The sequence below is a fragment of the Aphelocoma coerulescens genome, chromosome 18 (genome assembly GCF_041296385.1).
Source record: "Aphelocoma coerulescens isolate FSJ_1873_10779 chromosome 18, UR_Acoe_1.0, whole genome shotgun sequence".
Classification (NCBI taxonomy): domain Eukaryota; kingdom Metazoa; phylum Chordata; class Aves; order Passeriformes; family Corvidae; genus Aphelocoma; species Aphelocoma coerulescens.
The window spans coordinates 627,648-832,165 of NC_091031.1; the positions used below are offsets into that span (position 1 = coordinate 627,648).

The 204,518-nt window shown below is 57.1% G+C and overlaps 11 protein-coding genes across 31 annotated transcripts; 7 read left to right on the plus strand and 4 right to left on the minus strand.

The window, feature by feature from the left end:
- The first annotated feature begins 20,476 nt into the window (after nt 1–20,476).
- ENPP7 (ectonucleotide pyrophosphatase/phosphodiesterase 7) lies at nt 20,477–25,940 on the plus strand. The gene is made up of 5 exons (XM_069032854.1): nt 20,477–20,723; nt 21,985–22,130; nt 22,922–23,542; nt 24,086–24,299; nt 25,852–25,940. Exons 1-5 carry the CDS (start codon nt 20,477–20,479, stop codon nt 25,938–25,940), a joined length of 1,317 nt encoding a protein of 438 aa, XP_068888955.1.
- A 7,082-nt stretch (nt 25,941–33,022) lies between these two features.
- On the plus strand, nt 33,023–37,188 carry CBX2 (chromobox 2). Its single transcript, XM_069032618.1, has 5 exons — nt 33,023–33,102; nt 33,186–33,229; nt 33,762–33,827; nt 35,373–35,442; nt 35,699–37,188. Exons 1-5 carry the CDS (start codon nt 33,031–33,033, stop codon nt 37,043–37,045), a joined length of 1,599 nt encoding a protein of 532 aa, XP_068888719.1. The 5' UTR covers nt 33,023–33,030; the 3' UTR covers nt 37,046–37,188.
- A 6,349-nt stretch (nt 37,189–43,537) lies between these two features.
- On the minus strand, nt 43,538–46,234 carry CBX8 (chromobox 8). Of its 4 annotated transcripts, none has more exons than XM_069032437.1 (5): nt 46,125–46,234; nt 45,720–45,763; nt 45,463–45,528; nt 45,298–45,364; nt 43,538–45,134 (listed from the first exon to the last, which is right to left on the minus strand). In XM_069032437.1, the coding sequence occupies exons 1-5, from the start codon at nt 46,191–46,193 to the stop codon at nt 44,310–44,312; spliced, it is 1,071 nt and encodes a 356-aa protein (XP_068888538.1). In that variant the 5' UTR covers nt 46,194–46,234; the 3' UTR covers nt 43,538–44,309. The 4 variants fall into 4 exon arrangements, with proteins under 4 accessions (XP_068888538.1, XP_068888537.1, XP_068888536.1 ...); XM_069032436.1 differs by having other exon boundaries at nt 45,298–45,388; XM_069032435.1 differs by lacking the exons at nt 45,720–45,763; nt 46,125–46,234 and having other exon boundaries at nt 45,463–45,692.
- Nucleotides 46,235–64,317: 18,083 nt separating this feature from the next.
- CBX4 (chromobox 4) lies at nt 64,318–68,907 on the minus strand. The gene is made up of 5 exons (XM_069032433.1): nt 68,711–68,907; nt 68,572–68,615; nt 67,826–67,891; nt 67,074–67,140; nt 64,318–66,553 (listed from the first exon to the last, which is right to left on the minus strand). Exons 1-5 carry the CDS (start codon nt 68,777–68,779, stop codon nt 65,219–65,221), a joined length of 1,581 nt encoding a protein of 526 aa, XP_068888534.1. The 5' UTR covers nt 68,780–68,907; the 3' UTR covers nt 64,318–65,218.
- Nucleotides 68,908–82,582: 13,675 nt separating this feature from the next.
- TBC1D16 (TBC1 domain family member 16) lies at nt 82,583–114,969 on the minus strand. Of its 9 annotated transcripts, XM_069032504.1 has the most exons (14): nt 114,890–114,969; nt 114,168–114,290; nt 108,227–108,459; nt 106,670–107,057; nt 106,478–106,528; nt 93,136–93,333; nt 90,941–91,088; nt 89,768–89,935; nt 88,759–88,907; nt 87,869–88,003; nt 87,020–87,206; nt 86,444–86,623; nt 85,818–85,964; nt 82,583–85,333 (listed from the first exon to the last, which is right to left on the minus strand). In XM_069032504.1, the coding sequence occupies exons 3-14, from the start codon at nt 108,399–108,401 to the stop codon at nt 85,088–85,090; spliced, it is 2,172 nt and encodes a 723-aa protein (XP_068888605.1). In that variant the 5' UTR covers nt 108,402–108,459; nt 114,168–114,290; nt 114,890–114,969; the 3' UTR covers nt 82,583–85,087. The 9 variants fall into 9 exon arrangements, with proteins under 9 accessions (XP_068888605.1, XP_068888602.1, XP_068888604.1 ...); XM_069032501.1 differs by having other exon boundaries at nt 106,478–107,057; nt 114,168–114,237; XM_069032503.1 differs by having other exon boundaries at nt 89,768–89,932; nt 106,478–107,057.
- Nucleotides 114,970–115,267: 298 nt separating this feature from the next.
- On the plus strand, nt 115,268–126,400 carry CCDC40 (coiled-coil domain 40 molecular ruler complex subunit). Of its 2 annotated transcripts, none has more exons than XM_069032671.1 (19): nt 115,268–115,293; nt 115,647–115,766; nt 116,729–116,846; nt 117,015–117,193; nt 117,593–117,676; nt 117,759–117,978; nt 118,356–118,513; nt 119,386–119,508; nt 119,879–120,000; nt 120,732–120,975; nt 121,072–121,254; nt 122,134–122,379; nt 122,903–123,116; nt 123,613–123,782; nt 123,907–123,998; nt 124,309–124,429; nt 125,078–125,266; nt 125,493–125,651; nt 126,056–126,400. In XM_069032671.1, the coding sequence occupies exons 1-19, from the start codon at nt 115,276–115,278 to the stop codon at nt 126,299–126,301; spliced, it is 3,006 nt and encodes a 1,001-aa protein (XP_068888772.1). In that variant the 5' UTR covers nt 115,268–115,275; the 3' UTR covers nt 126,302–126,400. The 2 variants fall into 2 exon arrangements, with proteins under 2 accessions (XP_068888772.1, XP_068888773.1); XM_069032672.1 differs by having other exon boundaries at nt 116,786–116,846; nt 126,056–126,399.
- A 363-nt stretch (nt 126,401–126,763) lies between these two features.
- On the plus strand, nt 126,764–132,751 carry GAA (alpha glucosidase). Its single transcript, XM_069032239.1, has 19 exons — nt 126,764–127,150; nt 127,218–127,363; nt 127,698–127,863; nt 128,231–128,327; nt 128,410–128,529; nt 128,664–128,782; nt 128,917–129,048; nt 129,149–129,259; nt 129,421–129,534; nt 129,650–129,734; nt 129,824–129,941; nt 130,119–130,252; nt 130,377–130,528; nt 130,732–130,880; nt 130,979–131,120; nt 131,327–131,425; nt 131,601–131,765; nt 131,948–132,100; nt 132,329–132,751. The coding sequence occupies exons 1-19, from the start codon at nt 126,764–126,766 to the stop codon at nt 132,386–132,388; spliced, it is 2,649 nt and encodes an 882-aa protein (XP_068888340.1). The 3' UTR covers nt 132,389–132,751.
- A 273-nt stretch (nt 132,752–133,024) lies between these two features.
- Nucleotides 133,025–136,156, minus strand: SGSH (N-sulfoglucosamine sulfohydrolase). The gene is made up of 8 exons (XM_069032240.1): nt 136,017–136,156; nt 135,616–135,776; nt 135,384–135,489; nt 135,036–135,186; nt 134,625–134,781; nt 134,362–134,443; nt 134,078–134,281; nt 133,025–133,810 (listed from the first exon to the last, which is right to left on the minus strand). Exons 1-8 carry the CDS (start codon nt 136,102–136,104, stop codon nt 133,251–133,253), a joined length of 1,509 nt encoding a protein of 502 aa, XP_068888341.1. The 5' UTR covers nt 136,105–136,156; the 3' UTR covers nt 133,025–133,250.
- Nucleotides 136,157–136,181: 25 nt separating this feature from the next.
- On the plus strand, nt 136,182–143,741 carry SLC26A11 (solute carrier family 26 member 11). Of its 4 annotated transcripts, none has more exons than XM_069032241.1 (16): nt 136,182–136,511; nt 136,812–137,004; nt 137,164–137,249; nt 137,747–137,826; nt 138,019–138,161; nt 138,428–138,603; nt 138,693–138,765; nt 139,104–139,154; nt 139,450–139,510; nt 139,862–139,917; nt 140,046–140,186; nt 140,945–141,072; nt 141,469–141,568; nt 141,786–141,922; nt 142,185–142,257; nt 142,995–143,741. In XM_069032241.1, the coding sequence occupies exons 1-16, from the start codon at nt 136,182–136,184 to the stop codon at nt 143,075–143,077; spliced, it is 1,911 nt and encodes a 636-aa protein (XP_068888342.1). In that variant the 3' UTR covers nt 143,078–143,741. The 4 variants fall into 4 exon arrangements, with proteins under 4 accessions (XP_068888342.1, XP_068888343.1, XP_068888344.1 ...); XM_069032242.1 differs by having other exon boundaries at nt 136,252–136,511; nt 142,058–142,257; XM_069032243.1 differs by having other exon boundaries at nt 136,252–136,511; nt 141,789–141,922; nt 142,058–142,257.
- Nucleotides 143,742–143,919: 178 nt separating this feature from the next.
- RNF213 (ring finger protein 213) lies at nt 143,920–190,557 on the plus strand. 4 transcript variants are annotated; one of them, XM_069032481.1, is made up of 66 exons: nt 143,920–143,986; nt 147,595–147,899; nt 148,355–148,966; nt 149,548–149,729; nt 150,356–150,514; nt 150,751–150,944; nt 151,130–151,422; nt 152,001–152,260; nt 153,246–153,434; nt 153,890–154,088; nt 154,309–154,364; nt 154,608–154,761; nt 155,237–155,389; nt 156,007–156,105; nt 156,817–156,939; nt 157,294–157,474; nt 158,033–158,206; nt 158,470–158,628; nt 158,922–159,532; nt 159,818–159,983; nt 160,558–160,775; nt 161,273–161,413; nt 161,548–161,709; nt 162,148–163,288; nt 163,742–163,935; nt 164,295–164,447; nt 165,110–168,700; nt 168,900–169,036; nt 169,316–169,411; nt 169,847–169,965; nt 170,513–170,635; nt 171,242–171,324; nt 172,075–172,222; nt 172,534–172,669; nt 173,072–173,260; nt 173,701–173,840; nt 174,707–174,861; nt 175,200–175,412; nt 175,796–175,977; nt 176,707–176,827; nt 176,938–177,038; nt 177,300–177,479; nt 177,820–177,983; nt 178,079–178,181; nt 178,843–178,957; nt 179,760–179,967; nt 180,625–180,815; nt 181,119–181,247; nt 181,468–181,578; nt 181,812–182,054; nt 182,691–182,772; nt 183,331–183,365; nt 183,682–183,776; nt 184,105–184,264; nt 184,584–184,764; nt 185,508–185,602; nt 185,885–186,136; nt 186,402–186,534; nt 187,145–187,228; nt 187,529–187,709; nt 187,824–188,025; nt 188,111–188,188; nt 188,479–188,676; nt 188,979–189,068; nt 189,181–189,359; nt 189,928–190,557. In XM_069032481.1, the coding sequence occupies exons 2-66, from the start codon at nt 147,711–147,713 to the stop codon at nt 190,079–190,081; spliced, it is 15,339 nt and encodes a 5,112-aa protein (XP_068888582.1). In that variant the 5' UTR covers nt 143,920–143,986; nt 147,595–147,710; the 3' UTR covers nt 190,082–190,557. The 4 variants fall into 4 exon arrangements, with proteins under 4 accessions (XP_068888582.1, XP_068888580.1, XP_068888584.1 ...); XM_069032479.1 differs by lacking the exon at nt 143,920–143,986 and adding an exon at nt 144,482–144,578; XM_069032482.1 differs by lacking the exons at nt 143,920–143,986; nt 147,595–147,899; nt 148,355–148,966; ... (7 more) ...; nt 154,309–154,364; nt 154,608–154,761 and adding an exon at nt 154,902–154,948.
- Nucleotides 190,558–190,643: 86 nt separating this feature from the next.
- On the plus strand, nt 190,644–199,201 carry ENDOV (endonuclease V). Of its 3 annotated transcripts, none has more exons than XM_069032485.1 (9): nt 190,644–190,726; nt 190,925–191,096; nt 192,021–192,155; nt 192,548–192,587; nt 192,688–192,800; nt 192,907–192,975; nt 193,541–193,669; nt 197,199–197,284; nt 198,272–199,201. In XM_069032485.1, exons 1-9 carry the CDS (start codon nt 190,689–190,691, stop codon nt 198,300–198,302), a joined length of 813 nt encoding a protein of 270 aa, XP_068888586.1. In that variant the 5' UTR covers nt 190,644–190,688; the 3' UTR covers nt 198,303–199,201. The 3 variants fall into 3 exon arrangements, with proteins under 3 accessions (XP_068888586.1, XP_068888588.1, XP_068888585.1); XM_069032487.1 differs by having other exon boundaries at nt 198,275–199,201; XM_069032484.1 differs by lacking the exon at nt 198,272–199,201 and having other exon boundaries at nt 197,199–197,441.
- The last annotated feature ends 5,317 nt before the right edge of the window (nt 199,202–204,518 follow it).

Here is a 204,518-nt window from a genome sequence, read left to right on the forward strand (position 1 = left end):
AACCATCACGGCTATGAGGAGCCACCACGTGAGTGAGGACCAGGAACACACGGACTGCGCCTCACCCACCCCCACATCTATTTTGTATGATCCACGGGTGTATTTTTAGCCCGCAGGGCCGCGGCGGCCCCGCAGCCGAGCGCAGCAGCCCTTGTTCTCCCGACAAAGGCAGCCAGGCCCGCTCTCGGCTCTGCCCCGCTGTGCCGCTTGCTCACGCTTCACTGAGGCTGAAGATGCTTTAGGCAGCAGATTTGGAGAACGAGGAGATGGGAATGCAGGAGAGCTCAGCTCTGCAAAATCTCCCCTGCATCCCAAGCCTCCGAGCTGGGTCCCGGCTGATATCCGTTCCCAGAAACGCAAACCGGCTCCCACTTGGGAGGTGCAGCCTTGCAAGCGGGAGGTGCGCGCGCGGAGCGGCGGCGGAGTGGGATCGGGATGCCGGGATTGCTGGGATCGGGATGCCGGGATTGCTAGGCAACCCGCCGGAGAAGGCCCGAACCCCGGCATCTACGCGGGGACACCCGGGCAGGGAACCACCCAGAGAGGAACCCACCGGGGGAACCTGCCCGGGGATCTCCAGGAGGGCAAGTGTAGGAGTGTCCTGCCCGGCCGTGGGAGAGGAGGAGGAGGAGCAGGCGGGGGATAATGGCTGAGGATGCACGAGAGCGGCAGCGGAGGGAAAAGCAGCCGCTGGAAACAGCACAAGGCATCAAACCCCTGCAAGGCTGTTTGTGAACCGTGGGAACAAGTATTACGCTGGGAAAAATATGTTTTTCCTTTTTTTCTTAGCCGATTTCACAGCCTGTTTGCCATCAGGGCCTTCATTTGGAGGCAGTCAGAGTTGTTTAAATTACTGCTGCTGGGATTTTTTTATCTTTAAGGAAGACGAGGTTTTCCTCGGAACTATGGCTGGAGTACAGAGATGACAAGACCCACTGTGGCTCCATGTGGGTTTTCTCCTGAACACAGCTTCTGGAATGTGGAGCCCCACAGCCCCAGCTCTGGGGATCCCCTCAGTCCCCAGGGCTGAGCATCATGTCCCTGTCAGGGCATCCAGTTCTGGGATCTCCTCCACAAGGCAACAGAGGCCACTCAGTATCAGGGAGAGACACGAGGCAATGAGGCAACAGCCCCCCCCATCCTCCCCCATGGCTCTCAGGGACCCTCAGCTCTGAGGTGCCCAAAGGATGTCCAGCCCCTCCTCGTGACTCTGCCCAAAAAGGGGACATTTGCTGAGCATGTTCAGCTCTGACACAGCCCCAGCAGCTTAAGCTTGGACCTGCCAAGAGCTTCACCTGCCAGTGCCTGTCCCACCGGAGGGCCAGGGGCACAGTGCCAGCTGGAGCTCTCCCCAGAGAACTGCCAAAACACCGGGTACCTGCACCACCCTTGGCTGCAATGGAGAAGGTGGGATGACATGGCAAGACCCAGGGTTGTTTTTCTGGCAAGTGTCAGATGCCCTGACCCAAAAAACCCAAAGCGGAACGTGCAGTCCCAGCGAGGCACTGAACAGACACGCTCAGACTGCAAAGCACCGTGGGTGGAGCTGGGAGAGCCACGCTGATGGGTTCTGCAATAATGCTTTTTTAAATATAATTTCCGATAGATTTCATAGCTAAATTATGTAACATAATGAGCAAATCTACAATGCAATTGTCACTGCACATTAACAGCAAAATCCTGAGCCTCTATTACACTAACAAACTTATTAAATCAGTGAACATTGCGCTGCATCCGTCAATTATTGAAACAATGCCAAGATTGGGAGAACAATCTGATATCCATTACAGGGAGCAGGAGCAGGGATGTGACCGGGGCTGCCCGCAGCGCTGCGTGCTTTAGAGCACTCCATGTGTTTATGGCAGCGATGGACGCTTCACCTGCTGGCATTCCGCAGCTGCTTCCCCTGCTCCAGGGGAGGGAATGAGCCTGAAGCCAGCCCTGTGCTCGGGCCTCTGGTCCCTGCCCAGAGCAAGAGCTGGATGGGGGAAGTGCTGCCAGTCCAACTGCTGGGACTGCCCTGGTGCCAAGCGATGGGAGCTGCAGCATTTGGGGACAGAAATCACCCTGCAAAGAGGCAAAGCCCTTGGAAAAGTGAGGGACACACGGCACTGGGTGCTGCCAGGCGCTCAGCCACTGCTCCCCTCTCCCAGGCACTGCCTCGCGCTCCATTGCTGCACTGATCCCCCGGCCAAAACCTCATCCCTGGCTGCCCACCCTGAGCCCCTTCCCAAAGCATCCCTGGAGCAGCCGAAAGAGCAGCAGGTGGATATGGAATGGCCAGGGTTCAGCCATCACTTCACTGCCCCTCTCCAGGGAGTTGGCACTGGCCGGGGCCGGCAGGTGTGTGCCCACAGCAGAGCTCGGGCTGAGCTCATCCCTGGCTCCAGGACTACGGCCACCCACGGCCACACATATTTCCAGGGCAGGGCAGTGCTCCAGCAACAGGATGGGGCATGAGAAGGCTGGCAGGGGTTTGGCCCTGCAGACCCCCAGCTCTCACATCCACTTTGACCCTGTGAAATCCCATCAACACCAATGTGACAGCCTCAGGAGACTGTTAAATGTGAAATAAGGCGAGCTTGGGGAAACCTGCAAAGATGTCCATGCAAACACCTCAGAAGAGTGTGCCTTGCACCTCGGTGAAGTGATTTGACACAGCACTAATTATGCAAATTAATCATCAGTAAATTAGATCCTTGGTTATTTATTTATTTTGCATTCTGCACCACAGCCCAGCAGGAGCAGCACCCAGAGAGAGGAGCAGCTCCATTCTGGCTGGGAAGGAATATTTGGTAACATGTTGCATGATCTGGCCTCCCCACATTCCTTCTCAGATGAAATTTGGAATTGATTTGCTGGTATCACACCGCTCCCAGTCCTCAATATGTCATGGCAGCTAATGAACCGTGCCAGGGACACATTCATAACCCACTATTAGCTGCTTCCATTGCAAAGAGATTTTTTCTTTCCTCTTTGCTCTGATGTTCTAAAACTTGCAAAAACAAACCAGACATCACACACACAGAAAAAAAAACCAACAATGCCAAAATCACACAGCAATCATGTCTCCTGAAAGTCAACTACTTGTGTGATTCCCATCTTCCCTCTCGGACCCAGCTCTCACACAGCTACAGAAAAGGCCCTGGACAATCACCCAAAACACCACTGATTTTCCCCAGGTTCCTTCCCAGGCCCTGCTCCCTCCAGGCAGAGCAGCTCCAAGCAGACCAGAGAGAAAGAGGCTTCCACACCCAGCTCCCTCCTCCCCACAGAAGCAGCTGGAGCTGGGATCTCGCTCCAAAGGAGCTCTGGCTTGGAGCAGGGAGGTGATGCTGGGGACAGAGCTGGGAAGGCCCAGGAAGGCAGCGGCATTCCCCTTCACTCCCCTGCACATCCACGCATCAGGATGGCAGCGACAACTCTATTGGGGGAACAAGAGCTAATTAAATTTACTGGGATCATTGAAGAGGAAATTATTTAATATTCTGCATGGAATTTAGTATCTGAAAGCATGAATGGCCTTGTTTCATCAGAGATCTGTTCCTTCCAAACATTCAACTTTACTTTTCGGAGGCAGCCGGGCCGCCAAGGGACGGGCAGGGACAGGGTAGGATGCTGCCAGCGGGAGCCGCGCTCCCGGAGCCAGGGAGAAACAAACACTGGGAGAGCGGAGCGACGCCGGAGCCGCGGCCGCATCCTCGGGGGCTCCCGATGGAGCTACAGCTCCGCCATCCACGGAGAGCAGCCTCCCAAGGGGCTCTGCTGCTCCTCTGTGGGAGGATCCTCCTGTTACCATCCACCATCGCTTCCACACAGAGCTGCTGCTCCACATCCTGTGGGGCCCTGGCTTGTGACCTGACACCGTCACCCAGTCCCACGTGAACAGCCAAAACGGTGCCACTTCTGAACCCCCCAGTTTGCTCTTCCATCCAAAGAGGAGCTGGGATCCTCCTGCAATGCAGAAGGTGCTCAGGGCTGACCCGGGTGAGCAGCACCACAGGGATGCACAGCCAAGGTGAATGTTCGCTGTGGTAAAATTCTTCTCTCCCTGATCCTGGTATGCCAGGCTTCTGTTAGGGCAAATCCAGGGATCACTTCCCACCGGCCCCTAAGTGCCCCCCACCTGCCCCTCCAGCCCCACAGCAGCCAACAGGGGCTGGGTGTCTCCAGCCCCCCAAGCCCCCCTTCAGGAGCCCACCTACCCAGTTCCCCCCCCCGCCAAGCCACTGTCCACAATGCCCCTCCCCTTGGGCCAAACCAGCTGCAGGATGTGCCATTCCACACTGCTGGAGCTGCAGGTCCCCTGTGACTGTCCCAGGGATGGGCGCAGACCCTTGGCATAAAACCAGCATTTCTCTGGTGAAGCAAGAGCCTCCAGGGCTGGGCTCCCCCAAGGATGTGCCAGCCTTGTGCTGGAGATGCCCAGCTGCAGCCCCTCTGCTTCACTGTTTCCCTCTCTCTGCCCTGATAACGTCTCTTTCCCCTCACATGCATGGAAGTGATGATAAGTAGCAATAATTTTGCTTCTGTATTTGTGTCACCAAAACTTCCAGCTAATTCCTGTAGCTGCCAGCATGGAGGCACTAATACCTCTGTGAAAGACAAAGTAATTATTTCTAAACATAGCTTGTTCCTTGCATTGTCACTACCGGAACCACCCCACCCCTGGGCCGCTGTCAGCATCCTCCTCTAACTAGCAGGGGGGGAAAAAAAGATGTTTTTTCCCCAAAAAACATATCCCATGCCATCGAGCAAACCAAGGCACACGTGAACCCTCGCATCCCCCAGCCAGCACTCTGGCACAGCCAAGGTGGGGAGTGACACATGTCCAGCCACAGCTGGAGGGAAGTACAGGCATCGCCCAGCCACAGCTGGGGAAGGGATATTGTCCTGACCAGGGCTAAGACTCTCCAATGCCTTGTTCCAGAGCTCTGGGGCTGCTCTGAGCCCCACAGCCAATGCTCTCTGGGTGACAGGGACCTTATCAGGTGCAGTAGGCCCCCAAAGAGATGCCCATTTTCAGGAGCAAGAAGGGATATGCTGAGCACAGATGCCGGGAGCTGTCTCTCCCATGAGCCCTACAGCATCAGCCCCGTTCAGCCACCCAACTTCTCTGCCTCAGCAAGTCCCCCTGCCCCTCCCCAGGTGAGGGACATGCCACTGCCTGACCCAGACAGAGGCACATTCTCTGTGCTCCAGTGTCTCCAGCTGGATGGAGACACCGTGTCTGCCACAGGACCCTCTGCAGCACCAGACCTTGTTATCCTGTGGGTCTGCTCTCAAGACATTAAAATGAGCCATAAAATCACAAGTAAAGTGAAATAAGGGATGTAAGCAGCAGGGAGAATGTAAACGGTGGCACTGGCACAAGCACAGCATCTGTAAAGCGCCTGCCCCACCGGTCAGCACCGCCCCGAGGAAGGGACACAGCTCGTGCATGGGGGTCCTGGGGGTCCCTGCCCCTCCCTCAGGTGCCCACCCTATGGAGCTGTAAGGGGTTCAGAGCCCTTGAACAAAACATGGTACCCCCAGCCCTCCCCCTCCCCAGCTGGCACAAAGCCCCCAGCCCCTTGAGCAGCCCCTGCCCCAGCCAGGCACATCAGCCCTGGCTCAGAAGGCACAGGGAGGGAGAAGAGCTGCAGAGTTAATGAGCAGACGCAGGCTCCCCACCGAGGGCTGAAATGAGCTGGTACCTGGAGGCAGCACACCTGGGTGACCTACATACCACCGCTGATGGAACATTTACCGGCGCTTTCTGATGGCTTGGGCACGGAGAACCTCCTGGCTCTTGCATGTAATGAAGCCTCTGTCTCCATCCCTCCTGGCCTCAGCTCTCAGAGGGCCTTATGGGAGCAGGCGGAGGCTGAGCAGGGAGAACTGGAGTGGGAGCTGCACCCTGCACTGGGATTTTGGCCAGATGCTCACCAGCATCCCAAATGCTCATACAGCTCCCAAAGCGAGGGGCTCACAGCCCTGGGCAGGGCATCGGGATCCTGCTTTGGCTGCTTCCCATTCCATCCCAGGGATGTCCTCCACATCCCACCCTGCCCAGAGCTGCCCAGGCACCTCCATCCCCAGCTGCTACATGGGAAAGTGTCAGGGATGCTCCGGAGCCACCCGTACCACGAGCTGGTCCCAGGTGATGGAATCGGCTCCAGGTGTGTTCCACCTGCAGCTCCCATCCCAATCCCAGAGCAGCGTCCCAGGGGAGGGGATCCTGGGACACCCCCAAGCCGAGGAAGGGGGACCAGTGCCCTGTGAACTGCCCTTAAAAATATTTCCATAACACTTCATAGTCAACCTATGGTACCACCTCCAGTAATTAACAGCTACATTTTAATTAAACATTGATTAGCAACTAATTAGTCTAATGATTAGTCACCTGAAGGAGACAAAGCAAAATACTGGGGCTGCCAAGATAGGAGCCGGAGAAGGCAAATGATGAAAGATGAGAGGCAGATGAAATTCCTCTTCTGCCTCCCTCTGGGCCAAATATTTCCTCACGGTTTGGTCCTTTACAGATGAAGCTTCGAGGTGAATTTTCCTAATTGTGGCGATTCTGTCAGAGTCTCAAGTGAGTGGTGGGGAGGAGACTGAGTTATTTCATCTTTCCCATCAGATCTCAGATTGTTAATGTAGCTAAAGAGCCTCTCCCTGCCCGAGGAGACTCAGTCTGTCACCGTCACAAAGTCAAGGGTGCCTTCAGTCCTGCAGTGTCCCGAGGAGATCCCTGTGGAGCGCAGAAGCAGCGGGGCAGCCTCCCCTGCCTGTGGCCACCGCCCCCCTCGGACCCTGCCACCACCGCTTCTCCCAGCCAGCCCCGGGCTGTTGTTCCCTGCCCGCTGGAGGGGCCTCCCAGCACTCTGCTCCCCCTCCCCACAGACCTGCCACTGCCGCACGATGCTCTGTCAGCGGGGCCGGGCACTCCCCGGGCTCTGGCACACAGGAAGAAAGTGCCGCGGCAGGCGAGGGCACGGCCGGGCCCCTGCCCTCGAGGGATCCGGGCTGGGGACCCGCTGCCTCCGCCCACGCGTGTCACATCCCGTGCGAGCCTGGGACCTGCTGCTTCCCCGTGCCGAGCGCCACGCGTTTGCTAGCCACACTCACCCGCCCCAGCACCCCCAGCACCTCGGCGGTGGCACCTGCAGGTCCCTGCGGGCTGCTGAGCGCCCACCCCACCGAGCCCTCCGCAGGACATCAGCTCATGTCACCCCAAAACACCCCCTCACACCGCTCAGCCCGGCGCGGACGCCGCTTTGCACTTACAGGAGCTGGAGAGCCGGGCCAGGTCCCAAAAAGCAGCGAACCCACGTGCCCAGGGCTCGTGTTCAGCCCCGTCCTCCGGAACGGGCACCGCGGGCGCCGCTCCCGCTCCTCCCGGGCGGCGGGGCTGCTCCCCCGCACCCCCGCTCATTTACCGGGGCGGTGCTGGATGAGGATGTTTATTATTTCACTGATCCCTTTTGTGAGATAATCCTATTTACCTCCATCACTTATGCCTCAGAAAATCACTCTGGCTGAGGGTTATGAAAGCACTTCCAGCCACGCTCCCCCGGCGCTCCGCAGCTCCGTCCTCCCCCCCGGTTCCTCTCCCCAGCATCCCCGGCAGCTCTGCAGCCCCGTCCCTCTCTCCCCCCTCCCCAAGTGTCTGCGCCCTCCTGCGAGTGTGAGCCTCGCCGGGTCTTTCTTCCCGCCCCTGCTCATTTCCAGCTCCTCTCTGGAGTTTTATGGGAAGCAATAGTGCTGAGTGCAGAGAGGTTGAGCCAAGCCTACACCGGACTGGACCCATCTGGGAAGGGCCGGGGAGGCCACGGCACGGAGGTGCTGCCTGAGGAGCCATCAGCATCTCTCCCACTGCTCAGGCACAGGAAAATCCTCCAGGGAGGTCACCCAAAGGCAGAGGCTGGGCAGGATGGGATGGGCCAGGCTCAGCAGGGAATAATGCAATTGAGGAGCCACCCGTCTGCAGCCCAGCCTGGCCAGCAGGACCAGGGCAGGAGCCCCTGAGCCCTGGGGAGTGCAGGGACCCGCGCTGAGGGGTGGGAAGGGTTAAACCAAAGCCTCAGCCCGTGCCTCCACCGGCAGGGCTGAGATACATTGATCACCTCACACATTCCTCACGCTGGGATCGGTAAGATCAATGGGGTCAGGCCAGGGGGAGGCAGATGAGTGGATACTGGTACCTTCCTCCTCCTCGTGCTGGGAATGGCACCCGCTGGGAAGCCCCCAGAGCTCCTACACCGACGTATCTGGAGGTTCCTCGGGTGTGCCTGCAAAGGGGCCTCTCAGTCTCCTGGGAGGTGGAGGCAGAGACCAGCAGCAGTGGGCAGGGGCCTGCTCTGGGCAGAAGGGACAGGGCTGGGCTGTCTGCAGGCACTGCTGCTGCTGGGCACAGCCATGCTGCGAACCAGGACACCTGGCAACAGCTCGGAGATGACCAGCCATGCTGGGAAGAGCCCCTGGTCTCCCTGTCCTGCCCACGCTGACCCACAGGACCCAGATACATCCAGCTCCTACCCTGGAGCCTCATCCAGCTGAAGGCATTGAGCTCTGGCAGCAGGAGAGGCAGCAGCTCTGGCTGCAGTTGTTTCATGCTTCTACAAAGCAATCTGGTCCTTGGGCTCCTCTGTTCCTCCCTCTTATGCAACTGCACAAAATGTAGAGGAAAACAATCCCCTGGATGCTAATTTATCTGAGGAGCTCGAGCAGCTTTGCACAAGGCAGCAGTTTCAGCAGGAAAAAAACAAAGGAAACAGCCATGTCTGAAAGGCTGCTCCTGAATCTGCCCTGCCTTCTGGGATTCTGCCCTGCCCAGCTCCCCACAGGGGTCCCTGCCCACATTCCTGCTTCCTACATCCATCCCCGCATCCCTGCCTGCATCTCTGCCTCCTGCCTGCTTCCTGCATCCATCCCCGACACTTGTCCCCATCCCTGCCTCCACCCCACTCTGCCTGCGGGCAGGGCTCTGGCTCTGCTCACCCACTCAGAGAAGCAAACCAGGGGTGGTGGGATCCAGCATCAAACCATCCACCTGCCCTGGGGCTCCGGGGGCTCTGAGGTGTCAATCCCCAGGGATGCGTGGGGAGATCCCGGCAGTCGGCCCAGCCTCGGCACTGCTGCCAGGCTGGCACCGGGCTGCCCACGCTCACCTGTGAGGTACCTCAGGGTAGCTGCACTGCTGCAGCCATGCTGGTCCGTGCCCCCCATACTGCCCCACACGCAGCCCCTCACCGCCAGACACTCCCGGCATGGGGCCCTCTGACAATTACGGGACTCGTGGTGCAAACCAAGGTTTTTAGAGCAGCTGAGGCAGGGGATTGATTTCTTGCTTTGTTTTAAGTGCAGCTAATGTAATAGGTAATTTATTTAAATTGATAGGACAGAGAGAAACTACGTTTTTCTCTTCTCTGAAAGGATTCCACCGTGTTGGGTGACCCAGGCGAGCTGCAGAGCTGGGCTGAGGCCCCTGATGCCTCCCAATAGCTGCCTTGGTCAGCTTGTCATATTTTACAATTCATTACAGCAATTCATTTCAGCAAACAACCACTATGGATTTTTTGTTACAACAGCTCTTTCTGTGTTAGTTGTGTGTGAGCTGGTACCTGCCTTAAGCACTTACAGCAAAGCTTTCCCCCCAGGAAAGGGTCAGGGATCCCCACAACCCCCCAGCTGACCAGGAAGAGGGGGTGAGGGGTCCCCCAGCACAGGCAGCCCAGCCTAGGGACTCGTCCTGCCACCTGAGCCTGTTCCTGGCTGGGGCCTGCCATCGAAGCCCTTCTGGGATGCTCGGAGCCACTGGCCACGGGCACAGCAGAGCACCGAGGGGAGGGAGCACACCCGGACTGCGAGTGTGACTCTAACACCTCTGGGAATCACCTTTAGTGGTCTCCACAAGCTCCCTGGTTGTGCTGAGCCCCAAGCAGCACATCCCCACAATAATGGCACTAATGAGTAAATTGCTGTAATTCTGTGCCCAGCTCTTCTGATCCATCCAGGTGAGGACCTGCCCCTCGCTGCCTCAAAGTCATGGGGTGGGAGGACACATGCTGCAGGCACAGAGCCCCAGGGAAGTGGACAGGGCTTTGGGAGGGCTGCAGGGGAGTCCTTCCCTCTGGGTCCCCCAGGAAGTCCTGCAAGCTGTGTCTGCGACCCCAGTAAGAGGCAATAAATAGGGAAGGAGCAGGGGGCTGGGGGGTTAAGCCCTGGGTGGAGGCTCCTCAGCACCTCCATCACTGCCCAGGCTCTGCATCTCCAGAGATCCCAGAGCCTCCCCAGCCCCCCCCCAGCTCCTGGTAGGAGCCAGCCCATGGTTCCTGGTGACAGGTTTATAGCTGATGCTGCTCAGCGTCTCCCGGCAGCTGCAGGTGATCCCACTGCTGCCACTGCGGCTGCACCAAGCTCGCTGTAGATCTGATTACGCGATAAGGAGCATCAGAAATGCAACTTGTTGCCTATTTCCCAGAGTAATTAATTTCATCTGTATTGAACAAATGACATAATTTGAGGATTTCTGGGTTATGGATTAAGTAAAGACCAGATGAGAGCATCCTCATTGGCTCAGAGATTAATTAACAGTGTGAAGTGAAGCGAGCTCTCTCCTCTCCCTTGGCTGCTGCAATTTTAATCCACCTGCCCTGCACTGTCCTGCCGTGGGAAGCAGCACTGCCATCGATCGGGGCAGGGCAGCTCCAGCCAGCACTCCTTCCCACCCCAGGACACTGGGGGAATGCCAAGGAATAAAGCCACACTTCGTGCTTCCACAAGGCTTCCCATTCCCCCGCCTGGGTGAGCACTCCGTGATCCATCTCCTCCATGCCCAGATCTATCATCCCTTTCCTGCCCTGCTCCATCTTTTTTTCCTGGGGCACAGTCTCAGGCCAAAGACCTCTCTACACACCTTCAGCTTCACTGAAGATTTTCTGTGTGGGGCTCAGTGCAGCTTTTATTCATGAGCCAGGCGTTTATTCAACGTGCCTTGCGATGCAGGATCTTTGATCCAGAGCAGCACCTAATTAATTATTTTTCCTTTCTTCTGTACCATCCCCTCACCGAGCGCTGAGGCCCCGAATGGAAAAGCTCCCTTCCAATGACTCTGCATAATGAGATGGATTTGGACTCCAGCAAATTTGTTCAGTTTTATGGAGCATTATATGAAAATGCTGTGAAATTAAGTTCTGTCTTTGCTATCACGCCATGGCCATCAGAGCGCTTTTATGTGCGGCGCTGAGACTAAAAGATGGGAAAGGGAGTCCTTGATGGAGTAATGTGGTGACCGGGGAGAGGGAGGAGCCGTGCAATGAGGATGACATGGTGCAGGGCTAGACTGGGAGATAATGAAGCAAACAAGAAAGAGATGCAGATGAAGAGGGCTGCAAGCAAAGGACCTGGAACTGGAGTGGCGGCAGGCGGGAGGCTCCGGCAGTGGGGAGGATGGGGAGGACAGGGAGGGCTTCCTGCTTCCAATTTTCCCTCTGTAAAGTGCTCCAGGAGCCACACTCATGACATGAGAAGGCAAATGTCACCATCCTGGGGGACACAGAAGACTCCAAAGGGGAGCTGACTCTTGCCCAGCACACCTCTGTCTGGCCTTTCTCCTGCCACCCCAGCAGCTCCTTTCCTGAGCCAGCTCCTTCGCTGCCTGCTGATCCCTTCCTGTTCTTTCTCTCTCCTCATCTCTTCCCACTCCCAGCCTTCCGCCCCCTCCTCATCAGCCCTGCTCCCCTGCATCTACCCCAGAGTGAGCTATTTTTTCCCTTGGCAACTTTATAACCCGTCTCCTTGCCTGACAGCAATTAAGTAGATGCTTCACTTCCAATCCCATGGCCCATAAACACTGGGAAAAGAAAATGTTATGAAGAAGCGAACAATCAGATCTGCACACAGATGCACACACACATGTACAGACAGACGGGGACAAACGGGGGACACAGGGGGAAGCTGGGGGGGATGGCTGAGCCCCTTTTTTGTGCAGAGTCTGGAGACCTCACACAGGCTGCAGCCCCCCAAAAAGCACAGCAGAGGGGAGAGGGTTCCATAATGCACGGGAAGGAGAGCGGCATCATCCCTCCCCATGGCTCCCCAGCCCCTGCCCCCATGCCCAGGGCTGGCTTTCACACTGTTCCCCCTCACAGCTCCAGCACTCACAGAGAAATAAAATGGCCAAAAAAAAAAAAAGGCAGCTCACTCCCGCACTGTGATGGATGGGATTTTTTGGTGCCTGACAGGCCCTCAGCCTCTGGGGACCAGCACTGATAAATCACACCTTTCAGTTTGCCGCGAACATCTTCACTTTCCCAGCCTGGCCGGCAGCTGACACGGCAAACCCCGGCCCCGGCACGGCACCGGCACAGCGCTGGCGTGGGGGGACAGGGGTACCCCGGAGCCCCGGCCACCTCCTGAGAGCTGCTCCCAGCCCGACTCTGCTGTTCAGACCACAGGCCTTCCTAATTTCCATGACAACTGCTTTGCTGGTTCGGGAGCGCCGGGCTGCGCCGGCATGTGCTCCTCAGGCACTAAAGCAGCATCAGCCGCTTCACCGGAGCCGCCCCACGCCGCTGGCAGTGCCCATGCCCAGGTCTCTGCTGGCCCCGCGTCCTGCAGCCACTGCCCCACCGCCCCGGGGCTGGGAAATATTGGCACAGAGGCAAACACAGCTTGGCTCAAATGAGCTCCTCCCTCATTTGGAGGAGCTGAAGCACAAACTAAGAAGAAACCAGCGACCAGCTAGCAAGAGAGTACGAAATCCAGGCGATTACTGAAAAGCTCTGGACATGGCTGGGAATCCATCCCCAAGCTATTAGAGAAAAATCAAGATGTGGATAGAATTAGATTGGCCATAGGTGAAAAATGGCTCAATTATTTCTGGTGCCAGAACCACAGAAGGACACTTCCCCCTGTCCCTGATCCACAATCTCCCACTAATTAGCAGAGCTTGCAAAGAGAAAAATGCTCCGGGCTCCAGAAGGAGCCACAGCGAGAGACCCAAGGTGCCACACGCATCTGTGTGAGCTGGGATAGAGCACCAACACCACGCCGGCACAATTCCACGGGGCTGGTCGGGATCGGGCCAGCTGAGGAAGGGGTGAGAGGTGATTTTTGCCCTCTGGCAGAGCAGACTCAGGCTCCATGGTGATGAGGACTGTCCTGGCTCTGGACAGGGATGTCCTGCTCCTGCTGCTGTGCCCGCACCAGCTACTCTCCCGGCTCGGACCACAGCTTGATGTCCTTGCCCATGCAGATGCCATGGCACAGGGTAACAGCCTGCAGGAGCAGAGGACTTGGAGGAAGAAACAGGGATCTATGAGGTTGGAATTAAGAATTCCTGAGCCTGGAGAGGCACTGAGTGGGATGAAAGAGCAGGGCTGACCTGTGAGAGCAGAGCTCTGAGCAGTACCCAGCCCAGCGCAGCTCTCTGTGGGGCTGGGTGGAGGACGGAGACAATCACAGGCATTTGCTCCCCAGCGTCTCCACTCTGCTCTTTGCAGGGATTTTTTAAGACTACCAATGCATAAAACAAAAAAAAAGTTACCAGGAGTCCCTGTCCCCTCCCTGCTGAAGTTCGGAACATGCTGTCATCAAGAAAAATGATGCTGGCAAGAGAGAAACCCGCTGGGGTTGCTGGCAATTTCCCAGGCTCCAGCCCCAATGAGTGTTTATCAATAATTTCAGGATCTGGCTGTCGCAGGCGCTGACGGGAGCGCGGGCAGGCGAGTGTCAGCACAGCCACGGGCGGGAGCGCCGGGAAGGGAAATCAATTAACGGCTCCGCAGGAGCAGGGATTGCCGGCATTACAGGGAAAAGGCTGCTTGCCTGGCTGGAACAGGCAACGCTTAAACGGTGCTCAGTGACACAGAGGCAGGTCCCAAGCCGGGGTGACCTGACTCCAGGGCCAGCCCAGCCCCAGGCAGAGCCAGGGATGCTCACAGCCGGCTCCCGTGGGAGAGGGAATGACGGAGCATCAGCGCTGTGTGTGCTGAGCTGCCCCAGCCTGGCCCTGGCTGCAGGTCAGAGCTCCCGGGCTCCATCCCTGCTTCCCAGCTCCTGCCCTCCAGGAGCTTCACCACCCTCACAGGGAAGTTTTGTCCAACACCTGAGCCAAACCTGCTCTCTTTCAGCTCAAAACCACTCCCCCTCATCAGAAGAAAACAGAAGCAAAAGCCCAAGCGCACCACAAGCCTTTGCCCAGAACAGCAGAGACCCGCTGAGCCTCTGCAGATGGGATGGCTCCAGGGGGCTCCTGAAGTTCCATATCCCGTTCTTTAGGATCTGCCCACCCTGCTGCCCGCAATAGGATGTCTCTCAGGACCCCGTGTCCCAGGCTGGCCTCCCCAGAACCAGCCACTTCCCTGCTAGAGGGAATTTCGTTTCAAGCATTTGTCCCAGCATCCTAGTAGGGATCAGACTGGGAGTGCTCATTCCTGCACTCTGCCAAGCTTCAGCTGTCCCTTCTGAAAGGAACATTTTAAAATTAATATTAATAGTCTGCATCATGTCAGACCTTCCCCTGTATTTCTGCTCTCTCCCGGAGCACCTTCCCTGCCTGTCCCACGCCCAGCAGCGAGGTGATTCCGCAGGCAGGGCCTGCGCTGCTGGGCACTCCTGACCACAGTCCTGGTGTGGCCATAATGGATTGGTGACACTGTTACATTTATGGGTAGTTCAGGAGAAAGAAAAAGGCTACTGGGTGTTCGTATATTCTCGCTGTATTATTTAAGAGAAGCCATTTGAGAGCACAGGAGCAGCAGTGTCTGCTCCCAAAAGGAGGGAAAATAATGGAGGGGAATATTTGCAAAAAGCTCAGTTAAGTAAATATTTTATGCCCAATAATGTTACGGCTTTTGAATGATGCATGCGAGAGAGTTGAAAGGAGGTGAGGCACGGAGCAAGGAGCATGTGGTGAGTGTGGAGGTGTCGGTGAGGGGAGAACACAGTGCCCTGGGCAGTGCCTCTCACCCTGGCAGGGCTGTGCCACTCACAGGAACCGAAGCTGCTTTGCACGGGAGAAAATCAGACCTGCATGGGAGCAGGGACCAGGGAGCAAAGAACGGGAAGAGAGCAGGCAGAGGCACTACCCTGGCCCAAGAGGAAGAGGCAGGCAGGGAGAGCAGCAGAAAGGACAGCCAGGGTGGTGGCTGGTGGGAGGAGAGCAGGGCCAGCATGGAGGAGGGTTTCTCTGGGCAGAGGAATTCTCCTCCTGGCAGGCACAGGGTGAGCACTGGGCACAAGGGAAGCACAGAGAGGAGTAAAATACCATTAAGTGTAATAAGAAATGTACTTAATCAATGAGCTTTGCAGCTGAGGATCAATGGAAGGCAGACACAGCCATTAGCTAAGAAAGCTGAGGAAGAGCTGCGGGCCCAGACGGAGCGGTCGATGCCGGGATTAACCAAGCTGCAGAGGAAAGGTCCCAGGTGGAGCGCAGAGCCAGGCTGCAGCCACAAGGCTGACCCTGCTCTGCTCCACAGGCCTCAGACCCCACCAAGGAGCAAAAAGAGGAGCCCAGGCCATGGGCTGCTGAGGAGGCTCAGGCTGAGCCCTGGGAATCACCGTGAGTATTCAGTAGCAGTGACCAGGGAATGGGACCACTGCTGGCAGTGAAGGAAAGGGACCAGACCCCCCTCATCATCATCCAGGGACATTGCTTGGCTGCAGAGAGCAACAGACAGAGTTTTCCTCCCTGCTCACATCCTTTTGTCCCTCTCCTCACCCTGAATGCTGGCCAGATCACTCCCCAAGGACCCCCGCATGGGAGGAGGTCACTCTGAGTGGCGAAGAGGTCACCCTCCCGAGAAGGGGCTGCACCAGCCCAGGTAAGCAGAGCTGCTGCTGAGTCAGGGCTTGCCCAGGCCCCAGCCTTGAGCGATGCCCCAGTGTCCCCCCAGCCCAGCACGCCTGGAGCCACCCGGGTGGTGCCAGGGCACGGCTGAGTCCCCGCACGCGGCTTCCTCAAGAGAGAGTCTTGATTTTCAACCCCCGAGCAAACTGAGCGCTGGGGAAGGCAGACAGCAAGTGGGCAGAACCTTTGGGCTTCTGACAACGCTGCTGTGACTCAGCCTCGGAGATGAGACCCTCCCCGGGCTCCATCAGACCCCCCCGCTCCTCCAGCCAGCCCGACCCCAGTGCTGAACACCAGCTCTGCGCTCCAAGGTGTGGCACTCAATCCTGACCCCTGCTACTCCCCTCCCACACTCGCCCAAACTTGATGGCCAGAGCCCGATCACCCCGAGCCAGCAGGGAGGAGCAGCCTGAGGAGAGTCCTCGGGGACGCAGAGCAGGCACGGAGGCAGAGCTGACTCAAAGCGTTCCAGCCCGGGGCAGTGCTCGAGGCAGAGCTTTAGTGCACGCCTGGGAGGGGAAGGAAAGCAGCTGTCCCGCGAGATCGCTCCCGGGGTGGGCTCCCTTCTCCCAGCGGGGTGAAATCCCACCCCTGATCCCGGGAAGTGCTCTCGGCCCTCCTGTTGCCCTGGACACGGGCTCCATCCGCTGTCCATCCCCTGTCCATCCCCGGTCCATCCCCTGTCCGTCCCCTGTCCGTCCCCTGTCCATCCCCGGTTCATCCCCGGTCCATCCCCTGTCCGTCCCCTGTCCATCCCCGGTCCATCCCCGGTCCATCCGCTGTCCATCCCTGTCCATCCCCGGTCCATCCCCGGTCCATCCCAGGTCCATCCCCGGTCCATCCCCGGTCCATCCCCTGTCCATCCCAGGTCCATCCCCTGTCCATCCCCGGTCCATCCCCGGTCCATCCCCGGTCCATCCCCTGTCCATCCCGGGTCCATCCGCTGTCCATCCCTGGTCCATCCCCTGTCCATCCCTGGTCCGTCCCCTGTCCATCCCCGGTCCATCCCCTGTCCATTCCCTGTCCATCCCCGGTCCATCCCCGGTCCATCCCCTGTCCATCCGCTGTCCATCCCCGGTCCATCCCCGGTCCATCCGCTGTCCATCCCTGTCCATCCCCTGTCCATCCCCGGTCCATCCCCGGTCCATCCCCTGTCCATCCGCTGTCCATCCGCTGTCCATCCCCTGTCCATCCGCTGTCCATCCGCTGTCCATCCCCTGTCCATCCGCTGTCCATCCCCGGTCCATCCCCGGTCCATCCCCTGTCCATCCCCGGTCCATCCCCTGTCCATCCCCTGTCCATCCCCGGTCCATCCGCTGTCCATCCCCTGTCCATCCCCGGTCCATCCCCGGTCCATCCGCTGTCCATCCCCGGTCCATCCCCGGTCCATCCCCTGTCCATCCCCTGTCCATCCCCGGTCCATCCCCTGTCCATCCCCTGTCCATCCCCTGTCCATCCCCGGTCCATCCCCTGTCCATCCCCGGTCCATCCCCGGTCCATCCCCTGTCCATCCCCGGTCCATCCCCGGTCCATCCCCGCCCCGCCGCTCCCGGGACCCCCCAGCCCCGCCCGCCCCCGCCGCGGCCGCGGAGCGCCCCCTGCCGGCCCGGCCTGGCCGCGCTTGGGGGGTCGGGGGTCCCTCTTGGGGTCCCTCTTGGGGTCCCTCCCGAGGTCCTTCCGAGCCCCCCGCGCCCGGCGGCCCCGCGGCTCCGGCCCGTAGCAGGTTCCGCGCCGGTGCCACGGCCCCGCGAGTGCTGCCCGACCCTTCACTGCAGGGGCTGAGGGAAAGGGGCCGTTTCGGGGGTCTCTGCAGTCACCCCCACACTGGAGACTGAGTCCAGCTCCGCGGCCAGACCCGCCGGGACACCCCACAGCTCCCACATCGGCTCCCGCAGGCACCAAGGCAGCAGCTTCTCAGGGGTAAGACTCAAACTCCTGCCTGCTGGTACCGGCATCCAGGTCCTGCCCGAAGAGCCCCCCACAGCACTCAAAGCTTCTTTTCCCACCTCCTTCCTCTTTTCCAGCCTTTCCAAGCTGCTTGGCTGGAGCACCTTCCTCCCTCCATCTGCTTCAGGGCTCGGGCCAAGCCCAGGGCTGCTCCCGGTTCCACCCAACACCCTGCCAGTGCTGCCCTGCTCCTTGGTGCATGTCCATCACGCCACTCACCTGCCCAGGTGCATCCCATCCCGCACAGCTCCACACACCGACCCCCACAGTCACCCCCGACCCCCACAGCTACAGCATTCCTGGTTCTGCTCACGGGGCAGCATTAGGCTTTAACCACACGGTGCTGGCAGTGTGGTTTTAGTAACAATGATGAGCTTATGCAGTCCTTGGTGCTCAGTGGCCACTTGCCCCGGCACTGCCCGTGCCATCCGCACGCCATAGGGAGCTGCAGGTTTGCCCATGGGGTGCTCAGCATGTCAGTTTTTCCAAAGGCAGGAAACAGGCTGGGCCACCAAGCAGGACAGTTCCACTGGCAGCAGATTTCCCTGGGCTCGTGTTCTCTATTTTCAGCCCCTTCATCAGTCTTCACAGAGCTAATTGGTGGACAAGTGCAGGATGGACAGTGTCAGCCCCAGCACGCCTTTGCAGGGACAGGGCTGACAGCTCGTGGTGCCCTCGCAGCTCACTGCCTGTTCTCAGGAGTGTTTCCAAGGATGCAGGATTGGTGCTGCCAGCACGGAGCCGGTGCTCCAGAGGATGCTGAGCAGAGACATGGTGGGCCCAGAGCAGCCACAGCCCCTTGGGCACATCCGTGCACAGAACCAGCGCCTGGGGTGTTGTTAGTGCAAAATCAGCCCTTTTAGCTGGAGCTCGCAGCGTCCCCAGGCAGTCTGGCCAAAGGTGATGTTCTTTATCTGTGCCTAGTGCTCCTCAGATACCGATATCAAAATGTGCCTTGAAACACTCCTGACATCAAATATTCCTCAGAGATTAGCGTGGTGCTTCCTTCTTGCTCGTCTCTTCCCTCCCAGTGGAGCAGATGAACATGATATGCTATCAGGACCTTCCCCGCACTGTTAGCAGCAGCACAGGGACTTGGTGACCCACCCCAGCACAACACACTGAATATTCAGGACTTTTCCTGAGCTTGGCAAGTGATAACATCTTTATCATGAGCCCTTTAAACCCTCGGTGTTGCCAGGAGCCTCTATCCTCGCTGAAGGACAGTGTCAGACCCAGGGCAGCAAATGCTGATAAAAAATAGTTCCTTGAGTAAACATCAGCATCAGGCTGGGAGAGGAGGGTACTGGGCTGGCAGAGAGGCCCACTGAGCTGAGGGACTGGAGTGCTGGGGTGCCGTTAGTCCAGCACCCACCCCACGCCCTCTGTTAGCAGGAGGGTTGGCTCAGGGCTTGGATCTCAGGGCTGGGGGCTCAGGGCAGGATCCATCCCGGCATTTCCACTATCTGCAAACACCTAAGGCTGTGCTCCCAGCTGGTGTCAGCCGTGAGGCCCCTGTTGGGATCACCTGGACCTCTCGCAGTGCCCTTGCAAGATTATCCCGTGTCACACTGGGGAAACACCCACACTGGAAGAGACACCAATGCACCCTGACGAATCAGTCCAGATGGGAATACTCGAGATGCTCAGGACTACAGAGAGGCCGTCATTCCATCCAGGAAGAATAAACCCATGTGCCTGAGACTCGTCTACCCAGCTCAGCCTTGGGGAGAAACACCAAGGAATGACCCCAGACAGGGCTGGGAAATCCAGGTGGAAATGGCTCTGCTTGGTGAGGAGAGGGTGGCAGGCAATTAGGAAGCAAAGCACCAAGGAATAAATCTGCAACCTGAGCAGAGGCGGATTAGCAAAAACATAAAGGTTGTAAGTTCAGAGCCCAGGGAACTAAGGCAGCCTCTGTTACATAGCTCTACAAAAGCCTTAAACTCAGTTTTGCTGAGAAATGAGTCGTCAGCAATGACTAAACCCCAGACAAACCATAAACCAGCAGATACTGATACAATGGGATGCTGATACAGCAAAGCTCAGCAGTGCACGAGCAGATGAGAGTCACCTGTGGTGAGCAGCAGAGCCCAGGCAGTGAGAGCTGAGCTGATGGGACACAGCGGGTTCAGAGCTGGACTCACCCTCAGGAACAGCTCTGGGGGTTGGTGCATGGTCAGGATCCAAGGAGGAGCCTCCTTCTCCAGTGAGCAGCTCAACAAAGACACACTGGAAAACCTTGGGTAAATCCAAGCTCATCCCTGAGCCTCTGAGCCCCCATCACAAGGCGGACAAGCAGTCCTGGGGTGTGAGTTGCCTTCTGAGGCTGAACTGTTGACCACAGAGCAGGGCACTGAGAGCCAGGAGTGGGGAAAGGACACCACAAGAGGGATGGGGGGCTGTGGAGGCAGTTCCCAGCCTCCCGCCACAGCAGCAATCCTCCCTGTTCACACACACCAAAACACCACCACCACCGCTGAGGGAAGAGGCAGATTTGGCGTTTGACCCAGAATTTAAGAGAATCTACTGCAGAGAAACAAACAAGAGACACTTTTTCTGATACCAAACGCTGGCTGAAGACACACACCTGATCAGCAACTGCAAGATTAGATAAGGACCGAACTTAGTCCCATCCTGCGTGTATTTATGTGAGCTCTCCAGACACCTGGGCTATTCCAGTTCAAGGGCATGAAGATGCTCCTGTCACTGGGGCTCCTCTTTGCTGCCCTCTCCTTAGGAAGATGCATCCCCCTGCAGCAGGCGCCCAACCGCAGCAAACTCCTCCTGGTGTCCTTTGACGGCTTTCGGTGGAACTACGACCAGGACGTGGACACCCCCAACCTCGACACGATGGCTGCCGACGGGGTGAAGGCCAAGTACATGACTCCTGCCTTCATCACCCTCACCAGCCCGTGCCACTTCACGCTGCTGACCGGTGAGTGCCCTGGCCACGGGCCGCTGGAGCTGCACGGGGGCTGGGGAAGGGCAAAGTCAAGGCTTATGAGTCCGTGAAAGACACAAGGTCAGGAGACATCCAGACCCAGCAGCACATGGAGCTTTAGAGCAGAGACAAGGCAAGAGCTGCAGAAATGGTAGATTTAAACTAGACACAAGGAAATTCTTCCCTGTAGGGTGGTGAGGCACAGATTTCCTAGAGAAGCTGTGGCTGCCCCACCCCTGGAAATGTCCAAGGCCAGGCTGGACGGGGCTTGGAGTCAGCCTGGTATGGTGGAAGGTGTCCCTACCCATGGTAGAGAGGTGGAATGGGACGGTTTTTAAGGTCCCTCCCAGCTCAAACCATTCTGGGATTCCATGAACTGAACCTGTATTTATCAAAGGTAAATAGCAACCTGATAGCCTCCTTTGATAAGATATATTATTTTTTAAACAAGGGAGATGTTCTAAATTTAATCCTTCTGGACTTCAGTAGTGCATTTGATACAGTGCTACATGGGAAATCATTAGTTAAGATGGAGAAGATAAAGATTAGAACAAAATCTGTAATGTGGGGAAGAGAGAGGCTACGGGAAGAAGACAGAGTGGATGCTGAGAGAAGACTGTCAAGCTGGAGGAAGGGCACCAGGGGAATTCCTGAAGAATCGATTTTGGAGCTAATCTTATTTAAGATTTTAATTAATAACCTTGGCATAAAAGAGTGGAGCATGCTAATGAAATCTGCTGATGGGCAAAAGCAGGGAGGCAGCGTCAATACGAGGGAGGATGGGGATATCACACAGAAGGGACTGCTCACTCTTAGGGACCAGAATAACAAAAATAGCACAAAATGTAAGAGTCAAAATGCATCTCTCCCTTCTAATGGAAGCTTCTGCTCACTGACCTCGCAGATTGCGAGCGACAGCGAAAGCTGAACACCTCGTGCTGAGATAAACACGAGATAACGGGAACCTGCCCGGGTTTATGGGCCCTGCAGGGACCGGCCTGCAACTGCCGGTGGCACCAGTGCCCGGCTGGGTCCAGGTGAGACCCAGCAGACACCAACTAACCCACAGCAGCGTTCCCCCAGCATCTCCCTCCCCGCCCCGGGACCCCACCTGGTGGAGGGCATGGGCAGGAAGGGGCAAAGAGGAAAGGGAGGCCAAAGGTCCCCTCTGCCCAAAGGCAGCCCATCACCCAGTGTGGGAGCGAGACCCTCCCAGCACAGCCTGGCTCACCCCCTCCTCTCACCTCTCCCACAGGACGATACCTGGAGAACCACGGGGTGATCCATAACATGTGGTTCGACACCAAAACAGGTTTGAGACTGCCCTACTACACCACACAAGGCATAAGCAGCTGGTGGGACAACGGCAGCCTCCCCATCTGGATCACTGCCCAGAGACAGGCAAGTGCAGCACCTCCTCGCACGCACAGACCCTGCAAAGATCCATCCAAGCTGCCATCCTCCAGGAAAAGCTACAGGCAAGCCACGATCCCTAGTGGCCATGAGTTCCCAGCCTCCCTATGAACGTCAGGCTAATTAGACCAGCAAAAAACTGAAATCCCCAGACACTGGCAGGAATAATTATGATCGTTCTACTAAAAATAGCAAAAAATAATAGATGCATTTCAGCTTTATTAAGACATTAATAAAGCAGGTTATCCTGTTCCTGTTTAAAGAAGGCTCAGCCAGTTCCTCAGGGAACATCCTGAGCCTGGGAGTTCCATACACCCCGAGGCACATCCAGGGCAGTTGGGTGGCAGCGTTAGGGGCCAGCTCCCTCTTCCCCGGGAACTGCACCAAGTCCAGCAGGCTCTGAATCTGGCTTTGAAGCAGGACATGAAACCCAGCCCAAGACCTTTGCCCACATTTACCCACCAAATTGGCTCCTCTGACTTCAATAAAACACACCTTAATGTCTCGATGGTCAAAAGCCAGAGGGTCCATGCAAGGTGCAAATGAGGCACTGGTTCCAAAGTTTCAACTGGTGTTAAAACACAGTGAAGAACCAGGTGCAAGGGTAGTGCTTTCAATTAATCACTTTTAATTGGCAATGAGCAAGAAAACCTCATTAGAGGCAGAGGTAGACATTTGGGACTGAATGAACTAATAGTGTTAGGAGGTGGCTGCACTGACAGATGGAAGGACGCTGCCGAGAGAGTTCGGGTGAGTTTATGGAATGCCTCCACTCACAGGGTTTGAAGACAGGCTCTATCCACTTCCCTGGAACAAAAGCAAAGTACCAAGGGGAAGAAGTGAACATGAAGTTGGTGGAACCTGCATTATTCAACTACAGCAACGAAACGAACTGGAGGCAGAGCATCGACACTGTCATGGAATGGTTCACAGTGGAGAACCTCGACTTCATCACGCTCTACTTCGGGGAGCCAGACTCCTCAGGACACAAGTTTGGCCCTGAATCCACACAGAGGAAGGACATGATCAAGCAGGTGGACAGAACCGTCGGCTACTTGAGGCAGCGCATCCAGGAAAGCGGCCTGGAATCAAACCTCAACCTCATCATCACATCTGACCACGGCATGGAGACCGTCATAAAAACCGACGAGATTCACATCCAGACCGTGAACAACTTCACATTCAAAGACCTCGACTTCGAACTCTTAGATTATGGACCAAATGGACTCCTGGTGCCCAAAGAAGGGAAATTAGAGCACGTGTACTCAGTCCTGAAAAATGCCCATCCAAAACTGCACGTTTACAAGAAAGAAGAGTTTCCAAAGAGATTTCACTATGCCAACCATTCCCGGATCACCCCACTTCTGCTGTACAGCGATCCAGGCTACGTGATCCACGGGGTAAGATGTATGCACAGGCATATCCTACTGTCCTTTGGGATGTGCCTCTCACTCCTCTCCCTCTCACAGCACCCACCCAGCTTTAGGCCTTTGTGCCAACTGGTCTCCCTAGACACAGACAGAAATTCCAGCTCTTTGTGTAAAGACCTCCTCTGCTGTTGAGAAGTATCCAGAAGCCCTGGAGTAGGATTTGCATGAATACAGAATATCCACTGCAGGACCCTCTCCTAGCCTGACTTAAGGGAAGGCCCAGCATCAAGGCCAGCACGCAGCTTCCCATTGGAAGCGCCTCAGGACAAAAAAATGTGGATGCGCCCGACTTTAGGGAGGGAACTTGCAGGATGCAGTTTCTTGAGAGCTGTGCCTGGGGGCACCTCCAGCTTCTGTAGAGTTTAACACTAACAGATCAGCTTCCAAAACTGAAAGGAAGCAACCAGACCATCAAACCTTGCAGCTGCAGAACATGGTGCACGAGGCGGGAGAGGTGGGGGCATGTGGGGGGTGGAGGGGTTGGGATGCTCACATCCTCACTCTCCCCCACAGAGGTACAAGGTCCAGTTCAATAAAGGGGAACACGGTTTCGACAATGAGGCCATGAACATGAAAACCATCTTCCGTGCCGTGGGACCAGCCTTCAAGAAGGAGCTGGTGGTGGAACCCTTTGAAAGTGTCAATGTCTACGCCCTCCTCTGCGAGCTGCTGGGCATCACCCCCGAACCCCACGACGGCTCTCTGGAAGTTACCAAGCCCATGCTGCGTGAATCGGACGACACTGGGAACAATGGTGAGCAGTGGGAGAGATGGTGGGCAGCGGGAGTGGTGGTGGGCACCGGCAGTGACAGCGGGCGCTAGGAACAGCAACAGACACCAGAAGTGGCAATGGGCACCGGGAGCACACCGGGAGTGCACCGGGAGCGGCACCAGGAGCGCACCGGGAGCGGCACCGGGAGCGCACCGGGAGCGCACCGGGAGCGGCACCGGGAGCAGCACCGGGAGCGGCACCGGGAGCGCACCGGGAGCGCACCGGGAGCGGCACCGGGAGCAGCACCGGGAGCGGCACCGGGAGCGCACCGGGAGCGCACCGGGAGCGCACCGGGAGCGGCACCGGGAGGGGCACTGGGAGCGGCACCGGGAGCGCACCGGGAGCGCACCGGGAGCGCACCGGGAGCGGCACCGGGAGGGGCACTGGGAGCGGCACCGGGAGCGCACCGGGAGCGGCACCGGGAGCGGCACCGGGAGCGCACCGGGAGCGCACCGGGAGCGGCACCGGGAGCGGCACCGGGAGCACACCGGGAGCGGCACCGGGAGCGCACCGGGAGCGGCACCGGGAGCGGCACCGGGAGCGCACCGGGAGCGCACCGGGAGCGGCACCGGGAGCGCACCGGGAGCGCACCGGGAGCGCACCGGGAGCGGCACCGGGAGCGGCACCGGGAGCACACCGGGAGCGGCACCGGGAGCGCACCGGGAGCGGCACCGGGAGCGGCACCGGGAGCGCACCGGGAGCGCACCGGGAGCGGCACCGGGAGCGGCACCGGGAGCGCACCGGGAGCGGCACCGGGAGCGGCACCGGGAGCGGCACCGGGAGCGCACCGGGAGCGGCACCGGGAGCGCACCGGGAGCACACCGGGAGCGGCACCGGGAGCGCACCGGGAGCGCACCGGGAGCACACCGGGAGCGCACCGGGAGCGGCACCGGGAGCGGCACCGGGAACGCACCGGGAGCGGCACCGGGAGCACACCGGGAGCGCACCGGGAGCGGCACCGGGAGCGGCACCGGGAGGGGCACCGGGAGGGGCACCGGGAGGGGCACCGGGAGCGCACCGGGAGCGGCACCGGGAGGGGCACCGGGAGCGGCACCGGGAGCGCACCGGGAGCGGCACCGGGAGCGGCACCGGGAGCACACCGGGAGGGGCACTGGGAGCGCACCGGGAGCGCACCGGGAGGGGCACCGGGAGCGGCACCGGGAGCGCACCGGGAGCGGCACCGGGAGCGGCACCGGGAGCGCACCGGGAGGGGCACTGGGAGCGCACCGGGAGCGCTCCGCTCCGCTCCGCCGGGATTCCCGCGGGAACAGCGACACCTGGCGGCGGCTCCGGGGCACCGGCCCGTGCCCCCGCACCCCCTCCGCCGCTCGGGCCCCGCGCTCGGTGACCGGGCAGAGGTCACCGTGTCCCCGGGGGCGGAGCTGCTCCCCGGCCGGGTGGGGGGAGCAGAACGGGTGGCAGGAGGTGACAGTCACCCGTCCCACGGCCCAGCGGTGGGAGCTGCCCCGGGGCAGGGCTGGCACTCACCCTCCTCTCGGCACGGCAGGCTCGGATTCTCCTCTCCATCCCGCCATGAAGCTGCCGCTGATGCTGGGACTCGCTCTCGTTCTGGGATGCTGGGGAGGAGTTTTCTAACCCCCACCAGGTAACTGACCCCAAGGACCCCCGGAAGGACTCTTACCCAGGCAAACACGTGCCCCGTTTGGGAGTGGTCTCCCCGGGTTTCGTCTGTCTGTGGAGCCCCCTGAGGCCAGTCCCTGCGGGGCACAGCAGGGGCTTCACACCTCAGGCAGGGCTCTGTGTTCTTCCTGCCCCGGGTCAGCATTGACACCACCCAGGGCATGCCCTGCCACTGCCCCCGTCCTGTCCCCTCTGTCCTCTGTGTGCAGCCAGGTCTGGACCGTGGCATGAACAACCACGAAGGGTGAATCCTTCACTGTTCGTGGCTCTGCACGTGCCTGTGTGTGGCTGCACGACCAGAGTTTGTCACTTGGCTTTCACAGTGCAAATTTGTCCAGAGAACCACCAGAACAAGTAACTCCCAATCTGATTCTCTGGCACTTCAGCACGGCGCGCCTCCAGCCGATACCTACAGGCTGCAGAGACCTGAAACGAGCACCAGCAGCGCTGTGCTCTCCTGTCCTGGCAGCCCCCAAGCTCCAGGCAACTCTACCAGAACACGTGGCAAGATGGGGAAGGACATGGCTCACACAGACAACCAGTCCTAGGCTCAGGGAATTGGACAGAATTCCCAAAACCTCTCTAAATTACTGACCCGCGCTCCTCTGGCATGACTGAGTCCCAGGGGGAGACGCCTCTCCCAGGCTTTGGGGTGACGCCAGGATGCAGTGCTGTGGAGGGCGGCACTGAGGCACAGCCTGACCCTGACACGGTCACCCCACGTTTGCATCACCGCGGCTGCGGGAGGCAGAACAGCTCCAAGGTGGCTTTGGAGCAGAGGCAGCTGATACATGTTGAGTATCTAAACTAATTAAAACGGTGTTCAGAGTGTGCTGGGAGCCTCCCCCGAAAGCCCCACTCACGGTCAGCCTGGACCTGCCGAGGAGACAGGGAGGCCCCATTCGTCTCTGCTGGCCACAGAGCAGGGCTGGCCATGGCACCCCCAGCCCGGAAGCCTCGGCAGCATCCCAAAGTCAATCAGCACTTCCAGCTCCTGCCCCAAGAGCCCCAGGTGCCCTCAGCACCAGCCTGTGCTTTTGGCTGTGGACAGAACTGGGAAATGCCACCTATGCACCCCTGAGCAGCAAATCTGCAGCCAGGATGGGCCTGGCTGCGCTGCTCCATGGCAGAACTGCTGAGACCCGCCCCAACTGCAGCCGAGTCAGCTCCTGGGAGCTCTGGGAGGGGAGTTGGTATATTTTGGAGAGACAGGGAATGTGGCAGTGCCAGGGCCAGGACCCCCCAGCTCACAGCGAACTCCCAGCCCTGTGATTCCTGAGCCGGGGCTGGCAGAGCCTGGGCGGTTGTGCCAGGCTCCCACGACCTCTCCACAGCAGGGCTGAGGCAAAAGCCCCTGTACAAATCCAAACCTCCCTCTGCAGGAAGCAGTGCAGGGTCCCTCAGCCAGACTGGGGCTTAGGGGACAGGGAGCAAGACACCCTCCGTCCAGCAGCCCCCATTCTGGCCCCTCCGGGGGGCATTCCAGCACCCCCAGACCCCTCCCAGATGCTGTGGTGCCTTTCCCCAACCCTGTGCCTCATCTCAGGGGCTCGATAAACATCTGTTGCCATAGAGACTCGCTCACTGCATCGGCTTCACCCAAGGAGATGAAACAAGAGCCGCACCCTCAGAAAAACAGGAAGAAAATGTTTGGCTTGAAACTGTGCTGGGGTGGGGGTCAGGGCGGCAGCAGGAGCAGGGAGGCTCTGAAAGGGGAGCATGGCCAGCGCTGTGCACGCCATTGAAATTGGTATTAATGGTAGGAGTGCACAGAAACCTTCCCAGTTATCCTGCTGCTGACCTTGGGACTTCCCATGCAGGTCAGCACAGCCATGCACATTCTATGGGCAGAGGCAGCCAGCTCTGTTGGGAAGTTGCTATCCTGGAGATCCTGGCAGAGCCTGCAGAGCTCAGAACCCACTGGAACCAGGCTCTGAGTGTCCTCATGCCCAGGGTGCCCAGCAGGTACAGAGCAGGATCACAAACCCATGGAATGGTTTAGGTTGGAAGGGACCTTAAAGCCCATTCTCATTCCACCCCCTGCCATGGGCAGGGACACCTTCCACTATCCCAGGTTGCTCCAAACCCTGTCCAGCCTGGCCTTGGACACTTCAGGAATGGGACAACCACAGCTTCCCTGGGCACCTGGGCCAGGGCCTCCCCACCCTCACAGATGAGAATTTCCTCCTAACATTTAACCTGAATCTCTCCTCTCTGAAGTTTAAAACCACTCCCCTGTCCTATCACTCTCTGCCCATTTCAAATGCCACTCTCCTCTTTTTATAAGCCTCTAAGTGCTGAGAAGCTGCGGTGCTCATAGGGCTGGTCCCAGTCTGGTTCCCAGACTCACACAGGGAACATGGAGTTTGTAGTGACCAACCTCCTGACACAAATCCTCATCTGAGAGCTGATTTTTCCTCAACTGGGAACAGGAATTGAGTTCCTGACTCAACCAGCAGCATTTGGGTGAGACAGAGCTCTGCCAGAAAAATCCATGGTGAGGAAGGGACCATCCTGGAGAAAGGTTGAACCCTGACATATCCTGCAGGAAGGTTTCCATTGCCCTTCAGTCACAGGGTTTGCCATGAGACACACCGAGGTGTGGCTGTTTTCACTCGGGGCAGCCGAATGCAACGCGCTGGACACGGTGTTGATCCAGCTGCACTTCCAGCACGGACCATCCTCCGAGCCCGGTGCTTCTGGGCACGGGGGAGCTGGGGGATCCCCCTCCCTGGCCCGAGCCCCGCTCCTGTTGCTCCGTGCCGCTGCCTCCCGCCCCGGCGGAGCCCCGCGCGGCGCTGTGCCGGTGCAGTACCGGCAGCCGGCGGCCGAGGGCTCCCGAGCAGCGCTCAGCACCCCGAGCTCCCGGCACGGGCGGGGGAAGCGGCTCACGGTAAAACCCCGGCCCGGAGCATCTCCCCAAACCCGCGGCGCCCGCCGCCACCAGCCCCTCGCCCAGCGCCGGCCGCTGCCCCGGGGCCATCAGTGCCCCGGCGGCTCCCGCGGGGAGGGATCTGCTCCTCGGTCCTGAGGGAACCACCCCCGGCTGCCGCCGGGCCCGGGGCACTCCCCAGCACCCACTGCGGCTCTGGCTGCACCACAGCGCGCAGGGATGCTCCAAGGGATGCTCCAAGGGATGCTCCAAGGGATGCTCCAAGGGATGCCCGGAGATGCACGTCACGCACCGAAATCTCACGATCCCCTCCTGCCCCTGACAACGTGCCCCGGGCTGATGGATGCTTCGATGTCCCAGGCCAGACAGATGAGACGGATCCTTCCCCTGTGGGTGCGAGTTTTAACCCCACAGACACACAGAACCTAAAGCGGCTCCTGCTCCCTGCTCCCCAGCCCAGGAGCCATCTCTAGCCTGGCCTCTTCCAAGGAAAACCCAAAACTGTCAAATTTTGCAAGTCCTTTGAGCCTTTCCCAGCCCTTCCCGTTGCTCCTCACACCTTGTGCATTGGCAATATGGGACATTTTCAGCAAACATTTCCCGATGACAAAGGCCAAAGCCCAGCCCGGCCTTGCCCGGACACAGTCGATGCCTGATCCCCGCGTCTCCTCCCACCCTCCCATCCCCACGTAATTCATTCCCCACCGCCCCCCTCCCCGGGCTGGGGGTCACGCAGCAGGGAGAGCCCCGCTGTGTATTGCATCCCAATTTGCCATGCATTTCCACACCATTTGCTTCCTTTTCTTTTTCCTGCACTGGGAAGCTGCTCGCTGCCCAGGGGTCCCAACCACTCCGGGATGGGAACATAACAACAAACATACAAGGACACGTATTTATTTATGGCACATGGTGTGTGGGGACACTGCTGCCTCACAAAATGCCTGGTCTGGGGATGGCACGTGCCCCTATGACTCCTGCACACGGCCACGGGACCCAGACTCGATGTGGTCCCCGGCCACCCCATCCTGGAAGCTGCACAGCTCCATACCCGGCTGCAGTACCCAAATGATATGCAGATCTCTGTGCTGCTGAGCACAGATTGGCTCTGATTGGCTGATGCCTTGGGAAAAACAGCCACCATTTGCCCACAACAAACATGGCCACCATGGCCCAGCTGTTCCCCGGGCTGGCCCCAGCCTCACCCTCTGAAGTCAGGGACATCTCACCCCTCCTCAGGCACCCCCGTCACCTCTGGCATGGGGGTCCCACGGAGTTGGAGGGAATGCACCTGCTCTGGGGGGGTTCAGCACCAAAACAGAGGCCAGGGGCCCTGTGGGAACACCCATGGCCTTGATCCAAACCCTGGACCTTGATCCCCACCCTGGACCTTGACCCCCACCCTGGACCTACCAGGCCAGGGCTCCGCAAGCCCCCAGAAAGCGGTCACATCCCTCACTCGGCCTGACAGGATGGGCAGAAAGCACAGAGCCCACAGCAGCCCAGGGGTGCCTAGAACTAGTTCCCAGTAAACCCCTGGGTATAGAACACAGATTTCCAGTCCAGGGAGCAGCACAGCCCCTTCCCCCTCAACAGGCAAAGGGGACTCGGTTCCCTGTCCCTTCCTTCGACACCAAACCCCCACTTCAGCCTGACAGCCCCTGCTACAGACATAACACAGGACGCACGGCATTCCTGGGATGCCTGGCGTACTTGAGAAAAGCTACAAAATCATGTTCCATCAGATTAGTTCAGGGGTCTGACTCTCATTTTTACGATGACAACAGTTTTCGTGGTGATTGGTGAATTTATTGACCCTGCTGTCACTTTGCTCAGCAGGAACATGGGGCCAAGCTGTTCAGTGCATATTCCTGAGTTTCTCCAGAAAGGTGAAGTCCCTGTTGGGGATGGGAAACACTGAATTTATCAAAAAGGCGCTTGCAGGTGGAGCCACAGCTTTGGAAGCAGTGGGGGGCATCTCGTCCTGCCCCAGTCAGCAGCCCCAGCTGGTCCAGCCCCTGCGGCGGCTCCGGCCAGCAATGCCCAGGGAAGCTCCATGGCTGGGATGGTCTCCTCTGGCTGACCAAGCGGAAACAGGACATCCCAGAAGCCCTGGGGATACCCCACTCTGCCAGAGGTAAAAAGCATGGAGCCCACGGCAGCCCAGGACCAGTTTTTAGTAAACCCCTGGGAGGAAAAAGGAGATTTCCAGCCCAGAGAGCAGCGCAGTCCTTTTCACCCTCAGCAGGAACAGGACATGTGGCATGGGGGCTGAGCAGCATTAGAGATCATTCAGAGTCTCCACAAGGGACCAGGGACAATGCTGATGGCACAGCCCCACAAACTGTGGTCCCTAAAGAGGCCCGAATGTCAAGGGCTGCTCCCCCTTCTGACCCCCAGTCCCTCACCAGCTCAGCAGGCAGCGGATGGAGCCTCTCCACACACACGGCCTTCCCTTCCCGGCCCCGGCAAGGGAGAGAACAGCGACCCTACCCCTGCATCCTCGTGGGGAGCACAGGAACAGCAGCACTGAGGGGCAGCGGGGACAGGAGCTCACCCAGCATCACCCGAATCGGGGCTCATTCCCGGCAGGGGTCATCTCTCAGAGCCGCATCCCTGCAGCCAGGAGGGCCCCACCGGCTCCTCATGCCCTGGGCTGCCTCACCCCACGGTGATGCCGGGCTGTCTGTGCACGGCTCAGGCACACAGGAATGGGAGGTCACACCGGGCTTTTTCTAAAATCTAAGAGGTGTCGCACACAAAGAGCCGAGCTGGCAGAAGGTAAATGAACTCAAACAAAAAGTGCGGCGCTGTGTTACAATTCTGTGTCACCTTCAGCTAAAAAAATGCTCCTACAGCTCTTCTCGTCAGCGAACGGCCACAGTAATTGTCAAAGAAAACAATGAAAGGTGACAGCGCCCGGCCCAGGACAACCCCCTGGCATCGACCCAGGACCCCAGGCACGTCCACATCCCGCAGAGCCCGAGTCAGTCCCGCTCCCTGGAGAAGCGTCCGGTTTCTCATTCCCTCATACAGAGGGTCCCCGTGGTGACATTCCCCCGCAGCGGGGACAGCGCAACGCACCCGCTGCAGCTCCAAATGCTTTTCTAAACCCAGCATCACGAAACCCGCCATCGCTAAACCCGGCATCGCTAAACCCGGCATCGCTTACCGGAGACGGCAGTGCCCGGGGTGCGGGCGAGGCCCCACGCAGGACACCCCATGGCCCGTCCGGCTCCTGCTCAGTCCCTGCGCGCCGCGGGCACCCAGGCGCCGGGGCGACGGCAATTCATATCCCTGCGGCTCCCGCACGGTTAACGGCAGGCTCCGGGCCCGCGAAGGAGAACTCCCTGAGGTGCTGACTCATCTTCTTCCATGCCTGTAAAGCACCATATTTCATCCTTCCACGCCCACAGCGCACAACCGCCGTGCAGCAGCTCCTCACGCAGCCCTGCACGCCTCGGTGCGTGCGGTGCCGGCGCGGTCGGTGCCGCCGCACCCCCGGTAGTGCGGCTCGGGAGGGATCGTGGGCCGGGCGGTACCGAGCTGCGAGCCGGCACCGCGCGAGGGTCACAACCGGCCCACCCCCCTGGGAAATCTTTTATTCTATTATAATCAACTATTTTAGAACTAAAACGTGCCGGTGCTGCTGCCGCCTGCTCCGGCCCGGCGGGGACCGGCGGGGACCGGCGCTGGCTGCCCCAGCCCCAGGGTGCTTTGTCCCCAGAAGGGACCCCGGACGGGAGAGTCGGAGCCCGGGTCCTCGCAGCAGGAACCCCTCGCGGGGTCGGACCGGGGGGATCCCCCGCGGGGCCGGCCGGGGAACCCCCCTGCGCTGCCCGGGGAAACAAAGCCCCGGGCCGGGCCACCCCATTGTCCCCGCTCCGGCCGGGCAGCGGCCGCCCCCGCGCGGGAGGAAGAGGAGGGGTCGCACACAGACAATGCCTCCCCCCACCCCCCGCGCCGGATCGCCCCGCCCCCTGCTCCCCATTGGCCGGCGGGGAATTTGGGGACCCCCCCCCGCCCCTCCGCCGTATTGTGCCGGGGGGCGCGCGTGGATCTGGGGGGGTGGGAGCGCGCGCGGTCGCCGTCGGGGGCGCGCCCGGGGGCTCCCCTTGTGTGTGAGTGCGCGGGGGTGTGCGCGCGGCCGGGGCCATGGAGGAGCTGAGCAGCGTGGGAGAGCAGGTCTTCGCCGCCGAGTGCATCCTCAGCAAGCGGCTCCGCAAGGTGGGACCCGCCGCCCCCGCACCCCCCTCCCTCTCCGCACCCCCCGCCGCCGCTAACGCGCCTCTCCCCGTCTCTCTTCGCAGGGCAAGCTGGAGTACCTGGTCAAGTGGCGAGGCTGGTCCTCCAAGTGAGCGGGGCGGTGCGGGGCGCGGTGCGGTGCAGGGCTGCGCGGATCGCGGAACCATGCGGTGCGGAGCGGGCTGCGGTGCGGGGCGCGGGTGCCGCCCGCCCGGCCGCTTTTGTTTGGGTCGTGCCGCTCCTTTTGTTTACAAATAAGCGCGGCCGCGGCCGGGCCCTCCTCGCCACCGCGTGGGGCTCCGCTCCCCCCCGGGTCAGTCCAACCCCCCCCTGGAGTCGCCGCAACCCCCCCGTCTGCGCCGGTCCCGCGCCCCTCGCCCGCTCTGCTGAAACCGGAGCTCCCCCGGGATGCGCGGGGCTCGCCTCGCCCCGCGGCGGCGTGGCCGCCCCCTTCCCGATCTCCCTCCCCCGGCCTCTCTCCCCTGCCCGCCCCCCGGCTGTGCCGGCCCCCGGTACGGGCATGCCCCGGTCCGTGCCAGGCCCGGTTGTCCTTGGGTGAACCCCCCGGTGCCGCGTCGGTGCCGGAGCGGCGGGGGGGGCCCGGCCCCCCACTCTCACCCGGTCCATGTCCTCTGTTGCAGGCACAACAGCTGGGAGCCTGAGGAGAACATCCTGGACCCCCGGCTGCTCCTGGCTTTCCAAAAGAAGTGAGCAAACTCTAAATATTTCTAAGCAAACTGTAAAGTCAATTAACTTCTAATTGGCTGCACGTGTGGTGGAAGTTGTTGGAAACAACAGCCTGGAGCTGGCGGGGCCCTTTGTGGCCAGGCCCTTTTGTTTGTCCCTGGAGTCACGGTCCAGGTCTACCTGGAAAAGCTCTGCCCTGGCCAAACACCGAGGGTTTATGGCCCAGCTGTGCTCTGGGTGCACCCGGGGAATGTGGCAGTGCCCGGCACAGACCTGGGGCTCGCGGTCCCCATCCAGCGCTCGGGGGGCCTTGGCTGTGCTTGGGGGGTGAGCAACCCCTGGGGGGAGGTGGTGCCTGGGCTTGTGAGATGTTAAAGCAAACTTCTGGAGGGTGAAGCTCTGGGAGGGTGAGAGAAATAATATCGGGGAGAAAATCATAGAGAATGGTTTGGATTGGGAAGGATCTTAAAGCTCTTCCCAATCCACCCCATCATTTCCACTAGACCAGGTTGCTCCAAGTCCTGTCCAACCTGGCCTTGGACATTACTGTGGATGGGGCAGCTGCAGCTTCTCTGAGCACCCTGTGCCAGGGCCTCCCCACCCTCACAGGGAAGAATTTCTTCTTAATACCCCATCTAACCCTGCCCTTAGGAAGCTGGAAGCCATTCCCTGTGTCCTGTCACTCCAGGCCCTTGCTCAAAGTCCCTCTCCAGCTCTCTTGGAGCCTCTTTAAGTACTGGGAGGTGCTCTGAAGTCTCCTTAGAGCCTTCTCCAGGCTGAACAACCTAGATGGCAGAACAAAATGGTGTCTTTCCTCAGTCAAGCCCATGGCTCCTGCCCGGAGCCAGGCTGAGAACAGCAATCCTTCCACAGCCATTGCATCCCAGGAATCACACGTGGAGCAGAGGAGTAGCCAGCTGGCTATGGCAGACATAGTGCTGCCAAGTATTTTGACTTCATAAAAATGAAAATCATTGAAGTTTATTATAGGATTCAATTATAACTGGTTTCTGGATCCATTTTTTCAAGAATAGGATCTGGTGTTGAGTGCAGACAGGATGGTGTTTAATCAGCTGGATGTGTTACATCTTAACACCATCCTATTTAAACAGAACTAGGAAGCGAGTACAGTGACCTGAAGCATCCCTGTACCCCAGCCTCCAGCTGGGCCACCATGGCCAGACCAGGAGGTGCAGGAGAGGTGGAAGGAGTCCAGCAAAGGAGGGGACTCACTGAGCTTCCAGGGAATGCGTTTGCTTTTGCCACACTCAGCGTGGAAGCTCAGCATTGCAGGGGCATAACCGAAGCAAGGCTTAGCAGGGCCAGGACAGATCCTTCCCTTTGCCTGATCCTCTTGTGCCAGAAAAATGGCAAAGCTCACTGGGAGTTGGAAAAGGGACAGATTTAGGATGAGTAACACCATGTGGTCCATCACTGGCTGCTGGAAGCTGCAGGGATGTTGCTGATGCAGACAGGGATGCTCTCCAGTCCTTACCTGGCTGCCTCAGTTCCCCCAGATTTTTTTCTTCCCCGTAAACCTTGTCCTTGATCCTTGTTTTCTCCAGGGAACACGAAAAAGAAGTGCAGAATCGGAAGAGGGGCAAGCGGCCACGGGGCAGGCCCAGGAAACACGTGGTGAGTCCCAGCAGTGATGGGAACCCACAGCTGTGGCAGCACGGGAGGGGCTCTGGCCTTGGAGGGCACTGGGTGTGGGGGTGGCCTCAAGCACACAACTCCTCACATCAGCTAAGGGATCCCTGAAGATCAGCTACACGGAGAAAGAACCTGTGTGTGTCTGAGGCCCCGGCCAGGCTGCCCTGAAGGGTTTGCAGTGCCCGTAACCATTTCTTGGTCATTGCTGTTAACTCTCCCTGTCTCTGTTGCTTTGCAGGAACCAGAAATGCCTGCGAAAACTAAGTCAAGTAGCTCCTCTTCTTCCACATCCTCCTCTTCCTCCTCCTCCGATGAAGAGGATGAAAGTGATCTGGAAGCAAAGAGAGGTCCCCGCAGCAGAGAGACGCACCCAGTGCCACAGAAGAAAGCTCAGATCCTGGTGGCCAAGCCTGACATGAAAGACACTTCCAGGAAGAAGCGTGGGCGGAAACCTCTTCCCCCAGAGCAGAAAGCAGCTCGAAGGACCGTGAACCTGACAAAGGTGCTGAAAACATCCCGGAAGGAGGTGGGGGGCAGTGCCAAGCTGGTGGGGAAGCTGCAGCCCCAGCACAGCATGCAGGGCTCAGGTATGGCTGTGCTGAAGGATCCACCGGGCACCTTGGCTGGGCTCAGTTCGGGGGGGTCATCAGTGGAAAACCTGCCCAACATGATGAAGAGCGGCTCGGCGAGCCCCAGCCAGGCCATCAGCTGGCAGAGCTCCATCGTGCACTACATGAACAGGATGTCCCAAAGCCACACTGCAGCCGAGAGCTCGGCGCTGGGCAGGCTGGCGCTGAAGGCACAGGCAGCCAGTAAGGGCAGCTTAGGGCTGGACTTGAAAATGAGGAGCCAGAAAGGCTCTGGGGATCTGGGGCTGAACGTGCAGGCACCCAAAACTGCAAAGGCTCCTGGCAGCAGCGCCGGAGGGGACCAGAAATCGGCGTTTGCTGCGGGAGGCCAAACGCTGCCCAACGGCAGCAAGACGCCGTCCAGCTCGTCTGGGGCCGGCATCCAGCCAGCCTCCAGCCAGGAGCTGAACCTCCAGGCTCTGAACCTGCAGAGTGTCAAAAACGGGCCGAGCATGGCCAGCGGGAGCAGCCTCCCCCGGCACCTCTGCGGCTCCCTGGCCAAGGGCTCTGGTGGCAGCACGGCCGCTGCGAGTGCCGGCGGTGCCAAGGGCGGCGCGGTGGGGGCCGGGCTGAATGCTGCCAGTGCTGGGACACTCCCAGGGGGGGATGGCGGCAAGAGCAAGAAGCAGGCACACCGGGCAGGTGACAGGGACTTGGCCAAAGGTGGCTCAGCTGGTGCTCAAGAGGGACGTGCGGCCACAGAGAGCCGCAAACCAGCCGCCCTGTCTGAAGTGAGCACAGGCGAGGACACCAGCTCGGATTCGGACCGGGATTCAGCTTCCCTCCCAGCTGCGGGTCAGAACATGTCTGTCTCCATCCAGACCAGCCAGGACTGGAAACCCACCCGCAGCCTGATTGAGCACGTCTTTGTCACCGATGTCACCGCTAACCTGATCACAGTGACGGTCAAGGAGTCCCCCACCAGCGTCGGGTTTTTCAACCTGCGGCAATACTGAGCCCAGGAGCATGAGAGGAGGGAGAGGGTCCTTCAGCCTCACCCTCACCTTTGCCCAGCTCTTCCATCAGGTTTTTTTTTCTTCAAGTGAATGTGGAGACCTCATGAGACCTGCTGGAACTTGTGTCTGGAAAGGCTGGACAAATACGCAGTGAAACCTGCTCCAAACTGCCAGTGGGTCCTGGCTCCTCTCCATCCTCTTCTGGAGCCGTGCCCCATGTGAGGGTGGTCAATGCCATTCTCTGTGAGTGGGGGCACTGGTGCTGCCAGGGCTGTCAGGCTGGCCAGTTTTCAGCCAGGCTTCACTGCTCGTAGGTCTCTTTGCTTTGAAACAGCAGATGCCAAGGTCTGCAGCTTGCTGGCCTTGGGGAGGTGCGGAGCTGCCATGGGACAGTCTCATACCTGGGAGAGGACCAGGAAATTCTCTTCTGGGTTTCCTGTGGATCTGTCTGTGAGCCATGGGGAACTGCAAGTCAATCCAAATGAGGCAGCTGCTGCTCCCAGCCCCTGAGGCTGTGGGGGGGCAGGTGCATTCGGGGGTTTTTCAGGGTACACTCAGCCCAGCCACCCCCCTGGGTGAGGTCATTTCCAATGATGGGAAACCCACAACGTTTCTGTTGGGGTTTCCAGCTGATAGGGAAATATTGTTTACATTTTTTCTTAAGGAATTTATTTTTTTTTCATGAGGGAGGGGAATAACCCCAGTCTAAGATAGGGAAGGAACTGGATGCCACTAACAGAACAGGTGGCAGAGGTGCTTTTTTTGAGGGTGTCTCCTTCCTGCTGGAGGAAAGTCCTGCCTTGAGAGCCAGCAAGATCCACCAGCTTCTCTGCAGTGACTTGACTTCCAGAGGAACGTGAATTTCTGGGCAGCCCAGGGAGCCCACACGCCGCTCCTCTGCCTCATCCTGGCATTGCCAGCATCTCCACCTCCCGCTCAGCAGGTTCCAGGCACTCCTAGGGACCGAGCTGGGGAATATTTTTTTAAGCCTTGCAGAACGTGGAAAACCTGCCCAACATGATGAAGAGCGGCTCGGCGAGCCCCAGCCAGGCCATCAGCTGGCAGAGCTCCATCGTGCGCTACATGAACAGGATGTCCCAAAGCCACACTGCAGCCGAGAGCTCGGCGCTGGGCAGAACGTGTGAACCCTTCCAGCAGCAGGTAGTTCGGTGCTGGGACTGCCGGGTGTCTGTGAGGTCAGTGCCGCAGTTTGGCTGAGCCCTCCTCACCACTGAACGGCCGAATCAGCCTTGGCTGCTCCCTGGGTTAGACTCACGCTGATCACCCGTGGTTTTCTCCAGAATGCTCAGAAGCTGGTGGTCAAGGCCACCGCACAGGTGGTCTGGAGTGGTGGGAAAGGAGAGGAGAGGGAGAAGGGCTAAGGCCAGTGGGTACCTCAAGCTGCTGTTCCCCAAGGAACCAGAGCACCTGAGCAGCTGTTCACCTTCCCCTGGCCGTCCCAGCAGCTGGGGTGCTCCTTTTGGCTTGTAATTGCACCCAATAATGGCTTTTTCACTGCAGTGTTTTCCCTACTGCAGATTTCTCCTACAAGCCAAAATTAGCAGCAGTTCAGGCAGAGTTTAGTAGCATTTGAGGTCATTTTAGTTCTGTTGATGCTGAGTCCTTTTCTCAGAGGCGATGAACAGCTGGCGGCTGCCCACTCCCCTGGGTGGTTCAGATGTCACTCTGCTGGTGGCCCCCTCCAGCAGGTCACTGTGTAGGGGGCCACCAGGTGACTGACCTGGCACCAGGATAGGCATTTCCCTTAGCCACAGGCAGGGCCACTCACAGCATCTTCATACACAGGAGTGTGGATCCTGACCAAACTGGGGGTACACATACTTCTGACCCCCCTGATGCGGCAGCTCCCCATGGTCACGGCTGCTGCCGCTGGCTGGCAGTGGGATCATTCTCAGGTGATGCCAAAATGTCCCAGGCTGTGCAGTTTACCTTCTACTGTAACTTTGCCAAACGAGCTCCACGGAAGCACTGGCCTGTGTCAGCAGAAACCAGTGCCCCGGGCATGCTCTGTGCTGTGCTCTTGTGCTGGGGGTACGAGAGCTTTGGGAGAAGAATCAAGGAATCTGGGAGCATGGGGGTGATGCTCTCACCCACACACCAAATGTTTGCTACTTGGCCTTTCCAAACCCAAACTGATCGACAATGTGCCTTTTGGACCGTCCTTATCTCAGCCTAGTCTGTGACAGCGGTCCCTCCACAGGTTTGTGCCTATGCAAAGCAGGGTGGTCACAGGGTCTTGGGGGCACGGTGACACCGATGGGGAGAGGTGTCCTGGTCCCCGGTGGGACACGCAGCTGTCATGCAGAGCCCTGCTGAGCGATGCCCACAGAGGGGAAGCTGGCCTGGCAGGGATGCTCTTGCCTGCAGCAATAGGATGTGTGGATTGGTTTCTCCAAGGGGGAGAAGAACATCTGAAGACACTCCAAGAAGGGGCCGGGCCCAGAGGGTGGCGGCAGGAGATGAGCTGTGACAGCAGGTGAAGGGCTGCTGCACACCGGCCCTGAGCCGGCTGCTCCCTCCTGAGCCACTATCTAAGCTCCTACAGGTTTCTCCATGCGGAGCCTGGCTCCTGCCTCCTGCTTGGGCAAAGGGGACATGTATCCCAACACTGGGCAGCTCCCTCCATCACCCACCCTTCCAGGCATGTCCCCTCCAGCAGCACAGGACTCTGCTGTCACCACTTGCTATTGTGCCTTTTGCTCACCAGCTGGTTCAGTTCCAAAGGTCTAAGGATGGTGAAAATGATAATCCAGGATTTTTTTCTGGCCATCTCACCTTGAATTTCTTCCCCAGCCCCTTTCTCACTTGGTGTTCCAGGATCTCGGCTCTCCCAGCAGCGCTGGGGGATTTGAGTGCATGGTTCCTGCTGGGGTTTGCCTCCCAAAGACACATCCTGTGAGTAATTGACTGGAATCTTTGGACAGGGGTTAGAAGACCCCTGGTTGGTGCAGACCCTGGCTGTGTACCACTAGGATTCACGTTCTACCTTTTTGTATTCCTTTTTCTTTTGAGTTTGCTGCTATGGGTTGGCATATTCAGTCGGGTGTCAGACAGGCAATTAAAGGTTTGTCACTTGTCATTTTCTAAGGCGTTTCCGATGTGAAAAGTCCTGCGGTATTTGTATAGTGAATGGATATTTTCCCCAGGCGTAATCTGGTTAAGCATCCTTGTTGTTTTCCATTGGACTGGAAGAGGTGGCCGATTCAGCCATCTTCCCAAGAAACGGAGTCTATTTTTATATATATATTTTGTACCAAAAAAATCCAGGAGTACACGGAGGGATGGAGATAGTTTAGGGGTTTGGTTTGTGTTGAGTTTCTGAGCTGTGTGTGAAGGGCTCCAGAGCCAGGAGAAAGGTTTTACTGACAGAAATTTGAGATAGGTGAAAACAAACAATTGTTCTTGTAACTTGTGCCAGTCACTGCTCTGATTTGTACATTTTAATTAAAGAGAGAGCCAAATCGGTCCTGTATGACACTTATAATTGCTTTAAACTGCAGCTGTTTGCTTGCTGTTATTTTCTGAGAACAAAAGTCGGAGATGTTATTGCCCTGGGAAAGCATGAGTGTTACGGGAGAAGGACCAGCTCCCCACGCAGCGTCCCGGTCCTTCCCGGCCCCTCGCTCGCGTTCCTTACGCAGTTTTCCAGTGTTCCTGGACACTAATGCTAGTGTAGCCCCCCAGCTCTAGGCTGCTTTTAATTTATTTGCAGGAAAACACTAGGAAATGGTTGCGTCGGGTGGGGGTTTTTGTATGATTTTTCCACTGTTCTTTTTTAGCATATCAATAAATATTTTTTTAAACTTTTCAGCCTCGTGTGGTCCGTGCTCCGGGAGCGCTCCCGTCCCCCTCCCTACCCCCAGCACCGCCTGGGGCCGCCCCCTCTCCGGGGCACCGTGTTCCCGCCCCGGGATGCGGCGGGGCCCCGGGATGGGGATGTGCGTGGCTGGAAGTGGAGCCGGGGAACCGGAGCGGGGAAACCCCACCGCTTTCCCTCCGGGGCTCCGTGCCGGACGCAGCCCCTCCCGGCCCCGGGCTCCGCCGCGGCTGGAGCTGCGCCTGCACCGCGGGCGGAGCTCAGGTGCCTCCGCCCGCACCTGCGGCACCGGGACCGGGACGGGGACGGGCCCGGAGCCGCGCCGGGCCGGCCTGGCCTGCGGAGGGCGCTGCGCGGCCGCGGAAGGGCGCGGGCGGCGGCCCCCGGCGCTGCCGTCGGCGCTGCCGTCGGGCGGGAGCTGAGCCCCGCCAGCCCAACGCCCCCGCCCCGGCCCCACCCCCGGCCGCCCGCGGGGCCCCGCGGCCCGTGTGAACGGGCCCCCCCGCCGGGCCGGGGGAGAAAGGCGCCATTGTGCGGCCCTTCCTCCCGCTCCTCCCGGCGCTGGCAGCTCCCGCGGCGCGGGGTCCGCGCCCCACCCGCCCGAGCAGAAAAAGGAGGTTAATGAGGACACGGTTTAAAAAACCCATTAAGCCCCCCACCCCCGCCTGTGCGGCCGGGACGGGTCTGCACACAAAGGCCGGGCTCGACGGGCAGGGGCCGCCGCGCCCCGACCCGCGCCCCGTCGGAAGGGCGGAGCGCCGCGGGCCGGGGCAGCGCCGGGGCCCGGCCCGGTACCGGGGCGTCGTCGTAGCGACGGCCCCGGCGCATCGTTCCTTGGACCGGAGCCGCTCACAGCGGCCACCACCGCCCCCTCCGGGCACCACAGGAGCCCCGGGGGGGCGCCCAGACCGGCGACATCTGCGTCCGGGGAGCCTCCGCCTCCCCCCGCCCCGTCGGGTCCCGGCCCCAGCCCCGCACGGCCGCGGCTGTCGGGAGGGAAGGGGCTGCAGGGCCACCCACCCACCGCACAACCCACGATGCTCCCAGGCACCCCAGGGCCACAAAGGGAAGCCAGACACGTTTCTATTTACAAAGTATATATTTAAACTGACATAAAAAGCAGGTCTCATATGGACATTCACGGCTGGCAGAAGACACGTAGTTAAGCTTCACTTCTGAGACTGAGATTTAGCCAAATCGTTTTTGTACAAGTCTTAGATTTAAATAATCCACACACACACACCCGCACACGCACACACACGCAGGGTACACGTCGCTATGTACAGACACACAGATACACCCACAGGTACGGTTTGCTCCAGGTGTGTGTCAGGACACACGGACACGGGGCTGGAGCCAAGCCCCGACGGGGCAGGAGCGGCTCCAGGCTCTTTGCAAAGGGAAGGATCCTCCAGCCTTGGCAGCAGCAGGAGCACAAACAGCTCAACCCCCTCCTCATCCTCCAACAACACCCGTGTCCCATGTCAGCACCGGAACCAGCACATCAGCTCTTCGTACAAACCAAGTTAAAAATCTCAATTTTACAAAATATGCCTTCAAAAAAAAAAAAAAAAAAAAAAAAAAAAAAAAAAAAAAAAGAAGAAAAGAAAAAAGGAAAATCAAACTGGGAACTGTCAGACAGGATGGCTCCCTTTGCACAGCCAATCCAGCATCCTGCCAGGCACCTCATGGGTCCCAAAAGGCTGGGGAAGGGAACCGGGCAAGGTGAAGCCACCAATGGGCCCTGCAGCAAAGAGATGCCCCTTGCCCAGCTCCTTCCCTCACCCCATGTGAGCTCCCTGAGCCAGGGGCCTTCAGGAGCTCAGGGACCAGGGGCCCTGGCTCAGTCCCAGCCCTCAGGCACTGCCAGGCTTGTGCTTCCCATCCGACTGATGGCCAGAGCAAGGCGTGAGGACAGGGCCACCTGCTCCACCTTAGCCAAGCCACACCCAGGCCGAGGGTCCCTCCCCGGGTCCAGCTGTGGCCGAGCTGGGGGAGCAGTGGAGCGGGAGCTGCACCCTCAGCCCCCCAACCAGCGGGGAACGTGCTGCACCTCGTCCAGAGCCCCGAGACCCTCCCTGCCCCAGCCAGGGAGGAATCTCAGCTCCAGATCCCAGCCCTGGGAGGAATCCCACAGGCCAGTCCAGCACAAAATCCACCCAAGGCGGCGGGGCTGCTCCGCACGGGAGTATTTCGCCTCTTGGCTATTGTTTAACCAGCGTAAGGGAAATATTTATTGTCTCTGAATGCATAAAGGTGACCCTGGGATTTGTCAGGGATATGGATATTACAAAACACTTTATCAGGAGTCTTCCAACAAGTCTGAAGTGAACTGTGATTGGGAATAAAAATAATAATAATCCACTTTCTATAGCAGAATAAAGTAACTAAATATGGGCAGTGAGATGCTCCCTCCCCAACCTCTCTGGCATTTCAGGAATGTAAACAGAGGGGGGTTTTGTTGGGTTTTTTTTTGTTTTTAGTGGGTGGGGGAACAGAATCAAGCGACCAGACAAAATGAAAACAGATATACTCAGCTCAGTCCCATCTCCCACAACTGCTACAACAACTCTATTAAAGTGCATTTCAGTATCACCCCTCAGGAACCTTACACACACAAGCCTCCTCTCCTCCGCAAGAAAAGGGAATTCAAGTTAATACTCCAACACTTTTAGCCTTTTTATGGATTTCTGCTTTTCCCCGCCCCGACTTTGTAGCAACATGACTTTTTTTGTTAGACTGGAAACACCCCATCCCCAACAACACTGTGAATTCAAGTGCTCACGTCAACTGTCAAGGGCAACAGTTCTGGACACAGCACACTTGATTGTACAAGCAACACCTTAAATCACAATCAAGAAATCCGGGCACTTCGCCCTCCGAGGGAGGAACACGTCCCCCTCCACCATCCATAGCATCATATGAAAAATAATAGTTAAAAAAACCCAGCACATACTTAGCTATGAACACTGTTATGTACACCGGCTCCTGCGGCAGATGCGTGAACTCGTTAGTTCTCAGTTTTATTGTCCTTTCTAGGAGCAACTGAGCAGTCACTGTTGTCTCCATTTAAATAAAACAACTCAGAGTTGAAATATATATATATAGATATATATATAAGCATTTTTTCTTAAATAACATATTTACATCTAATAGAAAATATAACTCTAGAGATAATCTTTCCAACGAAATGTAAGACGTGAAAAAAAAAAAACAAAACAAAAGAATGAGTTAATGAATTTAGGACAGTTTCTAAATTCTCTCCAGGACCAAAAACAAAAGAAAAAAAAAAAGAAAAAAAATTTTTAAAGAAAAAAAAAAAAGGAGCATTAAAAAAAAAAACAAAAAAGAGAGAGGCCCACCAAGCTCTACCAAGCTTTTGTCTGGATCTGACTGAAGAAAACCCCTGCACCACCTCCACCAAACTCATCGCTTCTCCTTAAAGAATCCTTGGTCCGTGCTGCTCTCCTTGATGGTGACGGTCAAAAAGTTAGAGGTCACATCAGTTACCACCACCTTCTCCAGGTTGTTGAGAGAGGGGCTCCAGGACTCCTCCTCGGGGTCCCCCAGGATCCTGGAGACGGGGATCCTGGCGATGAGGGAGGGCCGCCCCGCCGGGCCCCCCACGCCGTCACGGTACAGGCTGCCCACGGCCCCCGGGCTCACGGCGCCGTGCAGGAGCTTGGGCCCGCCAGGGTCCAGCCCCCCCTGCCCCTTGGGGTCCAGAAAGTCCGCACGGTGCTTGGCCAGGCGCGGGGGGAAGGTCTCGGCCCCCGCCTCGGCGCGGTTGGGGCCGGGCAGGGCGCCGGGCAGGTCGGGCTCCTGCCGCCGGGCCAGCTGGATCACGCTGTGTCCCGAGCCAAACTTGGCCACCCCCGCCGCCGCCTCCTCCATCTTCCTGACCTTCACGTAGTCCCCCACCTTGTCCCCCGAGTCCCCCAGTTTCCTCTTGGAGGCATCCAGAGTCTCCGCAAGGTCCTTGTAAAGCTCCTTCCTGGGCTTTGGGCCTCTCTTTTTGGGGGTCTCTCCAGGTTTCTCTTCCACGCGGATCACCCGGTCCCGGATGCCGTCTCCCTTGGGGGTGCTGGTGCTGGAGCTGCCCTGGGGGGCCAGGGCTATGTTTCTCAGTCCTTCCCTAGCCCGGGATGTGGAGCCCAGCTCCTGGGGGGACCTGCCAGGGTACGGCACCCGGATCCCCCTGGAAGAGTCACTGCGGAATTCATAGGTTTTGGCTTTGGCTTTTGCCTGGGCCTGCAAAGAAGATAAATCACCCGGTGACTTTATTATCCTGCCATCCGGCTGTGTAATTACAACTTACAAGAGGCCACCTTTGAGGGGAGCATCCTCCGAGGGGGCCAGAGAGGGACCCCTGCTCTGGCACGCAGCCCTCTCGCACAGGCTGTGGCCTCCTTACCTTTAGCAGGAAGGTTTTGGGCTTGGGGCCTCGCTTTTTGGGCCCGTAAAGCTCCATTTCTCGCTCCCTAGAGGTGTTAAAAGAACCAAAGCTTCAATTCAGCATAGCTACAAGACAGCAACATATTTACAAGTACAACTGCTACAGCTAGTAAAGGCCTTGTACCTCTCCTCGAAGGCTGCGAGCAGCCGGGCATCCAGGATGTTCTCCTCAGGTTCCCAAGTGCTGTACCTGGGGAGAAGGCAGGACGGAGAGAGGGAACAGAACAAGGAGCCAGGAGGGGACAAGACAAATAAAATTAAAAATAGGGGCATAAAGGGAGGGCCCTGGTTCCCGTTCTGGCACAAAGGGGGAGCAGGGGGTGCAGCCAGCATCCCCCTGGCCCCTGCTGCAGCCCCCCGCGGCCCCCACGGGCGACTTACTTCTGCGACCAGCCCTTCCATTTGACCAGATATTCCATGCGGCCCTGCGGATGGGAAGCGAGGAAAATAAATATGCGCGGAGCGAAAACCGCGACAAACCGCGACAAACCGCGACAAACCGCCCCGCAACAAAGGTCCCCCCGCAACGCCCCAAGCAGGAAGCGGAACAGGGGGCGGGGGGGCAGTGGGGGGGATGCAACAATGAAAAATAACGCGGATTTAACACACACACCCCCCCAGGCGCGGATTTAACACTGCCCCCCCCCCCAGGCGCGGGGCGCGGAGGGCGGGAGCGGCGGAGCGGAGCCCGCCCCGCGGCGGGGGGAGGCAGGGCCGCCCCCAGCGGGCCGGGGCCGGGGTGCGGGGGGCCGGGGGCGCGGCGGGGGGGCGGCGGGGGGCACCTACTTTGCGGATGCGGCGCTTGAGCAGGGCCTCGGCCGCGAAGACGCGCTCCCCGACGGCCGAGAGCTCCATGTTTACGCGGCCGCTCGCAGCGCAGGGGCGGCCCCGGCGCAGCCCAGACCATAATACTCCGCCCGCTGACGTCACCGCGCCCCCCCCCGCCCGCCGCCGGAGCCGGGTGGAATATTCCGCCCGCGCCGCATTGGCCCCGCCGCGCCCCGCCCGCCGACGTGCCCCGCGTCCCGATGGGCCGGGGCGGGGCCGCCCGGGACGCGCCCCCGACACGCCCCGGACACGCCCCCGGACACGCCCCGCTCGGGGGGACGGCCCCGGGAGGGCGGGAGGGGGCGCGGAGCACAAAGGGGCCCCGCGGCATAGGGAAGGGGTGGGATGGGGTTTCGCAGCCCCGGGGACGGGCCGGGCGGTTCCGCGGCACCCGGACGGTGCGGACTGGGGGGGGGGGGGGGTTCCGCGGCCCGGCCCGCCTACCGGTGGTCGGACAAAGAGAGCGGTGTCAGGGGTGGAAGCGCTCCCGCACAAAACGCCCGTCCCGCTACCGGCGGTGCCGCGGAGCCGTCCGCGGTCAGACGCGGTCGCGCGTGCCGCTCGGCGCCGCCGCCACTGCGGGAACGCGAATCCTGCCCGGCGACGCGGACACGACCGACAGAATGGGGCACGGTGGCCGCCGGTTTCGCTGTGCCGGCAAGCCCCCGGCTGCGACCCCAGGGGGGAGGAGAGGTGACCCGGGACCAGCGAGGCGGCCCCACGCAGGATTCGGTGCATCTCCCGCATTACCTGCTCGCAAACTGGCGTAGGAACGTGGTTGCATTGCGAGGCTGCCAGCCGGTACCGGGGAGGCTGCCAGCCGGTACCCCCACCGGCTCCCCTCCCCGGCTCTGCCTCTCGCCCCGCGGCACCGCCTTCTCCCCGAGGCGGCCACGGGAGAACGGGACACGTGCGAGTCGCGGGAAACCGGTGCAGCCTCTGGGAGACAGGAGGTCCCACGCGACCCGTTCTCACTCGCAAGTGGGCAGGGTCCCAATCCGCCCCCCCGCGCCGTCGGTGGGAAGCTCCGGGAGGGCCGGGCAGCCCTTCAGCCCGGTCCCGCGGAGTGAAGCGCTTTCCGTGTCCGTGGGCAGCGCCGCCGCTCCGGGCTGCCCCGAGAGTGGGACGCGCAGCACCACGGAGCGGTGCTGAGTGGGCTCCTGCGGCCCCGTTCACGACGGACGAGATCAGACGAAGCCTCTCGTGGATCTTCCCCTCCGGTCCCCACGTTGGTCTCTCCTCCGCGAAGGAGCTCGAAGCCGTGGAGCAGCGGGTCTCCGCGGCCGCCGCTTTCACGCGTGGGAAACCCACGGAGGGAGTGTCCCCGGGAATCTAGCTGCGCCTGTCCTCCGGTGAATGAGACCACGGCCGCATCGGCCTGGGGCTGGGGCTACGAGACCCTTCCCTTTCCCCGGCAGGGGAAGCCGCCCGGGGGGAGCCAAGACCGGAGGGCACCGGCGCTGTTCCCACCCCGAGAAGTGTTGCTTCCCGGGAATCCTGCCTGCCGCCGCGTCACCCGGGCGGGCAGGGAGCTCCAACGGCGGACACGGGTAGGGCTTTGGGACCCCGCGGGGACCGCCGAAAACTGGACCCCACGGCTCCACGCGGGACTCGGGAGTCGTGTGTCTCCGTGGGCAGATCCCTCCTCCCACCGCCCCCGGCCAAAGTGAAACCGCGCTCCCGGGAGGAGGCGGAAGATTCCCACTCCGCGGCTCCCGTGTAATCCCACACCGCGCTTGAAACCCCGTGGCCACGGGAGCCGCCGCGACACGCGGGTTCTGCGTGGCGTAGCCGGGCCGGGGGAAAGCGCAACTTCCGCGGTCTCCCGGGCCCCGGCGAGCAGCGTCCCGGGAAGTTTTTCGTTAATGTCGAATTAATCGTTGTTAATTAAGGCTGGTCGCAGGGCGACTCGTGAATTGGCGTGGGCACGGCTCACTAGATCCCGTTCCTGGGAAGGTGCCTCGTAGAGGACAAACCCAGCGGCACCGGGCGCAAGGCCTGGCGGGGGGCGCGGGGCTGTGGGTCGGAAGCTGATCGTGTCCCCCTGGCACGACGGGTGCTGGCGCAGCGGAGCCCATTCCCGTGGCCGTGGGGCTGCCGCAGCCCGAGCAAGTTGGTGTCTGCCCGGCACCTTGGCTGCCGGTGTCCCCGGTGCAGGTTGGAATCGCGGATCCGAGGTCGTGCCGCCCGGTACCGACGCCACACGGGAGCCCTGAGGGGCCGCGTAGCTCCCGACTGAGCAGCTGCCTTTGCCCCGTCGCCTGCGCGGAACTGCGCGGCGGCGCGGAGGAGCCCCGCGGCCGCGCGTAGGGGTGCAGAGGGGAGAAGCTGAGGTTCCGGCTGCCTCCCACGAGGGCATCAGCGGAGAAATAGTTTCATCCTCCCGCCGGAACCCACGCGGAACCCGCGCGGGGCCGGGGCTGCGCCCGGTTGAAGTGCAGGGGGGGGCAGGGATAAGGCGAGATGCAAACGAGAACGGAGCGGGGAAAGCAGCGCGGAGCGACCGCCGCCGCGTGGGAACCGCCCGAAGCCTCCGCGCATGGATGAGCCGGGGCCGGGGCTGCGGCCACTCGTGGGGGTCTTGGCCCGGAAGGAGAAGTGGGACGGAGCTACTGCAGCCGTGCGGGACGAGGCAGCGGCGGGCGGGACTGTACCCGGGCAGTTCCTGCCGTTCCCAAGGGTGTCCGGGGACCCCGCGCCCGGAGCCGCCTGCACTGCGGGCCCCCCTCCCGCACAACCAAGCCCCCGGGAGCAGGAGCTGAGCCGGGGCACGGGCAGCCCTCCACGCTCCCAGGGTCAACGGCAGGAGCTGCCTGGGCGCCCCACGGGCTCTCGGCCGGGTCGGGCCGCTCATCCCCGCGGCTCCCGTCACACACGCCGGCCCGGGGCCCGGTTCTGGGATCCCGGGACTCGGAGCCGACAAGGGGACAGCTCCGGACCGGCGAGAGCGTGTGCAGCCGCGGTAAACCCCGTTTCCACCCATTTGACACCAAACCATCCTCTCGGTTGCGGGGTCTACGCTCCTCCAGCCTGCACTCGTGCGATGAGTTCCTCGGGGCTCAGAGGGCTGCTGGGGAGCAAAGTGGCCGGCTCCCCCCTCCGTTCTCGCTCTGCGGGGGCTTCCACGGCAGTGAGTTTTGCAACGAAACCGAGGGTCTAGAGCCCCTCTCGGGGTCGCGCGTGGCGGCAGCGGGGCGAGCGCGCGTGTCCGAGTGTGGCTGAGCCGGGAGAAGGGGGCCGGCGGGGCGGACCTGGCTCCAACCCAACCGCCGGCACCATCGATTCCCGCATCGCAGCGGGGCAGTTCCCCGCGACTCCCGTGTGCTCTGGTGGCCGTGCTTCAGAAGCTGCTTCGTCTCACGGCCACCCGCGTCCAGGACGACAGGATCCATCACAGCTCCCAGCCCGACCCGAGCCGGTTCCCCGGGTGGCCGAGGGTGTCGGTGCGCCTCAGGGACCCCTTTATGACCCGGTCGCGCCCCAGAGTGTCCCCATCTCCTGGGCGATCCGAGCACGGCCCCCACTCTGGGACCGCGGAAGGGAGTGGGGTCAAAGGAAGTGGCCCCCCGGCAGAACCCCAAAGCTTGCCCGCCCCCGAATCGATCCCCCGACCGGGATGGCCCTGGGGTCCCAGGAGAGGTATCCTGCAGCCGCGGAGGTGCCGAGGTACCGGCGCGCAGGGCAGAGCGCTCCCCGGAGCCACTTTCCACGCGAGCTCCCTGCCTGCGTGGACACTCCCCTGCGCACACGGGGAGGCCAGTCCCGGATTCCCGGTCAACCCAGCCGCCCGGTTCGGCTGCGGGTTTCTCCCGGTTCGGTTCCGTTCCCGAGCCGTGCAGGAAACCTATTTTCTCCACCGGTAGCTGAATGGAGCCGGGAGGAGCATCGGAACTTCACTGCCCCACGGACCTGTACCGGGCTGTGCCGACGGGGGCGAGGGGGGGAGGACCCGGGACCCCTTGGCACCACCGGCACAGCCGGCTCAAGGTCCTGTCCGAGAGGGGGGCCCAGCCCGGCCCCCGAGACGCTGCCTTTTCGTTTCCGAGCAGCTCGGGGACAAGTGGGGAGTTGCTCCGACCTGCGTCACCGGTATCCCACAGTGCCGCCGGGGTTGCTGCCGGGTAGCGCGGGGGTATCCGGTCCGAGGAGAGATCTCGGGTGTGCCCATGCAGCGGCGATGCCGACGGCCCACAAGACCCCGGAAATTCCCGTGAGAGTAAGTTTTCGTGTCGAGGTGTTTGACATCGAATTCATGACGGGGCAGGGCTTCCCCGGCGGCTCCGGAGGCGACGTGGTGACGGGAGGTAGCGTGCCCCCGTGGACATGGCTCAGGTCCGGCCAGCGCCTGGGAGGGCACCGGGTACGGTTGCTGCCCTTTAGCTCCGGGGACCGAAGGGGGCTGGCGGAGCTGCGGAGGGATCTCGGCGTGGACGGACACAGAGGGAGCGAGAGGATCCCGGCTTCGGGGACTTCAGTTAGCACCTGGGCAGAAGAACTTCTCTCCGCCCCTTCGATCGTTATTGCTCGGTTACGGAGGCTTTGACCAGTCGGCGAAACGACCGGCCCGAGGAGATGCAGCTCAGCGCCCGTCCCGGGTCTTGTCCCGCCGCCGCCCCGGGACCGAGCCGCACATCCTCCCCGGGGCAGTCGGTACTGAGGACCGTGGCGGCCAAGCCCCCTCTGATGCTCCACGGCCCCGCCCGGGAAGCGACGGGCGCGGGCCGGCCTCGTCCCGACGGTGCCGCACAGAAACGCTGCACTTCCCGGCGCGTCCTCGCCGGCCCGGTGAATTCCAGGTGCTTTCCATAGGTGGCACCGTCCTCCTGGAAATGGCGGCTGCCGCCTCTGCGCAACCGGCGGCATTCCCGCCACCCCAGGGGGGCACTGCCGCCCCCTCCGCCCCGGGCAGCCCCCCCGCACCGCCGGTTCAGCAGGGCGGAGCGCCCGCAGGAGCCCCCGGGAGCCGTGCCAAGCCCCGGGGCGAAGCGAGGGGTTTTTTCCCTCTGCGGTCCCCACGCACGGAGAGAAGCCGCCGTTCTTCCCAGGAGCACAAACCCACGAACGCAGGGGAGTCTCCCGCATCGGCTTAGCTCGTGGGAGAGGCCCACGCGTGTCCTGCAGCCATCGGTTCTTTGGGGCGGCGTGCCCTGAGCCCCCGCTCTGGCGACACTGAACGGCGGAATCCCCGCGCGGTCCCATGCGGGGAGCGCCCACGGAGAGCCCCGACGGCAAAGCGCCCGCTCTCCGTGTTCCAGGCGTGCCGTCACATACCCGGAGCCCCTTGTCAGCCCCGGCGCTGCAGTTCCGCGGGTCGCCTCGAACCGCCCGGGCGGGGAAAGCGCCGCTCCCGGGGGCGGGGGGCCGGGGGGCGCCGTTTATCGCCCGCTCCAGGCTCCGAGCGCTCCGCACAAAAGATCTTTTGTTCCCGAGGGTTCTGTATTTGCTCATTATTTGTAGGAACATAAACACGAACTGTTTGCGGATGGGGAGAGGGAGGAACCGGCTCGAATACGGCGTGGGGCGAGGAAACGGGAATGTTCCGGGGTATTCCTGCACCCCGTCTAGCCGGCTGGTCTCCGTACCGCCGGCTGCTGATCGCGCAAGGACGGCAGAAGGACGGATCTGTCCCCGCAGCGGCCAAAGGAGCGTCACGAGTGGGCAGTGGCCACGCGAGGGCCCCGCCAGGGCGGGACAGAACGCGGTGCGCGGACCCGCCGGGGGGTGGAACTGAGCTGGGGATGTGACAAATGAGGCTGAGTGTGAATCGAGCCGCCCGCGGCTGCCGCTACTCCTGTCTTTCACCCAGTCCGGCTCTGTCCCGGCTCCGTCCCTGCCCGTCCCCGCCCGTCCCCACCGTCGTCTCCCGCTCGCGCGCGGCCTCGCGACTCCGCTTTTAACAAAAGCAATTAGAGGTGAAGCGCTGCTCATTTGCATTCCGCTTAATGACCGGCCGCGGCTTCCCCGGGGCGGGAGGGGCTCGGCGGCAGCGGCGGGCCCGGGCCCGGTGGGGCGGGGGGCGCGGCCCGGCCCCGCCCGCGCCGAGGCCCCGCCCACCGGCCCCGCCCACCGGCCCAAGGTAGGCGCTGTATTTAGCTCCATGCCCTTATATGGTGATGCGCGCGGCGCCCCGCGGACGGCGCGCACCATATAAGGAAGCGGTGCCGGGGCCCGGGTGAGCTGGTGAGCGCTGATTGGCCCGCCCGTATCGCAGCAACGGCTCTGGCGGGGGGAGCGGCCCCGCGGCCCCCCCGCCCCCGGCCGGGACCCCCGCGGGCACCGAGCGGGGACGCCCCGCTGGCACCGGAGACCCCCGACGGGACCCCAGCGCCCCTCACCCCGCCCGGTCCCGCCTGGCTGCCCCTTCCCGACCCGCCATCTCGCCGCGGGTCTTCTGTGGACACCGACGGCACTTGGGAGCCCACGGCATTCCCGAAGTGTGGCGGGACCACCGGTCCTCTGTCTCCGCAACGCGAGTCACGGAGGAAGCCGACCGTGTCTGTCCCACTCGCGGCAGAGCACTCGGCGGGACCGCGGGCCGAGACGGCCGGCGGGACGGGGCGGTCCCGTTGCTCCGCGGAACGGGACCTTGCGTGGGCAAGGGGGGACGGGCAGCCGCGGCGCTGCACGGACAGGGGTGGCCCCGATCTCAGGCACAAAGATCGGGGGGCTTTGCGGAGGAGGGCGGCCGGGGGGGCAACGCTGGGCGAGGTATTCACAGAAGGCAGCGGCGCCCTTTGCACCGCGCGCGGCGAAGACGGCGGCTTCCGCGCACGCGGGCGCCACCCGCGATGCGCGCACCCACGGCAGGGCAAAGCGCTTTCCCGTGTCCAGCCGCCACGGTGCGGACCGGCCGCGGGGGAAGGTTCTCCCGCTCTCCGGTGGGGAAAGAATCTCCCCGTCTTGGCTCCCACAATCCCGTTTTCGGGACATCCCCTCACCCCACAGACACCCGCGAAAACCACCGACGGGGAGGGAACCTCCGGCAGCGCAGGCGACAGCCGTGCACCCACGCGTGTCCGGTCCTGCCCCGCGGGCAGGCTCCGGAGGGCAGCCGCCGTGACGGGCGGGGGACGCCGACACGGTGCGGGGCCACGGGGTCGAGTTTTCGTTGCGGCTTCGCCGCGGAGCCGGTGCGTGACCAAGTCGTGGCCGCACGGTGCGGCGTGCCCACGGCCCGATTACTTTTATATATTTTATTTTTATTTTATTTTAAACCGAAAGCAAAACCGGGCGCTGCGGGAGCGGCTGCGGGGCTGGTGCTCCTCCGGCGTGTCGGGCTGCGGGGGATGACCGGCCGCCCCTCCGTCGCGCTCCCCCGGGTTCGGAGTCGCCGCTGCCTCGGCGGGCACCGGGCGGGGGCTGCGGGCACGTGCACGGCGCCACGGGCCGGGCGCGATCGGGGCTGGCTGCCCTGCGCCCCCCGCGTGCCGCAGGTGAGGCCACACACCGGGCACCGCGGGCTCCGCTCCGGTCCCGCCGCCCTGCGGAACCTCCGAGCGTGCCCCGCGCCGCCTGCCCCGGGGCTCCCCGGGGGGGGGGGCGACGGGGAGGGCTGCGCCGCTTCCTCGCCGTCCCCCCCCCCATGGCAGGATTCAGCGGGCTCCGCCGAGCAGCCATTTTCTGCAGCTGCTTCTCCACCAGAGCTCAGCCGGGCGGCGGGGCCGGGCGGCGGCACAGCCCAGGGGACCCCCCGCCCCTTTGCCCTCCGCCGGGACGGGCGCCCCGAGCCCGGGCGGGCGGGGCCGGGGGTGGCCAGGCTACGCCGCAGGGCTCGCCGTGACAATCCCACCCTTTCCCCGCCATTTTGTTACCGTGCTGGCGTTTTCCCAAAGCAGAGACAGAGCGGGAGCCTTGGGAACGGGCCCCCGTTGTGCCGGGGCGGACGCCCCCCGCGACCCGTGTCCCCGTTCCTTCCCACCCCCGCCGCGCCGCACCCGGCAGCGGGGCTGGTCCCGGGACGCGCGGCCACCGCCGGCACCTTCCCACCGGGATCGCCTCGCTCCCATTCGCGCCCCGCGCACGCAGCACACGAGGGTCGTGACTGCCCGAGTCCATGCGGGACCCTGTCACGCGGGGCTGGCACCGAGTTCCGGGCCGCTGTCCCCAAGCGGAGAATGCCGGAGCGCGGTCCCCGGCTTCCCTTCCCGATGGATCGGGGACGCGGGGATGGTCACCTCCTTCTGCCCACCCCATGGGCAGCGCAAGTGCCCTGACGACCGAGGGGACAGTCCCATCGGGGAGGGTCCGTCGCGGGGCCGTGCCGACCGGCACAGCACCCTTCAGCCTTGCCCGGTCTCGATGGCGGTCCCGGCTCCCCGCGGGACCACCCCAAACGCCCTCGCGGGAAACCCGTGGGGACAGTGGTTGGCCCACGCGAGGCCGGGCGCCCCGTCGGGGCTGACGGCATGGCCAGACCGCCGGGGAGGGTGGCAGGGGAACGGAGGGACGAACCGCGGGACAGCACTGGCGGCGCGGGGATGGGCAGACAGGACAGCGAATGCCCCGACGGGGGCGGCCGGTCCCTCCACCAGAGTGGGGTTGATGAGCGCCGGGTTGACACCAACCAGGGAACCCCGCCGGTGGGTGCACGTCCTTCTCCCACGGCTGCATTCCCGGGTCGGGAGAGGCGGTCGGATGTGGCGCTACGCGGGAGACTCCGGCGCGGCGGGGCCTGATGCCCCGTGGGAGTGGGAGCGGAGCGCGGCGGGGCCGGTGCGTGCCCCGGGCTGGGCCTCCGGAGCCGAACGGCGGCGGAGGGCGGAGAAGGGAGCGGGGAAGGAGGGGGCTCCTGCAGTGCTGCAATGCAGCGCCGCGCCGAGCCCGCCGGCCCGGCCGCGCTCCGCCGCCCGTCACTGCGGCAATGCGGATGGAAGCCCCGCCCGAGCTGGGCCGAACCGGTCCGGGCATCCCCTGCCTGGTCGGGCCGCACCCTGCCCCAGACGCGACGGGGTGCCGCTCTCCCCCGCTTCCTCAGGCCCGTTTCGTTTTCCTCCTGCCTCTGCCGGGACCGCGGGACGTTTCCTCCCGCGGCGGGACGCAGCCGGCTGCTGTCCCCGGGATCGCCCGCTCGCCTCGTCTTTGACGGAGGCGGGGGGGGGGGAGGGCTTATCCTGCCTCCGGCGCTGGACGCCGGCTGACATCGCCAGCAGCCACCCTGGTGGCCCCCTCCAGCACCCTGGCTTCTCGCTGCGGCTCCCCTCGACGCCGGGATTTGCGAAGCCCCCGGTGCTGCACCGACTCGGGGCGGATCCCTGATCTCTGCCCTGCTCCGTTCCAGCTCCTCCCGGGAGAATCTCCCTCCTCCCTACCTAGCTTCCGGGCCCCCCACCATCTCTGTTTCCCCATCTCCTTCTCCCTGTCCCCGCTGACCCCTCTGCTCAGTCCAGCAACAAACAGCGCTGCGGGGCCCCAGGCGGGGTGGGGGTCCCGCCTCGGCTTCTCTCCCACCTCGGCTTCTCTTCCCCGCGGCTGCCGTCTGACACTCGGGGAAGGGGAAGCCCCACGCCGCAGCCCCCTCCCCGCCCCCGAGGTGCCCGTGTGTGGTGGTGTGCGGGCAGCGCCCCGGAGAGAGGGGATTCAGCTTATAAAAGCCACTGATAAAGGCACAAACCCAGCAGGGTACAGTGGACCATGAGGTGCATAAAAAAAAGGTGCTTAAGACTGGGGGACCACCATAAGCCCCCGCCACTCGCCCCTGTCCCACAGGCTCTGGATCACCCCCTCTCTGACTTTTGCCTCAGCAACCTGGGGCTGGATCCAGGAATTCTCTCCCAGCCATGCCAGGCAAACCGGGTTCTGCCCTCCCACCTGGATGTTTTTTTTCTGACGCGGTGAAAATGGCACCGCATTCCAGCTCCAGCTCCTGCTGGTGCGGACTCAGCCGCTGGATCCTGCCGTGTCTGCATTTAGTGGATGAAAGCTCAGCCGAGCCTCTGAATTTCTTCCCCTGAGAGAGCTTTACGGGCTGATCAAGATGTCCTTAACCTTCCCTTCGGGAGGCCGGGCACCCCCATGGCTCACTCTGGGGCTTCCCGCGCCCCCCGCCATCCCTCCGTGTCTCCCCGACTCCTCTCCAATATTTCAATGTCTCTTCTCAGCTACCGGAGGCTGTTCCACGCGAAAGCGGGCTCACCAGTGCCACACACCGAGCAGTACCGCCGCCCCCCTCTGCCTTCGGTCGCCTGCACACACGGGGAGCCCTCACCGGTGGCGGTGCCGTCCCTGTCCCTGTGCCCGTCCCTGTCCCCCGCCCGCCAAGTGGCACAGCTGCCGGTGGCACCGAGAGAGCGGCTGTCTCGGCGGTCCTTGCCGCGGAGGTTTGTTGTTCAACTCCTCGGGCAGTGTTGAATGTGTACGGGGACAGAGCGATCCCTGACCGCAAACCGGGTGCTGGCGGGGGGGCTCCGTCCCCCGGGCAGGTTCAGCCTTGGCTCCTCGGCTCCTCCTGCCATGGTTCCTCTCCGGGAGCAGGGAAACGGGGACACTTCGGGAGCTCACCCTGCCCCGGTGGGGGAAGGTCCCGGGACCCCCCAGGGATGGCTCAGCCCCTCAGCCCCTCACCAAGCGGCTGCCGGGCTGGTTCTCTGCAACACCCCCCCCCCCCCCCCCGCTCATCGCAGCTCCTTCTGTGGCTGAGCCCCTCGCAGGACGCGGTCCCAGGTGCCCCCACGCAGGTTCCTCGCCCGGTGGAACTCCAGCTCTCAGCGGGCTGTGCTGGTCGCTCGTAGCCCACGACACGGGGGCTGTTCACGGCCCCTGTGCCACCCCCCAGCTCTGCGTCCTGATCTCCCAGCACTTGGGACGTGGCACCAGCAGCCATTCTCAGTCACGGGGACCGTGGGCGGCGGGAGGGGGAGGGCGGGGGACACGGGGCAAAGGCAGGAGGAAAGAAAGCAAAGTTAAATTTGACAGCCCGAGAGCAGAGAGACAATGCCACGACCGAGACTTTGTCACATACTCAGGCATAAGATGGAAGGAATTCCTGCGATAATGCTCGTCCCTGCTCAGCCGCTACTGCCGAACCACAAATTGCTGCTTGCAGCACAAAATATGGAAATGGAATACATTAGATTAGACGCCTTCTTGTTAGCGTTCTGCTCTAGGAGTTATTTCTAAGTCCGGAGAGTTAAAGCATCTTCAAGCAGCAGAGCATCAAACCCTGAGAAAGTGGGTCTGCTTCAGGTGGCAGAGCTACAAAAAGGAAAAACATCAGGAAATCGGCTACCGTGGAGCCAGTGAAAGATTTTTCAAAGCAGAGAGAGACACCCAGGGAGGGCTCTTCCCACCTCGGGTTAAAAATGGCTCAGGGTCAGGTTGAGCCCTTAAACTCAAGATAAGACATCATTCCACCAGCCGCCGGGGAGAGGGGAGGCACCGCTGGTGTCCGACCACCGCAGCCTCTTCTCTGCAAAACCCACCATGGATCCCCCTGGCTTATCTGTTGCTGGTGACTTCATGTGCCAAAAGAACACAGGCGGAGGAAGGACAGTGTCACGGCTGGATCCAGTGCACATTCCTGATGCTAAAATGACAGCCTGGCTTGCACCGCACGGCAAATGGATGGGTACAGCGGGGACAACGCTTCAGCCTTCATTTTCCAGCCGTGTGGAAATACTAATGTGTGAAAATTAACGTTTCCAAGCATATATCAAATAACCATCTATTTTGTGTTTTGAGATGCTTCGGTGGCTCCTTGATACCGAAAAAACTTCCCCTCCCCATGCCTTGTATTTGGTACTAAAAAGAACCTGACGCTCCATTGTTTTTTTCTTTCAGACAAAATATAAAATATTTCTTCCCGAGCAGCTTCCCGAACTTGGGGAGCCCGTTCCCCTCAGAGGCACGGGCAGTGGGAAGGGGCATCCGCCTCCGGGGTGCAGGAGATGGGGCGGCACCAGGTCAGTGACCCAGAAATTCAGAGGGGGAACCCCCCTAACCCTCATCTTCTGAAGCACGATGCCCAGCCTATCACAAAGGGCATTTTCAGGGGGTCGGGACCGCTCTCCCCAACGCCGGGGCCGAGGGCTGCCCGCCCCTCTGCCGCTCCCCGCGTTCCCCGGTGAGGTTTGCCGCCCCTTTCCCAGCGTGCCGCCCGGGGGATGAGCCCTCCCCGCATGGCACAGCCCACGCCCGCAGCCCGGCGTGGCCATTTTAGCCCGCACTCGCCCTCGCCGCTGCCGCAGCCCCGCTCGCCGCCCCCCGCCGCTTCCTCGTTCTGTCCAGCAGCCGCGGACAGGTCCCGCCTCGGGGCTGGCGTGACGATGCCCACGCGGCGTGACACGGTTCCGCGAAACATCCCCGGGAGCAGCCCGGTCCCACCGGCTGCCCCCGGGCTGAGCTCTCGTCCCCCTGGCCACCGGCGGCACCGGGCGGGCGGGAAACGCTGAGTCCTAATTTGCTGTTCACAGCTGTGGGAGCTGCCCCTAGGCTGCTGAAGCCAAGGGATAACGTGTGTCATTTGAGTCATCCTGATTTTCCTATTCTCGTGCTTCATAAACGAAGTGACACCTTCCCCTGCTGGGCATCAGGGAAGGGGGCAAACCCGGAATCCCTGGGCCCTTCCCTAGGGCAGGTTGTTCCCTCTGTGGCTCATCTCACAGCCATTACCAAACACCACCATCCCTTGTGCTGTACATCCCAGACTCATCCCTACTGTGGACAAAGGCGAAGCACCCAGGGGCTTCTCAATTCCCAAACCAGAACCAAAAGAATTCACAACCAGAATTCTTTGCTCAGCGCAGTCTTTATATCCAAATTAAATACACGTTTGTTAAAGCTTCCATCAGCCCAGACCCTCCATCCAGGTTGCTGTCAATATATTTTCTAATAATATCCAGGTCTTCACCCCGGCTGCTACAGCACAACAGCAACACCTCTGAAAGGTTCCGGTTATCGCCTTTCTCACCTCCAACTAAGACATTCTGACTGAAGCACTTCTATGCTATGGAAGCTGCGTCCACATTCAGGCCATGGCAGAGCATAAACCCCCTGGAAAACGGGAGTGTGGCCATGCCCCACTTCTCAGGAGCTTCCTGGGACAGAGCCTGTAGCACCAGCAAAGCTCAGCCTTGGTGACTTGGCTGGGTTAGTACCTGCCCTTCCACCTGGTGCCAGCACCATTACTTGTGAAAGGGTGCTGTGTTTGACAGGGCTCTTGGAAGGTTTGGGGACCCTGGAGGGTTTGGAAATCCTGGAGGGTTTGGCAGTCGGTGATCAAATTTCCTTCTCTTCCCCACCCTGGAAGCCCAGGGCCTGCTGCCAGCAGGGTCGCCCAGGGACGGCACAGCCCAGCGTGCCCAAGTCCCAGCTCCCGGGATCCAGGGTGCTTCCTGCTGTGTTGCACAGCATGTTTTATATGCCTGCTCCTTCGACAAAAATAAATCTTCATGTTTGCAGTTTGCCTTAAACTACATCAAGGTGTCAGCTGAACTGACGGCTCCTCTGAGAAACGACCTCAGGAGGTGCTGGCAAATGGCTCTCGGGTGAGCCTGGGATCTCGCCCTGCAACGGGAGGCACTAGCGGCTCCCCGCCCGAGGGGAGGAGACCGCGGCCACCCTCAGCCCTGACAGGCCCTGGCCCAAACTTTCATCATTACAGAGACCCTCATTTCTCTCCCATTTGCACCCAAAGGTCTGTCATGCAGTAACACACCTCCACGAGACTCCGTGTGCTGACACAGATCCAGGGATGGCTCCGATGAGCAGCTGCACCACCAGGTCCCTCTTCCCTTTCCAATCTCCTTTCCAACCCACCACCAACCTCTTTTCCTTCCCTAGCAGGCTGCACATACCTGACCACAGCCCCCTTGGCCCCTCTATCACGTCCCCCCCACTTGTTCTCCTGTCACTCCCTGCAGCAACCAAGGGGGTCCCTACTCAGGAGTGCAGTGAGGGAGCTCAGCCCCTATCTCCATCCAACCTCGTGCTCACACCACAGCTCTCCCTTGCTGCTGCCTGAGGCTGGGCCATGCCACAGACCATGCCTAGGTCAGACACTGCTGGCCCAGCCGCCTCCTGAATGTGTGAGATGCTTCAGTTTGCCTGTGATGGGATTTTCCCCACCTCAGGGTGCAGGCAGGAGCTTTCCCAGGCACAGGCGGCCGTCAAGAGCCACTCCACAAGGGTCTGGAAGCACCTGGGGATGGTCTGGGCTGTGCTCTGTGCAGCTGCCTTCCTCTTCTGGTGCAAACATAAACAGAGTTGTGTCCTTGTGGCCGTCTCTGACAGATCTCACATGAATCTGGGCTGACTCAAAATGATCTTATCTCTGGAGAGACCGAGGATTTCCTACTACCAGGCTTTTTTGACTGCTCAAACCAGAGGCAGCCCTGTGGGATGGGGGAGATGAGGGAGTTCAGGGCTGGGGGTGAAGTGGGGAAGCACCTTCTCCATCCCCTTGCTGTCCCCTTGCCAGCTGTCCCAGTTCAGTGAGAGGGCTGCACCTTGGTCTTGCCCTCCCACAGGCGCTCCCCCACACAGAGGGACACCAACCCCACCAAAACCCAGTACACCCCCTCAGGGGCTGCTGGATCAGCCCCACTGGATCCAGCTTTAGGTAAAATGGTTTATAGCAGCTGACACGTGTATGGCTGTGCTCAAGGGGACAGGCCTAGAAAAACATAACCCAGGCAGGGGCTTCCCTTCCAAAACGTGGCTGTGAATGCTTTACCTTGTTGCCGATTTCTCCAATGGGGGACGGATGCTGAGATCACCGCATTCAGCAAAGTCACACAGGCACCTCCTGACACTGCATAGCAAAGTGAGAGAAGAACGGGAGAATAAAGGAAAAATCCCACAAAATGCACACAATGGATGCCTGGAGGAGCTGCCCCCACCCATGAATGAGCAAAAGCACTGAGTGCCCCAGCTGCCAGGGAAATCTTCCACTTCCCACTGCGCACACCCACCTCCACCTTCTGCCTTTCTCAAGGAGAAGCTCCTCTCCCATTCCCAATCTGGACCTGAAGTCTGGACCCATTCCCAGACTGGACCTCCCAGTTCCCACAAGGCTGTTCCTTACACTGATTAAAACACATCAGCTCTATGTTTTGTGTTTATCGAACATCCCTCTTCATTACAGCATCCTCATGCCAGGGACGAAGCCCTTCCACCCAGCCCTGGGGCCCACATTGCCACTGTGCCATGGTCGTTGCCTGGGGATGGTGTTTCCATCACTTTCCGTGGAGCAGGGATTGCACTGACACCTCCTGAAACCACACAGGGCCACGGCGGCTGCTGGTGATGGAGCTGGATCCCAGCCCAGCGCCGGTGCAGACGCTGGTACCGCCATGGGGAGGGGAGAACCTGAAAGGATCAGCACAGAGCTGCAGCCCCTCCTCTGTGCTCGGCCACGGATCCATCAGGCCCTTTCAGAAGGGCTCAAAGACGAACACAAATTCTCCTTTTACATCAGCAAATGTTTGTCTGGAATAAATCCAAACCAAGCAGAGGTTAACACATTCCTGGGAAATACATTAAATGTAGCGCGCACCAGTCTTCCTAATGGAGCGTGGTGACGCTCCATCTCGCCCTGGATCACTCTGATAACCATTGGAAGTCACCGTGGACTCCACATTAATTTGCTCAGTAACAGGCATTTAGGTTTGATGCATTTACTAGGGAAAGAGAGTGGCAGGAATAAGTAATTCATATCCAAACACTTCATCTCTCCCAGCCAACCAGCCCAGCAAGGGAAGGGCGCAGCTTTTAAACCAGTAACTACTTATCACACCTTTCACAGCACAGGAAGCTGCTGGAGTTGTGATAAACATGATCAAACTATTAAAGTAAGAAATATCTGGCTGTGTGGTTTCCGGGAAATGGTGCCTCAAACCAACCACGGCTGCTGCCGGCACAGACGGTGCTTCAGGGGCTTCTGCGGCCCCGGGGGTGGTGGGTGCAGGGAGGGAACTCAGGAACACACGCTCAGAGGGACAGTGTTTCCTTAAAAACTGGAAACACAACACCCTCCATTTTCAGAAATGCTAATGAGCTGAGCTAACTGCAAACCTGCAGCAGTTATTAATTGCCCAGAGCTCGCACACCTACAGCCCAGGGAAGGGAGCTGCCGAGCTGGCTCGCGGCAGCAGCGATGCCCAGGCGCTGGCCTGGAGCCTGCAAGCCCACGTTCAAAGACACAACCTGCTATTTGTGAGAAACCCCAATGGTTTCATCTACCTTTGTCTGGCAAAGAGCAAGTTGTGCCCTGGCAGCCGCCCTGCCCCGGAGCCGTGGCCCGGCCCCGCTCCTGCACTGGCTCCCGTAGCTGTCTGTTGAGCTGCACTTCCCCTTTCATAAATCACATTTTGCATTCTGAGCATGCGTCTCCTCTTCCATGCCATTTTTGTTTTCAGATAACCATTAGCTTAATTAATCAAGGGAAATGCATCATTTCTGATTGTATGTTCTGATAGTGAAGCCTGGGATGGCAGGGAAACACTTCCCACCAACCCATCCCTGGGAAGCCCCTGGCACAGAACGGGGTTCACCAGCACCTGCCCCAACAGCACCCTCAGCACGTCACCCACAGAGCTCTGGTGACACGTAGCGTTGATTAAAACCCTCTTAAAATTCAGCACAGCTATCAGGCAAATGCTGATTTTAATCAGAGTTCACCATTTCTGCTTGCCCTGGGCACACAAACCACCGGCACTGGGGCCTCTGCACAGGCAGGTGAGCACCCCAGCACTGGACATCGCCCAAGCGTCCATTGGCTTCGGAGCATCACCCAAAACCGGGCAGAACTGAGCTGTCAGCACTGACCCTGCCCACACCAACCAGTTTAACCAAAGAGCTGGGGTGGAGCCACCTCTCCAGTGCTCCCAGCAGCCATTCCCTCCACAACACTCCAAGCAGCAACCTGAGCTTCACCAGAGCAAAACCTACATCTGCAACAATGGTGTCCACAGGCAGCTGTCCCACTTGGATACAAGCCTCTTTGGCTGTTCCAGCTGGGAAAATGGCATCCACACATCCACTGCTTACTTTTCCTCCAATTTAATCCAAACTGCATTGGAAAAGTGCTCCCGCTCTGGCACAACTGCTGTAGGCAAGACCTGGGTTGGATGGCACATGCAGGGGTTCCCACTGCGACCCACACCTGGCTGGATGCTGTCCCACCTTCCCACAGGCACCACACGACCCTCAGGATTTACAAAGGAACAATTACCAAGGTAAGTTTGGAATTTATGTTTGTGGAGGGACTCCTGGGAAGGCCGGGTGGCCCAGAAGTGGGCAACACAAGATGGGGGTTATTTGGGAACAGCACTGCCACATGCCTGGGCACAGAGACATTGTGTGACAGCAGGACACAGGGCTGCCCCTCACCCCACATCTCAGGTAGCTCAGGTACCACTGGAGGGTCCACCTTACCCAAACCAATTACATTTGCTTCTCACAAGCTCACTGCTCTGGTCCACACACATACATCAATGTGCCATCAACAATATTTCAACTAGGATCTTTGCTGGAGGAGACATCGACTTTGACCAAAAGCCCAAGAGGAGACAGGCTGGCAGCAGAGCCAGTTTTGCCAGCACCAGGTTTGGAAGGTGGCACTGCCCAGGCACTCAACTGTGTTTGGGGAGGTGACAGGGGGTCGCTGGGGGGGACAGAGACTGAGCACTGTATCTCAGCCACCACGCTGCAAGCCCTCTTGTAAAGAATTAGCCCCGCACTGTATTTTCAGTGGACTCCAGCAATTATTAATCTTGTTCCGAAATATCTGCAGCTTTCTTGGTGGAATTTGGACCATCCTCCTTTTTAGAGACATTCAGCTTCTTATCTGTGACCCTCCCCAACACTGGGATGGCACTGCTGGGATGGCAGCCATCACCCACCACTGCACCACCTTCCCAGCCTGTGCTTCTACAGCTTTCTCAGGTTCCCATCACAGCTCCCACAGCCCACTTTGGAGGAGGCCAGCCCTGCCTGGGCACTGCTCCTGTGGCCTCGCTGCCCACCCACAACACAGAGTGCCCTCAGCACTGCGGGCACAACACTCCTGGGGTGAAAACTGACCTATATTCAATACGCTGCATTTCAGAGCCAATTTTTCACCTGCAGGTACCGGCTCTGGGGCAGCCCAGCTGCAGCCTGCCCACACAGGGACCTGCCATCCGTAATGCTGTAACAAACGCACTCCAAATCCCGGTAGTTTTTGTAAAGGTTTATAGTCCTTTGCCATGATTGCATGATACATTTCTTCCCCTGTGACACAGCCCTCAGATCAGGATGCGCCGCTGGCAGCTCGCAGCAGCTGGGCTTTGCACTCCGATCTACACTAGCTGCAGAACATCAAATGCACTTTCAACATCTCCATTTAATATTTACATTCAAGCAATTAATAATTGGAAGCTTATAGTTTAGACATTTCTAATAGCAGCAATTTCTATAATAGCTCATTTAGCTTTAGATAACGATTTTTTTTGCACATAGAAACACCACATGTGTACAGTATCAAAAAATATATACGGGATGGTCCTGCGGGTCGTGGGGAGGGCAAGGGACCAAGACTAACAAATGCTCAATGGTTAAAAAGGAGAACAGAAAATAGTCGTTTGATATAGTTTATAAGGTGATCTAGGGGCTCCATAAATCTAGGCTTTATATTTCATTATATAAATACCTACAAATAAATATATTAGCGTGGCCAGGGAGCGACCAGCTTTCAGCTCAAACAATACATTTCAATAACACCACGTACAAACGGGAGCAAGAATCACTTGACAAGTTAGCACTGTTAAAATATAATACTATAACTCTGAGTAACTGGCGGGTCCCATCCTTGTGTGTCCCATTGCCTGCAGGTCCTGGAGCAGCCCCCAGCTGCGGGGCGGGAGCAGCGGCGAGGTCACCCCACGTGGCAGGGATGGCCACCGTGCCCGGCCCTGTCCCGGCGTCCCCTCGGTGGAGACGGCGGGCTCGGCCGCCGCGGCGTGGGCAGGGGCACGTGGGCTCCGGGGAAGGGGCACCAGTACCTTGGAGGGAGGCTGTGGGGCCGGCGGCCCCGGGATGGGCGGGCAGCTCCCACGGGGAGCAGCTGCCATCCCACCTCACACCGTCACGTACTCCTTGAAGGTCACAGTCAGGCAGTTTGCGGTCACATCTGTGATAATTATATTCCCAAAGAAGGGCTTGAATTCCTGCAGGGACTCGGCCTCCTCCTCTTCCTCCTCCTCTGTGGCCTCCTGGGGCTGTGGAGGCTCCGGGGCCGGTTTCTCAGCCGGTGGTGGTGGCGGCAGCTCCGGCTTCACCTGTGCCAGGGCCAGCTCACCCTCCGCCCGCGGCTTCACGCAGCGCAAGTCTATGGGCTCGTCCAGGTCCGAGTCCAGCAGGATGACCTCCGGCTGGGCGGGCGGCTCCGGCCGCTCGGGGGCCGGGGGGCTGAGGCAGGTGGGGGCACTGATGCTGCGGGAGGTCAGGCGCTTCTTGCCCGGCTCCCGCTCCACGTGCGGCTCCGACAGGCAGCGCTTCCGCGAGCCGGCGCTGGACAGGTTCAGTCCCATGGAGGAAGGGCTGTGCTCGCAGACGGGACTCAGGGACCAGGGCACAAGGTCCGGCTTGGTAGTGAGCTGCAAGGGCTGCTCTGCTGGAGGAAGCGGCAGCTCCTTGGCCAAGGGAGTCTTTTGGGGACCTTCCTCCAGCTCTGCAGGGGGCTGCCGGCTCTCGCCCTCTGCTTTACTCAGGGCATTGCTGACCACCACCCTCTCCTCCCCTGGCTTCCTCCAAGCCTCAACCTTCTCCTCCCCACCCTTCTTAGGAGTCCTCTCCTCCGCAGCCCGCTTACGGGGAGGCTCTCCAGATTTGATCTTCACCGCCTGCATGCCGTTCTCCATGTACTTGCTCATGACAATCACAATGCGCCCATTCTTGTTTTTGTTCTTCACAATCTTCATCTTTCCCCCAAGGCCATTGCTGGTCACCCTGTCCCGGGGGGGCGGCCCAGTACCACTGGACAGGTTCTTCTCGGCTCCATTTTTGCTCTCTGCTGTGAGGTTCTTGACTGGGCCCAGCAAGTTTTTGGCTGGGCCATGAGCCCACTTGTCTGGGTGGGTGACCAGGGGGGTCTTGTTATTGTCCAAGCAGGCCTGGCCCTGCGGCTCTTTGCTGCTGGGCTGGTAATGGGGCTCGTACATCTTGGGGTCTGGCTGGTAGTGGTGGTGCTTCTTGCTGTTCAGCTGGTAGTAATACTTCCCTTTGCTGTGGGACTGGTGCTTCATGCTGCTCTCCTTGCCATTGGGCTGGTACTGGTGGTGCTTCTTGCTGTTGAGTTCATACTGGTGCTGCTGGCTCTTGCCAGAGGAGCTGAGGTCCAGCTTGGGCCTGGTGTCCACGGCTGGGTCCTGCAGGCCCGTGAGGATGTTCGAGCGGCGGGCAAAGGAGGGAAGCTGCAATGCAAAGCCAAAGCTGAGGTCAGACAGGGCTGGAGAACCAGGTGCCAGAGCTCCGGCAAGTGCCGAAAGCTCGGGTGGAACCCCCGCCCCTGCAGCAGCTCTCCTTACGGGACGCTGCATCCTGGGGCACCACGTCCTCTAGCAGGCGGCCCCAGCCCACTCCAACTTAGAGGCTGTGCATTGCTCCAGATTAATGAAGCAATGAAAAGAAGAAAAGCCCCCTTCAATCAGCTGTCTGGGAACGGGGGCCGAGCGGGACCGCCGCTGCCGAGCCCGCGAGCAGCCTGCTAATGCCACCCGGGCACGGGCACAGCGGGTCTGCTCCGCGGCCCAGAGGGGAGGGAAGGGGGGCTGGGGCACCCGCTGAGCTCAGCGCTGGGGGTCCCCGGGGCGTTGCGAGGCGCCCGGGCTGCGCGCAGGCTCCTCAGCATGATGAAACCCGCTGCAAGCAGCTCCCCGGGGACGGCCCGCGGCAGAGAGCGCGGGGGTGTGGGGCTGGGCGCCCGCGCTTTACCTGCACGACCAGCGGCTTTGGCTTGGGCCCCCGCTTGCGGTATCCCATCAGCTGCTCCTGCCGCTCCCTGCGGGAACACAGTGTCACGGCGAGGCCCGAGGGCGGCACACGGACCCCCGGCGCCACCCCCCCACGCACGGCAGCTCCCGCAGTGGCAGTGACCCTACGGGAGCGCAGGGAGGGGGCAGCGGGAGGGGACCGGGGCCCACAGGTGCGGAGCCGCGGGCCGGGGGTCCCGCAGGTGGCAGCGGGCCGGGGGCACGGGCATCCTGTGGAAGCAGCAAGCACCTTCCCCGCTGTTGCCTCCCCGCTGCGGAGAGGGGCTGAAGTTCACAGTTTGCGCCAAAACACTCCAGGAAATAAATGCGCGGAAAGAGGGGAGAAGAAAAAAAAAAAAAAAAAAAAAAAAAAAAAAAAAAAAGGCTTAAAAAAAAAAAAAAGCCGAAGCCCGTCCAAGCGCAGCAGCAGCAGCAGCAGCGCCGCCTCCTCGACTCGCGGCCTCGAATCCCGGGGAGAAGCAGCGCGAGGCGCGGCGTGCGGGGGGAGCGCGGCGTGGGGGACCTTGACCCGGAGGCGTCGCCCGGTGGCCCCGCACCGCCCGCCCCGCCACGGCCGCGCCCCCGGCCCGGCCCGGCCCGGCCCGGCCCGCCCCCGCCGCGGCCCCCGGCTCCGTGACGCATCTGCAATTGCGGGAGCGGCGCGGAGCGAGGGTCCCGCCGCCCCTCCCGCATCCCCCAACCTTCGCCGCTCACCTGTTCTGGAAGGCGATGAGCAGCCGGGGGTCCAGGATGTTCTCCTCCGGCTCCCACGTGTTATATCTTGGAGAGGGGAGGAGAGCGGCCGTCACCGCGGGGCCCTGCCGGCGGGGCCGGGGTCCCGGGCAGAGCCACCCCGCAGCACCGGGCCCGATGGGAGCAGGGTGTGAGGCTGGGGTCCCGGGGAGGGGGATGGGCGGCGGGGGGGGGCGCGCGGGGACGGTACTGTTTATTTAGCGCAGTTATTATTCCGGAGGAATTCCAGGCATGTCATGATGAAATTTTCCAAATCCCCTTTCCCGGACCCAGGAAAGCGGCCGCGGGGCGGAGGAGGGACCCGGCCGCCGCGTCCCGGACCCCCCCGCGCCCCCCCGCCCGCACTGTCATGCAAGCCCCGAACGCTCCGCAGCGGCCGCGCTCGCTCCGGTGCCGGTGCTGCCCCCGCCTCGGCAGCGGCTCTCGGGGCTGCGGGGCGACGCGGACGATTTTTGCGGTTATTCCCCCTTTCCCCCCCCTTCCTGCCCCCCCCTCCCCGCTCGGTTCTGCAATATGGAGCCCGACTCCCGAGGAGGGAAAGGGGGAAGGAGCCATTTTCTGGTGCACATCAGCCGCCGCCTGCTCGGCTCCCGCCGCCGTCACCGCCGGGCCCCGCCGCCGCCTCTCGCCGCCCGCTCGCCGCCCCGGCTGGGGCCCTTCCCAGACCCCTATCCCCGGCCCCATCCCCGCCCGGTGCCGGTACTCACTTGGGCGACCATCCCCTCCATTTCACCAGGTACTCGACTCTGCCCTGAGCGGCGCGGGAGGCAAAGACACGGCGTCAGCGGGAACCGCCACCCCCGGCGCCCCCCGGCCCCCGGCGCCCCCCGCCGCCGCCCCCCGCACCTTTCGGATCCGCTTCTTCTCGATGCTCTCCACCGCGAAGACGTGCTCGCCCACCGCCGGCAGCTCCATCCCGCAGCCGGGAGGGGCCGGGCCGGGCCGCGCTGCAGCCGAGCTGGGCTCGGGCTCCGGCAGCTCCCGCCGCCGGCCCGACAGACACTGAGCGGCGGCACCGCAACCGTGCAAATCCCGGAGCGAGACGTCAGGGAGGCGGCGCCTCCCGGGCCCGGCTGCCCGTCAGCGGCGGGGCCGGGGGATTGGCGCAGCCCTGCCGGGGAGCGAGGCGGGGAGGGGGCGGGCGGGGGCCGGGCACGGCGGCGCGGGGAGGGGGGCGCGGGCAGCCCGGCTCCCGCCCCACGCGTGACTCAGCACGGCCCCCACGGGGCTGGCGGGGGGCGGCACAGCCCGCGGGGCAGGTGCGCGACCCGCGCCTCCGAGAGGACAGGGGTCGACCGGAGGATGCGCGGGAGGACGAGCCCTCGGGAGGGCTCCACGCTGCGCCACGTCGCGCGGTGCCCCGGGCCCGGCGGCGTCCACCCCCGGCACGGCCCCAGCCGCTGCCGCCAACCGTGGGCCCGACCCTGCCGGGGAAGCCCTGTCCCCGCTGCCCGGCGGGTCCCTGCGGCCGTGGAGCGCCCGGCCCGGGGACACCCAGCGGCGGCGGCAGCGGGCCCGGGCCCGGGGCAGGTGGCGGCGCTTTCCCCGCCCGGTGCCGGAAGCCGCGCACGGCGCGGGGCCGCTCGGGGAGCCCGGTGCGGGCGGCTCCGCGCACTCCCTCCTCGTGGAGCGGATCGCGGGGAGCAGGCTGGAGCACACGCGTGTCCGCGGCTGCCAGCGGGGCCACCCGGCCGCTCCCTGCGCTGCTCCGGGAAACGTGGCGGTGCCGGAGCGGGAGGCACCTTCCCCCGGACAGGTGGAGCGGGGCCGGACACCGTCCCGGTGTGAGCCCCGTGCAGCCCCCGCCGTGCGGGCCGGCAGCTCCGGGCCTCCCGCCGCCGCTACGGGAGCGCCCCGGGCGCCGCACGGCCGGGGCAGGACGGCGGGGCCGCGGGCACGCGTGGGGTGCTACCCGAGGCGGCGAGGAACCCTCGACCCCTCCCGGGGGGCTCGGCTCACGGGGCTCGGTCCTCTCAGGTGCCCGGCTGTGTCCCCGAGCCGGCGCCCCGGAGCAAGCGGAGTCTCCGCGCCCGCTGACAACGGGGCCGTCCCTGGGGCTGGCGTGGGCGAGGGATCTCGGTGCCACCGTCCCCCGTTTCCCCCCCGGCTCTGCCGGGCCGCGGCGTCCCGCCGGCCCTCGCCTAGGGCGATTGGTCCCCGCGGGGCTGGGCCGCCCGTGGGGTTCCCGGCAACTTTCGCCGGCAGCGGCGGGGCTGAGCTCGAACGGCACCGGGCCCGGAGCGGCTCCTTTGCCCGGGTGGGGCAGCACCCCCGTCCCCCGAGCACGTTCCTCGTTCCCCCGGGCTCGGTCCCACCCCGGCCCGCGGGCTCGCCCGGCCGCCGCGACCCCGGCCAGCAGCAGCCCGCACCCTCGGGGGCCCTGCCCGGGCCCGGAGGTGCGGAGGCACCGGAGGGGGACACACCGGGAGGCACCGCTGAATGTCACCGCGCCGCAGCCCCTAACAAAGACGCAGCCGCCGCGATCGCAGAGCCGAGCCAATAAAAAGCAAACTGATATTACAATTTTGATTTCCCTGGAGGGCCGAAGGGGCTTAATGTAAGAATTATTATCCATTGTGAACAGCAGCCCAAGGAAAACACACACGGGAAGATTTAATTTTTTTTTTTTAACTTAGCGGTTTTCCTAAGAAACATACATTCATTGAAATTTATGCCAGCGGAGTTTGTTAACCCTCCCCTTTGACATTTCCAGCTTCTCCTGTTGCCAGAGGAGACAAGCCGAGCACAAACCACTAATGCTCGCAATAAAACTAAATGCCCAGGGACGAGCACGGTTTGGTGCGATTCCTCCCCAGCCTGGGTAAGCTGCAGAGCATGTCCAGCTCCGGATCCAGCCCGGCTGGGAAAGCTCTGCTCTTCCCAGGACACAGTCAGGAATAGGCGATGAGGAGGGCAGAGCTGGCTGCATAAATATATATATATATATATATGTAAAATTTTTTTTTTAATATATTTTTAAACATGTGACCAGACATCCTTGGTGTCTTTTAGAGCCTGCCTCAGGAGCAGTATGAGAGACTGTTGATGAAATATAATATATATTAAAAAAAAAAAAAAAAGTGAAACAACACTGAAAACCAATATTAAAAGCATTTTAATCACTGCCTGGCCCCTGGCTCCCATGGCTCAGCAGCAGCTCCCGTCCTTCGGGTCCGTGTAGGATCTTCATCTGCTTTCTGTTACGGGGCTGATTGCACATGATTCACAATAATGATGGTAATGGTGGTGATTTTCTGTCTCTTACCTTGCTCAGGCAGCAGCAGTTCATGAACTGATACATCTTTCTCTTTGTCAGGCCCAAAGAGGACACCTTATTTGAACCACATAAAATAGCCTAAATAAGGAAAGTGGGAAGCATTTCCAACTGTTGCCTCTTCCTGACTGGCTGGGGCATAACGCTGGGATGAGACAAGGAAAAGGGTTCGTGTTCCGACCAAAAGGAACAGGAGCCAACCGCTGCCTTTGAAGCCAAGAGAGGAGAGGGTTGGCCCTGGGCAGTTCGCTGCTGGTTTGCTGGTGGATCAGGCAGGTACGAGGCACAGACACACATTCAGTGCGTACCCTCCCCGTCACCACACTCCTGGCCAAAAATTCAGATTCCTCCTTCTCTGCAGAGCCTGGGCAATGGGTGCTGCTGCTCACGGCAGGAGGACTCTGTCCCAGGTGGAGGGGTGGGGGCTCCAGCCCCCTGTGATCCTGAGGTGGGGCTGCTGGGGTGCAGCTGTAAGACAAAACCTCTAACAGCCAGAGACAGATGGGCTTCCTGCAGGTGCTAGGAACCATACCAAGGTAATTTCCCCTCAAATACTTGCTGGCCACGTTCCCTCCATGTACCCAGAGCTGATGTCTGTCTATGTTTATTCTTTTCATCATTATTTATAAAGTTCTCACCCCGGAGCCAGAGTCAGCTCTGTGGCAGTGCCTTGCTTGGGGTGGGTTCTGCCTCTCCAAAAGAAGCTGCTCCGCTTCCCCTTGCCCCGTACGCCAGCAGCTCCCGCAGCCCCGCTCTGTGTTTGCCATCAAGCAGCACTGATTACACATGCCATCATTTCTGATGTTGCTCATTAGTCTGTATCATTATTAGCAATTCAAACCAGCAATTCTTTTCCAGCTGCAATCCTCCAGCTCCACCAAGGCGACTCCAAGGCTGCAGTTTGGGTGCTCACCTTTTCCTCCCCTCTGCCCCAGCAAGGCCGGTGGTTCCTACCCCATCTGCAAAGCCAGGAGCACACCAGGCTGAGCACCAAATAATAACAGAAGTTAATTCATGAATAGTTACAGCGTTTCCTTCAAGGCCACTCTCACAGGGGGCCAGGCACCGACTTTGCCATGTCCTTGGAGCAGGGGGGAGGGCACTGGCCCCATTCATCCCTACCTGGCCGCCCGCAGCCTTGGCCAGCTGGGCTCCAGGATTTGCCCTTCTGCTTTTGTCAGCTCTGGCTTGCATTGGAAGTTGTGGCCAGTCTGAAAAACAGATTATGACACAGCCCTTGCTGAGGTCAACACTGTGCCGGAGAAAGACAAGAAGAGGATGAGTAGGTAGGCTTGGAAAAAGAGACAACAAAAAAAAGCAAACCCACAAAAACCTAAACCCACCCACCCAATCAATAGGATGCCATGAAGTACGATGTGAACAATGAAACCCTGTTCCAGGTTGCCAAGGCAAATCTGTCAATAGAGTATTGAACAAGCAAATCTGACTTGCAATTATTGTCTCCTTCTAAATACAGGCTGCCCCTCTGCCTTGCAGATCAGCCCCAGTGCTGGTGTGGGGAAGCTCAGTGATTGCTGGCTCAAAATGGTGAGGGAAGAGTCAAGTCTGACAGCTGGGCTGGAATTTACTCCAACACATGCACTAAAACCCCCCGGAGCATCCCCACCACCTTCACTGCAGCAGCTGAAGTGACATGTGCCCTGCCCCCAGTGTAACAGGCAGCAGCAAAAAACCCTTTGCAAATCTGTTCATCCTTTGAGGCTTTCCGTAAAACATCCAGAGCCATGAAGCGCACACGGGTGTCCTCAGCACCGAGTAGCCAGCATTTTGTAACGCTTAGGAAAGCACCATGAAGAGCCTGAGCACTTGAGGCTGAGGCTCTCAGTGTGCTGGCCTTAAAATCCAGCACAGCAGCAGGGTCTGGAGCTGCCACCACCCACCCAGAGGCAGCAGCAGTGGGAAAATCCAGAGGCGAAACCACCCTGAACTGGGTCATCACGTGGAAATTTAAATGGCTTCACAAGTGCATCGCTGCTGCTGCTGCTGCACATGGGGCCGCGTTAGGTGAATGCTTTTTTCTGGTGCTGCTGCCAGCGCAAGCCAGAGGAGGTTGTGAGCAGAATCCTCAGGAAGGAGACACTTGCAGGAGCTCACCGAGTGCTTCCACAGCAGTTCTGCACAGCACAACGGAGCAGCTTTTGCGTAGCTGATGGAGGGGCTGAGGCGCAGGGGACACGGGGCAGCGTAACCCAGAGCAGCTGCTTTGGGAGCATGGCTGGGCTCCCCTCAGCACTGGAACTCACCATGAATGAGGCAGCCCCGGAGCAAGGAGAGACAGCTCAGCTCTGCAGGGCTGCAGCTAGCACGGGCAGAGAGGGCAGCACCTGAGAGCAGGTTCCCAGGATGCTCCATCCCTTGGGCACTCGGCTGGGAATAACCCCCCTTCCCCAGGGCTCTTTTTTGCTGTGCCTTCCCCCCCACAACCTCAAGCATGGGTGTCAGTGAGGGAGCCTCAGAGACCATCTGTCTTTAATCTTCTTAGAGCCAGGCAAGTCGGGAGAAATTCAGAGGAAAGAGGCACTGAAGTCCCTCTGTCCCTGGCTGTGACAGCACAAGGCTCAGCACACAGCCGGTGGGAGCAGGTCCTGCCTGCCCCACATCCTCAGAGCAATGCAAGCTGCCTGGGACAGCAGGCAGAGAGCACCGGGAAGTGCTCCCACCCCCTGGAGCAGAGGGAGACGGGAACTGCTTCCCCACACACCACGGGGAGCCTGATACCCGTCTCCAGCCCCGTCCTGCCTTGCACCTTCCTCAGATCCAAGCAGCCCTGGAGAGATCTGTCCTTGGAGCTCTTCCTTCTCTTATCACTTAAGCTGATGCTGTTCCTTGGCAGCTGAGTGCAATGATGAGATTTTCTCCATCAGAACTGGGTCTGTGCGTGTGTCCCCGGCATGGCTGCACCTGCCCGCGGTGGCAGCGAGGACGCTCCTCAGGTGCAGGGATGGCCCCATGCCCACTCCTCCTGCTGAGCCTCCAGGCACTCAGTGCCACTTCTCCCTCTTGGGCAGGAGCTGGGCTGAGCCAAGGAAAAGCCGGGCACGGCATCCACAGCCACCTCATCTCACACTCAAACCCTCCTGTCTCCCAGCCATGCAAGCAAAGCTTCCTGGGATGAAGAAGCATCCACAAGGCCTTCCCTAGCTGCAGGGGAAACTGGACTGGTCATGCCAAGCTATTTAAGCACAGAGACTGATTGATTGATCTGCTAAGATTACAGCTGAGGACAGTCACAGCCCTGTCATGCTGGGACCTGTGCTGGGGGTACTGCGAGCTTTTCTGCCTGTGCTCTGCTCCCACAGCTGGTTGTGCAGCACCTGGCACTGCCAAGGTTGGGAGCAGCTCCTCTGGCAGAGCATTCTGATGCCACGTTGTCCTGATCCAAAGTGCCACCCTGGCCTCCCCTCCCCGGGCAGAGCGATGATGAGAGCAGTGATCGCCCACAGACAGAGCTGATAATTACCGGCTGGGGCTGGGACCGCTCCGGGACCTGTGGGAAGAGCAGCAGCGAGGGCCTTGTCGGCACATGTCCTGCCTCGTGGTCCGGGCATGCCACACGGCAGAGCTGGCACGTGGACAAATCACCCAGCACAGCAGAGCTGAGCCCTGGGCTGAGCTGCTGCGGGCACTGCGGAGGTGCTGCCCTGAGGACGGGGACCCTCGGGCTCTGGGGGCTGGGAGACACCCCAGGGCCCATCGTCATCCCCAGGGATGTGGGGTCCTGGCTGGTGGCACCACGAGCTGTGGCTGCTGCAGAGCAGCCGTGGTCGGCGTTGTGCTGTGCTGTGCCGTGGGGGGCTGTGAGCTGCTGTCTGTCCTTACAGGAATGGCTGCGGGATCCTTGCTCAGGAGCCAGCTGGGAGCTGCCGGCTTGGATTCGGCAGCTTTGCTGTGCACGGAGAAACTGTGCAGCCCCAACCCAGCCGAGTGCTGCTGCACAGGAACGAGAGGCTGCAGCCCCTGCCCTCCTCCCCTCCAGCAGAGCCACTGCTGGTGTCCAGTGGCCACAAAAAGCATCATCTGGCAGAGACACCCCAGTTTCTGCAGGGTTCCCGCCCGAGCCCCGCTGGCGTGCAGGGCGCTGGTGTGAGGGGAGGGAGGAAGCGTGCTCAGCTCTGCGGTCAGGCAGTTTCCATCCCTGCACCTGAGCCGAGGCGGCGGCACAGCTCCTCTCAGCCCTTCCCTCCGGCTTCCTTCCGCCCGCACCCCAGCAGGTTCTGCTGAGCCCTGACTGCGAGGCAATTTCACCAACCCACAGACTGCCCTGGCACTTCATCCCCTCAGAGGATTAAACCGAGTATTTTTGTTTTCAAAGGTTTGAGAAAGATTTCCTGGCCACGCTGTCCGCCCGCCACGTGTTGCGCTGTCACCAGGTCTGCCTGCTCCAAAGCCGCTTAGTCCAACCCAAGTCGAACTGCCCTAAACCCATCAGGAGATGGATGCTTTGCCTGGGGGAAGGAAGCTGTTGGTCTCTGCAGGACAGAACCTCAATCCAAGGCACTGTGGGGGCTGCTCCATGCCCCTGCTCCTGCTGATCTGCAGGGCTTGGGCACAGTGATTCCGTGGTTTGCGTGACTCAGCACCCAAACACAAGTCCCTCTGCCGTGGCAGAAAGCTCAGCCTTGGGCCTGGAAGACATTTTCATGGCCTATGAATGCCTTAAACCCAAAGGCTGATGATATGTGAGCCCTTTGCATGTGTTGGACGGGGCAGAGCAGGCCCTGGGCTCTGGCCGAGCTCTGCACTGCTCACATTGGGTTTCTGTGCCTGAGAACAGCCACACAGGAGCTGAGTGAGCACAGCCTGGGAGACACAACTGGTCGCTGACTGGTTAGACTGGCTCCTCCAACCTCTGCCCGTCCTTGGACTACCTGGATTTGGTTATATACAGCCAACTATTTCCTAAGGGACTCAAGGGGCTCCAGGGATCCTGCGCTGCTCCTACCTAGCACAGTGCTCCTGTCCCACAGTGACGCTGTCCTGGGCTCCGTGGGTGTCAGTGCCTGACCCTTGGATGCTTTCTCCTGCCGAACATTCAGGTGAAGACGTTGCAGCAAAGACTGCAATTCACCCATGGGAGATGGATAGAGAGCAGGGCTGGGGGCTGTTCCTTGGAAAGCTGCAGCCCATCTTCCTTTTCACTTCCCCTTCTCTCAGGCGACTGTGTGTGCCCTGGGCAGCTATTTTTAGGCTGCTGCTCGCTGTCTGCTTTCCCCTGGGGATGCTGAGCAGGTTCTGGGAACTCCAGCTGTCTCTTGGGCAGCATGAGAGATGCTTTTCTTCCTGAGCTTGCTCCTTCACTCCCCAGCACATGCCCTGGCTCTGCCACTCCCCTGCAGCCGCCCTGGCACTGGGCACGAGGCTGAGATGCTCATCCCAGGAGCACTGGCGCTGCTGAGGGGTTTTGAGGGGATCTCCTGTGCCGGGGCGATGCTGATGCTCTGCCCAGGCAGCCGGGATTGCAGGGCAACGCTGATTCATGGGGCTCTGTCATTACAGTCACAGCGGCTGTCCTGAGCCCCGAGGATTTACTGCCCGCAGCCAGGAAATACGGCACAAGCAGACTCCTTGTGTTCCCCGTGCTGGAGGGGACATCAGGAGTGCTGGTGTAACCCTGCTGCTCTGGGGCACGCTGGGTCTGCAGGGACACCACGGCTTGGGGGGGACAGGGGGTGTGAGGTGACGCCGTGCGCAGGTTGGAGCACGAGGCAGGGACGCGGCGTTGTCCGAGGCAGGATGGGCGCTGCGAGGGGCAGGGATGGGCGCTGCGAGGGGCAGGGATGGGCGCTGCGAGGGGCAGGGATGGGGGTTGCGAGGGGCAGGGATGGGCGCTGCGAGGGGCAGGGATGGGCGCTGCGAGGGGCAGGGATGGGGGTTGCGAGGGGCAGGGATGGGCGCTGCGAGGGGCAGGGATGGGCGCTGCGAGGGGCAGAACTTGGGGACCCCAGTAGTTGCGGTGCTGCCGACACGGAGCACTTTGCTGCTCAGTCCCAGCTCCCTGAGCACGCCTGCCCGAGCTGGGGGTGCCTGGGGCACCTTCACGGCGTCAGGGCCAGCCCCGGGGAGGCTCCAGCTCCGCGTTCCCGCAGCCCATGTTTGGGCTTTGGCTGCAGCAGGGCCATAAAAGGCAGCGTGGGGAGGGCGCTGGCGCCGGGCCCGCGGCATCTCCGTGTGCAGGGACATCCCGGGGAGCCGCTACCGGGAATCGGGGCTGGGGCCGGGGCAACCCCATGGAGAGGGGGCTCTGGGTCTCCCCCAGCCCATTGCTGCCCAGTCTGTATCCCACTGCTCCCAGAGCCCGGGACGGGCGTTGCTGACTTCATCCGCAGCGCTCTCCTGAGGGCTGGGGATCCAGAGCTGCTGCTATCCAGTGTCACCCTCGGTGGAGTGGCAGTGGCAGCGCATGGCACGGGAGGTGCTGCGGATGCCAGGACCGGGAATCGGTGGGACCAGGAGAGAATGGCATGGGCTGACAGCATGGAAATGAAATCCAGGCTGAAGCCACACTGCAAATCTATCCCTGGGGATGCTCGGGCTCGGAGGCGTCTCGAGGGGCAGAATGGGGCAGCCGGAGCCCAGGCAGAGGGGAAGGAGCAGCAAAGCTCATCCACATCCGTGCAGAGAGGGGCAGGGAACGGCCCCGTCACCCCACGGGGGCTGATTCATGAGCAAAGCCCGAGCTGCTGGGCCGGGCGGGTGTGAGCCAGCCAGGAGGAATGTGAGGAAGACAGACGGTGAGGAGGAAGGGCGATTCCCCAGGTATCAGGGTGAGCACCGCTGAGCTGCCGGGCAAAGTGTGAAGGCTGCAGAGCTGGGGCCAGGCACTGGGAGATGGTGGGAGGGCTGTCCCCAGATTGCATCCCCTGGGGCCTTCCGAGCTGGGCTGGGCACAGGCTGGCAGGCTCTCCTGGAACAGGGAGCTGGGCTGTGGCTGAGGGGAGCCCTGGCAGGAACTGTGTCCTTCCTGAGCCCTGGCATCATCAGCTGTGTCCTTCCCAAGCTGTGGCCCCAGCACCCAGCTCCCTGTCCCAGCGTACCCAGCAGCTTCCTTGCTCCTGCTGCAACTTCCAAGGGAGTTTTGGCCATGCAGGTGTGTAACACTGAGCCCAGTGCAGCCATTTCAGACCTGGCATTAGACAAAGCAAAGTAAATCTCAATAATGCCACCTCCCCACGCCCTGGGCTGCCGCCACGGCGTCTGGGGGCTCAGCCCCGGGCCCGGCAGGTGCCCGTGCCCGTCCTGTCCCCTGTGCCACAGAAGATGCAGGGCTGATTCATCTCCCGCCTTGGCTCCTGCTTACGTATGTTCGCTCTGTTCATTCCCTGCCTGAGCAGCTAAATTAAGCCGAGCAACAATGGGCCATCGATTATCCCATTATATTTCCATCAGGCCTGACTTCCCAGCGGCTCCTGGAGGGCGGCACACGTGGCTCTGGCAGGGGCTCGGTGCAAAGAGCCCCTTGCCAGGTTCTGCTCTTGCCCCTGGTGTCCCACACACCATGGAGACACCAGATCCACAGCCCCACACTGGATCCACGGCCCCACACTGGATCCACGGCCCCACACCGGATCCATGGCCCCACACCAGCCACTTCCCTGGCTCCGGCAGGGACGATGTGGCAGAACCCAGATGCCAGCACTGATGCACCTGTGTAGGAAATGGTCCTTTGTCAGGGGAACCTCCCCATCCCAAGGACTCTTGAGAACCCTCCCAGCTCTGGCAAGGTCAGGTCTTGCTCCAGCCATTTGCGCAGACCTGGGGGCTGTGTCCTCTCTGTCCCTCGCTTTCCGCAGGGCTCTGTCCCTCTCTGAGTCTCAGTTGTCTGTTTCTTCCTGTGTCACTTATTCCAGCCCCGCTTGTTCTGAGTCTTTTTATGACCCAAAAGCTGACAAGCAATTTTTCCGAACCAGAGAGGTTGGCACGTGTGGACCCTTCATGACTGCCCCACGGTGCCCCTCTCCTGGCAGGGCTCCGGCCCGGCTCTGCCCCAGAGCTCCGTGATGCCTGTGACCATCCTGGAGCACGGGGCGTCCTTCCAGCTGCAGCTTGCTGGGAAAGGGCTGGGTCAGGCCTTGGCAGCAAGGACAGGGGTGGGCATCCCGGGGTGGCCCGGGCAGTGCCAGGGGGGGTGACAGCCCAGGGGGGCCCCTGTCTGCTCCCTGCGTGGGGCTGGCTCGGACGCCCACTCCCCGCTCCCAGGGCGCTCTGAAGCAGCTCAGGAGCTGAGAGTGACGCTGCTGTGTCTGCACGGGGATGCGCCGGCAGATCCTACCTGCGTCAGCAGCTGAATTCCCTGCTCTCATTCCCGCTCCGGCAGCTCCTTAACCCTTTCCTGCCACCCTGAGCACGGGCTCCTTGGAGCTTATGCCAGGGTGGCTGTGACCCTCCGGCTGTGGCAGCCACACCTGCCCTGTCCCCACACACCTGCGGGAGGGGACGCAGCGTCCCCCAGCTCTGCACCCTGTTCGGTGCCCCGGCTCTCCCGCACCCTTTCCTTTCCCAGCCCGTCCTGGCCATGCTGCATCCCGGCCGGGGTGGGTGCTGTCGCGGCATAGGGTTGCTCCAGAGCCCGGACTGTGCTGTCTCCGCTGTTCCCGATCCCTGGGGAGGGGCAGCAGCGTTTTCCCAGTGCTCCTGCTGCTGTCGGCATCGGCATGGGGCAGCTTTATCACCTTGGCAGAGGGCCTAAAGGCCAGCTGGTGTTTGGGCTGTGTCCAGGGTTTCCAGTCACGGCTGGAAGTTTTTCACTGCAATATGTGGAAATTGGGTTCCTGAAACCAGGACCCAGCTGCTGGAGCCGATTTGGGCCAGGCAGCCCTCCTGGCAGGTGCCTTTGCTCCCCAGCACGAGCAGCACCAAAGGGCTCTCTGCCTTCATCCACAGCACAGCCTCTGCCCAGTGCTGAGGGCTCGGGGTCAGGCAGGGCATCGGGATCGCTGTGCCGGGGTGTTTGCCAGGTCCCTGGGCTCTGTGACAGCCCCCGTGTCTCTCCTGCAGAAACCTCTGGAGAGCAGAGAGGACTCTGGCAGATGCCCATCCCTCAGCACCTCCCTGCTGCCTCTGCCACCGCCAAGGTTAGTCAAGCCCCAGTTGCAGACAGAAGAAGCTGAACTTGTTTGTGGTTTCTGAAAGACAAACCCAAGCCAAACAAAATCAAAAATCCCAGGAAGAGTCCTTGGGCTGCTACTTCTCCTGCTGCTGCTTTGCCACATGGAGCAGGAGCTTTGGCAGGGCCTGAACTTGCTGAATTCAGAGGGACCTGGTGTACTGGGGCACTGGAGGGCTGCCAAAGAATCCCTCACCGTCGGCAAGGAGCACCACTCAAAGTCTGGCTGACCCCAGGTCCCTTTGCTGGGATGCCTGAGCCGTGTCCGTGCTCACTCCCGTGGTTTTGGGAAGGACTGGGTGTGGAGCTAAGCCACGTGCTGCTGCAGCAGGGCTTTCCCCACCCGCGCTCCGCTGGCTCTGGATGGGCAGCGCCAGCCTGGCCGCTCCTCGCTGCAGATCCCGGCAGCCCCACGGCGAGTCCGAGCCGGCACCGCTGGCACAGCTCCTGCTGGGCTCTGCCGGAGCTGCCCCAGCCTCTGCTGCTCTTCCAGGTGCCGTGAAACCTCATCGCGAGCTGCGTTTGTGTTCAAATGAGCCAAATAAAGGGCGTGCAGAGCCCGGGGCGCCGCGCTCGGGCAGGGCTGGGCTGTGCCCGGGGCAGGATGTGCCCGTGAGCTCCAGCCGGCCGGACTGGTCTATTTTTATGGTCCAAGCGGAGCGACCCGGCGATTAACCAGCCAGCCCAGGCGGACAGGCTACGTTGGGTTTGAAATTCTTTTTAAGCAGGTGAGTCTCTTTGTTCTTGCGAGCTGTAATTTTTCATTCGACAGGCAGCGTCCCTTGACAAAACAGGCGAACAGCCACATCCAAACACACCCAGCCCTGGGACGTTGGCACCAAGCCCCTCACCTGCCCCTGCCCCACTCCCAGGTGACAATTTCCCCAGTGCAGCAAACTCCAGGGGGCAGTTTGGCCAGACCTGTGTGGTCAGTGCTCAGTGCCAAGGACAAACGAAGCTGACCCATTGACCCCGTTCCCGCTCGCCCAGGTGGACAGTCCCGTGCCCCCTCCCAGCCTCGGGACACCGCGTGGCACCTCTCCCCTCTCCCCCCGTGCCCAGGTGTCCTGGAACCAGCCCAGTCTCCCTCTCGAGGTGTCAGGCTGCTCTGTTCCCCTCTCCTCAGGGTTCCAGGCGCAGGATCGGGTTCCCACCGGGATTTACAGAGCGTAGCGTTACCAGGGACAGAGGACTCCGTTTTCGTTCCGCCCTGCTCGCCTTCCCCCCGGCAGCGGGAGGCAGGAGGATGTGTCAGCTCAAGGCTGAGGCTAAAGAGGCTTACACTGACTATTTACCTTCGCGAGGGGCTATTTTTGGCTGCTCAGCTGCCGCTGATGCAACGCTGAGGGCGGCGACCGAGAAGACGCCACGTGAGGGTCACTGTTCCTAGGATCCACTTTCCTCCTCTGTAGGGACCGAAGCTTGGCTTCTTTTTTGTTTCTTGGGGTTTTTTTTTCAGATGGCAGAGTGTCCCAAAGGAAAATCTTGGGGACAGGTCAGAAGGACCTTGGAAATACACTGCCCTGTCCAGTGTGTGACTCGTTGCCATCTTTGCACTGCAGGAAAATCCCAAAGTTGCTTCCAGTACTATCCCAGGCACTGCCAGAGGGCTCCGGTTGGCTTCACAGACCCCGTCTGCCCCCAGACAAGCTCAGACGGTTGTGGATCTCCAGTGTGAGTTAAATAATGGCATCACAAGCTAATGGACAGGCTGAGACTGGAATCGGGTCACTGGGACGTGAGTGCTGCTGGTCCTTGGGAGCATCTGGGGACCAGCTCCATGCCTTTGTGTCCCTGACTGTGGCAAAGTGGGGTCAGAGTGTGCCAGGGGCATGGGGAGCTCCAGTGGGGAGCACAGGGACAGACACCTGAAGTCTCCTGCTGGCAGAGGGACACTCAGGGCACACCAGGCATGGCAGAGTGGCCAAGGGAGGCAATTGGTCCCGGTGATGCACACCCAGAGCTGAGCCCTGCTTCACACAGAACCCAGCTTACTCCACATGCTGGAAAGCTGCAGTGCAGAGTCTTTAACTAAACGAATCCTGAGTGATTTCCACATTGCTGAATGACATTTTAATAGTGGAAAAATAACACTCCAAATTATCTACTTCATCTCTTCCTATTGTCTTTTACTGGCTGGGAACGAGTGCTGCAGCAAAACCAGCTCTGGCTCTTCTGGGAGGGGTTTGCTAGTGCCTCCCAGCCCACTGCAGGAGTGGGGAGATGAGGAGGGGCTGTTCCCCTGTGCCCAGCACCCCGTGGGCCCAGCAGGGGCTGCCCCCATGCCCAGTCCTGGCAGGGCTGCCCACAGCTCGCAGCTCCCGGGAGGCTCCGGCTGCCCCAGCACCAGGAGCAGCCACGGTGCTGCCAAGGCCTCACAGCAATGCCCATCCCACGTGGGGCTGGCAGGTGGCAGAAGGCAGTATCTGGCTCCTGCTGTCCCCCTGGGGAGCTGGCACCTGTCCCCATGCCACCGAGTGGCTCTGCAGGAAGATGCTTCTGGCATTTTCTGCCGGGTGGTTTTTCTGACCTGAATTCAGCCACTGCCACTTGGAGCTTCCATCTGGATGGAGCCATCGAGTGCTGCCACAGGTCCTCGGGCTGCCATCAGCAGAGCCTGGGGACAGCAAGGCAGGCCCCGCACCCAGCATGTCTCTAAGTGGCTGCAAAAGGGGCGGCTCAAGCTGGGGAATGAATGGTGTCTGCCCAAGTGCTGTCCCCAGCCTGCACAGCAATGGACACACAAAAGCCTCACACAAACTTTTATTATCACTGAAACATCATAAATCTTGAGGAACTCCCTGTCCCAGAGCAAAGCAGCCCCAGCCCTTACACGAGGTGTCCCCTGCCAAACCCCAGCTCACACCTGCAGACTCGGAGCTGCCGCAGCCGGGCCAGTTCAGAGCTGTGCCATTCTGAGTGGGTTTCCCCACTGCTCTCACCCAGGAGAAAGTTTTCGTCCTCTGGATTAAAGGCACACAAATTGGGAGCTGAACTGTCCTCCTGCCACTCAACAGCCAGCCCTTGGCATGTTGCCTTCAGTGGGTCAAGGCTTCTTCCATTCAGGAACACTGCGTGCTCTTGGCTGGTGCTGGTTCACACAGAGCATCCAAGCTCCAGCCTCACTTCCCAGCAGGAATGGGGCTCCAGGACAGGCTGTGGGTAAGGCTTTGCAGAAGGATTTTGAGAGAAATGTGCTTGTCAAGTGCAGGAACCCACCCAGCACTGCCCGAGGACACGGTAGTTCCACACAAACATTCCTGAGAGGCAGAGTTGGGAAGTGAGCCTGCCTAGGGCAGCTCTGTGGGAAGCAGTGTGGAGGGAGTGAGAGGGAGCAGGACAGCCAGGGAAGGCTGCAGAGGGACACAGGGAGGCACAGCCCACTGCCACCTCAGCTCCTTTTCCACCCCCACAAGGAAACTGCTCCCCTGGCTCTGTTTGGCACAAACGCTGGCTCAGGACACGCCTTTGGAGGCCATGGAATTTGGTAAGAACCTTTGGCAAGAGGGCTCAAGGCCCCAGCTCCACTTCTGGCTGGCAAAATTTACAGCAGACAAGGAGAGAAATGCTGCCCTTTCAAAAACACCCCAAGGGAAACCTTTATCAGACAGAGCTCATCAAAAACGACTGCAACAAAGCAAGTTTCATTTTCACTTTGGGATGTGGAACAGGGGGCACTGGCACTGACTGAAGAGCCTAAAACCCACACGGAGCGTATGTGCCACAGGCTGTGGCAGTGACAGGCAAGGACAGTGAATATTCAGTAATTGAGGAGAGCCAAAGGAAACACAATGGGAAACATACTGGAAACAGCAGACTAAAGTATTAAAGTCTGCAGTTGTCAGCATAAAGAAACAGCTTTGCTGTAATGTGAGAGAATCACAGAATGGTTTGGGTTGGAAGGGACCTTAAAGCTCATCTCATTCCAACCCCTGCCATGGGCAGGGACACCTTCCACTAGGCCAGGTTGCTCTAAGCCCTGTCCAGCCTGGCCTGGGACACTTCCAGGGATCCAGGGGCAACCACAGCTTCTCTGGGCACCCTGTGCCAGGGCCTCACCTACCTCCCAGGGAAGAACTGCTTCCCAGTATCTCATGAAGAAGGAAACTTTGGGCAGTGTCTATGAAATACCCTGACTCAGAGCAGCAGTGCTTTGAGATGTGGGGCTGTCCATCTTCTATAAAAATGGAAAAAAAATCATGCCAGCCAGTATCCTATAAAACCAGAAAAGACCAGAGACAAGACTTTGAGGTCACCAGTCCTTCCTTGCTGACAAAGCAGACACCTTTCCTGCAATCCCAACGGTCTGCAGTTTTATTTTTGGCGGATTATAACTAAAATGGCTTTTATGGCTTTAGAAAGAAGCCAGAAGCTGCACGTTTTGGTTGAAGCGGAGAGCGCGTGGTGTGCTCTGGGTGAGGGGACAGTGGCCTTGGCTCTGCTCCTGCCACCTGCCCACCAACACTGCTGGGTAGCCTTAGCTCCCCACAGTGTTCTCGTTTCTCACCAGCAAGTAAGAAAGTTCTGGTTGCTAACCAGTCCAGTCCCAGAAGCAGAATAAAAAGTCCTTGTTAAAACCTAGAAAAGCTTGTTTCTAACAAAATCAAATCCAAATATGGTTCCTGGCTCGATGCCTCTCTCTCAGGTTCCACCACCCGTGCAATGGAACTTCCCCTACAGAGCAATTTAATTCCTCTTCCATTCCGCACCCTTCAGTCTTCTCAGGAGTCTTGACAAGCTATTCCTCCATTTTTTTCTTCACCGTTTTTTCCTATGCACATCCTTCCTGCCCTTCCCTTCCGCTGTCGCACCCTGTTCCTCCCAGCTATTTTCGGAAGGCAAAGACATCCCGTGTTTTCAGGCCTTTCTTGCCTTCACTTCCTGGTTTAGGAGAAGACACTTCCACCAGCCCCCCGTATGGGCAGCTCTCGGACTCCGGGTGGTGGCCAGAGCACTCCACAGCGGGGATGAAGCCACTGTCCCACATGCCTGTCCCACACAGCTTGCAGAGGTCGTGCAGGCTGCAGGGGATGCGGGGGAGCAGGTGGAACTGATAGAGCAGACTCCTGGCCTAGGGGGAGAGAGGGGAAAAGCGTTCACTCCTCACCAGGAGACCAACACGGAGAGCTGAGGTGGCCTCCCACCCAATCCTCCTGCTTGGCTACCTGCGCCTCAGCAAAGGCGTGTCCAGCCAAACAGCTGAGGGTTACCCGGGGCACTGGGGACAGTGGCAGGTCACAGGGGCTGCCACACACCACAGCTCATCCCATGGCCCCAGTCCCTCCCAGCCAAGAGGGAACCAACACGGCCCCAACAGCTCTATCTCCATTTCCCTGAGCAGGTTATCCAAACAAGGGCTATCCCAACCACACTGTCACCTCCCAAGCACTCAACAACTACCTCCTCCTGCTGCAAATCTTGTTTCCAGGCAAACAGCAGCATCCCACCCAGCCACAAGGATACAGGAGATGCCAAGCTGAAGCAGCAGTCCCTGGTTTTCTCAGCACTCTAACTCATCTCTGGACCTTGTCCCACACAGGCACCCGGGCATTTACCTTCCTGAGTACGAGCTCCCCGTTCATGTGCATGGCCAGGTTGCCGAAATGCAGCAGCATTTGGTCAGTGGCCAGCTGCTGCTCGATGACGTCGTCCCCGTAAATCACCACGATGGCCACGCAGATAAAGAGGTGGAAATAGTCTGTCTGCAATGGGAACAGAGGGGCTGCTGTACAGCAGGTGGAGGCAGAGCTCTGCCTTCACCTCCCACCCTCTGCAAACGGGTCCTTGGTGAGAGATTTTGCTCCCTTCAGTTCTGCCCAGTGGTGAGAACGTGAGTTACTGGTGACTTCTGAACCACAGCTGAGCCAAAGCCTCTTCACAGCACGGCAGCAAGGTCTGCACCAGTGCTTGCACCATAGAGCAGATTTCTGGGAAGGCATTTCCCAGCTGTGTAAGAGAAGCCTGAACTTCAGAAGTGGGTGTTCAGCATTTTCTGATACACCTCCTTGTGAAGCCCGGACACCCCCAAGGAGGAGAGGCAAGCAGGGCTCCATCCTCCTGCTACGTAGATAAACCTCTGCCATAGCCACAGACCTAACTTCTGTTGGCTACTTTGCTGCTAAGAGCCTTTCTGGAAATCCTCAGTACTGAGGGGCGAGGACTCAGCCAGGACTCAGCTCACCTGGTAGTGAGCCCAGCACGCCTCCCACATGCGCAGCGCCTCGGCCTCTGGGAACTCCCGCTTGAAGCAGAGCAGGATCCAGCGGTGACAGAAGAGCATCTGCAGCCCATCCTCTCCCAGGGCACACAGGTGCTGGTGGAAGCGGGGGTGCATCAGCCGCAGCAGCTCACGCAGGTACAGCTGCAAAAGACAACCTGAGCTGAGGCTCTGCCTCGGGCACCCCTCAGCACTCTGCGCAGCCAGAGCTGGAGAGCTGGAGAGCTCTTCTCTCTCAGCTGCCATTTCACAAGAAAGATGGATATAATGGCCTCTGGAGTGCCTCAATCACCCAGGATCAATTCTATCCACCAGGTATTTCAATAGAATCACAGAATCCTAGAATATCCTGAGTTGGAACTGACCCACAAAGGATCATCAAAGTCCAGCTCCCGGCCCTGCACATAACAATCCCAAGGATCACTCCAAGGATGTAGGGGCTTTGGAGTGTGACTTGGCATGCTGGAATGCCCCAGCCCAGGGAACTGGGGAGAGAGGAAGCCTTGACAGGGCTGAAGGCTGCCCAGCACACAGCCTCACCAGCTGCTTCTCCATGTCCTCGTCCCGGGGAGAGCTGATGAAGATCGTGTTCTGCATCAATCCAACGAAGCACCAGAAAGTATCCGACTCATCCAGGACCTCTGCCAGGAGTGGGGCAACCAGGTCAGACATGCCCTGGGAGTATCCAATGGTTGGGTTAAATACTGCATAGTTCAGCAAGATCCTCCTGGAGCAGAGACAGAAACAGAGAGGTGGGACAGGTGAGGGCAGGTGAGAGCATCATCTCAGGGACAAAGACACAGGGCCTCATGTGAGGTGCTATAACAGAACAGGGAAGCCCTGCTGCAAACACCAGTCCTGTGGCATAAACTTCAGGAAAAGGTCTGGCATTCACAGACAGCCAAATATAAACAGAAAATGAGACTTTAAAAAGATTAGGAGGACAGAAATGAAGGGCCCGTGGGAAAGGAGAGATGATGCCCAACACATCCATAAAGCCCCAAGCCATACTGCTGGATGAAACCCAACTCTTTTAAGGTCACGCCTCTACAGGTCACACTCTCACGGAACAGACTCTGGTGTGCTTGTCCTCTACCCCATTAGGAGAACCACAGACCCAACCACCTGCCTACAGCCCTACCACAGCACCTTTGCTGTGCCTGTGTGTGCAGAGAAGCTCTGGGATGGGAGCAGGGTTATAGGATCGAGAAGGGAACGGCTACAGCAGCAGTGGGAGCACTGGGGAAGGCCTCGCTGTTGCATCCCTTGGTTCCAGAGGCATGGTGGGTGCTGTGCAGCACTCCCAGGCAGCCTGGGCTGGGAGCTGATTGAGTTGTCTCTATATTGAGCAGGACACGGTTTTTAAGACACCGGAATCAGACACTTCACCTCATGGTCTCCACATTTGGGTTGTCCTCCCCTCGGAAGAACTGGTTGCTGCGGTCGGTCCTCACGACATCCTTGTCCACTGTGAACTGCACCTGGCGCCAGAAATCCTTCTGCTCATCCGGAGTCATGGACAACCTGGAAACCATGCAGCAAGAGCACAGGGTTGCCAAGAGAGGAATGTGATTGCCACAATGAACAAAAAGCCTCATTTCAGTCTTAGTTTGCAGAGAAAAGCTATTCGTGTACTGAGTTTCCTCAGCACCCGAAAAACAGACCAGCAGGTCTGTCCAGAACAGCGGATTGTCTGTCCCAAGGGATTACTGGAAGGAGCCTCCTGGGTTATAAAGGATGACACGACGTGTTTGCTGCAATGAGCACTTCAGAAGCATCAGGCTCTGCTCTCCACTGCTCCTTGGAACTCAGCACACCAGAACTCAGCACTCTGGTTTGACTGTCTCCTGATTATTAACAGTACCATCCCTCTCCAGCTTCAATGTACCCACCTCCACTTAACAACACCCAATTCTTGCATTAACAACCTTCTGGAAGTACATAACCCTTCTCATCCCTTATTTTTATGTACATTTTATTTATAAAGAAATATAAGATCCCTATTCCTCCTTCAGTGTTCTAACCCGAGCCTTGCCTGTGAGGTGTTCCCCTGCGTGGTACTGACGAGCCTGTTTCAAGAGCCCAGGGAAGGTAATGTTTGAGCTCTGTGGCATTAGCCCCAGAGCCTCAGGAGGTCAGCAGTGCCCAACATGCCTCCTTCACCATCCCTCCCACTTCTCTTCTCTACTCTCCTGATGAAAAAGATGCAGAGACTGACGTGTCACTGCGACGTCTGGCCCAAGGAAGATGAGCAGGGGAGGATGATGATGGTCTGTTACCTTTTCTCCTGGATCTCAAAGTATTCTTTCCTCTTCTGCAGCCTCAGTGCCTCTCTCTCTTCAGAAGTGGACTCGTAGCTATAGTAGTGCAGCAGAAAGGGCCACACCTCCCCACGGATGGAAATATCAATCCCACCAAAGAAAATGGCCTGGAAGAAGGAGCAAAAGTTATGGCTGGTACAGTTTTAGCATTCCCAAAAACAGCAACAAGCAACTGCCTGCTGCTGTGCTTTGGTGCCTCTGCAGTTCTTTCCTGACAAGTGACGCCTTGATTCAAGCTCCTGCAATTTGCACATGTTTAGAGGGAAAGTGCTGGCCCTCTATTCCCAGATCAGACACAAATCAGGCTCATTTCAATGTCAATAACCACCCCCGGAGAGGCTCTATGATTAACGTGTCGTTCTCATGTCACGGCTTAATCCCAAATCCTGGAGACTGCACTGCACTGCAAACTTCTCTCTCAGGGCCCGGGCCCAGTGCTCCCCTCAGCTCTGTTATTTCATACAGCAATCTCAGTTTATACAGCAATCTCGGTTCATACAATCTCAGCTATTTCAACCATCTCAGTTCTTTCAGCAATCTCCAGTGTCCTCTGTGACTCGGTCACACATTCTGCAAACACAGCAGGCACTGGGCACTTCGGTTTATTGATTTCAAATGGCAGAAGAAGTGGGACAGCTCCTTGGTCAGGGAAATGCTCCACCATCACAGAATCACAGAATTGTTAGGGTTGGAAGGGACCTCTAGAGATATCCAGTCCAACCTCCCTTGCCAAGGCAGGGTCACCTAGAGCAGGTGATACAGGAACATGTCCAGGTGGGAATCTGCTGGAATGCGCTCCTACCCGAGCAGATTCCAGTCCCACAGCAAGATGTCCAGCCAAGGCTTCACTCACCAGGCTCCATCCTCCCAAATGCCCAGCTCTTGCCCCCGGCAGGAATGCAAACTCCTGCAGTTTCCCCTGGGGACTCAAACTCTGCACAGGAAAGAGCAGAGGAAAGCCCCTCACCTTCCTCAGCTTGTACTCTTCTTCCACCTGCCCGGCCTCGTTGAGGTGGTGCAGCCAGGCAGACACGTCGAGGCGCCTGTACGAGTTCTCCTCGGGGTGGGTCTCTGAGGAGGGCAGCTTGGGGCGGCGGATGGAGAACTGCATGCAGGTTTTCTCATCTGCAAGCTGCTGAATGGGGGAAAACAAACCACAACTGCAGCAGGAGCCAGGGAGAGCAGCAGAGTGTGAAGCCCAGAGCAGGGAAACCTCTGCATGGTTCGTGTAGGATTAAGCACTGAGGAGCTGCACTTGGGGAGGTTTTGTTTTGTTGTTTTTTTTTTAAATTCCAACCATTACAATAACAAGAGTGATTTGAATAATTAAAATCCACCACAAAACAGCTTCATCTTAAAAAAAAATTAGTTTCCATTCCTCCTCCAATCTTATCCCTGACCTGAAACTGAATTAATGCTGCTTACAGCAAAACTTGCCCCTGCCAGGAATGCCTGCAATAAATTACATATGATTGGCCATATACAAAGGGATTGCTGTTAGGAGAGCGGGGAACTGCACTGCCAGGCTCTCTGAGGGCACTCAGGATCCCAGTGCAAGGCTGCAGCTGACATTTAATTTAAAAATCAAAGGTTGCTCAATGCAAAAAGTGAGCCCATGCGACTGTAATAAGAAAAGCAGCGGGGGGCTCTGTGGGAAGGATGGAAATTTAAAAATCACTGTTTCTAATAAGCACATACAATATCTTAAACAGATAATTAAAGAGCTCTTATCACATTTGTATGTAGACTGAACAAAATATGGCAAGATGCCTTGTCAAAACATTCTCCAAACAGAATGTTACACGTCACAAGATGGATGAAAGGCTCTGACACAGTTTCCAACCTATCTCTGCAGATTTCCAGACACCTTCTGTCCCTAAAGGACAGTGCCGACCTGTCAGGTCTAGCAAAATCATTACCTAAGTAAGTCTTCTGGATGATCTTCCCCCATATTCCACAGGTAGAACAGGAATGTGTGGAGACAGACAAGTCCAAGAGAGACCTCGAGTCTGGCTTGCACTTCCATCCTAAACATCCAGCACCTGGCAGCTTCCTGCCTGGCCTGGTGACATGAACTCAAAGCCTCATTTATCCAGTGCACCAACCCAAGTGTGAAACACCAAGAGCCTCGCTCAGGTACCTGGTCCTTGAGATGGGTCTCTGTGCAGTACTTCCATTGCTGAAACACCTCGGACAATTTATCCAGGCCACCGTGATGAAAATGGAAGATCTTGTACTGGCTCTCCCTGCTCGCCACCACCAGCTGCCCACAGGTACATGCCTCATCACTGTGGGAACAACAGAGAACAACCTGCAGGGACCACCCAGCACAGCGAGGGACCAGCAGGGACATGGTGCCTCAGGGGAGAGACAGTGCAAAGCAAGTGACAAAGTGCAACACCAACCAAGCTGCCCCTTCAAACAGGGCACAGAGGCAGTTTTACATCTCTGGGACTCAATGATCCTTACGGGTCACTTCCAATTGAGACATTTTATGATTGTATGACATGGCCATAGTGACAATTTTCTCCACTTGTGCCTGGTAACAGCACTATTTTTACCCTTCCTTCACATGAAGGAATTAAAATTTGTCTTCCCTGGAGAAAAAACCACAGGAAGTCTGTCCCAGAAACATTAAGGCAGTACACAAAGTCATCTCCTTGGGATGCGCAGACTTGCTCACACACAGCTTTGTCCAAAGAAACAGGGAGTGAGAGCAAAAAGAGGGAGTAAAAATGTTTTTGCAATAATTTGAAATAAATTTTGTAGTAATTTGAAAGGTAACTGAAGAGGATAAGAGCAGCAAGACTCTAGAGGAACCTGGTGAGGGGCAGGCAAAGGAAAAGGTACCAAAGATAAAGATGTTTTTCACATCCCCAGGTTATTTGAAGCATTTTTGGCATGACAGCTAAGAGCAACCTTTCCTTTACTAAAAATAAAATCCTTTCGGCTCTGTAACTGTAATTCAGAGGCTCTCCTTGGGAAGGCTGACACTCACTTTCCTGGAGACAATTGTTCTGGAAAGGCTTCCAGGTAAAATTGCAGAAACCACCTCCCCCTAGAGCCCCAACACAGAGCATGCACAACTCCCAGAAATCACACAGCTCACACACGGCTCACACACGGCTCACACAGCTCACACAGCTCACACACAGCTCACACAGCTCACACAGCTCACACAGAGCTCACACAGCTCACACACGGCTCACACAGCTCACACACAGCTCACACAGCTCACACACGGCTCACACAGCTCACACACGGCTCACACACGGCTCACACACGGCTCACACACTGCTCACACACAGCTCACACACGGCTCACACAGCTCACACAGCTCACACAGCTCACACAGAGCTCACACACGGCTCACACAGCTCACACAGCTCACACAGCTCACACACGGCTCACACACGGCTCACACACGGCTCACACAGCTCACACACAGCTCACACAGCTCACACAGCTCACACACGGCTCACACAGCTCACACAGCTCACACACAGCTCACACACGGCTCACACAGCTCACACACAGCTCACACAGCTCACACAGCTCACACACGGCTCACACAGCTCACACAGCTCACACACAGCTCACACACGGCTCACACAGCTCACACACAGCTCACACAGCTCACACAGCTCACACAGCTCACACACAGCTCACACACGGCTCACACAGCTCACACAGCTCACACAGCTCACACACAGCTCACACATGGCTCACACAGCTCACACAGCTCACACATGGCTCACACACGGCTCACACACGGCTCACACAGCTCACACAGCTCACACAGCTCACACACAGCTCACACAGCTCACACACAGCTCACACAGCTCACACACGGCTCACACACGGCTCACACAGCTCACACAGCTCACACAGCTCACACACAGCTCACACACGGCTCACACGGCTCACACAGCTCACACACAGCTCACACAGCTCACACACGGCTCACACAGCTCACACAGCTCACACACAGCTCACACAGCTCACACACGGCTCACACAGCTCACACAGCTCACACACAGCTCACACAGCTCACACAGCTCACACATGGCTCACGCACGGCTCACACACGGCTCACACACGGCTCACACACAGCTCACACACAGCTCACACAGCTCACACACAGCTCACACAGCTCACACAGCTCACACACAGCTCACACACGGCTCACACAGCTCACACAGCTCACACACAGCTCACACACAGCTCACACACAGCTCACACAGCTCACACACAGCTCACACAGCTCACACACGGCTCACACACGGCTCACACAGCTCACACAGCTCACACAGCTCACACACAAGGACCCAGTACCTGAAGAAAAGGCGAAGGGATCTCATTTGTCCCAGGTCCACTCTGAAGACACCACACACCTGCTCGAGGGCAAATACCTTCTGCTGTTCATCCCATCTGGTGCTCTGCATTTGCCCATTGTTCTCCTGGAACTGGGCACTGGTGTCCAGGCTGGAGGCAGAGCTGGTGGAGCAGGTCATGCGATTGTCACACGTGTCCCTGTGGACAAAGCGTGGGGACAAAAACTCCATCAGCCATGGGAGGCTGTGGGTACATGCAACAACCACAGATGCTCCATGTTAAAAACCTTTAGTCAGAGTTCTGAAGCATAAATTATTTTTATTTCAATTAATTCCCTACCATCCCAAAATGCATCCTGGTTTTGGTCTTTATTCCTAAAGTTCTTGCATGCAGAACTAGGGAGAGCCAAACCCATTCCTCAAAACACCAACTTCTGAGAAGGCAAAATGAAGAAGCTCAAGAAATCCCCTCAGTGTCCAGCTCAGCCACTCCACACCAGGACGGGGACAGGAGGAATGAGCACATTCCAACAGCAGCATGGACCTGGGATCTCATCTGGGAAATTCCCTCTTTGACCAGTGAGATCCAAAGATGTTTCCCCTGAACTCGAGTTTCTCATTACACCTCTGCAAGTGGACCTGCCAAGCCTGGATTCATGTCCATAAACTCCAGACAAATGGTTTCCACCTGCAATCTTGAAACTTGTGAGAGTTAAGGATTGGGAAATCACAGCTGAGCTCTTCAACCTGCTGCAAAGCAAAGAAGGTGAACCCAACCCTTTCCCAATCCACCCCAGATCTCCCGCTTTAAATGCAAACTGAGTTCAGACTCAAAAAGCCCCCATGTCCCCACCAGCCCCAATCCCAAAAGAAAAATATCAGTGCTTTGGGAATTAAGTGAATGTGAAACTGTGACCCCTTGGCTCGTAAAAAGGCCAATGCACGTGAACAATCTCGGCGCGGGCTCTGAATGGGCTCTGCTGTGAAATCGGGGTTTGCCAGACAAGGCCCGGAGCAGGTACAAAGCAGCCCCCTGCAAGGCCACTTTATGTGGTGTTTTCTAATCCTCTTATCCAACAATGTGGGCACTGAACGCTGGAAATCACACACTCAGCATGCACTTCACATCCGTGTGCCTCCCGCGCCTGGCTCCAGGGCCTCTTCCACAGGGACCAGCCTCATGGGCAGCATCTCCCCGTGGGTCAGGGCAGTGCATTCCGACAGACAGGGCTCAGGACAGCCCAGGGAGTTGGTTACATTTTTAAGCAAGGCCCATTCCAATGTGTGACCAGATCCCCGAGCCCATTCCTGCTCCTGTAGCACTGTCTGGATGAGACCAAGGCTGGTTGACTACAGCTAAAGGAGCAGCTTCGTGGCTCTCTGGGAATGAAGTTCTGCTGCTCCAGTTTTTGGAAAGGAAGCAGCGAAGCAGAACTCACATTCAGGCCATTCGGAGAACAAGGACTCAGAAGGGATGTGGCATTAGGGATCACACCACACATCCAAACTCACTCCAACTGTTAGACAACAGGATACCTCCAACCATAGGCACAGCTGTACACCATCCCCTGCATTGGGAATTCTTCCATGAAGATTGTACTGGCCTTTATGAAAAATCAAGCATTACTTTCTGACAAAGCAGCAAAATGTAACACTTTCTAAAACATTCAGTATCTAACATTAATGCAGATGTAACAAGAGTCCTGGTACAAGACACTTGGGCTGGACTGCCTGCTAGGAGCAGCTGGTATTTATGGAGCAACACTTCATAACAGCCACAGCTGGTTACACAGGATTTTCCTGGAAGAGATGACTCAAACTAACTCAAAGACTAAGCAGAGGCAACCCATTTTCTAAAACTCTTGCAAAGATGAGCTGGTCAGTATGGCAGTGGGCTGGAGGATGGGTTGGTGTGAAGATCATGCAGGTCCTGGTCACAGAGGTCCATGTGTCCATTCTTCAAGAACATCACCTGAAATGACCAGCAGAAATGTCCAGAGAACTGCCAAGAAATGAGTTACCAGTAGAGCTGGGCAGGGTGGCTTTGATCCTGGGCATTCTATAGTTCCTCAGCACAGCACAGCATTTCCAGCTGCTCCATAACCCAAACCTGCCCCAGCTGCAGCAGCAGCCAGCCGAGACCCGCGGGCAGGAGAGCCGGGCACAGTCCTGGCACTGGGGGATCTTCCGGAAATGCTTCTCCAAGACAAATGTTTACAGTTCCCATCCAGCCACCGGTGACAAGCTCCCACACGCATCCCACAGGCACGGAAGCATCTTGTGTCAGTGGGTTCCCCCTTTCCAGGCCGGGTGAGCAGAGTGTCTCAGCCTGTGCAGCCCAGGGAAATTCCAATGTTCTCATTGATGTAGAGGGTGAAATCTGAAAGAGACACCTGTGTCCCCCCTGCCCTTCACAGGGGTCAATGGACACAAACATTCACACTCAGGACAGATGCAGAGACAGAACCACCTCGTGCTGGTGCTCACTGAGTCACTGGGGAAATTTGGAAAAAACCCGCACTATGTCTAAAATTACTTTTTCCTGTACATATTGATTGAAAAAAAATTGAAATTTCTGGACAACTTTTAAACAAAATTTTAATATTGAGATCATTCTGTAGGCCAGTAACAATAAGCACTATGATCTCTGCTAATTTTGTGGGGTTTGGGGAGTCCTCTAACCAGGCACTCAAGATAGACACATGCAGGGGGAAGAGTTTATTGTTTGTCAGACTATTCTATCTGTTGGATGAGGAATTTATCCCAGAGCACCCTGTAAAAGCAGGGAGCTGAAGCACTGCAACACAAATAGCCAGAGGAACATTCCAGGGAGACTTTGGGTTGTGGGATCCAGGAAAAACAGAGCACCAGCTAGTACACAGCACTGGTCAGCAAAACAACAAGTGCAGTGGGCCATGGAAATAAAAGGGACAGGGAAAAAAATCAAGGAGGATTAGCAAAACCTGGGTTAGGAAACCCTGGGCCATGTTCAGTCCAAGAAGGTCATGGAGGGGCTGGAGCATGTCCAGGGAAGGGAACGGAGCTGGGGAAGAGTCTGGAGCCCCAGGAGCAGCTGAGGGAGATGGGGGGGGCTCAGCCTGGGGAAAAGGAGGCTCAGGGGGGACCTTCTCTTCCTTGACAGAAGAGTGCAGCCAGCTGGGGCTCAGGCTCTGCTCTCAGGGAACAAGGACAGAGGGACAGGACAGAGGGAAACAGCCTCGAGTTGTGCCAGGGGAAGGTCAGGTTGGATATTGGGGAAAAATTCTTCATGGAAAGGGCTGTCAAACATTGGAACAGGTTGCCCAGGGCAGTGGTGGAGTCCCCACCCCTGCAGGCATTTAACAGCCATGCGGATGTGGCACCTGGAGACATGGGTCAGTGGTGGCTTTGGCAGTGCTGGGGGAATGACTGGACTCGATCTCTGAGGGCTTTTTCAACCCAAACGATTCTGTGATTCTGTGATTCCACTTCAGCCTTTTGCCCTCACCCAAGTCCCACCACTCTTGTCTCAAAACACATCCCATTCCTGCCGGGGAGCAAGACCAGGGGCTGATATACTTTTTCCACTCAACAATCGACTACAGCAGCCAACTATATCCACATTCCTTGAGCCTTTGCAGCCCCTAAGGAGCCACCGTTCCCCTCCCACCACATGGGACCTCTCACACAGTCAAGGAGCTCAGACACTGCAGGTGAGACTCAACCTACAGCAATGGGACCCATCTCACAGTTCCAAAGCCCTGGAACACACCTACAGTGCAGAGAGAGCTAAACCCAATTATTATTTCTGTTCCAGAGACCTGCCCCGATTACCTGGGAAGCCAATTTCAGCAACAAAGACCTAATAACTCATTTTACGATGTGATGTGACAAATATAATTACGAGAGAGAAAGGGGCTGAAGGCTACAGCCATGATGTGGCAGTTACCCAAGCTGTCAGCGTGCACCACCTGATTCCCAGAGAGCCTCCTGCCAGAGCCAAACCCTGCTGCTGGAGCTGGCTCTCCATCACCCCTGCGCTAACGCACGCTGTCACTAATAACAGCTCCCACAGCCCCAGCATTCCTGCATGCCGGCTTGGGACCATCATTTACAGACAATGAGTATCATCATAATGTATGAGCATCCATGTAATGGGAATTACATGCCCCTTTTCCTCCCCAGGGGTTAGCGTTTCTCTGTTTCTACACTATTCCCCACAGGCACTGACCTTCTGGGTTCCTCTTCTTCCCAGCAAGGTGAAACAGCTCCTGGCAGCATCAGCTGCTAAGATAGACAGCTTCAAACAAATAATCTGCCAATAAAAGTTCAAAGCTATCCTGAAATGCCTAAAAATTTAGTGCAGTGGCTGTACAGAGTGAGGTAATATTGAGCATCTGGAACCCAAATCCATTGTTCTGATAAAAAAAGTGTCCTTGACAAAATACATATATTATAGACTGTGAAACGTGCTGACTTCAGTGACATGAAAGACATGCAAAGGAAACCAGACTGGTAATTTAGGATTAAAAAAAAAAGATGTCAAAATGTCTCTGCTAACTCTGGAGAGCAGGGCTGGAAGGACACTCGCAGGACAGCACCAGCTTCCCATGGAGTGTGGCCACACAGAGCCAGCCACGGACAGGGAAATGCTGCCATCGCACCAGCTCCTCACTCTGACCAGCACAGACCAGTAACCAGGTTAAGAATTGTGTTAAATCCACCCTTTGGCTGAAAACATTTGGAACTTGAAGCTCCTGCGCCTCAGAGAATCCGAACAGAATCAATTTCCACTGACCACAGTGACTAGGGAACAAGGTGTTGGATAGCCTGGATTTAGAAAGCCTAGCTAGAATTTCTAAAATTAAATGTCAAAACATCCTAATGTGGAAGCATTTCTATACATCTGCAAACATGTGGGAAACAAATCTAACAATTCCTCCTGTTTGTTGGGGAAACCTGGGGAAAAACTGCTCAGGCTGCTACAGTACAAAGTACACAGATGTCAACATGGACTTTCCAAGAGCTTGTTCCACAGGCTTTCCATTGATCTGTTTGCTTTCAAAACATAAATTTCCCCACGTTGAACTGCACTAAATGCTATTTAGTAGCTAATTAACTTTCTGTGCTGAAAACCTCCTGTAATTGCACTTCTTTCACCTTTTTGAGCCCGTGTCCCCCAGGGAACCCAGGCTGTCCTACGGCATTTGTTCTGCTCATTTCTATCTCACAGGCACAAGTTCCTTCCTGACACCGGGCTGCCAATCACGGCTGCAGAGGTCACTGGAGACCAAATTAGGAGCACTCTGCCTCTGACAAACTTGCTTCGCTTAGCTTGTTGTAAAGGGAAAATAAACAGTTACGAAAAATAATTGTATCCTTTCAAGCAGGGCACCGGGAAGCAGATCCAAGCGCTTGTCCTAGTCAGCGCATTGTTGTTAGTCACTCCTCGCATTCCTGTTATTAACAACATCCAAAGAACAGGCTGTTTACATCTGGAAAGTGCTGGAGCCCCTCCCTCACCTCGGACAGGCCGGAGCAGAGGGTCCGTGGCCACGAGCCGTGTTCAGGCGCTGCGGGGAGCGCAGGGGCTCCACAGGCACCCTCTGACCTTGGGCTGAAACACCAAGTTCACCGTCAGGGACGGGGCTGGGAATTAACACCGGCTCTGCCAACACCAGCCTGACAAATAAACCACTGTAACACGGCGAGGGACTCGCAGAAACCCGATTATGCAGCTCTGCCTTCTGACGGGCGTAATTGGTTTGTCCTTGAGAAACAAAGATCAAACCGATTTGTTGTGCTTTACGGGGCTATCGCAGCGCGCGTTCCCAGCGCCCTGCCCGCCTTCCCACAGCTTCCCAGCTACCTGGCAGAGGCAGAACGCGGATCTCCATCCCAGACCTTGGTGACAGCAGCGGTCGGGGGGGACCCACCCCATCCCACCCCATCCCACCCCACGGCGGTGCTGGTGCTGCCGTCCTGCCCCGCGCCCGAGAAAGGTGAAAGCCTCACCACACTGGGGGGCTTTGTTGCTCCCAATTCATCCCTCCAAGTCCTCGAGGCCTGAGGGGAAGCTGAGCCATTCCAGCCAGCAAGGGGGCATTAGGAAAACAGCCCCGCCGCCTCCGGAGCGTCCCCCCAATGCTGTGAGTTAAAGCACGAGGAAAACAAAATAAACCCAGAGTTCCTGAGTTAATTATTTTGAATGTAAATGGGAAAGGCAAAAAAAAAAAAAAAAAAAAAAAAAAAAAAAAAAATCAGGAGTTTGCAGTGAACTAATGGGTGTTTTAATCTCTTTTCCCCAAAGTCTGGAATGTAATACACCTCTACCTCCAGCTAGGAGACAAACAATCTGCTTTCACAGCTGACACTTCCACACAGGTGTAGCTGCTCAGGTAAACCCAAGCAAGGTTTTTCTGTTTTTCTCTGAGACTTCTTGTTGCAGGGAGAGAGAGGGGGCAGAATGAGCAGTTTGATGCTTAGGAGTAAAATACACACAGCTCCCAGCAGCCAAACACAACAAATCACTTAGAGCCGAGCAGACACTGCTCAAGGATGCAAATGTTACCTTCAGTTTAAGGGAGGAAAACGTTCCAGAAGCTCAATGGAGGATTTTTACAACCCATACGGAGAACAGGCACCTCATGCCTGAGCTTACATTCATTAATAAATCAGTCAAAATGCAACACTTAAAAAAAAAAATTCCTTAGATGGAAAAAGTGATTTCTCAGCAAAGCCCAAAAAAGAATGTTTGCTTTTCAGTCCATTCCAGCCTGGAGAAGGGGACCTTTCTTCCCTGTGTTTATTTTATTTTTAAAATCAATGGATTATTCTGCTTTTTTTTCCTTTCAGTTCAATCCATGCAAAAATAAAATTCTCCCCTAATTATGCTAATTATAATCAAGCCTTCAAACCACTTGCTCCCTTGAAAGACTTGCCGATTACCTTTGTTCTTATATTCCTGGCTCTAAGCAGTGAACTGGGAATTTCAGGGGGACATTTTAGTGGCGAAGTTAACCAACTCCCTGGACTCTGCCGCTGCCCCAGCGTGAGCTGAGCCAGCACCACCCAGGGAGGATTTCACTGTTTCCACAAGACAATGCAGATTTCCCAAGGGAAGAGCTTGCTTCAAGTAGCAGAAAAGGGAGAGGAAAGAGGAGCGCTGCCTAAAAGCATGTTCCAGAGTTATTGTAAATGCCTAATGCTGGGATAATTGCGAGGCCCGAGCCAAGGAGACAGAGGCCGTGCAGATTTATTTGCATATACTGTGGTGCTTTGGAGGGGACATGCTCTTTATTTTGATTCACTTAACGCAATTCTTCCCTCACAAAGCTGTGGATACCTGCCAGTGCCATTTATCTCTGCTCTCCATTCAGATTTCTGGGCATTGTGATCGTATAAATAAATAACAGAAGAAACGCAACAATATCCAGGGAAAAGGTGAAAACAGCCCTGGGGAGAAGGACTTGGGGGTGGTGGTGGGGAAGCACTGGCCATGCCCCAGCTGTGTGTGCTGGGAGCAGAACACGCTGAGCTGGGCTGAGCCCAGCGTGGGCAGCAGGGCAGGGGGGGTTCTGCCCCTGTGCTCAGGTGAGGCCCCACCTGCAGAGCTGCCCCAGCCCTGGGGCCCAGCACAGGGAGGAGCTGGAGCTGTTGGAGGGAATCCAGAGGAAGCACCAGGATGAGCAGAGGGATGGAGCAGCTCTGCTGGGAGGAAAGGCTGGGAGAGCTGGGAATGTTCAGCCTGGAGAGGAGAAGCTTTGGGGTGACCTCAGTGTGGCCTTGCAGGGCCTGAAGGAGCTGACAAGAAACATGGAGAGAGACTTTTTACAAGGGATGGAGTGCCAGGACAAGGGGGATTGGTTTCAAACTGAGAGTAGATTTAGATTAGGTATTGGGAAGGAATCCTTCCCTGTGAGGGCAGTGAGGCCCTGGCACAGGGTGCCCAGAGCAGCTGTGGCTGCCCCTGGATCCCTGGCAGTGCCCAAGGCCAGGCTGGATGGGGCTTGGAGCAGCCTGGGACAGTGGGAGGTGTCCCTGCCCATGGTAGGGGTGGCACTGGACGGAGTTTAAAGTCCCTTTGCGCCCAAACCATTCCATGGCTCCGGGATCTCCCGCCTTGGCCGCGGTGAGGGGAGGCGGGGGGGCAGGACCGGGGGTCCCGGGGGGCACCGCTGGGCACAGCGCGCCCCCTGGCGGTCCCGCCGCGCCACCGACCGGCCCCGGGCACAGCCACGGCCACGGCCACGGCCACGGCCACGGCCACGGTCACGGTCACGGTCACGGTCATGGCCACGGGCACCGGCCACGGTCACAGTCGTGGTCATGGTCACGGCCACCGGCCATGGTAGCGACCCGCGGTCACAGGCCACGAAAAAGCCACGGCAGCCACGAGCCACGGCTCCACAGAAAGCCACATCGGCCGTGCCCATGGAGCTGCGTCCGCAGCACAGTTCAGCCTTCCTCGCTCTCCTGAGCACACCCGGACAACGCCCGGTGCCCCAGAAGCCTGGGGGCAGAGGGGACCCTCCCCATCCCCTCCTCGCTCCCACTGCATGGCCGTGGGATCTCCCCCTTGGGGATCAGCCGCTCTTGGTCCCTCCCCGACACCCCAAATAAAGAGCTTCATGGACCCCCTTAGCCGCAATACCCGATCCCAAGTTAGCTGTCACTATTTTCTTCCAATGAAATCTGGCAGCAACCCAACAGAGGGAAGAAACAAACCTGCTATAATTAATGTTCTTGCTATTCAAATATTTATGTAAAGCAAGATAGAGCCGTATGCCTCTGCAATCTCTTGGATCTGTCCAACCTTCTCAGCTTTGCAACAACTTTAATTGATTGCACAGTGCTGCTGATGGCTCAGGCCAGCTTTGCTTGCCAGTGCCTGGCTCCACACAGACCACCCCTGCCTTAGGGAAGCTTACACTGACCCCACAATGCAAACAGAAGGGATAAAGGACTATCCTTCTGATGGAAAAAGGATTTGTGGATATTTTTTTCCCCGGCATGGGTTTGGGTACAAGTGGAATTAGAAGCTTCGTTGTCTTACATCATAAGTGGCACCAGTTCAGGCAAGTCCTGGGGAATTGAAGCCTGGACCAGGCACCCCCCACACTCCTCCCCAAGGCTGAAATCATTCAAAACTGAGATGCTGCAAGAAGTTACAGGAGACTTTAAAGTCTGTGACCAATTCCCCTGGTTCCAATATAATCACTTCTGTTACAACAGTGATGAATTCCCAATCTCTTGATGACTCCAGAGCTCCTGCCAGTTGACACTAATTTCAGCTCATTTCCCTTACAATTTTGTCTCCTGTTTTTGCTGCAGAGGTCGGAACGGCTCTCAGCCCTTCAGGTGAGCTGCCAAAACAAGGTGATGCAATGCCCGCACTGCTCCCACCCGCTCCCGGAGCAGCTCATTTACTGATGAGCTCCTGTAGAAGTGGCTTAACAACAGGATGTGCAACACATCCGTAAAAATTGCATCAACTGCGACGCCAAAGCAGTTTTTCCCCATGCTGTGAGCTTTGCCTGGGCTGTCTGTGATCGATCTGCTGTATGAATTCACGTCTGCTGAAGAACATGAGAACTCACCATCATCCAGCTCCATTACGACAGTGTTTCGTTATTTTTATTACTGGCTGCTAAAACGATCGGTGTCTCATGAAAGATGTTTCCTTCCTGCATCGATTCCAGCTTGATCACACTGCTTCTGCTTGTCCTTTCCAGCAAGAGCTGTGGGAGCACTGCTGGCCTCTGTCCCACCACCTGTGGGGCCGCTCGTGGAGCTCCAGCCTCTGGCCAGATGTTGCCCCAAGCTCCACTCGTACAATTCCAACACTGAGGCTCCTCAGTCCAAATTTTGACTGTATTGACCAACATCCTAGGGTGAAGTGAGTGAAGGAACCAAGGCCAGCGTTTGTATCTCCTAGTCAGCATTGTTGTGGTGCTTGTCAGGTATCAGCAATTGCAGGTGATGAGTGAAAAGCCTCCAGCAGCCTGAGCACCCATGAAAGCTCCTGTTATCCAGAGATCACTCTGGAACAGCACAAACCCCCACCCCAAACCAAACCCCACTCGCAGAGCACTAAGTGCTTCCACAACCGATTGTATAGATCTGATGTCGTGGTCAGTTCAATAACTCCAGCAGCATCAGTGGATGGACATTACAGAGGTGTCAGATGTTGTTTGGTTGCCTGGATGTAACAAAAGCCTTTTAGTTTCACTTTACTGATGGGGAAAATGGAAGCAGAGGAATTTCCCAGGGCGGCAGCGAGCCAGAGCTGGGCACAGAGAGCAGCTGCCCTGAACTCATGTCCTTCAGGCCACAAGGCAAATGTTTCCTGACAGCCAACAAACAACGGGGACTGGGGAAGGAAGGGACAGGAAGGAATGATTTTATTTCCAGAATCCCTCCTTTTCCACAGAAACACAGGCCCCGACAAAGCTGCCATCAATGCAGGCACTCCCCACACCAGCTGCCTCCTGCAGGAACCATGTGTTGGGAGCACTAAGGGGTCCCCAAAGTTAAGAAGGACACAAACCCCAGGACAGTAAGGCCACCTTCCCTTGAGGGATGAGGGCACTCTGCAGCAGAGTGCCAGGCTGGTCTAAAGAGAAGCAAGAGTGTGCACACTGGTGCTGGGACACTCTCATTGCTCCCAGCCCCAGGAATTGTGTAAACGGGAGGAGGATGCATCGATCGCTGCACCCCTGGCAGCCTGTCAAACTGAGAAGCAAAGAGGAAAAAAACAATGGATACGTTTTCATTTCCTTATGTTCTACCAGGAGAGTTGGTGACTTACAACTGACTTACTCGTTGTGCAATTCCAGGGCTCCCCAGCCCACCTCCCTCCCTCCTCCCCATCCTCATCCTGCACACACTGCAGTGTTTGTGGCTCCCTCATGCCCAGGTGGCCAGGCCACCTCCTCAGGGGACGCTCCAAGAGACAGATGGGACTCGTGACTCCTGGTCACACAGGGATTCTGTCAAGCAGCCCGCTGAGCCCCTGATCTCATCTGATCCAAGTGTACCTGCACATCCCAATTCTTCCACAGTGACCCATTTCTCCATTTCTGAGCATATCTAATCACACAGGAAGCTGGCTGGACTGAAATGCAACATATTCCTTCAGCTTTTACAGCAACCACAGGGAAGAGCGGAGCTGTCTCTGCTGCAACTCCCCAGTGCAGAGGGAAACAACCAGAAAGAGTAGTTCCTCCTGGCAGAGAGGAGGTGGTGACTGGGAGGTGGGGAGAAAAGAGAGCTCAAACAATCTGCCAGCAGCACAAACTTTGTTCCCACTCCAATTCTGGCTCAGAAGGGAAGCAGCCAGCAGAAAAACCCAAACCAAAACAAATCCTTAAGAAACAAGGAAGCTGTTCCCATGTTTGTGGTGACTTCCGAAACAGAATCTCCTGTTCCCCAAAATGCAGGGATGAACACAGGAAATATGAGATGCTTTTTGACCAGACTTTTGCAAAGGATTCTTGCTAAATCTCCCACTCAACAGCTTGCAAGATCCTGCAGATTCCATGGAAGGCTGCTCAATGGGGAAGAACAAATTGGCACAAAAAATGCACACACTGGACAAAACCCTTTCAAGTCAGAAGTCCCAAACAACAAAAGCTCTGTTTTATTAATCTGCTGCCAATTATGAGTGTCACGTGCACTGTGTGAGGGTTCAGACTGGCACCACAGGAGTTAAAAAAGAAGAAAAAAAGCAAAGCCAAGGAGGCCCCAGAGCTGTGTGTGCAGAGCCGGCTCTGCCTGGCTGGAGCTGTCTGGGCTCCAGCAGCAGTGAGGAAAAGCCGGCAGAGGGCAGGGAAATGCCGCAGGAATTCACAGACAAGGCACAGAAGATGCAATAAACCGTATTTCCTTCCTTTCCTGACACTATTCGCAGCTCAGAGCGTAAGTGTTGCAGCACAGTTAAACCACAACACTCCTGACTCACTGGATGCTGCCTGGGACCCTCCTGCACCAGCTCCTTGTGGGAGCAATCCAAGCCCACAGCATTCCTGGCACAGCACGTGGGCTGTGGCCCACGCCAGGACTGGGGTTTCCCCAGGATGAGCTCAGCCTCGTGGTTTTCAGCAGCCAGGATGTTATTCCGAACATGTCCCTCGCTCTTCCCAAGTCCAACCACTACTGTGGGATAATAACACATTCTTGAGCCCTAAGCTTCACAATCCCTCTATGAGGGCAGAAGATGCCAGGCTATGCACATTTCACTCGTGGTCACTGGTGTTTCTCTCGCCCACTGATCTGACAAAGGCTGGACTTTATTATTTGGGATGGGATGGGACAGGATGGGATGGGACAGCCACCACTCAACCCATGGCACAGGTGCTGCAGAGCTCAAGCCCAGCAAACCCTGTGGGTCACAGTTAACCAGCAGCATCCTGCTGGGGCACATCTTGAATGCAAAGCTAATACGAAGTCTGACATCACCTCACTGAAGGGTTTTAAAATACCCAGAGAGAATTGAATCCATTAGAATACTTCCTCACAAACCTCATTCTTACTGGCATTCTCTGGACTTGAGATTAGCCTGTAAAACAGAAGCAAAATCTCTCCAATTGTCAGTGCAGTCTGTGCATTGCTGACACGCACAAAGGAGAACTCATTTCTCCTCATTTCAGGTGTAGTTTCAAAGTTGAGTTGCAGCCTAAAAATCATCCCCATGGTGCTTCAGGAATGCAGCACATCCATCCTCCCTGAGATGGAAACGAGTAACACACCAACAGGGCAGGGTCCAGAAAGTCAGAACCACTGGGTAAGGGAACAGTGAGTTATACAGATGTCTTCCTGCTCATTATTCCCTTGCTAAGATGCCCTCTTTCCCCCTGTAGCAGTTACTGCAGGTGGCACTGAGAAGCATTGACTGAAATACCCAGATGAGACATGCAAGAATGAGTATTTGTCTGTCTGAAGTAGGACCACGTTCCGAACAGCAGCAAAACAAGCTCCCACACGCAGGTTTCGTGTCAACACAGGGCCCAGAGGGGTGCCCACGGCTCAGGAAGTCAGCCGGGCCCTTTGATGTGGCTCTGCACGAGAAGCAACAAGCTCAGGTCCTCAGCAGAGCAAATGAGGCCAACAAAGGACCCGTTTACTTTAGCAATGCTGTTTCCAGGGCTCAAGACAGTTCACAGAACATACACAGACCTGGATGTTTGGGGCCAGGGTACACTGAGCAGAAGCAGAACTGGCTGACAGTTTCCTGTAAATTCCATAGGAGTCTGAAGCCAGACAGGACATTGAGCTCAATGCCACTGTAAAGTTTCTCAACTTCCTTCAGCATCTCCAAGCTCAGCACCCAGCACCCAGAGAAACCAGAGAAAGGATGCACTCACCTGCTTTCACTGTCCAGGAACACAGAGCTGCTGCTTTTCCCCAGGGCTTCACTGATGGGAGAGAGGCAGAACGGGGAAGAGAAGGCATCAGAATCAGAGTCAAAAGTGCTGTCCCTGCTCACATCGTCAGCAGACAGCTCCAAGGAGCCCTCATCCTCCCTGCAGTCCAGGCCCTCCTCTGTGCCCTCCGACCTGTTCTGCTCCTCCTGGGAGCTGACGGTGGAGAGGGTCCCTGAGTCGCTGCGGGGGGGCTGCGGGGACCGGCGGGCGCCGCTCTGTGACAGCTTCTCCCCTTCCAAGGAGGGGGCCCCATCCCTCACGAGCTGGGACACTGTGAGGATCTCGTCCCCCTTGAGGGTCACCGCCCCTCTCTGCTCCGAGGGGGACGCGGGCCGGCCGATGCCGAAGCCCTGGGCGTGGCGGCCGCGCTTTCGGGGCGCTTTGCGCACGGGGGAGCTCTCGGGGGTGACGTAGCGCAGGGCTTCCTCATCCTGCCGCTGGATGCGGGAGTTGGGCACCCAGGCCAGGATCAGCGTGGTTCCCAGGAGCTCGTCCTTCTCCATGTACAAGCACAAATAGCCTGAGAGAGAGCACAGGAGCACCAGTTGTGACATGGAGTCGTTCTAAGGGAACTGCAGAACCCTGAAATTTCCCTTTCCCCATCTCTCCATCCCTGGAAATGTTCAAGGCCAAGCTGGATGAGCAACCTGGTCTGGTGAAAGGTGCTCCTGCCCATGGCAGGGCGATGGAAGGAGATCATCTTTAAGGTCCCTCTCAGCCCAAACCATTCAGTGATTCCTGTCACTTCACTACCGCTACACATGGGCAAAACAAACTCTTTTATTTACCAGGACAGAATTCTGTCAAAGGAACTGTGGAGTGCTCAACATTATTCAGTATCTGCAAATTATTTCAAATCTGTATGTGGCTTCTGAGCAATCTCAGTTCCCTCTGGCCTAACTGAACAGAGAAATGACATGCAAATACTTGGATTTCCTGGTCAGATTTACTAATCAAGAGTAAATGACAAAGAATGTTGCCACATGAAGAAGTTCTACTGTTTTTTAAACAATTTCAAGTGCCAGCTGAACATTGATTTCTCAAGAATATTTACCTTAGTGTAGCTAAAGGGCTACACTAGTTACTACAAAGTTTTCAATGGAAAAAGAAGTCACCCACACAAAAATGAAAGCAAGGGTTAGTGTTCAGAGAATCATTCGTTTTGTGAAGCTAAGCCAAGAGCCACAGGTCTTTGATGAGAACATGAAAGAGCACAGGAACAGATGAGAATAAAAGGACAGAGCAGGATTTATTCTCATTTACTCCAGTGCATGCAGCCACAATCAGGCTTTTTGGATTTTCCCTTTACCAGTGGTTGCTGAGGCCACTGCAGCAATGACAGGTACAAGAGGATACTTGGATTTCCTGAAAAATTCATGGACAGGAACGAGCAACAGAAGTTACTGGTCTCAAATGACAACTTCTGACTGTACAAAAGGACTTACTAAACCAGGTAAATCCATGCTGGACCAGAAGAGAAAGGAGCAATATCACTAATACTCCTACTAAAAGAAGAGCTGATGGATCAGCCTGTGGATGGCTTTCCTTAGTTTCTTCCACAAAAGTGCCTTGCCCTGTCCCCTACTGGCACCTCTTAATTTCTTAGAGCCCACAGTGTAGAACTTGATAGAAACAACAGCCAGGAGAGAGAAAAAGAGAGAGTGGGCAGTGTCTGCAACACCCCCTCACCTGGATGGTGCTCCCCGATGCCCTGCAGCAGCTCAGGGGGGTGGACACAGACATTGTTCTTGGAGTAGATGATCTCCCCATCGAGCACGGAGGAGGAACCGCCGCCGCCGGGAGTCAGGGTCAGGAGGTCGGACGCTTTTGAAGAGGCTCGACGGAGGAGTCGCCCCAGAGACATCGCCAGGGAAATGTTTCCATCATCTGTCAGCTCTAGTCAGGAGCCAAATTCAGAAGATCTGCCAAGAAGGGGGAAAAAATAGTGAGAACCAAAATAACGACAGCACAGCACGTGCCACCCACTGTCTGAGGACGAGTCTCCCATCAATCCACACCTCAAGCAAGAGCCCCCAAACGCTGTGGATCTGTAACATCACCTTCGTGCTTTAAAGGTGCTGAAGCAGAGAATCCCAGCACACTTTTCTCTGCAATGAAGAAACATGAAGGCAGCAAAACCCCATGCTAATAGTTACTGTGGGGAGAGGCAGAACAGCAATGCTGGTCACTGAAATCCCCCACTGAGGGAACGGCTCAGCGTGTGGAGCTGCCCGATGTGTCACTGACCCGGGGATTTCACAGAGCCAGAGCTGATCCCAGAGGTTCCTTCAGCACAGAAATGGCTGAGACCATGGCATTGAACATGGGGCTGCTGTTCCAGCCACAGCATCTCCAAAAACAACATCAATCAAACCCACTTCATCTCGTGCTTGCCATTGCTGTGTGTTTGAGGTTTTTGGGGTTGGGATGTTTTTTCAAGTGAGGTTGTTTTTCAGTTTGGTTTGGGTTCTTCTGAGCAGTGACGGTTAAATAGAGCCTTGCCAGAGATAAGGCTCGAAAGCCCCGTGTTCACCAGGGTGGGCAGACCTCAGACACAGAGCGTCACACACCAACTCAAGGCAAACATTTCACCCATCCAGAGTTTCACAGAACTGTGGAGCACGATCCCCAGCTCACCCCCAGATAAGCTCTGGGCTTAATTCAGATGTGCTGCTTGCTGGGGCTGATGATGAGGAGCTCTGCAGTGGACCCAGAGGGGTCACCCAAACTATAAAGCATTCAGCAGAGGGACCAGGATTGTTGGAAGAGCAGGAGGGTCTCACACAAAGCAACCCCCATGCAGAGCAGGCTCTCTGCAGCCATCCCCAGCTGGGAAGCACCAGAACCACTGCAGTTTCTGTTCTGCCAAAACCACAGAAGGAGAGGAAACTCCTACTTTTGTTCCTTTGTGTTTACATGGCCCAGCTTGCCGTGTACAGGCCAGTGTGACCCAGCACGCCCCACAGCCACACTCCCAGGCCTGGGACAGCACAGGGAGAGCTCAGCCTGGGCTGTTCCTGGGGACCAGTCCCACGCTGGGCTGCAGAGCACGGCCAGGAGAGCCAGAGAGGAAAACAAAGCAGACAGGCCCTGGCTTGGGGCATCTTCTGAGGAAATACTGAAGGGCCTAAGCAAGCACTGTCTGATGCTGAACAGCTCCAATTCCCTTAACCTGGTTTTGATGGCAAATCCAGCCAGCCCAGGAGGGCAGAAGACAGAAATGGCAAAGGGGCACTTCCCAAAGGGCAGAGTGAGGGCTGCAGGGAAGGAAAATAGCTGTCCTGCCTCTGACAGATTGGGACATGCAGAAGACTGCAAATGAGACTGCCAAGCTGTTGACAGAGCCTTCATTAAAGGACAACTATTGGTTTAACTGGCAATCACCACATTTGTCAGCTCGAATCACAGCGGAGGCGGTTTCTGCATTTCAGTCTTTGCTGGGACTTGATGGAGAAGCCTCAACCCTGCTCTGCACCAGCAAGTGTTCAGGATAAGAGAATTACTTTGCAAGTCCTGCACACTCCTGTCTCCTTCTAGCACCAGACACAACAGGTATCCTCATGTCTCAGCCCCAAAAAACAAACACCAGTCGAGCCCTACACTCATTCTTGTCCACATTGCCAAAATCCTGCTTTCAGGCTCTGGGTTACACCTGGCAGAAAGTCATTTGCCTCAACCACATTAAGGAGCAAATCACCTTTCCTCTCATTGCACCCTGCAAGAACAGACAGTAAATTCTGGTGCAACTTCTCCTTCCCCACACTGAGTTACCACATGCTGTTTCCAAACAGGGTCAGGGGAGTCAGGGGCAGTGATACGGAGTGGCCTGGCCAGAGACCTGGGCCTCCAGCACACCTGGGCAGGGTCACCTGTCAGCACAACACTGGCTACAGCAGCACAGACCCTCACCCATGTCAGCGACTTCCTCAGAACCCCAAAAACCTGCGGATGCACAGGAGGAAGGTGGCACCAGCTGGCTGCTGCTGCTGGCCAGGGAGTGCTTCCTCAGGAAACACAGAGACAGAAGCTAGAGAGGCACATGTGAAACGAGAGGTGGTGTGATGTCCTGCTGCAGCTCTCTGGGCGCTCCCAGGAAGGCAGGGGAGGGTCAGGATGTCTCTGCCAGCAGAGGCACCACTTAATGAGCTTTCACCGGGCACAGGAAGAACAAAGCGACAGGTAGAGATCAAAAGCTGCTCCCTGGAAAGCCGGAGGAATTTAAAGGGAAATCCTGCTTTGATCCTGCAGAACACCTGTTGTTCAGCACTGCCTGCATGTACAGGTGGACGGCGCTGCAGCTACACAGGGCTGGGAAGAGGAAACCAAAAAAAAGACAAAAGGTTTGGAATACAGTGTCCTGCCAGCTCGGAAATTCAGTCTGTTGGACTCGTCTTGCAGAAGAGCTGCACATCAGAAATCAGAGACCACTGCAGCGCTGCAGACAGTAGCCAGACACACTGGGATATATAAATATCACCAGGAAACTCAATCCTTTCACTGTTCCCACAGGCCAGGGAATTCTTTGTAGCTTTGGTTGCAGGATTAAAGAAAAACAGATGCAAGTCACAGGACAGTTTCAGGGAGGGTGACAGGAGTTATCTGGGCCAGGGAAAGAGATTGCCAAGGGAAGATAAAAGTGAGGGAAATGTATTAAAAGTCTTCACACATGGGAACTGTCTCTGCCAAAGAAAGGAAGAGCTGTCAATGAAGGATGGGAGAAGTTGTAAGGCAGCTGAACTGTGGCAAGGAATACCTAGGTTTTGTCATTCTAGTAGCTAGGACAATGGTGCACCAGAACAGGGAACCAACCTCAAGGGGCCATTTCCATTGCTGGGGTTTCAAAGGCTGCAGAAATAGATACACAGTCAGTCCCAGTGGGGACCAGATGGTGGACTGGACCTCTGAAGGTCATCTAGTCTACTGGTACAACCCCAAAAGTCTCTGGAACTCAGCTTGGGAAAGTGCCTCTCCTTCTTAAAAGACAGGAGTTGATACAACACAAAGCAGCAAATAACAGAGAACAAATTTGCAGGGTTTGCTCTATTCTCAGCCCTTTTCCTTGTGGGACAACATCTGCACAGGCAATCCGTGGGGCCTGGGCTGTGGGGAGGGGCAGGAACTGCTGCTGCCTCTTTTGTGCACTTGGGAAGGCAGTGGGAACCATCTCACAGCTCAGGCAGCAGTAAATCAGCACCATTCAAAAAACCCCATTTTTCATATGAATTTCGTATTTATCCACTGATCTGAAGGGATTCTTCTCAGTGTGGCAGAGCCAGCTCAGCTCTCCAGAAGCTGAAGCATTGAGTTAGCTGATAAGCTCTTGCTGAGTGCCAATATTTATTAAGCACACACACATTTTCTTCTCCCACACATCAACTGTTGCCACTAAAAATCTTCGCTCCAGCTCCTGTGTCTGTTCACACAGCCCTGGCTGCTCTCCCAGTCAGTGCCAGCACTTCTCAGCTTCATGAGTGAGAAAGTGCTGGGGAGCCAATTCCTGAAATCACCCCCGGAGCCTCTTCCCCAGAGCCTGTCCAGTTCCAGCCAGCAGCATCCAGACCGGCACCGGCTGCTCGCCGCCCGCAGCGATGCCCTTCCCCTCCTCAGGAACCCATCCACAGGATCCTGTTTGCCTTGGCAGCTCACACCTCACTTGGCACCTGCTGCTGGACCAAATGCTGCCGCCGCCGGTTGCACGAGATTCCTGTATCCTGGCCCGGGAGGGCAGCGCCGGCTCCGGCACGGGCTGACACACCCAGCACATCTCCCGGTCCGCGCTGGCACCGGGGGCACCGGGAGAACCCCGGCTCCTCTCACTGAGGAGCCCAGCCCAGAGCAGGGCCGGCTACAGCCCACAGCTCCCAGTGCTGAGCCCTCCGTGGGCTCTGGCTCCCAGGGCACATTCGCTGGGCAAGACTTTCCGAGCTTTACGAGCAACATAAGCCGAGCTGCAGGGCTCTGGAAGGGAAATGTGAGACCTGCAGCATGTCTGGGCACGGCGGAGAAACACGAGCTGTCAAACAGCAGCACCACATTTAAGCATGAAATGTCTTCGGTAAGAAAAATGCAACAGGCTCGTTTTCTTTCTTGCCCTTAATAACTTGAATTTAATTTTACATATTTAAGGAGTGCAGAGTCGCTGTGGTGGTGGGGCTCAGACACCGCACAAATTCCTGCCTCTTTCCCTTCTTGGGAACAGCAAATGCCAGGTTTGGAACTCTCAAGCACAGAGCAACCAGAGTAGGGCAGCCTGGAGTCAGGACTCACAGCTTCCTCCCAGTTCTCCGAGTGGATTTGCTGTGCCACTCTCAGCTGGTCACTCACTTGACTCCTCTACAGGCCCTTGTATGACCTTCCCTTTGTATTACAATACCTCGACATCGGGAATAAAAAAGAGAAAAGCTTTCCAAACTCCTTGCTACGCTGGAGCCAGTTAAGAGGATCCAGCCAAATCAAGGAAAAACATTTACCATAGGGAGCCACTCTGAAGTCATCCCATCTCATGGGAAGAATTATGTAGGTCACCAAGAAGTCTTTCATTGCTGCCCTGCTGGGGCAGCAGTGGCTCACGAAGCACAGAGCAAAGGGAAGGGAACAGCCAAAATCCCCACAACTCCAAATGCAGCGGCTTCAGTGGGACCAATTTCGCTCAGATGCGTCTCAGCTGAGCAGGTAAAAAAGGGGCAGCAGCCTGAATCCTGCAAGGCTGTGACTCAAGAGATGAAAAGAGAAAGGGAATGCTATGTCAGGGCTGGCTGCTCCCAGCCACACCTGTTCAGGCATCAGAAAGCAAACAGAAAGCAAACAAAAAGCAAACAAAAAGCAAACAAAACACTCACCCATCCCCAGCACCAAACTCACCCACAGCACACGCTGTCACTGAGACACTCTGTGCCACATGTCCCTCCATCCTCGATTTACCAGCTTTGCATGTCACTTATCTGCACTGCTTGGGCCACAGGAAACGCTTTTATGACTTTTTATTTCCAACATCCTGTTGCTGTGTCCTGATAACATTCTCAGGACTCAATCCTCAAAAATCAGCAGCTCAAAGCCCCAGGAGCCTGGATCACAGCTCAGTGGATGAGCTGATTGCAAACTCTGTTCTCAGTACGACAGACATCAGACCATGCATCATCTCTGCCACTTGGACACTCTGGAATAGCCCCTTCCCTCCCTCATTCCCTGATGGACTCAGAGAGCCACACTCTGCCCCATCCCGGCTCTCCAGCCTCACAGCCCCCACACAGCCAGAACAAACCCAGATATTCTCCAAATCCAGTGCAGAAAAGCAGCTTTCACAGACATCCAGTTATCACCAGGACATGAACAAGCTCCTACAAACTCTTAGGAGGCTTCTACAAAAGCACCAGCAAAGTCCAAGATCTTTACCCTGAGCTGTCCCAGCCCTCACACTTCTACTGTTTTCTCTCAAAAGAACTTTCATTTTTCTTCCTATTCGGAGTAGCAATTAAGAACAAAACACCTCTTCAAGACAAGCTCCCAGCCTGATATCCAAAAAGACCAATCTCCCAGTGGAAGCAGCCGCATTATTTTTCGGAGTGTCAGCAGCACAGTGAGCAATACACCACCCCACAACCCCTGCCTGCAGCATCCCAAGGCCACTCACCAAAACACTGCCAACGATCCCCATCCACCTTCTCCGCAGGTAACAGAGCTCAGGTAGATGTTTGGGTCACCTGGGAGAAGACCAGCTCCCCAAAAGGAAGCAAAACATTGAAATACTCCCAAGCTGCACGGAGCCGCACCGAAATAACAGAAGAGAAAGTTTAGGAACTATTTAGATTTCCACCAGCGCCCCCGGCGGCATCCCGACCCCAGGGGCAGCATCCTGACCCCAGGGGCAGCATCCTGACCCCAGGGGCAGCATCCCGACCCCGAGGCAGCATCCCGACCCCGAGGCAGCATCCCGATCCCGAGGCAGCATCCCGACCCCAGGGCAGCATCCCGACCCCAGGGCAGCATCCCGACCCCGAGGCAGCATCCCGATCCCGAGGCAGCATCCCGACCCCAGGACAGCATCCCGACCCCGAGGCAGCATCCCGACCCCGAGGCAGCATCCCGACCCCAGGGCGGCATCCCGACCCCAGGGGCAGCATCCCGACCCCAGGGCAGCGACCCGTCCTCCCGGAGCACCCGCCTGCTCCCGCCGCCCTCCGCGGGGCCCCGGCGTGGGAAGGGCGGACAAAGAGCGGGACCAAACACGGACCTGCCCAGGTGCCGGCAGGATCCCGGTGCCGGTTGGATATCAGGCTGGGAGCGCTACGGGATCACCCGGCCCCCCGGCCCCCCAGCCCCCGCCGCCCCCAGCCCGGCCCGGCCCCGCGTTACCGGCACAGACGAGCCCGGGGAAGCTCCCGGCGCTGCCCAGCCCGGGGCGAGCTCGGAGCCGCCGCCGCTCTCGGCCCTGCGCGGGGCCGCTGCCGCCGCCCGCCCGCTCCGCCCGGCCCGCGGGGCTGTGCCCGCCCGGCTGCCCCGCCCGTCCGCCCGGCCCGGGGCTGCCCGGCGCGGGGAGAGCACAGCGGGACCCGCCCGGCGCCGGTACCGGGACCCGCGGGCGGAACCGGGGCTGGCGGGGGACGGAGCGTGGCCCGAGCCCCCCCGCGCGCCGGGGTTGGTGCGGCCCGAGCCCCCCCCCCGCGCCCCCCGCGGACCGCGGTGGTGCGGCCCGGGCGGTCACGTGAGCGGGTGTTGATGCGTCGCCTGGTAACGGGAACATGGCGGCGCCGCCGCGGGTGAGTCGGGCCGGGACGGGCCGGGGCCGGTACTGCCCGCCCGGGGCTCCTCCGCCGGCCCGCACCGCACCGCCCCTCCCGTCCCGTCCCACCCCGGGACCTCCCGTCTCTTTCCCTCCCGTCCCGTCCCGTCCCGTCCCGGTTCCGTCCCACCCCGGGACCTCCCGTCTCCTTCCCTGCCTTCCCGTCCCGGTTCCGTCCCCTCAGCCAGGGCTCGGTACTGCCCGGTCCGGATTCCACTGCCCGTCCCCTCAACCGCCGGCCCGGTACCGTCCGGCACGTCCCGGCACCTGCTGGCTGTCCCGGTGCGTGTCCCGTGCCCGCCCCGCTGCTCAGGCTCTCTCCGGTTGCAGGCCCAGCCCAGCCCCGGCGCTGTGGAGGAGCCTCCCGGTGCCGCGGCAGAGGAGTCTGCGGGGGAATTGGGCTCGGCGGAGCGGGATGAAAGCAGAGCTCCATCACATCTTCCTCTGGAGGTGATTCCCTTTGGAGCATTCACAGGGCAGCCGTTCCCACGCGTCCCTTACAGAGCGGCCTCTTCCTGGGAGCAGCTTCAACAGCAAGAAGAGAGTGATCATTCCATCCTTGCCCTCATATAAAGCAAAAAAGCCACTAAAAAGTAAATTTAGTTACTGACCCATGTCAGCAGCATTTGAACTGTGTGTGTTTCACTCAGTTCTTTGCACATTTCCACTGCAGACACCGAAAAAAGAGATTTATCCACATTTAATGGATGCACATACTCAGGCTCTTTTTGGAGGTTTCTTGGTGACAAGTTTTCTTCTTCCATTGGGCCTGCCCAACACTTGAATTTGGCAAATGATGATGTGGGATAAAAGAGTCACTTTAAAAAGAAAGAAAGAAAGAAGAAGGAGAATTATTTGGCTACATGTTGTGCTAGCTGGAAGAATTTCTTTAATAAATCTGTAAGGACATTTTTTTAAATGGACGTGAACTAGAAGTACATGAAACTGTGAGTGGTGTGGAGAAGTTTTGTCAGGATCTTTACTATCTCAGTGCTTGCTGAGTGACTATTTTTGCAAATGAGATTAAACTTCTGAATTAAACTTCTGTGCCCTGTGGCAAAAAATACCACAGCATTAACATGAAATGCAAATGGCAATCTGCTGCTCTGCTTTCCAGCTGTGCTGTGTGCCAGGCCATGGAAGTGGAGAATGGGAATGACGATGGAGAGTCTGTTCCTCTGGAGGAGCAAACAGAGTCACTGTCCCCTGCAGATAGAGAGATCTTGCTGCAGAGCTGTTTGTGGGGTCTGCAGAAGCGGGACACTATAATTCTATTTTGGGAGCGTCTCTGTGCTGGCTTTAGAGCCAGGCCCTCGTGTTGATCCTTTGTTTGCATTGTTCATGCCTCATGACAAAAGTGAGCAGATGTTTAGGGGTAGTTAGATGGAAAAGTGATGGATTTTATGTTTCAGGGAAAATCGCCTGAGACTTTCCCAGATAACGAACGTGCCACTTGTCCTCCTGAGCAGGGTGACATGGAGCAGGCAGTTCCAGGCGGAGGAGCCTCAGGAGCACCTGCAGCAGAACCAGGTATCCCCCACCGCCTTTGCAGAAGAGCTGCACTTGAGATCCTCTCTCAAGCACAGCCTCTGGTTTTCTCCCTTTCTGGTCATTGTTAATCCAACTGGAGGCACAATACTATAAAATCTTATCCTATTCCTTTATCTTTTTCCTTTTTTATGCTGGGGCGGGGTCCAGGGAGCAAAGGACGAGCCAGTTCTCACCATGCAGAGCTGACCTTTGAGCTCCCAAGTGATCATGGCAACCAAAGACAGGACAAGGGGTTGCAGCAGCATGGAGCTGAGGAACATGGGATAAGAAAAAGTAGGAGGAAAACAGCAGAAGAAACAGAACTGGTCATCTTGGATCCAGAACATGTGAGAAGTCTTCAAATCTTGTCGTTCGTTGCAGAGTTGATGTTTGTGTTTCTCTAAAACGTGTGAGGTGAGCTGTAAGCAGTGGCTCAGCTGTTCAGCTGCACCTGGGAAAATCAGTTTTGCCAAAGTATTAACTGCTGACTGAGTGACTCAATCCTAACCCCAGAGCTGTAGGTTCAGAAGTGAGCAATGCAGAGGGTAAATGTGATCCCTTCAGTGCCCCTGAAAGAGAAGTCCTTGCAGCAAGAGTGAGCGGGTGGGTTCTCAGATGCAGCTCTTCTGGCACAGTTCTGGCTTTCAAATATTCTCACTTTTTGGCATCAGCAAATACCCATTATGTAACATCTCTCACTATTTACACAATATGTTAAAGTTTATTAATGCTGTCCTTCTTTACAGCCTCTGATGACAAGATTCCAGGCTGCCCTGAAGAATTACCTCACTAAGCAGATAGAACAAGTGAACCTAGATGTCCATGAACTGGTACGGAGCCTCTCCTTTGCCTTCCCACAGCCCCTCCTGTCCGAGCTGCTGGGAGACAGCTCCTTCCCTCTTGTGTCCGCAGAGGGCAGCAGTGAAGACCAGCAAAGAGCAGAGAGAAGAGCTCGGGGTGATCCTTTACGGAGCCCAGCAGCAGTTGGGGCAGCTGGAGGTGGAACTGGAGGAGAGCCACGAGCGCTATTCCCAGGCGGCCGCAGCGCGGCAGCAGCTGGAACAGGAACTGGAGGGCCTCAGGGATGCTCACAAGGAAATATGTCACAACACAGATGATGAACGCAAGAGAGGTGACTGAGGCAGTCCTGGCGGTGTTTCCCAATCCTAGGGCTGTGTGGAGAAATTAATTTGAATTCAAGTGAAGCACTGGATTGAAAAATACAGCAAAATAATTAATCAGGAATAATGGGCTCACTGAAAAGTTTCACAGACATGCCTGGAATTCTGTGAGCTGGGAATCCAGGAACTGCTTGCCAGGATCTTCAGCTTTGCTTGTGGAGCCGTACTCCAAAGCTGATGTAAATATTTCTGCTGGGGAGGGCTGGTTTAGCTGATGTGTGAGAGGTTTTGCTTTGGGAGCTTCTGTATTCCTTTCTCTTTTATGTCTGTTTAAGGTGTACCCTACAAACAAACTTCTCTGTAGCTATTTTATCTCCTGTCCCCCCAGTTTCTGCAATGCAGACTCAGATTGAAAACCTGGCCTTGCAGCTCTTCTACGTGCAGAACATGGACCAGGACATGCATCACAGGGTTTTACTGATGAAACAGTCAGCAAAGAGGGCTGAGGCAGAGAGGATCCAGGCTGAGGTGGAAAAGAAAAAACAGGTACCAAGTGAAACTGTCTTTGAAATAAATAAATGCAGGTGCCAGCAGTGAGTCTGGGAGGATGTGCCACCTTGTCAGAAGGAAGGCTAGAGCGACTGAGTCACGGAAGATGAGTGGGGATATTTTTCTCAAATAATTGAAAAAAAATAATTCCAGAGGCTTTTCTAAAAAGGAGAAGAAGCCCTGCCTGCCCCCAGACAGCAACATGCACTGCCCAGAGGGTTTGCAAGGCTTAGAACAGTAAATCACTCTTCACTCAAGGGAAGGGGGTGTGGGGGAAGGCAGATATTTAATGAAGAAATATCGTGTGTACACGATATCGTGTGATTTAATGAAGAAGTATCGTGTGTCTTGAGAATAATTCTCAATCACAGCGAATTTCACAATGGAAAGTGAACTTGGGGAATGAGCGGAGCCGGTCGGTGCTTGAGCTCCCTCTGCTGCCTTCCAGGACACAATCCACGCAGTATTGCTAATGCAGAATTCCATGCAAACTGTTGAAATACAGTTTGGGTTTAGGAGGGTTTTAACAAAGGATTTTCAACTATACATTATTAGGATTCCCAGTAGCTGGACAGGGGGCCCAGCATAATCCATGCTGACAGGAGGGAATGTGGCTTCAGAGCCGAGCTATCAATTTACTGCTGCAACTGGAATAATAAACAGCCAGCAAAGGTTTCATTCTCTTGCAAGTCGTGCCTGCTGCAGTCGTGAGCCATTTGTGTATGGATGGGAAAGTTTCAGTAGGACTCAAATCTAATCCAGTAGCCAGTTTTAATTCCTTTTTTAGCTGATATTATTCTTGTAGGATACAGTTGGTTTAGACTGAGATTCCATGACCCACCCTGGACTGTTTGGCTCTGGCTCTGTAGGACCTTCTCCTGGACCAGTTAACGAGGAGAGTCTACGAGCTCCAGGAACAAATTGCTCTGTTTGAAGCTCAGCTTGTGGCCCAGGCAGAGGACACAAAAGTGACCCGGCAGGCAGTCAGTGAGGTAGGAGGGGACTTTTCCCTTGTGGTTAATATTTCCCTCTGGCAGGGCTGACCCCTTTGGCCCATGCTCATGTGGTGTGCACAATGTGGGACAGAGTTTCACAGTTTGTTCCTGTTTGGAAGAATGAAGACTTTTTTTTCTTTTCCTTTGTCCGTAAGAAGTGCCTGTAAATCACTTCCTCCTGCCCTTCGCAGCAGTTTTTTCTTGCAGACCTGTGCTCTGTGGGCTGCTGAGACAATGAACGAGACACGGAGTTGAAGCTGATCCTGCTCAGCACATTATGAACAGGAAAAAAAAAAGTATTTTAACATGAACTTGTTTTTTCAACACAGTGTAGATTAATACTGTCTGCCATCTCTCTGTTCCCCAGGCTGGTCTGGAGGTCCAGGCTATTAATGTGGAAAAGAAGAGGCTGATGGACCATTGGAACAGCAGCTTGGCTGGAATGAAGCAGAGGGACGAGGCCTATGTTGTCAGTCAGGAGCTGCTGAGGTAAGGTCTGAAACCAGGCCCTGAGGACACCTCAGATTTGGGCAGGAGAGATTCCAGAAGGGGATTCCAGTGTGTCTCCTGTCAGGTTTAGCACTGTGTGGGCAGGGCGTGTCAGGCAGAACAAGTTTCCTGCTCTAAAATACGTAATAAATGCAAAGGATAAGAAGCACAGTTCTTTTTTGCTGTTTTCTTTATCCTAACCACATCTCTTCCTCGGAGTGTGAGGGGGTTCTTCAAGCTGTTTACAGTTTTCTCAATCATATTTTATTCCTCTAAAGGAATTCCCTCACATTTGCAACATCTCTTACTCCAAAGAGCTGGATGTCAGGAAGGGTTTATCTCTCATTATCAGGGTTTTGTGAGGCCTTTGGAAATGTTCAGGAAAACCTCCCTGTTGTTGCCAGAGGAAATGTTTATTTGCTCTGGAGCCTTAAAGCTTGACTGATTCTCGGAGAACAAACAATCTGCTTTTATATGGTGACGTCCTGGTAGGAATGGGGGCTGGGACAGTGCTGAAAAAAGGAATCAATTTTCCTACACACATTTACTTTTAAATCTTAATGTCTCCATCCATCTCCTGCTGACTCTGCACTGTCACAGCAGCTGAGCCTTAAAAAGATCTTCCTTCTTGGGCAGTTGTTGCTGCAGTAATGAATTTGAAAAGAGGAATTTGTGGGTGGCTGTTCAGCACCAATCCCCGTGATGATTTTCCATCTTCTTTGCCCCTCCAGCAACTACAGACGTGACCTCAAGTCCCTAGAAGGGGACATCCATGGCTGTGGGAAGTCCATCAGGAAAGAGGAGGAGAAGAATGAGAACCTTGTTGCCCTCCTGAACCGGTCCCAGAATGATACCAGTGTGACAAGGAAACTGCTTGCCCAGTGCCTGCTGGAGCAGGAGGCCCTGCAGGTTCAAACTGGCACCTACACTCATGTTCTCCAGGAGACAGAGCAGGCCCTCAGCAGGACCAAGATGGTGAGGAGAGTCCATGGAAGATGAATCCTTTTGAGTACTTGAATACCCTTCCTCAAACAGTTGTAGTGATCCTATCTCTGTCTTCCAACCTTTTAGGACCAAGCTGCTCACCTGAATGAGTTGCTGGCCATCAGGAAGGGCATAGAGAAGGGAACTTCTGTCAAAGAGCAGCTAGAGAGTGAAATCATGGCAAAGCTTCAGGACCAGATGATGTCCAACAAAGCTGCAAAGCACTTCTTCCAGCTGGCTGAAAAACTTCGGAACAGAAAAAGCAACCTGGTATGGCATCCCCCCCTTGGGAGGGCAGGGCACCAGTGGGTCCCCAGCAGGACTTGTCAGTGACTTTGTTCTGGTTTCAGGTCTGCACTGAAGATCTGCTGAGTTTGCCTCTCCAATCTGGTTCTCCCTCTGATCTTATTGCAGGATTCTGGTGTATGTGAGAGAGCTTGGCCAAAAAGACCTGACACAAAATGCTGTTCTTTACTTAATAAACGGGGCAAAATTATGAATCCTGGGAGTAGTTACTATAAAGTATTAGCATTTCTTATGTACTGGAGAAAAATAACAGACATGTGGTACTTCTGTAGCCTAATTTTAACTAATTTTTATTTCTATAATTCATCATGGAGTGGGATGCAGGCAGCTCTCAGTTCTGAGGAGCAGTCCAATGTGACCCACAGCTCTTTAATCCATGATAAGTTGCTCTCTCTGGGAGTGTATAACTGGATCTCTTAGAAAGATCAAAAAACTCAGCCCAGCATTGCTCACACCAAGTCCTGTGCTGGTTGTTAGGTGAGGGGTGTGTGTGCCAGGTGTGGTGGAGAAGGGACAATGCAGTGATGTCCTGGTACTGGTGGCAGGTAACTAGAGACCGGGCAGGTGGTCAGTGCAGAAGGGATGAGTGAGATCTTTTAAAGGCTTCTGGGATATTTATGCTCCTTAATGCTTTTCTACAGCTGTATGGCAGAGGTAAATATTGTATTACCTGCCAATTGATGGAGAAGCAAGGGTACAGAAAAGGTAATTAGCTCATGGCTTGTAGTACAGACCTGGGAGTAGAATCTCAATCCCTTCCTTCCTGTGCTGGGACAAGTGGCACTACAACTCAGCAAGGGACTGCTGGGGACAGTGATGTGTTTTCTCTCTTGATATTCCCAGGAGCTGCATTTTTACAAGGTTGAGAACGATGTGGCCCAGATTATTCTGAATGCAACTAATACCAGCTGCAGGCTGGCAGTTCATGAAAAAACACTCTGTGAGGTGGACAAAGAAATAAAAAATATGAATGAACTGATTGCCTGCCAGGAGAGCGAGATTGCAAAGTCCAGGCTCCTGGCTGACAAGAAGGGAGGGATCATCTGCCTGTACAACAAGAAGCTGGAGATGCTTCTTGCTCAGCAGGGGGTAGGTATTTTTGTATTTCAGTCCCAATTTTGATTTTATTCTTTGTGATGACCAGAGATGCCCCTGATCAATGTAACTGTGTTAAGTGTTGGGTAGTTCAAACTTTCAGACATCAGCACTGTGATTTAAAAGCTGCATTAGTTAATGCAGGTGTTTGTGTTTATCAATTCATAATGGAGTGAAGGGAATTGTGAAATGAGGGTGTGCCTGGCACAGATCCCTGCAGGGACTTGTCTGCACCTGATGAAAATGTCAAATGGCATCAATGAGTGAATAGGATCTTGTTGGAAAACCTGCCAACACTGAGGAGGGGAGAGTGAGGCAGGCAGAGAGATTTCAGTCGTTTGATGGTTGGCCCTGTGTGGATGATTGCCAGATCTGTCCCTGGCAGTGTAAGACCTGATGGATACCCATGGGGAAATGAGTCCTGTGGCACATCCTCTGCAAACTTTGGAATGTCCAGATGTTGTAAACAACTCCAGCAGCTTCTGCCTGATTTATCCCAAACTTTGCCCTTGTACAGGGGCAAGAACTGGGACCACTGGAACTTGAGATCAACCAGCTGAACAAGGAGATAGAAGAATGCAGTTCCGAGGTGATGACGTTGCAGAAGCATTGGCTCAATGAGCAGAAGGAGCTGGTCAAGCTGACACGGGAGCGGGATGAGCAAATCACCTCCCTGGATATGTTACAGAAACAGATCATCATCATGCAGCAGAGGAAACTGCGCATGGAAAGTGCGTCATTCCCTGATTCTTCCTTAAAGTGTTCGTCTGTGAAGGGAGGGAAAAGGGAGTGGGGTGTTACAGATGGGAAAAGCTGGATCTGCCCCAAAGAGTGCTCCTGGCTGTGTGTGAGCAGGAATACCAACAGCCCAGGCACTCCTGCTGGTTGCATACATTATTCCTATAAGGATTGATCCTACTGTCCTGACAATCGGACCCTGAGTGACAATGTCACCTGTTACACTTGTTAAATAAAGTTTGCAAGTAGTGGGTAGGTAAATGTCCCCAGCTATGACAGCACTTTCCTTGGCCAAACCCAACTGTTTTCCACAGGAGTCTCCTTCAAAACCTTTTTTTTGTTTTTGAACTTGTGGAAAAACATTTTGGCTGGACACATGGGTGGCTCTGCCTGAGGTCTTGCCACCTCTGACAGCAGTTTGTGTTCAACTTGTCTGTGTTCAACCCAGTGCTCAGGGGAATTCTAAGACTTTTGTCTGTTCACCCATAGATGAAATTCAGCAGGAAATAAAAGAACAGAAGGACGTGGAACGGCACATGAAGAACATCTCAAATGACTTGATAAAGTTGAATGTGTTGATCAACAAGAACAACAGCAGCTTTGAGGAGCTGCAAAATGGCAAAATCGTCACAGAGAACGAGTTTGTGCACTCTCTCAAGGTACTGACCACCTGGAACCTCATTCCCAGGTCTCAGCCTCCCATGCAGATCAGAGGCAAGCAGTGATCCTGGAAAACTTTCTCAGCCTGACAGTGTTGCATTGTTTTGTTCTTCCCAAATCTAGACAGCAGAAAAAGAATCTATGGAGATGCAGGAGAGGCACAGTCAACTGACTGAGGAGAAGGAAAGGCTCCTGAGCAGCCTGGTAGAAGCAGAGTAGGTACCAGAGTGCCACAGTCCCATGTGTCTGTGTCCATGTTCCTGTTCTCCTACAGTCACCAAACCTGGCACCAGCAAATGCACTTCTAGTCTTCCTGGAGAAGGGGACAGGACCTTAATGAATGTCTGAAACACAGTCTGTGGAACCAGCAAGAGCTGGGAGGATGTTGGCTTTAACAGTTCCAGCATGTGTGAGCTGGATGTTGCCAAGATCCATGTGGGAAGACTCTGCCAGTAGTCTGGCAGTGAGTGTGCTGCACTGAGCAGGGTCTAGCTTTCTCTTTCCCTTCCCCTTTCTTCTCTGAAGGCATCAGATCCTGCTGTGGGAGAAAAAGATCCAGCTGGCAAAAGAGATGCGGGAAGCAACAGATTCTCTGTTTGAACAAGGCGAAATCCATGACATGAAAACAGAGATTCGTAGGATGCAAGTAAGGCACTGGGAAAGAGGACTAAGGAGGGGAAGCCACCCAATGTACTCAGGCTTGGAGTGGCTGAAACATGAGGCAGGAGATGAGAAACAGGCTGGAGAAGTGGCATTTCAGGGCCCAGGGCAGGACTCTAAACCCCCCACAGCTCGACTGAGCTGAGCATATCTAGCGGCCCACACATCCTGTGTTCCCCGTGCCAGGCTCAGCAGAATCTGGACACTCCCAAGAAATCTATTTAAATTGCAGTATGTTTGCCACCTGATTCTGTGACCCTGCTTTATAAGCAATGTTGATTACTAAATATTGCATCACTTTAATCACTGGTTTAGGGAAGTGTTCCCTCTCCTGGCAGAGTAGCTCTTCCCCTTCATTCTCAGGATGCTTCTGCTTTTCTGTTTCTGCTCTTGCTAATGAGGTCCAGACCAACATTTTAAATATTGGTGTAGATAAGTTGATAACCCAGGCCTCTGCCTTCCAGATCCACACACAGCAAACCAGATTTGGATTTGGACCAAATCTGGCTTGCAGGCACTTGTATCACATGTATCTGGCTTATGCTGGTGGGATGTGCCACCCAGACAGCTTCCCTTGGTGCTCTTGGTAAGCATTTGGTATTTTGAGGCTGGTTTGTGTCTTGGCAAACGGCAGGTCCGCTATGGGCAGCTGCTGAAGCAGCAGGAGACGTTGATCCGGGCTATGGAGGCGTGTGTTTCTCACAGAGAGACGATAACGAATCGGGCAGAGGCTCAGAGCAAAGTAGATAAGAAACACATCACCAAGAACAACTTCCAAAGCAGGAAAGAAGAGCTGAAGAAGAAGATCGGGGAAACCCGGGAGGTGAGAAAGGAAAGTGGGTCTGCAGGAGCTCACACAGCTGAGGTTGGCCTTGTGGTGAGCAGCAGTGAGTGCAGGAGTGTCCGTGCACAGACCCCGCGCTGGCACAGGGGCAGGCTTTGGGAAATCATTCAGTGAAAATCCCCCAAAACCGAGTTCTGGGAGGATGGTCAGGAATGCAGCTGAACTAAAACTGAAATCTGCCATTTCCTTCTCTTCCATTTACTAGAACATTTATGAATGCAACCAAACCATCCAGGAGCTGGAGACCATCCAAGAGTCCCTCAGTGCCACCTTTTCAGAAAAGAAGCAGGAATTTTGCCAGCTCCAGGCTGAGATCGACAGCCTCATCTTGGACATAGAATGTCTTCAGAACGAGAAACGATGGGTGAGCACATCCACTCCCTTACAGCATGTGAGCCAGACAGAGCCTGCTGCTTCCTCTGCTGCCAGCTCTGTCTCAGCACCGTGCTGAACTGGGTGTGCTCAGTGTGGCATTTTAGCAGCACATTAACCGAGCACATTTTGGGGGCTCACCAAGAACCTGCTTGATGTATTGAAACCCTGTCCTGGGAAGGGTTGCCTTCTGTATGTGGGAATTTCTCTGATTTATGGAATTCTGTGATGTCTGTACCCCTCCAACACCCGGGCTGGGGGTGCTGTTTGGCTGTTATGATGGGGAATTCACGGCACTGTCCTTCCCTTGTCCAACGTGATGGTCACAGCACCTGCCACGAGTCCCACCCATCTTTTTCCTGATGTCACAGCCCCTTCCCTTGTTGCTTTTCTCAGAACCTGTTGGAGCTTGTGGCCCACCAGGCGCACCAGAAGCAGCTGCAGGCGCTGAGGGAAGGGAAGTGCAGGGCCCTGTGCCACACTGAAGAGGCCTGCATGAACCAGCAGGAGAAACTGCAGGGTCGGCTGCAGACCATTAACACCATCGTGCAGCAGATCCAGGAGGAACAGCCCCAGCACCAAAGGGCTCTGCAGTGGCTCAGTCACTGGCTGGGGTCCAAGCTCAGGTTGGAGAAAGCCTGACAGAAACATAGAAAATACATGTAATATCTTTTTTATTCTTCCGCAGGTTGCAGACTTTGTCAATAAATAAATAAATACAGAAAAATAACCAGGTGTAGGGTATAATATTTACTTTGTCGGGTATAATGTTTATTTAAGATGTACCATTGCAATCGTGTCGCTGTTTCTGTTTACGTTTCACTTTCGCTGCCCCAAGCAGCTCCTGGGCCCCGCCTCCCTCCCCCGCTCGGGGGGCCGGTGTAGCCCCGATTTCCCGGGCGCGGGGGTGGCCCGGCCTTGCTCTCGCCCCGGCTCCTGGCCGAGCCCCGGCAGCAGCGGGCTTGGCGGGGCCGGGCGGCTCCGGGGCGGCGAAGCGGCCGCGCGGTGCCGGTGCGTCCCCGGTGCCGAGCGCCGGGCCGGCCGGGAGCCGCAGCCCGGGAGCCGCAGCCCGGGAGCCGCAGCCCGGGTGCCGCAGCCCGGGCCATGGGGCCGGGCCCGGGTGTCGCGGCCGCGCTGCTGGCGCTGCTGGCGCTGCTGGTCCCGGCCGCGGCGCGGGGCCCCGGCACCGCCGCCTGCGAGGTGGCCCCGGGCGCCCGCTTCGACTGCGGCCCCGAGCGGCTCCTGTCGCGGGCGGGCTGCGAGGCGCGGGGCTGCTGCTACCGCCCCGGCGCCGGCCCTGCCCGCGGCCCCGGCCCGCCCTGGTGCTTCTTCCCCCGCGGCTACCGCAGCTACCGGGCCGAGAACCTGACGGCCACCGAGAGCGGCTTCTCCGCCCGGCTGCGCCGCGTGGCCGCCGCCTTCCTGCCGGGCGCGGTGGACACGGTGCGGCTGGACCTGGCGCTGGAGACCCCGGCCCGCCTGCGCTTCACGGTGCGCCCCGGGTCCCCCGGAGCCCCCCGGGTCCCCCGTTCCCCCGCTGACCCCTCTCCGCCCGCAGCTCCGGGACGCGGCCCGGCCGCGCTATGAGGTGCCGCTGGCCACGCCGCGGGTGCGCGGCCGAGCCGCCGCCGCGCTCTACGGGCTGCAGGTCAGCCAGGACCCCTTCGGCCTCGTCGTGTGCCGGCAGCGCGGCGGGAGAGTCCTGTGAGTACCCTCCTGCCCCCCTCGCTTCCCAAGGGATTGCGTCTGCGAGCGGGACCCCTCACGGCCCCACAGGGCACGGGGTGGGTGCAGGGACACCGGTGTTCACCTGGGACGCTGGTGACGGCAGTGGGGTGGCTGTCGGTGGCTGTGGGGGCTCTACTTTGACTCCCTCTGCAGTTCAGTGGCTGGGAAGGGAACCAGGAATCTCAGAGCTCCGCTGAAACTTGTTTTTATTTCACGTGGTGATGAGCATCCGTGTCCCTCCCCAGCACTGGTGCCCCAGCTCCGTGCCTCCCTCCCGGCGGCTTGCTGGAGTCTCCCTTTCTCTCTGCAGGCTGAACACCACGGTCGCACCCCTCTTCTTCACAGACCAGTTCCTGCAGATCTCCACCTCCCTGCCCTCCCATTTCATTTCGGGGCTGGGGGAGCACCTGACACCGCTGGTTCTTGACACAGCGTGGACCAGGGTCACCCTCTGGAATCGGGACATGGCGCCCGCGGTACGGAGCGGGGCTGAGGGAGAGGGAGACAGATTCATCTGTGCTCCTGGGGCTGGCCCTGCCGCCTCTCACGTCTTGTCTGGGGCTGGGGAGATGTGTCTGTGCTGGTTCAGCTCCGGGCCTTGGCCATACCACTGGGCAAGCCCATGGGACCCTTGTCCCCAGGGCAAGGTTTGTCCCCCCGGAGCTCTGCGCTGTTTCCAGGGCTCTGGCTCAGGGCAGAGCTCTGCTGACATGACAGTGTTTGGGACCACAAGCCCTGGGTTTGCCCTGAAGCCAGTGCTCCTGACCGGAGGTGAGGGGCAGGCAGGTGGGTGTGGGGGTCTCCAGCAGAGCCTCACAGGCACCACACCGTGCTCTGCTCCAGCCCCACGTCAACCTCTACGGCTCCCACCCTTTCTACCTGGTGATGGAGGACGATGGCTCAGCCCACGGTGTCTTTCTGCTGAACAGCAACGCGATGGGTGAGTCCTGTGGAGGCGCCGGGCACGGGCTTGGCCCTGTCCCTGTCCTCAGCATCTTCCCCTGGCACTCCTGCTTCCCCAGATGTGCTCCTGCAGCCCAGCCCGGCCCTGACCTGGCGCACGACTGGGGGGATCCTGGACTTCTACATCTTCCTGGGCCCCGACCCCAAGAGTGTGGTGCGGCAGTACCTGGATGTTGTTGGTATGGCTGAGCCACGAGTGCTGCCGGGGTGGCTTTGCCGGGGTGGCTTTGCCGGGGTGGCTTTGCCAGGATGCTGTGAGTGGGGTGGCACAGGGCTGGGCCATCCCTGCCAGCACCCACCCTCTGGCTTCCAGGGTTCCCCTTCATGCCCCCGTACTGGGGCCTGGGCTTCCACCTCTGCCGCTGGGGCTACTCCTCCACCGACATCACCCGGCAGGTCGTGGCCAACATGACAGCAGCCCGCTTCCCCCTGGTAGGTCTGGGCTGCTCCCGGGGCCTCTGCCCGCAGCGGCTGTGGGGGGCTGATGGAAGCCCCGTGGGGTGGGGGTCCCACAGCAGCACGTGGGGTCCCTGCTCCTCCCCAAGCACCCGCGCCTCCATCCACAGGACGTGCAGTGGAACGACCTGGATTACGCCGATGCCAAGAGGGATTTCACCTTCAACAAGAAAAGCTTTAGGGACTACCCAGAGATGGTGCGGGACTTCCACAGCCGTGGGCTGAGGTACATCATGATTGTGGTGAGTTACGTGGCTGGGCTGGCACTGGGGCTTCAGCTGCCCAAGGGTGGTGATGAAGGCAGGGCTGGCCATTCCCTGCTGTTGCTTTGTGCCCTTCCAGGATGCCGGGATCAGCAGCTCAGGGCCCCCTGGCACCTACAAGCCCTACGACGAGGGCCTGAAGCGAGGGGTGTTCATCCGAAACGCCACGGGGCAGCCCCTGATCGGGAAGGTGAGTGTGGGGAGCAGCCCCAGGGCCCACGGGACAGGGCTTGAGTGGGGCCGTGGGAACAGGACCCTGAGAGTGGGAGAGAAACACTCGGGGGGCCATGGTGGAAGGTGGGGTGGCGTGTGGGGCTGGGGGCTCTGCTCATTGCTGCCTCCCTCCCGCAGGTCTGGCCAGGCCCCACGGCCTTCCCAGACTTCACCAACCCGGAAACTCACGAGTGGTGGCACGACATGGTGAAGGACTTCCACGAACAAGTGCCCTTCGATGGCATGTGGCTTGTGAGTGGCCCTGTTGTAGCTGCTGGCTGTGGCTCCCTGGTTCCTGCCCTGTGCCTCTGCTGGGCCCCAGGGCAGCAGCGAGGTCATCCTGTCCTTTCCTTTCCTTCCCTCCCAGGACATGAATGAGCCGTCGAACTTCGTGGAGGGCTCCCAGGATGGCTGCCCCAACAACAACCTGGAGCATCCCCCCTACGTGCCAGGTACAGGAGTGGGTTCCAGCCCTGCCCAGGGCTGTGGGGAAGCTGGGAGGAGCCCAGGGGGTTCTCTGAGCTCCACCTCTCCCGTGCAGGAGTGTTTGGGGGGCGCCTGCAAGCTGGGACCATCTGTGCTTCCAGCCAGCAGTACCTGTCCTCCCACTACAACCTGCACAGCCTGTACGGGCTGACCGAGGCCATCGCCTCCCACAAGTAAGCCCGGGGCTCCTGCTGCAGCTCCTGCACATCCTGAGGGATGCAGAGCCAGGAGAGAGACCCAGCGTGGGCAGGGGGTGGTAGGCAAGGGTTTGGTGTGTAACACAGGGCACTGGGGGAGCCCTGAGCCCCTTCCCCAGCCGGCGGGGCTGAGCAGTCCCATCCCACCCCCAGTGCTCTGCTGAGGGTCCGGGGCAAGCGCCCCTTCATCATCTCACGCTCCACCTTCGCTGGGCACGGGCGCTACGCCGGGCACTGGACAGGGGACGTGGGCAGCGACTGGGAGCAGCTCTACTACTCCATACCAGGTAGGCTGTGGAGCACTGGGGCTGCATCCACCCCTGCTTCCCCCTTGCCCCCGCAGCCGGGGCTTCTCCATAGGCTCCATCCCCTGGTGCTGCAGAGCCCCGGTGCCCTCTGTGCCCTCTGCAGAGGTGCTGCTCTTCAACCTCTTCGGGGTGCCGCTGGTGGGTGCCGACATCTGCGGCTTCGTGGGCGACACGAACGAGGAGCTGTGCGTGCGCTGGACCCAGCTGGGCGCCTTCTACCCCTTCATGCGGAACCACAACGACCACGGCACCCGGGTGAGCCCCAGGAGCCCTCACCCTGCCAGGCAGGGGGCTGGGCCGAGCCAGGGGCTGTCCTGCCGGCCCGGGGAGGTGGTTGGTGCAGCTGCAGGGCCGTGTGCCCCCAGTGCTGGGATGGTCCATCCTGCACCCCTAAAATGCACCCTCTCTTCCTCCCCACGCGGTCTGAGCGTCCCCTTGGGCCTCTCCCCTCCCTGCAGCCGCAGGAGCCGTACGCCTTCAGCCCACCTGCCCAGGCTGCCATGAGGAACGCCCTGCACCTCCGCTACTCCCTGCTGCCCTTCCTCTACACCCTGTTCCACCGGGCTCACAGCGCCGGCGAGACGGTGGCACGGCCCCTGTTCCTCGAGTGAGTGCCAGCCCTGCCAGGGCCGATGGCCCTGTCCTGCCGGCTCAGCGGGAGGCGGCTGCAGGGTCTCCTGGCGCTGCCCTCCCCTCCCTCCCCAGGTTCCCCACAGACCCCAACACCTGGGCCGTGGACCGCCAGCTCCTGTGGGGCGGGGGGCTGCTCATCACCCCTGTGCTGGAGGCAGGACAGACCAAAGTCAGCGGCTACTTCCCGGCAGGGACGTGGTACAGCCTCGCAGGGGTGGGTGCTCCTGCTGTGTTGCACGGGGGCTTTGCTGTGGGACCTCGTGCACATTCCTGCATCCCACCAGCCCCCCGGGGCTGTGTGTGGGTCTCGTGCCTCACCTGCCTTTGCTGGTGGCCATTTGAAGGCTCTGGCGCTGGGCTGGAACCCCGCTGGCATGTAGCACCCTGGGCCTGCTCTTCCCTCTCTTTGTCCCCGTGTAGGACTCCACCATCCACAGCAAAGGGCAATGGATCCTCCTGCCAGCGCCCCTGGACACCATCAACGTCCACGTCCGTGCAGGGCACATCCTGCCCCTGCAGGTGAGTCCCCTCTGCTCCGTGGTGACACCACAGTGACCTGTCCGGCCAGCCTGGGAGGGTGGCTGTGCCCACACCGCTGACAGGACGATGTCAGAGGAGCTGTGGCTGCAGTGCCTGGCAGGGCTGCGGACATGGCTGTGGCAGTGCCCCAAGCTGTGCCTGCCCTGTGCCCCAGGAGCCCGCGTTCAGCACTGCCCAGTCCCGCGGGAAGGGCATGGCCTTGGTCGTGGCGCTGACCCCGGACGGCTTTGCCAGGGGAGACCTGTTCTGGGATGACGGGGAGAGCTGGGAGACCTTTGAGAGGGGCGACTACACCGAGATCCTCTTCCTGGCCTCAAACGTGAGCACGGGCAGCTGCTGGCAGGGGCATCTGGGCAGGGGGTCCTGGTGGTCCTGGGGCACCTGTGTCTGCTCAGTGCCCGGCAGAGGGGCAGCACGTGGGGCAGGGCACCTGGAGAAGCCCTGGGTGCACGTGGGTGGCTGAGACCCGGGAGCACACGGTGACATCCCTGCTGTCCCTAGGACGCCGTGCTCAGCCAGCTGCTGCGGGCGAGCGCCCACCTCGACGGGGTCCTGCTGGAGGCCGTGACCGTGCTGGGTGTCACCAGCCCTCCCCGGCGAGTCCTGGCCAACAGCGCCATCGTGAGCGACTTCTCCTACCGCAGTGACACCCAGGTGAGTGCTTGTCCCCACCCTGGGAAGGGGTGGTGGCCGGGAAGGGGCCCAGAGTGCAGCAGAGGGGCTGGCGGGGTGTGGCCCCAGCGATGCACAGCACGGGCCATGGGTGCCCTTCCCGGGGGATCTGTGGGTCCAGGGCTGTGCCGGGCTGAGGCTCTGCACCCCCTTGGCTCTGATGCTCCCGGGCTGCATCCTGGCTGGCTCTCACCTTCCTTCTCCCCTCAGGTGCTGAGAGTCCCCGTGTCGCTGCCCATGTGGGAGCAGTTTGTGATCTCTTGGTCCTGAGCCAGCATCGGTCACAGGGAGAGGCCCTGGGATCCGACCCTTGTACCTGGAGCTGCCACTGCTCTTCCCATGCTCCTGGGCCTTGTTTCCCCTCTGGCTGCTGGGCGTCGATGGAGGGATGTGCCCTGGACTGGGACAGGGAGGGGGGCCTTGCACAGCCCCCAGGGACAGGGAAAACCTCATCATCATCAAATCAGGGGAAAAAAGACCCGAGTGCCTTGTGAGACAGCAAACCTGTTACTGTGGGGAACTGGTAGCTGGGGCAGAGACTACAGGGAGTCTCCTGGCTGTGGTTTTGAGGAGGGGGCTGTGCAGGGGGTAAGGGGGCAGTACTGTGAATAAAGCTGCTGCTTTCTGGGAGCAGCCCCAGGCCGTGTCCTTGTCCCCTCCCTCTCCTGGTCCTGAATGTGCTCAGCCCCCTGTCCCAGCTGGGATGCTCCAGCTCCATCCCTGCCTGGGGGTCTCCAGCAGGACCCCCCTCTGCCCCTTGAGGGCTTCACCGCATTTTCCAGAGCGTTGGGTGTCCCCAGCTGTTCCTGCAGCCCTGGCTGTGCCACAGAGGCCCTTGGCCTGTCCTGCTGGCCCCAGGCTGGGGGCTGATGTAGGGATGTGCTCAGCTCCAGGTGAAAATGGAGCCTTATCCTCCAGAGGCTTTATTGAGGGGCAGCTTGGCCCTTCGGCTCCTCTGGCTGAGAGCAAGGCACCAGGAATCCCTCAGTGCCCTGGGGCCAGGCGGTGTTGGCAGCAGAGGGGACAGAGCCTCGTGGTGTCGCCCAGGATTTGGGACCAGCCCATCTGTGATCCCGCTCCGACCCCTCGTGCCCGGCGGGAGCACACGACTGTCCCCGGGCAGAGGTGGCACTCACAGCTCGTTGTGCAGCGGCCGGCACTGGGGGCTCAGTTTCTCCTCCAGGACAGCGTCGGGGGCGCACACCCAGGGGTCCCCCGTGTCCCACTGCCACTTGAGGAGCTGCGCACGGAGCAGCTGGAGGACGTCGGCGTAGCGGGGGTCGGGGGCCAGGTTCTGGCTCTCGGTGGGGTCACGGCTGCAGTCAAAGAGCTCCCAGCGGTCCCGGTAGTAGTACTGGTGCAGGGTCTTGTTCCAGTGGGTCGGCTGCCCCGCCCTGGTGCGGTTGAGCAGGTCTTGGAAGGTGGGCGAGACGTAGAAGTCCTGGTCGATGGGGAAGGGCATCTTGTAGTTGAGGTTGTGGATGAGGCGGAAGTGCTGGTGCTGGATGGCTCGCATGGGGTAGTACATGGTCACCTCGTGGTGGCTCTGGCTGCTGAAGGCGGTGGCCCAGGGCTGCTCTGAGTCCAGGGCTGGCAGGAGAGACTTTCCAGTGAGCTGCACCCGCCTCGTGCCAAAGATGCTGTAAGCAGGGTAGGGGATGGAGAACCAGTCCAGAATGGTTGGCGTCAGGTCTGGAGGGGAGGAAAAGGGTGAGAGGAGGGACAGGCACTGTGGGAGGAAACTCAGCCCCAGAGGTGCAGAAAGGTCCTGGGGGATGGTGTCCCTGCAGGGGACCCTGTTCTGTCCTCCCTCCTCTCCCTTCCCTGCACTGGCCCTGCCAGTGCTGAAGGCTCAGGGCTGCCCCCAGGGACAGGACCCTGAGTTTCAGTGTAGGGAGGGTAGGGAGCAGCCCACACCCCCCAGGCACAGCTGTGCTCCCTCCCTCCCTCAGCTCTTACCCAGGAGGGTGGCGAAGGCCTGGCTGACCTGCCCCCAGCGCTGGGGGTGCTCGGGGGAGGACAGGAGCAGCGGCTCGGCGGTGCCCGAGCGGTACAGGTTGGTCCTGCCGCCGGGGAAGGGGATGCCGTTGTCAGAGGTGTAGATCACCAGGGTGCTGTTGAGGAGGCCGGCGTGGCGCAGCTCCTCCAGGACCAGCCCGATCCCTGCGGACGGAGGGGCAGAGCTGAGGGGGGAGGGAGGGTCTGCAGCGTTCATCAGCCCCAGCCTGGCCCGCGGCTCCCACCTTGGTCCATGCGCCCGATGGTTGTGTACTGGGCAGCCAGGTCCGCCCGGGCAGCCGGCGTGTCGGGGACAGAGGCGGGGACCTAAACGGAGACAGGGAAAGGGGCACATGGCTGACACAGGCCATTGTGCCTTCGCCAGCTCCTGCTGTGACACTGGTGGCAGTGACAAAGCGGGGGCCAGCCCTGGCCCTGTCAGAGGCTGCTGTCACATGCAGCCCCCATATGGTCCCATAGAGCCCCACACAGACCCACAGGTTCTCACCTGCACTTGCTCCGGGCTGTAAATCTGTGGCTTCCAGTCAGGGATCCAGCCCATCCCGCTCTCTCCGTTGCCAAATTTCTCACAGAAGGCTCCATATTGGGGCTGGGAGTGCCCACAGCGGTGGGGGTCATGGAAGGCAACATAGAGGAAGAAAGGCCTAGGGATGGAAAGGGGGGAGGTGGAGGTGGTGGAGCAAAGGACTGCCCGGAGACCTTCCTGGGCTGGGGCCAGCTGGGCTCAGCAGGAGGACTCCCTCCTAATCTGGGCTTCTGGATATGGGGTGACTCAGGGACAAGGGGCCCCTTCCTGTTTGTGACCAACTGGGCCATGAGGACACATCCTCACTGAAGCCAGTTTCCCTCCTCTCCTGTGCCTCTCACAGCCATTCCTGGGACGAGGGGGCCATCTCACCTCTCGTCCTGGCTCTGCAGGAACCGCCGGACAAGCGCCTTGATCCGAGTGATGTTTCTCCCAACCTGCAGGACCGAACTGTTCTCCTCTGTGTAGGCAAAGTCGAAGGGGTACACAGCCTCTGGCCCCACGTGCTTCTTCCCAATTATTCCTGTGAGAATGCAGACAGGTGCTGTGCCAGGAGCGGTGGGAGGAGGGGGAATGTGGCTGCTGTGTCTCCTCTCTGCGGGGACAGCCACGGGTCCAGGCAGTGCTCCCTGGCCCGCGGGCAGTTTAGCCACCAAGGTCTCTCAGTGGGGTTTGGTGCTCCCTCCCTGTCCCGGCTCCCTCCCTGTCCCGGCTCCCTACCTGTCCGGACGCCAGCGTGGCTGAGCAGCTGGGGCAGGCTCCGCACGCCGTCAAAGGAGTTGAAGTGATGCACGTCCTGGTGCAGCCCGTACATCCCGTTCTGGTGCTGCAGGTGAGGGGACACAGCACGGTCGAGCCAGGGCTGCCAGCCAGCCCCGAAACACTGCCAGCCGCGCCCGTGACATCTGCCGTGGGCTGGCAGCCCCGGCCCGGGGTAAGCAGGTGCCCCTACCTGAGGTAAGCCGGTCAGGATGCTGGCCCGGCTCGGAGAGCAGCTGCTCACGGAGGTGAAGGCGTTCTGGAAGACCAAACCGCGCCGGGCCAGCGCGTCCAGGTTCGGCGTCCGGATGGCCGAGTTGTTGTAGGCGCCGCTCTCAAAGCCGCCGTCATCGGCTGCGAGACCGGAGCGGGGTCAGCCCGGGGCGTGTCAATGACCGGGCGCGGGGGAAGGCCCGGGGGACACTGATGACACCGGGAGCATCCCCGGGCTGCGGGTGACCCGGGCGGGGCCGGTGCTGCGGAGAAGATGCAGCGGAGCCCGGGACCATCCCTCTCTCCCTCCCAGCCGCGGGATGCCTCAGCACCGAGCCCCGGGCAGGGACCGGCCCCGGGGCTCGGCCGGGCCGCACTCACCCAGGAGCAGCAGCACATTGCGGGCCGGGGCCGCGGCTCCGCCGGTCCGGAGCGCGCCCAGCAGCAGCACCAGCGCCCAGGGCCGCATGGCCGCGGCAGCAGCAGCAGCGGCAGCGGCGCTCGGCGGCTCCTCCGGCCGCCCCGGCTCCTCCTCACCCCGGTCACATGAGGCTCCCCGGCCGCTCAGATCCGGCGCGGGCGGAGCCGCGGTCGCCGTGGCTGGACCGGGCTGGCCCCGGCGGCTCCCGCAGCCCCGGCCCCGGGGGGGGTCCCGCTCCGCCCCGCTTCTCGCCCGGTACCGGAGCCGCGGCCCCGTGGGGCGTCCCGGCCATGCCGGGGTCCCGCTGCCCGCGCCCGGCGCTGCCGATCCTGCGCTGGCTCCCGCGCTACTCCCGGGCGTGGCTGCCGCTGGACCTGCTGGCGGGGCTGGCCGTGGGACTGACCACCGTGCCCCAGGCGCTGGCCTACGCCGAGCTGGCCGGGCTGCCGCTGCAGGTGGGTGCCAGGGCCTGGGGCTGGGACCCGGGGACCTCCGCTCCCCGAGCCCCTCCGCTCCCCGAGCCCCTCCGCTCCCCGAGCCCCTGCAGCCTGGCAGTGTGGCAGGCAGGGCTGAGCTGAGCTGGGCTGGGTGACCAAGGGCTGACCCTGTGCAGTCGCCCATTTCCCGGGCAGGATGCCATGCGTGTGCCAAGGGCCCTGGAGTGACCCGAGATCAGCCCAGCCCTCCCAGTCCGGGAGGTGTCTAGCCTCTCCCAGCTCCCAAGGCTGTGCCAGTGTCCCTTCTGTCCCCTGCAGTACGGCCTCTATTCCTCCTTCATGGGCTGCTTCGTCTACTGCTTCCTGGGCACGGCCAAGGACGTGACGCTGGGTCCCACGGCCATCATGTCCCTGCTCGTCTCCTCATACGCCTTCCACGAGCCCGTCTATGCCGTTCTCCTCACCTTCCTCTCTGGCTGCATTCAGCTGGCCATGGGGCTCCTGCACCTCGGTGAGATGCTTTTGCCATACACAGATATATTTTTAGGAAATTGTTTCCTCCTCCTCTCTGCTCTCCGGGACACTGGGATTGTCTTGCTGACACTTGTGACAGCTCTGTGTGCCCACACACTGGGGCCACAGCGTGCTCACTGCCTGCCATCCCATGCAGGATTCCTTCTGGATTTCATTTCCTGCCCTGTCATTAAAGGGTTTACATCAGCTGCTTCCATCACCATTAGCTTCAACCAGATCAAGGTAGGATCTGCCCTGTCCTGGACGCCTCGCCAGCTCTCTCCTAGTGCTGTGGACCTGGGATGTTTAGCACCGGGCTGGGCGATGTGCTTGGTGCCGGAGGAAGGAGCCCCAAAGGGGTCGCGGGACCCCCTGCTGGGTTCCTGGGCACTCTGCTCCGAGCAGGCCAAGCTGAACACACCCTCTGCTGGTGACCAGCTGGTGGCATCCAGGACACCAGTAAACCCAGGACATTGGATTTGGTCACTTGCAGAAGGCACTGGGTGATTCTCTGGCACGGTGGGTTCGCAGCTTTGGGAGCTGGGGGGGGTTGCAGCCCCACCAGCCCCTCGCTGGCCTCTCAGGGACCTGAGGCTCTGCTGGGCTGCCACACTTCTTCTGTGGTTAACCCAAATCGGAGCCTCTGCCAGCAGCTGGTATCCGGTGTTGGCCAATGGCTGCGGTCACAGGGGATGGCCGGGCTGTGCCGGGCTGTGACCACACTTTGTCTTCCTGCACAGAACATCCTGGGGCTGCAGGGGATCCCGAGGCAGTTTTTCCTGCAGGTCTATGAGACGCTGCGGAGGATCCGGGAGACCAGGTCGGCACCATCCCATCCCTGCCCTGCTCCCTCCCCTGCAGCTGCAGCGTCTTGGGCTCTGCTGCTTCGCTCCCCATCTCTTTGCTCACACCTTGGGCTGGTTTCTCGGTCTCTGCCCAGCGCTGTGACACAACCCCCCTCCCCTGGGGCTTTGTGGGAGCTCTCCCATGCCCACTGATGTGCCTCTTGCAGGGCTGGGGACGCTGTGCTGGGGCTGACCTGCCTGGCTGTGCTGACAGGGCTCCGGGCCATGAAGAGCCACCTGCCCCAAGCTGCCCCTGCAGAACCACTGGCTGTCAGGATCAGCTACCTGATTGTCTGGATCTCTGCCACAGGTGTGTCAGCTGTCCCCTGCCCTGTCCTTTCCCGGGGGCTCATCTCTTTGGGTCAGGGAAGACACAGCCCGAAACTCGTAAAACCCAGGTTGGCAGGAGCCAAGACCTAGAGGTGGGTCAGGGAGGACAAAGTCCCAAGGGTCCTGCCACTGTGCCCCTTCCTAAGGCCCAGAAGTCCTCAGCAGCTCGGATCCCCCTCTCTTGCCCTCCCTCCCGCTGGCCTGGGCTCTGGGCAGGTTTCACGGTTGCTCTCTCCCCTTTTGCAGCACGCAATGCTCTTGTTGTCCTGTTTGCTGGCCTGGTTGCTTACTCCTTCCAGGTGATGGGCTCCCAGCCCTTCAGGCTCACGGGCAGCATCCCCCAGGGCCTCCCAGCGTTCCGGCCGCCGCACTTCTCCCTGGCAGTGCCCAATGGCACCGTCCCTTTCCAGAGCATGGTGGAGGTGGGTGCTGGCAGCTCCCCAGGGGCTGCTCTGCTCCCTCCTGCATGTGCTGGGTCCCAGCCCTCCCTGACTGGATCCTTCCCTCCCAGGACATGGGGGTCGGGCTGGCCGTGGTGCCGCTCATGGGCCTGCTGGAGACCATCGCCATCGCCAAGGCTTTTGGTAGGGCTGCGCCAGGGTCCTGCCCTGTGCTCACAGGGGGGTCTCTGCAGGGACTCGGGGTGCTGGGGAGGGGTCTCTGCAAGGGCACAGGGTGCTGAGAAAGGTGCTGTTCCCATTGGGGCACTGGGGGGGACTGGGCTCCAGTTCATAGCAGGAGGAGTCCTGCGAGGTGCACAGCTGAAGTTTGCCCAGGAGGTGAGTGTTGTCTCGAGGCTCTCCTGTGCCCGAGGGGTGCCAGGGCAGGGCCCACGCTGTCCCTGTCAGTGCTGGTTCTGCTCCGTGTGCATGGCAGGTTGTGCCTGCGGGAGCCTCAGGCCAACGCCACCATCTCCTTTCAGCCTCGCAGAGTGGTTACAGGATTGACCCCAACCAGGAGCTGCTGGCTCTGGGTAAGAGGCTGCTTGGCCAGGACGGCAGGGGTGGGGCTCCAGCTCCCACAGCCGCTGAACTGCCTGAAACCCCCATCTCAGCCGTCCTGCCTCCACCTGAAGTTTTCCATTCCTTACCTTGCATGCTGCCCCCACCCCAGGCGTTCTCACAGCTCAGGAATTTCCAGAGCAGGCTGAGTCCCTCTTACACGGCTGGGTGGGCACTGTCTGGCCCCGGGGATCGGGAAGGGAGAAGGCTGTGATGGGGACACAGACCCAGCAGTGCCTCCCCAGCCCCTCTCCCTCGTCTCCTCAGGCGTCGCCAATGTCCTGGGCTCCTTCGTCTCCTCGTATCCCATCACGGGCAGCTTTGGCCGGTGGGTAGCAGGAGGGGGAGCAGGGCACTCGCTGGGGCTGCATGGTGAGAGGGCTCTGCAAGATCTTGGGTGGAAGACTGTGCTGACCCAGTGGGTCCCTGAGCTCGTGTCCTGGTCGCCAGCAGCCCACCTTGGTGGCCGGGTTGTGCATGGGTCCCGTGGCCGCCTTCCCTCCTGCTGAGGGCCACCTCCCTTCTTGCTGTGCGGTCCCGCTGCGGGCTGGGAGCCAGGGGCTTGCTCGTGTTCCTCCCTGATAGGGCGGGTGGTTCTCCCGGGTGGGGTCTGTGGGCAGGGGCGGCCCCCAGTTCCCCGGCCCCTGCACAACCTGGGATGTGCGGGTTTGCATTTCAGGACGGCAGTGAATGCTCAGTCAGGGGTCTGCACCCCCGCGGGAGGGCTCGTCACAGGTACAGCCCTGCCCCTGCCCTACTGACCCTGCCCTGCCCCTGGGCTGCTCTGCAGGTCGGGAACCCCCGGCTGTCGGGGACCCCCGGCTGTCGGGGTGCCCGTGGCTCAGGGGTCCCCCCTCCCGCAGGTGCCCTGGTCCTGCTGTCCCTGGCGTACCTCACCTCGCTCTTCTACTACATCCCCAAAGCGGCGCTGGCCGCCGTCATCATCTCGGCCGTGGTGCCCATGTTCGACGCCGGCATCTTCCGGACGCTCTGGCGGGTTAAGAGTGAGGGCACCGGTCGGGAACGGGCAACCCCCTGTCAAGGAAACTTCCCGGTCCAGCCATCCAGGAGCCACCCCGTCAGTCACAGTCGCAGCCCCCGAGCTGGGACAGAGGCCCTTTCGCGGCCGCCCCCCGCCCCACTCACACAGACCAGGTGTCCTCACCGGCTCTACCCCAGGTTTCCCATAGCAGAGTCTCAGACGTCCAGATCCTTAAAAGAACTTAATAATGGTGCCATAACTAAATAACAAAATATCAGCTCGAGTTGGGTGTTTCTGAGGAGGGACCCAGAACAAAGGAACCTGTGAACTTTTATCCTTTTATCCCCTCACAGCCATGCGAAAGTCTGGGGGTGGTTGGCTCCGGCCGCTGTCTCTGAGTGCCCCATCACGGTCTCTGAGGGTCCCGTCACGGTCTCTGAGGGTCCCATCACGGTCTCTGAGTGCCCCATCACGGTCTCTGAGTGCCCCATCACGGTTTCTGAGGGTCCCATCACGGTCTCTGAGTGCCCCATCATGTGGCTGCGCCACCGGTGCCTGAGTCCTTTGTTATGCAAGGGGAGCAGTTCACGGCCCCTTTCCAAGGGCTCCCACCCAGAGCTCAACCTGCAGCTCCACTGAAGCTGCCCCGAGCCGCCTGCACGGAATGGATTCCCCACGACCCGGGTGCAGCCCGGCTCTGCCCGCAGAGCTGGCGCTGTCACTGAGGGCCCTGTGGCACGAGGCCAAGCCACAGCTGAGCCTGGCTTCTCTCTCTTGCAGGGCTGGACCTTGTGCCCCTCTGTGTGACATTCCTGCTCTGCTTCTGGGAGGTTCAGTATGGAATCATGGCCGGGGTGCTCGTTTCTGGGATTCTCCTGCTCTACTCCATTGCCAGGCCCCCAATAAAGGTGGGCTTCACCCCTCCCCTTGGACGTGGCAGGGCCAGCCAGGCTCACCAGGGAGCTGGGAGGGGGCTCCTGAGGGCAGTGAGGTGTTGGGGTGCAGGATGCTCCTGAGCTGTTCTTGCTGTCCCCAGTCTGCCACAGGCACAGCACAGGGACCCCTTTCAAAGAGCAGGAGGAAAGGAGGAGGAAAGGAATATCCTAGGGCTGGAGAGCAGGAGAGGGAGGCATCGCTGCCCCTGTCCTGCTGACACTGAGGTGTGTGCAGGAGGATTTTCCCTGAGGGATGGCAGCTCCTGCTTCTCCCACTCCATCCAGGAGGACAGTGAGTGACACGGGCAGTTGTCCCTGCCTCGGGAAGGTCACAGCCCTGAGCTTCCTGTGGCTCATCTCTCTCCACAGGTGTCGGAGGGGGCCGTGCTGCTGGTGCAGCTGGGGAGCAGCCTGCACTTCCCAGCCGTGGAGCACCTGCGGGACTCCGTGTGCAGCCGTGCTCTGGCAGGTACAGTGCTCCCAGCCTGTCCTGGGGACCTGGCTGTCACCTCCTGGATCACCCAGAGTGTGGGTGGCAAGTGCTGCCCAGACCCAAGGACTGTGGGTGCAAGCGGTGACAGCGTAGCTGTCCCACCCCTGCCAGCCCCTGCCCTGGCTCTGCGGGCTGTGACCCCTGGGCTGGTCATTTCTGGACTCATCAGGGACATGACCTTATGCTCTTCCAGCAGCATCTCCACCACGCTCCGTCATCCTGGACTGTTGCCACGTCAGCAGCATTGATTACACGGTGGTGGTGGGGCTGTCAGAGCTGCTGCAGGAGCTGCGCAGGCACGGCCTCTCGCTGGCCTTCTGTGGCCTGAAGGTGTGTGGGACCTCGGCCACCCCACCCCAGGCCCAGGGAGGGTGTGTGCTGAGGGGCTCAGCCCAGCTGCCTTCCCCCGTGGCCTGTGCTGACCTCTCCTCTGGTGGCATCATCTCAAGCACCTTCATCTTGCAGAGCTGGAGGCTGCGGATGCAGGGCGCTGGGAAGGGCTGGGTGCTCTGTGCTGGGATGGCTGGGGGATCTGCCCCAGAGGGATGGGAAGTGGCCAGCACTCCCCCAGCCCAGGTTTCTCTGCCCTCAGGACCCTGTTCTCCAGGTCCTCCTGTCTGCAGACTTAGAAGGATTCCGGCATTTCCCCAGCTGGGAGGAGGCAGGTGAGGCTCTGGGCTGCTCTCCCAGGACGTGATGAGTGTGGGTCTGGAGGACAGCCATGGGGATCTGACCTGTCCAGCCACAGAGCAGCAGTCTGGGGGTTGCAGGGCCTCCTGGGAGGGTGAGCTGGAACCCCTCCAAAGAGTTGGGTCTCCCCAGCCTTGGGGATTCATGGTGAGCTCTGGTGGTTTAACCCAGCAGCAGCTCAAGCATCACAGAGCCCTGCACTCCCCCTACAGAGGGATGGGACAGAATCAGAGAAAAGGTAAAACTCTTGGGCTGAGATAAAGGCAGTTCAGTAGGACAGAAAAGGAAAGGAAAATTATAATAATGATGAAGGAATTTCCAAAGCAAATGATGCACAGGGCAGTTGCTCACCACCCACTGACCAATGCCCAGCCAGCCCCTGAGCAGTGGCCGTCACCCCCCGGCCAAATCCCCCCAGTGTTTCATTCAGCACAATGCCCTGTGCTCTGAACATCCCTCTGGGCACTGGGGCAGCTGTCCTGGCTCTGCCCCCTCCCAGCTCCTCTCTGGCCGGGCAGCCTGGGAGGCTGAGAAGCCCTTGGCTTGGTGTAAGCACTGCCCAGCTGCAGCCGAGCTATCAGGGTGTTATCAACGGGAGTGTCATCCTGAATCCAAACACAGCTCTGAACCAGCTCCTGGGAACAACAAACTGTCCCAGCCAGTCAGGACATGAACCTTGGCTTGACTCTGCTTCCCCCCCTTCCTGTTGCAGAGCGGTGCGGGGGAGTGGAGCTGGGGGGCAGCGGGGCAGAGCCCTTCACCAGCACTGCCGAGAGCACGGGGCTCATCCAGTGAGATGAGTTTGGGCTGAATGGCCTGTGACACCCCAGGGACATCAACACACTGCAGGGGAGCCGCCTGCCCCAGCCAGGCCTCCTGGGCAGTGGGGCTGGACTGTCCCCCTGTCCCACACCGAGATGGACAGAGCAGCACCAGCCCAACCCCACACGGGCTGTGGGACAGAACTGTTCCCTGTCACGGTGATCAGTGCAAAGCCATCCTTCCTTTAGGGAGCTGATGTAATTTTTTTAAACATTTTAATTCTGGACCTTTTTCATGTTCTGGGCCACCGGGTGTGCTCTCCTCAAGGCTGTTTCAGGGCTGCTGGCGCTGCCCTCCAAGTGAACCTGCGGGCTCAGCCTCCAGCTGCTGGGAGAGGGAAAACGTCTGGGATTGTGCTCCTTACTGATTTTTATCCTTACTTACCCTTTTTATCCTTATCTTGTTTGTGGGGTGTTGTGCTACACGCTGCCCTGGGTCAAGGCTGGGCTGGCACCCTGGGGTGCAGCCCCTGGCCTGGGCCCTGCCGAGGGGACGGGCACGGTGACACCAGGCTGTGCCCGGCTGTGCAACGGGGACAGCACCTGCTGGGGCTGGGCCGGGTCGGGAATTCAGTTTCCCTGAACAGCCCTTGGCCGACAGCCGGCACTGAGGGTAATAAATCAGAAATTGCTAATGACTCGGTGTGGTATCAGCCTTCCTGAGGGAAAGTTTTTTCCTTTTATGTGGGAAGGGGAAATTATGTTTTGGGTGCTGCTGAGCATGCCAGGGAAACGAAACTGAAACCAGGGCGGGGCTGGGGGGGTGATCCGAGCCCGCGGGCACGTTCCGGCACAGTTCAGCAGAGGTACCCGGGAGCCACACACCTGCCAGGGCCGCCGGGTCCTGCCCTGGAGTGTTCGTTCCCGTCCGGAGCAGCTCTGAGTGAGTTCCTTGCTGCACCATGGGGATTCCGGGAGCGGGAAAACAGGGCATGGGGTAAAAAGGGCTGCTTGTTTAGGAATATGTGTGTGTTCAAACCTGTGTGAGCACTAGTGGAGGTCAGGGCTGCTGGGAGCCCGTCTCCGGCTTGGTCCTGGTTGGGTCCGGGATCAGCCGCGTCCCTACTTTTGAGTGTGGAATCCGCTTTTGATTGTCGGGTCCTCCAGCACAATGTGCTTTCCTCCAGCACACTTGTCCTCCCCGCTGCTGCTGCCAGGTCCTGCCATGCGCCCCTGCACCGGTCGGGGGACACCTGCACTGGGCTGATGGGTGGGGGGATGCTCGGGGGGTACCGGGGGGGAAGCCTGAGGGATGCCCGGCGGCATCGGAGGGCCGGATGGGGCGGGAGCCGTCGAGAGCCGCCCGGGGGCGGTGGCCGGGGCCGAGATTGGCCGGGGCGGGCCGGGGCTGGGCGGGGACCGTGACGGCAGAAACGAAAGTTGGCGGCTCGGCAGAGAAACGAAACTTCGCCGAGCGGGACGCGACGGAGCCGAAGGGCGTGCGGGCGCTGCGGGTGCCGGTGCCCGGTCCCTCGGTGAGTCGCGCTGCCGGGACCGGCGAGTGGTGGGACGGGGCACCGGGCCTGGGCTTGCGGGGCTCCGGTGCGGGCGGCGCGGGGCGGGGGCAGCCGCGGGTCCGGGGCAGGCGGTGCTACGGGCTCCGGACCCCGCTGCACCCTCCCGGTGTCCCCGGAGCGCTTCGGTGCGCCCCGATTTCCAGGTGCACCCTGATCCCCGATCCGCCCGGAGCCCGCCGGTGCGCCCCAATTCCCCCGTGCGTCCCCGCGCACTCACGTCCTCCCATCTCCTCCTCGTTTACTCGGGACGCTCCTACCCCGCGGTCTCCCCCGGTACCCCCGGTACCCCCGGTACCCCCGTGTCCCCCGGTCCCCCCAGGGCCCTCCCGGCGCCGCCCGGGAGCCGCGCTAGCCCCGCCCCTTCACCAGCAGAGAACGAGTTCATTTGCATACCGCCGCCGCTTCGCCACGCCATTGGTCCATCCCCCCTGTTCTTTTGCATATCTCCCGAGGGGGCGGGGAGCCGGCAGTCGGCGGCGCGAGAGCGGCGCTGTTTGCACGCAGGCCCCGCCCCCGGGCCCGGCAGCGACCCCGGCCCTGCCCGGCTCGGCTCGGCTCAGCTCAGCCCAGCCCAGCCCATCTCCGGCTGCGTCCCGGCCCAGGTCCGGTCCCGGTCCCGGACGAGCTCCGGCCCAGCTCCGGCCCCACTCCCGGCCCGGCCCCGGCCCCGCTCCCGGCCCGGCCCCGGCCCCGTTCCCGGCCCCGTTCCCGGCCCAGCTCCGGCCCCGCTCCCGGCCCCGCTCCCGGCCCCGCTCCCGGCCCAGCCCGGCGGAGCAGCCGCAGGCGGCGTTGGGGGAAGGGGCGCCGGGCCGTCCATGGGAGCACGGGGCCTCAGCGCGGGGGAGCGGCTGTTTGTGTTTATTTGTCTGTAAAGCGCTGTGGTTCCCCCACGCTCCCAGCCCGGCTCTCGAGTGTCGCAGGTCGTTTCCTGGCACTAAAACGCAGCCGGGCAGGAGAGGACGTGACACGGCTCCGTTTCCTCACGCGAATGTCGGTGTTTGTGTCTCTGCCCCGTCCCCGTGTGTCCCCCGTGGGCGCCCAGGCTCCCGCGGGGCCGGGACCCGGACCCTGCAGTGCCGCGGGGGTCACTCGGCTGCCGGGGGCGGCCCGCCCGGCTCCTGCCGCAGGTGTGCGGCCACCGCGCTGGCTCCCGGCACCGGCCCTGGGCACCAGGACTCCGCTGGGAGGGCTGTCCTGGGGCCGGGGCTGGGCTGTCCTGGGGCTGCGCAGTGACCAGAGTCTGCCTGTGTCACCTCTGGTGCCTGTGTGGCTCTGGACTCTGCTCTGCCCAGGTCATTCCACACTGCTCTCATCCCAAACTCCCCTCCCAGTCTCTCATCGTAACCTCTCCTGGCATTCCTGACCAGAGAGAGTTTTCTTCACTTTGCAGTGACTGTCGGGGGACAGAGGAGTCAGTTGGTGACACATCCTACACACAGTCTCCACACTCAGGTCTTCAGTGTTAACAAGTACCTCTTTTGCCAACAAAGTAGTGCTGTTTTTTATGTTAAAAGACTGCTTGAGTCCTTAGTGACACAGAATTTCCGATTTGCAGCTTGTTAGATTTAGAACTCACCCCTGAATTGTGTTTGACAACACGCTAATTCTGCCTCTCTGAACAGAGACAGAATCAAGTACACAACACTGTTATGCTGGGGGAAGTATTTCCCAGTCCTTTAGTTTAAGACCGAATGACCTGGGCCACGAGAAAGGCTTTTGGTTTGTTGATGGGGAGAAGTGGGATCCTCTAGAAGAACACACTAAATGCAAATCAAGCTGCTGCAGTCCTGACAGGGTCAGTTCTTAGAAAATCCCTCTGCACTCCAGCATGGCAGGGTAACAAACCTGGGGTCTCCGGCTCTGAAATACTGTAGGAAGAACATCCAAAGCAGCTGAGGTTCAAAGCTTTTGCTCTCAGAACTGGGGTAGAGGCTGTGTGGAGGAGCCTGTGAAAGCCCTGCAGAAGGCAGAGATCTGCTCTGCTGCCTGACTGGGCCTGGAGCTGCCCTTCCGCAGGTTCTTTAAGGACTGGATAAAACTGAGGATAAAAAGGGAGTTTCCTCTGCCTTCCTGGAAAGGACTCAGCTGAGTGGGAGTGGTCACACTGCCAGCCCAGAAGGCTGTGCCAGCTGAGATGTGCACTGTCCTGTCACTGCTCATCCTGGGCTCCAGGCACTGGCACAGGCAGCTGGTTGCCAGCATTGCTGCTGTGTTCTGAATGCAGGAGGGACAGGGATGGAGCTGTACCTCGGTGCTGTGGTTCCTTAATTATTCTGCAGCTGGCAGGGCCTTGGAGAGGGCAGGAGGCTGTACAGGGAGATTGGTGACATTGCTGGTGGGAGCTGAACAGGGAACAACAAAACAGCTCCTGTGTGTTCATGTCCTGACTGGCTGGGACAGTTTGTTGTTCCCAGGAGCTGGTTCAGAGCTGTGTTTGGATTCAGGATGAGACTCCCGTTGATAACACCCTGATAGCTCGGCTGCAGCTGGGCAGTGCTTACACCAAGCCAAGGGCTTCTCAGCCTCCCAGGCTGCCCGGCCAGAGAGGAGCTGGGAGGGGGCAGAGCCAGGACAGCTGCCCCAGTGCCCAGAGGGATGTTCAGAGCACAGGGCATTGTGCTGAATGAAACACTGGGGGGATTTGGCCGGGGGGTGACGGCCACTGCTCAGGGGCTGGCTGGGCATTGGTCAGTGGATGGTGAGCAACTGCCCTTCACTTGTTTTGGATATTCTCTCATTTTCCTTTCCTTTCCATTCTGTTCCTTTCCTTCTGTGTTTATCTCAACCCACAAGTATTACTTTTTTTCCTCTCCTCCATCCAGGGGTTTGGAGCTGGATGGTCTAGTGTAAAGCGCCCCTGCCTGTGGCAGGGGTGGAAGGAGATGAGCTTTAATGTGCCTTCCAACCCAAACCATGCTGCAACCCCACTGGGGGGTGAGTTTCCAGTTTAACAATTAATTTCCCTCCGTTGCAGAGAGAAGAGAGGTGCAGGTCCCTCCAGTCCCTGATGCAGGAGCAGAGGTGAAGGGAGAAGGCGCGGCTGGGCCTTCTTTCACCACTGAAACAAAGGAGACAGAGGGCGAGTTGCTGATGGACAGAGAAAGAGCCTCAGACCCCACACCTGACACTGCGGGTGGATCTCCCTCCTCTGCTGAGACACGGGAGGAGGAAAAGGGATCCTCCCTGCTGGAGGATGTCACAGCTCCAGGGGACAGCGCAGAGCCCTCGGCTCAGCGCGGGGCCGGCGACTCTGCTGAGGTGGCTCCTCCAGTGATGAAGGTGAGGATCCTACTGGGTGCTGGGGAGCAGCTATGATTTGTTGCTCTCTTCTGTGAAGTGAGGAGGCTGAGCTGCATCCCCCACATCCCTTTGGCCACAATGGGGAGCTGCTGCCTGGCTTCCTCCAGGAGCAGCTCGCTGTGTTTGCTGACGCTGTGTTGTGTGTGCAGAGCTGTGGTGCCGGGGGAAACCACACAATTACACAAGTCAGCTTAGACACTGCAGCGCTGCTCTGTGCTCCTGCTGAGCAAGTCTTGAATATTAAACCTGCACAGTTCTCAAGAGTTATTTGCGTTTTGCTGGCTGGTCTTGTCCCTCCTCTTCCTGATCGTTCTCCGTTAGCCCCATGCAGCAGGAAGATGTCGGTACTTGCTGCAGCGGAGGAGGTGACAAAGAATTTGTCTTTGACAATGAATAAACAGACATTGTGCTCTTTGTTTTTCATTTTTTAATAGAAAAGGAAGAAGAATAAAGCAAAAAAATACACGTCCATCTCCGGGGAACAGGACTCTCTCCCTCCTCAAAGCACAACACTATCTCAAGCCACAGAGTTGCCTGACACATGTGTTGTTCCTCGAGAAATCCAACCTCCCGGCAGTAAGGGAGTGAACCCAGGTGCTGATGGACTTGCTGATGCCAGTGGAGACACAGCTGAAGGCGACAGGGATTTGCTGCACCTGGGGAAGGAAGCTGGCAGCCTGGAAGCACAGAGGCTGAGCCCTGCAGAGCAGAGCAGCACAGCCAGTGGGGCTGCCCCGGCTCCCAGTGCTGCAGCCCCAGGGGACAAGACTGGGGATGGAACAACCACGGAGCACAGAGAAACAGCCAAGGATAGTGTGGAACGGGGCAGTCCTGCCCCTGGCCAGCTGCCAGAAGCCACAGCACATTCCCAGACCTGGGGCAGCAGCAAGGAACTGCTGCCAGCAGGGCAGGGAGCGAGTCCCTCTGGGCTGCCTCCTGCCAAGGGAGCCCCCCAGAGCAAACCTGAGACCAAGGCCTCCCCTGGGGCCCAGAGCCTGCAGGCTGGGAAGGAGCCCAGGCAGAAAGGGAACAGTTCCACTGGCAAGGTGAGTGTGAGTGAACTCTGGTGAGTGTTCCAAGGGGCCTGGCTTCCCTTTGCCACTGGGACTTGTTCATGCTGTCAGTGAGGCTGAGGAGCATGAGCCCAGGGATACAGGGTGGAACTGGGGAGCACTATGGGGAGGTTGTTATTTAAGTTCTGCTCTCCTGGGTATCAGTTCTAGCCCAATTCTCACTGAGGGGTTGCTCAGTTACCCCCAGGACTGGGAGGTGTCTCCTCTCCAGCCAGCTGTGTTCTCTGGAGAGCTCTGGGATCCCCTTGGACAAGGGGATTTTGTGCTTTGCAGGTGCCTTTGCTCTGCTCATACGCAGGCCTGGTAAGCTGGAAGTTGCTAGGGGTTCTCTTTCTTTATACCCCATCATCTGTGACCTGGGACTCACTGACCTGACTGCTTGGCAGCATGTTTGGGTTGGATTCCTCTTCCGTCCTGTGCTATTTTCCTTAATCAGCAGCTTCCCTCAGTGAGGGATCAGTATTTCCAGGAGGATGAAGCTGGTGGTGTACCAGGAGATGTTCTACACCTGGGGTCTCCTGTTTCATTGGGCATTGTTTGCCTCCCTGTTGCAGAATGCAAACACAAAAGAGAAAAATAAGACCCCAAGTGAGAAAATGCCTAACGGGAGTGAGAAGACAAGTCTGAGCAAAGGAGCTCAGGCTGCCCGAAAGGAGGGTGCTGTGGCTGCAGCAAACAGTCCCAAGAACAAAACGGAGCAAAGGAACCAGAAACCTGTGGAAAAGATTAAAGAAAGGTGAGAACAGCCCTGCTGCTCCCCAGCGTTCTTCACTAACAGGAGTTGTTGTGAGGAGAACTCAGACTCCAGACTGAGGTGGGGGATTGAGGTGCTGGGATTGGGTCAATATGTACCTTGGACAAGTGGGGAATGGAATTTTTTTGAAACTGAGGTGAAGTGGCTGTGCACAAGGGAGCCAGTGTTCAATGGGAGCTGCAGCACAGGTGATGTCCTGGGTGATGTGGTACACATGGTACTTGAACCTGCTTGAGCATCTGATGAATGAAGAAGAGATTATTCTCTTCTTGCTTTTATGGGCAACACACGTAACGCTTTAGGTGAGTAGTGTGAAGAGCTGTTTTGATGTTCTGTGTAATGTGTATGAGCTGGAAGGGGTTGGAGGTGTCGCCATTCCAGGTGACGCTGCTGGGCCAGCGCATCTCCTGCTGCTCATTGTTCCTTTTTGCACTGGGCTTTGCACTAGGCCTGCTCAAACATCAGTCTGAGTGAGCTGCTGCCAGAGTTTATGGGTCTTGCAGACAGTCAGCTGTTGGCTCAAATCTGATTTGAGATCTACAGTGATTTGGGAAATTAAAAAACCCCAACAGAATCCTTTCTATTTCCCTTCTAATTCTCCCCTGCAGTTCTGTGAGCCGCAATGAGGGTGTTACAGTGTATTTCCATGCAATATTATCCAAAGACTTCAAACTCAACCCCGATATCCATAAAGTGTTCATCAGAGCTCAGGACATTCCTCCCTACACCAACTGGGAAGACAACATCTGTGAGCTGAACTGCACCCGGTGAGTGTTCCCTGCTCCGAGAACGGGGGCCCTGTGGGGCCTCAGTTACTGTCAAGATGTGGCTCTGTGCCCACAGGTTGCAGCAGAGGGTTTCACAGTGGAGAAAACTGTTCTAAAACGTTCTTGTGAAAGAATAGTCACCATTTCTGTTAAAAATGGAGCAATGCATGGAAAAGGAAGTCTGTAGATCAGCTAACATGTCCTTTGCCTGACTCTGCTGTGTTTGTGTTTCCTAGGCATCTGGGAGAACACGGATACCTCATTGAAGGTGCTGTAACTCTCACCAAAGAAGTCCTGGATGAATACATTCCTTACAAGTACTGGGTGACCTCTGGCAAGGGGGACTATGAGTTCATATACAAGAACCCAGAATCCTGTAATCCTGTGAATCGATGCTTGTTGATAAAAAGGAGCTTGCTCAACAATGGAGGTGAGCTCTGCTGGCTGGACCTGCGCCTTGGGGTGATCCCTGCTGTCACATGGCCCAGCATTCCTGTCAGACAGCGCTGTCTGAACCTGGGAGCTCAAGGGGCTGGTGGGGGTATTGCTGTGGCAGCTGGAAGAGTGAAGGCACCGGATTCCAATGGTTGTGTTCTGCCTATGTTGCTGTTCCAGAGTGGCACCAGTACGATGACATTGTGTGTGCACAGCCTTCCTGGTTAAAAGCCCAGACAAGAAGAGTTCGGGAGACATTTACTGGTGATAAAAACAAGGAAGTGGTGGAAGGGAAGAAAATAGCTGCTGGTGTTATGTTAGAAAGTATCTTCAGCATTCTTGGAACCTGGAGTCGTGACAACCTGAGGAACTTCTTCTGCCAGCTGAGACAGTTCCATTCCGTTGCAGTAGCCCAGCTGGTGTTTGATGGCAAGCCAAAGCCATGGGTAGAGTTAAACTTCAGCGCACAGCAGGTAATCCCTTCTGCTTCACAGAGACAGAAATCATCCCACTACCAAACCCAAACTTTAATTTTACTCTTGACCTTGCTGGGTTAATTTTGCTTTTCCAGTCAAAGTTCAGGTACAGAACCAGTGGGGATCCTTCTGGGCTGACAGCCACTGACTGCCTTGGGGGCTTCAGTCAACCTGTGCACCTTGGTGTGGTTCTGAGACCCCGTGTGGGTCAGCAGCAGAGCTGCTTGAGTGGGTTTTGTGTTTGGATATTGATTTCCTAAGCCTAGCCTTTAAGTTTTGTTGCCAGTTATTCTGTCACCAACTTCTCTGCACTCATCTCTTGCTCCAGACCTGCCTGCTTTTTGGGAGAAGCTCCTGATCCTGTTCTAAGCAGTGATGCCAGCAGGGCTTCTGGAATCCAAAATTTCTTGCTTGACATAATTAGGAAATGTGGCAGAAATGCCACATTGTGTTTTTTGGTTGTCAGGGCTGCTCCTTCCTGTCCCGTGGCCTCCCTGAAACTGGCAGAAGAAAATGGCTTCAGAAGAGAAAGACTAATGCTGTGGTTGGTTTGTTTCTTCCCTCCTTTATCCCAGGTGCACGATTTGCTGATAAAATACATGAAGAAAATATCTCTTCCTTTCCTTGTGCCAGAAGCACCTCCGGAGGACAGAGTAATCAAAAGCAAACTGGCTCTGGGGCTCACTGTTCTCGTGGTAGTTGAGGAGCTTTCACTTCCAGCACCTAAAGGTGACCTGGTTGGGCTGTGTAGCCTCCTGTGCTTGGATCAGGTGTCACAACAAGATGTAGAGAATGAGATTCATCACATCAAACAGGCTTTTGCAGAAGTTGCCAAGTAAGTGCTCCATGTACCTTCTGACTGACGGGGCTGCTGTTGCTCCAGTGTAGCACCTTTTGATGAAACAGCAGGAGTCCAGCTCTCTACTGCCAAAGAACCAGAGAAAAAGTTATGTTTTAAGGTATCTTTGGAGGTCTCAGTTCCAGCCTCCTGCTTGAAGCAGGGTTGACATCCAGGCAAGGTTGCAGTGCAGTTCTGAAAAACTCCAGGGAGTTCTGCCCAACCTCTCTGGGGCCCTCTCACAGTCACACAACTTTCTTGTTATTTTTCTTTTGTGCAAACAGATTTCCCTTATTGCAGCTTGTCATGCTTGCCAGAGCCATAGATTGAGTTAAAACTGTTGGTTTTTCTTTATGTATAATCTAATTTGTTATCCTTTTCTGTCAGGCAGTTTCTGGCTTCTTGCCTCTTTGCTGTTGATACTCACAAACTCTAGGGATCAGGATGGTTGTGTATTTACTCCTTTAGCTTTAAATGCCACATTTGGATTCTTTTCCACACTTTTGTTTGGTTTCCCCTGGAGTGCCTGCTTACCAGAGTGTAACCTGACTGCTTACCTGGCACTGGGTTTGGAGTTCTTCACTCTCACAGCTGCAGCCATTACTTTTCCTTCTGGAGTCCTTTGCAGTATTTCAGCCCAACCAAGAAGGCCCAGAATTGTCCCTGGAATGCCTGGCTCTGTGTGGGTGTCACAGGGCTGGGGGCCTCATGGGAAGACCGTAAATAAAGGTTTGGGTCTTCCCAGTGCTCCAGCAGCAGGGTCTCTTCAGAGAGATTCAGGAACATTGCAGCTCTGGGCCTTAAACCTGGACAGGTACACTCTGCAGTGAAGAGTAGACAGAGCTAAAATAATGACCAGAGGTTCACTGAAGGTACATAAGGAGATTGAGATGTAGCCTCCCCTACCCCTAAGGCATTCTCAAGGCCTGGATAAAGCTGTTCTTACACTCAGTGTGTTTGTTTTGATTTTTTTTTTATTTAGCTTGAAGGTCGAGCTGACGAACTTGTGCCGGAGGTGCATTGAAGGTGACGTAGACGAGTGGGTGTGGATCCTTCCCCTTCTGCATTCCTTTGCTGCTCCCCTGCAGCAGGAGCATGAGCTGGTGGAGGAAGATGTCTGGGCAGGGCTGGAAGGGCTTCCATTTACTGAAACCAGGAGGAAGCGAGATGCGTGAGTTTTCCAGAGCTCCCGTTACACCCAGTGCCTTGCTGCTGTAGCTGGGGGTGATCACCTTACTTCATCTCCTTTTTTGGTTTTTTCCTCTCTCATTTCTGAGGAGCATGAAATGTAGCACGCTGAGGGAGGATGTTTGGGGTATTTGGGCAGAGCCGCACTGGTGGCTCAGAGGTCACTGGGTGTAGCCCAGCTGGGCACTGTGTTACCCCTCAAACAGGGAGCAGGCAGGAGTTAAAGCTGCTCGTGTTGTGTAGAGTCTGGGTAAGATCTGGAGTTTGTTTTCCTTGAGTGCTTGTGCTCAGTGGTTTGGCTCTGCTCTGCCATCCTTGGCCTTGGGGACCCCCACTGATCCTGAACTGCAGTGACAAAAGCACAGGAGTGAGGAGGAGACTCCTCTGTGGCCTTTTGTTCCTTGGAATCCTGAAGATTTTGTTTTGTCTCCCCTCCAGAACGACCCTGCTGGAACGAATGAGAGAAAAGAAGTACTTGATGGAATTTGATGTGACTCTGGTCAAGTCCTGGCTCTGTGTGCTGCCCCTGCAGGGCCTGGCTGAGTTCATAAAAGACTTCTCCAGTGATTTGTTAGTTACTCTTCAAGGTGTCTTGTACAGATTAGAGAACGTTGACCTCTCATGGAGTAACTGTAAGGTTTGTCTTCTGGCATCTTTACCCAGCTCTGGGATAAAGGCTCAAACTGGGCTCCTGGGTGTCCTTTGGCAGAACTGACCATCACTGAGGGGATTGGGGCTGCCAGCATGTCACAGCACAAAGAGCTTCAAGCTTAGCTAAAAGCAAAAATAACTGCTAATCAGAAACCAGTCTGTAAAGCTTCTCCCACAGTTTCATATTTTTGTCTTTCCACTCTCAGGTGGTAGAGAAGCTTCTAAACACAGTGCTGTGTGCCTTGGATGAGCCCCCAACCAGGTAAGGGCAGTGCACCTTAGTGAGAGCATTATCTGCATCTGCACCAGGCCTGGGGTCGTGCTTGTGTGCCTTGATATCTCTGTGAAGAAAAGAATCCTGGATTTCTATCCCATTTTTTAAATCCATCTGAGGGAGGGAGCTGCTGCATTGTGTCGGATTTGGTGGGGTTTTTACTTTGTTCTTAATTTTTTATTTTTCCTTGGAGTAGAAAATTAATTCTCCCTCGGTGTTGCTGCCCTGCAGAGCTCTGGGAGCCCGTTCTTGGCAGTGCTGCTTGTCCTGCTGCCTCAGCCTGCACGAGAGGCTCTGCAAGGCCGCCAGGAACGTGGACTTGTTCCTGATCCCTGCCACTGCTGCCACCCTGATTGCCAAAGTTGCCCAACTTCGGCCCCCAGCAGTGAGTACCAAGGAACTCTTGGCTTGATATGAGCAAGATACCCAGAAATACCAAAAGTAGGGTACAACAGACTGGGTTTAGATCAGATCCAGTCTCAACTCGAGGAACTTCACACTCTAAGCAAGATTGTGGTACTTTCAAAGAGCTGTGGAATCACCTAATGAGTTTGGTTCGTATTGAAAATAAGGTCAGATGTCCAGGTTTGCTGTGATAAGCTTTGTTTTATGTCTGGTTTTTTTTTTCCCCTTAAACATTTGTTGTTTTTACTTCCTGAACAAGCTTAAGCACAAACTACCTGTAAGCACTGCACCCTCCCAGCCTCTCTGCTTATTCAAGCAGTGCTGGGTCTGTTGCTGGGCGTTTGTGTGTTCTGGATGCATTTGGGCTTTCTTTTTAGAAATACTGATTTAAATCAGTTGTCTGTTGCTCTCCTGCTTGAACTGTGTTTGTTTTCTCTCTTCTCTGCATGGGACAGGTTCCAGGGAATGCTGTGCAGGATGTTCCAGTGGCAGAATTGCTCAGTGGAGCTCTGAGGGACGCTCGAACCTGGTTCAGAAATGCTTTAAAACAGAAGTTACTGAAGGAGTACCTGGAGCACGTGACCTTCTCTTTCTATTGTGAACTTCGGGTTTGTCATCTTCTAGTAATGTGAATAAAAAGGGGTTTTACTGTCGCTTAAGCAGGCTCTTGGGTCTACTGACACTTTGCTGGGCTCTGTAGCTGTGGCTGGGTAAGGAGTGGGATGGGGATGGGCAGTGTTTGAAACACTCCAGGGCTGAGAAGCAAAGAGCTGGAATTGGTGCTGCTCAGCTCACCTCAGTCCTGCTTTTCCTTGGCTGTTCCTAAAGGCATTTCTGGGGTGAGGAGCTGCCCCTAGTTGGTGTTGTCTTGCTCCCAGCATGTCCCACTGGTTGTTCTCAGGCCTTCCAGCACACAAAGCTCAGAGCAGCCCCTGCCAGCCTGAGCTGCTGCTCCCAGCCCTCCCTGGGACAGTTCCCAGCACCAGGGTGGAAGTGGCTCATCCAAACGTCTCCTTCAGTAGCTGAGACATTTACACACTGCTTGGGCTTAAAAGCTGCTTTTTTCAGCTCTGGGAGTGTTCCTTTTCCTTGGAATGGAAACATCTGGAAGGACTGCAGACTGTCTGAGGCGTGTGGGGCATCTCTTCTACGTTGTTCTTTTCATTTCCTTCTCTATTAAATCCCAGCACTCATTGGTTTGGGTTTGTTTGCTTCTCCCCTGCAGGCCTGGAATAAGTTTGTGACTATCAGCTTTCCAGACGAGCCGTTCACCCAGACGTGGAGGAGCACTCTACTTGCAGATCTGAAGAGAAGAATCCAGCAGGTAGAGGAGACCCCAGGCAGTCCTGGCTGGTGGTTCAGAGCTGATGGAGTGGCTTGTGCTGTGCTTGGAGAAGGAGCACATGGAAACACGGTGGCTTTGGTCCTAACAATTGCCATTGCTGTTATAAACCAGGTTCTGGAGGCTCAAAAATTGGCCATGACAATGTCCCACACCGTAATTGTGTCAGTGGCCTGGCTGCAGGTCCTGCTGCTTCAGAGGAAATGGCACGTTCCGAGCAATTGTCACCTTTGTAGTTTTAAGAATCAGCAAGTGCAAAGTAAGCACCCAAGGGCTCAGAGAAGCCAAGGTGGTGCTTCTCTTTTCATTCATTGTGCAGAAATGGTGCTGTTCAGGCTCCCAAATGCATACCCACGTGTAAGTCCCTTCCAAACTGACCCTGTGTATCTCCTCATCTCCTTTCTACAGCAGTTACAAATGTAATTAAGCCATTGATTTTCATGGTGAAATCAGGAAACAAATATTTTCTGCTGTAAGCTTGGCTTGGAGAGGTGGATATTAAGTAATCACACACACTTTAAATGGAAATCGTTAAAATATTTTTTAAGCATTTATTTGTTTCATCTCCCAGGCCCTCAGAAATGGGCTGATGCTCAGGTTCCTTTTATTGTCTTGATAGCAGCACTCCTTGATGCTGTCAGGAGAAAGACTTTGGAAACCGAGTTGATAAGAAATCTCCCTTTTGCCCTTTAGGAGCCTCCAGTGAACCAAATCTTGGTGTACTGTTGTCAGCACTCCCAAATCGCACAGATGGACTCTTCCATCAGCTGGTGCTTCCAGAACTGTGCCATAGAGGCTGTAACTGCAGCTTGCCAGGTATTGTATTTGCCCTGCTGGGGGAGGGCGGAGAAGGAAAAGTGAAATTTCTGTTGCACAGCGTAGGGATGTGCCTTGTGGTGGAAGGGGTGTTGGATGTTGCTTGAGTTGCTGTGGATTGCTTGTTATACCAACAAGAAAAACTATCAACAAGAAATCAGAAAATGAGGTCCATGAGGAATATTTGTAACGTGTTTCCACCATGACCTCTGGTGTCAGTTGTGTCATAGGGTTTTTTTGGAACACATCTCAGCACTGGAGGTGACTCCTTGACGTCAGTGCCAGTTTTGAGACACAGACACAGTGGGATCTCAAAGTCTGACACATCCCTGCCCTCTCTGTGTGCCCTGGCAGATGCAGAGCAATCTCCTGGAGATGATTTCTGCCTACAACATGGGCCAGTTCAGCCAGCTCGTGTCAGCTGTCATTGTGAAGTCGTGGCCCATCAGGAGTGGGCAGTCTGAGGGGGATTTTGATCAGGTTCTGCACCACCTGCTCACGTGGCCTGACATCAAACGTATCTTCAGCTTTAATGGTAGGTGTGTAGTTGGGTTTTAGGAAGCCCTGAGAAGCTTTTCTCTGCCTTACTGCTGCCACTGTGTAGAGCAGCAAACAGAGAAATTGTCCTGCTCTTGTTTTAGTCCTCATCTCAATGCTTGAAGTATTCAGCTTGGGTTTGGAGAGGGAAGGCCAAGGAAGAGGGAGCCACTATTCCTCTTGGACTAATCCGCTGCAGCTTCCTCAGAATTTGTAGACCTTAACTTCTTTCTCTGAGAAGTTCTCACAAGTTATTGCCACACAAAAATGCCAGAGAGTTGGCCATGTGAATGGATCCAAATGGCTTTTGTTTGCTCCACAGGGTTTGGGTCTGGGCTCTCCATGGAAAGTTTCCAAATTCCTGTCCTGAGATCCTGGTTTTGTTCAGAAAGACGTGAGGGGTTGGAGGGTGGTGTGATGAGCCCACAGGTTCTTGGATAGGGATCCAGTAGGAAATGGAAGGACTCTGTGCCATGACATGGAAAAGTTCCTGATTCTGCCTGTTTTTTGGGAAACAGGGCTGATCTCGGTTTGACATGCTTTGTTTCTGGAACAGGAACAAACAGAAACCTCCTAGACAAACTGACAGATGAAGCAAAGGATGTCATGGCCATAGCAGACTCTGTGCTTACGAGTGTCACCGATGACATCCACAAAGGCTGCATCCTTGTGAAACGTCTGGAAGAGGTTTTCCAGCATAAGAAGCAGTTCCTCTGCATTTGGGACACAAGTAAGAGATGAGTTCAAAAGGGCCATGGTTGGCTTAGAGCATCATTGTAGTGATGCTGGCCTGCCCTGCTGGTGCTGCAGGGATTAGGAATGCTCAGGAGATGCTCCAGGAGTTTGCAGTGCTGCCCCTTGGCCTGGGCAGGGAGCTCCCAGCTCCAGTTTGTGTTGTCACTGTGGGTTTGTGACTCTGCAGTTCCCAACCTGAGTCGGGGTGCAGGGGGTGGGAAATGTCTGCTCTGTGCCTACAGGTGAGTTTTCTTTCAGAGCACCAGCAGCGGCTGGGTGAGGAAAAGGTACTGCTCCAGAGAAGCCTGGAAGAGCTGCTGGAGTTGAGGCACGAAGAAGTCACACTGCTCAGAAGAGAGAAAAAAGCAATAGGAACCTTCTTGAGCATGTGCAGGAAGGTGCAGAAGTCTGTGAAAGGTAGAGTCCTGGGGGAGCAGTCTGAAAATGGCAGCTCCAGAAAACAGCATTTTCCTTGAAAATCTCTTGGCTTTGGGAACAGGTTTGATTCTAAACCTCACAGTGAGGGTGAGGAGGGGTGGGGGAAGTAAACCCAGAGCACTGGGGGGGATCAAGTGAGTGCTTGTGCATCAAATGACACTCACAGGGGTCCACCTGCCTGGTAGGATTTCGTGGCTTGGGGGATGGGATGAAGTGATCTGGAGCTGGGCTGTTACCACCTGATCTCCCTCTGACCTGTCTCTGTTTTACAGTGGATGTAGGTGAAGTGGAATTTCAACACTTGGAAGATCTTGGCTCAAAAAGACTGAATCAAGTTGTGAGTGTGGGAAAGAAACCCCTGCAGACCTTCTACAGCCTGAGGCCAGAGCTGAAAGAATTTGTCCAGAAAATCCACTCTTTTAAGGACAGCCTGGTCTTCCAGCAGTTCTGGGAAGAAGCAGCACAGAAGGCAGGAGAGGAGTATGTGTGTGACTCTTCGGAGGAGGATGAGGGGGAGGAGGAGGAGGAGGATGATGTTCCTGAGTTGGACCTTGATGATGTTTTGGGCAGTGTGATCCGCCCTTGCTTTGACCACTATGCAATGCTGTATGACGATCTCAGATCAGGAAGTCTCACACTTTCTGCAGTTGATAGGATTTTCCATGAATTCACAAATCATCCTAAAGATCTCAGAGCGGAGCTGAACACTCTCTGTGGGCTTTGGCCTGCAGAAGACAGAGACTGGGTTGACCAGCGAGTCCAGCAGATCCAGCAGTACCACGAAATGCATTTAACCTTTGATGCTGCCAAGATCATTGCCCACGTCAAAGAGAGTTTAGGCCTCTCCGGTGACTTCAGTATCCTGGAAAACTTGTTGCATATAGTAAGTATCTCTGACTTTGGCTCTGTACTGTCAGGGTGGTGGCTAAATTTGAACCTTCCTACAAGTCTATCCCAGTCTGTCAAGAGCCATTCCTTGTCCCAAAATGCTTATTTGCAGTAAAAATCGTGTGTTCAAAGTGCTTTTGTGTCATCATTCCTTAAAGAGAGATGATGATACTGCTCTGTGGGAGTGTGGCTTTGCAGAGGGCTTTCCTTTCCCTGGTGCAGAACCAGTGGCATTTCCCAATTCCAGACTCAGTGTGTGTTTGCACCACTTGCTTTCCAGACAGAGAAGCTTGAATCCTACAAGACACAGAAGCTGGATTCCATCAGCCCTGAGCTCGTGCAAGCCAAGAAGCTGCTGCAGGGGATCACCGTGCCCCGCCGTGGCTGTCTGAAGGAGCTGGCCCAGCAGAAGGAGTTTGTCTGCTGGGTCAGAGAAGCACTGAAAGGTGTGTGCTGCTGATCCAGAAGTTAGACAGAGAGTACTAAGAAGGGATGGCAGCTTGTGTGGGGGCAGGAGGAGCACTGAATCCCTGACCCATCTGCTTTGTGCCTTCGCAGCTTCTGGTGTTGATAGTTACATCTCTGATGGGTTTTGGTGTGGAACATGCTGTGAAGACCCTTTAAACGTGCCCATGCACTATAGGCTGCTGTAGCACACAGTGACCATCCTGCTGGGAGCTGGGCTGGGCCTGGAGGGCTTTAGTAGCTGCTGCTGCTCAGTTCAGGCCAGCTGTTTCAGAGAATGGAATTGTGTGCCTGCCAGCTGAGCTGTGTGACCTCCACAGACACCCGCAGGCACTGCTCCCATCCTGGCTGGGGATCCGGGGGCCTGTGGAGGACACCAGAGCCCAAGGGGTCCATGGATGGATGGATGACCTGGAAAAGCTGATGGGGGGAAGGCAGTTGCACAGGAGCTGCTGTTCAAAGCATTCTTCCTGCAGTTCCTGTAGAAGGTGGTGATGAGGGGTGGTGCCCAAGCTGCCTCATTTGTTGTTCCCTGCTGCGTTTGCCTCATTTCAGATATAAATGAGCTGAAGGTGTTCGTTGACCTGGCGTCCATCTCAGCGGGGGAGAACGACATGGACGTGGACCGTGTGGCGTGTTTCCATGGCACTGTGCACGGCTACTCCTCCCTGCTCTATGAGCTCCGCCAGGACTCGGGCTTTGAGGACTTCATGCGCTGCTTGCAGAAGCTGTGGCGAGCCCTGGACAGCGATGAGACCCTCCCTGAGAAATTGGTGAGTTCTGCTGGAGGAGGGCTCTCTGTGTCCTCCTGCATTTCTGCCTTCCAGGAGTGGCTGGAAGTTGGACTGCACTGGGCAAATGGCACCTGTGTGGGGACATCACTGCAGCTCTTGTTATTGGAGGAAAAACATCTGATGTTTCTGTGGCACAAAAATTCGCTGCAGCAGCTGTAACTGGTGTAGCACAGGTTTCTCCAGGGCCCTGCTGAAACTTTCCAGCCTGATGTGGCGTAGAGGTGGGTGGCTGGGAACTCTTACCTTTTGCAGCAGGGCCTGTTTCTGTAGCACTGTGGACTCTCTTCAGCCTCCCATGGAGTGGGTAAGGAAGAGCTGTGCAGGAAGAGCAGGCTGAAGCCAGTACTCATTCATTTCTTCCTCCCCCATCATGAAACTCTTGTGCCAGCCCAAGCTGTTTGTCCTGATCAGGTGTAAGCCCAGAGGTCTTGGATTTCAGAGCAGTCAGGGCAGGGCTGTGTCTCCTCTCCCCACAGCGTGCCTCGGCTCAGCACCTGGAGTGGCTGAAGACAGTGAAGGAGAGCCATGGCTCCGTGGAGCTGTCCTCGCTGTCCCTGGCAGCTGCCATCAACAGCAGAGGGGTCTATGTGCTGAGAGCACCAGCTGATGGCCAGAAGGTGAGGTCACTCAGCTTGGAACTGGCCAGGGAGGCTCCCACTGCCCCTCCTTCCTGGGGGCTGCTGCCCCAGTGTTCCCCTGGCCTCGGGCAGAGCCTCAGCCCCAGCCACGCTGACAACTTCTGCTCTGGCAGGTCTCCTTGGACAGTGTCCTGCGCTTCACCCTCCCGGCGAGCTCGGGGGATGCCGAGGCCTCCTGGAAGTACTCACTGGCAGAGCTCCGCGAGCTGCAGAACAAACTGATGCTCATGTCGGCCAAGGGAGAGCAAGGCCTGGAGGTGGAGAGGTTCTCTGAGGTCAGATTCCAAACCCAGTGGGTTACTGGTGTTGGGGTTAGGACTGGATTTGCCCTTGAGTATCAGCTGTTAAGGCTGTGGTTGACAGTGGAGCTGCTGGGCGTGGTGGTCACAGGCACATGGGGTGTTCCTGCCTTTGGTTCCTTGTTAGGGTAGAACAAAGCTGGAGGCAGAACAGTGGACTGGTGGCCTTATCCTCTGGCTGCGCTGGGGATTGTCCTGGCTGGCAGCATTACTGTACTTCTGTAGCAAGCTGGGAGTTCCTTACTGGTTTCCTGGGGATGCTGCTGTTAGAAAGTCACAGAGAGCCTGTGGTTGCCATACAAAGCCTGACACACCTTGGGACCAAAGCTTCCTCTTCAGTGAATGGCTTTCCAGTGGTTTCATGGCTGAAACTTGTAAACCAACTTTGTTTCTCTCTCCTCTGTCCTCACACAGGTCTTTTCTAATGTTCAGAGACTTGCCCAGGCCTTTATAGACCTTTACTCAGCTGGGAACATGCTTTTCCGCTCCTGGCTTGCCCAGGTGTATTGTTCACCTGAAAGAGAATCCTGTGTTCTTATAGACTTCTCCCTGGGCCCCATCCCAGTGCTGGAAGGGCAAGGGGATATGGCAGCTGTGCTCCCAGCCCTCTGCAAGACCATGGAGAGTTTCCTGGAGAGCTGGAAAAGCTTCATGTACACAAAGCGATTCGAGCATTTCTACCTGAACTACTACAGTGCGGAGCAGCTGGTGTACCTGTGCTCGGAGCTGGGGCGGGGCAGGCCCAGCCAGGCTGCCCTCATGATGCTCTCCTTCCTGAACCGCGACTGCACCGAGCAGGACGTCCTCGGAGCCCTCGGGAGCCAGGGGCCTCCCAGCTCAGGGAAGGCTGTTTCTGACTTCCAAGTGCTGCTGGATGGCGAGAAGGACCTCAGTGCCCGGCTGGAGTGCATCTGGGAGTGCTACATGAGCAACATGGGCTCCTTCCTCCCCAACTGCCTGGACATTGACACACTGGGCGTGTGGCTGAAGAACCTGGCCAGCAGGGGCAGGGAATGTATCACCAGAGATTTCCCTCAGGACCTGCTCCGTGTGGGCCAGCCCAACCTCATCACCTGCCCTCACTCTGAGGTGCTCAGCTCTGCCCTGGCCATTTACATGAACAGCCCTGAGCAGCCCCTTCCCACCTTCGATGAGGTTCTGCTGTGCACGCCCCAGACCAGTGCTGAGCAGGTGGGGCTGTTCCTGCGGAGGTGCCTCATTCCCTGCCGTGGCGGGGAGAAGATTTACACCATGCTCTACGCGGATGAGCTGAGCTACGACGTCAGCTGCAGGGCAGAGGAGCTGTTCCAGCACCTGCAGCACTACAACAACTCCTACCGCCTCATCATCCTGTGCAACTGCGAGCGGGACAACAGCTACCTCCCCTCTGCCTTCAGCCACTACAAAGTGCACATGACTCCCCAGAGGTCACGAGCAGAGATCCAGCAGTACCTGCAGCGCCACTTCCGAGTCGCTCAGCCCTCAAACTCTGCTGCGTCCGTGTTCAAGGAGCACATGTGTGTTGGGATGGTGTCCTCCAAAAGAGCTGGCATGGGTAAGGTGGCACATGCAGAGTGGGCTCTGCTGAGTTCAAAACCCGAGTGGGGTTCACTTTGCCAGGTTCTGTGTCCAAGATTTAAGTATCTTGGTCAAAAAGAGCGATTCAGACTGGTCAGTGCAGTGAGGTGAAAGCTGGAAGTCACCTTGTCCCCTGGTTTGGGGGGAAACCAGCATTAAATAGAGTAGATTCAAGTCCTAATAAAGAGTAAAGCTTCTTTCAGGCAGTGGAAGGAAAACAAACCATATGGGTAACAAGAGCAATGTCTTGGATTCCAGACTCCAGCTGCTCAAACCAGATTTACACTTCCTTCTGGAATGCCTTTTAGGAAGCTTCAGGGATTTCAGGGCATGGGATACTTAAACATTTTATTTCCTTCTGTCTATTATGGTCTTAATATGATGTATGTGATATTGATGGCTTTAATTCTTGTGGTGGTTTTTATAACAGGGAAATCTCTGTGTGTGAAGAGGCTACACGAGAGACTGCAAGAAGAGCAGCCTGACTGTACAGAACTTCTGAAAACTATCAGACTAATTGAACCAGAAGTGGATGAAGATAAAGTGCTAAAATCCCTCCTGCCTTTTCTGAAGAGAGAACACCAGACAAAGCCCATGATATTCCATTTCGATATCACCTCCTCAGTAAGTACATCCCTCCCACAGCTGCCTTGTCGTACAAGTCCTGTGTGGATCCTTGCAGGAGCTTTCTTTAAAGTTCTTGTTTCTCGATTAGCCATTTCCCTATCATGTGTTTTCTAATTATTGTGTAAGTAACACAAATACCATCAAGGTAATTGAACTCTGGAACAGTTGCCCAGAGAAGCTGCAGAGTCTCTAACCTTGGAGACATTAAAAACCTGACTGAACGTGGCCCTGGGCAGCCTGTTCTACATTGGCCTGCTTTGAGCAGAGAGCCTTCCCACCCTCAACTGTTGTGTGATTCTGTGAAGTTGTGATGGGTAAATAAAGAGGAAATGCTTCTGTATCTCTTCTTGTGATAGGTGCAGCGTGGAATTCCAGAGTTTCTCTTCAAGCTGCTGGTTTTGCAGTACCTGACAGATAATAATGGCAATATGTGGCTACGGCAGAAGTGCCATCTGTACATCATTGAAATCCTGGAGGAGTCCCCAGTGCCAAAGAAAGCAGCCAGACCTGTACGTACCAGCAGTGCTCCTTTTCTGGGAATTTCGCAGTCACTTTGCACATGTGTGCACTTTGTACATTAGCTGTGGTGAGTTGTAGGGCCTGTGACTGTAAACACAGCACAGGAGTTCCCCGTTTCATTCGGGGTGTGCTGTATCCCAGAACAGCTGGTGTCCCTGCTGTTGTACAAAGTGACATTAACACCAGAGAGCAAATTAGGCCTGTCCGGTTTCCTTGGGTTGGTGATTTCTCAAGGCCTGTTAGTCCAAGCCTCACTGCCCCACTGTAGCATTTATAGGAAACATAAAAATGCAAAATCTAATCTCCCTCATGCTAATTTGCATGTTTTAAAGTAGGGGAATGTTTATATGCGGCTGTAAGAACCGAAGTGACTGGAATAAATAACAGCTTTTTGGGTTTTGTTTTCTTTGAAGCAGCCCTGAGAAGGGCTCATGTGAAGGATGCCAGACTCATGTTCCAGGAAGGAAAATGTAGGAGGGAATAGGATTCACTGGTGCACTTTGAGTGGAAGAAGGGATGCATAGGAGAAAAGGCTGGTTCCTGTTCCTCAGGCCTGTGGTTTTAGGCAAGGAGACTGTTCAGAACAGATTAACTAAACTAATGAAGATCAGGGCTACAGCTCTGTGATGACCTTTTCTTCTTTCTTCTCCAGATGTCAGCGAGCCAGAAGTATCACTTCTTGGACGTGTTCCCTAAAATAACATGCAAGTCTCCTAAAGAAGTGCTAGAAATGGAGACACTTGGGAACCGTTCTGGGGATGTTTCGGACCCAGGAATGGACAAGGAGGAATTTTGCAGCGAGGCTTTCCAGAGACCCTTCCAGTACCTGAAGAGGTTTGACCAGGGGTGTGACCTGGACATGTTCCAGTACGAGGCGCTCTCGGTGGAAGGCAGCCCTGCAGAATGTCTGCAGCTCTTCCTCCTGCACTGCGGGGTCGTGGATCCCTCCTGGGCAGAGCTCCGCAACTTCACCTGGTTTCTCAACATTCAGTTGAGAGACTGTGAAGCTTCTGTCTTTTGCAACCCTAACTTTGTCCAGGACACTTTGAAAGGTTTCAAGAACTTTGTGGTTAGCTTCATGATTTTAATGGCACGGGATTTTGCGACGCCCTCCCTGAACATTTCTGACCAGAGTTCAGGAAGACAATCCTCCCACCTGGAGAACGTCGCGGAGGAAGATCTGCTTCCTTTCCGCATCCGGAAGAAGTGGGAGTCGGAGCCTCATCCCTATTTGTTTTTCAATGAGGATCGTGTGTCCATGACATTCATTGGTTTCCATTTCCAGCAGAACAGGAATTGCATTGATGCCATCAATCCTCTGAACGGCAATGTCATCAAGCGGGACATCATGACTGCCCAGCTGTACCACGGCTTGTTACTGCAGAGGGTTCCCTTCAACGTGCCCTTCGATGAGCTGCCCCGTGAGGAGAAGCTCGAGAGGCTCTGCATGGTGCTGGGGATCCCCTGGGTGTTTGACCCCGACGAGACGTACGAGCTCACCACAGACAACGTGCTGAAAATCCTGGCTATCGAGATGCGATTCCGGTGCAACATCCCCGTCGTCATCATGGGAGAAACAGGCTGTGGGAAAACCAGGCTGGTGAAGTTCCTGTGCCAGTTACGCAGAAGCTTTGTAGAGGTGGAGAACATGAAGCTTGTCAAGGTCCATGGAGGTACCACTGCAGAGATGATCTATGCCAGGATCAGAGAAGCAGAAGCCCTGGCTAAATCCAACAAGGAGCAGCACGGGTTGGACACCGTCCTGTTTTTCGATGAAGCCAACACGACGGAGGCCGTGAGCAGCATCAAGGAGGTTCTGTGTGACCGTACGGTGCAGGGGAAGCCTTTGGCCTCTGGCTCTGGCCTGCGGATCATCGCAGCCTGCAACCCCTACCGGAAGCACACGGACAGGATGATCCAGCGCCTGGAGCTGGCTGGGCTGGGCTACCAGGTCAAAGCCGATGACACCAGGGAGAAGCTGGGATCTATCCCGCTGAGACAGCTCGTGTACCGGGTGCACGCGCTCCCGCCCAGCATGATCCCACTGGTGTGGGATTTTGGGCAGCTCAACAACCACACGGAGAAGATGTACATCCAGCAGATCGTGCAGCGCGTGGCGGAGCAGCTGCCCATGGCCAGGGACGAGGTGGGGACGGTCACAGAGGTGCTCTTTGCTTCCCAGCAGTACATGAGGCGGAGGGACGACGAGTGCAGCTTCGTCAGCCTGCGGGACGTGGAGCGCTGCATGGAGGTGTTCAAGTGGTTTTACAGGCACAGCCAGCTGCTGCTGAGGGAGCTGGAGAAGTACCTGGCCGAGAGGAAAGCTCCCAAGGGCAGCGGCGACAGAAACAGCGTTATCTGGTCCTTGGTGCTGGCGGTTGGGGTCTGCTACCACGCATCCCTGGAAAGGAAGGAGCCATACAGGAATGCCATCAGCCAGGTCCTCCCAAAGCCTTACGATGCCCAGAAAAAGATTTTGGAAGAAATCTCCCTGATGCAGGACTTATTCCTGAGTGGGGTGCCGCTCCGGGATACCATTGCAAGGAACTTGGCCTTGAAGGAAAATGTCTTCATGATGGTCATCTGTATTGAGCTGAAAATCCCTCTTTTTCTTGTTGGGAAGCCTGGGAGCTCCAAATCCCTGGCGAAAACCATCGTGGCCGATGCTATGCAGGGCCAAGCAGCTCATTCTGATCTGTTCAAGGACCTGAAGCAGATCCATCTCGTGTCTTTTCAGTGCAGCCCCCTTTCCACTCCAGAGGGAATCATAGGCACTTTCAAGCACTGTGCTCGGTTCCAGGAAGGGAAGAACTTGGAGGAGTATGTATCAGTGGTGGTTTTGGATGAGATTGGGCTGGCAGAAGACTCTCCCAAAATGCCCTTGAAGACTTTGCATCCACTTTTGGAGGATGGCTGCATAGATGATGTCCCTCTTCCTCACAAAAAGGTCGGCTTCATCGGGATTTCCAACTGGGCTTTGGACCCTGCTAAGATGAATCGCGGCATCTTTGTGTCTCGTGGGGACCCCAGCAGAGAGGAGCTCATCGAGAGTGCAAAGGGCATTTGCTGCTCGGCACGAGGGGCTTTGCAGAAGGTCGAGCAGTATTTCCATCACTTTGCAGATGCATATGAAAATATTTGCAAGGCCCAAGACAGGGAGTTCTTTGGCCTGCGTGACTACTACAGCCTCATAAAGATGTTTTTTGCATTAGCTAAGAGCTCCCAAAGCGAGCCCACACCTCAGGACATTGCCGCAGTGGTTCTCCGTAACTTCGGTGGCAAGGATGATGTCAATGCCTTGGAAATATTCACCTCCAAGTTGCTAGAAAAAGGAGAGATACATGCTCATGATATCAGTAGGATAGAGCTGATCCGACAGAACATTTACAGCAGTGCTGAGGACGGGGACTGCAGGTACCTGCTTGTGTTGACTGAGAACTACGCGGCGCTGCAGATCCTCCAGCAGGCTTTCTTCACTGCCCGACAGCAGCCAGAAATTATCTTTGGCTCCAGTTTTCCTAAGGACCAAGAATATACCCAGATATGCAGGAACATCAACCGAGTGAAGGTCTGCATGGAAACTGGCCAGATGGTTGTGCTCCTCAACTTGCAGAACCTCTATGAGAGCCTCTACGATGCCCTCAACCAGTACTACGTGTACCTGGCTGGGCAGAAGTACGTGGATTTGGGGCTGGGCACCCACCGGGTGAAGTGCCGGGTGCACCCCAAGTTCCGCCTGATCGTCATTGAGGAGAAGGAGGTGGTGTACAAGCACTTCCCCATCCCCCTGATCAACCGGCTGGAGAAGCACTACCTGGACATCAGCACCATGCTGGACAAGGGGCAGAGGGAAGCCGTGCAGGAGCTGCAGCAGTGGGTGCAGGAGTTCACGGCGGTCAATACGGAGGAGCACTTCATCAGCCAGCAGCAGTACAGGCCTGCGGACGTGTTCGTGGGCTACCACGCCAACACCTGCGCCTCGCTGGTGCTGCAGGGCACGCAGCGCCTGCGCCCGGCCTGCGGCCCCGCCGAGCTCCTGCCCCGCGTCAAGGAGGAGGCGCGGCTGGCCCTGCTCAACTGTGCCACCCCCGACGCCGTCATCCGCCTCTGCAACTCCGTGGGGGTGTTCACGGCAGACTCCCTGGCCCACACCTACTTCAGGCAGCAGCAGCACACGTCCTTCGCGGACTTCCTCCGCGCCCACGTGCACGCGGGGGCCGGGCCCCAGACGGCCTTCACCGAGGTGAGCCCGGGGTCCTCCAAAGCCCTCCTGAGCTGCGCCCAGCTCTGTGTTCCTGCTGCCAGGGCTGCGGGATGGCAACGCCTGCGTGCACCACGGTGCCCGGGTGTGCAGAGGTGGGGGCAGTCCAGCTCTGCAGCAGGCTGGCAGCCCCTGGGAGCACAGGTGGGTCTGTGCTATATTCCTGCCCCTTTTTCCTCAGGTCACCACCTTCTCACGGCTGCTCACCAGTGCCGACGCTGCCTGCCTGGAGAGGGAGGTGCAGGGCAGGGCCCAAAGGCCGCAGATTCTGTTCCTGCAGCAGTTTGACACAGAGTACTCCTTCCTGAAGGGCATCCGGTGAGTCTGGGCCTGTGTTTTCCTGCTTGGAATAGGCTGGCAGCTGCGTGGAAGGTGTGTGGGCAGAGCATTTGGAGTAGCGCATATGGAAAAGGGGGACTGTGCTGGCAGTGGGCTGGCTCGGGACAGACTTTATCAGCTCCATCACATGAGATGAGGTTTGGTGTTTATCTTTCCTCCTGCAGCAGCCACAGCTAATGTGGAGTGACTGGTTCTGTGGTCTTTAGTGTTTGGTCTTTACACTTAGTGACTTCCGTTAAATTCCTTTTCACTCTTCAGGGATTTCCTGGATACCACTTCAGGAAATAAAGTCCTCATTATTCAGACAGACTTTGAAGATGGCTCTCAGGATGCCCAGCTCATCGCCTCAGCCAAGTGAGTCGGGTGTGGAGTGGTTCAGTTCTGCCTGGCTGCTCCTCACTGTGTTTGGTTATTGGTGCTGTTTGGGTATCTCACACTCAGGAATGTGCAGTCCTTTATTCTGTAGAAGAATGAATCTAAATGCACTAATTGTGTTTCACATAATCCATAACCCAAATCAAAATAAGATAAGCTGGGTCAAATGAGCAGGTAATCCCCTTTGAAGTGTGAATTCTGGCCCCTGGCTGAGAACTCCTGAAGAGCTGAGGCTCATAGGGTAGTTCAGGGCACAGCTGGAGGTGGCAGCTCATCATCACAGCTGGGAGGAAGGAGTGGGAGTCCCCTGTGTCTGTTCTGGGAGAGGAAACGTGTTCTCTATTGAGGAGGGACCTGTGGCCATGAACCTCTGTCTGCCTTTGCTCTGCCAGCAGCATTTTCTCTTTGTTGCAGGTACACTGTTGTTAATGAGATCAACAAGGTGGACCTGGGAGAGGTCTCTGTCTTTGTTTACTTTATCATGAAGCTTTCCCGGCTGGAAGGAGGAACATCCTACGTGGGATTCCATGGAGGTGGGTGTGCCCATCTGCCCCTCCTCACTCTTCAGCTGCCTTCAGGCAATCATTTCTCTTCCTCACTTTCCTTTAAATGAAAATCTGGACTTAATGTGTCCTGTGGGTTGTCAGAGCTGCTTCCCTGTCCCACAGGACTGCCCAGGGGATCAGTACCTGGCAGTCTGGGTGAGAGCACCTTGCCTTGCCTGCTGACATACACAGGTCCTCTCTCCAGTCAGCTGGAGAGCAGCACACAGCCACAAGGGTAACTCCATGGCTGTGTTGTCCCCCAGTGGCTCTGGAGCAGGTGCTGATGTGTTCTGCTCCCAGCAGCAAGGTTCCTCTGGGCCTGGGGGCTTCTGAGAGCCTCAGAACCTTGGGACTGTCAGGCAAGGCAGGAGGTTCTGAGGGCATCCTGCTTTCCTCTCCTACAGCAAGAGGTGGGATTTAGTGGACTCTGCATGAAACCCCACAGGTTATGGTGGTGGCAGGTAATTCTGGGGAAGCTCTTCTGGAAGAACGAGCTGCAGGCTGGGAATGATTCCCTGTTGTTCTCCGCCTGTAGGGCTGTGGCAGTCGGTGCACATAGACGACCTCCGCAGATCCAAGGACATGATCTCTGACTTGACAGCCCTGCAGAACCTCACCATCAGCCAGGTGTTCTCTGAGGATCCAGGTGGAACCAAAGGTGAGCTGTGTGCTGGGGAAAAGGGGAGCTGTGGTCCCAGAGTTGGTACTACAGGAACTGGCACAATGTATCTGATGACTTCCCCTGCTCAGCACCTGGTTTTGGGGGGTCACCACATGGCTCCCAACTTGTATTTGTATTTAATTCGTTATGACAACTTCAGGTCATCAAGCAAGTTAATTTGGTATTTTCCCATTTTTCTTTTCAGAAAAATGTGGCATTTGCACTGCTCAGCAGCCTGAGTGCTCTGTCCCAGCACAGGAGGCAGCAGATGCTGCATGGCAGAGACCACTGACAAGGGTCTTTCTTTCCCCTCAGCTTTTTCTTACTCCTTTTCCTTTCACCACTGCCTGACAGGAGTCAGGGAGAGCTTAAGGCATTAGCTCAGTGTCACATTTCTTCCAGTTCTTGCTGCACGAAGCCTGACAGCCCAAGCAGCTGTCTCTGTGCTTGAGAGGTGAATCTCAGCTACTCATGCAGGTGCTAATGACATCAGTCATCTCTGACAGATGTTCTGCTGCTCTGGGATGCAGTTGCTAAAATAAACTCTCATCTGACTGATGCAGGAGGGCACTGCTGCTTTCTAATAAAAATTCTACACCTTAGCTGCAGCTCTGCCTGTGAATGGAGAAGCACAGCAGGAAGAGATGGAGGTTGAAACACCAGTGCCAGGAGCAGAGCACCATGAGGTCAGTTCAGAATACGTTTGTTTGCCTCTCAGCTGTCACTGTGGCTCTCTGCTCTGTCATCCGTAGGTGCAACACATCTTTTGTGTCCCCCTTCACTTGAAACCTATCAGCAATATTTGCATCATGAATGTTACTGATCAGACACAAATTCCTCCTCCCCACTGCCCAGTCAAAATCAGCATCACTAAAGAAATAAACCATTCTAAGGACCCTATAGTTCCTTAGTCATTTCATTCTTCTGATTTTTAAAGATCAGGTTTAAGAGTTTCTGTTGCCTTTCTCCCCCTGGAGGTGGGAGCTGTGGCCCTGAGCCTCACTCCAGCTGTGTGTGCTCTGAGGTGCGTGCTGGAGCTGTCTGAGGGCTTTGCTGTGCTGCAGCCACATTTACACTGCCTCGTGTGCCCCATACAGCCTCAGCTGGACCTGCCCAGGACCCCGGACATGTAGCATTTCCCAGGAAGGGCAGATTTTCCCTGGTCACAGTGATTATTTCTACTTCTTTCCTCAAAGTGCTGAATCTTTCCCCTGCAGGAATCTTATCTCAGTACAAATGCTGTGTCTCAGGCTAGTCTGAAAGGGCCACGGAAGTTGCATCGTGTTCTGGAGAGTTGCAGCCTGAGCTGAGGGGAGCTGGGAGCAGGGATGCCAGGCAGCAGGCCCTTTTGAGGGAGCACTGTGAACCTTACCAGAGGGGTGTGCTGGGGACAGGAGGGGCACTCTGAAGGGGAATACCCTCGTTTTCCTGGGCAGGGTGAGATCCTGGACACCACTGTGCTGCTGAGGACCTGTGTGCAGAGTGCTGTGGGGATGCTGCGGGACCAGAACGAAGACCTGAGTCGGAGCAGGAAGAGAATTGAGATTCTCCTTGGCCTTTTCTCCAAAGAGGATGAGCTGAAAGGTGTGTGCTGCAGGGAGTGTCCCTGGGCATCTGGGGACCACCAAAACATGTCAGTCAGGTCACTGGGGACCCAAGGGTCCTTGCTATGGTGCAGACAAGGGGGATCTCCAGGAGTGTGTGTCCATGCTCCAGTCTGTTGATGGATGTAGGGCTTTTCCTGCTGTTCAAGTGGTGGCTTTTTCTCTGGCTATGCTGGCTGGTTTTTTCCCCAGCTGGCCAATTATTGAAACAACTGTCAAATGCTGTGCTTGGTGGGATATTTGGGTCCAAGCTAATAGAAGAGAAAATACAAGTTCCCTGTTGTTTTGTAGCCTCTTTCCTGAAGATAACCAAGGCTCGTCTCTCCAGCCTGTTGAAGAAGCAAGAAGAAAATTCCCTTCACCCAAAAAACTGGGTGCTTCGGGAGGCTTCCAACCTCAGTGCTCTGCAGGAGGCAGGTACCTTCAGGTGAGGACAGAGCACTGCCTTGTCACCTGCAGCCTTCCAGGAAGAGTCTGCTAGTGGCACCTGTGCAGCAGAGAGAGCAGCTTTGTGTAAGCTGAGTATTTGCAGTGTCAGTCTCCAGTCTGTGCTGGAAACTCTCGGAAGGCAATTTTAGCCTCTCCTGGGGGAGAGGGTGACTTAGGGCTGAAGGGGCTGTACTGGGACAGGAATGCACAAGGAAGAGTGGGAGTACAGGTGAGCCAGGAGTGAGAGAAGTGCAGGGGTTTTTTGTTGGTGGTATTTTTTCCCCATAAAGGCAGGATTAGGATTCTATCACATGCAAATGTCAGCAGTTATTCAGGACAGTCACCTCCTGCTTTGCTGATGTTATTGCTCACAGGTTTCTCCATATCTTTCTCCCCAAAGGAACACCCTGTGGAAGCGAGTCCAGAAGGTGATCACTCCCTTCCTGGCTCTCCTGATTGCTGTCATAGACAGGAATGGCAACCTGGAGCTGCTGGCCAGGCCGGCAGCAAAGTGTGTGACAGACCTGTGGATGTTCATCTTCAGTGACACCAAACTCCTGAGTGTCCCTGCCGGTGTGGGGAAGAACAGGTGAGCCTGGGAGGAGCAGCAGGAGGGCTGGGCTGGGCTGGGCTGGCAGCACTGGGAGCAGCCCAGCACTGGCTCTAACCCCCGTGGCAGAGGGATTCTGTTTGTTGGCTGCTCCATGAGAGCAGCAGGGCACTGCTCACTGAGTTCAGTCTGTTCTTCCTGCCTGGCCCTGAGTGCTCCTGGGCTTTGCTCCCTGGCCCTTGGCATGTTCCCCCTCCTTACCCAGCCCCTGCAGCCGTGTCCTGCCAGCGCAGCCTGCCCAGGGAATGCTGCCTGGGGAAGGGCCAATGCTCCACAGCTGGCAGGGTGAGCTGTATCAGAGTCCTGCAGTTCCCTCCCCTTCTAGGGCTTGTTTGCTTTCTGCAGCCTCTTGCCTCTGTTGTCTGAACTGTGCTTCCCAGACAAAAGCCTGGTGCATTAATGACCTTTTAAACCCCCAGCCCTCAGCCAGAGATAATCCTGGTGCAGAACAACATAATGGTATCTGCTGATGTTGGGAATGAGATGCCCTTCAGCTGGAGGATAAAGGAGTACCTGGAAGAGATGTGGTTGGAGGCTCGGTACATCCAAAACACTGAAGGTGAGAGCCTGGCTTGAGCATCTCCATCCATTGCCCTTTGAGCTCTGGTTTGTCACTGCTGTGCCACTCCTGTCACTGGATGAGGAGATTGGCAGCTGGACTGACAATCTCACAGAATCAGACCTGAAACCAGTCAGAATTTACCTGTGAGAATATTACAGTGAAATTCTGCAGCTTTAGTAAAACCCACAGAGAAGGCCAAGAAGATAGTCAATGAGAGAAGATGTTCTGGACATGAGGGGAGGATGTTCTTGTTATGGGCCATTGAGAGTGTACAAGGAAGAACTTGTGGATAATATGTAGCAACTATACTTTTGCTTGTATTGCTGATTGTTTACTGCCTGAATGGTCATTGTTTGTTAGACAGCCTTGTCGTTGTTTGCTAAGCAGCCAATCTTAAATTAGGCCACAGCAATTGTGAAGATGTATAAGAGTAGCAGTAGAGAAAAAAAAACCTTTCTACCTTTCTCAACTGTGGATTACGACTAGTGTGGCTTTTATGTCTGCCTTAACTAGAGCCACAGCTGGAGTCACCTTCAGTCCCTCTGTGCTCCTGTGAGCCAGCAGAGCTCTGTGCAGGCAGCTTTTCTTTGTGCTTCTCACCATTCATCTTTCTCACCTATTCTGTGCCCTTGCATTCAAAATGCTGTGGAGATGCCAAGAGTTAATGACAAGGTGAGATTCCAGAAATACGACACTGGTGCTGGGCTGACAAGGTCTGGCCTGAGTCCCTCCTTACTGCCCTGGATGAGGGGAGTGCTGGATGCTTCAGTGATTAATTAGGTGTCAGTGTCTCTAGGATAGATGCTGTGTCAAAGCCAGCTTCCTCCCAATATCCAGCTTCTCTCTGCATTCTCATTTTCCAGGCCATGCTGAGAAGTTTGTGGATTACTTCCAGAAAACTGCCCTGGGAAAATTCATCTCTGCTCTGACTGAGGAAGAAAGGCAGATGCTCTTCCAGTGCTACATCACAGACTTTATTGGCTTGACCATTGGTGTGTCCTCCCAGAAGGAGCTGCAGGTCAGTGTCTAGAACAGGAGCTGGAAACCCTTAGGATGGGGAGAAGAGTACGATGCCTGTGAATGTGTCCTTCTGAATCAGTCCTGCCTTGGAGAAAATGCCCCTCTGAGACAGCCCAGCAGCAGGGGAAGGCCAGAGCAGACCACTGGGCACTGAGTGGCTGCTGGGGTTACTCAGACCTTACCCAGAAAAGCAGCACCTTAAATTGACACATTTAAGGCTGTCTTTGTAGGGAAGTGATTCTTGTCTTTGAGAGAATTTTGCTGGGATTTCCAGTACAAAATGAATTATGAAAGTCCTTTCTTACCTTTGGTTTTCACCATTTCCCACCCCTGCAGTGTCTGCGCATGGCCTTCGTGTCCTGCATTGAGGAGTGGGTGGCAAAGTCCCCCCGGAGAGAGGAGCTGGTGCCCTCCCTGCCCTGGGCCCACCTGGCATACAACCAGTTCAAGAGCCGCCTGCAGAACTTCTCCAGGATCCTGGCTGTGCACCCCCGTGTGACTGGCTACCTCCTGAAGCAGGAAGGATATAGAATTCCACCCTCAGAGATGGTAAAGTCACTCCCAGGCATTTTGTGCTCCTCAGCCCTGGCAGGGAGCTCTGACTGCACTGATTTAGCTGCTGTGCAGTCTCCTTTGGATTTCAGCGACAGCAGAGGGGGAAGCACAGGCTCAGGTTCCTCAGAACTGGGAACGATCTGCTGTGTTGTTATTGTTACAAGCAGATTTTAAAACAGTTTGCCCTGCTTTTGCAGTAGTTAATAGGACATGCTAACAAGCCAAGCCACAAACATGAGAACTGCAGAGCTTGAAATAGTCAAGTAGGACACTATTCAGTAGAACATGTGCTGCAGCAAACCAGACTGAGAGCCCAAGGTCCATAAATAATTCCGAAATGCAACTGTTGTGTTACCCTTGGCCCTGTGTGTGTGCAGGTTCTGGATGTGCTGGCTGCAATGGTGTGTGCTGAGGAGCTGGAGAGCCAGGTGCAGACAGCCCCCCCTGAGCTCTGGCTGCAGAGAGTGAAGAACCTTCACATGCCCATTGAATTCCTTTGCAAAGAGGAGGGTGCCCAGCGCAGGGCGAGTCGGTGCCATCAGCTGCTGAGGGAACTCAAGTAGGTACCAAGCTCTGCTCACAGCCCTGCTCCTCTGCCTGGCAGTTCACTGGGGCATTGGAGCAGCCTGAAGCTGTTCTGGTGCTGCTTTTTTCAGGCTTTGCAAACCTTTCCAGGTTCCTGCTGGCCTCAATTACATACCAAGCAGCAAGAACCGCATTTTTTCTCCCTCATCTCCTGTAGATTCTCTCTCTAAATCTAGCAGTATCATCTGGTGCATTCCATCTGGGTTCAGGGGTTATTTAAAACTCTCCTCAGGTTCCTGTTAACCAGCAGCATCTCCCCACTTCATCCTCTGTGCATAAAGACTCAGGAGATGGGGAATTTCACTGCATCTTGTGTTTTGGAAGAAAGCCCAGAGTGCCACCCCAGTTTCTCACAGACCTCATTTAGTTTATTTGAAGAAAGTGTAGCTAATTGTGATTGGTATTTTTTAAATTACTTTTTTGATGTAGAAGTTAGAGGTGTGAGAAGGTGTGTGCAGTGGTGCTGGTCCTGCTGCAGTGCTGCCTCCAGGCCAGGCCCCTGTGTCCTCTGGGTTAAGTGCTGGAATGTGTTCTGTCCTTGACAAAAATCCCTTTGGAAAACCAAAGGGCAAAGCAAGTGAGAAGCGCAGGAATGCTGTGGAGGGGAGCATGAGCAGCAGTGAGATCAGTGACTGCCCTGGTTGCAGTGCCATTCCTGCTCCCAGCTCCCCCTGTGGTGGTGCAATCCTGCTTTCCTCCCCAGAGCCTGCTGGAGCCGGGTGTTTGCCATGGCACTCTTCGTGGAACACGTCTTGCTTGGCATTCACGCTGTGATGCCAGAATTCGAGGGCTTAGTGAGAAAATACACTTTGCTTCTTGCCAAGGTGAGCAGAGCTGTGATTTCACCTCTTCCCTCTTTGCTTCTGCTGATCATGGAAGTTTTGGTCTCAGGTGTTGGAGCTGAGTCACTGGGCTTTGTCCTTTCCCTCTGCAGTGTTTCCAGCATGATTCAGACATGAAGTCTCATCCGACCTTTGTTGCAGTGATGACAGTGCTGTGCCAGTGCAAGGAGGAGGTCAGCAGCAGGCTCTACAGGTACTGACACTGGGACAGGCTGCAGGGGCCAGCAGGGACATTACCTGTGTTGCCAGCACACTTCTGGCAGTGCTGCATGGGCTGGAGTGAAAGCCAAAGGAAGAGCAGTAACCCCCTTTGACTCTGCGCCCTGAGCTGAGCAGTGAGCCAGCCTGTTGTGCATTGTCTGCTCTCGCTCTAGCTGCAGCTGAACATCTTGTTCAAGGCTTTTGGGGAGGCAGCATGGAAGCAGCTGTGTTCACTGCTGTTTTTGGATTACAGCCATGGTCTGGAGCCGTGTCCCATCTGCCTGGGAGAGCCAAAGGACCCTGTCTGCCTGCCCTGCAACCATGTGTTCTGCCACAAGTGCATCAGCCTGTGGCTGGTGCCAGCACAGATGCTCTGTCCCTACTGCAGGGTTGCCATGGATGATGTGGAGTTAACTGTCTCGGAGGAGCTCAGGTACTCCAGCCACCCTCTGCAAGGTGGGAGCGTTCACTGGGGAGAGTTTGTGAGGAAATTCTCAACTCTGAGGTTGTCAACACGAGCAGAGTGGCAAGGAACTCTGCTGCACTCCCTCTGGAACTGAACAGGTCCTGTCTGTTCTGTTGTTTCAAAAGAAGGGGAAAGCTGCCTTGGCCTCTGTAAAAACCTGCAAATCACAGAATCATAGAATGGTTTGGGTTGGAAGGGACCTTAAGGATCATCTCATTGAGAAGGTGGAAAAGTATCTCCCTTTGGTGACTTTTGCTCGATTCCTCCCTGACTGAAGTGTTTCTGTGTTTGCTTTTGCCCTTCCCAGAGCTGCCATAGCAAAGAACACCCTGTTCCGGCAGAGGTGCAATAACTTCTTCATAGACGTGGTCACCACCATGTGCTTCAAGGACAACGAGCCCCCTGACCCCGAGGTGATCCAGAGGCTCCTGAATCTGCTGTTTGTTCACAGAAGCCTCGTGAAAGATTCAGGTGAGCTCCCTTCACCCTGACACTCAGTCCTATGGAGCTGAATCAGTCACCACCTTCTCTCACCTGCCAAACCTGTCCTTCCCTTATCTCCACAGATCACCGTGCTGTCTACACAAAATTCCTGTCTCCATTTAATGATGAGGTGGATGAAACTCCCATCATCCGCTCTGTGATGCTGAAGCTGCTCCTGAAGTACAGGTGAGCACAGGCAGCTGAGGGGGGTTAGGCCAGGGCCTGGTTCTGCTCTGTTCCTCATCAAACCGATCTGATTGTTCTCCTCACCTCTATGAGCTCCTCTGAGTTTGAATCCTTACAGGTGGATTTCATCCCTTTGCATTAGTCATGCAGCTTGGCTGGCTTGCATGGAGCTTGTGGTGCAGTGTGAGCAGCCTGTGCAAGGTTTACCTGGCTGTCCCTCACTAACCCCGTGCTGAGGGTGGATGCCTGGGTGCTGGAAGGTGGCTGAGTGGTTGCTCTGATCTAGGTCAGCAAAGCAAAACTCTGCATTCATGGAGATCTAATCAGGACTGATCTTGTGTCTGCTCCACGGACCTCCCCATTCCCACAGCTCTCCCACCTCCCCTTGCAGGCAGGGCACAAAAGCCCCTTCTCAGGTGTGAGCACCTCCTAAATCAGTTGTTTAAACACATCAGATGCCTTTTGCCCTGAAAATGCGCACTGAGCCTGGCTCAGGCTGTGAAGCCAAATGTCACCTGCAAAAAATGGCACAACGGCTTTTCCATCCTGCAGCTGGATCCAGAGTGACCCCACGTGTCTCTGGTAGCTCTGCTGTGATTTAGAGCAGGAGCAGTCTTGTCAGCATGGCAGCTGTGTAAGGGGGTGTCTCTCTCTCCTGTAGCTTCAATGAAGTGAAAGATGATGTGCAGCATTACCTGTCCCAGGTGGAGCACAACGAGCTCCTAGAGAAAAATGACAAAAAAGAGCTCTACTTGCTTTTTGTCAACTGCTTGGAGGTAAGAGCTGGGCCATGAAACTGTTGCAGGAGCAAAAAAAGTGAAGAATATAAATTCTTCTGCCTAAAATGAGGCATGTTTCTTGTGTACGTAACTAGTTGTTCAACTAGAAAGCCCAAAAGGAGTTGATATCAAATCACCTGGTCAGAACCTGCTCTTGGGAACGAGCCTTGCTTTTCAAGGAAATGTTTGTGTGTCTTGCAGCATTACATAAATTCTTTCCCTTGGAGTGTCTGAGTGTTAAGACTCAAATTCTGGCACAAGAGTGCAGCAGGCAGGGCCTTTCTCATGGCAGTAGCCCACTGCTGAACTGCCTTCTTATCTCCACAGACACTTAAATTACTGTGCAGAACTTAAATTATTATATGCCTTTTGGATTGTTCCCTTTCCTCCCCTTGCATAACTTTCAGGGCTTTGGACAACCTGAAACAAATGTGACAGCAGGGGAGAGGTTTCATTATGTAGAGTTTTTTTTAAAGTGACTTTGTAGTTAAAATCCCCATTTGTGTTCTTGCCAAGGGACACACAGGTGGAGCTTGGCATCTTGGAACATGGAACGTGTGTCATTCACAGCCTGCTCATGGCTCTTGCTCAGTGCCAAGCTTGGGGAATGTGGGACAGCTGGGGCATATCCTATAAATGGTGTTTGGTGACATGGCAGAGGTTTAGGGTGAGTGGGAGCAGTGGGCTGGAGGGTGCAGGGATGGTTCGCTGCGCTCGTGGCAGAGTGGGTGCCCTGGGGACGCGGGGCTGGCTCAGTGAGGCGGCTCTGCCACTCACCGGTGTTCTGGCCTCTCTGTAGGATTCCATGTGTGAAAAGTCCGAGGACAGCCTGGGATATGAGCACGGAAACAGTCTGCCTGAGGACAGCTTTCCAGAGAACTATCTCCCAGCGAGCAGCAGAGAGGCTCCTCAGGAGTCCTCCGTGGAATACCTGCAGGCCGTGGCCGCGGTGCGCCTGTACCTGAGCAGGGCTGCAGAGCTGATCTTCGACTTGCAGCAGCACAAGGGTAAGTGGGATTGTTCTGCTGTCAGGTGGAAATGCTGGATGCAGGGCAAAGCCAGCAGGGCAGCTGGGCTGGACACAGTCAGTGCCCTGTGCTCTGCTAGGACCTGTTTTGGTGCGTGGCCAAGAACGAGAGCAGCAAGTCCCTTTTTCCTTGGGGGTGTCAGTCAGTGTCTGTTCCCTGTACCAGGTGTTAGAAGGGCTCTGTAACTGCTAGCAAGGCTGTGCTGGTGACCCCAGTGTAGCTGCATGGCAGTTACACCTGTGGAAGGAGATTTATTTTATCCTCCTGATGCTAAAAATGAGATTTATTTAGAGCCCATTAAATTGAACTTTAAAGCATAAATGCTGCTTCAGACTCAGGACTGCTGTAAGGCCTATTGTTTTATATGAATGAGAGCTCTGCAGAGCTAGAAGGGATTAAGAGTTTATATCAAAGAGTTTATATCTTCCCTGTTGAAGAAATGAATCATTCTCTGAAATCTGGCTGAGGAAATGCTCCAGACAACACTTGAGGAAGGGAGGGCTCTGAAGTTCTCCTTTGTAATTACACAGTACTAATAAAAGAACTTGGTGCTACAGCTGGTGCAGACAGTGAAGTTTTACAAAGTGGAATGTGCTTTTGCCTCTTTTTTTTTTTAACCTCTTTTTTCCCCTCCAGAGCCAGAGCAGATGAAGGAGAAGCAGCGTTACCTGAAGAATGTGGAGAAGTTCTGCAGCCTTGCCAGGAACGACTGGCACCGTGTGTACCTGGTCAGGAGGATTGCCAGCCAGCACGGGATGGAATTTGCTCAGAAGTTGGTCACAGAGCCACGGTTCAGCTGGGTGTTCCCAGCAGAAATTCTGCAACAGGTAGAGAAGAGGCGTCTCCTGGGGATGGTTCTGGTCTCCTCTGTCTTCACTTTGTGCTGCTTTGGGGTGTTCCCGCTGTTGTGTGGCTCTAGGGGACGGGCCACAGTGGCAGTGGTTGGGAAGGTGACTTGTCCTGGCTTTCTGGTGAATGGAGTCCCTCCCAGCAGCACCTTTGGGTGGCCGTGTCTGCTGCTGGTGCTCTGGGGAGGCTGAAATGCCCCAGTGCTTGGGAGGAAGAGGAGATTCTGCCTCCTCCAGCTGGGTTATTGTCCCCAGTGCTCTGCATGGCTGTTCCCTTGGCAGGTACAGCACAGCCAATCCAACCACATCGACCGGTACCTGGTGTGTGGGGAGCGGTACCGGGCCCTGCGCGACGCCGTGGGACGAGCCATGATCGAGGGCACGGCCCAGGGGCTGCTCGAGGCCGAGAAGGTACAGCCCAGTCCTCCCTCCAGACCCCTGCTGGAGTTTGGATGGCTCCAGCTCGGTGTCCCTGTGGGCAGTGTCTGTTCCCATGGAGGGGCCTTTGCTGGCAGGTCACTGTGGTTTGTGCTCAAGCACACGTTTTCTTTACCTTCCCACCTGCATACTCTATCGCTGTAGCTGGGACAGCTCTGGCCTGTCCCCTGCCACATCCTTGGTTCTTCTCCAGGCCTCCAGCAGCTCCCCAGCTCTGGAATCTGCCCACCTGCTCCTGGCCATCTTCCGAGAGGTCACGGCCCTGTACAGTGCCAGGGATCCAAGCCTTCATCCCAAGCAGCAGGTAGGACACTCCCCTTTGGAAGCTTGTGACAAACCTGGATGAGGATGAAGGGGATCTGAATCAGTGCTGGAGGAGCTTTTGCTGCTGTTCCCCAGCCAGCGCTGGGCCCGAGCTGAGCAGTCTGGGGAGGTTTTCAAAGCGGGGTAACCCAGTGTGGGAAGCAGCTGCCACTGCTCTTCACTTGGTTGGGCAGTGTCCTGCTGGCTTTAGCTCTTTCAAATGTGTGCTTTCAGCAAACAGAGGCGATGACTCAGTTCATCCAGAGCTCCCAAGTGCTGAATTCCCCTGAGCTGCAGCTCTTTGCAGTTGCCCTGGTGAGGAACGGCCTCCCCGCGCTGGCCCTGGAGCCACGGGGCTGCAGCCAGCACGGGGTGCTGGTGGAGATGGCTGTGCACGTGGCTGCCGTGCTGCTCTGCGGGCACAGCCCTGTCCTGCAGCCCCTCAGGAACCTGGCCTTCCAGCCACACACCATGCAGGTAAGGACACGGAGCTCACGTGCAGTTCAGCACATCCCTGGTTCTTGCCTGTGCCTGCTGGATCCTCTGCTGGACCTTTCTCAACAGCAATGCTCCCAGCTCACTGTTTGAGCTGTGAAGTACTGGGGGGTGATTATTTCAGTGCTGTTGGGGTTCATTAGCACAACAACAAGCTCTGGCCTGGTATCTTTCCAAGGTACCTCTGTATCCTGAGCAATGTGAAGCAAATACCTTTGCTGATATTTGGGTGAGCGAGGCTGAAAGCTGCTGGCAGGTCTCACTGTGCTGACCTGCCTGCTCAGAAAGCACTGGCTCCTGAGTCAGGGGGTGGGAGCTGCTGCTCTGCTGCTCCTGGCTACCCAAGGTGTAAGGAGACATGCTGGTACACACCAGGCTGCATCAGGAATGCAGTGCAGCGTGTCTGGAGAGTGCACATGCAAGTCTCAACAATATTGACAGTTCTAAGAGTGGATTATCAAAGGTAGAATTTGAAAATCTGCATCTGTGTCACCTGCCTGACCTCTGCTCTCAGATGTCTCTGTTCCCCAGTGTGAACAGAGAACCAGTGAGTGACTGCTACAGGAAAGAGCTGATTTACAGATCCATTTGTGACTGTTTTCCCCTTTCCCTGCTCAGCACTCTTTTCTGCCCACAATGCCAGAGGACATCATGGCTCAGGCGAGGGCCTGGGAGGGACTGGCCGCTCTGCACTGGTATGGTGAGTGCTGCTGGCTGGCTGGGGAAGGGATTCCTTGGGTTTGGAGAATGAAACGGTTCCAAATGTGAGGACAAACACACTCCTCAGCACAAGTCATCATTGGTAAATCCAGATTTGTAGTGACAGTTTGTGTGGGTGATGCACCAAAGGACATCCAGTGCTGTTCAGTCTGTAGCTGTTCACAGAGGTTGAGGGGGCACAAGCACAACACGAACAGGGTATGAGAGGAGAACTCTACCACCTTCCTGGCCAGCTTTGTCTCTGCTTCCCACAGCTGGACCTTCCTGCAGCTGGGCATGGGGGCTGGGAGCATTCCTGCACTCAGCAGCACAATCTGTCAGGCTTTGATTCCTTGTTTCTCAAGGAGAAGCAGCACTGAAAAATTTCTTGGCTTCCTGTGTGGGCCTGTCAGTCCTTTGGGTTTTGGGATGGTCAGGGTTTTTGATTAGATCTTGAAGCATATCTATTGCTCCAGGATGATGGTCCCAATGAAAGGGAGTAACAGGGGCTTTATAAATCTGTCTTAGAATATTGTTCTGTTTGTTTCTCTTCTGACAGAATGTCCTAATGGCCACCCCTGCACTGTGGGAGAGGTAAGAATTTGGGACTGGTGGGTATTTAAGCAGACAAAGTTTTCAACAATAAACTGTTTTATTTTGTTTACTGGTTTTAAGGTTTCGATGCACAGAGTTCCACTTCTAAACTCGATATTATTGATCATTTTATCATCGTAATGTAAAATTTAGAATACCCTGAAGACTTATACCATAAATTAGGAAACATCAGGCAGAGGCCCAGTTTGTAGCAGGGTTTGAATTAACCACTTAGAGCTTGGGTTTTCGTTTCATTCCTTCTCTGCTGGAGAAGCTGTTGCTCTGCAATTCAGTGTTCTCCTTTTCCTTTTCCCAGTGTGGCCTTCCCATGGAAAAGAGCCGCTGTCCCGACTGCCGGGCCCCCATTGGAGGCACCGAGCACAAACCCCTGCAGGGCTTCCAGCCATCCAGGTATGCTTTGCTTCAATGCCTCTGCAGTGCTAAATGATGCAGGACTTGCCTGCAGCGCCTTCAAAGGCCAGAGGTACCAACCACTTCATGCTGCTCTCTGGAAGGTGTTAGGAAGGGATGTCCAAGTAATCGGGCAGCAAAACCTCAGAAATTTGCTTTTCTGTGTACAAAACCAGCTGGAAGCTGCCACTCCCCTGTAGCACTTTGAATTGGCAGCTTTTGCAGCATTCAGAGACATTATGGGTCAAAAAGACATTGCTGGGTATCAGAGGTGTCTTGTGTGGGTTTTGTCAAGGCAAAAAAATACCATATATACACTTTCCTGCAGGAATCATAGAGACAGAACTCAAACTGGCCACATTCTGGGAGATGTTCAGCACAGAAGAGCCCCGGGAGTGTCTGACCGGGGCGTGTCCCCCGGGGTCTTTGTGCTGCTCCGTTTGCTCACGCACCTGTCAATGCTGCTGGGAGCCTCCAGAGCCCCTCAGGTATCTTCCAAAAATGCTTCCAGGTAGTCACACAAAATGTAGAGAAACTTTTGTATGCTGCTGGTCCTTTTCATCATATTGCCAAGTGACCAGGGCAGTCTGTCAAGATGCAAGACCCAAATTCCCTCCCTCCTTGCCCAGGAGGGATTTTGGTTAATTCCTGCACTTCCATGCAGGCACATCCACCCATCCCTGCCCTGATGGGCCCAGGTGGCAGGAATCCCACAGGTGGGGGTGCCTGGCAGGACTGAGCTCTCTGTGCCTGGTGCTTCCCTGAATGTTTTTGGCTGTGCTCAACTCTTGCCTTTGTTGTCTTTAGTCCCTGAGGATGATGATCAAGCCGCCAGTGGATGATGTGGTGAGCTTCCTGCAGCAGCACATCCAGGAGGACTTGGCACAGCTGACAAGGATTTTGGGGAAGAGTGTGGATGACACCATGAACATCCTCCACCTCATGCTCTGCAGCCTCCTGCAGGCCCCCCAGCAGGAGCCAGGCCAGTGTAAGAAAAGCCACCTGGCCTGTCACACCTGGGGCTGTATTTGAAGGGCTGTGGCTGTGCAGGCACTTTGCTGATAAACCACTTCCAACAGCAGTAGCTGAGCTGAAGAGAAAAATAGAGAGTTTGAAGCTTGCTTCTTACTGTAGGGAGGGAAGAATTTTTGGCTGTTAGCTTCTTTCAGTCGAGTACATGGGGGTTGCAAGGTTTGGTGCAGTCAATAACTCTGAAAATGAATTATTGACAAAATAACGTTGTGACAGATGGGCAGAGCTTCCAGCTCCTGAGCAGGGCTGCTGCTCCCAGCACAGCAGCTCGTGCTGTGTGCAGTCTGTGTTCTGTGCTGCCTCTCCGTGACTGCCAGAAGTTCTTTGGGAGAAGAGGGATGGCAGAGTGGGGTTCATGGTGGGATCTGGAGTCACTGTGGCACAGAGGGATTTATGTGTAAATTCCCCGTATTTTGAGTGTGGGACAGCACCAGTCAGTATTCCAAGCTTCAGTCTGTCATAGTCTGACCTTGGACAATCTGTTCAGTCTTTCTGGGATTATGAAGGAGTTGTATAAATGTCTCCATCATTCACATGAATGACTGGCTGAAGCTCCTGGAAACCTGGATCAGTGTGTGATGTTTGGGTGTCCCTCTCCAGCTGGACCAAGATACTCAGTTAACTTCTAGGACCTGTCAATCTGTGCTTTCTTTTCACTGAAATATTGCAGATGTAAGAGGTGAAATATTCCCCTTGCAGGGCTGGTGCAGTTTGATGATGTTCTCTCCACCAAAGAGAAGAGAAACAAATGGGAAGAAATTGTTGCAAACACAATTATTGTTCCTGAACTGAAGGTGAGAAATCTGCTGTACAGAGTCAGTAGCAGGTCAAAATCCACTGGAAATCTGACGTGCTGTACTGCCTGTGGTACACTTTTCACCTGGCTGTTCCTAAAGCCAACCCATCCTTGGCACAGCAGCAGGCTAAGGATCAGCTGCCTTTATCCTACCTGTGGAAATGGGAGTCTGAGACAGGAATTGTTCTGGGATGATTTTGTACAGCTGGAAAAGCAGAAATGGCTTCACTCAGTTTAAGGTATTTCAAAATATCTGATAATTTATTTTTTTTAAATGCAGGATTTGGATAAAAAGCTTCTGAAGTTAAACAGACAGATACAAGAGGATGAGAGAATCTCTTCCAACCCCATAGTGAAAATAGTGTATGGGGACCCAGCTGCATTCCTGTCCCAGCTGCCAGGGGACAGCCACATACACCACTCCAAGATGTGGAGCTGCCGCAAGAGGGTTTCAGTGGAGAACCTGGGCCAAGTTGTGCAGCAAAAGAATGCCAAGGACGCTGTCCCTCTCCTCTGGAAGTTCCTGCAGAAGGTGGGGGTGGCACAGGGGTGAGAGCCTGGGATGCTCAAAGGTCAGAGCACAGAAGCACAGACTGGTTGGGGTGGGAAGGGACCTCCAGCCCTGGCTTGGGTCACCTGGAGCAATTGGTTTGGATTATCCAGTTACTTTATTCTCAGTACTTGCTATGATCTTGACAATGAACATGAAATATATTTTTGTCTTCTAAACATCTAAGAAGTAATTCCATAAAAGTCTTCCCAACAGCCTTACCCACAGGTTCCCTTTCCTCTTCCAGGAAACTGAGCTGAGGCTGGTGAAATTCCTACCAGAGATTCTGGCTCTGCAGAGAGACTTGGTGAGGCAATTCCAGAACACAGTGGAGATCAAACACTGCTCCATCAGGGAATTCCTCAGAGAACCCCACTCAGGTGAGGAGACTCTGCCAAAATTAATGAAACAGAAAATGCTGGATTGTATAGTTGAAAGTGAAGGTGAAAACTCACATTTTCTTTTTAACTCTCATCCAAATGAACTGGAGACCTGGATATGGTTGGAAAAGTTACCAGATGACTTTAAAGGGAATTAAGTACAGGAGATTTTCTGCGAGGGGTGGGAGCTCTGCGCAGTGCAGCAGTGGTTATGTTGGCATTTTAAGCTCAGCCCTAGAGCAGGGCATGCCTAAAGAATGGAATAAATGTCCTCCCCTTCCTTTCATGAAGTTTGTGGCAACTCCTTCTATTGCATTTAAGTACAATTACTGATGTTTTTAAGTGCTTATGGAAAAGTACATAAAGGTCATGCAGAATCAGACCAAGGACCAATCCATCTTTGTGGCCTGGGCCAGGAGCAGACAATAATGGAAAAATATTAACAAACTGAGCAAATAACTCCATTTGATAGCATCAGAAAGGTGTTTGGTGTCTGTTTAGTCTCTTGAGCAGTTGCCTGGAGTTCAGCAGTGTGCTCTGAAGATCCCTGTATTGCAGAGTTTCACCAGGAAAAGGTGTTTCATCGATTTATCTTTCTGTTGTTTCTCAGGTGTGATGAGGGATCTGTTAGAGAGAAGAGTGAATGTGTTTCTGTCTGTCTGGAACAAGCTGAGAAGCTCCCTGGACACCAATGGTGAGCAGCTTCTTTCCCAGCCCTGCTCCTCCGCTGCTCCTCGTTCTCAGTTCAGGTTCCTCCCATCAGTGATGCTGAGGCATATCCTCAAAACTGAGCTTGGCCTTTGAATTTTAAGAATCTAGGTACAAGGGGAAGAACTTGTTTCCCTCTTGTAGTATTCTCACCTGAACTTGTTCCCCTTTGTGCTTGTCCCTAAGGCCGAGAGCACAGCTTTTCTCAGGCTCCCTACCTTCTCCTGCCCTGGCTCAGCCTGGGCTGGCTCTGGGCCTCCTCAAACACTCCTTGTCTGTATTTCAGGGGAAATTAAGCTGCCTAAAGGGTACTGTGATTCTGAGCTGAGCCTGGACAGCAGGCTGGAGGTGCTGCTGCCGCGGCGGCAGGGGCTGGGCCTGTGCTCCACGGCCCTGGCCAGTTACCTCATCGGGCTGCACAACAACTTCGTGCACTCCGTCAACAGGCACATCAAGCAGGATGACAGGTGTGCTGCTCTTCCAGTCTTTGGGCTCTGCTGCATTTCCTGCTCCCTCACCATCAGCTTTCCCTACTCCACAGAGGCCTCTCCCTCTGAACAGAGGCCCTTTGCTCCCTGCAGGTACTTGATCAGCCCCTCGGAAGTGGCCGACCTGCACCTGATCAGTTACGAGGTTGAGAGAGACCTGATCCCTCTGATCCTGTCCAACTGTCAGTACAGCATGGAGAAGGGAGGGGAGACGTTGCAGGACTTCGATCTGGAGAGGATCCAGCAGCAAGTGATCAGCAAGTTCCTGCAGGGGAAGCCACTCATCACGCTGACGGTAGGACAGGCAGGGGCTGTGCAGCCTGGAGGGCACTGGGAGCAGTTTTCCAGAGCTTCACATCCATGGTTTTCTCTCCTGACAGGGAATCCCCACCCTGGTGTACAGACATGACCGGAACTATGAGCAGCTGTTCAGTGATGTCAGAATTAAGCTGGAGCAGGTGGGTTTCTGCGCTGCAGGAAGCAGGGCAAGCATGAAACCCCTGATTTTCCAAGGGTTTTCTGTCCCTTGCCTTGTCCATCCAAAGGCTTGCCTGCTGATTTCTCAGCATGCCTTGGGTATGTGCAATCTGGCCTTGTGTTGTCAGTCAGGATTTACAAAGAAAAGGGAGATAGCTCAGCATTTCAGTTTCCTAAATCTGGGGCTCTGTTGTCTTCCATGACTTGAGCAATTTGAACAGAAAAAGGAATGGCTCTAAAATAATATTAACTGCAACCTCATGGTTTTCAGAGTGCTCTGCCCAGTTCTGTGATGAACATCATCAGTGGGGAGCTGCAGTCCTACAGTGATGTGTGTGATGCTCTGTCCCTCACTGAGATCACCCTGGGCTTCCTGGCCATGGCTGGTGAGAACGCTGAGATGCTGCTGACTGACTACATTGAACAGGTCCTGCAGATGGGGGATCAGACAAACCCTCACGTGCTGCAGGTGAGTCCTGAGGGCAAAGCTCCGATTCTTACAGGATAAAATCTGCCCTGGTTTACACTAAATCCAGCCAGTGTGACCTTATTCAAGCCCAGTATGTGACAGAGCCCTCTCACTTCCCCACTCCCTGTCGTGATATCAAAAAGTGGATTATTGAAGGCAAATGGGGAAGGGTGAGAGGGCAGATGGGCTCCACACAGGCTGAGGGCCTGGAGGAGCTCCGTGCTGAGCTCTCTCTGGGCAGGGCAGGCTGGGGATGGGCTCCAAGGACATCCCTCACAGCCACGGATGCGCTTCTCTTCCAGGCCCTCAGGCGGTGCCAGCTCAGACACAGCATGGCCCTGTGGCAGCTCCTGGGGGCCCACAAATCAGAGCAGCTGCTGCGCCTCGGCAGGGTATGGAACCCCAGCCCCTCTGTGTGACCTGCTCTGCTCTGCTCTGCTCTGCTCTGCTCTGCCTGCAGCTGCTCAAATGTGTGTTTGGGTTTTTTCTCCCCTCGCTTTTTAGGATCCTTTTGCAGACGTCAGTCCAGACTACAAAGAAGAGCTCACCCCAGAGCTTGCCAAGCTCCTGCACACCTTCCTGGTCCACTCAAGGCTGGAAACCTTCCTGCAGGAGCTCCATGAAATGATCATCCTGAAGCTGAGACGTGTCCAAGCTGTGGAGGAATTGAGACCCAAGTGGAGGTAGGAGTTACACACCCAAACCCACCAGAGTTGTTGTTAACTGAAGCTTCTCTGCCTCTGAGCATGCACACGATGGGAACAGTTCCCTTGGCACGTGCCTGTCCTGGGCGTCATGACCCAACCAGCAGCATTGGGAATATCCACACCCTTTTCTGGCAGGTGCCACTTCCATCTCACACAGGCTCTTTTGGGGACACTGCTGGAACACACCAGGAGCTGCTGTTCATGGGCACAAGCACAAACACTTCTGCAGGCACTTGAATAAAATAATAATAGAAGCACAAACTCATTAAGGTTGGAGAAAACCTCTGTGATCATCAAGCCCAGCCTTCAGGGATAGGCACATTTAGCTCTGCACAGGCACAGCTCAGCCCCAGAGCTCAGCTCTGCCCTGCAGCCTCCCCTTGCTGGGCTCTGTGCATCCAACTGGCTGCTTAACCCTTCTCACTGCACATACACCTGCTAAATTTTGTATATTGAGTATTTTGGGTGGTGCAATGTACTGATATTGTGGCACTTGTGGTTTGCTGTTCCCCAGATATTAATGCTATTCTGCTCTGTCTTCCAGCCTGAAGGAATCACTCTCGCCTTACCTTTATGCCAAAGAGTCTGAATTAGCTATGGAGCTGGAAGACACATTCCCAGATGAGATTCTTCTCTCTCATGCCACTGCGACCTGGAAAGCAGCTGCTCTCTTCAAGCGGGAGCACAGGGAAAGTTAGGACAGGACACTGCCAGTGCACGTCGCTGCCACAGCACCCACCTCGGGCCTTCTGCAACTTTGGGCATTTGTTTGGGGTTTGTTGGTTGTTCGTTGGGTTTGGGGTTGTTGTTCACATGATGTGAAGAGGAGAGGTGGCCGTGGAGGCGGGTGAAAGAGACCCAGCAGCTCCGTGTGAATCCTGGATCATCACAGCCCCAGAACCACTGGAGGAATATGAAGGACTTTTTTTACAAGCCATCCTGCCCTCGTGCTGGGACAGGGATTTATGTTTCTCAGTCTGCCTTCCTCCTGGCGCTGCGTTGTCAGCACTGGGATGCAGAACCGGCTCCTGCCCAGCACCACGCTGCGGCGGGGCCAGGAAGGAAAAACGGGAGCCCTGACAGCCGGGGCTCCTTCCCTGCCGTAAGCCCGGCACCCCGCCTTGTCCCGGGCCGGGCCCTGCTCTCCCCCTCCCCAATAAATTGGTTCAGTTCAGCTCCGCAGCCGCTCCCGGCTCCTTCCCCCGCCCGCTGCCGGGACTCGCTGCGCCCGGCCCGGAACGGCCGCGCTCGGCCGCGCGTTCCGGGGGACGGCGGCGCTGCGGGACGGGCGGGCCCCGCTCCGCCATGGCCGCGTCCCCCGGGCGGCGCCGCCGCTGGGAACGGTAACGGGGGCAGGGACCGGGCCGCGCGGGGCTGCCCCGGCACCGCGTCCGCACGAGCCACGGAAGAGCCCCCTGGCTGGGGTCTGGGGGCGCCCCGGGAGCGAGCGGGGCGCGGTTCGTGCCGGGCGGGACGGGGGCGCGGGGCTGCGGCTCCCGGGAGGGGACCCCGCTCTCACCGCGGCGCCGGGGGTCTCGCAGGGAGCAGGCCCGGCTGAAGGCCAGCGTGGTGGAGGAGGACACCGAGGAGTGGCAGAAAGATGCCCGTTTTGCCGGGCTGGAGAGAGTGGGAGGTGTGGATTTATCCTACATCAAGGGCGACGACAGCCGTGCCTGCGCCTCCCTGGTCGTGCTCAGCTTCCCGGCTCTCGAGGTACCGCGGGGAGCGCCCCGTGCCGGGGCTGTGTCCGGCCGTGCCGTAACCACGGGCTCTGAGGCAGCGGTAGATGGGAGATTGCAAAGAATTCCTGCCTGTGAGAGTGGGGAGGCCCTGGAACAGGGTGCCCAGAGCAGCTGCGGCTGCCCCATCCCTGAAGTCCAAGGCCGGGTTGGACGGGGCTTGGAGCCACCTGGGCGAGTGGACGGTGTCCCTGCCCGTGGCAGGGGTGGGACTGGCTGTGCTACAAGGTCACTCCCGACCAAACCATTCCGTGATTCTGTTTGTGTTCAGCAACCTTCCATTCGTGTGTTCCCAAGAAAGATAAACAGAAAAAAAAAAATCTATGTAAGGATTTAGGCAGAAGTTTAGGAAGGTGTGATACAAACAGCTCCCAATTGCGGGAGTTTTGTAGGATGGCTGGGAACTCCCAGGGTTCAGAGGCAGCTGTCGTGTCTGTGCAGGGGAGCTGGTGCCCGTGGGCAGAGGGAGGCGTTCGTAGCGCTCCAGTGCAGTCTCGTGTGTGAGTTCTTGGCTGATAATATGGGATGTGACATAGGAAAGCTTTTCCAAACCCGTCATGGATCTCACGGTCATTTTACTTGAACTAATAAAGATTTTTGGTCTCTTTCCCAGCTTTCAAAATGATATAAAAATTATCTTTAACTGTAAAGGCTCTAACGAGCAGAGAAATAAAGTTCGATGCTGTCTGCTGGGATTTTAATGAACTGAATCTCAAGTCCTGCTGTGATCTGCAGGGCAAGGCAGGAATCACTTTTTTGTGCTGCCTCACGGGGCTTTCTTTGACCGGTTCCTGGGTTTAAAAGGGGTAAGCAGAGGGGGCGTGAACCAGAGGAAGAGCCTCTGGAACATCCAGGGATCTCTGGCAGCGTCCCGAGGTCCTGTCTGTGCCTGCCCCAGGTGCTGTACCAGGATTGCCGCATGGTGGCCGTCAGTGCCCCGTACGTGGCCGGGTTCTTGGCCTTCCGAGAGGTCCCTTTCCTGGTGGAAGCTGTCCAGAGACTGCAGCAGGAGGAGCCCCAGCTCCAGCCTCAGGTGTGGTGTCCTTTCCTTGTCCCGAGTTGGGGTGTCCTGGGTGCAGAATCCTGGGAAGGGTGTTCTCCCTCCGGAGCCTGAGCTGGTGGGGCGGGAGGGGCAGGGACAGAGCTGTGTTGGAGCATCCATTCCCTCTGCTCAGGGAGCAGGGATGTGGAGTGGAGAGCAGCCAGGCCTCCCACAGAAGTGGGAGCCCCGTGGTGTGTGCAGGGTGCTGCCAGCCCCACGCTGCTGCTGCTTTAGGGTCAGGCACAGGCAGGAAGAGCCCTACAAGGGACAGGTGAAGAACCAAGAGAGATTTCTCCTTCATCCCAGAGCCAGCAGCATCCCTGGTTGCTCCTTGGAGTGCTCTCAGTGCCCAGGAAATAACATTTCTGCTTTGGCTTTTTCAGGTGCTTCTGGTAGATGGGAATGGCCTGCTCCATCCCAGAGGTAGGCTGTTCCTGGAGAGCCCTGCTCTCCTGGTCTCTGTGCTGCTCCTTGGGATTCCTGTTCCTGGTGTCCTGCAGTTACAGTGGCTGGTTGTTGGCAGGGTTTGGCACAGCCTGTCACCTGGGAGTCCTGACGGACCTGCCGTGCATTGGAGTGGCCAAGAACCTCCTGCAGGTGGATGGCTTGGTCAGGGACGAGCTGCACAGGGAGCAGGTTAGGCCAGGCTGGGATTTAGTTCTGGTTTTGAATATCCCAAGGGAATTTGGACACCACATACAATTATGTGCTAATGACCTGACTCGTGTGTGTTTGTCCCTAGGTCCGCTCCCTGCAGAGGTCAGGAGAGACATTCCCACTGACAGGCACTTCGGGGAAAGTCCTGGGCATGGTAAGCTGTCACTTGGCCACTGGTCACTCTGCACAGCGGGGCTGTCTCAGTGATCCCGTCCGGGAGGGCAGCTGTGAACAGGTGACCAGTGACACTGCTGGCCCCTTCCTGAGAGCTCAGGTGGTTGTAGGGAGTTGGCAGCTCAGGTGTGGGGAACATTCACATCCATGGCTGTGGCACCTGAGGTGCTCCAGCACCCTGGATTGTGAGCCACAGTCTGGGAGAGGTGCCAGTTCCCTGGCAGCTTCCCAGGATCAGTCTGGGAGCGTCTGATTCAGAGCAGGAACAGGCAGCTGTAAGACACTTCCTGTGTGTGCTGTCAGCCTGTGCTGGCACATCTCCCTGCATCCCAGAGCAGCCTGAGGCGTTTGGGGAAGGGCCACAAAGGACAAACAGTCCCTGGAGGAGACACTGGGATGGAGAAGATGTTCAGGAAGGCTGGGAGCTGCAAACACAGAGCCACCACCCCACCTGAGGGGTCTGGCTGGCTCCTAATCCCCCTGCCCCTCTGGGTATGTTCAAGTGAGCCTCTTCAGTGCCTGATCCCTCCTTTCTGACTGCCCAGGTGCTGCGGAGCTGCAACAACAGCTCCAAGCCCCTCTACGTCTCCGTGGGCCACCGGGTGAGCCTGGACACGGCCGTGCGCCTCGTCAGGGCCTGCTGCCGCTTCCGCATCCCGGAGCCCATCCGGCAGGTACGGCCGGGCAGCCGGGGGAGGGCAGGCGGGAGCAGCGGCAGCCGAGCCCTGCGGTGTTCCAGAGCCTCAGTTTGCCCCTCCTGTGCTGCTGACAGCCTCCTGCTGGGCTGTTCCCCCAGCCCACGGGGGTGTTCACTGGTCCTTCCAGGCCCGTTCTCCTGACGCAGTGCCCGGCAGCATTCCCAGACCCAGCCTGCAGACCCAGCCTGACTGATTTCCTGCTGCAGGCAGCTCCTGTGATGGTGGTGTTAATCCCTCGGAGCTGGGAATGCAGTTTTCCCGGGCACTTGGAGCCCAGCACAGCCCGCAGTGCTGCTCCTCTGGGCCTTTCCCGCTGCCGCACTCCGCACGGAGCCGCCAGCCAGCAGGTGACAGCACTGCATCACCGTCACCGAGCTGCAGCTGCCACCGAGGCTCAGCCTTGGCTGATCACAAATCGTAGCAGAACTTGGGGAAAGGCTCCGGAGAAGCTCAAAGCTTTTCTGGCCTGGCAAGTGCTTCCCTTCTCCCCGAGGTCACTCTACTGTTGGTGGCTCCACAGCCCAGAGCCAGAAGTGACCCCAAGGCCTGCCCAGTTGTCCCTGTCCCTTACAGTGCCCTGGGAGAGCCCATTGGCATCGCTGCTGTGGTGGGGTCAGGGGTGTGCCCACCTGAGCAGTGCCCGGGGCAGCGCTGGGTGACCCTGCTGGGTGCAGCTCCAGAGCTGCAGTGTTCTCTGGAACTGAGACTCTACTTAAAAACCACCCCAAAATCTTAGTCCTTGGAGCAAAACGAGCCTTGGCGTGTCCATAGCAGAGCTGGAGTTTCCAATCTCAGCCCCAGCACCTGCCAGACCGGAGGAGGCTGGTGGAGCTCCTTATGTAACCTGCTCCAGCCCTGGACAGATGCCTCTGCAGAGCTCCGAGCCAGCTCTGCAGCTCGGCGTGTTCAAAGGGAAGGGAAAAGCATTCCCTTTGGAATCTAAAAGGTGTCTCGGAGCTTTTCGTCACCCTCATTTCGCTTCCAGACATCTCCAGGATTTGTTCATGTTCAGAGACTCTTCCAGTTCTCTGTGACCTTTTCCTTAGAGTGATGGAATGAATTATTATCACTTTGCTTACAGAGAGATGAAAAATCCAACAGAGGAGTGTGTTTACTCTGGAGGGGTGGCAGGAGATGAGGACACTCAAACCTTTCCATGGGACTTGTCCCTGCCACGCTTCCTCTGTGTGGTGACTGCCACAGCTCTTGGCACAGGCGGAGCTGAAAGCCTCAGCTCTTGGGCACCTAGAGCTGGAGTCAGGAAGCAGGAGGCTGTGGGGAATGCTGCCATGGGTGGCTAACTTGGCCTTTTTGCTGTGGTATGTCTCCAGAAATTGCAGACCTGACAGGTGCAGTGCTTATGGATTTCCCAGTGTCAGGAAAGACCTGTGGATCATCAGGTCCTGGTCTGGAAGTTCTGGCAGCCCTGGAAATAAAATGGACTGTGAGAGCTCAGCTGCCCACAGCTCCTGAGGCTGTGGTTTGTGTGAGGGCAGCACGTGCAGTGCAGCTGCTGTGGGAGCTCAGACCTCCTGCTTTAGGGGATGTGGTGCCTCCTGGGAATGCAGCGCTATCCAGGCAGGGAGCGGGAGCGGTCTGTTTGTGTTCAGCCCACAGTGCGGTTGTGCTGCCAAGGAACTGGCTGAGGTGCAGGTGAGAGAAGTGATCTCTCGGAGGAAGCAGAGGGATGAACTTCCCTTGTCACCTGCAATCAGTATTTACATCCCACTCAGTCCTTGTTCCACGTGCCAGGAGAGCTGTGCTCCCTTGTGAGGTCCTGCACAGGGCTGCTTCTTCTGAGCTCCCAGGCAGGAATTGGCCGGAGCTGCCATCCCAGAAAAAGCAGCACAGCACTCCCCCTGAGTGGCCCTGGAGCAATCCCAAGGCCTGCTGAGAGCACTGCCCGTGCCTCCTCCTGACAGAGGTCAGACCCCTCCCGGTGCTCATTCCCAGGCTCCCGGTGCACAGCAGGGAAGCAGAAGCTGGTGCCACTCTGCAGCTGGCAGGGATTGCACCCTGGGAGCCTGCTCTGCTCTCGCTGGTCGGGTTCCTGGTGGCTGCTCACCAACCTCCTCCTCGCTTGGTGCTTCCTTCAGCTGCCCCTGGCCCTGTGCCCAGCGGGTTTGGGCCGGCTCCGGGAGGGGCTGCTGGGACAGCCTGAGGTTGCTCCAGCCCACCAGGAAGGACAAGCCTGCAGGTCCCTTTCTGTGAAACACTGAACACTTGCCCTCAGGAGAATGAGACAAGGCATCAACCTCTCCTCTGGGACTGGACAGCAGTCACGGGTGGCCAGAGACTCCAGCTCCCTCTGGGTGCACCGCCTCCATGCTTGCTGTGCACAGGGACCACCACAGCCCCTCAGATAACAGGCAAAGCACCAATTCCACAGCCAGCACTCATCCCCTCTGAAAATAGCCCAAATATGTGAGGATTATTGCAGGACAGTGATCCATTTTATTGATAAGCCCATGGTTAATCACCACCTTAAGCTGACTCCAGTGCTGTGTTAGGAGTGAGCCCTGCCTGGGAACTGCCACCTCATCAAGCATTAGTTGATGTTCTCAGAAGAACGTGGTAGGGCTTTTTCTTCCCTAGAAAAATAGTTGGTAGCTGTGCCTCCTGCTCCTTGGTCTCCCCGTGGGGATTATTGAGCAGCCTCCTTCCCTGGTTATAAAATCCGTCACGTAATCGCTTATCCTGAAGAGTGATCAAAGTTATTTGTCAGTTCGGTTATGAAACTGTCCAATTATAGAGGGAAGGGAAAAAAATCTCCCAAACAAACCACCCCTTATGTAACTCTCTCCTTCTCAGCTGGCAGGAGGCTCTGCAGTTGTGGAGCAGGTTCCAGCAGCAGGCACAGCCTCTGCTGGGGGCTCGGGCTGAGGGGCCTGGGGGCTGCCAGGGCTGCAGGAGAGGCTCCTCGGGAGCAGCGTGGGGGGAGAGCAGCAAATGCTTCAAGGACAGTCCCCAGGGATGTGTTAACCCAATTTCCAAGCATCACCAGACACTGTGAAGCTTTTCCAGCTGGGAAGGTCACATCCTGCTTTGTAAGTGGGGAGAGACGCTCTGCCTTTGAGGTGGGCACAGCAGCTGCTCGGAAATGTCACAGCAGTGTGTTTGGGAAAGAAGTTTCTAAAAGAGAAAAAACTTTGAAGGACTGTAAAAATCAACTGCCCGTCCTCAAAGTTGTCCAAGAGCCTGGGATGTGCTTGTGATGGCATCAAGGGTCTGCTGCTGAGTCGTGCAGCACTGGAGGGCTGAGCAAACACCTCAGGGTGGGGGCAGGAACACCCAGTGAATGCCCAGCAACGCTGTCTAACAGTTCCTGGGATGTGGTTGGTGCTCTCCTGGCCTCAGGCTGTCCTGCCTTGCTGTAACACTGGGCCATGCAGTGTTCCTGGTGGGATGTGCTGACAGCAGGGTGGATGGGACACACTGGGATAGCAGAGCAGGCACCAGCCAGGCTGCTCAGCCTGTTCTCACTCATTTTCTTCCTCGGTTCCAGGCTGACATTAGGTCCAGGGAGTACCTTCGGAAGCAGCCCTGTGCTCCGCTGGAGGGGCTGGAGGCTCTCCCTGCCAGCCCAGAGAGGTGGGTGTGTGGGCAAAAGGGGCTCTGCTCGTGGAATGAGCTGCAGTAATGGCATTAAAGGTACAGGCAGGGTAACAAGGTGAGCTGGGTGAGGAGATCAGGACATGTGCTGCCTCCAGAAGGTGATTTCTGCTCCGTGTGGCCACGCTGCCTCACACGTTGCTTCCAACAGCGCCGTGTCCTGAGCTGGGGAAGGGCAGAGGGGATTTGGTCTTTTTTCAGCACTGGTCATAAGCAAAGCCCTAACGCCCACAGGTATGACCTGAGGGTGAACAGAAATACCTGCAAGGAGCTGGTTTTGGCCCCCAGGTCTTGGGGAGGGTCAGAGTCCCCCCACTCTTACATAAGGTGGGCCAGGGGGTGTCAGGTCAGGGTAAATCCATGGCAGGTCCCCTGAGGTGCAGGAGCTCCTCGTGCTGTGGCTCTGCTGCCTCTCCAGTGGGGTTCACAGCAGTGTTGGGCTCCCTCAGCCCCAGGACCAGGCTGGACAGACGGCAGGGAGCCCTGTCCCAGGAGCTGCTCGGGGTGAGCCAGGTGTGTCAGAGCTCTGAGGGACCAGAGCTGGGGATGGCGGCAGTGGGGGAGTGGGGAATTATTAGTGCTGGCTGAGGCAGCTCCTGTGGGTAGATTCCTTAGGACACGTGGATGGTGCTGGATCCTGCTCAGCTCCTTTGTTCTTTGAGTTGTGCACCCAGGGGCAGGACAAGGGGCTCTCTCAGCTGCTGTGGTGGCACTTCTCAGCACGGCCAGGCCCTGGGGCAGCTCTGTGAGTGCCAGGCCAGGTGTCCCCAGTGTTTGCTGGAGCTCACTCTGGCTGGTTTGGAGGGCAGTGCACCAGAACCCCACACTCACTCCAGTTGTCACCTTGTCTCTCACATCCTCTGTACCTGAGCTCCTCAGCCACCAAGTGCCAGTTGTTTGTGCCTGTTGGTTTCTACTTTTTTTTTTAAAAAAAACTGCTTTCTACTTTCTCTTTTTTGTTCCCAGCAGCAAAAAGGAGGCCGAATTGGAGGATTAGTCTGGTGCCAGAAGAAACTGCAGAGCTCCTCTTCGCTGGGTCCTCTCCTGCACCAAGGCTGAGTCCTGCTGGATGCAGGAGCCCAGTGCCACCCTGAGGGACGGCTGTGCCAGGCTGTGTCCCTCAGGACAGCACCAGCCACTGCTCAGGGAGAATCCTTGCAGTGAATTTCTCAGGGTTTGTTTTCAAGTGTTGTTAAAATCTTTTGTATAAGCAAAGGCTCACGTGTGAGTTTGCAGCCCCTCCCTGGAGCCCGTGGGCAGCTGCAGGGGGCGATTCACAAAGGGATGTTGAGGCATTTTCCCCCCCCCAGAGCCGGCCTGTGTCTCCTGCCACACCTCTGTGGCACAGACACCTTCCCACTGTTTCTGGAGCAGCTTCCCCGTCCCTGCAGCCTGGGCTCTCCCGTTCCCTCCCACGTCTCTGGGGAGCAGCAGCCCCGTTCCAGCTCCAGGGGGAACAGCCCTGCTGCCCCGCTCTTCCTGAAGGAAGTATCATCTCAGGGGAGAGGATCCCAGGAGGATGGGGAGGGAGGGAGGTCATTCCTGGCACACAGAGCACTGCGGGTGCCCAGATCCCAGGCCACAGTTTTGACGCAGCCGCAGCAGAGCCCAGAGCCAAGAGCTGCTGTGCCCAAATCATCCTCGACCCTTGGCCAGCCTGCAGGCCCAAAGCTTCTCCCAAGGTGTGGGGTCCTGGCTGAGGCTGGCAGGTGGTTCCTGACTGTTCCCGAAGAGCAGCAGGAGCAGAACGTGCTGTAGGAGATCTTGGTGTGGCTGTGTGGGATCCCAGCCTGAAGAGGAGGAAGGATGCTTTCCTGGGTTGGGCGGGGGTGCTCGGGTCAGGCTCCTGTGGGCTCTTTTAACCTCAATTTTGCATAAATTTGTTGTACAACTTTAGTTCTTTTCTCTGTCTTGGAGCTGCGCTGGGTGGGGGGACAAAACCCAGCCCGTTCTGCCTCTGCTGTGTCGGGGTCTGGGCTGTCCCTCTGGAAACCCGGGTGGGAAAAGGGGGGAAGCCATGGACCCAGCTCCCCTGGGGCCCATGGGCAGCTCTGGAGCTGGTCCTGGGAGTGTCCCATCCTGTCCCGAGGGAGCAGGGTGGGGACAGAGCCACAGCACCGCTGCCAGCAGGGATCAGTTCATTCCTCATTCCAGCCCCACACAAACCAGTGACTTCTCTGAGCATGGGGGCAGGCTCCTAAAGCCTGTCACAAATTCGGGCACAAGTGACAGAGTGGGCAAGGGACAGCTCCTTCCTAGACCGCATGGGCAGAACACCGAGGAAATCCATCTGGGTTTTCTGCTTGCTTTGGCCTGTGCTGGGAGGCCACAGGGTCATCCCTGGCTCATCCCAAACTCTGGGTGACACCGCTCCCAATGCAGGTTCACCCCAGCTGTGCTGAGTGAAGCCCCTTATCTGACTCAGCTGTGCTGGAGGAGGCTCTGTGGGGAGGAGCTCCTCCAGGATGGCCCTGGCAGAAGAGGGCAGCCCTCAGCACGTGGGACTGTGGCTCTTCCTGCTCTGGGTTTAACCTCATGTTTAATCTAACGTCTGTGCTTTGAATCCCTGATCTGTTGGTGATTTTTTTCTGTGCTTCTAGTTGGCATTTGACAATGAGAGATTTGGGGTGGGCTGGTCAGGGGAGGCTCTGCAGCCAAAGCTGTGATTTGGGTGGAAGCTCAAGGAACTGAGCCCAGCTCCTCGACAGGAGCGTGAGGCTGTGGCTGCTCAGGGCGTGGCGCTGGGTGTTCCCTCTTCCCCCTGAGACCAGGGCGTTTTGATCCATGTGGGGTCGGTGTGCTCAGCCTGTGAGGGACCCAGCGCTGGGGACACTGCTGTCCTGGGCTGGCCTGAGCCCCCCCAGCTGCCTCTGCCCGGGGGGGTGAGGAAAAATCAGGTAAAAAAGAAAACCAACGTAAAAAGTCCAAGCACGTGGCTCTGCATCACTGCCCCGGCTTCCCTCGGCGTGAGGCTCTGAACTCCTCTGTTCAGGTTCAGGTAAACTCAGATGACTCTGGATTGAGTCACCTGGGGAGGGTTTGGGAGGAGGATGGTGCTGCAGTGTCCTGGCAGCCCCCTGTGCAGCCCTGCTGGAGCCAGGGGCTCTGTGCTCCTCGGCTTGGGGTTTGCCTGGGCTGCGGGGTGCTCAAAGGAAGGGACTAATCTCTGTGTTTGGTGTCTGCTTGTAGCTCTTTGGACACAATAAGGGATTAACTTGGTCTTTATCTAATTGGTTTATAACCCTGGGAAGGGAAAATCTCTTTGTAATGCTTGAAACCTCTTAACAGAAACTCAGAGAGTGGAGCTTGAGTGTTCTTTGAAATAAACTCATACGTGGCTTGTCTTTCTAAACTCTGTTTGCTGGAAATTGCCTTTCCCGGGTGTTAAATTGTTGGGAATCAGAGGAAAGTACTTACTGCTGACTGGTTGTACATCCTCCTGTTATCACCAGCAGGGTTTTCTCTTCACCGTTTCCATCTGTGACTGGTTGGGAGTCTCTGGAGGTGTCTCAGGCCTTGGTCACCCCCCAGTGCTGCTGGGGAATGAGCTGTGGTGCTGGAGCAGGGATGTGGCTGCCCAGTGATGGCTCCTGGGTGACAAACTGGGGCAGAATTTGTTTGGGGTTGGGTTTCCTGACTCGCAGGTGCTGAATGGTTCTGCTGCACATTCTCTGCATCTGCTCCCTCTGTTTTATTTGGACACCTGGAGATCAGGAAGGAGGATCCCTGCACCTGCCTTGTTCATCTGGGTTCCAGGAGAAGGGAGAGGAGATGCTTTAGGATGCAAGTCTGTGTTTGTTCTGCGAGTTTTGAGGAAGTCTGGATGAGCAGCTCCCTCACAGGTGTCTGAAGCCGGGTGGGATGAGTTCCCGCCTCCGTGTCTGGAGCTTGTGGCAGTGTAGGTGCTGCCTGTGCAGTCTGAGCTCCAGTGACTCAGGGTTTGTATTTCGGGACACTCTGCCGAGGACGGGGGAAGTGTTTGATTGGGATTTCCCCCCTCCCTGACCCCAACTCTCATTCCTCTTCCCTTTGGCTCGGTTGGGTGGGTTTAGGAGGGGCTGTTTCCCTCCTGATTCCCCAAACCAGGTCCAGCTGCAGGTCTGAGCCATGGTCTGGGTGTGGAGCTGGGCCCAGGCAGCTGAGCCCTGCTCCTTTCCCACATTCCCAGAGCATTTGGTGTTTGTGGGGTTGGCTGGGGCAGCTGTGTCCCTTGGCTCTCAGAGCATTCCCCAGCTCTGGTTCTAAATGGGCATTTTTAGTGTTGGCCCCCCCTGTGGCAGCTGGGGCCTCTTGGCTGTGGTGGCTCCCGGGCAGTGCAGGGTGTGCAGAGGGAACTGGGGAACCATGGCTCCCTTGCAGGGTTTCTTTGTTCTTTTTTTCTTGTCCTTTTGTCCTTTTTTAAAATTATTTTTCCCTTCCTTTTGTCCTATAAATAGTTCTCCACCCCAACTGCTCCTCCGTTGTTGGTGTTGGTTGATCCTCCCTGATCCTCTTGCCAGAGCCCCACCACCCCCCCCCCCCCCAGCTTTATTTTAAGGCTCCATTAATTAAAAGCAAATGAGTGGGATTTCTCTTGACAAGCAAATTAATAGCAAATGAGATGATTATGAGCTGTGTCATGAGGGTGATGGAGCAGCTTGTGCAGGGCTCAGCCCAAAGCAAGGTGGTAGATCCGTGGGGCAACAAATCCCTCCTGCTGGGGGCTGGGGCTGTGTCCCCGGAGAGGAAGGTGGAGGGGGGGCAGAGGGTGCAGGAGCTCTTGGACAGGTCAGTAAAGACCCACGTTTTATGGCACCTTCTCCTCTGTACCCAGGGCCAGAGGGGACCGGGCTGGGGGGAGCAGGACAGAGGCACACAAGGAGCTGCTCTGGAGCTCTGTGGGGTCCCACATGAGCTGGTTCCTTCCATGGGGACATGCTGGGAGTGCCTTGTCCCCATCCTGGCAGCCCGCTCAGCTTTAAAAACACCCATCGAGGCTATGAAACCAACCCGTGATGAATTCCTGGGTTAGTTCCCACCTCGGGGGCTCGATGCAGGATGTTTCCTTAGGAACACGCTTTTTCCTGCTTTTCTTGGACTGGCTGCCTGGCACGTTGTGCCTCTGCTTGCAAAGCCCAGCTGGTCACTGCCCGCCGCTGCTGCCCGGCAGCTCCAGCATGGATCCGGGGATTTGTTTGTGGTGTTGTGCCCACGGAGCGCTCGGAGAGCCCCGAGCCGGGCGGCCGCGGTGAGCGCCGCGCTCCCGGCGGGGGAGGCTCTGCCGGCAGCTCCCGGCTCCTGTTTTGGCTGGAGCCGTTCGTCTGGTGAGGGAACAGCTCCTGGCCGCGCCGGGGAGGAGGAGGAGGTGATCAGCCAGGCCAGGGATAGAGGGAAGGGAGGAGAGGTGGTGCCAGGAGCCGGCTGTGCCCCTGAGCCATCACGGGAGGGAGAAATGTCCGGTGTTGTCCCGAGGAGCAGCACTGCCTGCTGATAAAATACCCAGCGGTTCTTGGGAGAGTGTTTAGGGTCTGTGATAAATCTGGCGGCTTTGTAACTTGCTGGAGGGATGGTGGGCAGCACCGTGATTAAAGTGCTCTGATTAACACACAAACCTTGTTTGTAATGAGTGGGATTGGGAGGGTGTGGAAATCCAGCTGGCATGTAATGAGGTTACTCCAACAAATTACTCGGATATCAATTACTCCGCTAGGTAAATGTCACCTGCCTCCTCTTTGTTTGCAGTAAACTGGGATCCAATTAATTTGATGTGGTTCTTGCTCGTGCCTGCACTGCTGCGGCCCCGAGGCAGAGCAGGGCAGCAGCCGGGTTCTGCCCCGCCCGTGGGGCACCATCGGGGCCAGGGACATCCCAGTCCCTTGGAGACAACATCCCGGCGTCTCCTGGCACTCCCTCTGAGCCTGAGGACGAATCCCCCCTGGTCAGGCAGCTCTGTGTGGTCCCCGCGGCCGCCCGGAGCCTCCTCACGCCTCCGGCTGCAGGTGGATTAGTTCCATTTTGCTGGGAACAGGCTCCTTTTCCCCGCCGCGCCGCTGCCGTTCCCCATCCTCCTGCCCGGGATCTGCCAACCTGCGCTGGGCCCGCGCGGCTGCAGCGCCGGCAGCGAGGGAAGGGAGCAGGAGCTGCTCCCGAAATTGCAGATGGAAAAGGGAGCAGAGCTGCAGCAGGAGCGTGTCTGGGACGGTGCCGCTGTTGCAGCCTTTTGAAGGGCCCTGGGTGTCGGGAGTGCGAGGCGGGCGGGGCTGGGAAAGGGTCGAGCTGGGGGCTGTGGGGCCCCGGCCGTGCCGGGGGATCGGGCAGCCCGGGAGCACCGGGATCCACCGGCGCTGGGCCGGGGCTCCTCTCCCAGCCCTGGATGCTTCCACAGAGCTCATGAATATTCATGACACCAACATATGGGGGCCTGGGGAGGTAGCAGAAGGGAGCCGGAAGCGCTGCCAATTGTGGAGCACAACCCATCCCAAATCCAACGCCGGTGCATGAAACCTCCCGGGCCCTGGGCATGGGGAGGCTTTGCGGGGGCTGGAGAGGAAAGGCTGGTGTGAGCTGGGAGTGGGCACCGTCACTGTGGGCACCTGGGGCCCTGCTCCGCTTTCCGGAAGGAATAAATCAGCGCCGCTTCGTCCCTGAGGGGCTTTCCCGCCCCATCGGGTGTTGGGGGGAGACTCCAGGTGTGTGTGGGGGTGTTCGGGGGTGCTGTCATTCCCCAGCTTCCACGAGCACTGACTCAGCGGCACGAGGGAGCCCTGCCTCCCTGCTCACCCCTCCCTGGCAGGAGGGGATTTAGAGGCTGATCCAGACCTTTCCATCCCTCCTTCCCTCGCTGCCAGCCGGGCCGGGGGTGGCCGCTGGTGTGGGGCTGCCCTGTGGCATCTCCCACTTGCACCAGAGCCTCGGCAGGATGAGCAATGCTCAAATCTGCTGCAGGCTATCGCTGACCTAATTTCCAGCAGCGCTGTGGAGTTTGGCATCTGTTGCTGACAGGGAGGGAAGTGGGGGCGTGGGGACCCCCCAAATGCGCTGCCCCGGTACCTCCAGTCCTGGGCAGTGCAGGGGACCCCGGGGGAGACTGGGGGTGCTGGGGCAGCACAGGGCGGGCTCTGACCCCGCTGCAGCACCCGCTCCTCCCCGTGTGCCCCCTCCTGTGCCCACTCTGCTCCACAAATGCTAATTAATCAGCATAATTAGCTTGATGCTGCATCCATTTTTAATCAGC

Excerpts from the sequence above, each read along its gene's own strand:
- RNF213 (XM_069032481.1), top strand. The coding sequence starts at position 147,711 with ATGGACAGAGAAAGAGCCTCAGACCCCACACCTGACACTGCGGGTGGA. Across the intron at positions 153,435-153,889 it reads ACCAGGAGGAAGCGAGATGC|AACGACCCTGCTGGAACGAA; the intron begins GTGAGTTTTCCA and ends TCTCCCCTCCAG. Across the intron at positions 163,936-164,294 it reads ATTTCGATATCACCTCCTCA|GTGCAGCGTGGAATTCCAGA; the intron begins GTAAGTACATCC and ends TTCTTGTGATAG.
- SGSH (XM_069032240.1), bottom strand. The coding sequence starts at position 136,104 with ATGCGGCCCTGGGCGCTGGTGCTGCTGCTGGGCGCGCTCCGGACCGGC. Across the intron at positions 134,444-134,624 it reads ACAGCCCGGAGCAAGTGCAG|GTCCCCGCCTCTGTCCCCGA; the intron begins GTGAGAACCTGT and ends GTCTCCGTTTAG. Across the intron at positions 134,282-134,361 it reads CATCGGGCGCATGGACCAAG|GGATCGGGCTGGTCCTGGAG; the intron begins GTGGGAGCCGCG and ends CTCCGTCCGCAG.
- CBX4 (XM_069032433.1), bottom strand. The coding sequence starts at position 68,779 with ATGGAGCTGCCGGCGGTGGGCGAGCACGTCTTCGCGGTGGAGAGCATC. Across the intron at positions 68,616-68,710 it reads AGAAGAAGCGGATCCGAAAG|GGCAGAGTCGAGTACCTGGT; the intron begins GTGCGGGGGGCG and ends CGCGCCGCTCAG. Across the intron at positions 66,554-67,073 it reads CAAAGCCGCTGGTCGTGCAG|CTTCCCTCCTTTGCCCGCCG; the intron begins GTAAAGCGCGGG and ends TTTGCATTGCAG.
- GAA (XM_069032239.1), top strand. The coding sequence starts at position 126,764 with ATGGGGCCGGGCCCGGGTGTCGCGGCCGCGCTGCTGGCGCTGCTGGCG. Across the intron at positions 128,783-128,916 it reads CAGCAGCCCGCTTCCCCCTG|GACGTGCAGTGGAACGACCT; the intron begins GTAGGTCTGGGC and ends CTCCATCCACAG. Across the intron at positions 129,942-130,118 it reads GAGGCCATCGCCTCCCACAA|TGCTCTGCTGAGGGTCCGGG; the intron begins GTAAGCCCGGGG and ends TCCCACCCCCAG.
- ENPP7 (XM_069032854.1), top strand. The coding sequence starts at position 20,477 with ATGAAGATGCTCCTGTCACTGGGGCTCCTCTTTGCTGCCCTCTCCTTA. Across the intron at positions 22,131-22,921 it reads GGATCACTGCCCAGAGACAG|GGTTTGAAGACAGGCTCTAT; the intron begins GCAAGTGCAGCA and ends CTCCACTCACAG. Across the intron at positions 24,300-25,851 it reads AGTTACCAAGCCCATGCTGC|GCTCGGATTCTCCTCTCCAT; the intron begins GTGAATCGGACG and ends TCGGCACGGCAG.
- CBX2 (XM_069032618.1), top strand. The coding sequence starts at position 33,031 with ATGGAGGAGCTGAGCAGCGTGGGAGAGCAGGTCTTCGCCGCCGAGTGC. Across the intron at positions 33,230-33,761 it reads TGGCGAGGCTGGTCCTCCAA|GCACAACAGCTGGGAGCCTG; the intron begins GTGAGCGGGGCG and ends CCTCTGTTGCAG. Across the intron at positions 33,828-35,372 it reads CTCCTGGCTTTCCAAAAGAA|GGAACACGAAAAAGAAGTGC; the intron begins GTGAGCAAACTC and ends TGTTTTCTCCAG.
- TBC1D16 (XM_069032501.1), bottom strand. The coding sequence starts at position 108,401 with ATGTCTCTGGGGCGACTCCTCCGTCGAGCCTCTTCAAAAGCGTCCGAC. Across the intron at positions 107,058-108,226 it reads CATCGGGGAGCACCATCCAG|GCTATTTGTGCTTGTACATG; the intron begins GTGAGGGGGTGT and ends GCTCTCTCTCAG. Across the intron at positions 88,004-88,758 it reads TTTGAGATCCAGGAGAAAAG|GTTGTCCATGACTCCGGATG; the intron begins GTAACAGACCAT and ends CATGGTTTCCAG.
- SLC26A11 (XM_069032241.1), top strand. The coding sequence starts at position 136,182 with ATGAGGCTCCCCGGCCGCTCAGATCCGGCGCGGGCGGAGCCGCGGTCG. Across the intron at positions 139,918-140,045 it reads CGCGGGAGGGCTCGTCACAG|GTGCCCTGGTCCTGCTGTCC; the intron begins GTACAGCCCTGC and ends CCCCTCCCGCAG. Across the intron at positions 141,073-141,468 it reads TTGCCAGGCCCCCAATAAAG|GTGTCGGAGGGGGCCGTGCT; the intron begins GTGGGCTTCACC and ends CTCTCTCCACAG.
- CBX8 (XM_069032434.1), bottom strand. The coding sequence starts at position 45,671 with ATGCTGGCTGCACCCCCTGCTCCCCCTTTGTGCCAGAACGGGAACCAG. Across the intron at positions 45,389-45,462 it reads CTCGCAGCCTTCGAGGAGAG|CTTTGGTTCTTTTAACACCT; the intron begins GTACAAGGCCTT and ends GCTGAATTGAAG. Across the intron at positions 45,135-45,297 it reads CCAAAACCTTCCTGCTAAAG|GCCCAGGCAAAAGCCAAAGC; the intron begins GTAAGGAGGCCA and ends TCTTCTTTGCAG.
- CCDC40 (XM_069032671.1), top strand. Across the intron at positions 120,001-120,731 it reads GTCAGTCAGGAGCTGCTGAG|CAACTACAGACGTGACCTCA; the intron begins GTAAGGTCTGAA and ends TTGCCCCTCCAG. Across the intron at positions 120,976-121,071 it reads CCCTCAGCAGGACCAAGATG|GACCAAGCTGCTCACCTGAA; the intron begins GTGAGGAGAGTC and ends CCAACCTTTTAG.
- ENDOV (XM_069032484.1), top strand. The coding sequence starts at position 190,689 with ATGGCCGCGTCCCCCGGGCGGCGCCGCCGCTGGGAACG. Across the intron at positions 192,156-192,547 it reads AGCCCCAGCTCCAGCCTCAG|GTGCTTCTGGTAGATGGGAA; the intron begins GTGTGGTGTCCT and ends TGGCTTTTTCAG. Across the intron at positions 192,976-193,540 it reads CGGGGAAAGTCCTGGGCATG|GTGCTGCGGAGCTGCAACAA; the intron begins GTAAGCTGTCAC and ends CTGACTGCCCAG.